The sequence below is a fragment of the Thalassophryne amazonica genome, chromosome 7, assembly GCF_902500255.1.
Source record: "Thalassophryne amazonica chromosome 7, fThaAma1.1, whole genome shotgun sequence".
In the NCBI taxonomy this organism is placed as follows: domain Eukaryota; kingdom Metazoa; phylum Chordata; class Actinopteri; order Batrachoidiformes; family Batrachoididae; genus Thalassophryne; species Thalassophryne amazonica.
The window spans coordinates 9,353,059-9,617,333 of NC_047109.1; the positions used below are offsets into that span (position 1 = coordinate 9,353,059).

General features: G+C 44.0%; 2 protein-coding genes and 1 long non-coding RNA gene across 4 annotated transcripts; 1 reads left to right on the forward strand and 2 right to left on the reverse strand.

Moving 5' to 3' along the window:
* Positions 1 to 4,065: 4,065 nt before the first annotated feature.
* LOC117513196 (protein spire homolog 1-like) lies at positions 4,066 to 187,912 on the reverse strand. The gene is given in 22 exon segments (XM_034173493.1): positions 4,066 to 4,203; positions 4,261 to 4,561; positions 7,812 to 8,031; positions 8,034 to 8,100; positions 19,099 to 19,126; positions 19,220 to 19,290; positions 19,467 to 19,604; positions 20,056 to 20,198; positions 26,903 to 26,996; positions 27,122 to 27,285; positions 30,909 to 30,959; positions 49,041 to 49,082; positions 61,028 to 61,157; positions 61,301 to 61,387; positions 78,237 to 78,401; positions 78,642 to 78,716; positions 145,003 to 145,128; positions 147,454 to 147,690; positions 164,036 to 164,064; positions 187,480 to 187,669; positions 187,671 to 187,753; positions 187,903 to 187,912. Coding segments are annotated over 21 exon segments (2,406 nt in total). The 3' UTR covers positions 4,066 to 4,203; positions 4,261 to 4,305.
* A 1,067-nt stretch (positions 187,913 to 188,979) lies between these two features.
* On the reverse strand, positions 188,980 to 214,159 carry LOC117513608 (V-type proton ATPase subunit C 1-A-like). The gene is given in 16 exon segments (XM_034173817.1): positions 188,980 to 189,741; positions 195,508 to 195,634; positions 197,895 to 197,944; positions 197,946 to 197,993; position 198,379; positions 198,762 to 198,825; positions 198,828 to 198,853; positions 199,107 to 199,199; positions 207,727 to 207,795; positions 207,923 to 208,021; positions 208,169 to 208,260; positions 208,366 to 208,460; positions 208,584 to 208,669; positions 209,838 to 209,905; positions 212,243 to 212,403; positions 214,001 to 214,159. Coding segments are annotated over 15 exon segments (1,149 nt in total). The 5' UTR covers positions 212,375 to 212,403; positions 214,001 to 214,159; the 3' UTR covers positions 188,980 to 189,642.
* Positions 214,160 to 239,224: 25,065 nt separating this feature from the next.
* LOC117513221 lies at positions 239,225 to 250,401 on the forward strand. 2 transcript variants are annotated; one of them, XR_004561489.1, is made up of 3 exons: positions 239,225 to 239,509; positions 244,654 to 244,787; positions 250,328 to 250,401. It is a non-coding gene; the product is annotated as an uncharacterized LOC117513221 (long non-coding RNA). The 2 variants fall into 2 exon arrangements; XR_004561490.1 differs by lacking the exon at positions 239,225 to 239,509 and adding an exon at positions 241,024 to 241,199.
* The last annotated feature ends 13,874 nt before the right edge of the window (positions 250,402 to 264,275 follow it).

Here is a 264,275-nt window from a genome sequence, read left to right on the forward strand (position 1 = left end):
TTGTTGTAGCTGCTCAGTGTTGGAGCACCACTCCGCGGGAAACGTCTCGTACCAGTAGCCACATCCTGTGATATGACGTCCAAAAACTTGTATGAATGGTTGACTCTCACCTGGTTGCAGCAGTTATACCTGTTGAATATGTTAGTGACTTAAAGCCATATTTTACTGATATGTTTGATCAGGGTTTTTTTTACACTTATTATTGTTGTCCTTTTGAAAACTCTGCTTATTTTACAAAGCAATATTTGCAGTATTTATTCCTGAAGTAATGGAAAATAATAAAATTTTGATTTTTTTCTTGGATGTTTTGCATCAGGGACAGAGTTTGTAATTTTGTTCGATGTTATTGTGTTATTTTCTATTTTTTTAAAATTGCCAAACGTTTTAATGGGAATGTAAATATCTTTGTACCAGTTTTGTTTAAATACAGGTGAGAGTGAATTCAGAAATTAGTTTTGTCTGTATTTATTATATATTATTTATGACTGAATAATAAAAAAAAAAAACACACACATTTGTCTGGTGTTGCATTAATCTTTATTTTTGTACCATCATGATCTCTGCACAGTCACATTTGCTAGGAAACAGACAGAAGGTACGAGTTATACTGTAATACATGCATCACGTACACAAAGTGCACGTTGACCTGAACGTGTGTTTCCCTCTCAGAGATCCGATGTCATCAAGGGAACATAAACCACTTTCAAAAAAATATATGTACAGTAACAGTGGATCGCTGGTTCACATAAGTGAGGTTATAAAAGGCATCTTTAAGGCAGAAATTAAATTTTGTTTCGACACGATGCAAAGACAAATCGAGAAATAAATGCACTTACATTTACAGTAAATGGAGCATATATATTTGCCACAAGAGTAAACACTTCATGTGAATACCTTAAATGAAAAAATATGTACATACATATGTATCGACCATAGCAAATGTATGTTAAAAAATGTAAAAATATGCAGATATTCCATGTAAAATATCACAAGGCAAAAAAACCAAGACGACCCTGCGTTTCTTTCTGAGCAGAAATAAAAGAATAATGTACAAATGTCAGATTGCAAAATACGTATGCTTTAAAAAAAACAGGGTGAGTCCAGGTCTGTATTGGATCCCCAAAGGTGCTCAAGAGTTTAATCCAGTTTGTCAACACACTATCTTAATAATATGTGAATGGATTTCAGTGAAATCTGACGCAAGCAATGATTTATACATGGTGGCATGTTTGGCCAGTCTTGTGTTGTGCCTTTTGTACTGTTAGAGTGTCCATAACAGATCGTCACTCCACTGATTTGTTTGTTTTTGTATTTGATCAGAAAAGGTCACCCATGACTAACTTTGAAATTTTTATACTCTGCTGCATTACACGCGCCATCGGGTGCTCGAGGGTTCATGGGAGTGTGGATCTGGAGAAGGCATTCGACCGTGTCCCTCGGGGCACCCTGTGGGGAGTGCTCCGGGAGTACGGGGTCCGGGGTCCTTTGCTAAGGGCTATCCGGTCCCTGTACAACCACAGCAGGTACAAGCGGCCGAGATGAGTTTCCTCCGCAGGGTGGCTGGGCGCTCCCTTAGAGATAGGGTGAGGAGCTTGGTCACTCGGGAGGAGCTCGGAGTCGAGCTGCTGCTCCTCCACGTCGAAAGGAGTCAGTTGAGGTGGCTCGGGCATCTTTTCCGAATGCCCCCTGGACGCCTCGCTGGAGAGGTGTTCCGGGCATGTCCCACTGGGAGGAGGCCCCGGGGAAGACCCAGGACACGCTGGAGGGACTACATCTCTCGGCTGGCTTGGGAACGCCTTGGGGTTCCCCCGGAGGAGCTGGAGGAGGTGTGTGTGGATCGGGAGGTCTGGGCGGCTTTGCTTGAGCTGCTGCCCCCGCGACCCGACTCCAGATAAAGCGGAAGAAAATGGATGGATGGATGGATGTATTTGGATGGATTTCCAAAAATTATAAATTTAAAAAAGGGAAAAAGATCTAACATGTTTTGTGTCTTTTCCTTTTTTGTTGTTGTTTATTATTCAACCAGGGTGCTAATTTTTGGAAATGTGATTTTTTTTTTTTGTCAAAAATTGCCTCATTGGTTGTAGACGTGTTCAAGTTAAACATAGCACGTGTGGTTTCCATGGTTCTGTCCCTGACTATTTGACATGAGTGCAGGTTTTAGGTGTGACATGCAAAATGTTTTTCTGATCATTTGCGAAGTCGACGTCAAGTTTGGCAGGTGAGATAAGAAGTTGCGTGGAGTGACCGCGCTGCAAGATCATGAATCAAATACTTCGGGAACTAAAATGGCACTCATCAGAGAAAGTACCACTGCCAACGGCCAAAATGTAGCTTCCTTTCTTGTAAAGTCGGTTGGTTATTTTCTAAATCATCCATACAGGCGCAGCTGAAAACGTCCATGGACAAGGTAAAAAAAATAGTGTTTCTTTAATCACACATGGATGAGAAAGAACTAAATATTTGGCACTAAAACCACAAACAAATGATGCTGTTTACTCAGTCTGCTCAATCAGTTCAAAGAACCAAAACAAACAGTGAACCAGGAAAAACTTTTGCATCAACGTATCAGAACTAAATTAGAAACAACCCTAATTCCAATGAAGTTGGGACGTTGTGTAAAATGTAAATAAAAACAGAATACAGTGACTTGCAAATCCTCTTCAACCTATATTCAATTAAATACACCACAAAGACAAGATATTTAATGTTCAAACTTGGATGGCAGCATGTGTTGCTCCAAAATCTGGATGTACCTTTCAGCATTGATGGTGCCATCACAGATGTGTAAGTTGCCCATGCCATGGGCACTAACACACCCCATACCATCACAGATGCTGGTTTTTGAACATTGCGCTTGTAACATCTGGATGGTCTTTCCTCTTTTGTCAGGAGGACACGACGTCCATGATTTCCAAAAACAATTTGAAATGTGGACTCATCAGACCACAGCACACTTTTCCACTTTGCATCTGTCCATTTCAAATGAGCTCGGGTCCAGAGAAGGCGGCGGCATTTTCGGATGTTGTTGATGTATGGCTTTTGCTTTGCATGGTAGAGTTTTAACTTGCACTTGTAGACGTAGCGACAAGCTGTGTTAACTGTCAATGGTTTTCTGAAGTGTTCCTGAGCCCACAGCGGTAAGATCCTTTACACAATTATGTCAGTTTTTAATGCAATGCCACTTGATGGATCGAAGGTCACGGGCATTCAAATGTTGGTTTTCGGCTTGCTGCTTACGTGCAGAAAAGTTCTCCAGATTCTCTGAATCTTCTGATTATATTATGGACTGTAGATGATGGAATCCCTAAATTCCTTGCAATTGAATGTTGAGAAACACTGATCTTAAAATGTTGGACTATTTTTTTCATGCAGTTGTTCACAAAGTGGTGATCCTCACCCCATCTTTGCTTGTGAACAGCTGAGCCTTTTGGGGATGCTGCTTTTATACGCAATCACAACTCTCATAATTAGTGTCCTCAGTTCCCAAACGCTTAGTGAGTGTTGTTAGAAGGAAAGGTGATATAACACAGTGGTAAACATACCACTGTCCCAGCTTTTTTGAAATGTGTTGCAGGCATCCATTTCAAAATGAGCAAATATTTGCACAAAAACAATAAAGTTTATCGGTTTGAACATTAAATATCTTGTCTTTGTGGTGTATTCAGTTGAATATAGGTTGAAGAGGATTTGCAAATCATTGTTTTCTGTTTATATTTACATTTCACACAATGTCCCAACTTCATTGGAATTGGGGTTGTACTTTACCAAGAACTACTCTGAAAAGGGACCACATGGTTCTTGCAGGCCAAACTGTCTGAGCTGGAGAACATAACATCAAGTTCCACAAAGTACTTCCAGATCCATTGCCAACTTCTTTCCCTGCAGGAGGGAAAAACAAGTTCCTGAAAAGGCTCCTAGTTCTTGAAGTAGCTGCTGTGGTGCAAAAATGCTCAATAGAGCATCATAAATGATAAATCCAGTCGAAAACAGAGGGCAACTTTTCCTCAATCATACACACAAAAATCAAATCCCCACAAGGTAGAAAAGATAGATGATATTCTTCACGATGCTTCACATCACATCAGTCAGGTTTGTGCTTATTGATGTCATTGAAATTTTGTATTGACAGAGGAAGATCTCTGATAGAGTTTATAAAAATGATTAGTAGGTCTACAGTGTGCTGTACATGAAGAACAGAACCCGGCAAAAAAACCCAAAAAAAAACAGCAGCTCTGTCAGACTGAAGTAGACTTGTAGAGAACCATCGTGTCCGAAGCCTTTGAGACGATTTAATGCAGAGTTTTAGATCTCATTGATTGTTCGCTCAGAGGGCCGGTACTCCTCCCGGCCTTTAGGGGATGACATGTAAAAGGACTGAGTCTTGCGTTTTAAGCGAGCCCGCTTGGTAGCCAATGAAAGGCTGTGCTTGCTGGAGGTGATGATGTCAGAGATGAACCTCTTGCAGTCCACACACACCTCCCTGGTCGCCCAGTCCTCTGTCAGCTCTGGGGGAAGCTCCAGCTCATCATGAGACTTTAATGAACCGTGCTTCGAAAGCCTAAATGGAATATGGGAACAGGAGAGCAATTTCAGTAATCTGCATATACAATTTGGCTCAATGTCTCAGACTTGGTGCTCAAAAGTAATTATGTTCAGATTAGGTACGTAGGTTGGTTGATTGATTGATTGATTGATTTTCCACCTGGCACAAAACAGCACATAACCAGTATGCCATTGCTAGTAGCTAAAGTGATGCAGGTGCCATTTTAATGCCTCACTAAGATGCTCCTGACATTGTCTCCAGTTCAGGATTGGTTTGACACCTGGACTATGACACTTCAAGTCCATTTCCTGGACACATCTGTGCATGGTGGCTCGTTATGCACCGACTCCAGTCTCAGTCCACTCATTGTGAAACACCCCTAAGTTCTTGAACTGGCTTTGCCTAACAGGCTGCGGTCATCCTTGTTGTTTGTGCGTCTTTTCTGACCACTCCTTTTCCTTCCTCTCAACTTGCCATGAATATGCATTGATCCAGCACTCTGTGAACAGTCAGCCCTTTCAGCAATGGCCTTCTGTGGCTTACCCTCCTCGTGGAGGGTGTCACTGAGTGTTTTCTGGATAAAAAATGAGGTGGGCTTCATAGATAATTGGCAAAGCTTCTGGGGAAAACCTGGTCTTGTTAGGAGAGACGGCATCCATCCCACTTTGGATGGAGCAGCTCTCATTTCTAGAAATCTGGCCAATTTTCTTAAATCCTCCAAACCGTGACTATCCAGGGTTGGGACCAGGAAGCAGAGTTGTAGTCTTACACACCTCTCTGCAGCTTCTCTCCCCCTGCCATCCCCTCATTACCCCATCCCCGTAGAGACGGTGTCTGCTCCCAGACCACCAATAACCAGCAAAAATCTATTTAAGCATAAAAATTCAAAAGAAAAAATAATATAGCACCTTCAACTGCACCACAGACTAAAACAGTTAAATGTGGTCTATTAAACATTAGGTCTCTCTCTTCTAAGTCCCTGTTGGTAAATGATATAATAATTGATCAACATATTGATTTATTCTGCCTTACAGAAACCTGGTTACAGCAGGATGAATATGTTAGTTTAAATGAGTCAACACCCCCGAGTCACACTAACTGTCAGAATGCTCGTACCACGGGCCGGGGCGGAGGATTAGCAGCAATCTTCCATTCCAGCTTATTAATTAATCAAAAACCTAGACAGAGCTTTAATTCATTTGAAAGCTTGACTCTTAGTCTTGTCTATCCAAACTGGAAGTCCCAAAAACCAGTTTTATTTGTTATTATCTATCGTCCACCTGGTCGTTACTGTGAGTTTCTCTGTGAATTTTCAGACCTTTTGTCTGACTTAGTGCTTAGCTCAGATAAGATAATTATAGTGGGCGATTTTAACATCCACACAGATGCTGAGAATGACAGCCTCAACACTGCATTTAATCTATTATTAGACTCTATTGGCTTTGCTCAAAAAGTAAATGAGTCCACCCACCACTTTAATCATATCTTAGATCTTGTTCTGACTTAGGGTATGGAAATAGAAGACTTAACAGTATTCCCTGAAAACTCCCTTCTGTCTGATCATTTCTTAATAACATTTACATTTACTCTGATGGACTACCCAGCAGTGGGGAATAAGTTTCATTACACTAGAAGTCTTTCAGAAAGCGCTGTAACTAGGTTTAAGGATATGATTCCTTCTTTATGTTCTCTAATGCCCCTCCCTGAGCCTGGTTCTGCTGGAGGTTTCTTCCTGTTAAAAGGGAGTTTTTCCTTCCCACTGTAGCCAAGTGCTTGCTCACAGGGGGTCGTTTTGACCGTTGGGGTTTTACATAATTATTGTATGGCCTTGCCTTACAATATAAAGCGCCTTGGGGCAACTGTTTGTTGTGATTTGGCGCTATATAAAAAAATTGATTGATTGATTGATTGGGCGCTATATAAAAAAATTGATTGATTGATTGATATACCAACACAGTGCAAAGTAGCTACCTAAACTCTGTAAGTGAGATAGAGTATCTCGTCAGTAGTTTTACATCCTCATTGAAGACAACTTTGGATGCTGTAGCTCCTCTGAAAAAGAGAGCTTTAAATCAGAAGTGCCTGACTCTGTGGTATAACTCACAAACTCGTAGCTTAAAGCAGATAACCCGTAAGTTGGAGAGGAAATGGCGTCTCACTAATTTAGAAGATCTTCACTTAGCCTGGAAAAAGAGTCTGTTGCCTTGCCTTACAATATAAAGCGCCTTGGGGCAACTGTTTGTTGTGATTTGGCGCTATATAAAAAATTGATTGATTGATTGATAACTGTCAAGTCAGCAGTTGTTCCCATGATTGTGGTTGTATGTACTGAATGAGACTAATAGATTTGTGGTATTTAGTTGCCCTATTTTGATATCCTATAATCCCTTGCGCACTAGAAAGTCGCTGCAGTCAAAACAACATAAAGAAACCACATGACAACAATTGCAAATGAACATTATACTACCAAAATGTAAATTTTTATGACTTTCATAACATTTATAAGAGACTGCTGTATGAGACTCCTGAACACTTGCTAAAACAAATATTCCAAATACTCTGTGTCTGCCACGTTTAACCTGCACGGAATTTCATAAATGCAAACTGAATTTCAGACATATACAGTGAGGAAAATAAGTATTTGAACACCCTGCAGTTTTGCAAGTTCTCCCACTTAGAAATCATGGAGGGGTCTGAAATTTTCATCTTGGGTGCATGTTCACTGTGAGAGACATAATCTAAAAAAAAAAAAAAAAATCCGGAAATCACAATGTATGATTTTTTAATAATTTATTTGTATGTTACTGCTGCAAATAAGTATTTGAACACCTACCAACCAGCAAGAATTCTGGCTCTCACAGACCTGTATTAATTGCACCTGTTACCTGTATAAAAGACACCTGTTCACACATGGAATTAATCACACTCCAACCTGTCCACCATAGCCAAGACCAAAGAGCTGTCTAAGGACACCAGGGACAAAACTGTAGACCTGCACAAGGCTGGGATGGACTACAGGACAACAGGCAAGCAGCTTGGTAGAAGAAAACAACTGTTATGATTATTTATTAGAAAGTGGAAGAAACACAAGATGACTGTCAGTCTCCCTCGGTCTGGGATTCCATGCAAGATTTCACTTTGTGGGGTAAGGATGATTCTGAGAAAGCTCAGAACTACACAGGATGATCTGGTCAATGACCTGAACAGCAGCAGCCGCACACTTTATCCATGGCAGCACGTGGATGATCCATTTCTGTAATCTTACTTGGACATGGTCTTCTGAATACTGTGGCGACGAGGGCTGCTGCAGGATTTCTCAGATTTAGCGGCTGCCACCCCTGAGCTTTTTCCAGCTCGTTTGGACCCTCCTGTTTTTGCTTCTCTTAAAGTGGGAGACCCCAAAGCTCCTCCCACTGCTGATGGCTCCGCCCCTCCAGCTGCTGAGAGACCTTGTCTTATAGCAACCAGTGCAGTAATCCTGTCTCTGGAAGAGTGTTGGTTGAGCCGATCGAGTAGATGGGTAAACTGGAGTAGGGTTTGGACGGCAGCCGCATCTGTAACAAAAGGAATGAATGACAACACTGTCTGCTTTAAAAATAATCAATCAATTCAATCAATTTTATTTATATAGCGCCAAATCACAACAAACAGTTTCCCCAAGGCGCTTTATATTGTAAGGCAAGGCCATACAATAATTACGTAAAAACCCCAACGGTCAAAACGACTCCCTGTGAGCAAGCACTTGGCGACAGTGGGAAGGAAAAACTCCCTTTTAACAGGAAGAAACCTCCAGCAGAACCAGGCTCAGGGAGGGGCAGTCTTCTGCTGGGACTGGTTGGGGCTGAGGGAGAGAACCAGGAAAAAGACATGCTGTGGAGGGGAGCAGAGATCAATCACTAATGATTAAATGCAGAGTGGTGCATACAGAGCAAAAAGAGAAAGAAACACTATAGCAGCATAACTAAGGGATGGTTCAGGGTCACCTGATCCAGCCCTAACTATAAGCTTTAGCAAAAAGGAAAGTTTTAAGCCTAATCTTAAAAGTAGAGAGGGTGTCTGTCTCCCTGATCTGAATTGGGAGCTGGTTCCACAGGAGAGGAGCCTAAAAGCTGAAGGCTCTGCCTCCCATTCTACTCTTACAAACCCTAGGAACTACAAGTAAGCCTGCAGTCTGAGAGCGAAGCGCTCTATTGGGGTGATATGGTACTATGAGGTCCCTAAGATAAGATGGGACCTGATTATTCAAAACCTTATAAGTAAGTAGAAGAATTTTAAATTCTATTCTAGAATTAACAGGAAGCCAATGAAGAGAGGCCAATATGGGTGAGATATGCTCTCTCCTTCTAGTCCCCGTCAGTACTCTAGCTGCAGCATTTTGAATTAACTGAAGGCTTTTCAGGGAACTTTTAGGACAACCTGATAATAATGAATTACAATAGTCCAGCCTAGAGGAAATAAATGCATGAATTAGTTTTTCAGCATCACTCTGAGACAAGACCTTTCTAATTTTAGAGATATTGCGTAAATCAAAAAAGCAGTCCTACATATTTGTTTAATATGCGCATTGAATGACATATCCTGATCAAAAACGACTCCAAGATTTCTCACAGTATTACTAGAGGTCAGGGTAATGCCATCCAGAGTAAGGATCTGGTTAGACACCATGTTTCTAAGATTTGTGGGGCCAAGTACAATAACTTCAGTTTTATCTGAGTTTAAAAGCAGGAAATTAGAGGTCATCCATGTCTTTATGTCTGTAAGACAATCCTGCAGTTTAGCTAATTGGTGTGTCCCCTCTGGCTTCATGGATAGATAAAGCTGGGTATCATCTGCGTAACAATGAAAATTTAAGCAATGCCGTCTAATAATACTGCCTAAGGGAAGCATGTATAAAGTGAATAAAATTGGTCCTAGCACAGAACCTTGTGGAACTCCATAATTAACCTTAGTCTGTGAAGAAGATTCCCCATTTACATGAACAAATTGTAATCTATTAGATAAATATGATTCAAACCACCGCAGCGCAGTGCCTTTAATACCTATGGCATGCTCTAATCTCTGTAATAAAATTTATGGTCAACAGTATCAAAAGCAGCACTGAGGTCTAACAGAACAAGCACAGAGATGAGTCCACTGTCTGAGGCCATAAGAAGATCATTTGTAACCTTCACTAATGCTGTTTCTGTACTATGATGAATTCTAAAACCTGACTGAAACTCTTCAAATAGACCATTCCTCTGCAGATGATCAGTTAGCTGTTTTACAACTACCCTTTCAAGAATTTTTGAGAGAAAAGGAAGGTTGGAGATTGGCCTATAATTAGCTAAGATAGCTGGGTCAAGTGATGGCTTTTTAAGTAATGGTTTAATTACTGCCACCTTAAAAGCCTGTGGTACATAGCCAACTAATAAAGATAGATTGATCATATTTAAGATCGAAGCATTACATAATGGTAGGGCTTCCTTGAGCAGCCTGGTAGGAATGGGGTCTAATAGACATGTTGATGGTTTGGATGAAGTAACTAATGAAAATAACTCAGACAGAACAATCGGAGAGAAAGAGTCTAACCAAATACCCGGCATCACTGAAAGCAGCCAAAGATAACGATACGTCTTTGGGATGGTTATGAGTAATTTTTTCTCTAATAGTTAAAATTTTATTAGCAAAGAAAGTCATGAAGTCATTACTAGTTAAAGTTAAAGGAATACTCGGCTCAATAGAGCTCTGACTCTTTGTCAGCCTGGCTACAGTGCTGAAAAGAAACCTGGGGTTGTTCTTATTTTCTTCAATTAGTGATGAGTAGTAAGATGTCCTAGCTTTACGGAGGGCTTTTTTATCGAGCAACAGACTCTTTTTCCAGGCTAAGTGAAGATCTTCTAAATTAGTGAGACGCCATTTCCTCTCCAACTTACGGGTTATCTGCTTTAAGCTGCAAATTTGTGAGTTATACCACAGAGTCAGGCACTTCTGATTTAAAGCTCTCTTTTTCAGAAGAGCTACAGCATCCAAAGTTGTCTTCAATGAGGATGTAAAACTATTGACGAGATACTCTATCTCACTTACAGAGTTTAGGTAGCTACTCTGCACTGTGTTGGTATAAGGCATTAGAGAACATAAAGAAGGAATCATATCCTTAAACCTAGTTACAGTGCTTTCTGAAAGACTTCTAGTGTAATGAAACTTATTCCCCACTGCTGGGTAGTCCATCAGAGTAAATGTAAATGTTATTAAGAAATGATCAGACAGAAGGGAGTTTTCAGGGAATACTGTTAAGTCTTCAATTTCCATACCATAAGTCAGAACAAGATCTAAGATATGATTAAAGTGGTGGGTGGACTCATTTACATTTTGAGCAAAGCCAATTGAGTCTAATAATAGATTAAATGCAGTGTTGAGGCTGTCATTCTCAGCATCTGTGTGGATGTTAAAATCGCCCACTATAATTATCTTATCTGAGCTAAGCACTAAGTCAGACAAAAGGTCTGAAAATTCACAGAGAAACTCACAGTAACGACCAGGTGGACGATAGATAATAACAAATAAAACTGGTTTTTGGGACTTCCAATTTGGATGGACAAGACTAAGAGTCAAGCTTTCAAATGAATTAAAGCTCTGTCTGGGTTTTTGATTAATTAACTCGGGGGTGTTGACTCATTTAAACTAACATATTCATCCTGCTGTAACCAGGTTTCTGTAAGGCAGAATAAATCAATATGTTGATCAATTATTATATCATTTACTAACAGGGACTTAGAAGAAAGAGACCTAATGTTTAATAGACCACATTTAACTGTTTTAGTCTGTGGTGCAGTTGAAGGTGCTATATTATTTTTTTCTTTTGAATTTTTATGCTTAAATAGATTTTGCTGGTTATTGGTGGTCTGGGAGCAGGCACCGTCTCTACGGGGATGGGGTAATGAGGGGATGGCAGGGGGAGAGAAGCTGCAGAGAGGTGTGTAAGACTACAACTCTGCTTCCTGGTCCCAACCCTGGATAGTCACGGTTTGGAGGATTTAAGAAAATTGGCCAGATTTCTAGAAATGAGAGCTGCTCCATCCAAAGTGGGATGGATGCCGTCTCTCCTAACAAGACCAGGTTTAAATAAACCCCTCACATAAAATAAATAAATAATAAAATAAATAAATAAACCCCTCACATCTTTTTCTGTGTGTCACTTAAAAATGTGCTAGTGCATGTGGACTCTCTGTTGCCTTCAAATTTGAAATTCAAAAACAGTGTGAACCTTGTTCTTTCACTGATTTTCTTAATTTTTCAACACCAAATCAACTGAAGCACTTCAAAGTGGTTGTTAACAATCAGTTGGTGATGCTGAGGTCCCATTTAGAGCATCGCATGCTTTTGATACGAACTTTTGAGCAGTGATCAAAACAGGATTTGAGATATTCTGTAGCAGTGTTTCCAGTTAGCGTCACCAGTTTGTAGAACTGACAAAAAATTTCATCACTATCCCCAGCCACACAGTCTATCTATTGTTTCATTCAGGTTTTAGTTTCCCATTCTGTTGGATATTTCAACTTGAAGGTTTTGTTTGGTTGACATAACCAGATTAAGTTAATACGAGGGCTGTCAATAAAGTATAGGTCCTTTTATTTTTTTCAAAAACTATATGGATTTCATTCATATGTTTTTACGTCAGACATGCTTGAACCCTCGTGCGCATGCGTGAGTTTTTCCACGCCTGTCGGTGACGTCATTCGCCTGTGAGCACTCCTTGTGGGAGGAGTCGTCCAGCCCCTCGTCGGAATTCCTTTGTCTGAGAAGTTGCTGAGAGACTGGCGCTTTGTTTGATCAAAATTTTTTCTAAACCTGTGAGGCACATCGAAGTGGACACGGTTCGAAAAATTAAGCTGGTTTTCGGTGAAAATTTTAACGGCTGATGAGAGATTTTGAGGTGATACTGTCGCTTTAAGGACTTCCCACGGAGCGAGACATCGTGCAGCGCTCCCAGGCGCCGTCGTCAGCCTGTTTGAAGCTGAAAACCTCCACATTTCAGGCTCTATTGATTCAGGACGTCGTGAGAGAACAGAGAAGTTTCAGAAGAAGTCGGTTTCAGCATTTTATCCGGATATTCCACTGTTAAAGGAGATTTTTTTAATGAAAGACGTGCGGACGGGTCCGCGCGTCGGGACGCAGCCGGCGCAGTGCGGCGGCACAGGAAAAACACCTCCGTGTTGATAACCATTTGTAAAGGCGGCTTTTGATGGCTTTCAGTGGAGTGAGTATATGAGAAATTGTTTAACAGCTGGACATGTTCCAACTTGTCCTTAAGGCTTCCAACAGAGGTGTTTTTCCTGTGGCGGAGCGTCGCAGCGGCTGCGAGCCGACGCTGCAATCCGTCCGCACGCCTTTCATTAAAAAAATCTCCTTTAACAGTGGAATATCCGGATAAAATGCTGAAACTGACTTCTTCTGAAACTTCTCTGTTCTCTCATGACGTCCTGGATCAATAGAGCCTGAAATGTGGAGGTTTTCAGCTTCTAACAGGCTGACGACGGCACCTGAGAGTGCTGCGCGACGTCTCGCACCGTGGGAAGTCCTTAAAGCGACAGTATCACCTCAAAATCTCTCATCAGCCGTTAAAATTTTCACCGAAAACCAGCTTAATTTTTCAAACCGTGTCCACTTCAATGTGTCTCACAGGTTTAGAAAAAATTTCGATCAAACAAAGCGCCAGTCTCTCAGCAATTTCTCAGACAAAGGAATTCCAACGAGGGGCTGGACGACTCCTCCCACAAGGAGTGCTCACAGGCGAATGATGTCACCGACAGGCGTGGAAAAACTCACGCATGCGCACGAGGGTTCAAGCATGTCTGACATAAAAACATATGAATGAAATCCATATAGTTTTTGAAAAAAATAAAAAGGACCTATACTTTATTGACAGACCTCGTACAAGGGGCAACTAATATGTTTTATGCCAGACCCAGAAAAACTAAGAAATCACATGTACATAAGTATTCACACTGTGACTAAAGAAGCTCTTCTGGTTGCTGATGATGGTGTGCACAGGGTGACTGGCATCATCCATAATGTCCAGTGGTTTGTCCAGTGTTCTCTTCTTTGCCACCATCACCAGAGAGTCCAGCTTCATGCCAACCACAAAACCAGCCCATCCGATCAGTTTGATTAGCCTGGATGTGTCCTTCTTGGATGTGCTGGCCCCAGCACACCACAGTATCAAAGAGGACGCTGGCTACAGACTGGCAGAACATCCACAGGAGTTTTCTGCAGATGTTAAATGACTGCAACCTCCTCAAGGAGTACAGCCTGCTCTGTCCCTTCCTGTACATGTGGTTGGTGTGGGTTGTCCAGTCCAGTTTGCTGTCCAGCCACAGCCTGAAGTACTTGTAGGAATCCACAGCCTCCACCTCAGCTTCCTCGATCAGAATTGGTCACAGACTTGGTCTGGACTTTCCAAAGTCAATGGCCAGCTCTTTTGTCTTTGAGGTGTTGAGCTATAGATGGTTTGTGTGCCACCGGGTAGCAAAGTCCTTCATTGGGCTTCTGTACTCCTCCTCTCTGTCATCCCTGATGCATCCAACAATGGCTGTGTCATCTGCGAACGTCTGGATGTGACACAGCTCAGAGTTGTAGCAGACGTCAGAGGTGTACAGGGTGAACAGAAGAGGGTCCAAGCTCCGTGCCCTGGGGTGCTCCAGTGCTGCTAATCACAGTGCCAGACGTGGTGTCCCTCAGCCTGACATACTGCAGTCTGTTGGTGAGGTAGCTGGAGATCCAAGTGACCAGGGAGGGGTCCACTCACGTCCTGTTCAGTTTGTCCTGGAGTACAAGGGGCTGGATGGTGTTGAAGGCACTCAAGAAGTCCACTGTGCCGCTTCACTTATCCAGGTGTAAGTGGACACTGTGTAGCCCTATATGCCCTATATGCAAACTACTGACAGTCCCGGGTGTGTTGCACCTGGGGTTTGAGGAAGTCGAGGAAGACCAGCTCCAACATCTTCATCAGGTGTGAAGTGAGTGCCACTAGTCAGAAGTCATTCAGCTCACTGGGCCGGTTCTTCTTAGGAACTGCAAAGATGCATAATGTCTTCCAGAGGGTGGGCACTCTCCCTAGCTGCAGGCTAAGGTTGAAGATATGTTGTAGCGGTTCTCCCAGTTCAGTTGCACAGGCTTTCAGTAGTCAGGGACACACCTTGTCTGGGCCTGCTGCTTTCCTAGGATGAAGCTTCCTCAACTGTCCTCTGACCTGGTCCACAGTGTTGTATGGAGGAGGTTGTGTTGAGGTGGGGGAGGAGGAGGATGGGGCTGCTGCTGTGATGTCTAGAGAGAGATGTGCTGAGGGAAGGAGAGATGTCTGCAGTGAGGGGGAGGGTGGGGGGTGATGGACGGGTTGAACCGGTTGAAGAAGTTGTTAATGGCCCAGTCACACGGCAATTAACGAAGGGCAACGAAGCCCAAACAAAACAAGAAATCTGGACTTTCGTTGGCATCATTTAACCTTTGTGCAGCTTTGTTCGTGCAGCGGTCGCTTCATCAGGATTTTTAAACTGCTGAAAAATTTGAACAAATACCACAGAAAACCTCAGTTCGTCCATATTTCGTTTTGCTGTCGTTCTTGACGTTTTTTATCATTTGTATTCCATCTTTCTCCTGTAGCTGTCCTTTGCTTCCCTCATGCAGAGTTTCACCTTCCGCTGTGCTGCCTCAGTTGCCTCCATGTTTCTGCTCTCGAAGGCGGCCTTCTTCCTGTTGAGGAACCTTTGACTTCTGACGTTACCCATGGTTTGTTGTTAGGGTAACAGCAAACAGTCTTGGTTGGGCAGACCATGTCTGCATAGAAGTTAAAATAATCCATCAGACAGTGTGTCAGCTCCTCTATGTCCTCACCGTGCAGGTTGATGGCTCATCCCAGACAGTGGTGTTGTAGCAGTCTCTCAGGGGACTTTCCACTTCAGGGGACCACCTCCTGACAGAACGAGTGGTTACCAGCTGCCTTTCAACCAGAGGGGTGTACTGTGGCTGTAGGTGGAGATTGTGGTCAGACCTCCCTAGAGGGGGGAGGGGCTTGACTCTGTATGCATCCATAAGCAAGCATAGCATAAGTATGCATGTGACAACACCCCCCCCCCCCCCCCCCCCCAAGGCCAGGTTTTTGGTTGACCATTTAATTTTAATATGAAAATAAATAAACTGCCATCACATAATTAATTAAATACTCCATATGTATGACTTTAAAGTCAACAATTCATGTTATGGTTCAACATTTACTTCTGGCATTTGACAGAGGAGGGTGGAGTTTAACTTTGAGTTTACACATGATAGCACACAACGTAGTGGATTGATTAAAGTTTTAGATGGAATAAGAGTCGACACAATTTTGAAGGTCACCTAGATCAGCAGTAAAAGCTTCCCTTCTTTTCTTTGTGACATGCAGGTGGTGTTTCTTTGATGTCGTGAAAACAAAAGTATAAATGACATACAGTAATGTTTTCCATAAACTCCTGTTCCATTTTTTCTGTGAATTTTTTCTGGTGGTTGGCTCTCACTGCGGTATTGTATCACTTCCTGTTCCGGAGCACAGCGGTGTTTTTCTGTATCTGTTAGCTGTTTAATCTGCGCAGTTAGATTGATCTAGTTATCTAGATTACGATTTGTTTCCCAGTGTAATCTTCACGTGCCTTAACTAAAGCACTCCTTCTGCTGAATCACCTCTAAATTATTTACACATTATTCACTTTGCGTGTTTTTAGGCATCTGCTAGCTTAGCGCAGCTACTAGCTCTTAGCCGGTTTAGCATGGCGGCTTCTCCTGTCTCTCCCGCACTTTTCTGTTCTGGGTGTGAAATGTTTAGTTATTCCTCGGCCTCCTTTAGCAGTAACGGTACTTGTAATAAGTGTAGCTTATTCATAGCTTTGGAGGCCAGGCTGGGCGAATTGGAGACTCGGCTCCGCACCGTGGAAAATTCTACAGCTAGCCAGGCCCCTGTAGTCGGTGCGGACCAAGGTAGCTTAGCCGCCGTTAGTTCCCCTCTGGCAGATCCCGAGCAGCCGGGAAAGCAGGCCGACTGGGTGACTGTGAGGAGGAAGCGTAGCCCTAAACAGAAGCCCCGTGCCTGACTCTGTGGTATAACTCACAAATTCACAGCTTAAAGCAGATAACCCGTAAGTTGGAGAGGAAATGGCGTCTCACTAATTTAGAAGATCTTCACTTAGCCTGGAAAAAGAGTCTGTTGCTCGATAAAAAAAGCCCTCCGTAAGCTAGGACATCTTACTACTCATCACTAATTGAAGAAAATAAGAACAACCCCAGGTTTCTTTTCAGCACTGTAGCCAGGCTGACAAAGAGTCAGAGCTCTACTGAGCCGAGTATTCCTTTAACTTTAACTAGTAATGACTTCATGACTTTCTTTGCTAATAAAATTTTAACTATTAGAGAAAAAATTACTCATAACCATCCCAAAGACGTATCGTTATCTTTGGCTGCTTTCAGTGATGCTGGTATTTGGGTTAGACTCTTTCTCTCCGATTGTTCTGTCTGAGTTATTTCATTAGTTACTTCATCCAAACCAACAACATGTCTATTAGACCCCATTCCTACCAGGCTGCTCAAGGAAGCCCTACCATTATTTAATGCTTTGATCTTAAATATGATCAATCTATCTTTATTAGTTGGCTATGTACCACAGGCTTTTAAGGTGGCAGTAATTAAACCATTACTTAAAAAGCCATCACTTGACCCAGCTATCTTAGCTAATTATAGGCCAATCTCCAACCTTCCTTTTCTCTCAAAAATTCTTGAAAGGGTAGTTGTAAAACAGCTAACTGATCATCTGCAGAGGAATGGTCTATTTGAAGAGTTTCAGTCAGGTTTTAGAATTCATCATAGTACAGAAACAGCATTAGTGAAGGGTACAAATGATCTTCTTATGGCCTCAGACAGTGGACTCATCTCTGTGCTTGTTCTGTTAGACCTCAGTGCTGCTTTGATACTGTTGACCATAAAATTTTATTACAGAGATTAGAGCATGCCATAGGTATTAAAGGCACTGCGCTGCGGTGGTTTGAATCATATTTATCTAATAGATTACAATTTGTTCATGTAAATGGGGAATCTTCTTCACAGACTAAAGTTAATTATGGAGTTCCAAAAGGTTCTGTGCTAGGACCAATTTTATTCACTTTATACATGCTTCCCTTAGGCAGTATTATTAGACGGTATTGCTTAAATTTTCATTGTTACGCAGATGATACCCAGCTTTATCTATCCATGAAGCCAGAGGACACACACCAATTAGCTAAACTGCAGGATTGTCTTACAGACATAAAGACATGGATGACCTCTAATTTCCTGCTTTTAAACTCAGATAAAACTGAAGTTATTGTACTTGGCCCCACAAATCTTAGAAACATGGTGTCTAACCAGATCCTTACTCTGGATGGCATTACCCTGACCTCTAGTAATACTGTGAGAAATCTTGGAGTCATTTTTGATCAGGATATGTCATTCAAAGCGCATATTAAACAAATATGTAGGACTGCTTTTTTGCATTTACGCAATATCTCTAAAATTAGAAAGGTCTTGTCTCAGAGTGATGCTGAAAAAACTAATTCATGCATTTATTTCCTCTAGGCTGGACTATTGTAATTCATTATTATCAGGTTGTCCTAAAAGTTCCCTAAAAAGCCTTCAGTTAATTCAAATGCTGCAGCTAGAGTACTAACGGGGACTAGAAGGAGAGAGCATATCTCACCCATATTGGCCTCTCTTCATTGGCTTCCTGTTAATTCTAGAATAGAATTTAAAATTCTTCTTCTTACTTATAATGTTTTGAATAATCAGGTCCCATCTTATCTTAGGGACCTCGTAGTACCATATCACCCCAATAGAGCACTTCGCTCTCAGACTGCAGGCTTACTTGTAGTTCCTAGGGTTTGTAAGAGTAGAATGGGAGGCAGAGCCTTCAGCTTTCAGGCTCCTCTCCTGTGGACCAGCTCCCAATTCAGATCAGGGAGACAGACACCCTCTCTACTTTTAAGATTAGGCTTAAAACTTTCCTTTTTGCTAAAGCTTATAGTTAGGGCTGGATCAGGTGACCCTGAAACCATCCCTTAGTTATGCTGCTATAGACCGTAGACTGCTGGGGGGTTCCATGATGCACTGTTTCTTTCTCTTTTTGCTCTGTATGCACCACTCTGCATTTAATCATTAGTGATCGATCTCTGCTCCCCTCCACAGCATGTCTTTTTCCTGGTTCTCTCCCTCAGCCCCCAACCAGTCCCAGCAGAAGACTGCCCCTCCCTGAGCCTGGTTCTGCTGGAGGTTTCTTCCTGTTAAAAGGGAGTTTTTTCCTTCCCACTGTAGCCAAGTGCTTGCTCACAGGGGGTCGTTTTTGACCGTTGGGGTTTTACATAATTATTGTATGGCCTTGCCTTACAATATAAAGCACCTTGGGGCAACTGTTTGTTGTGATTGGCACTATATATAAAAAAAAATTGATTGAAAAAATTGATTGATTGAATTTATTAGGAAAATGAGTTATTTTGAATATTTTATCCTTGTTTATATCTTACCTTTTTGCAGCACTGTGAACACACAGGCCTGCAAAGACAAGTGACACAGAATAACGAAATAAACGGAGGCGGTGACGTTTACATTCTTGAGTGATCTGAATAACTGACATATAACTGTTACTTTTTGCAAAACTGGCAGGTGTAGGACCAGGTGAAGAAGGAGAACCGTTTGGTTCTACAGCAAAAGCAAAGCTGCAAAGAAAAAGAGAGAAACATTAAGTAAGAGTTAAAGAAAAAAACATGCAAATATCATATAAATGACATCCAATCAACTGGATATGATTAATGTTCTCATTTGGCAAATATCTGAAGAAAAGTCTGGTTAATTCATGCATGTGTTGCTTTATTTTGTTGGGGATTATGGTCACCTTTCCTTTCTTCATGGCGTTGTAAATATCTTTATACTGCTGGAACTTCTCCAGCTCTGCTTTAACCAGCACCTGTCGGATGTGCATCACCTCCTCCACTGTCAGAGACAGACACTCCACAGGGAAACAGAACTCCTCCTGCAGCAGCGCAACACACACCACACACACACAAACACACACACACCACACACACACACACACACAAACACACACACACACACACACACACACGCACACACACACACGCACACACACACACACACACACACACACACACACACGCACACACACACACACACACACACACACACACACACACACACACACACACACACACACACACAAGTTCTTACTATTCACTGAATGGAGGCCTCCTGACGCCTGAACAGAGTGTCATTTAAAGCAATATGGCACATAAACTGGACATTTTTTTGTTTTTTGGTGTGTGTGTGTGGGGGGGGGGGGGGGGGGTGTTCCACTGCATTGTTTGTAGGAAATTCTGGGTTCAAGACACCTGGTGAACTGTACTAGCTTTCTAACCATGTAACGTCTTGTGGCTGTAAGTGTATATTTGAAGGAAAAGACTCACCAGAGACTTAGAATTCAGTTTTGAGGGCGGCAGGAACTCACGGACATCAGTTGGGGTTTCTTTCTCGATGGAGTGTCTCCTCTGGGGTGTCTGACGTCTCTCTGGTTGGGGTGTGGAAGAGATTGGAAGGAACATTGGGGGAGCTGATGATCACACAGAGAGGATGGGTTTAAAAACAGAAGAAGTCATTTAGTTCAGACTTGTCACAGAGGTAAAGTTTTGACCAGTTCCTGCTAGTTTGTGAGGAAAGTTATTCAGCAAATTCATATGTTGGTCATAAAGCTCCACTAAAACAGAAGAAATTAGAAGTTTCTTATAACAGATCTACTTCTTTCATTCTGTTAAAAAGAAAATCTGTGTTAATACCTGCAGCACTCAGACCTACACTATTCCTCGTGGTTTCAACAATAGGATCATGGTGTTTTGTGTTCATATTTGCTTTTGGAAAAAATACACCAATACAGTTCATCATCTTGTTGGAGATCACATTTACTGAAATTTGTTTTCAATCAATCAATTCAATCAATCAATTTTTTTATATAGCGCCAAATCACAACAAACAGTTGCCCCAAGGCGCTTTATATTGTAAGGCAAGGCCATACAATAATTATGTAAAACCCCAACGGTCAAAACGACCCCCTGTGAGCAAGCATTTGGTGACAGTGGGAAGGAAAAACTCCCTTTAACAGGAAGAAACCTCCAGCAGAACCAGGCTCAGGGAGGGGCAGTCTTCTGCTGGGACTGGTTGGGGCTGAGGGAGAGAACCAGGAAAAAGACATGCTGTGGAGGGGAGCAGAGATCGATCACTAATGATTAAATGCAGAGTGGTGCATACAGAGCAAAAAGAGAAAGAAACAGTGCATCATGGGAACCCCCCAGCAGTCTACGTCTATAGCAGCATAACTAAGGGATGGTTCAGGGTCACCTGATCCAGCCCTAACTATAAGCTTTAGCAAAAAGGAAAGTTTTAAGCCTAATCTTAAAAGTAGAGAGGGTGTCTGTCTCCCTGATCTGAATTGGGAGCTGGTTCCACAGGAGAGGAGCCTGAAAGCTGAAGGCTCTGCCTCCCATTCTACTCTTACAAACCCTAGGAACTACAAGTAAGCCTGCAGTCTGAGAGCGAAGCGCTCTATTGGGGTGATATGGTACTACGAGGTCCCTAAGATAAGATGGGACTTGATTATTCAAAACCTTATAAGTAAGAAGAAGAATTTTAAATTCTATTCTAGAATTAACAGGAAGCCAATGAAGAGAGGCCAATATGGGTGAGATATGCTCTCTCCTTCTAGTCCCCGTCAGTACTCTAGCTGCAGCATTTGAATTAACTGAAGGCTTTTTAGGGAACTTTTAGGACAACCTGATAATAATGAATTACAATAGTCCAGCCTAGAGGAAATAAATGCATGAATTAGTTTTTCAGCATCACTCTGAGACAAGACCTTTCTGATTTTAGAGATATTGCGTAAATGCAAAAAAGCAGTCCTACATATTTGTTTAATATGCGCTTTGAATGACATATCCTGATCACAAATGACTCCAAGATTTCTCACAGTATTACTAGAGGTCAGGCTAATGCCATCCAGAGTAAGGATCTGGTTAGACACCATGTTTCTAAGATTTGTGGGGCCAAGTACAATAACTTCAGTTTTATCTGAGTTTAAAAGCAGGAAATTAGAGGTCATCCATGTCTTTATGTCTGTAAGACAATCCTGCAGTTTAGCTAATTGGTGTGTGTCCTCTGGCTTCATGGATAGATAAAGCTGGGTATCATCTGCGTAACAATGAAAATTTAAGCAATACCGTCTAATAATACTGCCTAAGGGAAGCATGTATAAGTGAATAAAATTGGTCCTAGCACAGAACCTTGTGGAACTCCATAATTAACTTTAGTCTGTGAAGAAGATTCCCCATTTACATGAACAAATTGTAATCTATTAGACAAATATGATTCAAACCACCGCAGCGCAGTGCCTTTAATACCTATGGCATGCTCTAATCTCTGTAATAAAATTTTATGGTCAACAGTATCAAAAGCAGCACTGAGGTCTAACAGAACAAGCACAGAGATGAGTCCACTGTCCGAGGCCATAAGAAGATCATTTGTAACCTTCACTAATGCTGTTTCTGTACTATGATGAATTCTAAAACCTGACTGAAACTCTTCAATAGACCATTCCTCTGCAGATGATCAGTTAGCTGTTTTACAACTACCCTTTCAAGAATTTTTGAGAGAAAAGGAAGGTTGGAGATTGGCCTATAATTAGCTAAGATAGCTGGGTCAAGTGATGGCTTTTTAAGTAATGGTTTAATTACTGCCACCTTAAAAGCCTGTGGTACATAGCCAACTAACAAAGATAGATTGATCATATTTAAGATCGAAGCATTAAATAATGGTAGGGCTTCCTTGAGCAGCCTGGTAGGAATGGGGTCTAATAAACATGTTGATGGTTTGGATGAAGTAACTAATGAAAATAACTCAGACAGAACAATCGGAGAGAAAGAGTCTAACCAAATACCGGCATCACTGAAAGCAGCCAAAGATAACGATACGTCTTTGGGATGGTTATGAGTAATTTTTTCTCTAATAGTTAAAATTTTGTTAGCAAAGAAAGTCATGAAGTCATTACTAGTTAAAGTAATGGAATACTCAGCTCAATAGAGCTCTGACCTCTTTGTCAGCCTGGCTACAGTGCTGAAAAGAAACCTGGGGTTGTTCTTATTTCTTCAATTAGTGATGAGTAGAAAGATGTCCTAGCTTTACGGAGGGCTTTTTTTATAGAGCAACAGACTCTTTTTCCAGGCTAAGTGAAGATCTTCTAAATTAGTGAGACGCCATTTCCTCTCCAACTTACGGGTTATCTGCTTTAAGCTATGAGTTTGTGAGTTATACCACGGAGTCAGGCACTTCTGATTTAAAGCTCTCTTTTTTAGAGGAGCTACAGCATCCAAAGTTGTCTTCAATGAGGATGTAAAACTATTGACGAGATACTCTATCTCACTTACAGAGTTTAGGTAGCTACTCTGCACTGTGCTGGTATATGGCATTAGAGAACATAAAGAAGGAATCATATCCTTAAACCTAGTTACAGCGCTTTCTGAAAGACTTCTAGTGTAATGAAACTTATTCCCCACTGCTGGGTAGTCCATCAGAGTAAATGTAAATGTTATTAAGAAATGATCAGACAGAAGGGAGTTTTCAGGGAATACTGTTAAGTCTTCTATTTCCATACCATAAGTCAGAACAAGATCTAAGATATGATTAAAGTGGTGGGTGGACTCATTTACTTTTTGAGCAAAGCCAATAGAGTCTAATAATAGATTAAATGCAGTGTTGAGGCTGTCATTCTCAGCATCTGTGTGGATGTTAAAATCGCCCACTATAATTATCTTATCTGAGCTAAGCACTAAGTCAGACAAAAGGTCTGAAAATTCACAGAGAAACTCACAGTAACGACCAGGTGGACGATAGATAATAACAAATAAAACTGGTTTTGGGACTTCCAATTTGGATGGACAAGACTAAGAGTCAAGCTTTCAAATGAATTAAAGCTCTGTCTGGGTTTTTGATTAATTAATAAGCTGGAATGGAAGATTGCTGCTAATCCTCCGCCCCGGCCCGTGCTACGAGCGTTCTGACAGTTAGTGTGACTCGGGGGTGTTGACTCATTTAAACTAACATATTCATCCTGCTGTAACCAGGTTTCTGTAAGGCAGAATAAATCAATATGTTGATCAATTATTATATCATTTACCAACAGGGACTTAGAAGAGAGAGACCTAATGTTAAATAGACCACATTTAACTGTTTTAGTCTGTGGTGCAGTTGAAGGTGCTATATTATTTTTTCTTTTTGAATTTTTATGCTTAAATAGATTTTTGCTGGTTATTGGTAGTCTGGGAGCAGGCACCGTCTCTACGGGGATGGGGTAATGAGGGGATGGCAGGGGAAGAGAAGCTGCAGAGAGGTGTGTAAGACTACAACTCTGCTTCCTGGTCCCAACCCTCGATAGTCACGGTTTGGAGGATTTAAGAAAATTGGCCAGATTTCTAGAAATGAGCGCTGCTCCATCCAAAGTGGGATGGATGCCGTCTCTCCTAACAAGACCAGGTTTTCCCCAGAAGCTTTGCCAATTATCTATGAAGCCCACCTCATTTTCTGTACACCACTCAGACAGCCAGCAATTCAAGGAGAACATGCGGCTAAACATGTCACTCCCGGTCTGATTGGGGAGGGGCCCAGAGAAAACTACAGAGTCCGACATTGTTTTTGCAAAGTTACACACCGATTTAATGTTAATTTTAGTGACCTCCGATTGGCGTAACCGGGTGTCATTACTGCCGACGTGAATTACAATCTTACCAAATTTACGCTTAGCCTTAGCCAGCAGTTTCAAATTTCCTTCAATGTCGCCTGCTCTGGCCCCCGGAAGACAATTGACTATGGTTGCTGGTGTCGCTAACTTCACATTTCGCAAAACAGAGTCGCCAATAACCAGAGTTTGATCCTCGGCGGGTGTGTCGTCGAGTGGGGAAAAATGGTTAGAGATGTGAACGGGTTGGCGGTGTACACAGGGCTTCTGTTTAGGGCTACGCTTCCTCCTCACAGTCACCCAGTCAGCCTGCTTTCCCGGCTGCTCGGGATCTGCCAGGGGGTAACTAACGGCGGCTAAGCTACCTTGGTCCGCACCGACTACAGGGGCCTGGCTAGCTGTAGAATTTTCCACGGTGCGGAGCCGAGTCTCCAATTCGCCCAGCCTGGCCTCCAAAGCTACGAATAAGCTACACTTATTACAAATACCATTACTGCTAAAGGAGGCCGAGGAATAACTAAACATTTCACACCCAGAGCAGAAAAGTGCGGGAGAGACAGGAGAAGCCACCATGCTAAATCGGCTAAGAGCTAGTAGCTACGCTAAGCTAGCGGATTCCTAAAAACACGCAAAGTGAATAATGTGTAAATAATTTAGAGGTGATTCAGCAGAAGGAGTGCTTTAGTTAAGGCACGTAAAGATTACACTGGGAAACAAATCGTAATCTAGATAACTAGATCAATCTAACTGCGCAGATTAAACAGCTAACAGATACAGCAAAACACCGCTGTGCTCCGGAACAGGAAGTGATACAATACCGCAGTGAGAGCCAACCACCAGTAGAGGCAAGTCACTAGTTGTACAATATATCCATATTGTCCATTATTTTGTGGCTCTATGGGTCTAGTTTGCGTGGTTTTTAAAAATATATATAAAACCTGATTAAGACCTGATTTACAGTTCTTGCAAAAACTGATGAACTGATGGAAATTACAAATTCTGGCCTGATTAATTCATGGCTCTATGGGTCAAATTTGCATGCTGGAAAAATTTAGGGTGATCCAATATGAACCCTTGGAGAAATCATGATTTGAAGATTTGACCTGATTTCCACTATTTCCAGTTTTTGGAGAAACTGTGTTTAGAAATTCCAGATTCTGGCTCGTTTCCTTCGTGTCCCTGTGAGTCTAATTTGCATTGGAAAAACTTTAGACTTACCCAGTAGGAACCCGAGGAAAAGTAGCAATTTGAATTTCTGAACTGGTTTCCACTATTTCCAGTTTCTGCAGAAATTGCAGATGGGAATAGACTATACCAGAGCTCCTGGCAAAATGCTATTGTATGTGCATTAATGGTAAATGTGTACAAGGTAGAGATACTGCTCCATTTCAAGAACCTTGAGTATAGGCTGCTGTGGGACATGACTATGAACCTGTTGCTTATAGTAGTAGATAAATATGTATTTATATATTAGATACTGATAAATGTGTCTGCTGAAGAAACTTTTAAAAATTAATTAACTGAGAATTTGTGTGTGGTGTGTCTCCGTGCTTTGCATATAGCTTGCACTGGTACGTGTTTGTAGCGTCATATATTACAATGTTTTCTAATTGACTTTAGTTACTGTCAGATTAGCCTTTTAACATTTCTATGGATGAAACGGATGAAAATTAGCCTTTGGACTAACTCTGATTCATTTATTTATTTCTCTGTTGATTAATGAGTGCAGTTCTTATCAAATAAATAAATTAAATAAACAAATAAAATAAATATATTTGAAATTCCAGCTCCATTTGTTTGTGTCCCTGTGGGCCTAGTTTGTATGGTACAAAATCCAGCCTGATCCAGTAAGAATCCGCAGAGAAAGAGCACTTTGAAGTGATCGTTGATGGGCGACGGTGGAGTAATAATAAATAAATAAATACACTGATGATCTTTGATCAGTGGAGCTAAAAAGCAGTTAACCTAAGTGGCCCCTGTTTTAACCATCAGGGATTCTGCAGGTGTCCTAACTGAACAGAACCAATGACTGAGATCAGGGTTCCTACAGCTTTAGAAAAGATGGATTGAAGACTTTTTTTAATGCCAGTCATTAAAAAAATGAAGACTGACATTACAATAACACATGTAACACATTGAAAGTGTTTCTGCTTGGAGCATTCCAGCAACAAACAAAAGAGATCTCTTGGTTCTGCATCACTTTTTTGTAGCGTCACAAGAGACTTCCAATGAGTTATAAATAAATAGATACTGCTATTTATTTTTTATATTTTTAATTGCAACATAGGAAGAAAATATGAATAAAATCCTACTTCCCAGATTTTTGAAACAGTGATTTAAGACAGTTTAATACCAATTAAGGCCTTATCATGAGACTATCAAATTCAATTCCTTTTAAGACTTTTTAAGGATCCGCAGGAACCCAGTGAGATTCAAAGATTCAGACACTCATGATAAAAAAGAGCTTCAATAAAAGAAAACAGAATCAGCAAAACTGTAGGATTAAAATGTTAATTTTAAGTTTGGTGATGGCTCACTTTTCTTCCCGAGCACGGACTCTGGAGACGTGTCATCCATCAGAGACGTGGCCACACTGGAGCTACTCGCTGATGCTTGTTCAGGAATCTCATCCTGGACACAGGGATCGTAGACACAAACCTTTCAGTCACTATTCACGCTGCACACGGCATCTACACAATCCACAAGCTGCACAGTTCCACACAAATGTACACACAAATGCACAAACTGGCACTGACATCGGAGTCAGAGGTGTTGAGCTCGGAGAGGCTCGGAGCCTTCAGCAGCTTTTTCTTCTGAGGTACCGATTGAGATCCGCTGGATTCAACCCTCAAAGCTCCAGATCCACTAGTCAGAGACAAAGAACTGGACGTCCTCCTGCCCATGTAGGGACTGAACTCATCTGGACAGAACCACACCAGAGAAACACAATCAGCCAGAGAAAGAAAACAAAGATCTGCACTTGATGTGAATCTCAAACCATTTCCTCACATCCTCACTGTGTCCAGAACCAAAATCTGATGGCACAGAATAATTAATGTAGCAACATCGTGAAATAATTTGGCAAATAAATCAACTAACTTTGACTATCCACTGCTTAAATGTGTTGATTTGTTAATTTCCTGTTTATTTTAAAATAAACCAGTTTTTACTGGTTTTAATGTTTAAACATAAAAGACAACAGAGTAATTAAAACTGTTTTAAATAATGTCAACTATGCTTAAAGCTGTTTAAAACATATGTTATGTCATTAGCCCCAAGCGCCTTGGGGCAACTGTTTGTTGTGATTTGGCGCTATATAAAAAAATTGATTGATTGATTGATTGATTAGTCATTGGTGTTAAATCTTTAAAAAAATAACCTGATGTAATCAGGCAGCAAAGTGCTATTAAAACAAAAATTACTTAAACACATTTTCTAATCAATTCAGCATCTTTAAACGGTGCATCTAGAAAGTATTCACAGCGCTTCACGTTTTCCACATTTTGTTATGTTACAGCTTTATTCCAAAATGGATTTTCATTTGTTCCCCAAAAATCTACACACAACACATGACAATGTAAAAAAGTTTTTTTTTTAGTTTTTTTTTAGATCTTTGCAAATTCATAAAAAAAAACCCCTAAGAAATCATGTGTACATAAGTATTCACAGCCTTTTCCATGAAGCTCAAGCTTTTTGTGTCCTTCCCCTAAACCATGATGTTGAACAATCTTTGTTTTCAGGTCATTTGAGATTGTTTTAGAGGCTCACATGTTGCCACTCATTAGAAGACATGCAATGAGGAGAAACATTTGCAAATGGCCACCTTAAATACCCTTTCTCATGATTGGATTCACCTGTGTAAGGAGGTCAAGGGTCAGTGAGCTTACCAAACCAATTTTGTGTTCCAGTAATTAGTGCTAAATGTATTCAAATCAATAAAATGACAAGGGTGCCCGAATTTATGCATCTGCCTAATTTTGTTTAAATAATTATTGCATAATTTCTGAAAATACTAGAAACTTCATTTCACTTCTCAAATATCAATGTGTTCATATATGATGTATTTAACTGAAATTTGTGATCCAGACAAACAATGATTTATAAAGGAAAATCACGAAAATTATCGGGGGTGCCCAAACTTTTGCATACAACTGTAAGTATTCACAGCCTTTGCCATGAAGCAGATAATTGAGCTCAGGTGCATCCTGTTTCCACTGATCATCTTTGAGATGTTTCTACAGCTTAATTGGAGTCCACCTGGGGTAAATTCAGTTGATTGGACATGATTTGCCAAGACACACACCTGTCTACATACAAGATCCCACAGTTGACAGTGCATGTCAGAGCACAAACCAAGCATGAAGTCAAAGGAATTAACTGTAGACCTCAGACACAGGATTGTCTCAAGGCAAAAATCTAGGGAAGGGTACAGAAACATTTCTGCTGCTTTGAAGGTCCCAATGAGCACAGTGGCCAACATCATCTGTAAATGAACGAAGGTCAGATCCACCAGGACTCTTCCTAGAGCTGGCCGCATGTCTAAACTGAATGATACGCAGAGAAGGGCACCATCCCTACAGTGAAGCATGGTGGTGGCAGCATTGTGCTGTGGGGATGTTTTTCAGCGGCAGGAACTGGGAGACTAGTCAGGATTGAGGGAAAGATTGAATGTAGCAATGTACAGAGACATCCTGGATGAAAACCTGCTCCAGAGTGCTCTGGACCTCAGACTGGGGTGACGGTTCATCTTTCAGCAGGACAATGACCCTAAACACACAGCCAAGATATCTAAGGAGTGGCTTCAGGACAACTCTGTGAATGTCCTTGAGTGGCCCAGCCAGAGCCCAGACCTGAATCTGACTGAACATCTCTGGAGAGATCTGAAAATGTCTGTGCACCGACATTCCTCATCCAACCTGATGGAGCTTGAGAGGTGCTACAAAGAGGAATGGACAAAACTGCCCAAAGATAGATGCACCAATCTTGTAGCATAATATTCAAGAAGACCTGAGACTGTAGTTGCATAAACAAAATATTGAGCAAAGGCTGTGAATACTTATGTACGTATGTATGATTTCTTAGTTAGTTTTTTTTTTTAAACAAATTTGCAAACATTTCAAAAAAACCTTTTTTCATGTTGTCATTATGGGGTGTTGTGAGGAGAATTTTGAGGGGAAAAACAAATTTACTCCATTTTGGAACAAAATGTGGAAAAAGTGAAGCGCTGTGAATACTTTCCAGACGTGCAGTAAATATTTTGCATCACACAAATAACAAGAAGGTCAGCTTGTTGTGAAAACAGACCCACATTTGTTAAAAAAAAAAAACCCACTGGCTGCAGTGTTAGAAATTAATACTAAACACCAAAACCAAATGACCACATTTAGATTTTGTTTGTTATATAAACAGAACATGTAATTTGAAGATCTGCCCAAGTTGTGTGTAAACAGGAAGGTCTTCTTAAAAATGTATTCATTGGTATTTCATAAACAATTAACTGTTAAAAAAAAAACCCTGAGCCTGAAAAATTACTCTTTTCAAATTGCTGACCGTGTGTTTGAATTGAAAATAATGCAAAATGGGTCAATAAATACAGAGATGAAGGACTGAGGTTTGAGATCCATTTCAAGGAGGTTGAGGTGAGGAAGGGCGAGTTAAGTTGGTCTGGTGGTGGTCGGGAGCGTGACAGTGTTACACACAGGGCATGGAAGCTTCTTTAGGGAAATATTTAGACCCTGATCTCCTAAAACAGCTCTGGGGAGAGCCAAGTCCTTGAAACCAAATCCCCAAATTCACTAAGAAGTTCAGACTGCAGTGAGAAAGTCATCGGTGCAGACTGAAACGAGAAAATAGTCCATAATAATTCACCAAATTTATCAAAAATAAACCATTTTAAGTGTTTAAAAAACAAAAATTAAATACTAAAATCAACACAAAAAGAAGCTAAAAGAAATAAACAATCTGTAATAATTCAGATAATTTACCAAAAAGCATTTAAAGTGTTTAAAAATAAAATACTGATATCAACAGGGAAAAAAAACAAACTGAAAGAGTGTTGGAAAAGATATGGATAGAAGTGAGATAAAGCAAGCAGTGGTGTGTCAAGGTGCCTGGAGGGTCTTACATAGCCCCCCCCCCCCCCCCCAAGGCCACATCATCAGGACCCCCCCGCTCCCACAGGACACATTTAATGGGCTTCTGACAAAACTATTGTTGCTGTAAACTACATAACCTAATATAATCAGCTGCTTTCGGGGGGCCCCTGTTGCAAGGCCCCTGAACGTGACCTAAAGAGGTCTAGAAGCAGATAAGAACTATAAGAGTCTTCAAAGTGGTAATACAGACTCTGTTTCTGCTTCGAGATGTAATAATCTTAGTAGCCCAGATCCTGAACAGACTTTAGGTTCAGAAAAACCTTTGGGTCTTTCACACTCCACCGTCCTCAGCATTGAAATGTTTAAAGACAGGGGTAATTAGTCAACAGCCGGGGATGCAGACTGGGTTAAGGGTGAGTGAGGCCTTTCAAACCTCAGCATACGTTACCTAATCCAGTATGGAACAAATCCTGTGGCATACTGCGAGTATTGCCAAAACCTATGACAGTGACAAGAATGTCATTTAACATTCAAGTGCCCTTTGACCCCTGAAATGATCACTTCACTCAGGCGTTTGAGTGAAGAGAAATAATCAAATAAACCCTGTTGCTTTATTCCAAATAATCACCTGTAAATGTCTCATCTTGGGTTTTATCTGCCTTTTTACTGTCATAGTTGGAGTTCCTTGCTAAATATCCTCAGTCATATCATTCCAGCCCAATCTCACATTTTTTGTGCTCCCATCATGAAATGATTCAAATTTTCATGACGGGTTTTTTTTAGCTCACTATTACTAACCCTACCCCTACCTCCAACCCCAGCCTTAACCATAAACTAACCCTACTCTTTCCCCTAACCACAACCACCCCACCCGCACGTCACTTTTAATTTCATGCAGCCGTCACGGAATGTATTAAAATACATTTCTGCCCCCATAATGAACATTTTGCACTTTTCGTCACAATATCACGAACCAACAGATTAATGTATATTTCATGCTGCTGAATCACAACATGCTGTGAGACTGGGTTGTATAATTCTGTCTATGTGTTTAAAAACTACACTTCTATAACTTTGACACATCACATTTTTGCAACATATGTCATGGAATTTCATTTCAGGGATTTTCGTGGACAAATTTGAATATCTTTGGTGTTTTCTGGTGTATAACTTGCACCAGAGTGTAAATCACAACCTTTTTTCTATATTATCAGCTCTTTAATTTGGGATTTGTGTGAGCGGGTGTTGTATACTATTTATTTTTTTTTATTATTAGAGACCGTTTCGTGCTTTGATTTTGTGCCTTTTCTGTTTAATCAGCAGCTGCTTTGATCACAAACAAACGAGCTGCTGCACAATTAGACTGCGTCCCGATGGATGTAACATGTTTATTTCTCACCAACCCACACAAGCATACCACAGGTACTTACTGCAGTTCAGTGAAGTACTGTTACCATCTCACGGATTATTAATCCAGACTAGGCTAAAATAAGCCTCGATTGTTCTCTCAGTTTGGATTTCTGAATTCTGCCTTTGTGAAATGCCCCCAGGTGACACCGGATTGCTGAAAATAATATGACTTGTAACAGAACCTGAGCTTATACTTATGCAACCATAAAGCTACAGTGTGTAGAGTTAAGGGGAGTTTATTAGCACACACGGAGCATCCATAACCACGTGTTCATTAGCGTATAATTACCTGAAACAACAAATCGATATGTTTTCATGAGCTTGGGATGACCCCTTCACATCTACATGGGAGTGGACCCCCTCATTTTGACACTGCAGGTCTAAAGCCACATACTTACTCTGCTTTTTGCATTTTACTGAGGAATCACTGGTTGATCCTCAGAGAGAAAACTGACCCACCTTTCGTCAAAAAAGTGACAGCTGCCAATCAAAATCGGCCACGTCACTAAGCCCCGCCCCTCTATGACGTCATAGCCAATCAGAATCGATGACGTCACTATGTCCCGCCCCTAAGCCCCTCCCCTAGTCCCGCCTCCAAGCCCCGCCCCTTATGACGTCACAGCCAATCATAATCGATGACGTCATTATGCCCCGCCCCTAAGCCCCGCCCCTGATCCCGCCTCCGAGCCCCCGCCCCTTATGACGTCACATCCAATCAGAGTCGATGACGTCAGTATGTCCCGCCCCTAAGCCCCGCCCCCAGCTCCTCCCCTAGTTCCACCCCTGGCTCCTCCCCTAGCCCCACCCCCAAGCTCCTCCCCTAACCCCGGCCAAGCACCGCCTCCAAGCCATACCTCCCCTCCCACCCAGGGTCTAATATTTTAATGTCATTTTATTTCATGAATTAAAGAACGATTAAAAATACCTAGATCTTTTTAATGTATTAAAGAATTAACTAATTCTGAAATAATTAAACATAAATCACTGTCTATTATTTAATGACCCTTTAATATCTTTAATTCTTAAATTATTACGTTTCCTTTTCTGTTTTTTAATTCGTAAATTAAAGAAGGGGAACAAATACCCGTCTCTCTCGGCTGTAAGTCTTTGCAGCAAGACGGTCAAATACCCACGCATAGAGCCGCTCGCGGAAACATGACTCCACGGCTGTAAAACCTGTTGCAGACGCTGTGTCTGTGTGAGTGCGTGTGTGTGTGCGTGCGTGTGTGTGTGTGTGTGTGTGTGTGTGTGTGTGTGTGTGTGTGTGGCGGGACACCCGCTGAGCGGAGATGCTGCCCCGAGGTGATGAACCCGAAGAACAATAAACAATGCTCCTTATCACTCACGCCAGATGATGTTTTCTTTTAAGATATTAGCCGATCGATCATGGGGCGCGGGACACCCGCTGAGCGGAGATGCTGCCCCGAGCCCGAACAATAAACAATGCTCCTTATCACTTACGTCCCTGGGAACGAGTCAGCGAGCATTTCCACTACGACCGGTGAAGAGTGAAGATGCCTGGACCCCCAGCTATGGGTATAAAATAGAATAAATTTGCGGAAAAAATCCTGGAAAACCATGTTGTTTAATTAAGTTTTCTTGTCTTCGAGCAGAGTGCGAAAACCGCATCAGCTTTCAGGGTAAGTGATTTAAGTAATCTGTTTTGATAGAAATGAGTGTTTTTAAATGATGCATGCCGTCTGAAACTGTTTTTTTTTTTTTTTTAGACAAAACCACGCAGACGGTCCAGAGCGCGTTCGGACCCGTCCTCGGTAATATATTTGAAATAGTACAGAATATCCGCTTGCGAGGGTGATGCTTTGTATTCATTTATTTATGTTAATTCTAGAAATCAAGTCAGAGCCCCCTGAAGAAGTTCGAAGGCTGGAAGCCCCGACTTCACCACGCAGATGTAAGTACAGCGATCGAGATTAAATCACGATTAAAACTCTGGAATAACCCGATTTTTTCTGTCACAGCCCATGGAGAAGCGGGTCAGTGGGAGAGACCCGTAAAACGATCCGCGGATGTACACGGTAAGGAGTCGGAGTTTATGTATTTATTTATTTTAAATATTTAATAACTAACGATTTTCTCTTTTTTCAGCACGCGGTGGAGGGAGACCGTCTATTTTCCACAGAGACGCAAGGCTCGAAGATATTCTGAGCTGGGATTAACCTCATCACGCAACTTTCTTGAAAATGTGTAGTCTGTTTTTATTTTTTATTTTTTCTCTTATTCCGATGGAACGGGAGAATTCATTTTGAAGAGGTATATTAACTGAATTTCTTGAGGTAGATTCTTCCTGCTACAGATTTTAAAAGATGGAAGGAGAGAATTCACATCGGGAAAATAACTTCGGACGTGTATTGGATTTAAACGCTTCAATAATCGACTCAGCGGGGAGCGCTCCTGGAGCAGATGGTCCATTACCCGAGGCGTTAAATTCACCGCCTCAAAATAACATCGAGTCCGGAGAGAGACTTTTAAGCCGTGTTCGTTTAACACCGTTAAATGAGGCTCTTAACAATTTAGCGGCTGAACGAGAATCGGAAGAAATTAACCCCTACATCATTTCTGCGATTAACGCTATAAATTCGACGGTCCAGTCTGATACTGAAGAGCCCCCTGACCCCCCGCACACCTCACCTCCAGATGAGTCCGGTCCCGCGGCGTTGAACCAGGTACGTCTGACTCCGTTAAATAACGCCGTAAACCTCCTCGCGTGTGAAGTTAATCCTCACGTCCAATCCGCGGTGGATGAATTAAATCAAACGCCTAACGACGCTCGCGCTTTTTCACCTTTAAGAAGTCCCTCCCCGCGCAATGCGCGCGGAGAAGAGATTTTAAACAGAGCTCGTTTAACCCCGATAAACGCGGCGATCTCTGTTTTGATGGAAGACGGGGATGATGCACGACCGGGGTCCAGCCGACACTCTCCCATGACGGGTGGTGGGGCTGCTAACGTCATCAGGAGACCTGCTTTTAACAATATCGAAATCAGGCTGCCTCTCAATTTCCAGCGCGCCGACGAAATTCCCGACTACGCGGAATTTTACCGTAACGTCGTTGGGGCTCTTCATAACTCGGTCGAAAAGGCTTTAACACACGCCAGGGCCGGGGACTTTATCCAAATGGAGATTCGTGGGGACTCAGTCTACAACGAGGCCGCTTTGATCAGCTCATATAACGACGCTGGCGATGTGACGGGCTTCCAAAATCTGTTAGAACGATTGATACAATCAAATTCCAACGTTTTAGCCGACGAGTCTCTGGAATTAGTGGTTCAAGTCATCCGCAACCAGAAGTCATCCGCAACCAGAACGGCGCGGGGAAGCGCAGAATAGATGACCTCCTCCATCACGAGGTTCTGAGGAAAAAATCCAAATGCCTTAATATCGTGTATAATCCTGACAACAGTTTATGTTTCGCGATAAACCTCGTTCAGTTATTGAATCCTCATCTGAGTACGCACGAGGCGGAGCAGCGCGGACTGGCGTTACAAAATAGCGTTGGATTAACGGAAGCTACGCCGGTATCTTTAGAGCAGGTGGGAAAATTTGAAAACGCTCTGGGTTGTAAAATTGTGGTGTTTTTCAGAGCCGAAGGGGAGAGAAAGCTGACAAAATTCCAGACAGGAATACCGGCGCAGCAGAAAACTCTTTTCGTTTTTCTGTTTAATAATCATTTTTACGGAATCATCGATTTAAAGAGATTTTTGGGAGTGAAATATGTATGTAAGTTTTGCTTTGAGGGGTACAATAACCACGCCTCCCATAATTGTCCGTCATATTGTAAAATTTGTGAATCCACGCAGTGTTATGAGAAAAATAACCCTGTATTCTGCAGCGAATGTAACAAGGAGTGTCGCTCTCCCACCTGTTACAGCCTGCATAAACAGCCGAAGTATCGTCCTTCCGCCGGTAAGTTCGTTAATGTGTGTGATAACAGAAAAAAATGCTCTCGATGTAAACGTGAGTATTACATAGCGTTTTCTAAAAACAGCGCTCCGCACGTGTGTAAGCAGAAGAGGTGTCATATATGCGGCGAGGCTCTCCAGGAGCCGAGCGAGGGTCACCTCTGCTATATGACCCCGCTCAAAGCTGAAGAGACGCATTCAGAGAAATATGTTTTTTATGATTTTGAAACGTATGTCGATAATAACGGGGAACACGTACCGTTTTACGTCAGCGCTGTAACAAAGACGGGTGATTTTTGGAGCGCATGGGGGACAGACTGCGTAGCCCGCTTCTTTAAACATTTTAGAACGAGAAAATTCAAAGAATACGTGTTCATCGCTCACAACTCAAAAGGTTTTGACGGCTATTTGCTTCTAAAGTATTTAGTCCAGCAGGGCGTAACCCCCGCTGTGATTATGACCGGGAGTAAACTATTACTCATGACAGACGCCGCCTTTAAACAGAAATATATAGATTCGTTATCTTTCCTTACAATGCGCTTTTCTCAGATGCCTAAAGCCCTGGGGATCCGGCTGAAAGACGAAATCATCCGCAAAGGTTACTTTCCGCACCTGTTCAGTTCAGAAAAAATCTGAACTATGTCGGTCCGTACCCTGACTCAGCGGCTTACGGGGTCGCAAATATGTCAGAGGGAGAAAGAGAGGAATTTAACGCGTGGTACGTGCGGAAAAAAAACGCAATTTTCGATTTTAAAGCCGAGGCCGTTATGTATTGTGATAACGACACAAAAATCTTGGCTGCAGCCTGCTCCAAATTTATGTCTGAATTCATCGCTGAAACACTCGTGGATCCTTTTACCTGCGTTACAATCGCCTCGGCGTGTATGAAAGTCTTCCAAACTAACTTTCTTGCTCCAAAAACGCTGGCGATCCCCTCCGCCGACAATTATAGAACGAGGCATAAAAAATATTCGGACGTGGCCGTGCAATGGTTAGAATGGGTTGCTGAGACGCAAAACATTATCATCGATCATGCTCTAAACAGGGGCGAGAAAAAAATAGGAGGTTATTATGTTGATGGGTATGCTCAGATTGACGGCCGGATAAAAGTGTGGGAGTTTCTCGGATGTTTTACCACGGGTGTGCAAGGTGTTTTACACAGCATGAAATAAACCCTCTCACAAACACCTCATTTGGAGAGCTCCACGCAGCGTGTCAGAAAAAAATAGCCTTTCTGCGGGCTATGCCGGGCGTCACCCTCAACGTAATTTGGGAGCATCAATGGCTTGAAATGAGGCTGAGGGATGAGAGCGTTCGGTGTTTCCTCGCCCGCAGGGGGTTACCGCCGCCCCTCGAACCTCGCGACGCTTTATACGGCGGTCGGACTTGCGCGGCCCGTCTGAGGTACACGGCTGAGCAAGATGAGACGGTCTATTACGTCGACGTGACCTCGCTGTATCCTTACGTTAACGTAAATTTCACATATCCCACGGGGCATCCGGAAATTATAGAGAGAAATTTCAGAGACCCCAGGACTTATTTCGGGCTCATCAAAGCCATCGTGTACCCGCCCCAGGGGCTAAAATTCCCCGTCCTCCCACACAGAACTCCTCACGGTAAACTGGTGTTTACTCTGTGTCGCACCTGCGCTGATGAAAATAATCAAGCTGCAGCGTGCACACACAGTCAGCAGCAGAGAGCTCTGTCTGGGACTTGGACGACCCCGGAATTCCACAAAGCTCTGGATACAGGCTATGCTGTAGCTAAGATTTTTGAAGTCTGGCATTTTGAGGAAAAAAGTGATAAAATCTTTGAGGGGTACATAAACACCTTCTTAAAACACAAGCAGGAAGCCTCTGGTTTCCCTCCCGAATTTGATAAAGACTCCGAGAGCAGAGAAAAATACATCACGGACTACTGGCTGAATCAGAAGATTCGTTTAGACCCAGAAAAAATCAGTCACAATCCGGCAAAACGTCAGATGGCTAAGATCTGCCTCAACTCCTTCTGGGGGAAATTCGCCCAGAGGGCAAATCTGACGCAGGACCGCGCTCGTTAAAAATGCTGACGATCTGTTCAGGTATCTGTTTTCTGAAGAGTACGAGGTCACATATCTAACATTCCTCAGCAGTCAGGCGGCTATGGTTCAATGGAGGTACGGCCCGCGGCACGTCAGCCGACCGGGTAAAACCGTCAATATTTTCATCGCGGCGTTTACAACGGCGTACGCGCGTTTGACCTTGTACGGTTTTATGGAGGCTGTGGCAAATCCTGACAGGATTCTGTATTATGATACCGATAGCCTGATTTACGTTTGTAGGCGGGGTGAAACCCCGCTGCCTACCGGTAATTATCTGGGGCAGCTCACCGACGAGTTGAACGGCGACGTCATCACAGAGTTTGCAGCGGCGGGACCTAAAAGTTACGCATATAAAACCGCACGAGGTAAAACGGTCATGCGTGTGAAGGGGATCACTCAAACCCACGAAAGCTGTCAGAAAATAAACTTTGACAGCGTCAAAGATCTGGTCGAGGGTTATATAAAAGATCCCGCCCTCGCTGCATCTATCATAACGCCGCAGCAGGGAATTAAACGTCATAAAAGCAGTTTCAGTTTGACAAACGTGTCATTTCAAAAATCCTTCAGGGTGGTGTATGACAAGCGGCGTCTTTTAAAGGACGGGGAAACCGAACCGTTCGGATTTTGAAACATGTCTCACTCTGGAAATACGGTGGAGATTGACCCCAGACTTCAGCTCCCATTCTCCTGTCTCATCGTTGGACCGAGTGGTTCGGGAAAGACTGTGTTTGTGAAAACATTGCTGGAAAATTGTAGCCACGCTATGAGACATGTGCCTGACAACATTGTATGGCTGTATACGTCTGAACAACCTCTGTATTCTGAACTGAAGAATAAAAATATTAAATTTGTAAGAGGACTCCCTGACTCATTTCTGGACGACAGCCTTTTCCCTGAAGGTCAGAGCCATCTGGTTATTTTGGACAATCTCATCTTTCAAGCAACGGATCATCCTGAAGTTGTAAGAATTTTCACCCAGTACAGACATCACCGGAATATGAGCGTCATCATGATCACACAGAACGTGTTTCATAAAGGGAAATACAGTCGAACCATCAGTTTGAATTGTAATTATATGGTGCTGTTTAAAAATCCCAGAGACAAGTTACAGATGAACATTCTGGCTCAGCAAATGTTTCCCGGCAGAAAACAATTTTTTTTGGAGGCACTTGATGATGCTACGAGCGTACCTTACGGGTATTTATTACTGGATTGCACGCAGGAGTGTCCAGATCAGTTCAGACTGAGATCGGGATTACTCCCGCACGAGTGGCCCACAGTTTATTTACAGAAAGATAAACGGATATGAACTCTCTTTTAAAAAGGAACGCCCCCGCTCTTAAAGCGCTAATCAGAGCCGGGGCGAGGGAGCGTCACCACAGCCTGAAGACCTGCAGGGCGGAGCTTCTGAAAACTTTATCCGAGATCGCTTTGAATATATTAAAGGGGAATATCGCCTTGAGCGACTCTCAATTCCGGGCCTTGAAAAAACGAAAAAGAGTTTTACGTCTTCTGGCCGACAGAAAAACCAGTTATAAAAAGAAGCGGGGAGCGCTGATTCAGACGGGCGGCTTTCTCCTGCCTCTGCTCGCCGCGGCCCTGCCCGTTATAACGAGTCTAATAGTACCCAGAGGATAATGGCGTTCAAAGCGGCGCAAAAGATGTTTTTACTCACTCCACAGCAGATGCTTCAACTCAGTCATTCCGTTCCGCCGAGCGGAAATAACATCAGACAAACGGCGGAAAATGATTTAGACTCGCGAATGCGAGGTATACTGGAAGAACGTACTCACTCTCCTTATGAAAAAATTAAAAAGTATGAGGCTCTGCTGCAGCGCTATTTAACCCTGATCAAGCAGGGGGAACTCGAATCACGCGTTTCACCCCCGCAAGAGACTCGCGTCGCTAAGCAACCTGAGGAGGAGGGGGTGGAGGAGGAGGAGGAGGAGGATGAGACTGTCACAGAGGTCCTGAAGAATATCCCCTCCAGAGAGCGTAGAAACGCTGAATATATTATGAGGAAATTATCGAAGGGTGATACGAGTGATTCGAGTTCCCCCTGCTTGATCAGGGTTAAATAGCGCTGCAGCAGAGCCTCATACTTTTTAATTTTTTCATAAGGAGAGTGAGTACGTTCTTCCAGTATACCTCGCATTCGCGAGTCTAAATCATTTTCCGCCGTTTGTCTGATGTTATTTCCGCTCGGCGGAACGGAATGACTGAGTTGAAGCATCTGCTGTGGAGTGAGTAAAAACATCTTTTGCGCCGCTTTGAACGCCATTATCCTCTGGGTACTATTAGACTCGTTATAACGGGCAGGGCCGCGGCGAGCAGAGGCAGGAGAAAGCCGCCCGTCTGAATCAGCGCTCCCCGCTTCTTTTTATAACTGGTTTTTCTGTCGGCCAGAAGACGTAAAACTCTTTTCGTTTTTTCAAGGCCCGGAATTGAGAGTCGCTCAAGGCGATATTCCCCTTTAATATATTCAAAGCGATCTCGGATAAAGTTTTCAGAAGCTCCGCCCTGCAGGTCTTCAGGCTGTGGTGACGCTCCCTCGCCCCGGCTCTGATTAGCGCTTTAAGAGCGGGGGCGTTCCTTTTTAAAAGAGAGCTCATATCCGTTTATCTTTCTGTAAATAAACTGTGGGCCACTCGTGCGGGAGTAATCCCGATCTCAGTCTGAACTGATCTGGACACTCCTGCGTGCAATCCAGTAATAAATACCCGTAAGGTACGCTCGTAGCATCATCAAGTGCCTCCAAAAAAAATTGTTTTCTGCCGGGAAACATTTGCTGAGCCAGAATGTTCATCTGTAACTTGTCTCTGGGATTTTTAAACAGCACCATATAATTACAATTCAAACTGATGGTTCGACTGTATTTCCCTTTATGAAACACGTTCTGTGTGATCATGATGACGCTCATATTCCGGTGATGTCTGTACTGGGTGAAAATTCTTACAACTTCAGGATGATCCGTTGCTTGAAAGATGAGATCGTCCAAAATAACCAGATGGCTCTGACCTTCAGGGAAAAGGCTGTCGTCCAGAAATGAGTCAGGGAGTCCTCTTACAAATTTAATATTTTTATTCTTCAGTTCAGAATACAGAGGTTGTTCAGACGTATACAGCCATACAATGTTGTCAGGCACATGTCTCATAGCGTGGCTACAATTTTCCAGCAATGTTTTCACAAACACAGTCTTTCCCGAACCACTCGGTCCAACGATGAGACAGGAGAATGGGAGCTGAAGTCTGGGGTCAATCTCCACCGTATTTCCAGAGTGAGACATGTTTCAAAATCCGAACGGTTCGGTTTCCCCGTCCTTTAAAAGACGCCGCTTGTCATACACCACCCTGAAGGATTTTTGAAATGACACGTTTGTCAAACTGAAACTGCTTTTATGACGTTTAATTCCCTGCTGCGGCGTTATGATAGATGCAGCGAGGGCGGGATCTTTTATATAACCCTCGACCAGATCTTTGACTCTGTCAAAGTTTATTTTCTGACAGCTTTCGTGGGTTTGAGTGATCCCCTTCACACGCATGACCGTTTTACCTCGTGCGGTTTTATATGCGTAACTTTTAGGTCCCGCCGCTGCAAACTCTGTGATGACGTCGCCGTTCAACTCGTCGGTGAGCTGCCCCAGATAATTACCGGTAGGCAGCGGGGTTTCACCCCGCCTACAAACGTAAATCAGGCTATCGGTATCATAATACAGAATCCTGTCAGGATTTGCCACAGCCTCCATAAAACCGTACAAGGTCAAACGCGCGTACGCCGTTGTAAACGCCGCGATGAAAATATTGACGGTTTTACCCGGTCGGCTGACGTGCCGCGGGCCGTACCTCCATTGAACCATAGCCGCCTGACTGCTGAGGAATGTTAGATATGTGACCTCGTACTCTTCAGAAAACAGATACCTGAACAGATCGTCAGCATTTTTAACGAGCGCGGTCTGCGTCAGATTTGCCCTCTGGGCGAATTTCCCCCAGAAGGAGTTGAGGCAGATCTTAGCCATCTGACGTTTTGCCGGATTGTGACTGATTTTTTCTGGGTCTAAACGAATCTTCTGATTCAGCCAGTAGTCCGTGATGTATTTTTCTCTGCTCTCGGAGTCTTATCAAATTCGGGAGGGAAACCAGAGGCTTCCTGCTTGTGTTTTAAGAAGGTGTTTATGTACCCCTCAAAGATTTATCACTTTTTTCCTCAAAATGCCAGACTTCAAAAATCTTAGCTACAGCATAGCCTGTATCCAGAGCTTTGTGGAATTCCGGGGTCGTCCAAGTCCCAGACAGAGCTCTCTGCTGCTGACTGTGTGTGCACGCTGCAGCTTGATTATTTTCATCAGCGCAGGTGCGACACAGAGTAAACACCAGTTTACCGTGAGGAGTTCTGTGTGGGAGGACGGGGAATTTTAGCCCCTGGGGCGGGTACACGATGGCTTTGATGAGCCCGAAATAAGTCCTGGGGTCTCTGAAATTTCTCTCTATAATTTCCGGATGCCCCGTGGGATATGTGAAATTTACGTTAACGTAAGGATACAGCGAGGTCACGTCGACGTAATAGACCGTCTCATCTTGCTCAGCCGTGTACCTCAGACGGGCCGCGCAAGTCCGACCGCCGTATAAAGCGTCGCGAGGTTCGAGGGGCGGCGGTAACCCCCTGCGGGCGAGGAAACACCGAACGCTCTCATCCCTCAGCCTCATTTCAAGCCATTGATGCTCCCAAATTACGTTGAGGGTGACGCCCGGCATAGCCCGCAGAAAGGCTATTTTTTTCTGACACGCTGCGTGGAGCTCTCCAAATGAGGTGTTTGTGAGAGGGTTTATTTCATGCTGTGTAAAACACCTTGCACACCCGTGGTAAAAACATCCGAGAAACTCCCACACTTTTATCCGGCCGTCAATCTGAGCATACCCATCAACATAATAACCTCCTATTTTTTTCTCGCCCCTGTTTAGAGCATGATCGATGATAATGTTTTGCGTCTCAGCAACCCATTCTAACCATTGCACGGCCACGTCCGAATATTTTTATGCCTCGTTCTATAATTGTCGGCGGAGGGGATCGCCAGCGTTTTTGGAGCAAGAAAGTTAGTTTGGAAGACTTTCATACACGCCGAGGCGATTGTAACGCAGGTAAAAGGATCCACGAGTGTTTCAGCGATGAATTCAGACATAAATTTGGAGCAGGCTGCAGCCAAGATTTTTGTGTCGTTATCACAATACATAACGGCCTCGGCTTTAAAATCGAAAATTGCGTTTTTTTTCCGCACGTACCACGCGTTAAATTCCTCTCTTTCTCCCTCTGACATATTTGCGACCCCGTAAGCCGCTGAGTCAGGGTACGGACCGACATAGTTCAGATTTTTTTCTGAACTGAACAGGTGCGGAAAGTAACCTTTGCGGATGATTTCGTCTTTCAGCCGGATCCCCAGGGCTTTAGGCATCTGAGAAAAGCGCATTGTAAGGAAAGATAACGAATCTATATATTTCTGTTTAAAGGCGGCGTCTGTCATGAGTAATAGTTTACTCCCGGTCATAATCACAGCGGGGGTTACGCCCTGCTGGACTAAATACTTTAGAAGCAAATAGCCGTCAAAACCTTTTGAGTTGTGAGCGATGAACACGTATTCTTTGAATTTTCTCGTTCTAAAATGTTTAAAGAAGCGGGCTACGCAGTCTGTCCCCCATGCGCTCCAAAAATCACCCGTCTTTGTTACAGCGCTGACGTAAAACGGTACGTGTTCCCCGTTATTATCGACATACGTTTCAAAATCATAAAAAACATATTTCTCTGAATGCGTCTCTTCAGCTTTGAGCGGGGTCATATAGCAGAGGTGACCCTCGCTCGGCTCCTGGAGAGCCTCGCCGCATATATGACACCTCTTCTGCTTACACACGTGCGGAGCGCTGTTTTTAGAAAACGCTATGTAATACTCACGTTTACATCGAGAGCATTTTTTTCTGTTATCACACACATTAACGAACTTACCGGCGGAAGGACGATACTTCGGCTGTTTATGCAGGCTGTAACAGGTGGGAGAGCGACACTCCTTGTTACATTCGCTGCAGAATACAGGGTTATTTTTCTCATAACACTGCGTGGATTCACAAATTTTACAATATGACGGACAATTATGGGAGGCGTGGTTATTGTACCCCTCAAAGCAAAACTTACATACATATTTCACTCCCAAAAATCTCTTTAAATCGATGATTCCGTAAAAATGATTATTAAACAGAAAAACGAAAAGAGTTTTCTGCTGCGCCGGTATTCCTGTCTGGAATTTTGTCAGCTTTCTCTCCCCTTCGGCTCTGAAAAACACCACAATTTTACAACCCAGAGCGTTTTCAAATTTTCCCACCTGCTCTAAAGATACCGGCGTAGCTTCCGTTAATCCAACGCTATTTTGTAACGCCAGTCCGCGCTGCTCCGCCTCGTGCGTACTCAGATGAGGATTCAATAACTGAACGAGGTTTATCGCGAAACATAAACTGTTGTCAGGATTATACACGATATTAAGGCATTTGGATTTTTTCCTCAGAACCTCGTGATGGAGGAGGTCATCTATTCTGCGCTTCCCCGCGCCGTTCTGGTTGCGGATGACTTCTGGTTGCGGATGACTTGAACCACTAATTCCAGAGACTCGTCGGCTAAAACGTTGGAATTTGATTGTATCAATCGTTCTAACAGATTTTGGAAGCCCGTCACATCGCCAGCGTCGTTATATGAGCTGATCAAAGCGGCCTCGTTGTAGACTGAGTCCCCACGAATCTCCATTTGGATAAAGTCCCCGGCCCTGGCGTGTGTTAAAGCCTTTTCGACCGAGTTATGAAGAGCCCCAACGACGTTACGGTAAAATTCCGCGTAGTCGGGAATTTCGTCGGCGCGCTGGAAATTGAGAGGCAGCCTGATTTCGATATTGTTAAAAGCAGGTCTCCTGATGACGTTAGCAGCCCCACCACCCGTCATGGGAGAGTGTCGGCTGGACCCCGGTCGTGCATCATCCCCGTCTTCCATCAAAACAGAGATCGCCGCGTTTATCGGGGTTAAACGAGCTCTGTTTAAAATCTCTTCTCCGCGCGCATTGCGCGGGGAGGGACTTCTTAAAGGTGAAAAAGCGCGAGCGTCGTTAGGCGTTTGATTTAATTCATCCACCGCGGATTGGACGTGAGGATTAACTTCACACGCGAGGAGGTTTACGGCGTTATTTAACGGAGTCAGACGTACCTGGTTCAACGCCGCGGGACCGGACTCATCTGGAGGTGAGGTGTGCGGGGGGTCAGGGGGCTCTTCAGTATCAGACTGGACCGTCGAATTTATAGCGTTAATCGCAGAAATGATGTAGGGGTTAATTTCTTCCGATTCTCGTTCAGGCCGCTAAATTGTTAAGAGCCTCATTTAACGGTGTTAAACGAACACGGCTTAAAAGTCTCTCTCCGGACTCGATGTTATTTTGAGGCGGTGAATTTAACGCCTCGGGTAATGGACCATCTGCTCCAGGAGCGCTCCCCGCTGAGTCGATTATTGAAGCGTTTAAATCCAATACACGTCCGAAGTTATTTTCCCGATGTGAATTCTCTCCTTCCATCTTTTAAAATCTGTAGCAGGAAGAATCTACCTCAAGAAATTCAGTTAATATACCTCTTCAAAATGAATTCTCCCGTTCCATCGGAATAAGAGAAAAAAAAAAAAAATAAAAACAGACTACACATTTTCAAGAAAGTTGCGTGATGAGGTTAATCCCAGCTCAGAATATCTTCGAGCCTTGCGTCTCTGTGGAAAATAGACGGTCTCCCTCCACCGCGTGCTGAAAAAAGAGAAAATCGTTAGTTATTAAATATTTAAAATAAATAAATACATAAACTCCGACTCCTTACCGTGTACATCCGCGGATCGTTTTACGGGTCTCTCCCACTGACCCGCTTCTCCATGGGCTGTGACAGAAAAAATCGGGTTATTCCAGAGTTTTAATCGTGATTTAATCTCGATCGCTGTACTTACATCTGCGTGGTGAAGTCGGGGCTTCCAGCCTTCGAACTTCTTCAGGGGGCTCTGACTTGATTTCTAGAATTAACATAAATAAATGAATACAAAGCATCACCCTCGCAAGCGGATATTCTGTACTATTTCAAATATATTACCGAGGACGGGTCCGAACGCGCTCTGGACCGTCTGCGTGGTTTTGTCTAAAAAAAAAAAAAAAAACAGTTTCAGACGGCATGCATCATTTAAAAACACTCATTTCTATCAAAACAGATTACTTAAATCACTTACCCTGAAAGCTGATGCGGTTTTCGCACTCTGCTCGAAGACAAGAAAACTTAATTAAACAACATGGTTTTCCAGGATTTTTTCCGCAAATTTATTCTATTTTATACCCATAGCTGGGGGTCCAGGCATCTTCACTCTTCACCGGTCGTAGTGGAAATGCTCGCTGACATCGTTCCCAGGGACGTAAGTGATAAGGAGCATTGTTTATTGTTCGGGCTCGGGGCAGCATCTCCGCTCAGCGGGTGTCCCGCGCCCCATGATCGATCGGCTAATATCTTAAAAGAAAACATCATCTGGCGTGAGTGATAAGGAGCATTGTTTATTGTTCTTCGGGTTCATCACCTCGGGGCAGCATCTCCGCTCAGCGGGTGTCCCGCCACACACACACACACACACACACACACACACACACACACACGCACACACACACGCACTCACACAGACACAGCGTCTGCAACAGGTTTTACAGCCGTGGGGTCATGTTTCCGCGAGCGGCTCTATGCGTGGGTATTTGACCGTCTTGCTGCAAAGACTTACAGCCGAGAGAGACGGGTATTTGTTCCCCTTCTTTAATTTACGAATTAAAAACAGAAAAGGAAACGTAATAATTTAAGAATTAAAGATATTAAAGGGTCATTAAATAATAGACAGTGATTTATGTTTAATTATTTCAGAATTAGTTAATTCTTTAATACATTAAAAAGATCTAGGTATTTTTAATCGTTCTTTAATTCATGAAATAAAATGACATTAAAATATTAGACCCTGGGTGGGAGGGGAGGTATGGCTTGGAGGCGGTGCTTGGCCGGGGTTAGGGGAGGAGCTTGGGGGTGGGGCTAGGGGAGGAGCCAGGGGTGGAACTAGGGGAGGAGCTGGGGGCGGGGCTTAGGGGCGGGACATACTGACGTCATCGACTCTGATTGGATGTGACGTCATAAGGGGCGGGGGCTCGGAGGCGGGATCAGGGGCGGGGCTTAGGGGCGGGGCATAATGACGTCATCGATTATGATTGGCTGTGACGTCATAAGGGGCGGGGCTTGGAGGCGGGACTAGGGGAGGGGCTTAGGGGTGGGACATAGTGACGTCATCGATTCTGATTGGCTATGACGTCATAGAGGGGCGGGGCTTAGTGACGTGGCCGATTTTGATTGGCAGCTGTCACTTTTTTGACGAAAGGTGTGTCAGTTTTCTCTCTATCCTCGATACACTGTATACTGGTTGCTAGTTCAGGCAAACGTATCACAAGAGAAAGGTAAGGCAGCGTGAATCTCTGTCATCAAAGAAGCAAAAACATGAAAGGAAACAAAATCATGACTGGTGACAGCATAATGCAATCTGTAACCTCACCACTACATGACACTAAATCATATGTACTGTAGCTTTAAACATATAACCATATCTTATGTATAACAATAGAGCTATTACAGCATATATATATATATATATATATATATATATATATATATATATATATAAAACAGAAGATATATCTTACTGAATTTGTCATGTCTTGTTGCCACATTGTGTTGTGATCTGGAGGTTATCAGGGGTCTATTTTCTCCTAAATTCATCCTTTGTGACTGTTGAATCCCAACATGATGTTAATGTGGATCCTTTGCCTTAAATTACATTTTAAAATTAGGCTTGGCCGTAGATTCTGAAACATCTCCCTATAAAATCCTGAACTGAGGAGCAAACCGTTCCCTCCATGTGCACCGATACATTATCAGAGAGGATGACTGAGTGAGCGTGAGGTGGTGAAGCTTGTGATGTGATGATGAACGACACTGACTCAGTAGGAGGAAAAGTGGAAGGCAGCATTATTGTGATTAGCCCGCCTCAGCAGGATCTTCTGATTGCAATCAAACCTGCTTCTTGCACAGGTTCAAACGCTAGATTTCTGCTGATAGGCCATATTTCACAGTGTACCGTTCTGCAGCGTACGTGACTGGCAGCTCGTGCACACTGCTCTATTTGCACCTGATAAATGACAAGACCAAGACAAGACTGCAGCAGACTGACCGTTATGTTTGAGGGGTGGGGGATGGACCGGTTGTCTGAATGAGTGGTAGTTATCCAGACCTCCAGCTGGTTCCATAGTGTGGCAGATGCAGCGATGCACAGCACCAGTGCATCGTCCCAGACCAGACCAGACCAGACCTCGATACAGGAGCTATTTAGAACATCTACTCTGCAGAACAAGTTAAAAATACACGTATGGACACTATTAAACAATAATATGAAAGCGTTCTGTTTGTCACCTTTCTATTGATCACATGACCTTTGACCTTTCGTGATGGTGAAAGGTCAAACTCAAGATCACAAGTCCTTATTATATATACAGTAGTTGCATTTTAGGTGCAAATCTGAGCCTTAATTTCCACCTTAACAGATGCATATCTTTGAATAAATCATAAAATATAACATGAAAATATAGTGATATGCTTAGATTTACATTATGATGAATAAATCAGTGTAACAGCGCTGCGCTTGTATTAAAACATGAAACAGGTTTGATAAGTGCACACAGGTCTATATATTCTGCTGTCAGTCATAAAGAAATCCATATGATTTTGTATCTAAAGGTTTTAAATTTTAGCTGGAAAATGTCAGAGAACATGAATTAATTATTTTTTTAAATTCATCACCGTTTTCTTTTCTTTTTTAAAGCAGTAATGATTAAATATAACCTGAAAAATAATCACCAAATTAACTCAAAGTGAAACTTTGTAGCTCTGCATCAGTGACCTCCTACTGATGGATCACACCAACATCAGAAAACCACTCAAGCATGAAATGATGTGTGCATGTGCATGTGTGAGTGTGCACGCTGACAGAGCAGATGAGCAGCCACAACGAAGCGTTAAGAAGCCAGGTAAGCAGCGAGAGAACTTTACCTGACGCATCAAAACTGAAAGACATGCTAAGTGGTCGAATGACTGCAACGAGAAACAGTTACAGCTCAGGATCAGAAGGTCAGTTACATCATCTGCTCATAAACAAACAAACAAACAAACAGGAGTAATTCATGCTCCCTGCTGTCATATTTCATGCTGTGAGAGAAATAGATAAATAAACCACAGCCAACGGTGAGAGATTTGTGAGATTAAAAAAACAAACAAACAAACAGAAGTTTTCTCTCAGTTTACAGTTTGTGTTAATGGACAATTAGCATTCATATTATTAGTAGTATTACTATTCATGTTTTTTCCACAATACTGCAAACATCGTAAATAAATAAAGCACAAGCTGCGGTTTGTAGCAACATAAATGTGACACATTAGGCAGAGTGGAAGTCAATAAAGCACAAATCATCATGAAACCAAACGTATAAAACAAAAGTGTTGAGATAAAAACGGCCTCATAGAAAAATAATAACCACAAAGTGTTTGTTTATCCAGAAAAAAGTCAAACTGTGTCACAGCTCTTAAGGCCAGAAGGTTTTTCTAAGATTTTATTTATTTATTTAGAATAACATTGAAGAACAGACAGGCTGCTTCTAACCAGATTTTAATTTACTTTGAACAGCTGGAAACTGTTTTAAAGAACTGATTAAAAACAGCAGTACTATCCACGTCACTAATTAATTTATTTATACAGCACAAAATCATAGTATAAATTGCACAAAGGCACGACACATGAGCACATGAATGCAGCTCTCGCTTTGTGAGTACATTGATTGGTTGACCCTGAGAAGGGACCCCCTCACTTCATACTCCCACAGCATCTCCTGGTACCCGATCATACGCCTTCTCCAAGTCCACAAAACACATGTAGACTGGATGGGCTTACTCCCAGGCTCCCTCCAGGATCCTTGTGAGAGTGAAGAGCTGGTCAGTTGTTCCACAAAACAGGTCTTGGACCACCAGATTACCCCCTAAAATAATTTGATTTTAAACTCTTACAAGTCTGAACTACTTCTAAAAAGCTTCAACCAACTTTTAAATAGCTTTAAACAAAATATTACCTTGTTATCTCCACTGATTTTCAATGACTAATTATACAATAAAAGCTAAAACATTTGAATCCGGTTAAAATTAAAATAATATGGTTGTATCAATGTTTCAGTCTGCTCTGCATCAATGACAGAACGGGTTAAAGTATACTGAAACCTTATTAAATTGGTTTAAACCAGATATTACCCAAGTGATGGTCAACACATCTATACCAAATGAAACTGGTTTTCAATTTAAAATTGGTTTTCAAAGGTTTGTGGTAAATGTTGCAGAGTCAGGGCCCCTTCACTCATAGCACGACTGAAGCTGACTAGAGCACGACGGAGGAACTGCATGCCATTCACGAAAAATCTGAGTCGCCTCTAACGTCTCATACACCTGTCACCACAACCTTTCGCGCACACCAGCGGCCGAAAGACAGAGCGTGCCCTGTGAGTGCGGTATCCATTCGATACCTCTCTTGGCAGGTGTCGGCCAAATTCCAGGTACCACACACGAACATCCAATACCACTCGCGGAGCACTTAGGAAATGTGGTGCCATTCGTGCAGTCAGCATGAAAATAGTGAGCATGCGACCACTTTCGAGCTGGCTGTGAAATTTGTCTAAGTGCCCCCACAACTGCGGCGTTGCCAAGCAACACAAATGTGGTGTGCCAGAGTGTCGGCTCCCCCCTCAACACGTGGCGTGCGCGTGTGTATCATGCGTGTTGCGCCTTCCCACGCAACACATGTGGCATGTGTGTCTTTCGCACACTCCCGCTCCCCCCCACAACACATTTGGCACATATGTGTTTAGCATGTTCTCCCCACAACACATGATTTGTGTGGGGTTGGGGGGGGGCACACTTGCATGAAATGATGATATGTATGTACAGATGGACCAGCCAGCCACGTCTGAGCGCACACAGTGCGGCAAGGCGGCATTGCTTAAATTTCATTGTATTCTAGTCTGTTGTGTGGGCCGCTGAAGAGGAGGTACTGCTGGCCCACCACCACCAGAGGGCGCCCTGCCTGGAGTGCGGGCTCCAGGCACCAGAGGGCGCCGCCGCCTCACGTGAGCAGCTACGGTGACAGCTGTCACCCATCACCTGAGACAGCTGACGGCAATCATCTGTGGGGTATATCAGCAGGACGGCACCTCCACCTCATTGCCGAGATATCGTTTCTACCTACGAGGTAACGTATCAAAGCTGACGGAGTGTATCCTTTTGGATTAGTGTATAGCTTGTGGATTACTGTTCCAACGAGAGGTGGAGGTAACTTCCCTGCTGTTCAGAGTCTTGGGTGCAAACGCGCCCCCATCTAACTGTTCTTTGTTCCTCGCCAGCAGTACCAGGTCCGACACGCGGAGGCAGTGGCCACCTGGGAGTTCGGGACTTGGCGGCTCCAGTATTTCCGGGGTCCTGTGGCGGAGGAAGCCGTGTGGTTCGGGTCTTACCTTGGAGAGGCGTCTCCTATCTTCGAGCCTGCCCACACGACACTTTTGTGAATTGACTGTTGTCCATTTCGTGATTGGTTGTATTCGTTGTGCACGTTCACAACAGTAAAGCCTTGTTATTTGACTTTCTCCATTGTCCGTTCATTTGCGCCCCCTGTTGTGGGTCCGTGTACTGACACTTTCCCAACAGGATATCTCGGCCACGCCATGGATCCCGAGGGGCGTCAACCGGCTGTTGAACGGCCAATGGAAGAACAGGACGCGCAGGCGTCCGCGGGAGGGGTAATCGGTGAGTTGCAGCGGATCCTCACCGCTTTCACGACTCGGTTGGATTTCATGACCGAGCAGAACGTCCTCCTAAACCGCAGGGTGGAGGCTCTCACCGCGCAGGTGGAAGCGCGCCCTCCGGGCGCCGCTGCGGCTCTCCCTCCCGTAGATTCTGTGCGTAACGTTGACGTTCCACTGGTTGTTCAACGACCTCTCCCTCCTTCCCCGGAAGCATACATAAGCCCTCCTGAGCCGTACGGAGGCTGTGTGGAGACGTGCGCGGATTTTCTGATGCAGTGTTCGCTCGTCTTCGCACAGCGTCCCGTTATGTACGCGACCGATGCTAGTAAAGTAGCTTATGTCATAAACCTGCTTCGCAGTGAGGCACGCGCTTGGGCTACAGCGCTCTGGGAGCAGAATTCACGGCTCCTTCTGACATACGATGGGTTTGTGAGGGGGCTCAGAACCGTGTTCGATCACCCTAATAGGGGCGAGACCGCTTCAACCGTGCTACTGTCAATGAGACAGGGGCGCCGGAGCGCAGCTGTTTATGCAGTCGACTTCCGCATCGCGGCTGCGAGATCCGGCTGGAATAACGCTGCCCTCCGCGCCGCCTTTGTAAACGGACTGTCTTTGGTTCTCAAGGAGCACCTGGTGGCTAAGGACGAACCGCGGGATTTAGACGGGCTTATCGATCTTGTCATACGGTTGGACAACCGGTTAGAAGAACGTCGGCGGGAACGAGACGAAGGGCGTGGCCGGGCACGCGCCGTCCCTCTCCCTTCCGGTTCCGACCGCGCTCCGCCTTCCCCACGCTCCACGGCCCCTGCGCTCCGTGGGGTCACAGCTCCCCCTACTGACGAAGCTATGGACACGAGTAGGGCAACATTTAGGGCACCAGCTGCACAGAGGAGACGGGCCCATGGAGCTTGTTTGTGGTGCACTAGAGCACCATGTGAGAGACTGCCCCGAGCGGTTACAACACCAACGCCCGCCCCTAGAGACTGGGCTAGGGGTGGGCCGAGACATTCACGTGGGACACACCCACATTGCTACACGACTCCCAGTCACGATCCTGTATGAGGATTTAACCCTGAAGGCCCCAGCACTGGTGGACACAGGCTCTGAGGGGAATCTGTTGGACTGCAGATGGGCCAGGGAGATAGGGCTCCCTCTGGTGGCGCTTACCTCGCCTGTGCAGGTTCGAGCGCTAGATGGCTCCCTGCTCCCTCCGATCACACATAAGACACCACCTGTAACGCTGGTGGTGTCAGGAAACCACCGGGAGGTGATCGAGTTTTTTGTGACTCAGGCCACTTCCCGTGTGGTTTTAGGCTTTCCCTGGATGTTGAAGCACAATCCCCGGATTGATTGGCCGTCCGGGGTAGTGGTTCAGTGGAGCGAGACCTGCCATCGGGTGTGTCTAGGTTCCTCGGTTCCTCCCGGCTCCCAAGCTAAGGAGGAGGTCAGAGTCCCGCCCAATCTGGGGACGGTGCCGGTGGAGTACCACGACCTTGTCAACGTGTTCAGCAAGGATCTGGCGCTCACACTCCCCCCCCACCGTCCGTACGATTGTGCCATCGATTTGGTTCCAGGCAGTGGGTTCCCGTCCAGTAGACTGTACAACCTCTCACGGCCTGAGCGCGAATCAATGGAGACCTACATCCGGGACTCGTTAGCTGCCGGGTTGATCCGAAATTCCACCTCCCCGATGGGCGCAGGTGTCTTTTTCGTGGGTAAAAAAGATGGCGGACTTCGTCCATGCATCGATTATAGGGGGCTGAACGAAATCACAGTTCGCAACCGATACCCGTTACCCCTGTTGGATTCGGTGTTCACGCCCCTGCATGGAGCCAAGATTTTTACCAAGCTTGATCTTAGAAACGCGTATCATCTGGTTCGGATCCGGAAGGGAGACGAGTGGAAGACGGCATTCAACACCCCCTTAGGTCACTTTGAGTACCTGGTCATGCCGTTCGGCCTCACAAACGCCCCCGCGACGTTCCAAGCCTTGGTTAACGACGTATTGCGGGACTTCCTGCACCGGTTCGTCTTCGTATATCTAGACGATATACTCATCTTTTCTCCGGATCCTGAGACTCATGTCCGGCATGTACGTCAGGTCCTGCAGCGGTTATTGGAGAACCGGCTGTTTTGTTAAGGGCGAGAAGTGTGTTTCACCGCACCTCTTTGTCCTTCCTGGGGTTCATCATCTCCCCCAACTCCGTCGCACCTGATCCGGCCAAGGTTGCTGCGGTGAGAGACTGGCCCCAACCCACAAGCCGTAGGAAGCTGCAACAGTTCCTCGGCTTTGCGAATTTCTACAGGAGGTTCATTAAAGGCTACAGTCAGGTTGTTAGCCCCCTGACAGCCCTGACCTCACCAAAAGTCCCCTTCACCTGGTCGGATCGTTGCGAGGCCGCGTTCAAGGAGTTGAAACGGCGCTTCTCGTCTGCACCCGTTCTGGTGTAGCCCGATCCTAGTCGCCAGTTAGTGGTTGAAGTGGACGCCTCGGACTCAGGGATAGGAGCTGTGCTGTCCCAGAGTGGGAAGACCGATAAGGTCCTTCATCCGTGTGCCTATTTTTCCCGCAGGTTGACCCCGGCTGAACGGAACTATGACGTCGGCAACCGAGAACTCCTTGCGGTGAAAGAGGCTCTTGAAGAGTGGAGACACCTGTTGGAGGGGACGTTCGTGCCATTCACGGTTTTCACTGACCACCGGAACCTGGAGTATATCAGGACCGCCAAGCGGCTGAATCCCAGGCAAGCCCGCTGGTCACTGTTCTTCGGCCGTTTTGACTTCCGCATCACCTACCGGCCCGGGACCAAGAACCAGAAATCGGATGCCTTGTCCCGGGTACACGAAGACGAGGTCAAAGCGGAGTTGTCGGATCCACCGGAACCTATCATCCCGGAGTCCACTATCGTGGCCACCCTCACCTGGGACGTAGAGAGAATCGTCCGGGAGGCCCTGGCACGAAGCCCGGACCCCGGGACTGGACCAAAGAACAGACTTTACGTTCCACCAGAGGCAAGAGCTGCAGTCCTGGACTTCTGTCACGGCTCTAAGCTCTCCTGTCATCCAGGGGTGCGAAGAACCGTGGCAGTTGTCCGGCAGCGCTTCTGGTGGGCGTCCCTGGAGGCCGACGTCCGGGACTATGTCCAGGCCTGTACCACCTGCGCCAGGGGCAAGGCCGACCATCGCAAGGCTCCGGGACTGCTACAGCCGCTGCCCGTGCCTCATCGCCCCTGGTCCCACATCGGCCTGGATTTTGTCACGGGCCTCCCGCCGTCCCAGGGAAACACCGTGATCCTCACGATAGTGGACCGATTCTCCAAGGCGGCCCACTTCGTGGCCCTCCCGAAGCTCCCAACGGCCCAGGAGACAGCGGACCTCCTGGTCCACCATGTCGTCCGCCTGCATGGGATACCATCAGACATCGTCTCCGATCGCGGTCCCCAGTTCTCCTCGCATGTCTGGAGGAGCTTTTGCCGGGAACTGGGGGCCACGGTCAGTCTCTCGTCCGGGTATCACACCCAGACCAACGGGCAAGCAGAGCGGGCCAATCAAGCAATGGAGCAAACACTGCGTTGTGTGACAGCCGCGCACCCGGCGGCCTGGAGTACTCATCTGGCCTGGATCGAGTACGCCCACAACAGTCAAGTGTCATCAGCCACCGGCCTCTCCCCCTTTGAGGTGTGTTTGGGGTATCAGCCCCCATTGTTCCCGGTGGTGGAGGGAGAGGTCGGTGTGCCCTCGGTCCAGGCCCACCTGCGGAAGTGCCGTCGGGTGTGGCGTGCCGCCCGTTCTGCTTTGTTGAAGGCCCGGATGAGGGCGAAGACCCATGCAGACCGGCGGCGGACCCCGGCCCCTACGTATCGCCCCGGGCAGGAAGTGTGGTTGTCCACGAAGGACATCCCGCTAAAGGTGGCCTCCCCAACACTGCAGGACAGATACATAGGACCGTTTAAAATTCTCAAGGTCATCAATCCCGCCGCAGTGAGGCTTCGGCTTCCAGCCTCACTGCGGACCCACCCAGTATTTCATGTGCCAAAGCTCAAGCCCCATCACACCTCGCCCATCTGTACACCCGGTCCGGCACCACCTCCTGCCCGGATCATCGATGGCGAGCCGGCTTGGACAGTGCGCCGGTTGTTGGACGTCCGACGGATGGGCCGGGGCTTTCAATATCTGGTGGACTGGGAGGGGTACGGTCCCGAAGAACGCTCCTGGGTGAAGAAGAGCTTCATCCTGGACCCGGCCCTCCTGGCCGACTTCTACCGTCGCCACCCGGACAAGCCCGGTTGGGCGCCAGGAGGCGCCCGTTGAGGGGGGGGTCCTGTTGTGTGGGCCGCTGAAGAGGAGGTACTGCTGGCCCACCACCACCAGAGGGCGCCCTGCCTGGAGTGCGGGCTCCAGGCACCAGAGGGCGCCGCCGCCTCACGTGAGCAGCTACGGTGACAGCTGTCACCCATCACCTGAGACAGCTGACGGCAATCATCTGTGGGGTATATCAGCAGGACGGCACCTCCACCTCATTGCCGAGATATCGTTTCTACCTACGAGGTAACGTATCAAAGCTGACGGAGTGTATCCTTTTGGATTAGTGTATAGCTTGTGGATTACTGTTCCAACGAGAGGTGGAGGTAACTTCCCTGCTGTTCAGAGTCTTGGGTGCAAACGCGCCCCCATCTAACTGTTCTTTGTTCCTCGCCAGCAGTACCAGGTCCGACACGCGGAGGCAGTGGCCACCTGGGAGTTCGGGACTTGGCGGCTCCAGTATTTCCGGGGTCCTGTGGCGGAGGAAGCCGTGTGGTTCGGGTCTTACCTTGGAGAGGCGTCTCCTATCTTCGAGCCTGCCCACACGACACTTTTGTGAATTGACTGTTGTCCATTTCGTGATTGGTTGTATTCGTTGTGCACGTTCACAACAGTAAAGCCTTGTTATTTGACTTTCTCCATTGTCCGTTCATTTGCGCCCCCTGTTGTGGGTCCGTGTACTGACACTTTCCCAACACTAGTCCCCGTCAGTACTCTAGCTGCAGCATTTTGAATTAACTGAAGGCTTTTTAGGGAACTTTTAGGACAACCTGATAATAATGAATTACAATAGTCCAGCCTAGAGGAAATAAATGCATGAATTAGTTTTTCAGCATCACTCTGAGACAAGACCTTTCTGATTTTAGAGATATTGCGTAAATGCAAAAAAGCAGTCCTACATATTTGTTTAATATGCGCTTTGAATGACATATCCTGATCAAAAATGACTCCAAGATTTCTCACAGTATTACTAGAGGTCAGGGTAATGCCATCCAGAGTAAGGATCTGGTTAGACACCATGTTTCTAAGATTTGTGGGGCCAAGTACAATAACTTCAGTTTTATCTGAGTTTAAAAGCAGGAAATTAGAGGTCATCCATGTCTTTATGTCTGTAAGACAATCCTGCAGTTTAGCTAATTGGTGTGTGTCCTCTGGCTTCATGGATAGATAAAGCTGGGTATCATCTGCGTAACAATGAAAATTTAAGCAATACTGTCTAATAATACTGCCTAAGGGAAGCATGTATAAAGTGAATAAAATTGGTCCTAGCACAGAACCTTGTGGAACTCCATAATTAACTTTAGTCTGTGAAGAAGATTCCCCATTTACATGAACAAATTGTAATCTATTAGACAAATATGATTCAAACCACCGCAGCGCAGTGCCTTTAATACCTATGGCATGCTCTAATCTCTGTAATAAAATTTTATGGTCAACAGAATCAAAAGCAGCACTGAGGTCTAACAGAACAAGCACAGAGATGAGTCCACTGTCCGAGGCCATAAGAAGATCATTTGTAACCTTCACTAATGCTGTTTCTGTACTATGATGAATTCTAAAACCTGACTGAAACTCTTCAAATAGACCATTCCTCTGCAGATGATCAGTTAGCTGTTTTACAACTACCCTTTCAAGAATTTTTGAGAGAAAAGGAAGGTTGGAGATTGGCCTATAATTAGCTAAGATAGCTGGGTCAAGTGATGGCTTTTTAAGTAATGGTTTAATTACTGCCACCTTAAAAGCCTGTGGTACATAGCCAACTAACAAAGATAGATTGATCATATTTAAGATCGAAGCATTAAATAATGGTAGGGCTTCCTTGAGCAGCCTGGTAGGAATGGGGTCTAATAAACATGTTGATGGTTTGGATGAAGTAACTAATGAAAATAACTCAGACAGAACAATCGGAGAGAAAGAGTCTAACCAAATACCGGCATCACTGAAAGCAGCCAAAGATAACGATACGTCTTTGGGATGGTTATGAGTAATTTTTTCTCTAATAGTTAAAATTTTGTTAGCAAAGAAAGTCATGAAGTCATTACTAGTTAAAGTTAATGGAATACTCAGCTCAATAGAGCTCTGACTCTTTGGCAGCCTGGCTACAGTGCTGAAAAGAAACCTGGGGTTGTTCTTATTTTCTTCAATTAGTGATGAGTAGAAAAATGTCCTAGCTTTACGGAGGGCTTTTTTATAGAGCAACAGACTCTTTTTCCAGGCTAAGTGAAGATCTTCTAAATTAGTGAGACGCCATTTCCTCTCCAACTTACGGGTTATCTGCTTTAAGCTACGAGTTTGTGAGTTATACCACGGAGTCAGGCACTTCTGATTTAAAGCTCTCTTTTTTAGAGGAGCTACAGCATCCAAAGTTGTCTTCAATGAGGATGTAAAACTATTGACGAGATACTCTATCTCACTTACAGAGTTTAGGTATCTACTCTGTACTGTGTTGGTATCTCACCCATATTGGCCTCTCTTCATTGGCTTCCTGTTAATTCTAGAATAGAATTTAAAATTCTTCTTCTTACTTATAAGGTTTTGAATAATCAGGTCCCATCTTAGGGACCTCATAGTACCATATCACCCCAATAGAGCGCTTCGCTCTCAGACTGCAGGCTTACTTGTAGTTCCTAGGGTTTGTAAGAGTAGAATGGGAGGCAGAGCCTTCAGCTTTCAGGCTCCTCTCCTGTGGAACCAGCTCCCAATTCAGATCAAGGAGACAGACACCCTCTCTACTTTTAAGATTAGGCTTAAAACTTTCCTTTTTGCTAAAGCTTATAGTTAGGGCTGGATCAGGTGACCCTGAACCATCCCTTAGTTATGCTGCTATAGACTTAGACTGCTGGGGGGTTCCCATGATGCACTGAGTGTTTCTTTCTCTTTTTGCTCTGTATGCACCACTCTGCATTTAATCATTAGTGATTGATCTCTGCTCCCCTCCACAGCATGTCTTTTTCCTGGTTCTCTCCCTCAGCCCCAACCAGTCCCAGCAGAAGACTGCCCCTCCCTGAGCCTGGTTCTGCTGGAGGTTTCTTCCTGTTAAAAGGGAGTTTTTCCTTCCCACTGTCGCCAAGTGCTTGCTCACAGGGGGTCGTTTTGACCGTTGGGGTTTTTACGTAATTATTGTATGGCCTTGCCTTACAATATAAGGCGCCTTGGGGCAACTGTTTGTTGTGATTTGGCGCTATATAAATAAAACTGATTGATTGATTGATTAGTTATTTTGGCATGGAATTGTGTATGTAGTTATTGTAGTAATTCTTTCTATACCCGGATGGACATAATATAACATAATAAGAGCGCACTGCTTCATTCATGTCATTTCAAGACTGCACGTCTGTGACCACGGGTCATATACAGAGGCACAGAGGGATCATACTTATCTTGTCCGCTCAATAAGATGGATTAAACATTAGGAATTGCGGTGTTTTATATGGTGTGTGGTTTTCATTTTTTTTCTCCACAGCCGCGGCACAATGTGGTGCAACACGTTCCGGCTGCTTGCACTGTGTTCGAACATGCACACGAGCCTGCATGAAACAATCGCAGCAGGATCGTTCACACCTGCCCGACTGTGTGTCCCTTCCGATGTCGGCTTGATATTTTCGTGGTTCGCTCATTCGGGCTGTTTCGCTGTAATTCGCCCTGATTCGTACTTATTCGTGCTATGTGTTAAGGGGCCCTTAGCGCTGTAGCAAACATCGTAGTGTAAATTAACATTATGAGCATTAATCAACATTAATCATGTGCATGGGACTCGCACTCAGTGCAAAACTGACTGTTATAAAACTAAAATTAATTACTTATCTGGATTTACTCATTTCTATTCTTTTCTATTCCATTTACTTTCTATTTAAGATATTGTCTGATGCTTTAAGGATAATCTGACTGACTTTTCAATTTAAAAAACTACAGAATATTCAATAATCAAAATAATTGCTAGCTGTAGTCCAGGAAAAAATTTTAAACTGGTTTTAACCAGATTTCAATGTACTGTGAAGTGAAAACGCTCTAAAGATAAAAACAGTTAAACAGTCCATGAAGTTAATTAAATAATTCGATTTCAAACGGCTTCAACCAACTTTTACTTTGCTTCAACCAAATATAACCTTCATCTTCACTGGCTTTCAGCTACAATATCTACTAAAAAGCAACATTTGCTCCATGTCGTGCCCCACCGTTCTTGAAATGGAGCAATATCTCCGCCTGGTGGCTATTTACCATTAATGTAGAAAAATTAATGCAGGTACAACAAAATTTCGCCAAGAGCTCTAGTATTCATATGTTTCAATCTGTATAAAATAATCTAGTTTTATCTGTTTTTTAAAACCGTTTTTACCCACCAATGACAGAGCAGGTTAAAGTATATTTAAATAGTTTTAAACTGGTTTCAAACGAAATATTACCTGAATGTTTTTCAACACATCTATACCAGTTTTAAACAGGTTTAAACTGGCTAAACCTGGAAAAGTGATTTTCAAAGGGTCACAGTAAATTTTACAGTGTTAAACAAACACATATGGTGTTATTCAAAATAGTATCAATAATAATAATAACAACAACAACAATATAATAACAGTAATAATATTTGAATTTGCAAATTTCTTTTTACCGTGCTATTTACATAGCAAATTGATACTTATGGTCCAACTCCAAATAGTGTTAAATTAACATTACAGTAGCGTTAAATTTACTCTATCACCGTATAGATGAACTCTATTAGACTCAGTCAACTTAACACTATGATTCTACTTTACAGTGCAAAATCTGTGTTTTTTCTATAGCCTGTTGTCTGACATTTTATAGTCTCACTGATTCATAGGATGCCCCATACGTCACAGAAAAAAGAGAAAAACATGAAGTATGGTTTGAGGAGAACAGAGAGTTTCTGAGGGTTCTTACCCAAGCGTCCCCTGCGGGTCTGGTCTGGTGTCACCGGTCGAAGTTTCCGCTCGGCTCTGATTTCTTCGAGGATACGTTCATGCAGAGTGGGAGGAGGCTGAGACTGAGGTTTCAGCTTACGAGCCGACACCTGCCAAACAGCAAAGAGGGCTCAAAATTCCACACAATCATCAACACAAACTCAGTAACTCCTCACAGAGGATTGTGTGATGGAGACATGATGTCAGAATGCAAAGTTTTCATATTTAAGTTTTGAGTTTTAGTTAAACTCACAGGGTTGAGAGGAGGTCTGGACCGGATGAACTCCAAGATGACTTCATGAGCACTTTTCTTTAATCTGGGAGGAATGTCTCCATTAACCTGAAGAAGAAACAGATTAAACAAATCCGGGAAATAAAACATGTATGTATGTATGGTTAGAGTAGTATCTCACTAGGCTGTGACTGTTGGAGCAGATAGAGACACAAATTTACGACAAAACATGCAAATTAATGACAATTTTACAGTTGGAATGTCACTGAATTGGTATATATGACACGCTAGCGCAGGGGTATTCAACTCGTTCCCGAAAGGGCCGAGACGGTGCAGGTTTTCTTTGCAACCACCCACTGCACCAGGTGATTTCACTGATTAACTGATTCCATCTGTTCAAAGTGATGTTAATCAGTGAAATCACCTGCTGGAGTGGGTGGTTGCAGAGAAAACCTGCACTGTCTCAGCCCTTTTAGGAGCAAGTTGAATACTCTTGCGCTAGTGGATGTCGCCCATATGTGGGCCAAATGTTGCACGGACTGGCGGCGATCATACGGCGAAAAATCGCAAGCAGTCCGCATACATTGCATGCTAGTGACATTCTTAAACCATTACTTAAAAAGCCATCACTTGACCCAGCTATCTTAGCTAATTATAGGCCAATCTCCAACCTTCCTTTTCTCTCAAAGATTCTTGAGAGGGTAGTTGTAAAACAGCTAACTGATCACCTGCAGAGGAATGGTCTATTTGAAGAGTTTCAGTCAGGTTTTAGAATTCATCATAGTACAGAAACAGCATTAGTGAAGGTTACAAATGATCTTCTTATGGCTTCGGACAGTGGACTTATCTCTGTGCTTGTTCTGTTGGACCTCAGTGCTGCTTTTGATACTGTTGACCATAAAATTTTATTACAGAGATTAGAGCATGTCATAGGTATTAAAGGCATTGCGCTGCGGTGGTTTGAATCATATTTGTCTAATAGATTACAGTTTGTTCATGTAAATGGGGAATCTTCTTCACAGACTAAAGTTAATTATGGAGTTCCACAAGGTTCTGTGCTAGGACCAATTTTATTCACTTTATACATGCTTCCCTTGGGCAGTATTATTAGACGGTATTGCTTAAATTTTCATTGTTACGCAGATGATACCCAGCTTTATCTATCCATGAAGCCAGAGGATACGCACCAATTAGCTAAACTGCAGGATTGTCTTACAGACATAAAGACATGGATGACCTCTATTTCCTGCTTTTAAACTCAGATAAAACTGAAGTTATTGTACTTGGCCCCACAAATCTTAGAAGCATGGTGTCTAACCAGATCGTTACTCTGGATGGCATTTCCCTGATCTCTAGTAATACTGTGAGAAATCTTGGAGTTATTTTTGATCAGGATATGTCATTCAAAGCGCATATTAAACAAATATGTAGGACTGCCTTTTTGCATTTACGCAATATCTCTAAAATCAGAAAGGTCTTGTCTCAGAGTGATGCTGAAAAACTAATTCATGCATTTGTTTCCTCTAGGCTGGACTATTGTAATTCATTATTATCAGGTTGTCCTAAAAGTCCCTAAAAAGCCTTCAGTTGGTTCAGAATGCTGCAGCTAGAGTACTGACGGGGACTAGCAGGAGAGAGCATATCTCACCTGTGTTGGCCTCCCTTCATTGGCTTCCTGTTAATGCTAGAATAGAATTTAAAATTCTTCTTCTTACTTATAAGGTTTTGAATAATCAGGTCCCATCTTATCTTAGGGACCTCATAGTACCATATTACCCCATTAGAGCGCTTCGCTCTCAGACTGCGGGCTTACTTGTAGTTCCTAGGGTTTGTAAGAGTAGAATGGGAGGCAGAGCCTTCAGCTTTCAGGCTCCTCTCCTGTGGAACCAGCTCCCAATTCAGATCAGGGAGACAGATACCCTCTCTACTTTTAAGATTAGGCTTAAAACTTTCCTTTTCGCTAAGGCTTATAGTTAGGGCTGGATCGGGTGACCCTGGACCATCCCTTGGTTATGTTGCTTTAGACGTAGACTGTGTTTCATAATTATTGTATGGCCTTGCCTTGCAATGTGGAGCGCCTTGGGGCAACTGTTTGTTGTGATTTGGCGCTATACAAGAAAAAAGTTGATTGATTGATTGATTGATTCAAATGCCGTGCATCACTCTCACCGATGTCAAACGCCACTCACGCAGCTGAAATGATGAAACATTTGCAAACAAAGCACTCAGGATGGCTGTGTACTGCTATTATGCTGTTATTATGTGGAAAGAGGCTGTGGAAATACCCCAGACTGTAGCCATGAAAGAGCAAACCCTGCAATTAATAACTAAATAAATAATAAATAAGAATAAAAAATACCCAGCATGGCTCCACAGAGGAGAAAAAGGATGGAAAGTGTGAACAGCGCACTGATGTGTAGGAAAATGACAGCCCACTGTATCTCGACAATATCATTGTTCCAGGTGGATCCACTCTCCTCTCCTACCAGGAATGACCAGTATACAATCATCACCTTATACCGTGCACCTCTGGTTCCGAGATCCTCTGGAAGTGCTCCTCAACATGCTGGAATTTACTTCCATTGTGGTTCTCAAAAAAATTAAAATAAAATTGCACGCAGGTGTCATCCAGCCCACTGCACCTGTGTGCGTGGCGGGTTGTAGCCGGCCCAACGGCATTAAACTTACTTCCACAGTGGTCCTCAAATAAATGAATAAATTCTAATAAATTTGCAATGTGTCTGTCCAATGCTGCCGAACAGGACTCATGCAGCCTGCTGACCCTGACTGCTGCTTGGCTGCTGGACTCAGTCAGAAACTTCTAGAAGCGCTGAATCTCTGATTGTATAAAAGGAAAAGTATTCTGCCAACCCGTCACATGTGAGGGGTTGGCAGTGGTCTAAACTAAATCGAGAAGAGTTCAAGAGATGCCTGCAAGGACTCTGTGACTCTGTGAAAATTTACCACTTTACCATTTTTAAAAAGTTCAAAATTCAACTCGTGAGGAGAATGCAAAACCTGCGCACGTTTCACAAAATTCAGCAAATTCCCCCGTGAATGCCATTCGCAGTCTGTTGAAACCCAGTGAGATACTAATTGTTGTGTGGGCCGCTGAAGAGGAGGTACTGCTGGCCCACCACCACCAGAGGGCACCCTGCCTGGAGTGCAGGCTCCAGGCACCAGAGGGCGCTGCCGCCTCACAGGAGCAGCCGGGGTGACAGCTGACACTCATCACCTGTGACAGCTGTCACCACTCATCTGATTTGCATCGGTATATCAGCAAGACGTCATCTCCACCTCTTTGCCGAGATATCGTTCTACCTGAAAGGTAATATCCTCAGCCTGACTGCTTGATAGAAAGCCCTTTTTGTGATTTTTGTGAGTGATAACAGACTTTTTCTCCAACGAGAGGTGGAGGTAGCTTCCCTGCCGTGCAGATTGCTGGGTGCAGACACACCCACGTTTAATTGTGTTTTTGTTCCTCGCCAGCAGTACCAGGTCCGACTTTTGGAGGCAGTGGCCACCTGGGAGTTTGGGACTTGGCGGCTCCAGTATTCCCGGGTCTGGTGGCGGAGGAAATCGTGTGGTTCCGGTTCTGCTTTGGACAGGCGTCTCCTATCTTCGAGCCTGCCCACACGACACCTTGTAATTTGACCTCTGATCTGTTGTGTAATCTGTTGTGTTTGTTGTGCACGTTCGCAACAGTAAAGTGTTGTTATTTGACCTATTCCATTGTCCGTTCATTTGCGCCCCCTGTTGTGGGTCCGTGTACTTACACTTTCCCAACAGGATATCTCGGCCAACGTCATGGATCCCGAGGGGCGTCAACCGGCTGTTGAACGGCCCAATGGAAGAACAGGGTGCACAGGCGCCCGCAGGAGGAATGATCGGTGAGTTGCAGCGGATCCTCACCGTTTTCACGGCTCGGTTGGATTTAATGACCGAGCAGAACGTCCTCCTTAACCGCAGGGTGGAGGCTCTCGCCGCGCAGGTGGAGGCGCGCCCTCAGGGCGCTGCTGCGGCTCTCCCTCCTGTCGACCCTGTGCGTAACAGTGACGTTCCACTGGTCGTTCAACGACCCCTCCCACCTTCCCCGGAAGCATACATAAGCCCTCCAGAGCCGTACGGAGGTTGTGTGGAGACGTGCGCGGACTTCCTTATGCAGTGTTCGCTCGTCTTCGCACAACGTCCTGTCATGTACACGACTGATTCTAGCAAGATAGCTTATGTAATTAATCTGCTTCGCGGCAAGGCACGCGCTTGGGCTACAGCGCTTTGGGAGCAAAATTCACGGCTCCTTCTGACATATGATGGGTTTGTGAGGGAGTTCAGAACAGTGTTCGATCACCCAAATAGAGGAGAGACCGCTTCAGCCGTGCTGCTGTCAATGAGACAGGGGCGCCGGAGCGCAGCTGCTTATGCAGTCGACTTCCGCATCGCGGCTGCGAGGTCCGGCTGGAATAACACTGCCCTCCGTGCCGCCTTCGTAAAGGGACTGTCGTTGGTCCTGAAGGAGCTCCTGGTGGCCAAGGACGAACCGCGGGATTTAGACGGGCTTATTGATCTCGTTATACGATTAGACAATCGGTTAGAGGAACGCCGTCGGGAGCGAGGCGAAGGACGTGACCTGATACGCGCCGCCCCTCTCCCTTCCGGGTTCGAAAAGGGGCCGCCCTCCCCACGCTCCACAGCCGCAGCGCTTTGTGGGGCAACAGCTCCCCCTGTTGACGTTGTTAGGGAGACGCACAGGGCCAACATGGGAAGGCTGATCCGTGGAGAGTGTTTTCTCTGCAGCTCAACAGAGCACACACAGAGAGACTGCCCCAAACGGCCAAAACGTCAACACTCGCCCTTAGAGACTGGGCTAAGGGGGGGTCAAGACATTCAAGTGAGACACACACAAATTGCCACACAACTCCCAGTCACAATCCTGAGCGGGGATTTAACCCTTCAAGCCCAAGCACTGGTGGACACAGGGTCAGAAGGGAATCTGCTAGACAGCAGATGGGCAAAGGAGGTAGGGCTCCCTCTGGTGGTGCTTCCTACGCCATTGCAGGTGCGGGCACTAGATGGCACCCTCCTTCCTTTACTCACACACAAGACACCACCAGTAACTCTGGTGGTGTCTGGAAACCACCGGGAGGAGATTGAGTTTTTGTAACTCCTGCCACCTCACGCGTGATTTTGGGCATCCCATGGATGTTAAAGCACAATCCCCGGATCATTTGGCCGTCTGGGGTGGTGGTTCAGTGGAGCGAAACCTGCCATCGGGTGTGTTTAGGATCCTCGGTTCCTCCCGGTTCCCAGGCTAAGGAGGAGGTCAAAGTCCCGCCCAATCTGACGGCAGTGCCAGTTGAGAACCACGATCTTGCTGACGTCTTCAGCAAGGATCTGGCACTCACTCTTCCCCCGCACCGTCCGTACGATTGTGCCATTGATTTGGTTCCAGGCGCTGAGTTCCCGTCCAGCAGGCTGTACAACCTCTCACGACCTGAGCGCGAATCAATGGAGACCTACATCCGGGACTCATTAGCTGCCGGGCTGATCCGGAACTCCACCTCCCCGATGGGGGCAGGTTTCTTTTTTGTGGGCAAGAAAGATGGCGGACTTCGTCCATGTATTGATTACAGGGGGCTGAATGAGATTACGGTTCGCAACCGATACCCGTTGCCATTATTAGATTCCGTGTTCACCCCCCTGCATGGAGCCAAAATCTTTACTAAACTGGATCTTAGAAATGCGTATCACCTGGTTCGGATCCGGAAGGGAGACGAATGGAAGACGGCATTCAACACCCCATTAGGTCACTTTGAGTACCTGGTCATGCCGTTCGGCCTCACAAACGCCCCCGCGACATTCCAAGCATTAGTTAATGATGTCTTGCGGGATTTCCTGCACCGATTCGTCTTCGTATATCTAGACGATATACTCATCTTTTCTCCGGATCCTGAGACTCATGTCCGGCATGTACGTCAGGTCCTGCAGCGGTTGTTGGAGAACCGGCTGTTTGTGAAGGGCGAGAAGTGTGAGTTCCACCGCACCTCTTTGTCCTTCCTGGGGTTTATCATCTCCCCCAACTCCGTCGCTCCTGATCCGGCCAAGGTTGCGGCGGTGAGAGACTGGCCCCAACCCACTAGCCGTAGGAAGCTGCAACAGTTCCTCGGCTTTGCTAATTTCTACAGGAGCTTCATTAAGGGCTACAGTCAGGTAGTTAGCCCCCTGACAGCCCTGACCTCACCAAAAGTTCCCTTCACCTGGTCGGATCGTTGCGATGCCGCGTTCAAGGAGTTGAAACGGCGCTTCTCGTCTGCACCCGTTCTGGTGCAGCCCGATCCTAGTCGCCAGTTAGTGGTTGAAGTGGACGCCTCGGACTCAGGGATAGGAGCTGTGCTTTCCCAGAGCGGGAAGACCGATAAGGTCCTTCACCCGTGTGCCTATTTTTCCCGCAGGTTGACCCCGGCCGAACGGAACTATGACGTCGGCAATCGAGAACTCCTTGCGGTGAAAGAGGCTCTTGAAGAGTGGAGACATCTGTTGGAGGGAACGTCCGTGCCATTCACGGTTTTCACTGACCACCGGAACCTGGAGTATATCAGGACCGCCAAGCGGCTGAATCCCAGGCAAGCCCGCTGGTCACTGTTCTTCGGCCGTTTTGACTTCCGGATCACCTACCGTCCCGGGACCAAGAACCAGAGATCGGATGCCTTGTCCCGGGTACATGAAGACGAAGTCAAAACGGAGTTGTCGGATCCACCGGAACCCATCATCCCGGAGTCCACTATCGTGGCCACCCTCACCTGGGACATAGAGAGAACCGTCCGGGAGGCCCTGGCACGAAGCCCGGACCCTGGAACTGGGCCGAAGAACAGACTTTACGTCCCACCAGAAGCTAGGGCTGCAGTCCTGGACTTCTGTCACGGCTCTAAGCTCTCCTGTCATCCAGGGGTGCGAAGAACCGTGGCAGTTGTCCGGCAGCACTTCTGGTGGGCGTCCCTAGAGGCCGACGTCCGGGATTATATCCAGGCCTGCACCACCTGCGCCAGGGGCAAGGCTGACCATCGTAGGGCTTCGGGTCTGCTCCAGCCGCTGCCCGTGCCCCATCGCCCCTGGTCCCACATCGGCCTGGATTTTGTCACGGGTCTCCCGCCGTCCCAGGGCAACACCACCATCTTCACGATAGTGGACCGATTCTCCAAGGCGGCCCACTTCGTGGCCCTCCCGAAGCTCCCGACGGCCCAGGAGACAGCGGACCTCCTGGTTCACCACGTCGTCCGGCTGCATGGGATCCCAACAGACATTGTCTCAGATCGCGGTCCCCAGTTCTCCTCGCACGTCTGGAGGAGCTTCTGCCGGGAACTGGGGGCCACGGTGAGTCTGTCATCCGGGTACCATCCCCAGACCAACGGGCAAGGAGAACGGGCCAATCAGGAGATGGAGCAGGCCCTGCGTTGCGTGACAGCCGCGCACCTGGCGGCCTGGAGTACCCATCTGGCCTGGATCGAGTATGCCCATAACAGCCAGGTGTCGTCAGCCACCGGCCTCTCACCTTTCGAGGTATGTCTGGGGTACCAACCGCCTTTGTTTCCAGTGGTTGAGGGAGAGGTCGGTGTGCCCTCGGTCCAGGCCCACCTACGGAAGTGCCGTCGGGTGTGGCGTGCCGCCCGTTCTGCCTTGCTGAGGGCCCGGATGAGGTCAAAGGCCCATGCAGACCGTCGGCAAACCCCGGCCCCTGCGTATCGGCCAGGGCAGGAGGTGTGGTTGTCGACAAAGGACATCCCCTCAAAGTGGACTCCCCCAAGTTACAGGACCGTTACATCGGTCCCTTCAAAATCCAGAAGGTCATCAGTCCAGCCGCAGTGAGGCTTCAGCTGCCGGCCTCACTGCGGATCCATCCTGTATTTCACGTGTCCCGAATCAAACCACATCACACCTCACCCCTCTGTACTCCGGGTCCGGCACCGCCTCCTGCCTGGATCATCGATGGCGAGCCGGCTTGGACTGTGCGCCGGCTTTTGGATGTCCGTAGGATGGGCCGGGGCTTCCAGTATTTGGTGGACTGGGAGGGGTACGGACCTGAAGAACGCTCCTGGGTGAAGAGGAGCTTCATTCTGGACCCGGCCCTCCTGGCCGATTTCTACCGCCGCCACCCGGACAAGCCTGGTCGGGCTCCAGGAGGCGCCCGTTGAGGGGGGGGTCCTGTTGTGTGGGCCGCTGAAGAGGAGGTACTGCTGGCCCACCACCACCAGAGGGCACCCTGCCTGGAGTGCGGGCTCCAGGCACCAGAGGGCGCTGCCGCCTCACAGGAGCAGCCGGGGTGACAGCTGACACTCATCACCTGTGACAGCTGTCACCACTCATCTGATCTGCATCGGTATATCAGCAAGACGTCATCTCCACCTCTTTGCCGAGATATTGTTCTACCTGAAAGGTAATATCCTCAGCCTGACTGCTTGATAGAAAGCCCTTTTTGTGATTTTTGTGAGTGATAACAGACTTTTTCTCCAACGAGAGGTGGAGGTAGCTTCCCTGCCGTGCAGATTGCTGGGTGCAGACGCACCCACGTTTAATTGTGTTTTTGTTCCTCGCCAGCAGTACCAGGTCCGACACGCGGAGGCAGTGGCCACCTGGGAGTTCGGGACTTGGCGGCTCCAGTATTCCCGGGGTCTGGTGGCGGAGGAAATCGTGTGGTTCCGGTTCTGCTTTGGACAGGCGTCTCCTATCTTCGAGCCTGCCCACACGACACCTTGTAATTTGACCTCTGATCTTTTGTGTAATCTGTTGTGTTTGTTGTGCACGTTCGCAACAGTAAAGTGTTGTTATTTGACCTATTCCATTGTCCGTTCATTTGCGCCCCCTGTTGTGGGTCCGTGTACTTACACTTTCCCAACACTAATCTGAGGTCTAATTTGTTTCTGTGGATAAATATAAAATGATTTTAATTCAGTGTGTAAAAATATTGTTAAATATATATATAAGAACCCCTAAAATTTGGTATTCTCTCCATAAGTTCATGCTTTGTGTTACTACCCTGTAAAAATAAAATGCAATATCTATGGTATTTTCCAGACTGCAAGTTGATCAGAGTTCACAGTTCAGGATGTTTTCAGTACAGTGGAAACAAGAAACACATTAAAAATATTTTATGTTCCTTTGGCTAGAGCAGGGGTGGCCAAGTTCGGTCCTCGAGAGCCACGTTCCTGACACTCTTAGTTGTCTCCCTGCTCCAACACACCTGAATCCAATGAAAGACTCGTTAGCAGAGTTTTAATGAGTCTTTCATTGGATTCAGGTGTGTTGGAGCAGGGAGACAACTAAGAGTGTCAGGATTGTGGCTCTCGAGGACCGAACTTGGCCACCCCTGGGCTAGAGTGTGATTGAACAATCTTTCCAGGTTGTTACAAAATGATGTTTCTTGAATTCTTTTGAAATATATGTTTCAAAAATGAATAGTGATTTGTACGTGAGAAAACACACTATTGTACCTCCCACCAATCTTCCTGTAACTGTTGGGAAAGTGTAGTGACATGGACCCACAACAGGGGGCGCAAATGAACGGTCAATAGATGAGCCAAAAAGTAACAATTTAATGTTGTGAATGTGCACAACGAACATACAGACAATCGCAGAATATCATAACAGTCAATACACAGAGGTGACGTGTGGGCAGGCTCAAGGATAGAAGACGTCTGTCCTGAGAAGAGCCGGAACCACACGATTTCCGCCGCCCCAGAACCTGGTGAATACTGGAGCCACCAAGTCCCGAATTCCCAGGTGATCACCGTCCCCGACTGTCGGATCTGGTACTGCTGGCGAAGAACAAAGACAGTCAAGTGTGGGTGTGTGTACACCCAGTAACAACAACGGTGGGAATGCCACCTCCACCTCTCATTCAATATGTTGCAGCGGTCTCAGCTGAAAAGGAGCGCCGTCTTGCACAGCCTCCTCACAAACGACCGGTTCTCCTGCAAATTCTCACAATAACAGAGTTACAAATCTCACAAAAAGGCTGAGAGTATTACCTCCTATGAAGTATGATATCTCGGCAACGAGGTGGAGATGACGTCTGGTCTTTATGGAGTGAGATGATGTTGAGTAGATGGGTGACAGCTGTCAAGAGGTAATGAGCGACAGCTGTCACCCCCGGCTGTGTCCATGGCGGCAGCGCCCTCTCGTGCCTGAAGCCCGCACTTCAGGCAGGGCGCCCTCTGGTGGTGGGCCAGCAGTACCTCCTCTTCTGGCGGCCCACACAACAGGACCACCTCCTCAACGGGCGCCTCCTGGCGCCCGACCAGGTTGGTCGGGGTGTCGGCGGTAGAAGTCGGCCAGGAGGGCCGGATCCAGGATGAAGCTCCTCTTCACCCAGGAGCGTTCTTCGGGTCCATACCCCTCCCAGTCCACCAAGTACTGGAACCCCCGACCCATCCGACGGACGTCCAGGAGCCGGCGCACCGTCCAAGCCGGCTCCCCGTCGATGATCCGAGCAGGAGGCGGCGCCGGTCCGGGAGCACAGAGGGGTGAGGTGTGGTGAGGTTTGATGCGGGACACGTGGAAAACCGGATGGATCCGCAGTGAAGCCGGGAGTTGGAGCTTCACTGCGGCAGGACTGAGGACTTTGAGGATCCTGAAGGGGCCAATGTATCTGTCCTGAAGTTTTGGGGAGTCCACCTGGAGGGGGATGTCCGTCGGGCTGGTAAGCAGGGGCTGGGGATCGCCGGCGGTCTGCATGGGTCTTCGCCCTCGTCCGGGCCTTCAACAAGGCAGAACGGGCGGTGCGCCACACCCGACGGCACTTCCGCAGGTGGGCCTGGACCGAGGGCACACCGACCTCTCCCTCCACCACGGGAAACAACGGGGGCTGATACCCCAAACACACCTCAAATGGGGAGAGGCCGGTGGCAGAAGACACCTGGCTGTTATGCGCATACTCGATCCAGGCCAGATGGTTACTCCAGGCCGTCGGGTGCGCGGATGTGACGCAGCGGAGGGTCTGTTCCAAGTCCTGGTTGGCCCGCTCTGCCTGTCCGTTCGTCTGTGGATGGTACCCGGACGAGAGGCTCACGGTGGCCCCCAGTTCCCTGCAGAAGCTCCTCCAGACGTGTGAGGAGAACTGGGGACCACGATCAGAGACGATGTCGGAGGGTATCCCATGCAGACGGACGACGTGGTGGACCAGGAGGTCTGCTGTCTCCTGGGCTGTTGGGAGCTTCGGGAGGGCCACGAAGTGGGCCGCCTTGGAGAATCGGTCCACTATCGTGAAGATGGTGGTGTTGCCCTGGGACGGCGGGAGGCCCGTGACGAAATCCAGGCCGATGTGGGACCAGGGGCGATGAGGCACCGGCAGCGGCTGGAGGAGTCCTTGGGCCTTCTTATGTACTGCCTTGCCCCTGGCACAGGTGGTGCAGGCCTGGATACATTCCCGGACGTCGGCCTCCATAGACGCCCACCAGAAGCGCTGCCGGACAACTGCCACGGTCCTTAGCACCCCTGGATGACAGGAGAGCTTGGAACCGTGACAGAAGTCCAAGACTGCAGCTCTGGCCTCTGGTGGGACATACTGATGGTTCTTCGGACCGGTTCCAGGGTCCAGGCTCCATGCCAGGGCCTCCCAGACGGTCTTCTCCACGTCCCAGGTGAGGGTGGCCACGATAGTGGACTCCGGAATGATGGGCTCCGGTGGATCCGACAGCTCTGTTTTGACTTCGTCTTCGTGTACCCGGGACAAGGCATCCGATCTCTGGTTCTTGGTCCCGGGGCGATAGGTGATCCGGAAGTCGAAACGCCCGAAGAACAGTGACCAGCGGGCTTGCCTGGGGTTCAGCCGCTTGGCGGTCCTGATATACTCCAGGTTCCGATGGTCAGTGAAAACCGTGAACGGCACAGACGCTCCCTCCAACAGGTGTCTCCACTCCTCAAGAGCCTCTTTCACCGCAAGGAGTTCTCGATTGCCGACATCATAGTTCCGTTCAGCCGGGGTCAACCTGCGGGAAAAGTAGGCACACGGGTGAAGAACCTTATCGGTCTCTCCGCTCTGGGACAGCACGGCTCCTATCCCTGAGTCAGAGGCGTCCACTTCAACCATGAACTGGCGGCTAGGGTCGGGCTGCACCAAAACTGACGCAGTAGAGAACCGTCGTTTCAACTCCTTGAACGCGGCTTCGCACCGATCCGACCAGGTGAAGGGGACTTTTGGAGAGGTCAGGGCTGTCAGGGGGCTAACTACCTGACTGTAGCCCTTAATGAACCTCCTATAGAAATTAGCAAAGCCGAGGAACTGTTGCAGCTTCCTACGGCTTGTTGGTTGGGGCCAATCTCTCACCGCCGCAACCTTGGCCGGATCAGGGGCGACGGAGTTGGAGGAGATTATAAACCCCAGGAAGGACAAAGACGCGTGGTGAAACTCGCACTTCTCGCCCTTCACAAACAGTCGGTTCTCTAACAACCGCTGCAGGACCTGACGTACATGCTGGACATGGGTCTCAGGATCCGGAGAAAAGATGAGAATATCGTCCAGATATACGAAGACAAATCGGTGCAGGAAGTCCCGCAAGACGTCGTTAACCAAGGCTTGGAACGTCGCGGGGGCGTTGGTGAGGCCGAACGGCATGACCAGGTACTCAAAGTGACCTAATGGGGTGTTAAATGCCGTCTTCCGTTCGTCTCCCTTCCGGATCCGAACCAGGTGATACGCATTCCTAAGATCCAGCTTAGTAAAGATTTTGGCTCCATGCAGGGGGGTGAACACGGAATCTAACAATGGCAACGGGTATCGGTTGCGAACCGTAATCTCATTCAGCCCCCTGTAATCAATACATGGACGAAGTCCGCCATCTTTCTTGCCCACAAAAAAGAAACCTGCCCCCATCGGGGAGGTGGAGTTCCGGATCAGCCCGGCAGCTAATGAGTCCCGGATGTAGGTCTCCATTGATTCGCGCTCAGGTCGTGAGAGGTTGTACAGCCTGCTGGATGGGAACTCAGCGCCTGGAACCAAATCAATGGCACAATCGTACGGACGGTGCGGGGGGAGGGTGAGTGCCAGATCCTTGCTGAAGACGTCAGCAAGATCGTGGTACTCAACCGGCACTGCCGTCAGATTGGGAGGGACTTTGACCTCCTCCTTAGCCTGTGAACCGGGAGGAACCGAGGATCCTAAACACCCCCGATGGCAGGTTTCGCTCCACTGAACCACCACCCCAGATGGCCAATCAATCCGGGGATTGTGCTTCAACATCCATGGGATGCCCAAAATCACGCGGGAGGTAGAAGGAGTCACAAAAAACTCAATCTCCTCCCGATGGTTTCCAGACACTACCAGAGTTACTGGTTGTGTCTTGTGTGTGAGTAAAGGGAGGAGGGTGCCATCTAGTGCCCGCACCTGCAATGGCGAAGGAAGCGCCACCAGAGGGAGCCCTACCTCCCTTGCCCATCTGCTGTCTAGCAGATTCCCTTCTGACCCCGTGTCCACCAGTGCTCGGGCTTGAAGGGTTAAATCCCCGCTCAGGATTGTGACTGGGAGTCGTGTGGCAATTTGTGTGTGTCTCACTTGAATGGTTTGACCCCTCCTTAGCCCAGTCTCTAAGGGCGGTTGTTGTCGTTTTGGCCGTTTGGGGCAGTTTCTCTGTGTGTGCTCAGTTGAGCTGCAGAGAAAACACTCTCCACGGATCAGCCTCCCCATTTTGGCCCTGTGCATTTCCCTAACAACGTCAGCAGGGGGAGCTGTTGCCCCACAAAGCGCTGCCGCTGTGGAGCGTGGGGAGGGCGGCGCCTTATCGAACCCGGAAGGGAGAGGGGCGGCGCGTATCCGGTCACGTCCTTTGCCTTGCTCCCGACGGCGTTCCTCCAACCGATTGTCTAACCGTATAACGAGATCGATAAGCCCATCTAAATCCCGCGGTTCCTCCTTAGCTACCAGCTGCTCCTTCAGAACCAACGACAGTCCGTTTACGAAGGCGGCGTGGAGCGCAAAGTTATTCCAGCCGGACCTCGCAGCCGCGATGCGGAAGTTGACTGCATAAGCAGCTGCGCTCTCGCGTCCCTGTCTCATTGACAGCAGCACAGATGAAGCGGTCTCTCCTCTGTTAGGGTGATCAAACACTGTTCTGAACTCCCCCACAAACCCAGTGTATGCTGATAACAACCGTGAGTTCTGTTCCCAGAGCGCCGTAGCCCAGGCGCGTGCTTTACCCCGAAGCAGAGCAATCACATAAGCTATTTTACTAGCATCTGACGCGTACATGACGGGACGTTGTGCGAAGACGAGCGAACACTGCATAAGAAAGTCCGCGCACGTCTCCACACAACCTCCGTACGGCTCAGGAGGGCTTATGTATGCTTCAGGGGATGGTGGGAGGGGTTCTTGAACCACCACTGGAACGTTTATATCCTGCACAGGGTCGGCAGGAGGACGAGCTGCAGCAGCGCCCTGAGCGCTCGCCGCCATCTGTGCGGAGAGAGCCTCCACCCTGCGGTTCAGGAGGATGTTTTGCTCAGTCATTTGATCCAACCGAGCCGTAAAGGCGGTGAGAATGTGCTGCAGCTCACCAATCACGTCTCCTGCAGACGCCTGCGCTCCCTGCTCTCCCATTGGTCGTTCAACAGCCGGGTGACGCCCCTCGGAGTCCATGACGCTGGCCGAGATATCCTGTTGGGAAAGTGTAGTGACACGGACCCACAACAGGGGGCGCAAATGAACGGTCAATAGATGAGCCAAAAAGTAACAATTTAATGTTGTGAATGTGCACAACAAACATACAGACAATCGCAGAATATCATAACAGTCAATACACAGAGGTGACGTGTGGGCAGGCTCGAGGATAGAAGACGTCTGTCCTGAGAAGAGCCGGAACCACACGATTTCCGCCACCCCAGAACCTGGTGAATACTGGAGCCGCCAAGTCCCGAATTCCCAGGTGATCACCGTCCCCGACTGTCGGATCTGGTACTGCTGGCGAAGAACAAAGACAGTTAAGTGTGGGTGTGTGTACACCCAGTAACAACAACGGTGGGAATGCCACCTCCACCTCTCATTCAATATGTTGCAGCGGTCTCAGCTGAAAAGGAGCGCCGTCTTGCACAGCCTCCTCACAAACGACCGGTTCTCCTGCAAATTCTCACAATAACAGAGTTACAAATCTCACAAAAAGGCTGAGAGTATTACCTCCTATGAAGTATGATATCTCGGCAACGAGGTGGAGATGACGTCTGGTCTTTATGGAGTGAGATGATGTTGAGTAGATGGGTGACAGCTGTCAAGAGGTAATGAGCGACAGCTGTCACCCCCGGCTGTGTCCATGGCGGCAGCGCCCTCTCGTGCCTGAAGCCCGCACTTCAGGCAGGGCGCCCTCTGGTGGTGGGCCAGCAGTACCTCCTCTTCTGGCGGCCCACACAACAGTAACAATGAATTTCAACAATTTGCTACAATGTGCTTTTACCATTTTAAAAAAATGGGTTTGATGTTTATATATATATATATATATATATATATATATATATATATAATTAGACATTTAATGTAATTTCATTTAAATTCCTGTCCATGCTTGAATACGGGCAGTCAATCGATCTGATCAATCTGAGAGCTTCATCGACTGAGTCAGCACCCTCTTTTACCAATCAATCCTGCTGATCTCCAACTCAATGACTGGCTCATGTCAACAAGCAATATTTCATTATATGGGACAAAAATTCTCCATCTTGACTGTCTAGATTCCAGTATCATGAAATGTCTTCATTTGTCTGACCATCAGTTAAAACCCCAAAAGATTAATAAAGATACGAAAGTGAGAAAAGCCACAGATCCTCTGTGGCCCATTGGTGTCAATGCTTATTCCCAGATGAGGATTCTTTGACTACCCATGGACGGGACACCAGTAGGTCTCAGGTTACTTCCAGCCAAGGCCAGTACCAATTTGAAGTAGGATGGACTTGGACCATGCAGATGAAATCTCTTGTCCAAGGAAACAGATAGGCACTGTCACCAGGAATCTAACTTAGTGTTGTGTGGTCGCCAGAAGAGGAGGTACTGCTGGCCCACCACCAGAGGGCGTCCTGCCTGAATGGTGGGCTTCAGGCACGAGAGGGCGCCGCTGTCTCACGGTAGCAGCTGGAGATGACAGCTGTTCCTCGTCACCACCTGACAGCTGTCCCTCATCATTATCAACGTCACCATAAAAGCCGGGCAGCAACTCCACCTCGCTGCTGAGAAATCAGTCTACCTCACAGGTAAACCTCTCAGCAAGTTTTGGTGCCGATTGCACAATTGTTTGAGTATTTTGCAGGCGTTCCTGGACCGTGCCACAGCTGGAGGCTGGAATAGTGGAACCTTCAGGAGACGACGAATCTCTCTCCTTAAGGATAAGTAGAGTCAGGACCTGCACGTAGTTGTTTGGAGGTGTCTGCCCTCCATACGGAATTATTTTGCTGACTGTTTACTGGGTGTGTGCACACACATCTACCATTAACTGTCTCTGCTTCCTGCCAGCAGTACCAGATCTGACAGCTGCAGACGGTGGCCACCTGGGGACTCAGGACTTGGCGGCTCCGGTGTGTTCCAGATCCGTTGGCAGTGGAAATCGTGTGGGACCCGGTTCTTCTCTGGACAGATGTCTTCTATCCTCGAGCCTGCCCACACGTCACCGTTGTACATTGTGTAACTCCAAAAACTATAATTGTTTGTATCTCGTTGTGCACTTCACAACAGTAAATTGTTACTTTTGGCTATTCCATTGTCCATTCATTTACGCCCCCTGTTGTGGGTGCGTGTCATGACACTTTCCCAACACTTAGTCTACCTATGAGTAGCCCAGCTCCTTTTCCCACTAAGCTACCTGCTCTCTATCAGGAATATTTTCAGATTTCGCTCCAACAGTTCTGGATTTACCACTGAAACACACAGGACAATTGGAGATGTTTTGGGGCACATTTTGTGGAAAAATTGATCTGTGACACATCAGAGACTCACCATGACTTTACGCAGTTTGTAGCGTTTGGACCTGATGTCGTCCATGAGCATTTCATAAGGAGTGAGCTGGTACTCGATGGGCAGAGGGTTGTACTGGCGCTCCTGCACCTTCTTTAGTTTGACCCCTTCACGTAAGTCCCTCATGACCTGGACCCAGAATCGAGCCTGACAGAGGAAGCAAAGGGTAGCGTGAGGAAAAAGATCCCAACATGGAAGCAGAAAATACCACGACCCATTAAAGTTCAAATGAGGAGGGCTTGTCGAGGGTCGTGGTTCTATCCACGTCAACATGGTCCTTTATAGTTCTTAATCCCTTTTGAATCAGATCTTTCATAATTTGAAATTTCTGAATTATAGCAACCCTGTTAGTGAAGAAAATGTGTTTCAATAGTCATTTGTCCCTACCCAGTCAGCATTCTGGAGCTCATTGAGGTCACGACCAGCATCTTCTGAAGTCTCTTCCTCCATCTTGCGGAGATTCTGGAGAAAAGAAAAACAGACACATAGAGTTCATCCATTAACGTACAGAACAAAAGATACCAGAGCTGTTCCTCCAATTCAGACTGTCATGTTCTTATGTTAGCACATAATTCATCAGTCATTCATTCATTCATTTTCTGACGCTTATCCAGATCCAGCAGACCAAGCAGCTCAACCCACACTTCCCTATCCTCTGCCTGTAACTCTTCTCGATGCTTTCCCAAGCCAGCTGGGAAATATGGGAAATAAAATCCCTCCAGTGTGTCCTGGGTCTTCCTGGGGCCTTGTCCCAGTTGGACATACCTGGAAGACCTCCCAAAGGAGACGACCAGGGGGCATCCTCACCAGATACCTGATCCACCTCAGCTGGCTCCTTTCAATGCGAAGAAGCAGCAGTTCTACTCCGCATCCCTCCCCGATGACCGAGCTTCTCACCCTGTCCAGGAGTGTAAGACCGATACCCGACCTGAGTGTAAGACCAGATACCCCGCTTGGATCCACAATCTTATTCTTTCAGTCATTACCCAGAGTTCATGACCATAGATGAGGACAGGACCCAAACTGACGGGTAAATTCAGAGCCTCGCCTTCTGGCTCAGTTCCTTCTATCTCTCCCCTGACCCAGAAGGGACAATCCACCCTTTTCTGACAGAGGGCCATAAGAACGAACCCAGTTGATTAGTTGACATAGGATATTGTTTTCATGTTGTTCTTCTCAGCACTAAACCAACAGATTATTTATATGCAGTACAACAGTGCCCCCTGGTTTTTGACAACAAAATCCATGTGTAGCAAATATATAAACCATTATTGTAATACACAATACACAGCTGTGTGTTATAAAATTTGCAATAATACAACACAGTACAATAGTATTTTGTTTCATGCTCATGCATTTTTACTGAATAAGTGCATGTCAAGTCCAAAATACAATTATGCGATGAAACAGAATCTTATTAACCTGTTAATGTCATGCTCAGCCCCAGCTCAGGGGTTAGGTCTTCATTTGTTGCCTTATTCCCTTTTTGATTTTCTGGTTTTACCTTTAATTAGTTTATACTTTATCATGTTAGTCTCAGTTTGTTTCTGTTTATTGCTTTGCTTTGTTTACTATTGAGTCACTGATTTCATTCTTTACTAGTTTGCAGTTATTCATTCATTGCTTTTCTTTATGTTACACTTTTGTCACAGATTCTTCCTTCAGTTATCTATTGGTTGGTTATTGTTTTTTTTTCAATCCGGTTCCTTTAAGTTTAGTCTTGTTTATCACATTTCTTGTATTATGCTTTAGTCACAGGTTTTGGTTATTATTCACCTTCAGTGTTTCTTTTCATATCATGTTCCAGTTGTTATTTATTGCATTTTCTGTTTATCAGTTATCTTGTTTTATTTATTGCATTATTCTGTAGTCACTGGGTTTGTTTATTCTGTTTATCATCTATTTTGTGTTTTATTCTGTGATTACTGGTTTTGTTTCATGTCAGTTATTTTCTGCTCAGCTTGTAATCTGATTGGCCATCTCTGGATCAGTATTGCATTTTATTTTTATACTTTAATCTGTATCAGTCCCTGTTCTAGTTTAAATTATAATCATAGATCTTCTTGTTTCCCGCTATTTGGATTAGTCATGTTATTTCCTAGTTTTGTTTCCCCTTTTGTTTTGCTCACGCATTATTACTTGTCTGGAACACGTCACGTTATTCACTGTTAGTTTTTCTGTCACTTACTTAACTTGCTTTGCACTGTTGGTTTTTCAGCCACTTAGTTATCTTGCCCCAGTTCACTTTGCTTTTGCCTCACTGCACTCTCTTGCACTTACCTTTGTCTTCCCCGGCCACGCCCCCTTCCAGCACCTTCTGCACACAAACACACACACACACACACACACACACACACACACACACACACACACATATATATATATATATATATATATATATATATATATATATATATATATATATATATATATATATATATATATATATATATATATATATATATATAAAATTGATCTCAAGCAAGAGGCCAGACTAAGAATGGTTCACAAGACACCATGACAGAATGAGGCAGAGGAAATGTGATCCGGCCCGGAAGAAGCTCTGGGCCCCCGTCTGCTGCCAGTCCTGGATGTAGTGCCTGTCAGCGAGCACCTGGTGGCTGGGCTTGCCACAGAGCTCAGTCAGGCACAGCCCAATAAGGCAATGTGGACCTTTCATCTCCACCCTGTGGGCTCACCCACCCACAGGGTGAACTGCTGGTGTCAGGTGCGCTGTCCCATGGGTGACAGCGAAAGTCACGGGCTTCCGCAGACCAGACCCGGGCAGCAGGGGTTGCCTCCCTGCGCCTTTGGGTGGTGGGGGGAAAAACTCTGATTGTTGTTTGTGCACATGCACTGAACAGCAGTTTGGACTATTTGGCTTTCTTGGAGTCCCTGAATGGAGTCCTCCATGGGGCTCTGGTGAAGGACTCCATTGTTCTGCTGGGGGTCTTCAACACACAAGTGGACAATGACAGTGACACCTGGACAGGCGTGATTGGGAGGAACGGCCTCCCTGATCTAAACCAGAATAGTCGTTTGTAGTAGGTCACTACAAAGGGAGTGACAAGATGGCGTAGAACGGCACAGCGCAACAGGAGCGAGACTCAATGACGCAGCGTTTCAATTGATGGAAAAAAAGCCCGCTGGATTTAATTAAATATCCACAAACAGCAAACGAAAGAAAGCCTTAACAACAACAGCTCTTGGTGGACGTGGAATCTGGAACCAACAACAGTGGATTGCATCGTCGATTTAGAAAACTACATCGATCACTACTACCAGGCCTGCTGCTCGGACATGGCTTCTCCGGTACACAAAGACGACAACAACCCGTGTAAACGTAAGAAAAAGGACTCCTCTACAGACACAGAGGATCTCCAGACAACGGAGGTGGAGGTAAGTGTGCTCTGGTCCATCAATACGAAGCTGGATTCACTTATGGTGTTACACACGGAGATTAAAGACATTCAGGTAAGCCTCAATTTTGCATACGAAAAAATAGAACGACTGGAGTCTGAAAATAAATCACTCAAAGCGTCGGTGGAGTTATTAACCAAAACAACAGACATGCTAACCAAAGAAAACAAGAAGGCTAATGAAATAATACTGGATATTCAGTCAAGGAGCATGCGTGATAACTTAATTTTCTCAGGGATACCAGAAAACCTGCCTCAGATGATCCAGAAACCCTTTTAAAAGACTTCATGGTTTCCAAACTCCTTCCTTCACCTACTGTCGATAACATCACTTTTCATCGTGTGCACAGACTCGGTGGACCCAAGAGCAGAAGACCTCGACCCATCATCGCCAAACTAGAACACTACAAACATAAAGATCTCATTAAAAGCAAAGCCAGAGAGCTCAGAGGCAGCTTTGGAATAAATGACCAGTTTCCAAAAGAAATCAACGACTGCAGAAAGATTCTTTACCCGGTCATGAAACGGCATAGACAGAATAATGAACGTGCGTACTTGGTAGTAGATAAACTGTATATAGATGGTCAGCTGTATCGGGATCCATCCACAACCCCATGGCTCTTGTGAGGATGTCCGCAGTCTTAAGAAGATGGATAATTTAAACACGCTCCCACTGCACACAGTCTCTCCTTAAGCTACACGTGCACTTTAACCCACTCACACCTGTTACACTCACTCATCATGCATATGTGTAATCTATGTTCAATGTATGTCGTACTTGTGTCTGTTTCTCTTTTCTGTGAGCTGTTTCAATATGTAGTATCAGAATTCTTTTTTTCTTTAATATGCATCCTCTAAATTTGGTATCATGGAATGTGCATGGCATTCGCTCACAGGCAAAGAAGGTAAAAGTCATGGATCACATCGCAAAATGAAATGCAGATATTTGTCTTCTACAAGAAACACATATATCTAAAGTAGAAGAAAATTTACTGATTGGCCCAATATTTAGTCAGTGTTTTTCAGCTTGTTATAACAGCAGACAAAGAGGAGTAAGTATATTAGTTCATAGAAAAGTTCCATTCATTCTTAATAATTCTGTGACAGATCCTGAAGGTCGGTATAGTTTTGCAAACATCCCCTGATGCACTAACTTGGACACATCATCAGTGTTGTTTCCTGGAGTCACTGGGTGTTTCGGGTCTCACAACAGACACCCTCGTCCAGGCAACCCAACCGGGGCTGATCAAACCCCGGCCTGTGTCCAAGTGGCATTCTACTCCCCCCACCTCTCTCCCCTCTTCAGCCAGAGCCATCTGGACGCTTTCTATGCAGCCTCTGCATTGCTGTTAATGGCTCTCTTTCGATTGGCACCTGTTATACCTAGTGTGCCGTAGGCCTTGCTCAGGGAGTGGCTGGCAAATCCCCGGCTCCCCACCTCCACTGGCATGCATCTGCTCCTCCAGTCATTCCTTCGACAGTCCTCCACCAGCTCCTGGTACTTCTCCCTCTTTCTCTCCTGTGCTTCCTCCATCCTATCTTCCCACGGAACTGTTAACTCGAGCATGGCCAGTTGCCTTATAGCCAAAGAGACAAGAATGATGTTTAGTCTCAATTTGGACTGGGTGATGTGCGGTGGTATTTTCAGCTGCCTCTCCAGCTCAACTGTCATCACCCAGTCTCGGGCCGTGGAGAGCAACCCAGCCAAGCAGTTCTTTGGTGCTTTCTCTGGCTTCTGCCCTTCCTTTATGAACTGGATGGCTTTGGCTGTAGCTTGGGTGCACCGGCTGTCCTTAATCCCTTTGCTGATTGCCTCAGCTATGGATTTGAGGACCTGATCGTGCCTCCATCGATAGCGGCCCTCGCTCAGCGCCTTGGAGCAGCTGCTCAAGATGTGCTCCAGTGTTCCCGTCTTGGAACATAGGGTGCATGCAGGTGTCTCCATTTTGCCCCAGGTGTACAGGTTAGATGGGCTCGGAAGGACATCATAAACCCCTTGGATTAAGAACTTGATCCTCTGGGGGTTCCACTGCCAGATGTCCTTCCAGGTGATGTGTCGCTCCATCGCCTGCTCCCACTTCATCCAAGCTCCTTGCTGCTTCATGGCCACTGCTCTGCTGTTTCACTCTTCCTCCACTGAAGCTCGCACCTCCTCCTGCACCAGCCTCTGACTCTCCCTCCCATTGGCAGACTCGTACTGGGTTGATATTGACATCCCAAGTCCCGCTCTGCCTTGCCTTGTGCCACTGTACCGAGGATGGCCTTGTTCTTCAGCCGAGATTCTGCCTGCTGGACTGCATCGGCTGCCCTCCACTTCCTCCCTGTCCTCACCATAATTCCTGCCCCGGACACTTTGGCGTCCCTGGATCCTGCGTACTGCAGGTATTCCCGTGTCCGTGACACGATGAACTCCTCCCTGACCGAGCTAAAAGGAAGCCTGAGCTTGTTGGTGTTCCCATACAGCCCAATGTTGCTTAAGCTGCCCCAGCCATCTGCGAAGTTAGCTGCTCACCCTCTGCTCAAAACATTCCACCACGGTCATGGGAACCTCGTAGATGAGGAGAGGCCAGAGGATTCTTGGGAGGATTCCATGCTGGTACATCCAGGCCTTGAATCTACACAGGAGCCCAGACTCGTCCACTGCTCTCAGCCATCCATCCAGGTCATCACTGGTTGCCTTGATGGAGTCTCTGTCATTCAGGCTACAGTTGAAGACCTTCCCCAGGCTCTTCACTGGTTTCTCACTGACCGACAGGATCAGATGCTCTCCCAACCTGAAACGGAATTTGTCTGAGACCTTCCCTTTCCATAGAACCAGAGACCTGGACTTTGCTGGCTTGAAACACATGCGTGCCCAAGCCATGATCCTCTCCAACCCCTGAAGAATCCATCTGGTTCCTGGTACGGTTGATGTCGTCACTGTGAGGTCGTCCATGAAGGCTCTGATGGGTGGTTGCCTTACTCCAGACTTGCTGAGAGGACCTCTGCATTCTGTTTCAGCTCCCTTGGCCAGCATATTCACTGCCAGCACGAAGAGTGTCACTGATATGGTGCCAGCAGTGATTATGCCCACTTCCAGCTGGTGCCAGTCAGATGTCAGCTGGCCAGATGAAACTCTCAAGCTGAACTTGCTATAGTAGTCCAGGATGAGGCTTCTCACCTTCTGGGGTATATGATGTTTCTCCAGTGTGACCTCCACCAGCTTGTGGGGTATGGAACCATAAGCGTTCATGAGATCCAGCCACAGCACAGCCAGGTCACCTCTGCCCTCTTTCGCCTCCCTGATGAGCTGGGTTACCACACCTGTGTGTTCCAGGCAACCGGGGACTCCTGGTATTCCTCCCTTCTGTACAGATGCGTCGATGTACTTATTGCTCAGCAGGAAGTTGGAGAGTCCCTTGGCCATGATGCTGAAGATGATTTTGCCCTCCACACTTAGCAAGGAGATTACCCGAAACTGGTCGATGTTCTCAGACTTTTCCTCTATTGGTATGTACACTCCCTCAGCATACCTCCACGGCTGGGCAATCTTCCCTCTCCTCCAGTCCTCCAGATCACCTTCAGGGCCTTCCAAAGCCAGCGTAGCAATTTCGGGCAGTTCTTGTAGACCTTATATGGCACACCGCTTGGGCCTGGTGCTGAGCTTGATCTTGCTCCCCTCACCACTTCCTCCACTTCACTTAGGCTTGGCTCCTTCACGTTGAAGCCTGAAGTAGGCTCTGGTGGTTCTATCAGTGCATCACATGGGCCTAGCGGCTGTTCTCTGCTGGGATCACTGTATGTGGCCTTGAGGTGGTTGTTGATCTCCTCCTTCGAGCAAGTGAGGCGGCCCGTCCTCTTTTGGCCAAGGAGCTACTTGGTCAACTTGAAAGGATTAGCCAGGAAAGCTGCCCTCTTCCTGGCTCTCTCTTTCCGCCTCCTCCTGTGGAACACTGCCCTCCGCAGGGTCAACAGCTGCTTCCTTAGGACTGCTCTCAGGTCTGCTAGGCCAGCTCGCTCAACTTCCTCTGCTATTTTGTATAGCTTCTTTAGCAGCTTGAGCTCTTCCCTGAGGTGCTGGATCTTCCTTGCTCTGTGGCTCGGAGCATATGCTGATAGTGCTGGCTTAGGCGCTCTGCTGCAATGTTCACTATGAGGGTTGTCATCGTTTTCATCCTCTGGTCTACATCCCCCTTGGTGGCCACCTCCAGGATCTGGTCCACATCCTCATCAAACTGCTTCCACTCTGCTCTCTTTGAGGACTGGGGCCACTGGATCCTTGGTTGGGCTGAAGGAGCCCAGCTCGTTGTTGCTGGAGCTTGCTGGCTTTGGGGATCCTGCAGGTTGTTGAGAGATGATGTTTCTTGGAGGGGGCTTTGGGTGTCAGGTGAGCTGCTGGCAGCAGGTGTTGGTGACACTAGGAGGCTCTGGGCACTGTGGGTTGCCTCCGAGCCTGGCTCCTCCTGCGTCTGACCAGAAGTAACTTCTGTGCATCGTGTCATCGTTGCCACTGTTATTACTATATAATAACCCAGGCAACTATTTCTAGTGAAATATTTACAATTGTTAATTTATACGCTCCCAACAATGATGGCCCAAACTTTTTTCATACATTGTTTTCACAGATTTCTAATTTAATGGCCAATTAGGCAGTCATCACTGGAGGGGACTTTAATGTTGCTTTAAATCCGTCTTTAGATCGTTACAGTTCCCCAACATCTGTAAGGCTTTCTCAGTCTGCTAAAACTATAAAGGAGTATACGGATGACTTTAGTCTGGTGGATAGTTGGAGGATCAAAAATACATTGACAAAGGAATACACATTCTTCTCTCCTGTATATCAGTCTCATTCTAGAATTGACTTGTTCCTAACTAGTAATTCTATAACTACCAAAATTAATTCTAAAATTCATTACATCACTATCAGCGATCATGCACCTGTGTCACTTTCAATACAAATAGAATCGACTATTAAACCATCTCACTCATGGCGCTTTAACACCTCACTTTTAAAGGACTGACAAAATCATGGGCAGACTTTATAGAAAGAAATGACTCTCCGAGTGTTTATCCTTCTTTGCTTTGGGAAACAGGAAAAGCAGTAATCAGAGGGAAAATTATCCTATATTCTTCTTATAAAAGTAAAATGGAACATAAATTAGAAAATGACCTTGAGAAAAAAATTTAACATTTAACAAAAAAATATGCTGCAGAAGCAAGTGATCAAACTTGTCTGAATTAAATAATGCTAAATTCCAACTTGACCATATTATATAGAAAAAAACAGAGTTCCTCATTCAACGACTTAGATATAATAATTTTGAACATAACAATAAATCAGGTACATTTCTGGCAAATCAACTACAACGCAACAAGGAAAAATCAAGGATAACATCTATTAGGGATCAAGCAGGAAACCATACGTAGTCACCACAGGAAATGAAGTAGATATCCAGTAGATATCCAGTCATTCCTCGACAATCTAAACCTACCTCAGCTATCTAAAGAACACACAGATATATTAGACACACCTCTAACTATCACAGAACTACATGCAGCTTTGAACAAAATGCTGAATGGCAGGGCTCCGGGCCCAGATGGCTTTCCTCCCGAATTCCTGAAACATTTTTGGCAGATACTGGCTCCACTATTCTTTAGGACTGTTTCAGAAATCTGGAATAAAGGTCAGATTCCCACTCATATGAATACTGCAGCAATAAAACTTATTTTAAAACCAGAAAAAGACCCTACTCTGGCTTCAAATTACCGCCCGCTATCATTAATAAATACTGATGTAAAAATCATTGCTAAGGCATTGGCATCTCGCTTAGAAAAAATATTACCATCAATAATACATAACGACCAAACTGGGTTCATTTAGGGTTGACATTCTACCAGTAACGTCAGAAGACTTCTCAATCTTATTGACAAATCACAGCGTAGCAATACAAAGGCAATAGTGGTGTCATTGGACGCAGAAAAAGCCTTTGATAAAGTCAGCTGGAGTTTCCTGATTAGAGTCCTACATATATTTGGTTTTGGAGACTCATTTATTCACTGGAACAAAACCCTATATAATTCACCAAAGGCCACAGTCACAACTAATGAGATTAACCCTGCAAAGAGGGACTAGACAAGGCTGCTCACTCTCACCACTGCTTTTCGCAATATTGATCGAACCACTTGCGGCTGCAATACATCAGAATGCTAACATCAAGGGTATCAACTCTGCAATGTCTGACCACAAAATCAATCTATATGCTGATGATATCATACTATATCTCCAAGAACCCTCAAAATCGCTACAAGAAGTATTTAAATTGATCACTATGTCCGCACAACTATTAGATTACTCTATTAATTGGTCAAAATCAATGATACTTCCTTTAACTGAGGATTCGTGGAATCCTTCACCCCAAGATCCACACTATACCTTTCCTTGTGGCAATATTAAGTACCTAGGCATAAACATCTCTTCTAAATTAGGAGAGCTGGCCCATTTGAACTTCACCCCACTCACAGACAAAATCTGTAACGATTTGAAATGATGGAACAACCTCCCCATCTCCCTATTAGGACGAATAGCAACTATCAAAATGAAAATATTACCACAAATTAATTATCTGTTTTCAATGATTCCATTCAAACCCACAGTCAACTGGTTTCAGTCTTTAGATTTGGCCATTTCAAAGTTTTACTGGAAAAATAAAAAAGCTAAAATTAGTCTCGCTACTCTTCAGAAAAATAAATCTCAAGGGGGTCTGGAAGCACCACATTTTCTACATTACTATCTGGCTAATCAGATACAATACTTGATAAAATGGATTCATCCTGATCCAGTCCACAGCTCCTGGATTGAATTAGAACAGTTAGAATGTAACAACATCAAACTCTCAGATTTACCCTTTATTACCACTGTCTGAGCCCTTATGGCCTCAGACAGTGGACTCATCTCTGTGCTTGTTCTGTTAGACCTCAGTGCTGCTTTTGATACTGTTGACCATAAAATTTTATTACAGAGATTAGAGCATGCCATAGGTATTAAAGGCACTGCGCTGTGGTGGTTTGAATCATATTTATCTAATAGATTACAATTTGTTCATGTAAATGGGGAATCTTCTTCACAGACTAAGGTTAATTATGGAGTTCCACAAGGTTCTGTGCTAGGACCAATTTTATTCACTTTATACATGCTTCCCTTAGGCAGTATTATTAGACGGCATTGCTTAAATTTTCATTGTTACGCAGATGATACCCAGCTTTATCTATCCATGAAGCCAGAGGACACACACCAATTAGCTAAACTGCAGGATTGTCTTACAGACATAAAGACATGGATGACCTCTAATTTCCTGCTTTTAAACTCAGATAAAACTGAAGTTATTGTACTTGGCCCCACAAATCTTAGAAACATGGTGTCTAACCAGATCCTTACTCTGGATGGCATTACCCTGACCTCTAGTAATACTGTGAGAAATCTTGGAGTCATTTTTGATCAGGATATGTAATTCAAAGCGCATATTAAACAAATATGTAGGACTGCTTTTTTGCATTTACGCAATATCTCTAAAATTAGAAAGGTCTTGTCTCAGAGTCATGCTGAAAAACTAATTCATGCATTTATCTCCTCTAGGCTGGACTATTGTAATTCATTATTATCAGGTTGTCCTAAAAGTTCCCTGAAAAGCCTTCAGTTAATTCAAAATGCTGCAGCTAGAGTACTAACGGGGACTAGAAGGAGAGAGCATATCTCACCCATATTGGCCTCTCTTCATTGGCTTCCTGTTAATTCTAGAATAGAATTTAAAATTCTTCTTCTTACTTATAAAGTTTTGAATAATCAATCAATCAATCAATCAATTTTTTTATATAGCGCCAAATCACAACAAACAGTTGCCCCAAGGCGCTTTATATTGTAAGGCAAGGCCATACAATAATTATGTAAAACCCCAACGGTCAAAACGACCCCCTGTGAGCAAGCACTTGGCTACAGTGGGAAGGAAAAACTCCCTTTTAACAGGAAGAAACCTCCAGCAGAACCAGGCTCAGGGAGGGGCAGTCTTCTGCTGGGACTGGTTGGGGCTGAGGGAGAGAACCAGGAAAAAGACATGCTGTGGAGGGGAGCAGAGATCAATCACTGATGATTAAATGCAGAGTGGTGCATACAGAGCAAAAAGAGAAAGAAACAGTGCATCATGGGAACCCCCCAGCAGTCTACGTCTATAGCAGCATAACTAAGGGATGGTTCAGGGTCACCTGATCCAGCCCTAACTATAAGCTTTAGCAAAAAGGAAAGTTTTAAGCCTAATCTTAAAAGTAGAGAGGGCGTCTGTCTCCCTGATCTGAATTGGGAGCTGGTTCCACAGGAGAGGAGCCTGAAAGCTGAAGGCTCTGCCTCCCATTCTACTCTTACAAACCCTAGGAACTACAAGTAAGCCTGCAGTCTGAGAGCGAAGCGCTCTATTGGGGTGATATGGTACTACGAGGTCCCTAAGATAAGATGGGACCTGATTATTCAAAACCTTATAAGTAAGAAGAAGAATTTTAAATTCTATTCTAGAATTAACAGGAAGCCAATGAAGAGAGGCCAATATGGAAATTAGAGGTCATCCATGTCTTTATGTCTGTAAGACAATCCTGCAGTTTAGCTAATTAGTGTGTGTCCTCTGGCTTCATGGATAGATAAAGCTGGGTATCATCTGCGTAACAATGAAAATTTAAGCAATACCGTCTAATAATACTGCCTAAGGGAAGCATGTATAAAGTGAATAAAATTGGTCCTAGCACAGAACCTTGTGGAACTCCATAATTAACTTTAGTCTGTGAAGAAGATTCCCCATTTACATGAACAAATTGTAATCTATTAGACAAATATGATTCAAACCAGCGCAGCGCAGTGCCTTTAATACCTATGGCATGCTCTAATCTCTGTAATAAAATTTTATGGTCAACAGTATCAAAAGCAGCACTGAGGTCTAACAGAACAAGCACAGAGATGAGTCCACTGTCCGAGGCCATAAGAAGATCATTTGTAACCTTCACTAATGCTGTTTCTGTACTATGATGAATTCTACAACCTGACTGAAAATCTTCAAATAGACCATTCCTCTGCAGATGATCAGTTAGCTGTTTTACAACTACCCTTTCAAGAATTTTTGAGAGAAAAGGAAGGTTCCATCTTATCTTAGGGACCTCATAGTACCATATCACCCCAATAGAGCGCTTCGCTCTCAGACTGCAGGCTCACTTGTAGTTCCTAGGGTTTGTAAGAGTAGAATGGGAGGCAGAGCCGTCAGCTTTCAGGCTCCTCTCCTGTGGAACCAGCTCCCAATTCGGATCAGGGAGACAGACACCCTCTCTACTTTTAAGATTAGGCTTAAAACTTTCCTTTTTGCTAAAGCTTATAATTAGGGCTGGATCAGGTGACCCTGAACCATCCCTTAGTTATGCTGCTATAGACTTAGACTGCTGGGGGGTTCCCATGATGCACTGTTTCTTTCTCTTTTTGCTCTGTATGCACCACTCTGCATTTAATCATTAGTGATTGATCTCTGCTCCCCTCCACAGCATGTCTTTTTCTTGGTTCTCTCCCTCAGCCCCAACCAGTCCCAGCAGACGACTGCCCCTCCCTGAGCCTGGTTCTGCTGGAGGTTTCTTCCTGTTAAAAGGGAGTTTTTCCTTCCCACTGTCGCCAAGTGCTTGCTCACAGGGGGTCGTTTTGACCGTTGGGGTTTTTTATGTAATTATTGTATGGCCTTGCCTTACAATATAAAGCGCCTTGGGGCAACTGTTTGTTGTGATTTGGCGCTATATAAATAAAATTGATGATGAATTGATGATGATTACTACTTCCATTAAACGCCATAAATGTTTTAAAAATCTGTTGATTTCTTCCACTTTGACTGCCTGGTGAAAAACTTTAGAAATTACAAACTCACTAATGGAAATCTGTATAGATGCTCCTATTTGGCACAACCCAGACTTCATGTTTAATAAAGTAGCTCTTTATATCAGCACATGGGAACAGAAAGGAATCACACACCTTCATCACCTCTTTCATAATAGCAGGTTTGTGCCATTTAATAACTTGATGCAGAGGTTTGGAATTATAGGAGGAAATTTTATTCATTACCATCAAGTAAAGCATGCTGTGGTTTCAATACTCCAGACTCTTCAGTGCCCACCAGAACCACCCACATTAGAGACAGACATCAAGAACCTCCTCCCAATAAAGAAAACCTTGTCTAAGGTATATAAGTTAATATCATGCGTGGACACTGTCTTACATTTACCCAGTTTAAAATGGGGGGGGGGGGGGGGGACGACTTCCTCCTCACCTCTGACCCTGACCACTGGACACAGATTTGTAAAAACACATTTTCAATGACAAAAAATACCAACTTACAACTCATCCAATACAAAGTTCTTCATAGAATACACATTACACAATATAAGATGTATAAAATGGGCTTCTCAGACTCTGATGTTTGTTCACAGTGTGAGCTAAACACTACTGATACCTATTATCATGCCCTTTGGCTTTGCTCACCTGTCCAGTGAGATGAGTGATGATAAATGAAGTAAGTTAAAATTGAATTGAAAAAGTGTAAAAATAAATAAATAAATAAAAAGCAAAAAACAAACTGGACACTACACCATCATCTCCCACAGATGAACGGATGCCAAGAAGATATATACGAGTATATAAGACGATTCTGTTCTATTCTATGTAGTAATCATTGACTGTGATGGTTTGTACCTGCAATTACAGATGCAACATCATACTTTTGCTGTGGGTTTTTTTTCCCCTGTCTCTGTTGTGTGGGCCGCCAGAAGAGGAGGTACTGCTGGCCCACCACCAGAGGGCGCCCTGCCTGAAGTGCGGGCTTCAGGCACGAGAGGGCGCTGCCGCCATGGACACAGCCGGGGGTGACAGCTGTCGCTCATTACCTCTTGACAGCTGTCACCCATCTACTCAACATCATCTCACTCCATAAAGACCAGACGTCATCTCCACCTCGTTGCCGAGATATCATACTTCATAGGAGGTAATACTCTCAGCCTTTTTGTGAGATTTGTTAATCTGTTATTGTGAGAATTTGCAGGAGAACCGGTCGTTTGTGAGGAGGCTGTGCAAAACGGCGCTCCTTTTCAGCTGAGACCGCTGCAACATATTGAATGAGAGGTGGAGGTGGCATTCCCACCGTTGTTGTTACTGGGTGTACACACACCCACACTTGACTGTCTTTGTTCTTCGCCAGCAGTACCAGATCCGACAGTCGGGGACGGTGATCACCTGGGAATTCGGGACTTGGCGGCTCCAGTATTCACCAGGTTCTGGGGCGGCGGAAATCGTGTGGTTCCGGCTCTTCTCAGGACAGACGTCTTCTATCCTCGAGCCTGCCCACACGTCACCTCTGTGTATTGACTGTTATGATATTCTGTGATTGTCTGTATGTTCGTTGTGCACATTCACAACATTAAATTGTTACTTTTTGGCTCATCTATTGACCGTTCATTTGCACCCCCTGTTGTGGGTCCGTGTCACTACACTTTCCCAACAGGATATCTCGGCCAGCGTCATGGACTCCGAGGGGCGTCACCCGGCTGTTGAACGACCAATGGGAGAGCAGGGAGCGCAGGCATCTGCAGGAGACGTAATTGGTGAGCTGCAGCACATTCTCACCGCCTTTACGGCTCGGTTGCATCAAATGACTGAGCAAAACATCCTCCTGAACCGCAGGGTGGAGGCTCTCTCCGCACAGATGGCGGCGAGCGCTCAGGGCGCTGCTGCGGCTCGTCCTCCTGCCGACCCTGTGCAGGATATAAACGTTCCAGTGGTGGATCAACAACCCCTCCCACCATCCCCTGAAGCATACATAAGCCCTCCTGAGCCATACGGAGGTTGTGTGGAGACGTGCGCAGACTTTCTTATGCAGTGTTCGCTCGTCTTCGCACAACGTCCCGTCATGTACGCGTCAGATGCTAGTAAAATAGCTTATGTGATTGCTCTGCTTCGGGGTAAAGCACGCGCCTGGGCTACGGCGCTCTGGGAACAGAACTCACGGTTGTTATCAGCATACACTGGGTTTGTGGGGGAGTTCAGAACAGTGTTTGATCACCCTAACAGAGGAGAGACCGCTTCAACTGTGCTGCTGTCAATGAGACAGGGACGCAAGAGCACAGCCGCTTATGCAGTCAACTTCCGCATCGCGGCTGCGAGGTCCGGCTGGAATAACGTTGCGCTCCGCGCCGCCTTCGTAAACGGACTGTCGTTGGTTCTGAAGGAGCAGCTGGTAGCTAAGGAGGAACCGTGGGATTTAGATGGGCTTATCGATCTCGTTATACGGTTAGACAATCGGTTGGAGGAACGCCGTCGGGAGCGAGGCGAAGGACGTGACCGGATACGCGCCGCCCCTCTCCCTTCCGGGTTCGATAAGGCGCCGCCCTCCCCACGCTCCACAGCCGCAGCGCTTTGTGGGGCAACAGCTCCCCCTGCTGATGTTGTTAGGGAAACGCACAGGGCCAAAATGGGGAGGCTGATCCGTGGAGAGTGTTTTCTCTGCAGCTCAACTGAGCACACACAGAGAAACTGCCCCAAACGGCCAAAACGACAACAACCGCCCTTAGAGACTGGGCTAAGGAGGGGTCAAACCATTCAAGTGAGACACACACAAATTGCCACACGACTCCCAGTCACAATCCTGAGCGGGGATTTAACCCTTCAAGCCCGAGCACTGGTGGACACGGGGTCAGAAGGGAATCTGCTAGACAGCAGATGGGCAAGGGAGGTAGGGCTCCCTCTGGTGGCGCTTCCTTCGCCATTGCAGGTGCGGGCACTAGATGGCACCCTCCTCCCTTTACTCACACACAAGACACAACCAGTAACTCTGGTAGTGTCTGGAAACCATCGGGAGGAGATTGAGTTTTTTGTGACTCCTTCTACCTCCCGCGTGATTTTGGGCATCCCATGGATGTTGAAGCACAATCCCTGGATTGATTGGCCGTCTGGGGTGGTGGTTCAGTGGAGCGAAACCTGCCATCGGGGGTGTTTAGGATCCTCGGTTCCTCCCGGTTCACAGGCTAAGGAGGAGGTCAAAGTCCCTCCCAATCTGACGGCAGTGCCGGTTGAGTACCACGATCTTGCTGACGTCTTCAGCAAGGATCTGGCACTCACCCTTCCCCCGCACCGTCCGTACGATTGTGCCATTGATTTGGTTCCAGGCGCTGAGTTCCTGTCCAGCAGGCTGTACAACCTCTCACGACCTGAGCGCGAATCAATGGAGACCTACATCCGGGACTCATTAGCTGCCGGGCTGATCCGGAACTCCACCTCCCCGATGGGGGCAGGTTTCTTTTTTGTGGGCAAGAAAGATGGCGGACTTCGTCCATGTATTGATTACAGGGGGCTGAATGAGATTACGGTTCGCAACCGATACCCGTTGCCATTGTTAGATTCCGTGTTCACCCCCCTGCATGGAGCCAAAATCTTTACTAAGCTGGATCTTAGGAATGCGTACCACCTGGTTCGGATCCGGAAGGGAGACGAATGGAAGACGGCATTTAACACCCCGTTAGGTCACTTTGAGTACCTGGTCATCCCGTTCGGCCTCACCAACGCCCCCGCGACGTTCCAAGCCTTGGTTAACGACGTCTTGCGGGACTTCCTGCACCGATTCGTCTTCGTATATCTGGACGATATTCTCATCTTTTCTCCGGATCCTGAGACCCATGTCCAGCATGTACGTCAGGTCCTGCAGCGGTTGTTAGAGAACCGACTGTTTGTGAAGGGCGAGAAGTGCGAGTTTCACCGCGCGTCTTTGTCCTTCCTGGGGTTTATAATCTCCTCCAACTCCGTCGCCCCTGATCCGGCCAAGGTTGCGGCGGTGAGAGATTGGCCCCAACCAACAAGCCGTAGGAAGCTGCAACAGTTCCTCGGCTTTGCTAATTTCTATAGGAGGTTCATTAAGGGCTACAGTCAGGTAGTTAGCCCCCTGACAGCCCTGACCTCTCCAAAAGTCCCCTTCACCTGGTCGGATCGGTGCGAAGCCGAGTTCAAGGAGTTGAAACGACGGTTCTCTACTGCGCCAGTTTTGGTGCAGCCCGACCCTAGCCGCTAGTTCATGGTTGAATGCTTTTAAACTCAGATAAAACTGAAGTTATTGTACTTGGCCCCACAAATCTTAGAAACATGGTGTCTAACCAGATCCTTACTCTGGATGGCATTACCCTGACCTCTAGTAATACTGTGAGAAATCTTGGAGTCATTTTTGATCAGGATATGTCATTCAAAGCGTATATTAAACAAATATGTAGGGCTGCTTTTTTGCATTTACGCAATATCTCTAAAATTAGAAAGGTCTTGTCTCACAGTGATGCTGAAAAACTAATTCATGCATTTATTTCCTCTAGGCTGGACTACTGTAATTCATTATTATCAGGTTGTCCTAAAAGTTCCCTAAAAAGCCTTCAGTTAATTCAAAACGCTGCAGCTAGAGTACTGACGGGGACTAGAAGGAGCGAGCATATCTCACCCATATTGGCCTCTCTTCATTGGCTTCCTGTTAATTCTAGAATAGAATTTAAAATTCTTCTTCTTACTTATAAGGTTTTGAATAATCAGGTCCCATCTTATCTTAGGGACCTCATAGTACCATATCACCCCAATAGAGCGCTTTGCTCTCAGACTGCAGGCTTACTTGTAGTTCCTAGGGTTTGTAAGAGTAGAATGGGAGGCAGAGCCTTCAGCTTTCAGGCTCCTCTCCTGTGGAACCAGCTCCCAATTCAGATCAGGGAGACAGACACCCTCTCTACTTTTAAGATTAGGCTTAAAACTTTCCTTTTTGCTAAAGCTTATAGTTAGGGCTGGATCAGGTGACCCTGAACCATCCCTTAGTTATGCTGCTATAGACATAGACTGCTGGGGGGTTCCCATGATGCACTGTTTCTTTCTCTTTTTGCTCTGTATGCACCACTCTGCATTTAATCATTAGTGATCGATCTCTGCTCCCCTCCGCAGCATGTCTTTTTCCTGGTTCTCTCCCTCAGCCCCAACCAGTCCCAGCAGAAGACTGCCCCTCCCTGAGCCTGGTTCTGCTGGAGGTTTCTTCCTGTTAAAAGGGAGTTTTTCCTTCCCACTGTAGCCAAGTGCTTCCTCACAGGGGGTCGTTTTGACCGTTGGGGTTTTACATAATTATTGTATGGCCTTGCCTTACAATATAAAGCGCCTTGGGGCAACTGTTTGTTGTGATTTGGCGCTATATAAAAAAAACTGATTGATTGATTGATTGAAGTGGACGCCTCTGACTCAGGGATAGGAGTCGTGCTGTCCCAGAGCGGAGAGACCGATAAGGTTCTTCACCCGTGTGCCTACTTTTCCCGCAGGTTGACCCCGGCTGAACGGAACTATGACATCGGCAATCGAGAACTCCTTGCGGTGAAAGAGGCTCTTGAGGAGTGGAGACACCTGTTGGAGGGAGCGTCTGTGCCGTTCACGGTTTTCACTGACCATCAGAACCTGGAGTATATCAGGACCGCCAAGCGGCTGAACCCCAGGCAAGCCCGCTGGTCACTGTTCTTCGGGCGTTTTGACTTCCGGATCACCTATCGCCCCGGGACCAAGAACCAGAGATCGGATGCCTTGTGCCGGGTACACGAAGACGAAGTCAAAACAGAGCTGTCGGATCCACCGGAGCGCATCATTCCGGAGTCCACTATCATGGCCACCCTCACCTGGGACGTGGAGAAGACCGTCCGGGAGGCCCTGGCACGGAGCCCGGACCCTGGAACCGGTCCGAAGAACCGTCAGTACGTCCCACCAGAGGCCAGAGCTGCAGTCTTGGACTTCTGTCACGGTTCCAAGCTCTCCTGTCATCCAGGGGTGCGAAGGACCGTGGCAGTTGTCCGGCAGCGCTTCTGGTGGGCGTCTATGGAGGCCGACGTCCGGGAATATATCCAGGCCTGCACCACCTGTGCCAGGGGCAAGGCAGTACATAAGAAGGCCCAAGGACTCCTCCAGCCGCTGCCGGTGCCTCATCGCCCCTGGTCCCACATCGGCCTGGATTTCGTCACAGGCCTCCCGCCGTCCCGGGGCAACACCACCATCTTCACGATAGTGGACCGATTCTCCCGAAGCTCCCAACAGCCCAGGAGACAGCAGACCTCCTGGTCCACCACGTCATCCGTCTGCATGGGATACCCTCCGACATCGTCTCTGATCGTGGTCCCCAGTTCTCCTCACACGTCTGGAGGAGCTTCTGCAGGGAACTGGGGGCCACCGTGAGCCTCTCGTCCGGGTACCATCCTCAGACGAACGGACAGGCAGAGCGGGCCAACCAGGACTTGGAACAGACCCTCCGCTGCGTCACATCCGCGCACCCGACGGCCTGGAGTAACCATCTGGCCTGGATCGAGTATGCACATAACAGCCAGGTGTCTTCTGCCACCGGCCTCTCCCCATTTGAGGTGTGTTTGGGGTATCAGCCCCCGTTGTTTCCCGTGGTGGAGGGAGAGGTCGGTGTGCCCTCGGTCCAGGCCCACCTGCAGAAGTGCCGTCGGGTGTGGCGCTCTGCCCGTTCTGCCTTGTTGAAGGCCCGGACGAGGGCGAAGACCCATGCAGACCGCCGGCGATCCCCAGCCCCTGCTTACCAGCCCGGGCAGGAGGTGTGGCTTTCCACGAAGGACATCCCCCTCCAGGTGGACTCCCCAAAACTTCAGGACAGGTACATTGGCCCCTTCAGGATCCTCAAAGTCCTCAGTCCTGCCGCAGTGAAGCTCCAACTCCCGGCTTCACTGCGGATCCATCCGGTTTTCCACGTGTCCCGCATCAAACCTCACCACACCTCACCCCTCTGTGCTCCCGGACCGGCGCCGCCTCCTGCTCGGATCATCGACGGGAAGCCGGCTTGGACGGTGCGCCGGCTCCTGGACATCCGTCGGATGGGTCGGGGGTTCCAGTACTTGGTGGACTGGGAGGGGTATGGACCCGAAGAACGCTCCTGGGTGAAGAGGAGCTTCATCCTGGATCTGGCCCTCCTGGCCGACTTCTACCGCCGACACCCCGACAAACCTGGTCGGGCGCCAGGAGGCGCCCGTTGAGGGGGGGGTCCTGTTGTGTGGGCCGCCAGAAGAGGAGGTACTGCTGGCCCACCACCAGAGGGCGCCCTGCCTGAAGTGCGGGCTTCAGGCACGAGAGGGCGCTGCCGCCATGGACACAGCCGGGGGTGACAGCTGTCGCTCATTACCTCTTGACAGCTGTCACCCATCTACTCAACATCATCTCACTCCATAAAGACCAGACGTCATCTCCACCTCGTTGCCGAGATATCATACTTCATAGGAGGTAATACTCTCAGCCTTTTTGTGAGATTTGTAACTCTGTTATTGTGAGAATTTGCAGGAGAACCGGTCGTTTGTGAGGAGGCTGTGCAAGACGGCGCTCCTTTTCAGCTGAGACCGCTGCAACATATTGAATGAGAGGTGGAGGTGGCATTCCCACCGTTGTTGTTACTGGATGTACACACACCCACACTTGACTGTCTTTGTTCTTCGCCAGCAGTACCAGATCCGACAGTCGGGGACGGTGATCACCTGGGAATTCGGGACTTGGCGGCTCCAGTATTCACCAGGTTCTGGGGCGGCGGAAATCGTGTGGTTCCGGCTCTTCTCAGGACAGACGTCTTCTATCCTCGAGCCTGCCCACACGTCACCTCTGCGTATTGACTGTTATGATATTCTGTGATTGTCTGTATATTCGTTGTGCACATTCACAACATTAAATTGTTACTTTTTGGCTCATCTATTGACCGTTCATTTGCACCCCCTGTTGTGGGTCCGTGTCACTACACTTTCCCAACAGTCTCTTTTAATTAAATAAATTATACATTTATATTTTCTTGTTTGTCTACTTTGAATACTGACACGTACTCACGGTGTACAGCAGCTGGCGACATCCTTACATTTAACGTGCAAATAGTTTGTGGTTTAATCAACATTTTTAAAACATTTCCAAAACATGCACAGTTATCACCATACATGGCGCACAACAATAAAATAAAATAAAATAAAGAATCCAAATTTTAAACAAAATTTGTCCCTCACTCTGTGAGATACGCTGCTTTCACACTGACCGTCTTGTGTCAGCAAAGACAAAATATCCGAGGGGAGGGCATGCACGAGGATGTGATTGACTTACAGATCAAGCAGGATTTCATACTGTTTAAGGATTAAATTAGTTTGTGGATTTATGCTATTATAGATTGTGTGGATTTTAAAAATGAAACCTTGCCCATATTAAAATGTAAAAATAGATTTTGCACAAAATGGTCCCTTTAAAGTCGGGCTGATTTCCGTTAAGTGCTTCCTTTCTTGAACCAGCAGCTAAATGGAGACACTGCATCATTTCATTTAAACATCATGATGTCACCGATATGAGCAGCACGACCTGAAGTCAAAGACACACATTTCTACCTCTGCAGTTTGACAGCAGCCACGTAATTTTATGTGAAGGGTCAGAATTTGGATAAAACCAATTAGGACCAATTTCATCTCATCTGCACTCGGCTCTCTAATCAAATGCAAAAGGGATTTTATTTTTCTGTGAAAACAACCCCCCAACACATTCATCTGCTTTTCTGTGAATCGGCAGCAGCAGGAGAGGAGGAGTTTGCGGTGAGACAAAGCAGCTCTTTGGCAGCGATGCTGGTCGGACGGAAGAGAACAGACTCCTGAGGGGAGGTGGAGGGAGGAGGAGACGGAGCTCAACTTACTCCTGCTGGCACGCACAATCTCAGATACACAAACAGCCACAGATCCACATACTGCATGACACCCACACGTCACAGAACACACAATCACAAACACACACATACATGCAGTTTGGCTCACAATGATTAGAATGATGAGGTTAGATGGACTAGAACTTTACACTTTAACCACTAAGCTACCGTGCTGCCATCAATCAATCAATCAACTTATATTTATATAGCCCTTGCAGTCCAAAAGGCAACCAATGCATGTTCCAGTACAACTGAACACAGACCACACAAAGACAATATATGGTGCATGTATTCAGAAAGTATTCACAGTACTTCACTTTTTCCACATTTTGTTATGTTACAGTCTTATTCCAAAATGGAGTAAATTCATTTTCCCCCCTCAGAATTCTACTCACAACACCCCATAATGACAACATGAAAAAGTTGTCTTTTTGTTTTAATTTGCAAATTTATTAAAAATAAAAAAAACTAAGAAATCACGTGTATATAAGTATTCACACCCTTTGTTCAATACTTTGTTGATGCACCTTTGGCAGCAATTACAGCCTCAAGTCTTCTTGAATATGATGCCACAAGCTTGGTGCACCTATCTTTGAGCAGTTTTGTCCATTCCTCTTTGCAGCACCTCTTGAGCTCCATCAGGTTGGATGGGGAGCGTTGGTGCACAACCATTTTCAGATCTCTCCAGAGATGTTCAATCAGATGCTCAGGTCTGGGCTCTGGCTGGGCCACTCAAGGACATTCACAGAGTTGTCCTGAAGCCACTCCTTTGATATCTTGGCTGTGTGCTTAGGGTCATTGTCCCGCTGAAAGATGAACTGTTGCCCCAGTCTGACATCACGAGTGCTTTGGAGCAGGTTTTCATCCAGGATGTCTCTGTACATTGCCGCATTCATCTTTCCCTCAATCCTGACTAGTCTCCCAGTTCCTGCTGCTGAAAAACATCCCCACAGCATGAAGCTGCCACCACCATGCTTCACTGCAGGGATGGTGCTTGGTTTCCTCTAAACGTGATGCCTGGCATTCACACCAAAGAGTTCAATCTTTGTCTCATCAGACCAGAGAATTTTGTTTCTCCTGGTCTGAGAGTCCTTCAGGTGCCCTTTGTTAAACTCTAATTGGGCTGCCATGTGTTTTTTACTAAGGGGTGGCTTCCGTCTGGCCCCTCTACTATACAGGCCTAATTGGTGGATTGCTGCAGAGATGGTTGTCCTTCTGGAAGGTTCTCCTCTCTCCACAGAGGAATGCTGGAGCTCTGACAGAGTGACCATCAGGTTCTTGGTGACCTCCTTGACTAAGGCCCAGCTCCAGAAGTGAATACTGTGAATACTTTCTGGATGCACTGTACAATGACAATGGGGTTTGAGTCAAGTTTAAACATGGCTTTTCAGGTTTCCCAGAATTTTAATGCTGTTCTTGTATAATTTTGCATGTTACATCGTATATCTTGTAACAACTCCATCCCACCGTATTCAGATTTGATTTCCATTTATATTATTAAGTGTTATTTATGTTATAATAGCCACGTGGCCTCTGTGTGTATGGCTTCGATCATGGAAAAACTGGGGAGAGCTGAAATTTGCCATTTGGTGTGCATATGTATTTTATCAAAGATGAACGCTGTGAAAATGGAAAGTTGATAGGACTAATATTTTTGGAGAAATTAGCAATATTACTTAACTACAGTGAATAATGAACATTGTGCTACAATGCACCATGGGAGTTCAGGGTTTTGGGGTTTTAAATGTTATTGTGGTTCATCTTAGTTTAACAGTGTTAAACTAAGTTCTTGATTTATTGTGTTTTTGTAGTTCAATTGGTTTAGTCAGTTTATTTGTGTCATGCTGCCATTACTATGATTGAGAAGGACAGTCTGCTTGATGTTTTCCACCACCATCTCTGTTTGTGGTTGTGTAACAATAAAAGCACCTGTTTGTGGCAGAATGCAGAAAAGACAAAAAGCTCTCTGTGCATGCATGTGTACAACTTCAATCACAGACAAACTGGTGAGAGCTGATATTTGCCATTTGGTATGCTTTTGTATTATGGATCAAGGATGAACGCCACAATAGAAGGTTAATATGACAAATATTTTTTGAGAAACTACAGATATTAGCTAACAACACTGAACAATGGACCTTGATAATTACATTCTGGACTCACACGCCATTCCAGTAGGGGGCGGTAAATCATCTATTTATTAAAAGCATGCATGCATACGTGATTTTATTTTGCAAGTTCAATGTCAGTACATAATATAATTGTAAATAGGTTAAAAATACATAGATGACACAAGAAAGTGAAAACACTTATTTCCATTGTGGTCCACTAAAAATCAAATGACAAAATAGAAGTAATAACAAATAATAATAATAATAATAATAATAATAATAATAATAATAATAATAATAATAATAATCAATCAATCAATCAACTTTTTTCTTATATAGCACCAAATCACAACAAACAGTTGCCCCAAGGCGCTCCACATTGCAAGGCAAGGCCATACAATAATTATAAAAACCCCAACGGTCAAAACGACCCCCTATGAGCAAGCACTTGGCCACAGTGGGAAGGAAAAACTCCCTTTTAACAGGAAGAAACCTCCAGCAGAACCAGGCTCAGGGAGGGGCAGTCTTCTGCTGAGACTGGTTGGGGCTGAGGGAAAGAACCAGGAAAAAGAGATCGATCACTAATGATTAAATGCAGAGTGATGCATACGGAGCAAAAAGAGAAAGAAACAGTGCATCGTGGGAACCCCCCCACAGTCTACGTCTAAAGCAACATAACCAAGGGATGGTCCAGGGTCACCCGATCCAGCCCTAACTATAAGCCTTAGCGAAAAGGAAAGTTTAAGCCTAATCTTAAAAGTAGAGAGGGTATCTGTCTCCCTGATCTGAATTGGGAGCTGGTTCCACAGGAGAGGAGCCTGAAAGCTGAAGGCTCTGCCTCCCATTCTACTCTTACAAACCCTAGGAACTACAAGTAAGCCCGCAGTCTGAGAGCGAAGCGCTCTAATGGGGTAATATGGTACTACGAGGTCCCTAAGATAAGATGGGACCTGATTATTCAAAACCTTATAAGTAAGAAGAAGAATTTTAAATTCTATTCTAGCATTAACAGGAAGCCAATGAAGGGAGGCCAACACGGGTGAGATATGCTCCCCCGTTATATGATAACAAGACCCTAAACAATTTCTAAGGTAGTTTTTTAAGGCAGTAAATGAACATAAAAAATTATGCAGTTAACAGGAAATAAAAGGGTTTAGTTCTTCTTCTAAAACCTGTTGAGGTTTAAGGTCTAAGGTTCTAAAAACATTCTGGACTCACACACCATTCCAACTCATTACACAAACTTTGCATAATTTATTACCACCCTTAAAAAATGTCAGCTGCCTATTTTATACACAGTGACCATGCAGAGAAAGATGTCCTCAAATATCTTGTTTTGTCTGCAACCTAAAGATATTCCATTTATTGTCACAAAGGTGTAAAGACAATAGCTAAAAGACAGAAAATATTTACATTTTAGAAGCTGAAATCAAAGAATTTGGACATAAAAAAAACCCAACACAATGCACCAATTATCAAAATAGCAATTAATTCAAAAATTCATTAACAATCACACTATTTTTAAAAACGTGTTTGGCTGGTCCAACATCTTCCATCAAAAAATACTGCATTATCATCTATGGCCACAAGATGGCAATGTCTACATGCTTGGCTCTTGTATACAGATCTGAATGAGGTATTGTCTGATCCACACTCACTAAGCTGGATGCTAACTGCAGAAGTAGCTAGGCTTAAAGTAATTTAAAAATGTAAAAGCAATTACAGTTTTTGCCAACTAGTTACACTCGTTACACTCTTAAAAAGATGCCGTCTCAATGAGAAAAATGTATGTAACAATTTGCATATATATATATATATATATTTTTTTTATTATTATTATTATTATTATTTTCCAGGTCTGACAAAGGGCTGGTTGCCCGAAACGTTACATTTATCTTTTGTTAAATAACTTTTTTTTTTTTTTTGTATTGGAGTGCTGTGGCTGTGTGGATCATTTGGTTTCTATCTTTGGTCAACTCAAACCTCAGCCACCACACAGGGGACAGTACTGTCAAGTGCAATATCATTCTGATGTTATTGTATCATGTATGTAAACTACAGTACTGTAAACACTTGTTTTCATTATTTTGTTTTGTGTTTCAAGTTTGAACTGTACAGTACTCTATTTCTTTGGGCATTTGTAAGAAATTTTTATTTCTTTGTAAAAAAAAAACAGGGGAATACAGTTTTTCTCAATTGCTAAGACACATTTCTCAAACGCTGCTCTCCTTTTCTGTAAACTATGAACACAAAACCCAATTTTCAAGCTACATTCACAAAACCCAAACTTCTTGCAAAAGCAAAACTTTCCCCTCAAATCAGCTCAATCTGTGCTCAAAACTGAACCATGCTGTCAAATCGTGTCCCGAGTCAATCAAAATTAAAAACCCTACTGAGCAGTCAATAAACACGACATAGAAAAATAGAAACTACAATGTTCAGGACATGAAGCTGTAGAAATACATGCTTCTTGTTCACTGTAGGCTAAATGCATGTTGTAAAACAAAAAAACTGTGCATTTAGCTCTTGTACATAAAAAGTGCTAAATGCATAAAAAGTACATAAAAGTACAAATAACAGAAATCCTGTGCATTTAAACATAGCACTTGTACAGAACAAAACAAACAGCATTTAGCATTTAGCATTTGTATACAGTAAGACTACGTAAAACTAAAGTACAAAGTATACATGGAATACTAGGCCTACAAATAGACTAACCCTCCATTAAAATACTGCAGTACATTGGCACAGTGATGTACTGAAACATGTATTTACTTACAGTATACTGTGGTACAGTATATAGTATAGTCATGCAGTAATTCCTGTCAACATTTACATCCTATAATGTCAGAAAAGGTAATTATCTGCTCTCTTCTCTAAATCTTTGGATTCTGGTTGGACACAGTGAATCTACTGATGTTTGGTTGGTTGGACCCTTTGTCCGGCCTCCTTCATGCTCACATCGTGGACAAGAACATGGACAATTACAGTAGCTCTGATGCCATCAGATATTACTGTTCTTTGTCTTCTCTGACCACCTCGACCTCCTCTCACACCAACTCCTCCTCTCAGATTTCTAACCATTGTGGTGCCTCATAAACCAGTGCTCTCTGAACTGGCTTATCTATGTTCCCTCACGTCATTGGCCACAAGTGTGATGAGTTTTGAGTTGTGTTCAACCGGTGACACGTGTGCTTCAACTGTGTTTGACTTTTGCCACCTGTCATTATGCAATTATGAAAATGTGTTGGTAAGTTGTGTCTAAACAGGTGAACAGTGCTTATGGTTTTGCCAAAAGAGTGAGTGATTCACTCAGTGGGTTCAGGAAACTGAGCATTTGGTTCAGACAACAGGGTTTAGTGTTTTAGTAATAAAGAAAAACTGTAACACTTTTGTTGCTAAATACTGTAGCTTTCAGCTCGTGTTTGAGAAAAAGTAAATAAAAATATACTCAGTGTTTTATGTAAAACACGCCAGTGTGTTGCTGTTGATATGAAAATGTTTCAAAATGATGCATGTGTGTTTCATTTTGTTGCTAGAATTACATTGTTGTGAAAGTGTCGTGACACGGACCCACAACAGGGGGCGTTAATGAACGGACAATGGATAAGCCAAAAAGTAACAATTTAATGTTGTGAATCGCACAACAACGTACAGACAATAACAATATGGTGGACTGTCAATCATACACCAGGTGACGTGTGGGCAGGCTCAACGATAGAAGACGCCTGGAGAGAGAAGAGCTGGATCCCCACACAGCTTCCAACACCAACGGAGCTGAAGAACACCGGAGCCGCCAAGCCCCGCGCCCCAGGTAGCCGCCGTCTTCAGCAGTCAGACCCGGTACTGCTGGCAGAGAACAGAGACAGTCCAGATGAGTGTGAGTTCGCACACTCAGTAATCCCACAGTCTGTATTCAGTAAAGGAGGGAAAACCTCCACCTCCAATCACACACACTCGTGCAGCTCCTGGTCAACCACTTATCTGAGTTGGGGTGTGAGGCGAAGCCGTCGCTGTCACACCAAACGCCAATCCTCCAGACAAGGAAAAAACTCCAGGAAAACGGCTGCAAATAGAAGTTCAGGTCAAACACACACAGTGTCAGGCAGCAGAGAAATTACCTGAATGGTAGTGGATTTCTCGGCGAGGAGGTGGAGTTGCAGTCCGGTCTTTGTAGTGGTGGTGATGGGTGACAGCTTGTGTTGATTAATGACAGCTGTCACCTCCAGCAAAGCCGACGCCCTCTCGTGCTTGAAGCCCGCACTTCAAGCAGGGCGCCATCTTGTGGTGGTGGGCCAGCAGTACCTCCTCTTCAGCGGCCCACACAACATACATTTTTAGAAGAGATTGTTAGGTTTTGATTGTAGGGTTTCATTTTGGAAGAGCTTGGGGACATGATGGTCTAGTGGTTAAAGCGTTGGGCTTGAGACCAGAGGATCCTCGGTTCAAATCCCAGCCTGACCAGAAAATCACTAAGGGCAAGGTCCTTTATCTCCAAGTTGCTCCTGGTGTGTAGTGGGCACCTTGAATGGCAGCAGCCTGACATCAGTGTGAATGTGAAACATTGATGTGTAAAGCGCTTTGAGCGTATGATGCAGACGGAAAAACGCTATATAATGCAGCCCATTTACATATGCACATGTTTTTGTTTGTTTAGTAGTGACAAGAAGCAACTTGCTGTTGCATTCTTTATGCCTTGCACAATAAAATTAATTAGCCCATTAGCTTCTGCTTGCTAATGCAGTGTTTACATTAATTATAAATAATGTGTTGATTAAATTCATTTTGCTTCTTGCTCCATGAAAAGTAGCATCACCTTTCAAAAATGAATGCAAGTTAAAGACCGATGTGTGTGTGTGTGTGTGTGTGTGTGTGTGTGTGTGTGTGTGTGTGTGTGTGTGTGTGTGTGTGTGTGTGTGTGTGTGTGTGTGTGTGTGTGTGTGTGTGTGTGTGTGTGTGTGTGTGTGTGCGTGTGTGTGTTGAATGGGAAAGTATCTTTGGACAGATTCAGCTAACACTCCAGTGTGATTTATAGTCTGGAATAAATGATAATTAGTGCAGCTGTAATTCCTTTATTTCATTTTTAATTAATTTCTATCATTTGTTTTAGATAACTAACCCATGTGTCATTAAGAATGGGTTCTCAGTGACATACATAAAATGATGAAGATTAATGACAATAACTTTTTAAAAAACATTCAGATTATAAAAACGCTCTTGTCTTCACATTTTCTTTCTCGGCCTCCTCAGCCCTCTGTACTCTTCCTCCTCTCTCTTTTCAAACAGTTATGCAACGGTCTAAAATCTTCTATTCATTCAGATGCATTTAGACAGGAGGAAAAAAGCCTAAAAGGGCAGCAGCAGGATAACATAACAGGAAGAAACCCAGAGGTGGCAGACACACAACATTCCTCATGGGAAGCTTTTCCATCCACAGCTGGGCTCCTGAACACTCCCGAGGAGAAGCAAAGCCACAAACGGCTCGTCAACTTGAGCCGACTGAACAAAATTAAAGCAACAAACCCTGACAGAGATTAAACGGAGAAACGTAAATGAGCTGATAATCCATCTGCGATGACTGTCATATTGTTAAATCAGATTTAAGTCATGGAATACATGTCAAAGTCACAAAAAAGTAAAAAAAAATATATCATTCTGATTTCTCCTTTAATCAGAATTTTGATGCCTGCTGTGACATGGGGGGGCTTTGTACAATTTATTACCTTGCATAATAAGGACTAATTTGTAAAGTTTATTGATGATTATGATTACATTTGCAAATATCTGTTCAGGATGGTGATACGTGGTAGTCTGTCGTAGCATTTATTCATTTTTTTCATTTCAATACATTGGGGAGGAGGTTTTGAGCACATTTGAATCTATATATTATGATCACAGCCTGGTTCGAGTGTCAACTCTCAGTGTTGATCCTGAAACTTGCTGTTTTGTTCATCCATATATTTATAAACACCATAAAGGTCACATAAAGGTCAGCAATCACTTCAAGGGAAGGTTATCAGGCTTATTTATTTGTTTATTATTTCATCCATCCATCCATCCATTTTCTTCCGCTTTATCCGGAGTCGGGTCGCAGGGGGCAGCAGCTCAAGCAAAGCCGCCCAGACCTCCAGATCCACACACACCTCCCCCAGCTCCTCCTGGGGAACCCCAAGGCATTCCCAAGCCAGCCGAGAGATGTAATCCTTTCAGCGTGTCCTGGGTCTTCCCCGGGGCCTCCTCCCAATGGGACGTGCCCGGAACACCTCTCCAGCAAGGCGTCCAGGGGGCATCCGGAAAAGATGCACGAGCCACCTCAACTGACTCCTTTCGACGTGGAGGAGCAGCGGCTCGACGCCGAGCTCCTCCCGAGTGACCGAGCTCCTCACCCTATCTCTAAGGGAGCGCCCAGCCACCCTGTGGAGGAAACTCATCTCGGCCGCTTGTACCCGCGATCTCGTTCTTTCGGTCATGAGCCAAATCTCATGACCGTAGGTGAGGATCGGAATGTAGATCGATCGGTAAATCGAGAGCTTTGCCCCCTACTCAGCTCTCTCTTCACCACGACGGTCCGATACAGCGACCACATCACTGCAGATGCTGCACCGATCCGTCTATCGATCTCACGCTCCATCCGTCCCTCACTCGTGAACAAGACCCCGAGATACTTAAACTCCTCCACTTGAGGCAAGGACACTCCACCAACCTGAAGAGGGCAAAGCACCTTTTTTCCGGTCGAGAACCATGGCCTCGGATTTGGAGGTGCTGATTTTCATCCCGGATGCCTCACACTCGGCTGCAAACCGCCCCAGTGCACGCTGAAGGTCCTGATTTGACGAAGCCAACAGAACCACATCGTCCGCAAACAGCAGAGACGACATTCTGTGGTTCCCAAACCAGACCCCCTCTACACCCTGGCTGCGCCTAGAAATTCTGTCCATAAAAATAATGAACAGAACCGGTGACAAAGGGCAGCCCTGGCAGAGGCCAACGTGCACTGGAAACAGGTTTGACTTACTACTGGCAATGCAAACCAAGCTCCTGCTGCGGGTGTACAGGGAAAGGATAGCCCTTAGCAAAGGACCCCGGACCCCGTACTCCTGGAGCACTCCCCACAGGGTGCCCCGAGGGACGCAGTCGAACGCCTTCTCCAGATCCACAAAACACATGTGGACTGGTTGGGCGAACTCCCATGAACCCTTGAGCACCCGATGGAGCATGTAGAGCTGGTCCAGTGTGCTGCGACCAGGACGAAAACCACACTGCTCCTCCTGAATCGGAGGTTCGACCATCGGTCAAATTCTCCTCTCCAGTACTCTGGAATAGACCTTACTGGGGAGGCTGAGGAGTGTGATCCCCCTATAGTTGGAACACACCCTCCGGTCCCTCTTCTTAAACAGAGGGATCACCACCCGGTCTGCCAATCCAGAGGCACTGTCCCCGATCGCCACGCGATGTTGCAGAGGCGTGTCAGTCAAGACAGTCCCACAACATCCAGAGACTTAAGGTACTCAGGACGGATTTCATCCACCCCAGGAGCCTTGCCACCGAGGAGCTTTCTAACCACCTCGGTGACTTCTGCCTGGGTAATGGATGAGTCCGCCTCTGGGTCCCCCGTCTCTGCTTCCTTTTCGGAAGACGTGACGATGGGATTGAGAAGATCCTCGGAGTACTCCTTCCACCGCCCAACAACATCCCCAGTCAGGGTCAACAGCTCCCCACCCGCACCATAAACAGTGCCGGTGGAGAGCTGCTTCCGCCTCCTGAGGCGTCGGAACGGTTTGCCAGAATCTCTTCGAGGCCGACCGATAGTCCTCCTCCATAGCCTCCCCGAACTCCTCCCAGACCCAAGTTTTTGCCCTCTGCGACCGCACGGGCTGCGGCACGTTTGGCCTGCCGGTACCTGTCAGCTGCCTCTGGGGTCCCACCTACCAACAAAGATAAGTAGGACTCCTTCTTCAGCTTGACGGCATCCCTTACTTCCGGTGTCCACCACCAGGTTCGGAGATTGCTGCCGCGACAGGCACCAGAGACCTTGCGACCACAGCTACGAGCGGCCGAGGTGGAGAACATGGTCCATGTCTCCAACCTCCCCAGGATCTGGGAGAAGCTCTCCCGGAGGTGGGAGTTGAAGACCTCCCTGACAGAGGGTTCCGCCAGTCGTTCCCAGCAGACCCTCACGATATATATATATATATATTTTTTTTTTTTCAATTCAATCAATTCAATCAATTTTTTATATAGCGCCGAATCACAACAAACAGTTGCCCCAAGGCGCTTTATATTGTAAGGCAAGGCCATACAATAATTATGTAAAACCCCAACGGTCAAAACGACCCCCTGTGAGCAAGCACTTGGCTACAGTGGGAAGGAAAAACTCCCTTTTAACAGGAAGAAACCTCCAGCAGGAATGCAGAGATTCATCACTAATGATTAAATGCAGAGTGGTGCATACAGAGCAAAAAGAGAAAGAAACAGTGCATCATGGGAACCCCCCAGCAGTCTACGTCTATAGCAGCATAACTAAGGGATGGTTCAGGGTCACCCTGATCCAGCCCTAACTATAAGCTTTAGCAAAAAGGAAAGTTTTAAGCCTAATCTTAAAAGTAGAGAGGGTGTCTGTCTCCCTGATCTGAATTGGGAGCTGGTTCCACAGGAGAGGAGCCTGAAAGCTGAAGGCTCTGCCTCCCATTCTACTCTTACAAACCCTAGGAACTACAAGTAAGCCTGCAGTCTGAGAGCGAAGCGCTCTATTGGGGTGATATGGTACTACGAGGTCCCTAAGATAAGATGGGACCTGATTATTCAAAACCTATAAGTAAGAAGAATAATTTTAAATTCTATTCTAGAATTAACAGGAAGCCAATGAAGAGAGGCCAATATGGATGAGATATGCTCTCTCCTTCTAGTCCCCGTCAGTACTCTAGCTGCAGCATTTTGAATTAACTGAAGGCTTTTTAGGGAACTTTTAGGACAACCTGATAATAATGAATTACAATATATACATATATATATATATATATATATATATATATATATATATATATATATATATATATACATATATATATATATATATATACATATATATTTGTTTGGGCCTGCCAGGTCTGACCGGCTTCCTCCCCTCCCAGCGGATCCAACTCACCACCAGGTGGTGATCGGTCGACAGCTCTGCCCTCTCTTTACTCGAGTGTCCGAGACACATGGCCGAAGGTCAGATGATACGACTACAAATTCGATCATCGACCTCCGGCTCAGGGTGTCCTGGTGCCACGTGCACTTATGGACACCCTTGTGCTCGAACATGGTGTTCGTGATGGACAAAACTGTGACTAGCACAGAAGTCCAACAACTGAACACCACTCGGGTTCAGATCGGGGAGGCCGTGCTTCCCGATCACCCCCCTCCAGGTCTCACTGTCGCCGCCCACGTGGGCGTTGAAATCCCCAGGAGAACAATGGAGTCCCAGTCGGAGCGCTATCTAGTACCCCTCCCAGGGACTCCAGGAAGGTCGGGTACTCTGCACTGCCACTCGGCCCGTAGGCCGAGACAACGGTGAGAGACCTGTCCCCGACCCAAAGGCGTAGGGACGCAACCCTCTCATTCACCGGAGTGAACTCCAACACATGGCGACTGAGCTGGGGAGCAATAAGCAATGCAACCCCAGCTCTCCGCCTCTCCCCGTGGGCAACACCAGAAAAATGAAGCATCCAGCCCCTCTCCAGGAGTTGTGTACCAGAGCCCATGCTGTGCGTGGAGGTCAGCCCAACTATCTCTAGTCGGTATCTCTCAACCTCCCGCACAAGCTCAGGCTCCTTGCCCCCCAGCGAGGTGACATTCCACGTCCCAACAGCCAGGGGCTGTGAGCATGGACCGGGCCGCCAGGCCACCCACCCTCGACCGCCACCCAATCCTCTCTGCACCCGACCCCATGACCCCCTCTGCAGGTGGTCAACCCACAGGATTCAGTATTTGCTATTATTTAAGATTTTAGTAATTACTATGTAATATTTATTTATTATTTAATACTTATTTGTTATTTTATTTTAGATTATTAAAATTTTACACATATCTCTGATGGATAAAACTCTAATTGTTGAATCATTTATTTATTATTTTATTTATCATTATTACAATTTACTGCTGGTATAGACTCCACCTAGGGGGCCCTTGATTGGAGTCAGTGGTTAGGAAATGGAATGAATGGATTACAGTATTTTCCTGAGTATAAATTGCAGTTTTCTTAATAGTTTGAGAGCTCCTGTGACTTATATTCCGATGTGACTTATATACAGAAAAAAAATCACACTTCATGACCATGAGTTTTCTTTACATTTGAAATGAGAAACATGCCGTTAAAATGCTTTTTTTTTTTTTTTAAATGAGAGAGGTGGAAACTTCCTAACAGGGCTTTCAGTGGGTGTCTGCTACCCTCGCCAAATGAAATTTAAATTATGTGGTATGTTCACATACAACCCCAATTCCAATGAATTTGGGATGTTGTGTGAAATGTAATAAAACCGAATACAATGATGAGCAAGGTGAGCACAGACAGAGGGCTGGACACAAATGCAGGCTCACAAACAGGACGTATCAGTAAAAATAAGGGCAAGGGTTTGGAAACAGGAAGGCAGTCTGCGGAGCAAAAGTACCACGCAGAGGCGAGACAGAAGCGCGGCCATAAAAAAGCAGGGTCAGTACACGAGCAAACTGGGTTTTCAGAGCAGAGTCAAAAAAAGCCAGGCAAAACAGGACTGTGACGGAGTGCTGGTAAATGATGTAAATCAACAAACGAGCAATGAGGGAGTGAACAGACGCAGTTAAATAAGGATGGCGGTGACAGGAAACAAGATGCACGTGAGGACGAAGGATCCTGGAAGGGGGCGTGGCTGACAGATGAGGAACAGGTGCAAGAGTGTGACGGAAGAAAAAAAACAATGTAGACTGAACCAAGAGAACTAAGTGACTGGAAAATTAACGGTGGAAAATGTGACATACTTAATGCAGACAATAATTAATGTGGGCAAACAAAGGGGTAATAACTCGAAAATAATGTGACTTATCTAACAAGTGGAAACTAGGAGATCGATAATAATAAACAAAACTGGAGCAGAACTGTCACTGAATAAAGTATAAAAATATACAAACACTAAAGATAAATAATAAGCAAAACCTGTGCCTAAAACTAATGCAAAGAATGTGAAAACTAAACAAACTAAAACTGAACACAAAATGAATAGTAACAAGGTAAACTCATGACTACCAGAACCTAACTAGAATAATAAGACAGAGAAGATAAATCAGAAGCAAGACCAGAGAAAGCATAACAGCTGCAGTTAACCATTACATACATGACAAACAAAAGATAACCAAGAATGAAACTAGTGACTCAAGAATACAGAAAGAAAAGCAATAAATGACTGAACCAGAATACAATACGAGTGAACCAAGAATACAATAAAGAATCAAACCAGGGATTACAGAATAATACAAGAACATGAATAATCAGAACCAAACAAGAATGAAAATAATCAAGTGGCAAAAAATAAAAACAACAGTAAAGTCAAGACTGGCCAAAATGGAAGGAAAAGAAAAGGGGATGAATAAGACAGGAACCCAAACCGGACTAAAGCATGACAATATTCAATTGTATACACCAAAGACAAGATATTTAATGTTCAAACTGATAGACTTTTTTTGTTTTAGTGCAAATATTTGCTCATTTTGAAATGGATGCCTGCAACACATTTCAAAAAAGCTGGGACAGTGGCAACAAAAGACGGGGAATTGTTTGGAACATTCCTGTTGTGTGGGCCGCCAGAAGAGGAGGTACTGCTGGCCCACCACCAGAGGGCGCCCTGCCTGAAGTGCGGCACGAGAGGGCGCTGCTGCCACGGACACAGCCGGGGGTGACAGCTGTCACTCATTATCTCATGACAGCTGTCACCCATCTACACTTCATCATACTACTCCATAAAACCCGGACGTCATCTCCACCTCATTGCCGAGATATCATCTACCTGTGAAGGTAATTCTCTGCTAAACTGAAAACACTGACTAACAGTCTGAACTTCTTTGCAGCCGTTTTCCTGTAAGTGTTTCCTTATCTGTGGGATTGGCATTGGTGTGATCAGCGACGGCTTCGCTTCACACCCCAACCAGATAAGTGGTTGACAGGAGCTGCACGTGTGTGTGATAAGAGGTGGAGGTGACTTTCCACCTTCTGACTGTTTTTGTTACTGGGTGTGCACACACCCACATCTCACTGTTTGTGCTCCTCACCAGCAGTACCAGATCCGACAGTCGGGGACGGTGATCACCTGGGAATTCGGGACTTGGCGGCTCCAGTATTCACCAGGTTCGGTGGCGGCAGAAATCGTGTGGTTCCGGCTCTTCTCAGGACAGACATCTTCTATCCTCGAGCCTGCCCACACATCACCTTTGTGTATTGACTGCTATCATATTCTGAGATTGTCTGTATAGTCGTTGTGCACATTCACAACATTAAATTGTTACCTTTTGGCTCATCTATTGACCGTTCATTTGCGCCCCCTGTTGTGGGTCCGTGTCACTACACTTTCCCCAACAGATGTCTCGGCCAATGTCATGGATCCCGAGGGGCGTCAACCATCTGTTGGACAGCCAATGGAAGAGCAGGGTGCACAGGCGTCGGCTGGAGGCGTGATTGGTGAGTTGCAGCATATCCTCAACCGCCTTTATCGCTCGGATGGACCTGATGACCGAGCAAAACGTCCATCCTTAATCGCAGGATGGAGGCTCTCACCGCGCAGGTGGAAGCGCGGGCTCAGGGCGCTGCTGCAGCTCCTCCTCCTGCCAACCCGGTGCCGAATACAGACGTTCCACTGGTCATTCAACGACCCCCCCCACCATCCCCTGAAGCATACATAAGCCCCCCAGAGCCGTACGGAGGTTGTGTGGAGACGTGCGCGGACTTTCTTATGCAGTGTTCGCTCGTCTTTGCACAACGTCCCGTGATGTACGCGTCTGACTCCAGCAAGGTGGCTTACGTGATTAATTTGCTTCGGGGTGAGGCACGCGCTTGGGCTACAGCGCTTTGGGAGCAAGGTTCACGGCTCCTTACCACTTATACTGGGTTTGTGAGGGAGCTCAGGACCATTTTTGATCACCCTAACAGAGGCGAAACCGCGTCTACCGTGCTGCTGTCAATGAGACAAGGGCGTCGCAGCGCAGCCGAATATGCAGTCGACTTCCGCATCACGGCTGAGAGGTCCGGCTGGAATATGACTGCGCTCCGCGCCGCCTTCATAAACGGACTGTCGTCGGTCCTGAAGGAGCACCTGGTGGCTAAGGAGGAACCACGGGATTTGGCTGAGCTTATCGATTTGGTTACGGTTGGACAATCGGTTAGAAGAACGCCGACGGGAGCGAGGCAAAGGGCGTGGTCAGGCACAAGCCGTCCCTCTTCCTCCCGGGTCTGAAAGGGAGCCGTCTTCCCCATGCTCCACAGCCACCACTCCATGTGGCTACAGCTCCCCCTGCTGACGGTGCTAGGGACACGAGCAGGGCCACATTCAGACAGAGGAGGCTGGTCCGTGGGGAGTGCTTTGTCTGCGGCTCGAGTGAGCAGAGAACTGCCTCAAACGGTCAAAACACAAACGCCCGCCCTTAGAGACTGGGCTGAGGGGGGGTCAAAACATTCACGTAGGTCATACGCATCTGTCTACACGACCCCAGTTAAGCGGGGATTTAACCCTTCAAGCCCCAGCACTGGTGGACACGGGGTCAGAAGGGAATCTGCTGGTATAGATGGGCAAGGGAGGTAGGGCTCCCTCTGGTGGCGCTTTCTTCGCCAGTGAAGGTGCGAGCACTAGATGGCACTCTTCTCCCTTTTATCACACACAAGACACTACCTGTAACCTGGTAGTGTCTGGGAATCACCGGGAGGATTGAGTTTTTGTAACTCCTTCTACCTCCCGCGTGATTTTGGGCTTCCCATGGATGATTAAACAAATCCCCGGATTGATTGGCCGTCTGGGGTTGTGACTCAGTGGAGCGAAACCTGCGACCGGAATTGTTAGGATCCTCGGTTCCTCCCGGTGTAAATGCTAATGAGGAGGTTAATGTCCCTCCCAATCTGACGGCGGTACCGGTTGAGTACCACGACCTTGCTGACATCTTCAGCAAGGATCTGGCGCTCACCCCCTTCCCCCGCCGCCGTCCGTACGATTGTGCCATTGATTTGGTTTCCAGGCGCTGAGTTCCTGTCCAGCAGGCTGTACAACCTCTCACGACCTGAGCGCGAATCATGGAGACCTACATCCGGGACTCATTAGCTGCCGGGCTGATCGGAACTCCACCTCCCCGATGGGGGCAGGTTTCTTTTTTGTGGGCAAGAAAGATGGCGGACTTCGTCCATGTATTGATTACAGGGGGCTGAAGGAGATTACGGTTCGCAACCGACCCTTGCCATTGTTAGATTCCGTGTTCACCCCCCTGCATGGAGCCAAAATCTTTACTAAGCTGGATCTTAGGAATGCGTACCACCTGGTTCGGATCCGGAAGGGAGACGAATGGAAGACGGCATTTAACACCCCGTTAGGTCACTTTGAGTACCTGGTCATCCCGTTCGGCCTCACCAACGCCCCCGCGACGTTCCAAGCCTTGGTTAACGACGTCTTGCGGGACTTCCTGCACCGATTCGTCTTCGTATATCTGGACGATATTCTCATCTTTTCTCCGGATCCTGAGACCCATGTCCAGCATGTACGTCAGGTCCTGCAGCGGTTGTTAGAGAACCGACTGTTTGTGAAGGGCGAGAAGTGCGAGTTTCACCGCGCGTCTTTGTCCTTCCTGGGGTTTATAATCTCCTCCAACTCCGTCGCCCCTGATCCGGCCAAGGTTGCGGCGGTGAGAGATTGGCCCCAACCAACAAGCCGTAGGAAGCTGCAACAGTTCCTCGGCTTTGCTAATTTCTATAGGAGGTTCATTAAGGGCTACAGTCAGGTAGTTAGCCCCCTGACAGCCCTGACCTCTCCAAAAGTCCCCTTCACCTGGTCGGATCGGTGCGAAGCCGAGTTCAAGGAGTTGAAACGACGGTTCTCTACTGCGCCAGTTTTGGTGCAGCCCGACCCTAGCCGCTAGTTCATGGTTGAATGCTTTTAAACTCAGATAAAACTGAAGTTATTGTACTTGGCCCCACAAATCTTAGAAACATGGTGTCTAACCAGATCCTTACTCTGGATGGCATTACCCTGACCTCTAGTAATACTGTGAGAAATCTTGGAGTCATTTTTGATCAGGATATGTCATTCAAAGCGTATATTAAAAATATGTAGGGCTGCTTTTTTGCATTTACGCAATATCTCTAAAATTAGAAAGGTCTTGTCTCACAGTGATGCTGAAAAACTAATTCATGCATTTATTTCCTCTAGGCTGGACTACTGTAATTCATTATTATCAGGTTGTCCTAAAAGTTCCCTAAAAAGCCTTCAGTTAATTCAAAACGCTGCAGCTAGAGTACTGACGGGGACTAGAAGGAGCGAGCATATCTCACCCATATTGGCCCTCTTCATTGGCTTCCTGTTAATTCTAGAATAGAATTTAAAATTCTTCTTCTTACTATAAGGTTTTGAATAATCAGGTCCCATCTTATCTTAGGGACCTCATAGTACCATATCACCCCAATAGAGCGCTTTGCTCTCAGACTGCAGGCTTACTTGTAGTTCCTAGGGTTTGTAAGAGTAGAATGGGAGGCAGAGCCTTCAGCTTTCAGGCTCCTCTCCTGTGGAACCAGCTCCCAATTCAGATCAGGGAGACAGACACCCTCCTACTTTTAAGATTAGGCTTAAAACTTTCCTTTTTGCTAAAGCTTATAGTTAGGGCTGGATCAGGTGACCCTGAACCATCCCTTAGTTATGCTGCTATAGACATAGACTGCTGGGGGGTTCCCATGATGCACTGTTTCTTTCTCTTTTTGCTCTGTATGCACCACTCTGCATTTAATCATTAGTGATCGATCTCTGCTCCCCTCCACAGCATGTCTTTTTCCTGGTTCTCTCCCTCAGCCCCAACCAGTCCCAGCAGAAGACTGCCCCTCCCTGAGCCTGGTTCTGCTGGAGGTTTCTTCCTGTTAAAAGGGAGTTTTTCCTTCCCACTGTAGCCAAGTGCTTGCTCACAGGGGGTCGTTTTGACCGTTGGGGTTTTACATAATTATTGTATGGCCTTGCCTTACAATATAAAGCGCCTTGGGGCAACTGTTTGTTGTGATTTGGCGCTATATAAAAAAACTGATTGATTGATTGATTGAAGTGGACGCCTCTGACTCAGGGATAGGAGTCGTGCTGTCCCAGAGCGGAGAGACCGATAAGGTTCTTCACCCGTGTGCCTACTTTTCCCGCAGGTTGACCCGGCTGAACGGAACTATGACATCGGCAATCGAGAACTCCTTGCGGTGAAAGAGGCTCTTGAGGAGTGGAGACACCTGTTGGAGGGAGCGTCTGTGCCGTTCACGGTTTTCACTGACCATCAGAACCTGGAGTATATCAGGACCGCCAAGCGGCTGAACCCCAGGCAAGCCCGCTGGTCACTGTTCTTCGGGCGTTTTGACTTCCGGATCACCTATCGCCCCGGGACCAAGAACCAGAGATCGGATGCCTTGTGGGTACACGAAGACGAAGTCAAACAGAGCTGTCGGATCCACCGGAGCGCATCATTCCGGAGTCCAACTATCAATGGCCACCCTCACCTGGGACGTGGAGAAGACCGCCGGGAGGCCCCTGGCACGGAGCCCCGGACCCTGGAACAGGTCCGAAGAACCGTCAGTACGTCCCACCAGAGGCCAGAGCTGCAGTCTTGGACTTCTGTCACGGTTCCAAGCTCTCCTGTATCCAGGGTGCGAAGGACCGTGGCAGTGTCCGGCAGCGCTTTGGTGGGCGTCTTATGGAGGCCGACGTCCGGGAATATATCCAGGCCTGCACCACCTGTGCCAGGGGCAAGGCAGTACATAAGAAGGCCCAAGGACTCCTCCAGCCGCTGACGGGCCTCATCGCCCCTGGTCCCACATCGGCATGGATTTCGTCACAAGGCCTCCAGCCGTCCCGGGGCAACACCCACCATCTTCACGATAGTGGAACCGATTCTCCCGAAGCTCCCAACAAGCCCAGGATGACAGCAAGACCTCTGGTCCACCACGTCATCCGTCTGCATGGGATACCCTCGACATCGTCTCTGATCGTGGTCCCCAGTTCTCCTCACACGTCTGGAGGAGCTTCTGCAGGGAACTGGGGGGCCACCGTGAGCCTCTAGTCCGGGTACCATCCTCAGACGACGGACCAGGCAGAGCGGGCCAACCAGGACTTGGAACAGGACCCTCCGCTGCGTCACATCCGCGCACCCGACGGCCTGGAGTAACCATCTGGCTGGATCGAGTATGCACATAACAGCCAGGTGTCTTCTGCCACCGGCCCTCTCCCATTTGAGGGTGGTGGTTTGGGGTATCAGCCCCCGTGTTTCCGTGGGTGGAGGGAGATGGTCGGTGTGCCCTCGGTCCAGGCCCACCTGCAGAAGTGCCGTCGGGTTGGCGCTCTGCCCGTTCTGCCTTGTTGAAGGCCGGACGAGGGCGGAAAGACCATGCAGACCGCCGGCGATCCCCAGCCCCTGCTACCAGCCAGGGCAGGAGGTGTGGCTTTCACGAAGGACATCCCCCTCCAGGTGGACTCCCCAAACTTCAGGCAGGTACATGGCCCCTTCAGGATCCTCAAAGTCCCTCAGTCCTGCCGCAGTGAAGCTCCAACTCCCGCTTCACTGCGGATCCATCCGGTTTTCCACGTGTCCCGCATCAAACCTCACCACACCTCACCCCTCTGTGCTCCCGGACCGGCGCCGCCTCCCTGCTCGGATCATCGACGGGAGCGGCTTCTGGACGGTGCGCCGGCTCATGGAATCCGTCGGATGGGTCGGGGGTTCCAGTACTGGTGGACTGGAGGGGTATGGACCCGAAGAACGCTCCTGGGTGAAGAGGAGCTTCATCCTGAATATGGCCCTCCTGGCCGACTTCTACCGCCGACACCCCGACAAACCTGGTCGGGCGCCAGGAGGCGCCCGTTGAGGGGGGGGGTCCTGTTGTGTGGGCCGCCAGAAGAGGAGGTACTGCTGGCCCACCACCAGAGGGCGCCCTGCCTGAAGTGCGGGCTTCAGGCACGAGAGGGCGCTGCCGCCATGGACACAGCCGGGGGTGACAGCTGTCGCTCATTACCTCTTGACAGCTGTCACCCATCTACTCAAATCATCTCACTCCATAAAGACCAGACGTCATCTCCACCTCGTTGCCGAGATATCATACTTCATAGGAGGTAATACTCTCAGCCTTTTTGTGAGATTTGTAACTCTGTTATTGTGAGAATTTGCAGGAGAAACGGTCGTTTGTGAGGAGGCTGTGCAGACGGCGCTCCTTTTCAGCTGAGACCGCTGCAACATATTGAATGAGAGGTGGATGGTGGCATTCCCACCGTTGTTGTTACTGGATGTACACACACCCACACTTGACTGTCTTTGTTCTTCGCCAGCAGTACCAGATCCGACAGTCGGGGACGTGATCACCTGGGAATTCGGGACTTGGCGGCTCCAGTATTCACCAGGTTCTGGGGCGGCGGAAATCGTGTGGTTCCGGCTCTTCTCAGGACAGACGTCTTCTATCCTCGAGCCTGCCCACACGTCACCTCTGCGTATTGACTGTTATGATATTCTGTGATTGTCTGTATATTCGTTGTGCACATTCACAACATTAAATTGTACTTTTTGGCTCATCTATTGACCCGTTCATTTGCACCCCCTGTTGTGGGTCCGTGTCACTACACTTTCCCAACAGTCTCTTTTAATTTAAATAAATTATACATTTATATTTTCTTGTTTGTCTACTTTGAATACTGACACGTACTCACGGTGTACAGAGCTGGCGACATCCTACATTTAACGTGCAAATAGTTTGTGGTTTAATCAACATTTTTAAAACATTTCCAAACATGCACAGTTATCACCATACATGGCGCACAACAATAAAATAAAATAAAATAAGAATCCAAATTTTAAACAAATTTGTCCCTCACTCTGTGAGATACGCTGCTTTCACACTGATCGTCTTGTGTCAGCAAAGACAAAATATCCGAGGGGAGGGCATGCACGAGGATGTGATTGACTTACAGATCAAGCAGGATTTCATACTGTTTAAGGATTAAATTAGTTTGTGGATTTATGCTATTAAGATTGTGTGGATTTTAAAAATGAAACCTTGCCCATATTAAATGTAAAAATAGATTTTGCACAAAATGGTCCCTTTAAAGTCGGGCTGATTTCCGTTAAGTGCTTCCTTTCTTGAACCAGCAGCTAAATGGAGGACACTGCATCATTTCATTTAAACATCATGATGTCACCGATATGAGCAGCACGACTGAAGTCAAAGACACACATTTCTACCTCTGCAGTTTGACAGCAGCCACGTAATTTTATGTGAAGGGTCAGAATTTGGATAAAAACCAATTAGGACCAATTTCATCTCATCTGCACTCGGCTCTCTATCAAATGCAAAAGGGATTTTATTTTTCTGTGAAAACAACCCCCCAACACATTCATCTGCTTTTCTGTGAATCGGCAGCAGCAGGAGAGGAGGAGTTTGCGGTGAGGACAAAGCAGCTCTTTGGCAGCGATGCTGGTCGGACGGAAGAGAACAGACTCCTGAGGGGAGGTGGAGGGAGGAGGAGACGGAGCTCAACTTACTCCTGCTGGCACGCACAATCTCAGATACACAAACAGCCACAGATCCACATACTGCATGACACACCACACGTCACAGAACACACAATCACAAACACACACATACATGCAGTTTGGCTCACAATGATTAGAATGATGAGGTTAGATGGACTAGAACTTTACACTTTAACCACTAAGCTACCGTGCTGCCATCAATCAATCAATCAACTTATATTTATATAGCCCTTGCAGTCCAAAAGGCAACCCAATGCATGTTCCAGTACAACTGAACACAGACCACACAAAGACAATATATGGTGCATGTATTCAGAAAGTATTCACAGTACTTCACTTTTTCCACATTTTGTTATGTTACAGTCTTATTCCAAATGGAGTAAATTCATTTTCCCCCCTCAGAATTCTACTCACAAACACCCCATAATGACAACATGAAAAAGTTGTCTTTTTGTTTTAATTTGCAAATTTATTAAAATAAAAAAAACTAAGAAATCACGTGTATATAAGTATTCACACCCTTTGTTCAATACTTTGTTGATGCACCTTTGGCAGCAATTACAGCCTCAAGTCTTCTTGAATATGATGCCACAAGCTTGATGCACCTATCTTTGAGCAGTTTTGTCCATTCCTCTTTGCAGCACCTCTTGAGCTCCATCAGGTTGGATGGGGAGCGTTGGTGCACAACCATTTTCAGATCTCTCCAGAGATGTTCAATCAGATGCTCAGGTCTGGGCTCTGGCTGGGCCACTCAAGGACATTCACAGAGTTGTCCTGAAGCCACTCCTTTGATATCTTGGCTGTGTGCTTAGGGTCATTGTCCCGCTGAAAGATGAACTGTTGCCCAGTCTGACATCACGAGTGCTTTGGAGCAGGTTTTCATCCAGGATGTCTCTGTACATTGCCGCATTCATCTTTCCCTCAATCCTGACTAGTCTCCCAGTTCCTGCTGCTGAAAAACATCCCCACAGCATGAAGCTGCCACCACCATGCTTCACTGCAGGGATGGTGCTTGGTTTCCTCTAAACGTGATGCCTGGCATTCACACCAAAGAGTTCAATCTTTGTCTCATCAGACCAGAGAATTTTGTTTCTCCTGGTCTGAGAGTCCTTCAGGTGCCCGTTGTTTAAACTCTAATTGGGCTGCCATGTGTTTTTTACTAAGGGGTGGCTTCCGTCTGGCCCCTCTACTATACAGGCCTAATTGGTGGATTGCTGCAGAGATGGTTGTCCTTCTGGAGGTTCTCCTCTCTCCACAGAGGAATGCTGGAGCTCTGACAGAGTGACCCATCAGGTTCTTGGTGACCTCCTTGACTAAGGCCCAGCTCCAGAAGTGAATACTGTGAATACTTTCTGGATGCACTGTACAATGACAATGGGGTTTGAGTCAAGTTTAAACATGGCTTTTCAGGTTTCCCAGAATTTTAATGCTGTTCTTGTATAATTTTGCATGTTACATCGGTATCTTGTAACAACTCCATCCCACCGTATTCAGATTTGATTTCCATTTTATATTATTAAGTGTTATTTATGTTATAATAGCCACGTGGCCTCTGTGTGTATGGCTTCGATCATGGAAAAAACTGGGAGAGCTGAAATTTGCCATTTGGTGTGCATATGTATTTTATCAAAGCTGAACGCTGTGAAAATGGAAGTTGATAGGACTAATATTTTGGAGAAATTAGCAATATTACTTAACTACAGTGAATAATGAACATTGTGCTACAATGCACCATGGGAGTTCAGGGTTTTGGGGTTTTAAATGTTATTGTGGTTCATCTTAGTTTAACAGTGTTAAACTAAGTTCTTGATTTATTGTGTTTTTGTAGTTCAATTGGTTTAGTCAGTTTATTTGTGTCATGCTGCCATTACTATGATTGAGAAGGACAGTCTGCTTGATGTTTTCCACCACCATCTCTGTTTGTGGTTGTGTAACAATAAAAGCACCTGTTTGTGGCAGAATGCAGAAAAGACAAAAAGCTCTCTGTGCATGCATGTGTACAACTTCAATCACAGACAAACTGGTGAGAGCTGATATTTGCCATTTGGTATGCTTTTGTATTATGGATCAAGGATGAACGCCACAATAGAAGGTTAATATGACAAATATTTTTTGAGAAACTACAGATATTAGCTAACAACACTGAACAATGGACCTTGATAATTACATTCTGGACTCACACGCCATTCCAGTAGGGGGCGGGTAAATCACTATTTATTAAAAGCATGCATGCATACGTGATTTTATTTGCAAGTTCAATGTCAGTACATAATATAATTGTAAATAGGTTAAAAATACATAGATGACACAAGAAAGTGAAAACACTTATTTCCATTGTGGTCCACTAAAAATCAAATGACAAAATAGAAGTAATAACAAAATAATAATAATATAATAATAATAATAATAATATAATCAATCAATCAATCAACTTGTTTCTTATATAGCACCAAATCACAACAAACAGTTGCCCCAAGGCGCTCCACATTGCAAGGCAAGGCCATACAATAATTATAAAAACCCAACGGTCAAAACGACCCCCTATGAGCAAGCACTTGGCCACAGTGGGAAGGAAAAACTCCCTTTTAACAGGAAGAAACCTCCAGCAGAACCAGGCTCAGGGAGGGGCAGTCTTCTGCTGAGACTGGTTGGGGCTGAGGGAAAGAACCAGGAAAAAGAGATCGATCACTAATGATTAAATGCAGAGTGATGCATACGGAGCAAAAAGAGAAAGAAACAGTGCATCGTGGGAACCCCCCCACAGTCTACGTCTAAAGCAACATAACCAAGGGATGGTCCCAGGGTCACCCGATCCAGCCCTAACTATAAGCCTTAGCGAAAAGGAAAGTTTTAAGCCTAATCTTAAAAGTAGAGAGGGTATCTGTCTCCCTGATCTGAATGGGAGCTGGTTCCACAGGAGAGGAGCCTGAAAGCTGAAGGCTCTGCCTCCCATTCTACTCTTACAAACCCTAGGAACTACAAGTAAGACCGCAGTCTGAGAGCGAAGCGCTCTAATGGGGTAATATGGTACTACGAGGTCCCTAAGATAAGATGGGACCTGATTATTCAAAACCTTATAAGTAAGAAGAAGAATTTAAATTCTATTCTAGCATTAACAGGAAGCCAATGAAGGGAGGCCAACACGGGTGAGATATGCTCCCCCGTTATATGATAACAAGACCCTAAACAATTTCTAAGGTAGTTTTTTAAGGCAGTAAATGAACATAAAAAATTATGCAGTTAACAGGAAATAAAAGGGTTTAGTTCTTCTTCTAAAACCTGTTGAGGTTTAAGGTCTAAGGTTCTAAAAACATTCTGGACTCACACACCATTCCAACTCATTACACAAACTTTGCATAATTTATTACCACCCTTAAAAAATGTCAGCTGCCTATTTTATACACAGTGACCATGCAGAGAAAGATGTCCTCAAATATCTGTTTTGTCTGCAACCTAAAGATATTCCATTTATTGTCACAAAGGTGTAAAGACAATAGCTAAAAGACAGAAAATATTTACATTTTAGAAGCTGAAATCAAAGAATTTGGACATAAAAAAAACCCAACACAATGCACCAATTATCAAAATAGCAATTAATTCAAAAATTCATTAACAATCACACTATTTTTAAAAACGTGTTTGGCTGGTCCAACATCTTCCATCAAAAAATACTGCATTATCATCTATGGCCACAAGATGGCAATGTCTACATGCTTGGCTCTTGTATACAGATCTGAATGAGGTATTGTCTGATCCACACTCACTAAGCTGGATGCTAACTGCAGAAGTAGCTAGGCTTAAAGTAATTTAAAAATGTAAAAGCAATTACAGTTTTTGCCAACTAGTTACACTCGTTACACTCTTAAAAAGATGCCGTCTCAATGAGAAAAATGTATGTAACAATTTGCATATATATATATATATATATTTTTTTTTATTATTATTATTATTTTCCAGGTCTGACAAAGGGCTGGTTGCCCGAAACGTTACATTTATCTTTTGTTAAATAACTTTTTTTTTTTTTTTTTTTTTTGTATTGGAGTGCTGTGGCTGTGTGGATCATTTGGTTTCTATCTTTGGTCAACTCAAACCTCAGCCACCACACAGGGGACAGTACTGTCAAGTGCAATATCATTCTGATGTTATTGTATCATGTATGTAAACTACAGTACTGTAAACACTTGTTTTCATTATTTTGTTTTGTGTTTCAAGTTTGAACTGTACAGTACTCTATTTCTTTGGGCATTTGTAAGAAATTTTTATTTCTTTGTAAAAAAAAACAGGGGAATACAGTTTTTCTCAATTGCTAAGACACATTTCTCAAACGCTGCTCTCCTTTTCTGTAAACTATGAACACAAAACCCAATTTTCAAGCTACATTCACAAAACCCAAACTTCTTGCAAAAGCAAAACTTTCCCCTCAAATCAGCTCAATCTGTGCTCAAAACTGAACCATGCTGTCAAATCGTGTCCCGAGTCAATCAAAATTAAAAACCCTACTGAGCAGTCAATAAACACGACATAGAAAAATAGAAACTACAATGTTCAGGACATGAAGCTGTAGAAATACATGCTTCTTGTTCACTGTAGGCTAAATGCATGTTGTAAAACAAAAAAACTGTGCATTTAGCTCTTGTACATAAAAAGTGCTAAATGCATAAAAAGTACATAAAGTACAAATAACAGAAATCCTGTGCATTTAAACATAGCACTTGTACAGAACAAAACAAACAGCATTTAGCATTTAGCATTTGTATACAGTAAGACTACGTAAAACTAAAGTACAAAGTATACATGGAATACTAGGCCTACAAATAGACTAACCCTCCATTAAAATACTGCAGTACATTGGCACAGTGATGTACTGAAACATGTATTTACTTACAGTATACTGTGGTACAGTATATAGTATAGTCATGCAGTAATTCCTGTCAACATTTACATCCTATAATGTCAGAAAAGGTAATTATCTGCTCTCTTCTCTAAATCTTTGGATTCTGGTTGGACACAGTGAATCTACTGATGTTTGGTTGGTTGGACCCTTTGTCCGGCCTCCTTCATGCTCACATCGTGGACAAGAACATGGACAATTACAGTAGCTCTGATGCCATCAGATATTACTGTTCTTTGTCTTCTCTGACCACCTCGACCTCCTCTCACACCAACTCCTCCTCTCAGATTTCTAACCATTGTGGTGCCTCATAAACCAGTGCTCTCTGAACTGGCTTATCTATGTTCCCTCACGTCATTGGCCACAAGTGTGATGAGTTTTGAGTTGTGTTCAACCGGTGACACGTGTGCTTCAACTGTGTTTGACTTTTGCCACCTGTCATTATGCAATTATGAAAATGTGTTGGTAAGTTGTGTCTAAACAGGTGAACAGTGCTTATGGTTTTGCCAAAAGAGTGAGTGATTCACTCAGTGGGTTCAGGAAACTGAGCATTTGGTTCAGACAACAGGGTTTAGTGTTTTAGTAATAAAGAAAAACTGTAACACTTTTGTTGCTAAATACTGTAGCTTTCAGCTCGTGTTGAGAAAAAGTAAATAAAAATATACTCAGTGTTTTATGTAAAACACGCCAGTGTGTTGCTGTTGATATGAAAATGTTTCAAAATGATGCATGTGTGTTTCATTTTGTTGCTAGAATTACATTGTTGTGAAAGTGTCGTGACACGGACCCACAACAGGGGGCGTTAATGAACGGACAATGGATAAGCCAAAAAGTAACAATTTAATGTTGTGAATCGCACAACAACGTACAGACAATAACAATATGGTGGACTGTCAATCATACACCAGGTGACGTGTGGGCAGGCTCGACGATAGAAGACGCCTGGAGAGAGAAGAGCTGGATCCCCACACAGCTTCCAACACCAACGGAGCTGAAGAACACCGGAGCCGCCAAGCCCCGCGCCCCAGGTGGCCGCCGTCTTCAGCAGTCAGACCCGGTACTGCTGGCAGAGAACAGAGACAGTCCAGATGAGTGTGAGTTCGCACACTCAGTAATCCCACAGTCTGTATTCAGTAAAGGAGGGAAAACCTCCACCTCCAATCACACACACTCGTGCAGCTCCTGGTCAACCACTTATCTGAGTTGGGGTGTGAGGCGAAGCCGTCGCTGTCACACCAAACGCCAATCCTCCAGACAAGGAAAAAACTCCAGGAAAACGGCTGCAAATAGAAGTTCAGGTCAAACACACACAGTGTCAGGCAGCAGAGAAATTACCTGAATGGTAGTGGATTTCTCGGCGAGGAGGTGGAGTTGCAGTCCGGTCTTTGTAGTGGTGGTGATGGGTGACAGCTTGTGTTGATTAATGACAGCTGTCACCTCCAGCAAAGCCGACGCCCTCTCGTGCTTGAAGCCCGCACTTCAAGCAGGGCGCCATCTTGTGGTGGTGGGCCAGCAGTACCTCCTCTTCAGCGGCCCACACAACATACATTTTAGAAGAGATTGTTAGGTTTTGATTGTAGGGTTTCATTTTGGAAGAGCTTGGGGACATGATGGTCTAGTGGTTAAAGCGTTGGGCTTGAGACCAGAGGATCCTCGGTTCAAATCCCAGCCTGACCAGAAAATCACTAAGGGCAAGGTCCTTTATCTCCAAGTTGCTCCTGGTGTGTAGTGGACACCTTGAATGGCAGCAGCCTGACATCAGTGTGAATGTGAAACATTGATGTGTAAAGCGCTTTGAGCGTATGATGCAGACGGAAAAACGCTATATAAATGCAGCCCATTTACATATGCACATGTTTTTGTTTGTTTAGTAGTGACAAGAAGCAACTTGCTGTTGCATTCTTTATGCCTTGCACAATAAAATTAATTAGCCCATTAGCTTCTGCTTGCTAATGCAGTGTTTACATTAATTATAAATAATGTGTTGATTAAATTCATTTTGCTTCTTGCTCCATGAAAAGTAGCATCACCTTTCAAAAATGAATGCAAGTTAAAGACCGATGTGTGTGTGTGTGTGTGTGTGTGTGTGTGTGTGTGTGTGTGTGTGTGTGTGTGTGTGTGTGTGTGTGTGTGTGTGTGTGTGTGTGTGTGTGTGTGTGTGTGTGTGTGTGGTGTGTGTGTGTGTGTGTGTGTTGAATGGGAAAGTATCTTTGGACAGATTCAGCTAACACTCCAGTGTGATTTATAGTCTGGAATAAATGATAATTAGTGCAGCTGTAATTCCTTTATTTCATTTTTAATTAATTTCTATCATTTGTTTTAGATAACTAACCCATGTGTCATTAAGAATGGGTTCTCAGTGACATACATAAAATGATGAAGATTAATGACAATAACTTTTTAAAAAACATTCAGATTATAAAAACGCTCTTGTCTTCACATTTTCTTTCTCGGCCTCCTCAGCCCTCTGTACTCTTCCTCCTCTCTCTTTTCAAACAGTTATGCAACGGTCTAAAATCTTCTATTCATTCAGATGCATTTAGACAGGAGGAAAAAAGCCTAAAAGGGCAGCAGCAGGATAACATAACAGGAAGAAACCCAGAGGTGGCAGACACACAACATTCCTCATGGGAAGCTTTTCCATCCACAGCTGGGCTCCTGAACACTCCCGAGGAGAAGCAAAGCCACAAACGGCTCGTCAACTTGAGCCGACTGAACAAAATTAAAGCAACAAACCCTGACAGAGATTAAACGGAGAAACGTAAATGAGCTGATAATCCATCTGCGATGACTGTCATATTGTTAAATCAGATTTAAGTCATGGAATACATGTCAAAGTCACAAAAAAGTAAAAAAAAATATATCATTCTGATTTCTCCTTTAATCAGAATTTTGATGCCTGCTGTGACATGGGGGGGCTTTGTACAATTTATTACCTTGCATAATAAGGACTAATTTGTAAAGTTTATTGATGATTATGATTACATTTGCAAATATCTGTTCAGGATGGTGATACGTGGTAGTCTGTCGTAGCATTTATTCATTTTTTTCATTTCAATACATTGGGGAGGAGGTTTTGAGCACATTTGAATCTATATATTATGATCACAGCCTGGTTCGAGTGTCAACTCTCAGTGTTGATCCTGAAACTTGCTGTTTTGTTCATCCATATATTTATAAACACCATAAAGGTCACATAAAGGTCAGCAATCACTTCAAGGGAAGGTTATCAGGCTTATTTATTTGTTTATTATTTCATCCATCCATCCATCCATTTTCTTCCGCTTTATCCGGAGTCGGGTCGCAGGGGCAGCAGCTCAAGCAAAGCCGCCCAGACCTCCAGATCCACACACACCTCCCCCAGCTCCTCCTGGGGAACCCCAAGGCATTCCCAAGCCAGCCGAGAGATGTAATCCTTTCAGCGTGTCCTGGGTCTTCCCCGGGGCCTCCTCCCAATGGGACGTGCCCGGAACACCTCTCCAGCAAGGCGTCCAGGGGGCATCCGGAAAAGATGCACGAGCCACCTCAACTGACTCCTTTCGACGTGGAGGAGCAGCGGCTCGACGCCGAGCTCCTCCCGAGTGACCGAGCTCCTCACCCTATCTCTAAGGGAGCGCCCAGCCACCCTGTGGAGGAAACTCATCTCGGCCGCTTGTACCCGCGATCTCGTTCTTTCGGTCATGAGCCAAATCTCATGACCGTAGGTGAGGATCGGAATGTAGATCGATCGGTAAATCGAGAGCTTTGCCCCCTACTCAGCTCTCTCTTCACCACGACGGTCCGATACAGCGACCACATCACTGCAGATGCTGCACCGATCCGTCTATCGATCTCACGCTCCATCCGTCCCTCACTCGTGAACAAGACCCCGAGATACTTAAACTCCTCCACTTGAGGCAAGGACACTCCACCAACCTGAAGAGGGCAAAGCACCTTTTTCCGGTCGAGAACCATGGCCTCGGATTTGGAGGTGCTGATTTTCATCCCGGATGCCTCACACTCGGCTGCAAACCGCCCCAGTGCACGCTGAAGGTCCTGATTTGACGAAGCCAACAGAACCACATCGTCCGCAAACAGCAGAGACGACATTCTGTGGTTCCCAAACCAGACCCCCTCTACACCCTGGCTGCGCCTAGAAATTCTGTCCATAAAAATAATGAACAGAACCGGTGACAAAGGGCAGCCCTGGCAGAGGCCAACGTGCACTGGAAACAGGTTTGACTTACTACTGGCAATGCAAACCAAGCTCCTGCTGCGGGTGTACAGGGAAAGGATAGCCCTTAGCAAAGGACCCCGGACCCCGTACTCCTGGAGCACTCCCCACAGGGTGCCCCGAGGGACGCAGTCGAACGCCTTCTCCAGATCCACAAAACACATGTGGACTGGTTGGGCGAACTCCCATGAACCCTTGAGCACCCGATGGAGCATGTAGAGCTGGTCCAGTGTGCTGCGACCAGGACGAAAACCACACTGCTCCTCCTGAATCGGAGGTTCGACCATCGGTCAAATTCTCCTCTCCAGTACTCTGGAATAGACCTTACTGGGGAGGCTGAGGAGTGTGATCCCCCTATAGTTGGAACACACCCTCCGGTCCCTCTTCTTAAACAGAGGGATCACCACCCCGGTCTGCCAATCCAGAGGCACTGTCCCCGATCGCCACGCGATGTTGCAGAGGCGTGTCAGTCAAGACAGTCCCACAACATCCAGAGACTTAAGGTACTCAGGACGGATTTCATCCACCCCAGGAGCCTTGCCACCGAGGAGCTTTCTAACCACCTCGGTGACTTCTGCCTGGGTAATGGATGAGTCCGCCTCTGGGTCCCCCGTCTCTGCTTCCTTTTCGGAAGACGTGACGATGGGATTGAGAAGATCCTCGGAGTACTCCTTCCACCGCCCAACAACATCCCCAGTCAGGGTCAACAGCTCCCCACCCGCACCATAAACAGTGCCGGTGGAGAGCTGCTTCCGCCTCCTGAGGCGTCGGACGGTTTGCCAGAATCTCTTCGAGGCCGACCGATAGTCCTCCTCCATAGCCTCCCCGAACTCCTCCCAGACCCAAGTTTTTGCCTCTGCGACCGCACGGGCTGCGGCACGTTTGGCCTGCCGGTACCTGTCAGCTGCCTCTGGGGTCCCACCTACCAACAAAGATAAGTAGGACTCCTTCTTCAGCTTGACGGCATCCCTTACTTCCGGTGTCCACCACCAGGTTCGGAGATTGCTGCCGCGACAGGCACCAGAGACCTTGCGACCACAGCTACGAGCGGCCGAGGTGGAGAACATGGTCCATGTCTCCAACCTCCCCCAGGATCTGGGAGAAGCTCTCCCGGAGGTGGGAGTTGAAGACCTCCCTGACAGAGGGTTCCGCCAGTCGTTCCCAGCAGACCCTCACGATATATATATATATATATTTTTTTTTTTTTTCAATTCAATCAATTCAATCAATTTTTTTATATAGCGCCGAATCACAACAAACAGTTGCCCCAAGGCGCTTTATATTGTAAGGCAAGGCCATACAATAATTATGTAAAACCCCAACGGTCAAAACGACCCCCTGTGAGCAAGCACTTGGCTACAGTGGGAAGGAAAAACTCCCTTTTAACAGGAAGAAACCTCCAGCAGGAATGCAGAGATTCATCACTAATGATTAAATGCAGAGTGGTGCATACAGAGCAAAAAGAGAAAGAAACAGTGCATCATGGGAACCCCCCAGCAGTCTACGTCTATAGCAGCATAACTAAGGGATGGTTCAGGGTCACCTGATCCAGCCCTAACTATAAGCTTTAGCAAAAAGGAAAGTTTTAAGCCTAATCTTAAAAGTAGAGAGGGTGTCTGTCTCCCTGATCTGAATTGGGAGCTGGTTCCACAGGAGAGGAGCCTGAAAGCTGAAGGCTCTGCCTCCCATTCTACTCTTACAAACCCTAGGAACTACAAGTAAGCCTGCAGTCTGAGAGCGAAGCGCTCTATTGGGGTGATATGGTACTACGAGGTCCCTAAGATAAGATGGGACCTGATTATTCAAAACCTTATAAGTAAGAAGAATAATTTTAAATTCTATTCTAGAATTAACAGGAAGCCAATGAAGAGAGGCCAATATGGATGAGATATGCTCTCTCCTTCTAGTCCCCGTCAGTACTCTAGCTGCAGCATTTTGAATTAACTGAAGGCTTTTTAGGGAACTTTTAGGACAACCTGATAATAATGAATTACAATATATACATATATATATATATATATATATATATATATATATATATATATATATATATATATACATATATATATATATATATACATATATATTTGTTTGGGCCTGCCAGGTCTGACCGGCTTCCTCCCCTCCCAGCGGATCCAACTCACCACCAGGTGGTGATCGGTCGACAGCTCTGCCCCTCTCTTTACTCGAGTGTCCGAGACACATGGCCGAAGGTCAGATGATACGACTACAAATTCGATCATCGACCTCCGGCTCAGGGTGTCCTGGTGCCACGTGCACTTATGGACACCCTTGTGCTCGAACATGGTGTTCGTGATGGACAAACTGTGACTAGCACAGAAGTCCAACAACTGAACACCACTCGGGTTCAGATCGGGGAGGCCGTGCTTCCCGATCACCCCCCTCCAGGTCTCACTGTCGCCGCCCACGTGGGCGTTGAAATCCCCCAGGAGAACAATGGAGTCCCCAGTCGGAGCGCTATCTAGTACCCCTCCCAGGGACTCCAGGAAGGTCGGGTACTCTGCACTGCCACTCGGCCCGTAGGCCGAGACAACGGTGAGAGACCTGTCCCCGACCCAAAGGCGTAGGGACGCAACCCTCTCATTCACCGGAGTGAACTCCAACACCTGGCGACTGAGCTGGGGAGCAATAAGCAATGCAACCCCAGCTCTCCGCCTCTCCCCGTGGGCAACACCAGAAAAATGAAGCATCCAGCCCCTCTCCAGGAGTTGTGTACCAGAGCCCATGCTGTGCGTGGAGGTCAGCCCAACTATCTCTAGTCGGTATCTCTCAACCTCCCGCACAAGCTCAGGCTCCTTGCCCCCCAGCGAGGTGACATTCCACGTCCCAACAGCCAGGGGCTGTGAGCATGGACCGGGCCGCCAGGCCACCCACCCTCGACCGCCACCCAATCCTCTCTGCACCCGACCCCCATGACCCCCTCTGCAGGTGGTCAACCCACAGGATTCAGTATTTGCTATTATTTAAGATTTTAGTAATTACTATGTAATATTTATTTATTATTTAATACTTATTTGTTATTTTATTTTAGATTATTAAAATTTTTACACATATCTCTGATGGATAAAACTCTAATTGTTGAATCATTTATTTATTATTTTATTTATCATTATTACAATTTACTGCTGGTATAGACTCCACCTAGGGGGCCCTTGATTGGAGTCAGTGGTTAGGAAATGGATGAATGGATTACAGTATTTTCCTGAGTATAAATTGCAGTTTTCTTAATAGTTTGAGAGCTCCTGTGACTTATATTCCGATGTGACTTATATACAGAAAAAAAATCACACTTCATGACCATGAGTTTTCTTTACATTTGAAATGAGAAACATGCCGTTAAAATGCTTTTTTTTTTTTTTTTAAATGAGAGAGGTGGAAACTTCCTAACAGGGCTTTCAGTGGGTGTCTGCTACCCTCGCCAAATGAAATTTAAATTATGTGGTATGTTCACATACAACCCCAATTCCAATGAATTTGGGATGTTGTGTGAAATGTAAATAAAAACCGAATACAATGATGAGCAAAGGTGAGCCACAGACAGAGGGCTGGACACAAATGCAGGCTCACAAACAGGACGTATCAGTAAAAATAAGGGCAAGGGTTTGGAAACAGGAAGGCAGTCTGCGGAGCAAAAGTACCACGCAGAGGCGAGACAGAAGACGCGGCCATAAAAAAGCAGGGTCAGTACACGAGCAAACTGGGTTTTCAGAGCAGAGTCAAAAAAGCCAGGCAAAACAGGACTGTGACGGAGTGCTGGTAAATGATGTAAATCAACAAACGAGCAATGAGGGAGTGAACAGACGCAGTTTAAATAAGGATGGCGGTGACAGGAAAACAAGATGCACGTGAGGACGAAGGATCTGGAAGGGGGCGTGGCTGACAGATGAGGAACAGGTGCAAGAGTGTGACGGAAGAAAAAAAACAATGTAGACTGAACCAAGAGAACTAAGTGACTGGAAAATTAACGGTGGAAAATGTGACATACTTAATGCAGACAATAATTAATGTGGGCAAAACAAAAGGGGTAATAACTCGAAAATAATGTGACTTATCTAACAAGTGGGAAACTAGGAGATCGATAATAATAAACAAAACTGGAGCAGAACTGTCACTGAATAAAGTATAAAAATATACAAAACACTAAAGATAAATAATAAGCAAAACCTGTGCCTAAAACATAATGCAAAGAATGTGAAAACTAAACAAAACTAAAACTGAACACAAAATGAATAGTAACAAGGTAAAACTCATGACTACCAGAACCTAACTAGAATAATAAGACAGAGAAGATAAATCAGAAGCAAGACCAGAGAAAGCATAACAGCTGCAGTTAACCATTACATACATGACAAACAAAAGATAACCAAGAATGAAACTAGTGACTCAAGAATACAGAAAGAAAAGCAATAAATGACTGAACCAGAATACAATACGAGTGAACCAAGAATACAATAAAGAATCAAACCAGGGATTACAGAATAATACAAGAACATGAATAATCAGAACCAAACAAGAATGAAAATAATCAAGTGGCAAAAAATAAAAACAACAGTAAAGTCAAGACTGGCCAAAAATGGAAGGAAAAGAAAAGGGGATGAATAAGACAGGAACCCAAACCGGACTAAAGCATGACAATATTCAATTGTATACACCAAAGACAAGATATTTAATGTTCAAACTGATAGACTTTTTTTGTTTTAGTGCAAATATTTGCTCATTTTGAAATGGATGCCTGCAACACATTTCAAAAAAGCTGGGACAGTGGCAACAAAAGACGGGGAATTGTTTGGAACATTCCTGTTGTGTGGGCCGCCAGAAGAGGAGGTACTGCTGGCCCACCACCAGAGGGCGCCCTGCCTGAAGTGCGGCACGAGAGGGCGCTGCTGCCACGGACACAGCCGGGGGTGACAGCTGTCACTCATTATCTCATGACAGCTGTCACCCATCTACACTTCATCATACTACTCCATAAAACCCGGACGTCATCTCCACCTCATTGCCGAGATATCATCTACCTGTGAAGGTAATTCTCTGCTAAACTGAAAACACTGACTAACAGTCTGAACTTCTTTGCAGCCGTTTTCCTGTAAGTGTTTCCTTATCTGTGGGATTGGCATTTGGTGTGATCAGCGACGGCTTCGCTTCACACCCCAACCAGATAAGTGGTTGACAGGAGCTGCACGTGTGTGTGATAAGAGGTGGAGGTGACTTTCCACCTTCTGACTGTTTTTGTTACTGGGTGTGCACACACCCACATCTCACTGTTTGTGCTCCTCACCAGCAGTACCAGATCCGACAGTCGGGGACGGTGATCACCTGGGAATTCGGGACTTGGCGGCTCCAGTATTCACCAGGTTCGGTGGCGGCAGAAATCGTGTGGTTCCGGCTCTTCTCAGGACAGACATCTTCTATCCTCGAGCCTGCCCACACATCACCTTTGTGTATTGACTGCTATCATATTCTGAGATTGTCTGTATAGTCGTTGTGCACATTCACAACATTAAATTGTTACCTTTTGGCTCATCTATTGACCGTTCATTTGCGCCCCCTGTTGTGGGTCCGTGTCACTACACTTTCCCCAACAGGATGTCTCGGCCAATGTCATGGATCCCGAGGGGCGTCAACCATCTGTTGGACAGCCAATGGAAGAGCAGGGTGCACAGGCGTCGGCTGGAGGCGTGATTGGTGAGTTGCAGCATATCCTCACCGCCTTTATCGCTCGGATGGACCTGATGACCGAGCAAAACGTCATCCTTAATCGCAGGATGGAGGCTCTCACCGCGCAGGTGGAAGCGCGGGCTCAGGGCGCTGCTGCAGCTCCTCCTCCTGCCAACCCGGTGCCGAATACAGACGTTCCACTGGTCATTCAACGACCCCCCCCACCATCCCCTGAAGCATACATAAGCCCCCCAGAGCCGTACGGAGGTTGTGTGGAGACGTGCGCGGACTTTCTTATGCAGTGTTCGCTCGTCTTTGCACAACGTCCCGTGATGTACGCGTCTGACTCCAGCAAGGTGGCTTACGTGATTAATTTGCTTCGGGGTGAGGCACGCGCTTGGGCTACAGCGCTTTGGGAGCAAGGTTCACGGCTCCTTACCACTTATACTGGGTTTGTGAGGGAGCTCAGGACCATTTTTGATCACCCTAACAGAGGCGAAACCGCGTCTACCGTGCTGCTGTCAATGAGACAAGGGCGTCGCAGCGCAGCCGAATATGCAGTCGACTTCCGCATCACGGCTGAGAGGTCCGGCTGGAATATGACTGCGCTCCGCGCCGCCTTCATAAACGGACTGTCGTCGGTCCTGAAGGAGCACCTGGTGGCTAAGGAGGAACCACGGGATTTGGCTGAGCTTATCGATTTGGTTATACGGTTGGACAATCGGTTAGAAGAACGCCGACGGGAGCGAGGCAAAGGGCGTGGTCAGGCACAAGCCGTCCCTCTTCCTCCCGGGTCTGAAAGGGAGCCGTCTTCCCCATGCTCCACAGCCACAGCACTCCATGTGGCTACAGCTCCCCCTGCTGACGGTGCTAGGGACACGAGCAGGGCCACATTCAGACAGAGGAGGCTGGTCCGTGGGGAGTGCTTTGTCTGCGGCTCGAGTGAGCAGAGAGACTGCCTCAAACGGTCAAAACACAAACGCCCGCCCTTAGAGACTGGGCTGAGGGGGGGTCAAAACATTCACGTAGGTCATACGCATCTGTCTACACGACTCCCAGTTAAGCGGGGATTTAACCCTTCAAGCCCCAGCACTGGTGGACACGGGGTCAGAAGGGAATCTGCTGGATAGCAGATGGGCAAGGGAGGTAGGGCTCCCTCTGGTGGCGCTTTCTTCGCCAGTGAAGGTGCGAGCACTAGATGGCACTCTTCTCCCTTTTATCACACACAAGACACTACCTGTAACCCTGGTAGTGTCTGGGAATCACCGGGAGGAGATTGAGTTTTTTGTAACTCCTTCTACCTCCCGCGTGATTTTGGGCTTCCCATGGATGATTAAACAAATCCCCGGATTGATTGGCCGTCTGGGGTTGTGACTCAGTGGAGCGAAACCTGCGACCGGAATTGTTTAGGATCCTCGGTTCCTCCCGGTGTAAATGCTAATGAGGAGGTTAATGTCCCTCCCAATCTGACGGCGGTACCGGTTGAGTACCACGACCTTGCTGACATCTTCAGCAAGGATCTGGCGCTCACCCTTCCCCCGCACCGTCCGTACGATTGTGCCACTGATTTGGTCCCAGGCGCTGAGTACCCGTCCAGCAGGCTGTACAACCTCTCACGTCCTGAGCGCGAATCAATGGAGACCTACATCCGGGACTCATTAGCTGCCGGGCTGATCCGGAATTCCACCTCCCCAATGGGTGCAGGTTTCTTTTTTGTGGGCAAGAAAGACGGTGGACTCCGTCCATGCATTGATTACAGGGGGCTGAACGACATAACGGTTCGCAATCGATACCCTTTACCCCTGTTGGATTCAGTGTTCACGCCCCTGCATGGAGCCCAAATTTTCACCAAACTGGACCTTAGGAATGCGTATCACCTGGTTTGGATCCGGAAGGGAGACGAATGGAAGACGGCATTTAACACCCCATTAGGTCATTTTGAGTACCTGGTCATGCCGTTCGGCCTCACCAACGCCCCCGCGACGTTCCAAGCTTTGGTAAATGATGTCTTGCGGGACTTCCTGCACCGATTCGTCTTCGTGTATCTGGATGACATACTCATCTTTTCCCTGGATCCTGAGACTCATGTCCAGCATGTACGTCAGGTCCTGCAGCGGTTGTTGGAGAACCGGCTGTTTGTGAAGGGCGAGAAGTGTGAGTTTCACCACACCTCTTTGTCCTTCCTGGGGTTCATCATCTCCTCCAACTCCGTCGCCCCTGATCCGGCCAAGGTTGCGGCGGTGAGAGATTGGCCCCAACCAACAAGCCGTAGGAAGCTGCAACAGTTCCTCGGCTTTGCAAATTTCTACAGGAGGTTCATTAAGGGCTACAGTCAGGTAGTTAGCCCCCTGACAGCCCTGACCTCTCCAAAAGTCCCCTTCACCTGGTCGGCTCGGTGCGAAGCCGTGTTCAAGGAGTTGAAACGCCGGTTCTCATCTGCACCAGTTCTGGTGCAGCCCGACCCTAGCCGCCAGTTTGTGGTTGAAGTGGACGCCTCTGACTCAGGGATAGGAGCCGTGCTATCCCAGAGCGGGGAGACCGATAAGGTTCTTCACCCGTGTGCCTACTTTTCTCGCAGGTTGACCCCCGCTGAACGGAACTATGACGTCGGCAATCGAGAACTCCTTGCGGTGAAAGAGGCTCTTGAGGAGTGGAGACACCTGTTGGAGGGAGCGTCTGTGCCATTCACGGTTTTCACTGACCATCGGAACCTGGAGTATATCAGGACCGCCAAGCGGCTGAACCCCAGGCAAGCCCGCTGGTCACTGTTCTTCGGACGTTTTGACTTCCGGATCACCTATCGCCCTGGGACCAAGAACCAGAGATCGGATGCCTTGTCCCGGGTACACGAAGACGAAGTCAAAACTGTGCTGTCGGATCCACCGGAGCCCATCATTCCGGAGTCCACTATCATGGCCACCCTCACCTGGGACATGGAGAAGACCGTCCGGGAGGCCCTGGCAAGGAGCCCGGACCCCGGAACTGGTCCGAAGAATCGTATGTACGTCCCACCAGAAGCCAGAGCTGCAGTCTTGGATTTCTGTCACGGTTCCAAGCTCTCCTGTCATCCAGGGGTGCGAAGGACCATGGCAGTTGTCCGGCAGCGCTTCTGGTGGGCGTCTATGGAGGCCGACATCCGGGAGTATATCCAGGCCTGCACCACCTGTGCCAGGGGCAAGGCAGACCACAAAAGGTCCCAAGGACTTCTCCAGCCGCTTCCTGTGCCTCATCGCCCCTGGTCCCATATCGGCCTGGATTTCGTCACAGGCCTCTCGCTGTCCCAGGGCAACACCACCATCCTCACGATAGTGGACCGATTCTCCAAGACGGCCCACTTCGTGGCCCTCCCGAAGCTCCCAACGGCCCAGGAGACAGCAGACCTCCTGGTCCACCACGTCGTCCGTCTGCATGGGATACCAACTGACGTAGTCTCGGATCGTGGTCCCCAGTTTTCCTCTCAAGTCTGGAGGAGTTTCTGCAGAGAACTGGGGGCCACCGTGAGCCTCTCGTCTGGGTACCACCCACAGACGAACGGACAGGCAGAACGGGCCAACCAAGAGTTGGAACAGACCCTCCGCTGTGTGACATCCGCGCACCCGACGGCCTGGAGTAACCATCTGGCCTGGATCGAGTATGCACATAACAGCCAGGTGTCTTCTGCCACCGGCCTCTCCCCATTTGAGGTGTGTCTGGGGTACCAGCTCCCATTGTTTCCCGTGGTGGAGGGAGAGGTCGGTGTGCCCTCGGTCCAGGCCCACCTGTGGAGGTGCCGTCGGGTGTGGCGCACCGCCCGTTCTGCCTTGTTAAAGGCCCGGACGAGGGCTAAGGCCCATGCAGACCGCCGGCGGTCCCCGGCCCCTGCATACCAGCCCGGGCAGGAGGTGTGGTTATCAACCAAGGACATTCCCCTGCAGGTGGACTCCCCCAAACTGATGGACAGGTTCATTGGACCATTCAAGATCGTCAAAATCCTCAGTCCTGCTGCAGTGAAGCTCCAGCTCCCGGTTTCACTGCGGATCCACCCTGTTTTTCATGTCTCCCGGATTAAACCACACCTCACCTCACCCCTCTGTGCTCCCGGTCCGGCGCCGCCTCCTGCCCGGATCATTGACGGGGAGCCGGCTTGGACAGTGCGCCGGCTCCTGGACGTCCGTCGAATGGGCCGGGGGTTCCAGTATTTGGTGGACTGGGAGGGGTGTGGACCCGAAGAACGCTCCTGGGTGAAGAGGAGCTTCATCCTGGACCCGGCCCTCCTGGCCGATTTCTACCGCCGACACCCGGATAAACCTGGTCGCGCCCATTGAGGGGGGGGTCCTGTTGTGTGGGCCGCCAGAAGAGGAGGTACTGCTGGCCCACCACCAGAGGGCGCCCTGCCTGAAGTGCGGGCTTCAGGCACGAGAGGGCGCTGCCGCCACGGACACAGCTGGGGGTGACAGCTGTCACTCATTATCTCATGACAGCTGTCACCCATCTACACTTCATCATACTACTCCATAAAACCCGGACGTCATCTCCACCTCATTGCCGAGATATCATCTACCTGTGAAGGTAATTCTCTGCTAAACTGAAAACACTGACTAACAGTCTGAACTTCTTTGCAGCCGTTTTTCTGTAAGTGTTTCCTTATCTGTGGGATTGGCGTTTGGTGTGATCAGCGACGGCTTCACTTCACACCCCAACCAGATAAGTGGTTGACAGGAGCTGCACGTGTGTGATTAGAGGTGGAGGTGACTTTCCACCTTCTGACTGTTTTTGTTACTGAGTGTGCACACACCCACATCTCACTGTTTGTGCTCCTCACCAGCAGTACCAGATCCGACAGTCGGGGACGGTGATCACCTGGGAATTCGGGACTTGGCGGCTCCAGTATTCACCAGGTTCGGTGGCGGCGGAAATCGTGTGGTTCCGGCTCTTCTCAGGACAGACGTCTTCTATCCTCGAGCCTGCCCACACGTCACCTTTGTGTATTGACTGCTATCATATTCTGAGATTGTCTGTATAGTCGTTGTGCACATTCACAACATTAAATTGTTACCTTTTGGCTCATCTATTGACCGTTCATTTGCGCCCCCTGTTGTGGGTCCGTGTCACTACACTTTCCCCAACAATTCCACAGGTGAACGGGTTAATTGGAAACAGTGAGTGTCATGATTGGGTATAAAAGGAGTATCCCCAAAAGGCTCAGCCGTTCACAAGCAAAGATGGGTCGAGGATCACAACTTTGTCAACAACTGCGTGAAAATATAGTCCAACAATTTAAGAACAATGTTTCTCAATGTTCAACTGCAAGAAATTTAGGGATTCTATCATCTACAGTCCATAATATAATCAGAAGATTCAGAGAAGCTGGAGAACTTTCTACACGTAAGCGGCAAGGCCAAAAACCAACAATGAATGCCCGTGATCTTCGATCCCTCAGGCAGCACTGCATTAAAAACTGGCATCATTATCTAAAGGATCTTACTGCGTGGGAGCAGGAACACTTCAGAAAACCATTGTCAGTTAACACAGTTCGTCACTACATCTACAAGTGAAAGCCATACATCAATCAATCAATCAATCAATTTTTTTATATAGCGCCAAATCACAACAAACAGTTGCCCCAAGGCGCTTTATATTGTAAGGCAAGGCCATACAATAATTATGTAAAACCCCAACGGTCAAAACGACCCCCTGTGAGCAATACACATACATCACCAACATCCAGAAACGCCGCCGCCTTCTCTGGGCCCGAGCTCATTTGAAATGGACAGACGCAAAGTGGAAAAGTGTGCTGTGGTATGATGAGTCCATATTTCAAATTTTTTTGTGAAATCATGGACGTCGTGTCCTCTGGACAAACGAGGAAAAAGAACATCCCCAGCTTGTTACCAGCGCAAAGTTCAAAAGCCAGCATCTGTGATGGTATGGGGGTGTGTTAGTGCCCATGGCATGGACAGCTTACACATCTGCGATGACACCATCAATGCTGAAAGGTACATCCAGGTTTTGGAGCAACACATGCTGCCATCCAAGCAACGTCTTCTTCAGGGCTGCTTATTTCAGCAAGACAATGCCAAGCCACATTCTGTACGTGTTACAACAGCGTGGCTTCGTAGTAAAAGAGTGCGGGTACTAGACTGGCCTGCCTGCAGTCCAGACCTGTCGCTCATTGAAAATGTGTGGTGCATTATGAAGCATAAAATACGAAAACGGGACCCCGGACTGTTGGACAACTGAAGTCGTGCAATTAGTGTCCTCAGTTCCCAAACACTTATTGAGTGTTGTTAGAAGGAAAGGTGATGTAACACAGTGGTAAACATACCACTGTCCCAGCTTTTTTGAAATGTGTTGCAGGCATCCATTTCAAAATGTGCAAATATTTGCACAAAAACAACAAAGTTTATCAGTTTGAACATTAAATATCTTGTCTTGTCTTGTCTTTTCTCTTGTCTTATCTTGTGTACTCAACTGAATTTAGGTTGAAGATGATTTGCAAATCATTGTATTCTGTTTTTATTTACATTTTTCACAACGTCCCAACTTCACTGGAATTGGGGTTGTATTCAGTGGCTGAAAGAAGTAGTTTTCTCACATTTTGTGTTGTGAAAGTGTAGGAACACGGACCCACAACAGGGGGCGCAATGAACGGACAATGGAGGAAGGTGAATAACAAGGTTTACTATTGTGAAACGAGCACAATGAATACAACAATCACAATTTGGGGTCGAATCCACTGGTGTCGTGTGGGCAGGCTCGAAGGTAGGAGACGTCCGTCTCAGTCGAACCGAAACCACCCAGATCTCCTCTGCCACCGAACCCTGGAAATACTGGAACCCCCAAGTCCCGAATTCCCAGGTGGCCACTGCCTCCGCTCGTCGGATCCGGTACTGCTGGCGGGAGAGAGCAACAACACAGGCGTGGATGCGACAGCACCCAGTAACGGAGAGGGGAGAAGCCGCCTCCACCTCTAGTCACAATATGGCAGGCAGGTGAGTACTTATCCAAGCAATTTAGCTTTCAGTAATCAGCTGTCCTGAAAAGGTTTAACAAGTCTTTTAGCTAGTTAGTCAGAATAGAAATGCAGAGAACGTTACCTCAGTCTAAAGGCGATATCTCGGCACTGAGGTGGAGACGCCGTCCTCCTGATATACCTCTGTGCTGAGTGGAACAGCTGTGTCCAGTGATGGGTGACAGCTGTCACCCAGGCTGCTCCCATAAGGCAGCAGCGCCCTCTGGTGCCTGGAGCCCGCACTCCAGGCAGGGCGCCCTCTGGTGGTGGTGGGCCAGCAGTACCTCCTCTTCAGCGGCCCACACAACATTTTGTGTCCTTATAGTGGCATTAATTAGCTTGTTAGCTCTGCTCCTTTACACCGCGCTCCTTATAAATGAATTATACAGTGATTTAATCCATTTTGGTTCTTCTTGCATGAAGTGATAAATGTTACTTTTTGCCGGTGTGACTTACTTACATTGTTTTTTATCTTTAAGAGGCATTTTTGGACCAGTACGATTTATACGATATTTTACCGTTTCCCATAATCCCCCGGCGCTTCCCAGAATGCACCGTGGCGCCAGCAGAGTTCTGGTATTTCAAAGCCATGTATGCAATGGCTAGTGACAATGTGGATGGCGCCGATTCAGCGCGTTCACGGGCGATTATGATGATGACACGTTCTCTCAAGTTGAGAGGGTTATCTAGAGGAGGTGTAGCACCTGTGATGGACTTCTGCTGTGCCCCGATGTTGTCTTCACAAGCTGTGTTTACCCTGAATCAGACTTCTGCTGAAACCAACCTCTCGCGTGAGACACGGACCGCGAGATGGTGTGAGATTCACAACTGCGAAACAGCGAATACTCCAGTACCACTTATACTCTGGAAAATATGATATTACAGTTTTTACACAGACCTCTGATGGCCTAAACTGTAGTGGCTGTATCTGACAGGAAGGACCCACCTCTTTGGCGCTCTTGATCTTCTCCAGAAAAGTGTGCAGCTCCTTGGTTTCTGTGTAGAGAGCGCGGCACACTGCCTGGTAGTGACTGGGGGCGTCGGACCGACTGGGCAGATGAGCCGTGCAGAGCTATGAGACACACAAAGAAACAGACTTCAGGTTCAGCTTCACTCTACATCACTGCATTAAGTATTTACACAGAAACACAGTTACATGCTCAAACCTCAAGAAGTGCTTCAGGTGATAACACAGAAGTGAATGAGACTGAGCCACATGATCACATCATGTTTATGCCCATTTCTAATTTTAATTTGGGTCAACTTAATTCATTTAGGTCTGACTAACTGAATTTAATTGAAACTTTGATCCCAGCTATTATATAAAAGACTTTTTAAATACAATTAAATCATTACAATGTGCTTCTAATTATATGCTCTTTTATAATTACTAGTTTTTGTTTTTAATTATTTTCAGTATGTAGTCAGCTCAGGTCCAAAAAATACTTGGAAAGTGACTTTAATTATTTGTCTTTGTAGACCGTCCACAATGGAGTTAAACAAAGTGAAGACTTTTAGCTTTAAGTCAAAGGGTTAAAAAAATATGGTATTAACCATTTAGGAACTACAGACATTTAGTTTTAGTTTAGTTCAGCTTTCAAGGGCCATAACTAATGGTACAAACTAAATGTAACAATTCATTTTTAATACAAATCCTCACTTTTACTGGCAGTTTTCTTTAGACAACTCAGGGGATGAACACATGAACATTTCCAAGTTAATGAACAGGTCTTTGACCTCATTAAGAAATACAAACAGTGTGGTACTTTGCAGTAAATCTGTGTGGAGCAGGTCGCTCTCAAAAACACAGTGATGATGCAAGATGGAGACAAGTGAGGGAAGCCACCCAGACAGCTCTGAAGGAGGAGTCGGCTTCTGTGGCTGTGATTGGTGATTGGGGGAAACTATACAGAGAAGGATTTTCTCCAAAAGAAGATGCAACATTCCAGAAAATGTTTGCTGGAAGTGACGTTTGAAAAATGTGGATATCAAGACTTTTGCTTTTGCTGTTTCAGTGGGTAGATGCACACTCTCTAAGGGCCCTGTCCCACTGGCGTTTAGGAGGATTTGCGTATGGATTGCGCACAAAATTGGCTCATATTCGCTTAACATCCGCAATATGCGTGAAACATGCTTGTATGAGTTGCCCGACACCTGCACAAGTCTGCAATTATCCGCAGAGGCATGTTTTTCCGTTGCCAGGATTTTTGAGCTGCACAAAATTTTGGCTGCAGATGACATCTGCCTTACATACTCCATACATACTCAATACATACACAAACATACTCAAGCTATGAGCTGTATATTCGCCGCCATCTGCTGATATCCGCAACTGACAGGAATTTGCGGCTTGGCAGCGGACTGGGACAGTGTGTAAAACGGATATTTTGCGTGCCCATCATGTCCACATCACAAACTAAAATAAGTTGTAGCGACTGCATACAGATTGGCCACGAATAAAGCGTTTTTATTACGTCTGCTTTGCATCTGATTTGCGGCGCATGCAAATCAGATGCGCTGTGTTCACAGCTGGATGCCGTTCTTTGTTCTACCGACTGCCATGCGCTCTGCGCTGGACGCCGCGTATATAAAATAATTATTTAGTGGCAGATTAATCATTTTATTCTGCAAATTGGCTGTTGAAAACGGCTCTAATCACCTCCTGAATCACAGAGGAAGCTGCAGCTGGGCCGTTAACGGTTAACAAGCTGCGCATTTTGAGCCATCTAAAAAGGTAATTATTTGACTTGTTTACATTGTCAAGGCTTGATAAAACAGTTGCATGTTTTTTCTTTCTTGTCTGCAGCTGTTGCAGTATTTATTCTTATGTTTATAACAGATTTATCTTCTTGTTATAATCGTTCAGACGAGCTGCGCCTCTAATGCGATCCGCTGATGTAACTGTTCACTGCTTCTTTACTCCAATCAACTTGTCCAAGTCCAGCAATGGCTCCAGATGCTGTATTGTTGGTGTGAATAGTGATGCCGAAAGGAGTGAGTGCGCTTCTTTTATGACCACAATGCAGATGCCGTGCACGCGCAACACGTGCACGATGCATTCATAATACACCCATAATACTGCCGTGATAATCTCAATGCATCGGATCCGTTTCCTCACTACATGCGTTATATAACCGTGATTGTTCACCATATATTCGCTATATATTACTATATATTATTAATATATACATAATTCATACTGGGACATTTGTCATTTTTGGCCATTTTTGTTGCGGACGACAACGAATCCCTGTAATTTGTGTACTCAATTCATGCGCAATTAATCCTCTCCCCAGTGGGACAGGGCCCTAAGTTAGTAAGGATGACACAAAAGCATTTCACTTTGGATGAAGAAGTATGGTTTAAGTTCAAGTCAATCTTTGCCTCATCTGTCTACCTTGAGGATATCTCTGTAGCTGTGCACCCTGCAGACATCTGCAGGCTCGTCTTCTGCCTCGTCCTCCTCCTCTGTGGCCTCGTAGCCTTCATCGGGGCAGGCATCCCGCGCGGCCACGCCCATGTTGGTCATGAGGTCAATGAGTTGCTCCAGAGGAGGGCTGAGCTCCCGCTCCTCATTGTCCTTCAGCCCGTAGTCCAGAGCTTTGTAGATCGTGACGCCCAGAGACTCGATTTCCTGCAGAGGCGTCAAGAAAAAGTGTCTTAAAGAATGAAAAGTCTTTAGTGTTCAGAATCAGGAGTCGTCGTTTGGAACAGATTTTGTAAAGTTAATTTTAATGAAAATGTTCCTGTAGGTGTGAAAGGTAGGTCGTCAACATTTCACATATTAAATCCAGATCAGGTACAGGTGATTATAATGTGACATTAAATAAAAATATTAGAGAGAAAAAATAAATCAGAGACTCAAAGTCGGGCCACTGCTTTTTCACATCAAAAGGAGTCGGCTGAGGGGATTCAGGCATCTTGTGAGGATGTCCCCTGGTCGTCTCCGGAGGTCTTCTGGGAGGACGACCCAGGGAAGACCCAGGACATGCTGGAGGGATTATAGTTCCGAACTGGCTTGGGAATGCCTTGGGATCCCCTGGGAAGAGTTAGAGGACTTGGCCAAGGACAGGGAAGTGTGGGATGAACCACTTGGTCTGTGATCTGAATCCAGCTAAACACCAGAAATTGAATGCATGGATGAATCAATACTACAATGTGCCTGATGATGCACACACAGTTACACACACATTTGCAGCAAAAAAGTTAGACACCCCTGGATAATTTACAAATTTTATTATTTATGGCATAAAAATGTAAACAAAAATTAAGCATCTTCTTGCAAGATTTGAAACATTCTACTATTTAATCGCAACATTAAAACAAATCCCAACAACAGAGATGTTCAAAGTGTGGGTCGCAGCCCCTAGTGCAGCAGATAAGTGAAAGAATCATTCAGTATCAAATTTGGTATAAATACATCTGAGAAGTCCTTTTCTACAAAGAAGCTGTTTGCCACATGAAATTAACATTTTTGGGGGGATTAACATTGATGTCATTGTTTCATCTGTTCAACAGTCCATTATGGAAGATTCCTGTCTTCATTCACTGACATGGGAGCAAAGCAAACTCCATGACAGAGAATCTCTCTGTGTGCTACCCTTAACTAGTTTAACCCACCAGCCATTGCGGTTTACTGAGGTGTGACCATTGCTCTGCACAAGCAACTACTTGGACCCATAGGTAAGAGTTAGGTAAGCAGTGAGGACTAGAATTCATCCAAAGGACATGGCTGACTTTAAAAACAAGGGAAAACATTCAGTCCAGCTAAAAAAAAAAAAAAGAGAGAAATACTCCGGGAAGTTAATTTCAAGTCCACAGTACAATATTTAACAGGTACAACATTGAAATAAACCAAGATTGTGGAAATATATGACAAAAATACACATTTCTGGGCGCCATCTTGAAAACAATGCCCGTCATCTTGAAAAATGAAGTGGCTAATGGTGTTTTTGTAAAAACTAGACCAAGAAGTGCCATTGTGCCAAATTTGTTGCTTCTACCACAAAATGAAAGATTCTTATTATTTATGCCATGTAATGTGGAGTTGCGTCAGGAAGGGCACGTAAAAACCTGTGCCAATTCAACATGCAGATCCACCTTGGATTTGCTGTGGCGACCCCGAGTGCAAACAAGGGAGCAGCCGAAGGGACTTACTATCTTCTGCAGTACTCTGATGGGCCATAAAAGCATGAGTTGCCATTGAAAACAAATAAATTTGTGTTGTGTGTTGGGGGGGGGGGTTGCCTGGACAAGGTTGGGTTGTTTTGTGTTTATTTTCCTTCCCAGGTGATTTGGGGCTGTTCTCTGAGGAAAATGTGCTGCAGAAGAGTCTCTCTCCTCTGTTACGATGATTGGCTGCACCTGTTGCATTGTCATGCGGCTCTCTATCAGGACAATCCATGACACCTGTGATGTTCACGTGCAGATCTGAGGACTTCCAGCTGGTACCAATGTAGTGATGAAGAACTACATTTAAAGCAGCAGTGAGTTGGATAAGATTGCCGGAGAATACGACCTTGTGACGACCGTGTGGGGACGCTGAGGGCCGTTTCAGAGTCTGACATTGCGCCTGTGAAGGAGGACGAGGGTGAGAGGCAAACGTTGTCAGCACACGACAGAGGTGAATATTCTGAAAAGTTTATCCGTGAATGTAAATTGGCGTTTATACGCAGCTATAAGTAATTATTGGTGGAAATTGTTTGGCGTGCTCCTCACGGCAGTGGCGTGCGGATTAATGATCCTCCACTAGCTGTGAGCAGCAGCCTCTTTGAACTAAGTTTGAAACCAGACCTAAACGTGTAGCTGATAAGTTTGCCTCTAAACAATATTTCGTAGTAATAAGTGTTGAATAATCTCATCTCTGTTCCTTCTTCACAGAGTACAGTCTGGGAAAGTCACCTGGGGGGGGGGTGTTGGCGGAACTCCTGTCCTGAACGTTCGGACTCCGACTGCTGAGACGCTGAGAGAGCGCGCCGCCTTTTCACCTCACCAGAACTTTAATTAATTAGTATTTTATGTATAGCACAAAGGGAGAAAAATAAAGGTGTTTTCTTTTTGGAACTGCTTCTGATTATTCCATGCTGGGTTCAGTCAGATACTGGACCGCTCCTCAATCCGGATCTTATCCATAACAATTTGTCTCTTTTTTCCATTTTGTAAGTTTAAGATGATTCAAAATGATTTAAGATGATTTGATTCAGTACAGTCGCTTTTGTCCAAATATTCCACAAACCATTTTACAATCAAATGAAACAGGAAATTGTCACATCACAAGTATGAGATTTAAAGAAAACATGCCAAATCAATCTCTAAAATACACTTTGTATTTCTATTTCAGAGGAGATTTTGTGGATTTGAGGGCCTGTCGCAGTTGGTTACAGAATTCAGTCGACCATGAAAAAAGGTAGTCAAGCGGGATAAAACCAGCATTGCTAAAGGAAAGACAAAAAACTAGACTGGGAGATCACACAGGGGATTATTCTGCAGGCCTGAGCAGCGTGAAAAGATGGGGAGAGCAACAGACTGCACATAAACAAGAGAGAGAAGAAGACACTGACAAAGACAGAAGAAAGGGGACAGACATGGCTCAGAAACCCAAATGGAACACGAGCAGAGAAAAACCATGTCATTACTGACATGATGGATGGAGGTGAAGAAGGGCAAGGAAAGGTGAGAAACCAGGAGAACGAGTGCAGGAGATTGTTTGAGCCACATCCACTGACATATGATGCCACGCTGTGACGGCACCGGCTCCTCCTCATTTATTGAACCTGCTCATCCGTTCTCTGCACTGCAGGACCTTGAACTTGTGGAACCGAGCTCATTTTTTTCAGGACGACCCTTTTCAGCATTGATGCTGCACTTGAACCACTTCAACACTCCAAAATTCTGTCTTGATAGCAGGAAAAATGCAGTGCTGTAATGTAACAAAGTAGAAATACTGTACATTGTGACTGTAGGGGAAACCGGGACACGGTGAATATGCAACAGTAACATACAAATAAATTATTTAAAAAATCATACATTGTGTGTGATTTCCGGATTTATTTATTTTTTTAGATTATGTCTCTCACAGTGGACATGCACCTAAGATGAAAATTTCAGACCCCTCCATGATTTCTAAGTGGGAGAACTTGCAAAACCACAGGGTGTTCAAATACTTATTTTCCCTCACTGTATATCTGCAAAACTACATATATTTTCAGCAGTTATGCCATATTTTTATGCATAAAGACATCCCCCTTATAAATTTTTTGTTTTGTTTTTGGATAGCAGAGTTGTAGTCTTACACACCTCTCGGCAGCTGCTCTCCCCCTGCCATCCCCTCATTACCCCATCCCTGTAGAGACGGTGTCTGCTCCCAGACCACCATTAACCAGCAAAAATCTATTTAAGCATAAAAATTCAAAAAGAAAAAATAATATAGCACCTTCAACTGCACCACAGACTAAAACAGTTAAATGTGGTCTATTAAACATTAGGTCTCTCTCTTCTAAGTCCCTGTTAGTAAATGATATAATAAATTGATCAACATATTGATTTATTCTGCCTTACAGAAACCTGGTTACAGCAGGATGAATATGTTAGTTTAAATGAGTCAACACCCCCGAGTCACACTAACTGTCAGAATGCTCGTAGCACGGGCCGAGGCGGAGGATTAGCAGCAATCTTCCATTCCAGTTTATTAATTAATCAAAAACCCAGACAGAGCTTTAATTCATTTGAAAGCTTGACTCTTAGTCTTGTCCATCCAAATTGGAAGTCCCAAAAACCAGTTTTATTTGTTATTATCTATCGTCCACCTGGTCGTTACTGTGAGTTTCTCTGTGAATTTTCAGACCTTTTGTCTGACTTAGTGCTTAGCTCAGATAACATAATTATAGTGGGCGATTTTAACATCCACACAGATGCTGAGAATGACAGCCTCAACACTGCATTTAATCTATTATTAGACTCTATTGGCTTTGCTCAAAATGTAAATGAGTCCACCCACCACTTTAATCATATCTTAGATCTTGTTCTGACTTATGATATGGAAATAGAAGACTTAACAGTATTCCCTGAAAACTCCCTTCTGTCTGATCATTTCTTAATAACATTTACATTTACTCTGATGGACTACCCAGCAGTGGGGAATAAGTTTCATTACACTTGAAGTCTTTCAGAAAGCGCTGTAACTAGGTTTAAGGATATGATTCCTTCTTTATGTTCTCTAATGCCATATACCAACACAGTGCAGAGTAGCTACCTAAACTCTGTAAGTCAATCAATCAATCAATTTTTTTTATATAGCGCCAAATCACAACAAACAGTTGCCCCAAGGCGCTTTATATTGTAAGGCAAGGCCATACAATAATTACGGAAAAACCCCAACGGTAAAAAAGACCCCCTGTGAGCAAGCACTTGGCAACAGTGGGAAGGAAAAACTCCCTTTTAACAGGAAGAAACCTCCAGCAGAACCAGGCTCAGGGAGGGGCAGTCTTCTGCTGGGACTGGTTGGGGCTGAGGGAGAGAACCAGGAAAAAGACATGCTGTGGAGGGGAGCAGAGATCAATCACTAATGATTAAATGCAGAGTGGTGCATACAGAGCAAAAAGAGAAAGAAACACTCAGTGCATCATGGGAACCCCCCAGCAGTCTAAGTCTATAGCAGCATAACTAAGGGATGGTTCAGGGTCACCTGATCCAGCCCTAACTATAAGCTTTAGCAAAAAGGAAAGTTTTAAGCCTAATCTTAAAAGTAGAGAGGGTGTCTGTCTCCCTGATCTGAATTGGGAGCTGGTTCCACAGGAGAGGAGCCTGAAAGCTGAAGGCTCTGCCTCCCATTCTACTCTTACAAACCCTAGGAACTACAAGTAAGCCTGCAGTCTGAGAGCGAAGCGCTCTATTGGGGTGATATGGTACTATGAGGTCCCTAAGATAAGATGGGACCTGATTATTCAAAACCTTATAAGTAAGAAGAAGAATTTTAAATTCTATTCTAGAATTAACAGGAAGCCAATGAAGAGAGGCCAATATGGGTGAGATATGCTCTCTCCTTCTAGTCCCTGTCAGTACTCTAGCTGCAGCATTTTGAATAGTCAGTCACCAGAGTTGCTAAGCATGTGTGATCAAGTCAACAAACTGAAAGCCCATTTTGGATTTCAAAGTAAGTGCCTAAACAATTTAAATTTAAGCAAAAACGAAAAAAAAAAAATTAAGATGGCTTTTAATACCTAGTGGTGCTGTTACATGTTTTGTTTTTATGTGCTCTTTTAACTTTATTGTATGTGTGTTTTGCATACTTAAAGTAGTGGGGGGTCAAGAGGGCCCTGGTTGGGATTGAAGGTTTTTAGCCATGCTAATGCTCCCCAGAACCATTTCACTAAAAAAGGACCTAAGTGACATAGTGAGGTGCAGGAATGTGAGAAGCAAATAAAGAAAAATGTTTAAAACGGCGTGGAGGGTCAAGGTGGCTCAGGATTTTTTTTGGGGGGGGGGGGGTCAAGAGGGCCCAGGTTGGGGGTGGGGGAACCTAAATGACATGGTGAGACAGTGAGTAGCTTCACTCATTAATGTCTGGGACATAAACATTATTTACTGTTGCTGAAAATGACACTGATCATTCAAAAAATCTATCGACCTCGAGAATACAGAAGTTTCTGTTCTTGATATTCTACTTAGCAATGATATTTTCATGAAAAACCCACATGTATCTACCAAGTAAAGCCTACAATAGTTTGTCATTAATGAATATAGTACCTTCATGTCAAGACCTTCATACACCCAAGCTATTTTGAACAATGGTGTACCACATACCATTGACATGATATATTTACATCAGCCTATGGTGATGTTCAGTCCAGTGTTTGTAGGGCTGGGTATCGTCTAGGACAAGCCAATTCGATACGATTCTCGACACATAGCTCACAATTTGATACGATTCTTGATACATAGCTCACAATTCGATACGATTCTCGATATAGTGCAGCTCGATTCGATTCGATTCCGATATCGATATTTAAACTTTAAAATTTATGCTCAAAGCCATTCAATCAACAAAACCAACCAAATATATTTATGTTCAATTTATTGAACAATGATACATTAAGTAACAGTAATAATAACTGTAACTTTAACAGAAAAATAAAGTGCATTTGGTTTAATGCTTTTAACATATGAAACCAAAAAGGGCCCATTTTTAACATAGATAAAAAAAAATAAAGTGCATCTATAATGCTTTTAACCAAACATTGAAAACCATGAGTGGTGTCCACTCAGCTTATTAAAACTCCTGGCTGAAACATCAGTATTGAACATAAATAGAACACAATGTTAAAGAACTCCTCTCAGTAATGTGGACTTCACAGATGTCACTCTACTCCATTATATTTTTGTGTAGAAACAGTAGTTGGTCAACATGCTCTGGGTTAAGTGCACTTCTCTGTGCAGTGACTATATCTCCTGCAGTGGAAAATACTCGCTCTGAAGAGACACTAGTCCCTGGAATACACAGGTAGGTTTTTGCAAGACGTGACAAAAGTGGATACTCGGTCTGGTGCTCTTTCCACCAGCTGAGTGGATTGCCACCTACAAGGGACATGGGAGCAGTTTCTTTGTATCGAGTCATTTCCTCCTCAGCGCGATCCTGTGTGGTTCTATGTCTCGCTGCAGTACCTGTACTGTATGTTTGACCAAGAAGATCAGCCAGACTGCATGATGACCTTGCTCTCTTGGTGGGTGGACCAGTAGAGATGTCCTGCTTGTTGTCATCCTGCACTAGCACGTCAGCGGGGTCTGCTGTCTCCGTTTCAGCCTGTCCCTATAGAAGTAAATCAGAAAGAGAAAAAGCAGGTTTAATATAACTTGTGTTTTGCCATTATTAAATTCACCATTCTAATTTAACATAATCTGCCAAATGTGTATTTTCCCCAACTTTAGCATTATAAAAGTATCCATTATAAGCATTTTCTTTTTAACCTTATCATATGACGTATGTGACATACACAAAAAATATTTTTTATAAGTCAGTAACTTAGTGATAATTTAAACGAAGATATTACCTGAAATGGTTGCTGGATCCCTCCTGCCTCTGCAATGACCCTCATGTAGATGTCCTGGCGTTCATCATCGGAGAGGAAGGGAAGTGCCTTGAATCTTGGATCCATAGCTGCACACACGTATAAAGTGTCTTTCTGCTCATCCTTGTATCTCTTGCTCAGGTCCTCACAAATGGCTGATTTTATTTCTTTCACTAATGCAGAATCAGATGGGTTTTCTTGAAGATCATGGAGGAGCTGAGCATGAAGTGGTGCCACAACTGATAAGGTTGGGATGTTTTCCTGGGACATCACAAGTGTAGCTACCTTCATGTGTTGTGTGGGCCGCTGAAGAGGAGGTACTGCTGGCCCACCACCACCAGTCGGCGCCCTGCTTGGAGTGCGGGCTTCAAGCATGAGAGGGCGCCGGAGCCATTGGAAGTGACAGCTGTCACTTGTCAACCACACCAGCTGCCTCTCATCAACCACCACATAAGAAGCGGATTACAACTACACCTCCTCGCCGAGAAATCATCTACCACTAGAGGTAATCTTCTCTGCTGTATTCTCTGAGTGTTTTTCAAATTGTGATCTGTGTGCAGCCGTATACCTGTAAAGTCTGTTGGAGATTGGATTGGCGGATAGTGAGAAGACGACGGTCTTCGTCTCTCACTCCATCCAGAAGAGGGACAAACAGGAGCTGCACGAGTGATACGTATCTGGAGGTGGAGGTTTTCCCTCCCGGAGGAATTGTGGGTAAAGGTTGCTGGGTGTGAGGACTCACACTCACTGTCATCTGTTTCTTATCTGCCAGCAGTACCAGGGCCGACAACGGAGGACAGAGACCACCTGGGGACTCAGGACTTGGCGGCTCCGGTGTTCTTCAGGCCGTTGGTGGTGGAAGCGGTGTGGGCCCCGGCTCTTCGATCATCAGAGGTCTCCTATCTTCGAGCCTGCCCACAGTCCTCTTGTGTACAATTGGCATCCAGTATTTTTCTGTCTGTATTCCGTTGTGTGCCTTCACAACATTAAATTGTTACTCCTTTTCTTATCCATTGTCCGTTCATTTGCGCCCCCTGTTGTGGGTCCGCGTTACGACACCTTCACAACATTCATGGGCTTCATGGCATCCACAATCTCCTCAGCAGATGTTATGTCTGACTCACTGAGGGTGCAGACTTCTTTTTCTGTCTTCCTTATTTCACCAGACAGTAAAGTGGCAGATATAGTGGGTTGCTGCTCAAGAAAACGTTGGAGCATATCATGAGCGCTATTCCACCTAGTTACGACATCAGTTAACAGTTTATGTTCAGGCAACTGCAGTAGCTTTTGTTTTTGTCGCAGTACATGGCTCGCTGTAGCACTGCGCCTGAAGAAGCTGGTTATGCGCCTCACTCGACCCAACAAATGGGCAACATTAGGGAGCTTCAGTGCGCGTTGTGATGCCAAGTTGAGAGTATGGGCAAAACACTTGAAATGCAACATACCGGTTAGCTCAGCTGTGACGCTCATGTTAGCGGCGTTGTCTGTGACAATAGCCGGGTTTTTGGATGCTATGCTCCACTCATCCAGCGCCGTTTTCAGTAACTCCGCTATGTTGGTCCCCGTATGGCTCTCATGCATGGCTCGTAGTAGAGAAGCTTGAATCTTCGACTGGACTGGGTTGCTTGACGTGAGGACGTTTCGCTTCAAATCACAGAAACTTCCTCAGCTAAAATTCTTGCTCTTCTTGCTCCTCACGTCAAGCAACCCAGTCCAGTCGAAGATTCAAGCTTCTCTACTATGGAAACCACCTGGACAACTGAGAGCCTAGACAGAAACATGCATGGCTCGTGTTTGTAAAACGAACGCCATTAGCTCCCAGTCGTCGGTAATGAAATGACAGGTGATCGTTACATATGACTGTGTGGCTCGAGATGTCCACCCGTCGCACGTAAGGGCAACTCTTGCAGCTGAAGTTAGCGAAGTTTTGACACGTTCTTTGACCTCTTTGTACTTCCTGGGCACAGCTATTTCAGTTATATAGCGTCGGGTTGGGATAACGTAACGTGGCTCCAGCGTATTTACCATATAGCAAAAGCCTCTGTTTTCAACCACGCAGTAGGGACGCAAATCCAGGCAGATGAAATGCACCACCGCGTCAGTAATCTTGATTGCACGTGGTGAGGTAGATGGAAACTTATACGTGGTGTTGTCCAGGTCTACAGGTTTCTGTTGTGATTTTGGTGCTGCTGCTAGCTTGTCAGCATGGTGCCTATGTAGGTGAGCCCGCAGGTTGGTAGTGTTTCCAGAATAGTGTACCGTACCATTACAGTGCCTGCATATTGCAATTGTTTTGTCCAGTCCCTGGCCTTTTTCACTGGCTTTAAAACCAAATTGTGCCCAAACATCTGCTTTTAGGGACAGCGGCGCTTCTAGAATCTTCTCGGCCATTTTGCTTATTCATGTCACTTGCACTTCCTCGCTGTGAACAGGAATGGCGCGCTGTAATACCGCCCCCTAGGGGCTGGGGGTGTATTGATATTGAATGCCAGAATATCGATATCAAATCATTTTTTTAAAAATCGATATATATCGTTGTATCGATTTTTATGCACAGCCCTAATGCTTTGCCTTAGTTATATTATGGTTGTGTGTAGTGCACACGATGTGCACCAACCCTCTGATGCTTTTTATTAATTAATAAACCGGTCAACCTCTGTACATCCTCACTCACCCACTCATCTTCAACCACTTACTCCAGTTAAGGGTCACAGGGGGCTGGAGCCCATCTCAGCAGTCATAGAGCTCAGTGCGGGGTTCACCCTGAACAGGACGCCAGTCTGTCGCAGGGCCACATATAGACAAACACATTCACAACTACAGCAATCTAAAGTTTCCAATCCACCTAACCTGCATGTCTTTGGATGTGGGAGGAAGCCGGAGCACCCGGAAAGAACCCACACAAACAAGGGGAGAACACGCAAACTCCACACAGAAAGGCCACAGGTGGGAATCGATCCCATGTGCTAACCACTATGCCACCATGCTGCCCACCTCTGTACGTGTAATTGACAAATATGCTGCATTAAAAAACAACAAGTCTAGTTATTTTCCCTTCAGAACGTGAGACCGGGATTAGTTTTCTTTATGCACATAATCACATTGTGCGTTTGCACTGTTTAAAGATTCTTTCAAATCTCGGTATTTTCTCTTTGTTTACTACATTTTGATGTTGTATTTCTGCTCTTCCCATTTTCCTCATTCTGTGGAGAGTTTGGTTTCTGCTGAACTACATGTAAATGACTGTAGATGATGGAATCCCTAAATTCCTTGCAATTGAACGTTGAGAAACATTGTTCTTAAACTGTTGGACTATTTTTTCATGCAGTTGTTCACAAAGTGGTGATCCTCACCCCATCTTTACATTTTACACAACGTCCCAACTTCATTGGAATTGGGGATGTACACTCCTTCACATCTTCCTGCTTTGGTCCACGAGGTTGTGAGGTTTTATCTCTCTGATCGTTTTGGGGGATTACCAGAAGGTTGTGAGGTTTTGTCTCTCTGACTGTTTTGGGGGATTACCATGAAGGTTGTGATGTTGTGTCTCTCTGATCATTTTGGGGGATTACCCAGAAAGTTGTGTCTCTCTGATCATTTTGGAGGATTACCCAGAAGGTTGCGAGGTTTTATCTCTCTGATCGTTTTGGAGGATTACCCAGAAGTCACCCAGGAAGTTATTTTCACTAAACTTGTTGAGCAGGCCGGTCCTGGCCTGGAATACCTCAGCTGATGTTGTATAGTTCAAGTACATACAATCACACAAGCTCTTAATAATGTGACTATACTCAACAATATCCCTTTATATTCTGGAGCCTTGAATAAAATAAATCATTACTTAGTCTTAAGAAGGACGCTGGAGAAAGGATTTAAGATTCAAGAGTTTTGTTTTATATGAATGAGCATTTATCCACACCATGCTGGCAGACATACTTGCTATCATCGCCACCGTCACCTCCTGCTCCTGTACCACCTACACGGCAGCGGGAGCCTCACTGTCACTTTCACTGTCCGACTCCGACACCACCACCTAAAGCTGTGACAAGGACCCGCAGGCGCCCCTGCCAGTCCAGCCCCCACAGCAAACATCTCTTAAATGGTTCTGCTCTTAACAGCATCATTCGCAATAACTTTTTTTTTCTTTTCCCTCAGTTTTTCTGCACCACATTTCTGTTTTTGTCTCCATTTTGTGACTCTCGTCGTTTGTCATGTTCTGCTGTGTGTTTCTCTCTCTCTCTCATGATTGCTCATCATTAAAGGTGACTGGATGGGGGGGTCTAGAACATGTGTGGGTGCGACTCCTGTAGCCTATGACAGGGCCACAATTGGATCAGGTATTATTTTTACAAATAAACCACTGGGCTTATGCTGTGTCTGCAGGCTGCAGCTGAGCTCTGTGGGCCAGCACATGTCTCTCTCCCTGGGCCAGGAGAGTTGCCATGACAAGGCACAGCAAAAAAAAGAAAACAAAAAACAGGCAGCCATGGGCCCATTATTGATCGGCCCACCGGAAAAAATCCCGGCACTCCCAATGGCCAATGCACCCCTGCCTCTTCCAGACTTCACAGTGAGGTGACCAGAGAGTGATGAAGAATAATCCAGCTTCCTGAGGGTGCCTCACTCCATGGGACGGAGAAGGTCAAGCACGGCTGCAGGGTTCACTGACAAATTTATTCTCAGTGCTTGTTTACAAAAGGTGAATAATGTTTCATGAGTTTGCAGACCGTCGCCTGTGCCGATCGGTTCCCTGCGACTGTGATAATTTCAAGTACATTGGCAGCTAGAATGCAAAGATATCGCAAGTCACAAATGGCAGTACAGTGTATCTGTTAGGATCCACTGGATCCACTGGATCTCAGTAGCCCCTCATGCCATCATATCCCAACCAAAGCTTCTCATTCATCTGATATGTAAATGGGTAAGAGGAACTGCTCACAATGTGCAACACTCAGTCTAAACTTCATCATTATCTTCACCAAGGAGCTAATGTTTCCACCAGAGTTTGTCTGTTTCTTTATTTCTTCACAGGATAACTTAAAAGGTACTGGACAGATTTCACTGAAATTTGGTGAGCCAATGGATAATGTTCCAGGAAATAAGTGAATCAGTTTTGGAGTTGACTCCATAACATTCAGTCACAGATAGTCCAAACTATACCTTTTTGGAGTCTTTATGTTCAGACAAAATAATGTGGTATAGTTCTCAATATGATTGGAGCATCTTTTAATTTTGACCCCTGTGTAATTCTTCAGTTGCCGATTGAAAATTCAAGTGGCCAGTCAGTTTTTGTCAAAACAGTCATGTCTAAGGAGTATTTGTGCTGAATTTGGTGATCTTTTACCATTTGAAAGATTTCTCTCTAATTATTCTGTTATGTGCTGCACTATTTAAAAAACAAGACCCTTGGTGCTCAGTAAATTTACAAATTGTTTACAATTGTTTACAAATTCCAGCACTAGTGTCACCTTATCACATCTTAACTCTATTTCTACCTCATTTTCTTATTTTATTGAGAGCTGAAGTAACGTGAATTTCTCCACTGTGAGATCAATAAAGTCTTATCTTATCTTATCTTAAAGAAGTTATTTTTTTTATTTATTGAGTTTACTTATTTCTTTTTAATTTAATTTTTGAGGGGTTTTTTTCACTGTCTGTTTTAATCTGTTGTTTGCTGTTTTTCCTCAGTCATTCCGTCTTCGGCAATGAAGAAAACATCAGCTGACTTTCACAGCTGCTTCATTTGTTGGCATTCATGCCGTTTAAAGCCGTGTGCAGATAACCTCAGTGAGTGCTCACGTGCTTGTGGTCTTCCAGCCCTGAGTTAATTCCACGGCCTTGCTGTCTGGTAGTGGATGTGGCTTCTGCTGCAGGACTTCATGCGCTCAAACAACAACCAGTGATTTGTCAGTTGCTGCGTAACTACTTGCTCCCGGTGCAAAGCTGCTCAGCATGGATTTGTCTGCAGAGTCTCACTTCTTCTACTTCGACAATGGATTATGTGCTTGTGAGATTCACAGCCTTAATGCTGTGCACCATCTCCAGTTCCTCCATTTTCTATAACTGGTTACTCCAGTTAAGGGTCACAGGGGGCCACAGCCTATCCCAGCAGTCATGGGGCGTGAGGCGGGGTTCACCCTGGACAGGACGCCAGTCTGCCGCAGGGCCACACAGAGACAAACACATTCACACCCGCTCGCACACCTACGGACAATGTAAAGTTTCCAGTCAACCTCACCTGCATGTCTTTGGATGTGGGAAGAAGTTGGAGAGAACCCACACAATCACGGGGGGAACATGCAAACTCCACACAGAAACACCACAGGTGGGAATCAAACCCACGACCTTCTTGCTGTGAGGCAACAGTCCTAATCACTAATCCGCCATGTTGCCAACCTCTCCAGTCATGATACAATATTAAAATGAATTTTCTCAGAAATAAGAACAGCAAATAAAAAACTTTTCTTCAATTTAAACTCCTTAACATGAGAAATGTTCATGGATTTGTTTGTTTCCAGACTCCTCACAAGTTTTGGGGCCAATTTCCACTAATGTGGGTAACAGTCAACCCTGGAATTGATGTTAAACAGTTTGTTTTTACCAAAGGTCATGGCAATATTTTTTTTTTGTTTTTTAAACTAGATGTCCACCAAACCTGGCACACAGATGCAGGTGGGTTCTGGAACTGCTCAGTCAAAATCCATGGGCGTCGGTCAAAATATGTTTTTCACTCTGATTTGCACCCAAAGGTCAATCATTGGGGTCAAGGTCATTAGGGTCATAGGGCAAGAAATCTCCCTCTGGTTTGCACCACATTTGGCACATACAGTGCCCTCTAAAAGTAATGGAACATTTGGTATTTCACACATTTTAATTTATTTATGCCATTTCAAATACAAATATACAAAAAATAAACATTTCTAAAACGATCTTCCTTAAGGGCCACTTCACTTCAAGTTGCGCATGAAGCAGAAATTGTATGCAATATATGTAAAATTGTAGCTGCCTCCAACGCCTCGTACACCTGTTGTTACAAATATTTGCACACAGCAGCGGCTGAAAGACAGCGTGTGCGCTGTGCGAGCCCATCGAATCCTCTTGCGGCAGGTGTCGGCCGAATTCCAGCTGAAACACACGAACATCTAACACATGGCATGGAACTTACAAAATGTGTGACCATTCGCACTATCATCACGAAAACAGTCAGCAGACGATCACTGTCAAGCTGGATGTGAAATCTAAGTGCCTCCACTAGTGTGGCTTTGCAAACAGACACAATGACGCATTGGTGTGTGCACTGAACTGACAGGGGATGTGTCCACCCACAGGTAGCACCTGTGGAGAGCTCTGGTTTTGGACGTCCCAGCTCGAGAACACGTACCGTGTGTGGACGGACATGAAGTAACAACTGTCCACTGTGACATGCATGTTTCTGCTTGCTGTCCTCATGTGGACATAAATAAAAACATATATTGCTGTGGCAATTGGCTGCAGCGGGTGAGCACATGCCGCGCACACTGACAGGCTGCCCCAGGTGAAACGGACCATCAGATCATAACACACAGCGGGTGATCTGAATGTCACATCACCCACATGAGCTCTGTTCCACATGAGGCGGTGTCTGTCCTGTGGCGTACCGTCCACAAGACATGCGTGTCTGGCAGGACATGTGCTCGGGGCCGGCTGGACACACTGCCAGCAGATGTGGACATGACAAGAGCGTCCTTCTTCTCATTATTGTCATTTCATGACTGTACGTCTGTGACCATGGGTCATCTACAGAGGAACAGATGGATCATACTTGTATTGTCCGCTTGATAAGAGGGATTCAATAAAATGCCGTGTTTTTATATGCTGTGTGGTTTTATTTATTTTTTTATATGTTCATGTCCCTTGATATCAGGTATTTTCTGGCACCTTTTACAGGACACTGATGGTAGCTCAGTGGTAAAGTTTCTGGCTGGCAATCAAAGCTTTTGAAAAGTGCAGGTTTGAATCCCATGGATGGCATGAATTTTTTTATTTTTTTCTATGGTAAATCTGTGTGGAGTAGAAAGCTCTCAAAAACTGAGTGACTATGCAACAAGGAAAAGAGTGAGGAAAGCCACCAAGACACCCAGACAACCCAGAGTGCCATACTGTTTGTATTTCTTCAAAACAGATGTAAATGAAGTCCAATACATATTCAGTGACTTGTCTGAAGAAAACTGGCAATAAAACTGTTTATTTACATGTATTATACCAAAGCCTTACATTACTTATGCAGCCCATTATCTTGGATTTATATTTTTAGTTCATTTATATCAAGTAGTAGAGATTTCCTTTCAGTTTGAATTTAAGGAAGGTCATTTTAGAGATTTTTATTTATTGTATTTTTTGTATTTGAAATGGCATAAACAAATTAAAACATGTAAAATACCAAGTGTTTGAATACTTTTGGAGGGTATACTGTATATGGAGGTGGAATCTGGAACTGCCCAGGTGAGGTCACATTTCTAAAAGGTCACTCAATGGGGTTACAGGTCAAAATTCAATTTATTCATTCAGATTTTCAGCAAACTTGCTACACATAAGGACATGGGTTCTTGAATTGCCACTCTGAGGTCATATTTTCCAAAGGTTAATCATTGGGGTCAAAGAAACTCTCTCCTAGTCAAAGTGACCACAGCCTACAATGACATACACCATGTAATCACCCTCAGGTCAGGTATGATCGCCTACTTATGGAAAAGTTGACCCTGTACTGAGTTGAGACTCTGTATGTTGAGCTGCCAATAGAGACAGTTTATAACTAAGTGTAACAGTTTGTCACAAATGCAAGTTTACAAAAAAAAAGAGACAGTTAAACTGAAGGGATATGATAATATCGTGTCCAGCAGTGATGACGCGACAAACAGTGAGGCATTAAGAGTTACTCACCTCCGTTAATGTGCAGGAGCTGAATTTAGCTGCAGAGAAACAAGAAAACACAGTCGTCAGTGTTCGTGTGTAAATACATACAACCAAAAATAAATAAATACATCTATATATTACAATCTGCCTTTTATCATCATAACATTTGTTCGATATTTTACGGTGATGCTTTGATGTTCTGTGATGCAGATTCTCTGAAAGTGGAATTCAGACCAGATCAGGATCCCAGTTCATAGAATAGATTCCTAAATTAAGATGATTTTAGTCCAGAGACGAGACTAAGATCGTCTTAGTCTCTGGATTGAATGATTCAGGAGCTCAAATAACTCTGTGTGACCTAAATCTAATTTCTGAGCATCCAGGGGCGGCTGCATATTACAGATCAGATGTAAGACACATGACATGGCAGAACCCAGTCCAGTCACTTCTGCAGTCCTAAACCCTTTGGACTTTTGATAGATTTATCTCATTATTTACTCAGTGGAGGTTCTGCGTCAGATGAAAAGCAGCCTGTAAGTAGCCATGAAACCAACCAAAGCCCAAATCAACTTCATCTGAAGACGTGTACCGAGTATCAGAGAGAGACGTCTAAAATAAAGCCTGACTGTGTCTTATAGCAGGAGGGGTTTCTACACGCACGGACACAGAACTGAGGGATGTGAACCCCCTCGAGCACAGTGTTTCTCAAACTTCTCCAGACCAAGAACCACTTAACCAAAAAATTAAAAAAATCTCATTGACCACCAAATGGCCCAAATATCCAAAAACAATACGTTTGTGTACTACTCCAACATTACTACAGTATTTTACCATCAATTACACTTTGCAGTCATTTTTAAACAGTTTGAAAAACACTTTTAAGGTATAATATGATATTAATTTAAAATGTGACCAGCGTGTTACCTGTGGGGATCCACGGGCCCTAGATGGGGTCATGTTTATAAAATAGGCAGCTGACAATTTTCAAGGGTGGTAATAAATTATGCAAAGTTTCTATAATGATTTTAACTAAAAGTGCAGGAAATTAAAATGAGAAAGTTTTGTGAATAACTGTATTTATTATTTGGCACATTTACATGATGTCATGTTTTGCAACTGGAAAGGCTGAGATATTTCCTTTGTTCAGAGCTTGTCTGGTCACCAGGGACTGATTAATGATCATATCAATGTCCAGTGTTCACTGTTGTAAGATAATATCACTTCTCCTAAAATATTAGTCGTGTCAAGTTTCTGTTTACACAGCATTCATCCTTGACCCAAAATATAGAAACATAAGAAACAGCAAGTGTCAGCTCTCCCCGGTTTCTCCATGATCAAAGCCATACACACGCACGCACACAGAGACCACTTAGCTTTTAATATATAGATATTTTGTCAATATACTCACAGACCACTAGGGGCCGTTCACAGACCACTGGTTGAGGACAGCTGCTTTCATATAACAAGTAAATCATCATCGTTCCATCGTAAATCTGTCCGGAGCAGGCAGTTCTCAAAAAGTGAGTTACTATGCAAGAAGGAGACAAGTGAGGGAAGCCACCAAGACTTGAATTGTGAATTGTGGTGAATGGTAAATTGTGAAGGATTTACAGTTGTGCTCAAAGTTTACATACCATTTTGGTTTATTAGCCATTTTTTTCAGAGAATATGAATGATAACACAAAAAGGTTTTTTTCACTCATGGTTAGTGGTCGTGTGAAGCCATTTATTATCAAACGAGTGTGTTTACTTTTGTAAAATCATAATAACAACAGAAACTACCCAAATGACCCTGAACAAAAGTTTACATCCCCCTGGTCTTAATACCTTGTGTTGCCCCCTTTAACATCAGTGACAGCTTGGAGTTTTTTGTGGTCTTTGTGGACGAGGCTCTCTGATGGTGAAGCTGCCACTGAATATGTCTTGGACTTTATTTACATCAGTTACGAAGAAATACAAACAGTATGGCACTCTGTGGTAAATCTGTGTGGAGTAGACGGTTCACAAAAACTGAGTGACTGTGCAAGAAGGAGAAGAGTGAGGAAAGCCACCAACACCCAGACAACCCAGAAGAAGTTATAGGCTTCTATGGCTGTGATTGTAGAAATTGTGCACAGTGCAAATTTTGCATGTTGCATCACCAGTTGTTCATGATGAAGTGGTACAGAGGAGGATTTTCTTTCACCAAAACAGATCAAATTCAGGCTTGCATCTCAGATGTACCTTCAGCAGCATTTTGGAGTGAAAAATGCATGATTTGAGGGCTTTCGACTTCAGGGGGCATATGTATGGGGGGGGGGGGGGGATTTAGTTAGACTGATCCTTTGGTCAATGAGTTGCATTTTATTGTTCATAATAACCGTCTCCATATTTTTAAGGGGGTATTTCAAAATATTTGTGCAAACACCAACCCCTAGTTAAAGTGACACCAGAAGATGCAGGGGACATGGGGGGCTTTGCACGGGCGTGTTAACAGGGTTTGGGCCCCTCAGTTGCTCCTTGCTGCTTTATTTTTGGCTTTGATCTTTTTATTTGATTTATATCATGTTTTAGAGATTTGTGAGCATTAAAGTGCATAATTTTATACAGTTTAACATAAAGAAGAAAAAATACAGTATGTGTGCAAAAGCCCAAATTTTTACACGCCGCCGTGCTCTCCAAGGTCAGAATGTCAAATCTCAGCTTAAAGACGAGTTCAAAAAATATCAACTCCAGTCTTCTGTGAGTTATAAATTAATGTTTTCTTGATGTGAGGGTTACCACAGCAACGGGAGAATAAAAGCTAGTTCTCCCCTCCTGCATGGTTGGTGGAGTGCTCCTAAAAATAGTCCATTCATTCTACAGTATGCAGACAAACCTCCAGACGTCATCATCACTGCTGTGCTTTTCAGATGTGCTCAGATGAAGCAGCTCTACAGGGCAGAGCTGACTTTTATCAGCTCTACCCTGACCAGCGGACTGTCTCCTCATAAAATACGAAGTCTGTTAGAAAAGTATCCGACCTTTTTATTTTTTCAAAAATCTGATGGATTTGAATCACGTGTGCTTGCATGAGCCAACCTTGAACCTTTGTGCGCATGCGTGATTTTTTTCACGCCTGTCGGTTGCGTCATTTGCTTGTAAGCAGCCTTTGTGTGAGAATGGGTGGAGACGCTCCTCGTTTTTTCTTTGCAAGGAAATGAAGGAGCAACTGGAGCAGCGCGACTTCATCAAATTTTGCCAGAAACTGGGCGACAGCCAGGTGGAAACCATTCGGATTATTTAGATGGCTTTCGGTGGCGATCCTCTGGGCATCACAGAGATTAAGGAGCGGTACAACTGGTTTACAGGCGTCCACACAACGGTGGAGAGCGCGCTGGAGAAATTGAAACTATCCGAGAAATTGTGGACGAGGTGGACATGCCACAACATGTCGTCCACAATTTCTCGGATAGTCACATGACTGAAAAGCCACCGAAAGCTGTCTGAATCTTCCGAATGGTGCAAGAGCTGGGCATGTCACAACATGTCCTGTGAGGCTTCATCACGGAGGCGCTGTTGCTGCGCCATCAGCTTCATGCCAATGAATTTCGCCGCCACTCTTTTCATGGCAAAATCTTTCACAGTGGAATGTGAAAAGGTCCGATACTTTTCTAACAGACCTCCTACAGTCAAAATCCACCTTTATTTTTTGAGATATACGAGGTCTATTAGAAAAGTATCTGACCTTATTATTTTTTTCAAAAACCATATGGATTTGATTCATATGTTTTTACGTCAGCCAAGCTTGAACCTTTGTGCGCATGCGTGAGTTTTTCCACGCCTGTCGGTTGCGTCATTCGCCTGTGAGCAGCCCCCTCGTTGTCAGGAAATGGCGGAATGATTTGGGCTTTTTTTCCATCAGAATTTTTTCAGAAACTGTTAGAGACAAGCAGCTGGAAACCATTCGAAAAATTTATCTGGCTTTCGGTGAAAATTTTACGGGCTTCACAGCGAATAAGGAGTGTTACTACAGCTTTAAGGACGCCCCACAATGGCGCACGGCGCGCTGCGCTCCGAGCCGCCATCGAGAGGCAGAAAACACCACATCATTTCTAAACGGATCACTGTGTGGAGCTGAGACCGTCCTGGGCAATTTCTCTGGTTATCACAAGAGCTGGACATCAGCCATTTTTCGGCAGATTTCACTTTTAACAAGAGATTTTGTCATGGAAAGCCGCGCGGAGGCTTCGCGCGTCAGGACTGATTCGCTGATCGAGCGAGACAAAGGAACACCTCCCTTTCGGAGTGCCAGGGGACAAGTTGGGACATGCCTATCTCGGCTTTCAGTGCTTACCAGCCCAGTGAGTATAAGAGAAATTGTGGAGAGCTTAAAGCTGTAGTAACACTCCTTATTCTCAGTGAAGCCCGTAAAATTTTCACCGAAAGCCAGATAAATTTTTCAAATGGTTTCCAGCTGCTTGTCTCTAACAGTTTCTGAAAAAATTCTGATGGAAAAAAAGCCCAAATCATTCCGCCATTTCCTGACAATGAAAATCCGACGAGGGGGCTGGACCACTCCTCCCACAAGGCATGCTCACAGGTGAATGACGCAACCGACAGGCGTGGAAAAACTCATGCATGCGCACGAAGGTTCAAGCTTGGCTGACGTAAAAACATATGAATCAAATCCATATGGTTTTTGAAAAAAATAAGGTAGGATACTTTTCTAATAGACCTCGTATGTTATGCAAGGGGCAATCATGTAACCTTAGACCTCCTCTGTCAGTTTTTAAAAAATTCCCATAACTCAGCATGACTTTATTTTTCAAGACCTCCGCCTGACCGGAACATTATAATTGATAGAGAGCTGGCCTTATGGCTGCTCTCGGGGTACCTCTGTGCTGGGAATGCTGTCGTAAACAAGAGCTTCCAGCAGGGGCAGAATGTTGAAAGAAAAAGGTGTGGTCTAATTGTTTGGGTCTGTTGTTACTTTTAATATTATTAGAAGCTTTTAAATTTGTTTTACTAGTAGTTGTAAATGTGCCAGAGATAATATTGGAATTTATCGGTTATCTGTAACTTCCGATACATTTTTGGGTGGTTTATTGTTTTATCTTTATCGAAGATAACTTTTCAGTTATCTGATTATCTGTTAGCGAAGTTAATTTTTTGGTTATCTGTGCCCACCATTATGATATATATATATATATATATATATATATACATATACGAAGTCTGTTAGAAAAGTATCCAACCTTTTTATTTTTTTCAATAACCTGATGGATTTGAATCACGTGTGTTTGCATGAGCCAACCTTGAACCTTCGTGCGCATGAGTGATTTTTTTCACGCCTGTCGGTTGCGTCATTTGCTTGTAAGCAGCCTTTGTGTGAGGATGGGTGTAGTCTCTCGTCGTTTTTCTTTGCAAGGAAATGGCGAAATGACTGGAATTTTGCCAGAAACTGGGCAACAGCCAGGTGGAAACCATTCGGATTATTCAGACGGCTTTCAGTGACGATCCTCTGGGCATCACACAGATTAAGGAGCGGTAAAACTGGTTTAAAGACGGCCGCACAATGGTGGAGAGCGCGCCGCGCTCCGGTCAGCCATCAACATGCTGAAATGACCAGATCATTCCAAAGTGAACGCTGTGGTGATGCGGGACCGTCATGTGACTATCTGAGAAATTGTGGAAGAGGTGGATATCAGCACTTTTTCGGCACATTCCACTGTGACAGAAGATTTTGCCATGAAAAGAGTTTCAGTAAAATTCATGCCAAAGGTTTCAGCACGAAGCTGATGGCACAGCAAAAGCGCCTCCGTGTTGAAGTCTCACAGGACATGTTGTGACATGCCCACCTCTTCCACCATTTGGAAGATTCAGACGGCTTTCGGTGGCTTTTCAGTCGTGTGACTATCCGAGAAATTGTGGACGAGGTGGGCATGTCACAACATGTCCTGTGAGGCTTCAACACGAAGGCGCTTTTGCTGCGCCATCAGCTTAGAGACTCCATCCATCCTCACACAAAGGCTGCTTACAAGCAAATGACGCAACCGACAGGCGTGAAAAAAATCATGCATGCGCACGAAGGTTCAAGGTTGGCTCATAAAATAAGTATTTGAACACCCTGCAATTTTGCACGTTCTCCCACTTAGAAATCATGGAGGGGTCTGAAATTTTCATCTTAGGTGCATGTCCACTGTGAGAGATGTTACTGCTGCAAATAAGTATTTGAACACCTGTGAAAATCAATGTTAATATTTGGTCCCAGTAGCCTTTGTTTGCAATTACAGAGGTCAAACGTTTCCTGTAGTTTTTCACCAGGTTTTCACACACTGCAGCAGGGATTTTGGTTCACTCCTCCATATAGATCTTCTCCAAATCTTTCAGGTTTGGAGTTTCAGCTCCCTCCAAAGATTTTCTATTGAGTTCAGGTCTGGAGACTGGCCAGGCCACTCCAGGACCGTGAAATGCTTCTCACAGAGCCCCTCCTTAGTTGCCCTGGCTGTGTGTTTGTCATGCTGGAAGACCCAGCCATGACCCATCTTCAGTGCTCTTACTGAGGGAAGGAGGTTGTTTGCCAAAATCACACAATACATGACCCCATCCATCCTCCCTTCAATATGGTGCAGTCGTCCTCTCCCCTTTGCAGAAGAACACCCCCAGAGTATGATGTTTCCACCCCTATGCTTCACGGTTGGGATGGTTTTCTTAGGGTTGTTCTCATCCTCTAAACATGGTAAATGGAGTTGATTCCAAAAAGCTCTATTCTGGTCTCATCTGAACACATGACCTTCTCCCATGCCTCCTCTGGATCATCCAGATGGTCACTGGTGAACTTCAAACGCGCCTGGACATGTGCTGGCTTGAGCAGGGGGACCTTGCTGCCCTGCAGGATTTTCAACCATGACAGCATCATGTGTTACTAATGTAATCTTTGTGACTGTGGTCTCAGCTCTCTTCAGGTCATTGACCAGGTCCTCCTGTGTAGTTCTGAGCTTTCTCAGAATCATCCTTACCCCACAAAGTGAGATCTTCCATAGAATTCCAGACGGAGGGAGATTGACAGTCATCTTGTGTTTCTTCCACTTTCTAATAAATAATCATAACAGTTGTTGTCTTCTACCAAGCTGCTTGCCTGTTGTCCTGTAGTCCATCCCAGCCTTGTGCAGGTCTACAGTTTTGGCCCTGGTGTCCTTAGACATCCTCACCTATGTAGTGTTCTTTACAGTTTTCCTGACATCTGATATCATACACTACATTGCTCTGTTTGTAACTAGGGATCCTGTCCTTAGGGTGAACTAATTTCTGTCTCATTGAGACAGATGTCAGGAAAACTGTAATGAACACTACATAGGTGAGACGAAGCAACTTTTACACAAGAGGCTATACCAGCACCGCAGAGAGGTCGCCAGTGGACCTCAGTCTGCAGTTCATCTCCACCTGAAAGACACTAACCACACGTTTGAGGACAAGGAAGTTAAAATCTTAGCCAGAGAGAAGAAATGGTTTGAGAGAGGTGTCAAGGAAGCATTCTTTGTAAAACAGTTGAAACCCAGCCTTAACCGCGGAGCGGGTCTCAGACACGCTTTGTCCCCTGTTTACAATGTGGTACTCAGGTCAAAGCAGTTTCAGTCTTTTGTTCATGATAATGAGTGATTCACGTCATCAGGAGAGAGCCATCAGGGGAGGCTTCCGTCCTGTCATTAGGAGAGTGCTAACTAGAGCACAATAGGTGCTAATTAGAGCTATTGTTGAGTCACTAGCCTATAGCAGTCAGCCTCTCGGTAGGTGGGGTCTGGTTAGGTTAAAAAACTCCAGCTTTTGTTGGCTTCTGGTTTATTCTTCTCTACAAGAGTCAAGACAGAAGTCAGACTACCAGAGCAAGAATTTTAGCTGAGGAAGCTTCTGTGATTTGAAGCGAAACGTCCTCACGTCAAGCAACCCAGTCCAGTCGAAGATTCAAGCTTCTCTATAATGGTTACCGTGGATGAGCAATTATTTCCATCAAAGGTTCATTGTCCCTTTCTGCAGTACATTGCATCCAAGCCTGACAAGTTTGAAATCAAGTTTTGGGTTGCAGCAGATCTGGACACGAAATACATATGTAATGCCATCCCTTACTTGGGAAAAGATCCCACTCGTCCGGTGGGAGAGAGGCTGTCAGAGAATGTTGTTTTGAAGTTGATAGAACCATTTATGGACCAGGGAAGGACTGTAACTATGGACAATTTCTTCACCTCTCTGTCTTTGGCTAATAGGCTTCTTCAACGAAAGAAGCTACTAGCAACTGCCAAGGAAACCTCAGGCCACCAAGTTATACTCAACACAGGTGTTCACATCTGGAAGTGCCTTGCTAACGGTGTACATGAAAAAAAAAAAAGAAGAAATCTGTCTGTCTTCTGAGCACCATGCATCAGAAAGTGGAAATTGTGGACACCTACAAACAAAAACCGAACACTGTTGTTGATTACAACCATTTCAAATGCGGTGTTGATATCGCAGACCAGAAAATACACAACTACTCCGTGTGTGCAGGAACATGGCGATGGCCGATGGCTGTGTTTTACAACCTGTTGGACATGGCTGCCACAAATGCACGTTTTATACACAGCATGTAAAGGATAAAAAAAAAGTCAGCAATTGTTCATGCTGGAGCTCGCTGAGGAACTTCAAAACAGACATTTGCAGGAAAAGGCACAAGGAGAACAGAAATGTTGTGAGATGAGAGTTTCTCATGCCAGGTGTGCATACTCTGCAATAATAACAGAAGCACTGAACGTTGTGTAGACTGCTGAAAATATACCTGTGGCAAATGTAGGAAAGACGCACCTTGGGAATGTGGAAACTGCTAGTTATGACAACTGTATGCTACATTTGTGTGCTTTATATAGTCGTTGTATAGTAACAAGCCTTTTCTTTGGGAGAAATAAAATTTTGTTTTCTTCCTGACTTTATACCTTGTGTTTCTTGTTTAGTACAGTAAATTGTCATTGTAATAGATGTTTAGCCTACAACCAAATTACCGTCCATAAAGGATTTTCATCAGAAATACTTCTGCCCTTCTTAAAATGACAGGCAATTATTACAATAAGTGTTTTTTATGACAAATAAAAAAGGTATCTTGGATCAAATGATAAACGATTTGGAGAATCGCGGCAAGCCAGCATCCACCAGGCCCGACGCAGGCTACAGCGGCGAGCCAGCATCCACCAGGCCCGACGCAGGCTACAGCAGCGAGCCAGCATCCATCAGGCCCGACGCAGGCTACAGCGGCGAGCAGCTACCGCCAGGCCCGAAGCAAGCTACAGAGGCGAGCCAACGTCTACCAGGCTACAGCAGCGAGCCATCATCCACCAGGCCCAACGTAGGCTACAGAGGCGAGCCATCATCCACCAGGCCCAACGCAGGCTACAGCGGCGAGCAGCTACTGCCAGGCCCGAAGCAAGCTACAGAGGCAAGCCAGCGTCCACCAGGCCCGACGCAGGCTACAGCAACGAGCCAGCATCCACCAGGCCTGACGTAGGCTACAGCAACGAGCCAGCATCCACCAGGCCTGACGTAGGCTACAGCAGCGAGCCAACATCCACCAGGCCCGACGTAGGCTACAGCAACGAGCCAGCATCCACCAGGCCTGACGTAGGCTACAGCAGCGAGCCAGCATCCACCAGGCCCGACGTAGGCTACAGCGGCAAGCCAGCGTCCACCAGGCCCGACGCAGGCTACAGCAACGAGCCAGCATCCACCAGGCCTGACGTAGGCTACAGCAGCGAGCCAGCGTCCACCAGGCCCAACGCAGGCTACAGCAACGAGCCAGCATCCACCAGGCCTGACGTAGGCTACAGCAGCGAACCAGCATCCACCAGGCCCGACGTAGGCTACAGCAGCAAGCCAGCGTCCACCAGGCCCGACGCAGGCTACAGCAACGAGCCAGCATCCACCAGGCCTGACGTAGGCTACAGCGGCGAGCCAGCATCCACCAGGCCTGACGTAGGCTACAGCAATGAGCCAGCATCCACCAGGCCCGACGTAGGCTACAGCAGCAAGCCAGCGTCCACCAGGCCCGACGCAGGCTACAGCAACGAGCCAGCATCCACCAGGCCTGACGTAGGCTACAGCGGCGAGCCAGCATCCACCAGGCCCGACGCAGGCTACAGCGGCGAGGCACAATTCATCAGGCCCGACGCAGGTGATAGCGGTGAGCCAGCTACTGAGTTAGCCGAGAAGTAGGTTAGCAAACAAACTATTTGTGTCCAAAGATGCCATTGAAGAGAAACCTTTCTTTGGAGGAGTGTGATGAAATCAGAAAGTCACTTGATACTTTTAGATGTTGTCACTTTTAGATGTTGCTTTAATCCGTCAGGACCAAAAGAGAATCATTGCGCTTCTGGATGAAGTGAAGCAATTACGAGAAGAAAATAAGGAAAAGAACAGGAGGATCACAGAGCTTGAAAGGAAAGTTGATGAGTTGGAACAATATACAAGAATGATTGTAATTATGGGGTTTAAGATTACACCCAGGTCGTATGCGCATGCGGTGATTGCAAATAACAAACAGAATGAGCCCAGTGAGGAAGAGTCGAGCTCTATTGAGCAACAGGTAGCAGCCTTTCTCAATGTGCATGATATTTCACTGGATGTAAGTGATTTGGAAGCCATTACCGAGAAGAAGACGAGAGGATGTGCCAGCCCTGATATTACATTTTGCAAATCTCAAGAAAAAGATTACCTTAATTAAACAAGAAGAAAACTGAAAGGTACTAATGTCTATATGAATGATCACCTGACAGAAAAATGCCGAAATTGCCAGAAAAGCTAGACACCTGAGGAAACTAAAAAATATCCAAAGCACTTGGGTAAATAACTGTAAAGTCTTTATTAAGCTCAATGGGTCACTGGAGGAGGCTAAGGTGTTGGTGGTTAAGAACCTCAGTGACTTAGATATTTATGAGGGGACGCCTACTACTACTACTAGAGACTTAGTTACTGGTGAATTTTGAGCCTTTGATGAACACAAAGACAAAGATGGATCAAGAGATGGTAATTCTTGATCGATTATTACTAATAGTATAGAATTCATTTTTATTAAAAAAAAAGATGAGCACAGATTCAGAATTATATCAAAGGACAATGCATTTGGAGCAACTGAATCTATTTTCATATACTGATTATAATTTTCAAGACTTAGAACATGAACTAGACCCGGATAATACTTTTTACTCTACATTTAATGTTGATTCTAAATATTATACTGTTGATGATTTTCTACATGCTATGACAATGAAGGAAAAAATGTCAATTATCCACTTTAACTGTAGAAGTATGTATGCTAATTTTAATGTTATCAAAGAATATATACAGTAGTTTACACATCCATTTAGTATAACTGCTTTGTCAGAAACTTGGTTTAATGAGGACAAAGGTATTGACTTTGAAATAGAAGAATATGAACTTAAGTATGTTAATAGGAAAAATAAAATAGGTGGAGAATTGGCACTATATATTCATAATAGCATTAGGTTTAAATTAGTAGAGGATATGACTCTGGCTATAGATAATGTTTTAGAAGTTGTTACAATTGAAGTCCATAATAATACGGAGTTTGTATCGGTTTCCAGGAACTGACGTAGAATTATTCATTGACTGTGTATGAAAAATATTTTCAAGGAAGGAAAATAAAACTATGTTTATATGTGGAGATTTTAATACAGATATACTAAATCACACAAAGCACAAATGGACTAATGATTTTCTTAATATGATGTTTGGCCTGAGCCTTTATCCGACTATAACTAGACCTAGCAGGGTAACAGATCACAGTTCCACTTTAATTGATAACATCTTCACAAATAGCACTATGAATGACATTACAGGCGGCCTAATGGTCTGTGATATATCGGACCATCTACCAGTGTTTATTATATATAACAACAAAATTACAGATTGTAGAGGGAAAAAATACATCTATAAACGGGTTTGTTCGGAGGAAGCAATTAAATCCCTGAACAATGATTTAAATTCCCAGGATTGGAACTTAATTTATTGTGAGAAAGAGGTGGACAGGGCTTACAGTAAGTTTATGGAGATATTTATGGAATTATATGACACACACTGTCCAATTAAGAAATATAGTTGTAAAAAAAGACTTGTGGAACGTCCTTGGATGACCAAAAGTCTACAGAATGCTTGTAGAATGAAAAATAGTCTTTACAAAATATTTATTAAATTGAAAACTAAGGAAGCTGAAAGAAAATATAAGCTATATAAGAATAAACTAACAGAGCTATTAAGAACTAGTAAAAAATTATATTATAGAAAACAACTGGAAAGGAATAAACGTGATACAAAAAAGGTTTGGGGAATATTAAAAGATCTTATGCAGCATGAAAGGAGAAAAACGATATATCCAGATTATTTTATTGAGAAGGGTAAAGATGAGTGAAACTGTAAATCATTTTAATGATTTTTTTGTTAATATTGGCCCGGATTTGGCCAATAAAATTTCTGGTAAAGGTCCTGATGCTCCAATACTTATTAAGAGAAATAGAAATTCATTTTTTCTCTCTTCTGTAGATGAACTTGAAATTATTACTATTGTTAGAAAATTTAAAAGTAAATCTTCAACTGATTTTCAAGATATTAACATGATACTGGTTAAAAAAGTAATAGAAAGTATTGTCAAACCACGTGTTTATATTTGTAATTTATCTTTTATAACGGGAAAATCTCCAAGCAAAATGAAAATGGCTAAAGTTGTCCCTCTATTTAAAAGTGGAGATAAACACATTTTTACAAACTATAGACCAGTCTCTTTACTCCCACAATTCTCTAAAATTTTGGAAAAGCTATATGACAATAGATTAGAGTCATTTATTGGAAAGTATGAAATTCTTAATGAATGCCAATATGGTTTTAGGAGTAAGCGGTCCACTTCAATGACAGTAATTGAAATCATAGAGGAGATAACCAATGCTATAGAGAGAAAGAAATATGCAGTTGGCATTTTTATAGACTTAAAGAAAGCTTTTGATACTATTAATCATTCAATTTTGATTAAAAAATTAGAAATGTATGGTGTTAGGGGAGTTGCACTGCAATGGATACAGAGTTACTTAACGGAGAGAAAGCAGTTTGTGAAAATTGGTGAGTTTACATCAAATAACTTGGAGATTTTATGCGGAGTACCCCAAGGTTCAATTTTGGGAGCAAAATTATTTAATTTAAATATAAATGACATATTTAACATATCCAAAATGATGAGAATGATTTTATTTGCGGATGACACAAACATATTTTATGCAAATGAAAATTATAGTGAACTTACCCGTATTATTAATGAGGAATTGATAAACTAAAAAGTGGGATGGACACAAATAAATTATCTTTAAATCTAGATAAAACTAAAATAATGTTTTTCAGAAATTACAAAGTGAAACTCTGAGATAAAGATATGTATAAATGGTGTTCAAATTGAAAGAGTATCAGAATGTAAATTTCTTGGTGTAATAATAGATGAAAAAATAAGCTGAAAAAAGCACATTAGATATATAGATATACAGAAACTGTTCTGTAAGAAAGAAGGACAGTATGGATTGAGGGGATGTGGTAACTTTATAGTAAATTATGTAAGAACTACTCTGAAAAGTTGGTGTGTGTCAGTATGTGGAGTTAAATTATGGAATCATTTGGACAACACATTAAATTGTGTGGAAACATTTATAAGTTCAAAAAGAAATATAAAGGAATTATGTTAGCACAGTACATAAACGAGTAAATATGTTTATAGAGTTAGTAAGAAGTGTAGACTATTGTATAGACATTGAACAGTATTTGGTGTATGACATTATGCCAGTAATGATCAGGGTGCAAGACTATTTGTAATTGCTTAGAAGGTAAAAATGTGTTAAACTTTAAATGAATTAAAAATAATGGAATGCCATTGATGCAATTGTTAGTACCTAACTATATTCTAATGTAGATATAAAATGTAAATGTAAAATGTAAATATGAAATTGTTCTATTCTGTTTAGTTATGTTATTTTCTGATTTCTATCTTATTTGAGTGTATTTAACTGTGGATAGTAACGGGTGTACGGGATGGGCGTTTATAAGCTTTTGCTTAAGCCCATGCCCTTTCGGCTGCACCTAATTTGAGAAACTGAGTTATTGTTGTATTTTTCTTTTGTTTGTTTTTTTAATTTATGTTAGTAAGAGTTTATGTTGGTATTTTGTTTTGTTTTGTTTATGTGCGTGCTGAATAAACTCATTCATTCATTCATTCATTCATTCATTCATTCATTCATAAAAATAGGGTAAAACTGTTTGTTGGCTAAATCAATCAATCAATCAACTTTTTTCTTATATAGCGCCAAATCACAACAAACAGTTGCCCCAAGGCGCTCCATATTGTAAGGCAAGGCCATACAATAATTATGAAAAACCCCAACGGTCAAAACGACCCCCTATGAGCAAGCACTTGGCCACAGTGGGAAGGAAAAACTCCCTTTTAACAGGAAGAAACCTCCAGCAGAACCAGGCTCAGGGAGGGGCAGTCTTCTGCTGAGACTGGTTGGGGCTGAGGGAAAGAACCAGGAAAAAGACATGCCGAGAAGGGGGGCAGAGATCGATCACTAATGATTAAATGCAGAGTGATGCATACGGAGCAAAAAGAGAAAGAAACAGTGCATCATGGGAACCCCCCCACAGTCTACGTCTAAAGCAACATAACCAAGGGATGGTCCAGGGTCACCCGATCCAGCCCTAACTATAAGCCTTAGCGAAAAGGAAAGTTTTAAGCCTAATCTTAAAAGTAGAGAGGGTATCTGTCTCCCTGATCTGAATTGGGAGCTGGTTCCACAGGAGAGGAGCCTGAAAGCTGAAGGCTCTGCCTCCCATTCTACTCTTACAAACCCTAGGAACTACAAGTAAGACTGCAGTCTGAGAGCGAAGCGCTCTAATGGGGTAATATGGTACTACGAGGTCCCTAAGATAAGATGGGACCTAATTATTCAAAACCTTATAAGTAAGAAGAAGAATTTTAAATTCTATTCTAGAATTAACAGGAAGCCAATGAAGAGAGGCCAACACGGGTGAGATATGCTCTCTCCTGCTAGTCCCCGTCAGTACTCTAGCTGCAGCATTCTGAACCAACTGAAGGCTTTTTAGGGAACTTTTAGGACAACCTGATAATAATGAATTACAATAGTCCAGCCTAGAGGAAATAAATGCATGAATTAGTTTTTCAGCATCACTCTGAGACAAGACCTTTCTGATTTTAGAGATATTGCGTAAATGCAAAAAGGCAGTCCTACATATTTGTTTAATATGCGCTTTGAATGACATATCCTGATCAAAAATGACTCCAAGATTTCTCACAGTATTACTAGAGATAAGGGAAATGCCATCCAGAGTAACGATCTGGTTAGACACCATGCTTCTAAGATTTGTGGGGCCAAGTACAATAACTTCAGTTTTATCTGAGTTTAAAAGCAGGAAATTAGAGGTCATCCATGTCTTTATGTCTGTAAGACAATCCTGCAGTTTAGCTAATTGGTGTGTATCCTCTGGCTTCATGGATAGATAAAGATGGGTATCATCTGCGTAACAATGAAAATTTAAGCAATACCGTCTAATAATACTGCCTAAGGGAAGCATGTATAAAGTGAATAAAATTGGTCCTAGCACAGAACCTTGTGGAACTCCATAATTAACTTTAGTCTGTGAAGAAGATTCCCCATTTACATGAACAAACTGTAATCTATTAGACAAATATGATTCAAACCACCAAAAGCAGCACTGAGGTCCAACAGAACAAGCACAGAGATAAGTCCACTGTCCGAAGCCATAAGAAGATCATTTGTAACCTTCACTAATGCTGTTTCTGTGATGAATTATAAAACCTGACTGAAACTCTTCAAATAGACCATTCCTCTGCAGGTGATCAGTTAGCTGTTTTACAACTACCCTCTCAAGAATCTTTGAGAGAAAAGGAAGGTTGGAGATTGGCCTATAATTAGCTAAGATAGCTGGGTCAAGTGATGGCTTTTTAAGTAATGGTTTAATTACTGCCACCTTAAAGGCCTGTGGACACAACACACCAACTAACAAAGATAGATTGATCATATTTAAGATTGAAGCATTAAATAATGGTAGGACTTCCTTGAGCAGCCTGGCAGGAATGGAGTCTAATAAACATGTTGATGGTTTGGATGAAGTAACTAATGAAAATAACTCAGACAGAACAATCGGAGAGAAAGAGTCTAACCAAATACCGGCATCACTGAAAGCAGCCAAAGATAACGATACGTCTTTGGGATGGTTATGAGTAATTTTTTCTCTAATAGTCAAAATTTTGTTAGCAAAGAAAGTCATGAAGTCATTACTAGTTAAAGTTAATGGAATACTCAGCTCAATAGAGCTCTGACTCTTTGGCAGCCTGGCTACAGTGCTGAAAAGAAACCTGGGGTTGTTCTTATTTTCTTCAATTAGTGATGAGTAGAAAGATGTCCTAGCTTTACGGAGGGCTTTTTTTATAGAGCAACAAACTCTTTTTCCAGGCTAAGTGAAGATCTTCTAAATTAGTGAGACGCCATTTCCTCTCCAACTTACGGGTTATCTGCTTTAAGCTACGAGTTTGTGAGTTATACCACGGAGTCAGACACTTCTGATTTAAAGCTCTCTTTTTCAGAGGAGCTACAGCATCCAAAGTTGTCTTCAATGAGGATGTAAAACTATTGACGAGATACTCTAACTCCCTTACAGAGTTTAGGTAGCTACTCTGCTCTGTGTTGGTATATGACAATAGAGAACATAAAGAAGGAATCATATCCTTAAACCTAGTTACAGCGCTTTCTGAAAGACTTCTAGTGTAATGAAACTTATTCCCCACTGCTGGGTAGTCCATCAGAGTAAATGTAAATGTTATTAAGAAATGATCAGACAGAAGGGAGTTTTCAGGGAATACTGTTAAGTCTTCTATTTCCATACCATAAGTCAGAACAAGATCTAAAATATGATTAAAGTGGTGGGTGGACTCATTTACTTTTTGAGCAAAGCCGATAGAGTCTAATAATAGATTAAATGCAGTGTTGAGGCTGTCATTCTCAGCATCTGTGTGGATGTTAAAATCGCCCACTATAATTATCTTATCTGAGCTAAGCACTAAGTCAGACAAAAGGTCTGAAAATTCACAGAGAAACTCACAGTAACGACCAGGTGGACGATAGATAATAACAAATAAAACTGGTTTTTGGGACTTCCAATTTGGATGGACAAGACTAAGAGACAAGCTTTCAAATGAATTAAAGCTCTGTCTAGGTTTTTGATTAATTAATAAGCTGGAATGGAAGATTGCTGCTAATCCTCCGCCCCGGCCCGTGCTACGAGCATTCTGACAGTTAGTGTGACTCGGGGGTGTTGACTCATTTAAACTAACATATTCATCCTGCTGTAACCAGGTTTCTGTTAGGCAGAATAAATCAATACGTTGATCAATTATTATATCATTTACCAACAGGGACTTAGAAGAGAGAGACCTAATGTTTAATAGACCACATTTAACTGTTTAGTCTGTGGTGCAATTGAAGGTGCTATATTATTTTTTCTTTTTGAATTTTTATGCTTAAATAGATTTTTGCTGGTTATTGGTGGTCTGGGAGCAGGCACCGTCTCTACGGGGATGGGGTAATGAGGGGATGGCAGGGGGAGAGAAGCTGCAGAGAGGTGTATAAGACCACAGCTCTGCCTCCTGGTCCCAACGCTAGACAGTCACAGTTTGGAGGATCCAAAAAAATTGGCCAGATTTCTAGAAATGAGAGCTGCTCCCTCTAAAGTGGGATGGATGCCGTCTCTCCTAACAAGACCAGGTTTTCCCCAGAAGCTTTGCCAATTATCAAAATAAAATATAAAATGAAAAATGGTTACTCTTAGTACATGAAATAAAATATGACCTCAATGAAATTGACTGCAAAATGAATAATGTTGCAGGGGCAGTGGTGGCAGACAAATTGAGAAGTCATCTCCAGCTGAAATAATACTTTTGCACTCAGGTTCAATCAGACACGACAGAGGAATGTAGCCTATTGTTTCTTTGGAATGTGCCCAGACAGGTTCATTTGAGCTGCATGTTAATTCCTCTCCAAATGTTAGCATATGGACAGGAATTAACATGTTTTGCAAAGAGGAGGGGGCAGGCAGCAGAAACAAAAATCTCTGGGCCTACAATCAAAAATATTATTTATAAGGCAGTGCAGTCTCGTTTGAAACATACGCACCCGCGGACCTGCCAGTTTAAGATGTGATGGTTTAAAATGGTTTCCACTGAAACCCCATCCTCCGAATGGTTTGTGCTGACACTCCCACACTCCCCCTGGGGATTAGTTTCTTCCCACAAACAGTGTCAATGGTAAAGGTCAAACAGTGTACTGTTTTGTTTTCTGCCACAATCACCAAAGCGATCCGTAAAAGTGCAGGTTTTTTCTCGCTTCCCAGTGGAGAAAGGAAGACGAGGCAAATGCAATGTGTTAGCCTACACAGCTAACCAGAGTAGCTGTGTCCTCTTGCCTGCAAAACTGCCTCAACACGTTTAAGCTCCGGGTCATAAACAAACAGCAACACATGTCCACTTTCCCACCACATCGTCACGTTTTCTTTGCATTTTCACTTTGTGTGTAATTTGCCCAAAAACTCAGAGAAAGTGCTGTTTTTCTGTCTCCAAAAGTAGAGAAATGATGTCATATGCGGCATATTTTAACTCTTTAGTGCCCTCCCTCAAATGAGACTGTGCTGCATAATTCCAGGACTAATTTGAGCTTGGCAGAAGCATGCACTGTCATTATTTGTTCTCTTCATCATAAGCCTTTTCACACTCTGGGTCGCTTCCTGATCTGACACGCGAGGTCAAAGGGCAAGAGGTGTAAACGGCAGTCTCGAGGCATCATGACTGACTGTGTGGGCAGCGAGAATGACAGAAACTTTGATTATTTTTCCCGTTGGAGTGTTGATTCCTTGAAAGAAAACATGGTATTGGTGTCCAAGAAAGAAAAACTGAAGCTTATGTTGCTCATGAACTGAAAATTCAGGTTTTGCCAACTCAACCCACTTCCGACACAGGCAGTGTCTATTCGTAAACATAGAATCAGCGGACCTCTATAAATCTTGTGCACTACGTTCGTATTTCTGAGTTTGTGAAATAAATTATTTGTGAAGAATAAAATAAAATTAATCATGGATCTGGTTGGTGAATGGCAGTTGAATGGTGTCTATAGTAAATAATCATGAAGTAACAGAGGGGAGGTGATAGTCTAGTGGTTAAGCGCTGCACTTGAGACCAGGGGAACCTTGGTTCAAATCCCAGCCTGACCGGAAAATCATTCAGGGCCCTTGGGCAAGGTCCTTAATCCCCTAGTTGCTCCCGATGAGTAGTGGGCACCTTGCATGGCAGCACCCTGACATTGGGGTGAATGTGAGGCATTTGAAATGTAAAGCTCTTTGAGCATCTGATGCAGATGGAAAAGTGCTATATGAATGCAGTCCATTTAATGGCCTGGTCCATTTCCCTGCATGTTCCATGTAATTTATTCTTCTTATAGGCACATGTGTCTGTGATTTGGATCAATGAATAATGAACACAGGTGGGATAAAACACACTGATTTGTATCACAACAGAGCAAGGTGACAGATTACGCTGCCCTTTTAAAAGATGACAATGGCGAATCATTCCCCGACCCGATATCCAAACTCGAGTCCGGCTGGCTGGATGATAAGAGCGGCGTGACTCCATGGCACTGCCACACAATTCACCGGGCCAACGCGACCCGCTGGATGCCATGCTGGGTGCTGCTGGACGCTGCATTATATAAAATAATTATTTCATAGCGGATTAATCATTTGCTCTTACAGATTGGCTGATAAAACCATCTCTGATCACTCTGGAAGCACAGAGGAACTTTCTCCAGCAGCTTTTCTGGTGCACTTCATGGGGTGGAGAAAGCGTTTGGGATAATCTCAAAGGACATTATTTATATATATTTATATTGCAATGGCTTGCTAAAGCAGCTGCATTTTCACTCCTTCTTATAAGCATCTGTAAAATTGTGTTTATTATGGATTTAGACAGTTGTTTGACTGACGCTGCACTGACTGACTGAGCGTCTGCATTTACACCTCTTTGACCTCTGAACAAACCTGGTCGCGCGTGCGCATTCCCAGAGTGTTAAAATCAATCAATCAATCAATCAATTTTTTTTTATATAGCGCCAAATCACAACAAACAGTTGCCCCAAGGCGCTTTATATTGTAAGGCAAGGCCATACAATAATTATGTAAACCCCCACGGCCAAACGACCCCCTGTGAGCAAGCACTTGGCTACAGTGGGAAGGAAAAACTCCCTTTTAACAGGAAGAAACCTCCAGCAGAACCAGGCTCAGGGAGGGGCAGTCTTCTGCTGGGACTGGTTGGGGCTGAGGGAGAGAACCAGGAAAAAGAGATCGATCACTAATGATTAAATGCAGAGTGGTGCATACAGAGCAAAAAGAGAAAGAAACAGTGCATCATGGGAACCCCCCAGCAGTCTACGTCTATAGCAGCATAACTAAGGGATGGTTCAGGGTCACCTGATCCAGCCCTAACTATAAGCTTTAGCAAAAAGGAACGTTTTAAGCCTAATCTTAAAAGTAGAGAGGGGTGTCTGTCTCCCTGATCTGAATTGGGAGCTGGTTCCACAGGAGAGGAGCCTGAAAGCTGAAGGCTCTGCCTCCCATTCTACTCTTACAAACCCTAGGAACTACAAGTAAGCCTGCAGTCTGAGAGCGAAGCACTCTACTGGGGTGATATGGTACTATGAGGTCCCTAAGATAAGATGGGACCTGATTATTCAAAACCTTATAAGTAAGAAGAAGAATTTTAAATTCCATTCTAGAATTAACAGGAAGCCAATGAAGAGAGGCCAATATGGGTGAGATATGCTCTCTCCTTCTAGTCCCCGTCAGTACTCTAGCTGCAGCATTTTGAATTAACTGAAGGCTTTTAGGGAACTTTTAGGACAACCTGATAATAATGAATTACAATAGTCCAGCCTAGAGGAAATAAATGCATGAATTAGTTTTTCAGCATCACTCTGAGACAAGACCTTTCTGATTTTAGAGATATTGCGTAAATGCAAAAAGGCAGTCCTACATATTTGTTTAATATGCGCTTTGAATGACATATCCTGATCAAAAATGACTCCAAGATTTCTCACAGTATTACTAGAGATAAGGGAAATGCCATCCAGAGTAACGATCTGGTTAGACACCATGCTTCTAAGATTTGTGGGGCCAAGTACAATAACTTCAGTTTTATCTGAGTTTAAAAGCAGGAAATTAGAGGTCATCCATGTCTTTATGTCTGTAAGACAATCCTGCAGTTTAGCTAATTGGTGTGTGTCCTCTGGCTTCATGGATAGATAAGCTGGGTATCATCTGCATAACAATGAAAATTTAAGCAATACCGTCTAATAATACTGCCTAAGGGAAGCATGTTATAAAGTGAATAAAATTGGTCCTAGCACAGAACCTTGTGGAACTCCATAATTACTTTAGTCTGTGAAGACGATCCCCATTTACATGAACAAATTGTAATCTATTAGACAAATATGATTCAAACCACCGCAGCGCAGTGCCTTTAATACCTATGGCATGCTCTAATCTCTGTAATAAAATTTTATGGTCAACAGTATCAAAAGCAGCACTGAGGTCTAACAGAACAAGCATAGAGATGAGTCCACTGTCCGAGGCCATAAGAAGATCATTTGTAACCTTCACTAATGCTGTTTCTGTACTATGATGAATTCTAAAACCTGACTGAAACTCTTCAAATAGACCATTCCTCTGCAGATGATCAGTTAGCTGTTTTACAACTACCCTTTCAAGAATTTTTGAGAGAAAAGGAAGGTTGAAGATTGGCCTATAATTAGCTAAGATAGCTGGGTCAAGTGATGGCTTTTTAAGTAATGGTTTAATTACTGCCACCTTAAAAGCCTGTGGTACATAGCCAACTAACAAAGATAGATTGATCATATTTAAGATCGAAGCATTAAATAATGCTAGGGCTTCCTTGAGCAGCCTGGTAGGAATGGGGTCTAATAAACAGGTTGATGGTTTGGATGAAGTAACTAATGAAAATAACTCAGACAGAACAATCGGAGAGAAAGAGTCTAACCAAATACACCGGCATCACTGAAAGCAGCCAAAGATAACGATACGTCTTTGGGATGGTTATGAGTAATTTTTTCTCTAATAGTTAAAATTTGTTAGCAAAGAAAGTCATGAAGTCATTACTAGTTAAAGTTAATGGAATACTCAGCTCAATAGAGCTCTGACTCTTGTCAGCCTGGCTACAGTGCTGAAAAGAAACCTGGGGTTGTTCTTATTTTCTTCAATTAGTGATGAGTAGAAAGATGTCCTAGCTTACGGAGGGCTTTTTTATAGAGCAACAGACTCTTTTTCCAGGCTAAGTGAAGATCTTCTAAATTAGTGAGACCCATTTCCTCTCCAACTTACGGGTTATCTGCTTTAAGCTATGAGTTTTGTGAGTTATACCACGGAGTCAGGCACTTCTGATTTAAAGCTCTCTTTTTTAGAGGAGCTACAGCATCCAAAGTTGTCTTCATGAGGAGGTAAAACTATTGACGAGATACTCTATCTCACTTACAGAGTTTAGGTAAGCTACTCTGCACTGTGTTGGGTATATGGCATTAGAGAACATAAAGAAGGAATCATATCCTTAAACCTAGTTACAGTGCTTTCTGAAAGAACTTCTAGTGTAATGAAACTTATTCCCCACTGCTGGGTAGTCCATCAGGGTAAATGTAAATGTTATTAAGAAATGATCAGACAGAAGGGAGTTTTCAGGGAATACTGTTAAGTCTTCTATTTCCATACCATAAGTCAGAACAGATCTAAGATATGATTAAAGTGGTGGGTGGACTCATTTACTTTTTGAGCAAAGCCAATAGAGTCTAATAATAGATTAAATGCAGTGTTGAGGCTGTCATTCTCAGCATCTGTGTGGATGTTAAAATCGCCCACTATAATTATGTTATCTGAGCTAAGCACTAAGTCAGACAAAAGGTCTGAAAATTCACAGAGAAACTCACAGTAACGACCAGGTGGACGATAGATAATAACAAATAAAACTGGTTTTTGGGACTTCCAATTTGGATGGACAAGACTAAGAGTCAAGCTTTCAAATGAATTAAAGCTCTGTCTGGGTTTTGATTAATTAATAAGCTGGAATGGAAGATTGCTGCTAAAGGCTTATTGGAATGCAGGTTGTAGGATTTTTGCAACTCTACACTTTGGGAAGCAGGTGAGGCACCGGTTAGCCCCCACCCCGCTCCCCTCTGGCTCCGCCCCTGTTAAACCTCGTTTGTAATCTGGATCGCAGTGAATCCTGGTCGTGTCCAGGCTGGTTACAAAAGGACAATAACTGCATTGTCCTCTGTGCGGGTCTGGCTGTGAGATGATAATACCTTCACGGTCCTGCGGTTCCACTCGCACGGATCCGTCTCTCTGGATCCGAACATCTCCGACTCCGGTTATCTTCCTCGGAGCCGCCGCAGCTGCTGGTCCGGCGGCGGAGCTCCTGCCGCCCCGGTGCTCCTTCCCGAGCGTCCTGCAGCACTGGTAACACACTGCCCACGCCTGCTCCTCATTGATGGGCCTGGTTGTAAAGCCTCAGTATCTCCTCCAAACGCAGTTCCTCCGCTTCTGCCTCCTCCGGCGGAGTCATGGCGGAGTGATGCGCTCAGCATCCTCAGCCGCTCCGCCGTTTCGCATCATTTTCTCAGCGCAGGAGGCCCGATGTGGATAAAAGCTCCAGGAACCAGGAGGCATCGTCCTCCTGCTGCCCCGCTCGGCTCACCACGGAGGTCCCGACGCTCAGGTTCCGGTACCGGCGACCATCAGATTGACTGTAGGACTGTGGCGTGAAACGGCGCGTTCACATTCCAACCCCAGAACACTCCTTTGTCACATGATCTGTGTGTTTTTTTTAACCTAGTATCAGACAGGGGGCGTAGTCATAGTGACGGAGGGCCCTGAATGAAGGAAACCCCCATATATATATATATTATATATATATTATATGTATGTTGTATGTATGTATGTGTGTGTGTGTGTGTGCAGGGGTGGTGGCCAAGTGGTTAATGGGCTTGGTTTCAGTTTGCGTCAGGAAGGGCATCCTGCGTAAAACCTGTGCCAATTCAACATCAGATCTACCTTGGATTTGCTGTGGCGACCCCGAGTGCAAAAACAAGGGAGCAGCCGAAGGGACTTACTTACTATATATACGATATATGTGTGTGTGTGTGTAGAAAGAGACTAAAAAAATGTCAACAGAAAATCACATTTAAAATGTTCAGAGCCTGCTTAATATATATATATATAAAAATTAAAACCCAGTTAAATACAGTATATTCATGGAAACTGACACAACATAATAATCTCTTATAAAGATGTGGCAAAAACAAAACATTTATGTATTGCTCCCTCATGGTTGGACAAATATAGGACGTCATTACACACAAATACATTTAAAGATGTTCTTTTTGGGGAAACTATGATAGATGTTGTAATGACAAAATCATATATATATCTTGTCAACAGCAGCTTATTTCATCCCTTTTATGGATCTTGTCTGTAAGAAGTTTTAAAACTTTTGACCTGAACATCAATTGTTTGGCGCCCTCTGGTGTTTGCATATTTTGTGTAGTTATTTATCAATGTGGATTCCAAATCATTTATCTGTAAATAAGTTTTGTCACAGCTGCCTGCAGCTCTGTAGATGATTGTGACATCACTTTGTTTGTATGAAAGGTCCTACACATTGCTGCGGCTCTTTTATGATGCGCGTACACACACACACAACACCACACACACACACACACACACACACACACACAACACACACACACACACACACACACACACACACACACAGTGAAATTCAATCACTGGACCAACAACTCAAATTCATTACATTCATATTTATTAATCATTCACTTACAATTTGATTTATTAATCAGATATACTTAATCAGCGTCTCACACTATACTCATAGATCTCTTAACAGCAAATAACACAACCTGAAACAACAACACACACATATTGTATCTTTGTTGCACAATACTTCCAATGTGACCCACAATGTCAGAAACACATTATCAGATCTGACTGGCATGGGCGCTGTGACAACAGTGCTGTTTGTAAACACCAACACAGAAGAAATCACCATTAACACACACCAGCACGGAAAAGCAAAAATGATTTAATTTTTCACATCAAAAATCAAATTGTCTGTGTGTGTGTGGTGCAAAGAAAGAAATGTAAAACACTAAGTTGACTTTTGCACATAAAAGCAAAATTATAATTTCATTATTCACATCAAAAATCTAATTATTTGCAAGGAAATAAATGTAAAACACCTAAGGTGACTTTTTGTCTCTTTTCTGATATTGGCAGCGAGTTGTTGATCTCTGTACCACCAGGAATGAACATGCAGTGTTTTCACTGGAGCAGCTGATGGGGATAGGCGACGCTGAGGAGATGAACAGTCGGAATAAAGGGGTGCAGAGGATGCTTGCTGGGAAAAACATAACTTAATTCACACACACAACATAAGACGAACACAAGTCTTAAACTTTTAAGTCCAAGAGGTTGCAGTCGATCTTGTAGTAGACGTAAGGATAATACTCCTGCTGGCTCAGGTTTAAGCCGGGGATGTCCATGGCCGACTGCAATACACAAACGCACAAACAAAAGCTTATTTCCTTTGAATTTTGTCAACAAATTTGTTAAAATCCATGACAAACAGTACTTCACTGTTGAAATAATAATTCATCAACCTGGCTGGTGTGGCAGGTCATGATGCCAATTAAACAGTGATGACTACTGCAGAAACGTACCTTAGTCTGGTCACGATAAAAGCACACTAGAAAATGTGCAGTTCAGCTTGAAAAAACAGCATTATTAAGTAAACATCATTATGGTCAGCAGTCATGAGACTGGTTGGAAACGATGCTAGAGGCGACTAAAGGTTTGTGAAATGAACATTCAATTCACAGACAACAGCTCTGGCAGACTTTGTGTAGTCAATGTGCCAATTACGTACACACTCCCTCAAACTTGTGGTATCTGTTGCATTGTGTTGTGGCAGCTTGAAGCAGTCAGCTATTGAAAATACAGTAGGGTTCAGAATGATAGTAGTGCTATGTGACTAAAAAGATTAATCCAGGTTTTGAGTACATTTCTTATTGTTACATGGGGAAACAAGGTACTAGTAGATTCAGTAGATTCTCACAAATCCAACAAGACCAAGCATTCATGATATGTACACTCTTAAGGCTATGAAATTGGGCTATTAGTAAAAAAAAAAAGGGGGTGTTTTTTTTTTTTTTTTTTGCCTGGCACAATATCATTAACTAGCCTGTTAGCTTCTGCTGGTTAATGCTAGAGTCCCTTAATTGAGAGAGTAACAACATGACAAATCGGGGGGGGGGGGGGGGGGGGGGGGGGGGGGGGGGGGGGGGGGGGGGGGGGGGGTGGGGGGGGGGGGGGGGGGGGGGGGGGGGGGGGGGGGGGGGGGGGGGGGGGGGGGGGGGGGGGGGGGGGGGGGTGGGGGGGGGTCACGTGACTCGGGTGCCATCTTGGGGCCAAATAACGTTGGCTGTTAATCTGTCTGCATGTAAATACAGCTATTTTTTTATGTATTTATTTGCTGAAAATGCTGGGTTGTTGTGGATTTGGATGCACAACAGACAACAAGGGCTTCAAGATGTACAGATTACCTTCAGATCTGAACAGAAGAAAATTTTTTGGAAAATAAAATCAGCCATGTGGGATAGAAGCCGACATCATCATCAAAGCTTTGAGAGGTAAATTTATTGTTCAGTCCCATGTACAGTAACTCACCTAAATCGCTATCGTATAAACAGGATATTCATAGTCACCGGACAAAAAAGTCCCAAAGTTTTTGTATTGTTTTCCATGTAATAAACACCGTATATAACGGATTTTCACTCGGATAAAATGTCCCTTCCGATCGCAGTGTAATTCCATTAAAAACCCCCGAGCATGTGGGACCAGAGTCATTTCCGTGATTAAAAGCCCAACCGCTTTTTTTTTCCACACCGTGCTCGGACTTGGAGCCGCAGCCTGATGTGCACCTGTTAAATCAGACACAGCCAAAGACTGTGATTTCACACTGTTCTAATTTCACTCCATCTCCCATCATATCTTAATGGCTTTTGCAGTGCGCACGCTGATTACATTTTGATAACGGATCAAATACATCTGGCAGAAAAAAATTTTCAGAGGAAATTTTGACCTGGTCATTAAATGAGTAACAGGACCCGATTCAGGATTCCCCATAGATCTTCAGCAGCCTCCTGACTGTAACTAATCCATTACATACGTACATATAATTAATGTTGTGTTTTTATACATATAACAGATTTGGTCAGTTTTAAAAATATATTGGTTTGTATAAAGGATTTTGCTCACATCAGATAAAACGTCCCGTCCAATCGCAATGTATTTCATTAAAACCCAGAGAAGCCTAGACGTGCAAAGTAACAGAGATACAAATTAAAGTTCAACTCTTGACACTTGCAGATTTGAGGAAAGTGGGACAAGAGTCATTTCTGTGATTAAAAGCCTGACCAGTTTATTTTTTCAACCGTGCATCAGACTCTGAACCGCAGCCTCATGTGCACCTGTTAAATCGACACAAAAAAGGCTGTGATTTGACACTTTTCTGCTTTCACGCCATCTGCCATCATATTGTAATAGTTTTTGCAGTGCACAGACCTGATTACATTTCGGGATCCCATACGTTTGCAGAAAAGTGCGCAAATTTACAACACAAAGTTGGGAAAGAGGAAATTGTACACCTTACCTTGGATTTGGAGGTGACTGTAGAAAAGAAAAGCTTGTTCAAGGTCAAATTAGTCCAGAATAAATTATAATCCAACAATGGAGAAACTTTAAAAACTGTCACGCCACGTCATTGCAATGACACTGAGTTACAGTTGTGCAGAAGCGTAAATCAGGCTTTAAAATAATCAAATAAATCATCATAAATTGTACATTTATGTAAATTTGATAGCTTAACTATTTTAATTATTATATTGATAGCACCTGTACCTGGGTGTGCAAGAATATTTAAACAAAATTAGGCAGGTGCATAAATTTGGGCACCCCAACAGAAAAAAAAAAAAAAAAAAAAAAAAAATCAGCATTTAATAATCCTCCTTTTGCAGAACAACAACCTCTAAACGCTTCCTATATCTTGTAATTAGTCTGGATTCTGGTTGAAGGTATTGTGGACCATTCGTCTTTATAAAACATCTCAGGTTTGTTGGTTTCCAAGCATGGACCCACTTAAAATCACACCACAGATTTTCATTAATATTCAGGTCTGGGGACTGAGATGGCCATTAGAGAACGTTGTACTTGTTCCTCTGCATGAATGCCTTTAGTAGACTTTGAGCACTGTTTAGGGTCGTCTTGTTGAAAGATCCAGCCCCGGCGAAAACCTCAACTTACAACAAACCTCACTGATTCATGAACATTGTTCTCAAGAATCTGTTGATATTGGCTGGAATCCATGTGACCCTCAACTTTAACAAGATTCCCAGTACCTGCACTGGCTACACAGCCACACAGCATGATGGAACCACCTCAAAATTTTACTGTAGGTAGCAAGTGTTTTTCTTGGAATGCTGTGTTCTTTGTCAGCCATGCATACCACCCCTTATTAAGTCTCAATTTTAGTGTCACTGGAGAACCTTTCCAGAATGAAGCTGGCTTGTCCAAATGTGCTTTAGCATACCTTAAATGACTCTGTTTAGAAAAGGCTTCCTCTGCTTTACTCTCCATACAGTATCTCTTGTGCAAAATGCACTGTACAGTTGAACGATGCACAGAGACACTATCTGTAGCAAGATCATGTTGTACGTCTTTGGAGCAGGTCTGTGGGTTGACTATGACTGTTCTCACCATCCTTCACTTCAGCTTACCTGAGATTTTTTTTTTTTTTGGCCTGCCACTTCGGGCCTTAACTAGTACTGTGCCTGTGGTCTTCCATTTCCTCACTATGTCCCTCACAGTGTAAACTGACAGCTGAAATCTCTGAGATATCTTTTGTATCCTTCCCTAAACCATGATATTGACCAATCTTTGTTTCATGTCATTTGAGAGTTGTTTAGAGGCTCCCATGTTGCCACTCATTAGAAGAGATGCAAAGAGGGGCCTTAAATACACTTTCTCATGACTGGATTTATTTGTGTAAGGAGGTCAAGGGTCAATGAGCTTACCAAACCAATTTTGTGTTCCAATAATTAGTGCTAAATGTATTCAAATCAATAAAATGACAAGGGTGCCCAAAATTTATGCACCTGGCCTAATTTGTTTAAATATTATTGCACCACTTTCTGTAAATACTAGAAACTTCATTTCACTTCTCAAATATCAGTGTGTTCGTTCTGCTATATGATAATTTACCTGAAATTTCTGATCCAAACAACCATGATTTATAAAGGAAAATCATGAAATTATCAGGGGTGCCCAAACTTTTGCATACAACTGTAAGTGCATGTAGCACCCTCTGACATGGAGTACCTTTTTGTGCCAGAGGCTACTAGGATATACAAACCCCTGGCAAAAATTATGGAATCACCGGGCCTCGGAGGATGTTCATTCAATTGTTTAATTTGTAGAAAAAAAGCAGATCACAGACATGACACAAAACTAAAGTCATTTCAAATGGCAACTTTCTGGCTTAAGAAACACTATAAGAAATCAGAAAAAAAAAACTGTGGCAGTCAGTAACAGTTACTTTTTAGACCAAGCAGAGGGAAAAATATGAATCACCTAAATTCTGAGGAAAACAATTATGGAATCATGAAAAACAAAAGAACGCTTCAACACATCACTAGTATTTTGTTTCACCACCCTGGCTTTTATAAACAGCTTGCAGTCTCTGAGGCATGGACTTAATGAGTGACAAACAGTACTTTTCATCAATCTGGCTCCAACTTTCTCTGATTGCTGTTGCAGATCAGCTTGCAGGTTGGAGCCTTGTCAGGGACCATTTTCTTCAACTTCCACCAAAGATTTTCAATTGGATTAAGATCCGGACTATTTGCAGGCCATGACACTGACCCTATGTGTCTTTTTGCAAGGAATGTTTTCACAGTTTTTTTGCTCTATGGCAAGATGCATTATCATCTTGAAAAAGATTTCATCATCCCCAAACCATACTTTCAATTGATGGGATAAGAAAAGTGTCCAAAATATCAACGTAAACTTGTGCATTTATTGAGGATGTAATGACAGCATCTCCCAGTGCCTTTACCTGACATGCAGCCCCATATCATCAATGACTGTGGAAATTTACATGTTCTCTTCAGGCAGTCATCTTTATAAATCTCACTGGAACGGCACCAAACAAAGTTCCAAGCATCATCACCTTGCCCATGCAGATTCGAGATTCATCGCTGAATAGTGACTTTCATCCAGTCATGCCACAGTCCACGATTGCTTTTCCTTAAGCCCATTGTAAACCTGTTGTTTTTTTTTCTGTTTAGGTGTTAATGATGGCTTTCGTTTAGCTTTTCTGTATGTAAATCCCATTTCCTTTAGGCGGTTTCTTACAGTTCGGTCACAGGCGTTGACTCCCGTTTCCTCCCATTCGTTCCTCATTTGTTTGATGTGCATTTTCGATTTTGAGACATATTGCTTTAAGTTTTCTGTCTTGACGCTTGATGTCTTCCTTGGTCTACCAGTATGTTTGCCTTTACAACCTTCCCATGTTGTTTGTATTTGGTCCAGAGTTTAGACACAGCTGACTGAAACAACGAACATCTTTGCAATATTGCGTGATGATTTACCCTCTTTTAAGAGTTTGATAATCCTCTCCTTTGTTTCACTGACATCTCTCGTGTTGAGCCATGGATTCATGTCAGTCCACTTGGTGCAACAGCTCTCCAAGGTGCGATCACTCCTTTTTAGATGCAGACTAATGAGCAGATCTGATTTGATGCAGGTGTTAGTTTTGGGGATGAAAATTTACAGGGTATTCCATAATTTATTCACTCAGAATTGAGTGAGTCCATATTTTTTTTCCCTCTGCTTGGTCTAAAAAAGGAACCGTTACTGACTGCCACAATTTTTTTTCTTGATTTCTTATAGTGTTTCTTAAAGCCAGAAAGCTGCCATTTGAAATTACTTAGTTTTGTGTTATGTCTGTGATCTGCTTTTTTTTCTACAAAATTAAACAACTGAATGAACATCCCTCTGAGGCCAGTGATTCCATAATTATTGCCAGGGTTGTAATTACATCCAGTCCGTCACAGGTGGCAGATGCTCACTTTGCATTTCCACGTGGAACTAGGAACAGGCGGAAGCAGGACCCTACTAACTACATGATGGAGAGGAAGACGCTGACTTACCTGTGTTTAGATTTTTAAATACTCTTAAAACCTAATCAAAGCACTCACATCAATAATTGCGGCTGCGCTGCTGTCCAGATGTTTGTACAGCTCATTGAGCACCTCTCTCAACTTCTTCATGGTCTTCTTGTTTGGCTGCAGAAGCATGGCCTGAAAGTTCACTGGCAGCCCGTATCTGTAGGAAGAGAAACACACATTCACTAAGACTGAATCTGCAGTACAGACACTAGGGGTGTCATAATGCATCTATCTGATTGAACCGTACGGTAACACATGCAATGGTTCTGTGCCCAGAATTGCACACACAGAATACACAGTATGACTACTAAGTATGACACGTGACAGCAGATCTCTACTGCTCCCAGATTACAGCTACTGTATGAAAGTTTTCAACACAGGAACAAACACTGTATCCATCCAATATTAATGCGATTATAAACTTTTGAACATTATTCATCAGCATTTACGAGGTCTGTTACAAAAGTATCTGACCTTTTATTTTTTTCAAAAACTATATGGATTTGAATCATGTGCACTTGCATCAGACAAGCTTGAACCTTCGTGCGCATGCGTGAGTTTTTCACGCCTGTCGGTTGCGTCATTCGCCTGTGAGCAGCTTTGTGTGAGCACTGGTCCACCCCTCTCGTCGTTTTTTTATTGCGAATAATGTCTGAACGATTTGGAGCTTTGCTGCATCAATTGTTTTCCAGAAACTGTGAGAGAAAGAGGAAAGAGGTGCATGGCGCCAAAGCAACGCCGTGATGAAGCCTTCCAGGACATGTTGGGGCATGTCCAGCTCATGCACAATCACAATCGGATAATCACACGACTGAAAAGCAACCGGAAGTCCATCTGAAATCCACCTGAAAGCCGTCCTGGAGATCAACACGGAGGTGGTTTTGTGCCGCGTAATGAACGGTGTCCGTGGCGCATCCCTCCGTTTTTCTTTCCATTACAAAAACTCCTGTAACAGTGGAATGTGCCGTTCATTTCTAAACTGGATGCTGTCTTGATCCGGTATGTCGTCTGACTAGCACAGGAATTGTGAAAAGACGTGGGACATCAGCACATTAAGACAGACGTGCGGAGGAGTTCTGCGCGTTGCGGTGGAGCCGCATGGCACAAAGCAACTCCGTGATGAAGCCTTCCAGGACATGTTCGGGCATGTCCAGCTCATGCACAATCACAATCGGATAATCACACGACTGAAAAGCAACCGGAAATCCATCTGAAATCCACCTGAAAGCTGTTCCTGTGAGACCAACACCGAGGTGGTTTTGTCTCGCGTAATGAATGGCTCCGTGGCGCGTCCCTCCGCTTTTCTTTCCATGAAAAAAACTCCTGTAACAGTGGAATGTGCCGAAAAAGTGCTGATGTCCACGACTTCTGCCTTTTTGTGAAAGTCAGACAAGGTCCCGGATCAACAAAGCCTTCACGTTGGAAATGATCTGGTTGTTTCAGCGGGGTCTGAGCATGTCGATCGGCACTGGGTGCGCGCCGCGCTCTCAGCAGTTGTGGGCCGTCCTTAAAGCGGCAGTAACACTCCTTAATCTGTATAATCCCCATAAAATCGTCCCTGAAAGCCATATTAATTTTCCGTACGGTGTCCACCTGGAGGGTCTCTCAGTTTTCTGGAAAAAATTGATGCAGCAAAGCTCCAAATCGTTCAGACATTTTATTCGCAATAAAAAACGACAATAGGGTGGACCAGTGCTCACACAAAGCCTGCTCACAGGCGAATGACGCAACCGACAGGTGTGAAAAAACTCACGCATGGCGCACGAAGGTTCAAGCTTGTCTGATGCAATCACACGTGAGTTCAAATCCATATGGTTTTTGAAAAAAATAAAAAGGTCAGATACTTTTCTAACAGACCTCGTATTTATTTATTTGTCTGTCTGTTAGCAGGATTCCGTCAAAACTACTGCATGGATTTTGCCGAAATTTTCACCACAGATATTAAGCCATGGAAGACTACACAAAATTTTGGAGGTGATCTGGATCTGGATTGGCAGATGTCAGAAATCTCTGATTGCTCTTTGTTTTTGGGCATGAAAGGTCTCATCCAGTGACTGATATTTTTTGACATGAAGACTGAAATCATCGAACTGGAAATGGTGAGTGATTTGATTTTACATTTGCTTACATTGGTAAACACATTTCTACCACCAAAACAGTTCGACCACATGAATAAAAATGTATTTTCAATAAAAAAAATGAAGAATTTTCAAAAACCAAGCTCATATCAAACTGTGATGTCTAAACCGAGGTGTGAAGCAAAGTGTGACTTTGGTGTACCATGACACCGCAGACACAGGTAATACTCTTTGGAGACAATGTAATGTCTTCACTGTAAGTGGGGGGAGCAAACGGAGTCAGGTGACAATCTTTCAGTTTTTACACAAGTATATCTCTGCGAGTTGTTAGGACAATACCTTAAAACGGATTCCACAAAGACCCGTAGCGCTTTAATATGGATCCACGCATATGAAGGCTTCACTGAAGTTTACTTTCAGCCATCGAACAAGAGGGCCCTGAAGACAGGAGATACAGCTTAAGGTGAAGGAGCCGTTTCATAGTAACTCAGTTATTACCTCCAGTCAACCAACAGAGAACAACAAGATTTATGTGATAACCCACATTTGCCTTTGTCTATATATATTGTCTATATGGTTGTATAGACAATCTAGCATATACTGTATCTATATATATATATATACATATATATAGTCATCTGAAAATTTTTTGCTGACATACTTCATCTAATTTTTGAGTTGTCATGTACAGTTAGAAAAACAGAAGTCATTAGAAAACCTTGCATGATGTCTGTTGGTGAAGTAAAATAAATAATTAAATATAATGCATGCAAGAAGTAGGAATTCCAACTAAAACAATAAATGTCTATTACCACAGTAGTACACTATGTAAACAATCACTTCCAGGTGGGAAGTTGATTTCCAACAATAAAAAAAGTCTAAAAAAAGTCATGTGCTACAAGTTGTGATTCAGGGGAGGTGATGGTCTAGTGGTTAAGGCGTTGGGCTTCAGACCAGAAGATCTCGGTTCAAATCCCAAATCCCAATTTGAACCAGCCTGACTAGAAAATCACTAAAGGCCCTTGGGCAAGTGCCTTGTATGGCAGCACCCTCACATTGGGGGTGAATGTGACGCATTATTTGTAAAGCGCTTTGATTGTCTGATGCAGATGGAAAAGAGCTATATAAATGCAGTCCATTTACCATTTATTTACTATGATTTTAATACTTTTTTGATACTAATTTGAATACTATTCCATTACTTACAAACTGCTTCTTTTGTCTGTGGAGAGCCGTGTCATTTCCTCTTTGTCAGCCTTCATCTCCTCTCATTGTACTGGAAATCTCTCACCATGAACCTACAAACAAAATCACAAATCATGTTTGTTTTTCAATTGTTTTGAATTCTAGATTTATCACACATTAGTTAAAAAAGTAGTCCTTCGGAACTGATCAACTCTGAGGGAGCAAAGTATTTTAGCTAGCAGTGTAGCATCTTAATAAACCAGCTCTCCTTACGATTCTTTCTGATCATTTTCCAGCCTCTTTGTGTCAGTTAGAGTCCTGTGATAGAGAGTTTCAGCTCCTCACACAGTACACAGAACATCTTACTTGTTCTCTCTGGCACTGTGCTTGAAGTCATCGACGGCTTTCCTAAACAGTGTGACGCTGAACAGTCCACTGTCATAGTCTTCAAACAGCAGACTGAAAGAAAACAAACAGTCAACAAACTGTAAATTTACCCAAGAATAGAAACCTACGAGGACACACCGAATAATAAAGACAGCAAGTGAATAAAATCACATCATATACACGTAAGGCTTGCAGATGGTTGGTTTATGAGTGTTGGACAACTGGGATCAGCCATACACACACACACACACACACACACACACACACACACACACACACACACACACACACATAAATGGCTACTTTTGTCTTTCTGTCTGTCCGGAATAGGCTCTAAAACTACAAAAGGTGAACTCCCCAAAGTTACATATTCTGAACCACCATGACATGGGCTACAACCTGGTACTATTTTCAAACAAAAAAATTAATATTAAGACAACAATACGAGGTCTATTAGAAAAGAAACCGACCTTTTTATTTTTTTCAAAAACCATATGGATTTGAATCACGTGTGATTGCGTCAGACAAGCTTGAACCCTCGTGCGCATGCGGGAGTTTTTCCACGCCTGTCGGTTGCGTCATTCGCCTGTGAGCAGGCTTTGAGTGAGGAGTGGTCCAGCCCCCTCAGCGGATTTTCATTGTCAGGAAATGGCGGAATGATTTGGGCTTTTTTTCCATCAGAATTTTTTCAGAAACTGTTAGAGACTGGCAGCTGGAAACCATTTTAAAAATTTATCTGGCTTTCGGTGAAAATTTTACAGGCTTCACAGAGAATAAGGACTGTTACTACAGCTTTAAAGACAGCTTTAAAGACGGCTTTAAGGATGCTCGGCGCACCGCGCTCCGTGCCGCCATCGAGAGCCACAAACCACCAGATCATTTCTAAACGGATGGCTCTGTGGATCTGAGACTGTCGTGTGCAATTTCTCTGGTTATCACAAGAGCTGGACATCAGCCATTTTCCGGCAGATTTCACTTTTAACAAGAGATTTGTCATGGAAAGCCGAGCGGAGGCTTCGCGCATCACGACCGATTTGCTGATGGAGCGAGACAAGGAACACCTCCGTTTTGGTCTCACAGGACGGCTTTGAGATGGCGTTCAGACAGCTGTCGGTGGTTTTTCCATTGAGTGATTATCCGAGAAATTGTGGATGTGCCAGGACATGCCAGAACTCCGAGCCGCCATCGAGAGGCAAAAAACACCACATCATTTCTAAACGGATGGCTGTGTGGAGCTGGGACCGTCATGAGCAATTTCTCTGGTTATCACAAGAGCTGGACATCAGCCATTTTCCTGGCAGATTTCACTTTTAACAAGAGATTTTGTCATGGAAAGCCGCGCGGAGGCTTCGCGCGTCAGGACCGATTCGCTGATCGAGCGAGACAAAGGAACACCTCCGTTTCGGAGTGCCAGGGGACAAGTTGGGACATGCCTATCTTGGCTTTCAGTGCTTACCAGCCCAGTGAGTATAAGAGACATTGTGAAGAGCTTAAAGCTGTAGTAACACTCCTTATTCTCAGTGAAGCCTGTAAAATTTTCACCGAAAGCCAGATACATTTTTCGAATGGTTTCCAGCTGCTTGTCTCTAACAGTTTCTGAAAAAATTCTGATGGAAAAAAAGCCCAAATCATTCCGCCATTTCCTGACAATGAAAATCCGACGAGGGGGCTGGACCACTCCTCCCACAAGGCGTGCTCATCAGCCATTTTCCGGCAGATTTCACTTTGAGGCTTCATCACGGCGTTGCTTTGCGCCATGCGGCACCGCCGCGACGCGCGGAATTCATCCGCACGTCTGTCTCAATGTGCCGAGAAAGTGCTGATGTCCACGTCTTTTCACAATTCCTGTGCTAGTCAGACGACGTCCCGGATAAAACACAGCGTCCAGTTTGGAAATGAACGGCACATTCCACTGTTACAGGAGTTTTGTCATGGAAAGAGGAGCGGAGGCTTCGCGCCAGTTGAACCCCAAAGTTACATATTCTGAACCACCATGACATGGGCTACAACCTGGTACTATTTTCAAACAAAAAAATTAATATTAAGACAACAATATTAACAATAATCTGATACATACAGTTGAACCATATGTACCTCAGTGGCAGTTGTACTCCAGCACAAATCTCTCAGCTTTAATAGCTGGCCCTATGCATATATGCAGGAGCTCAGTAGCCTGCCTACTGCTATAAACAGAGCCCAGACTCCTGGGCTATCTGCTGCTGGCTAGCACACATAGCGTGGGTGTGCATGCAAGCTTGGTTGTATAACCAAGCAGATTCAAATATCCCCCTTGATATGATTGCATCCTTTCTCCGCACATGCTGCACGTGGGTGCTACAAACCTGTTTGACTCTCCTTGAAAAGATTTGAACAACTCTACAAACTTTAGTGTTTTCAGACCTGTTTATAGCAAAAACAAATGTGAGTATTCTGTCATTTACTGACTAATCATATACTGAACATTTTGATTGTAAGAACATAAATACACAATTCAATACAAAGTAACTTTCTTCCATGTGCTTTGTTATCCCCATACTCTCCTCTACCAATATTACACCCATGATATTTGACACCATGTGTGAATGAGTTGATATCATCCTACTTAAAAATAGTCCTTAAATCTGGTTTAATCATTATGGCAATATGCACCCTCAAACTGAGATTTTTCTGTACCTAATGGCCAATACTGCGTTATGTTTATCAACTTCAAAATAAATACAAGGTAAACTCTTCATAATGCTGTCCCCAGCAACAGCCCACCAACCCACTTTTGAAGATATTTTGCACATACTATTACCAATAATAATAATAATAATAATAATGATGATGTACAGTGGGGAAAATAAGTATTTGACCCCCTGTCAGTTTTGCAGGTTTTCCCACTTACAAAGAATGGAGAGGTCTGCAATTTTTATCGTAGGTACACTTCAACTGTGAGAGACAGAATCTAAAACAAAATCCAGGAAATCACATTGTATGATTTTTAAATAATTAATTTGCATTTTATTGCATAAAATAAGTAGTTGACCCCCTAGAAAATCAGAGCTTAACAACTGGTACAGAAAAATTTGTCTGCCATTATAGAGGTCAGACGTGTCCTGTAGTTCTTGACCAAGTTTTCACACACTGCAACAGGGATTTTGATCTACTCCTCCATATAGAGCTTCTCCAAATCTTTCAGGTTTGGAGTTTCAGCTCTCTTCAAAGATGTTCTATTGAGTTCAGGTCTGGAGACTGGCCAGGCCACTCCAGAACCTTGATATGCTTCTTATGGAGCCCCTCCTTAGTTGCCCTGCCTGTGTGTTTGGGGTCATTGTCATGCTGGAAGACCCAGCCATGACCCATCTTCAATGCTCTTACTGAGGGAAGGAGGTTGTTTGCCAAAATCTCGCAATACATGACCCCATCCATTAGTGCAGTCGTCCTGTCCCCTTTGCACAAGAGCACCCCCAGAGTATGATGTTTCCACCCCTATGCTTCACGGTTGGGATGGTTTTCTTGGAGTTGTTCTCATCCTCTAAACATAATAGATTACAATTTGTTCATGTAAATGGGGAATCTACTTCACAGACTAAAGTTAATTATGGAGTTCCACAAGGTTCTGTGCTAGGAACAATTTTATTCACTTTATACATGCTTCCCTTAGGCAGTATTATTAGACGGTATTGCTTAAATTTTCATTGTTACGCAGATGATACCCAGCTTTATCTATCCATGAAGCCAGAGGACACACACCAATTAGCTAAACTGCAGGATTGTCTTACAGACATAAAGACATGGATGACCTCTAATTTCCTGCTTTTAAACTCAGATAAAACTGAAGTTATTGTACTTGGCTCCACAAATCTTAGAAACATGGTGTCTAACCAGATCCTTACTCTGGATGGCATTACCCTGACCTCTAGTAATACTGTGAGAAATCTTGGAGTCATTTTTGATCAGGATATGTCATTCAAAGCGCATATTAAACAAATATGTAGGACTGCTTTTTTGCATTTACGCAATATCTCTAAAATCAGAAAGGTCTTGTCTCAGAGTGATGCTGAAAAACTAATTCATGCATTTATTTCCTCTAGGCTGGACTATTGTAATTCATTATTATCAGGTTGTCCTAAAAGTTCCCTAAAAAGCCTTCAGTTAATTCAAAATGCTGCAGCTAGAGTACTGACAGGGACTAGAAGGAGACAGCATATCTCACCCATATTGGCCTCTCTTCATTGGCTTCCTGTTAATTCTAGAATAGAATTTAAAATTCTTCTTCTTACTTATAAGGTTTTGAATAATCAGGTCCCATCTTATCTTAGGGACCTCGTAGTACCATATCACCCCAATAGAGCGCTTCGCTCTCAGACTGCAGGCTTACTTGTAGTTCCTAGGGTTTGTAAGAGTAGAATGGGAGGCAGAGCCTTCAGCTTTCAGGCTCCTCTCCTGTGGAACCCAGCTCCCAATTCAGATCAGGGAGACAGACACCCTCTCTACTTTTAAGATTAGGCTTAAAACTTTCCTTTTTGCTAAAGCTTATAGTTAGGGCTGGATCAGGTGACCCTGAACCATCCCTTAGTTATGCTGCTATAGACGTAGACTGCTGGGGGGTTCCCATGATGCACTGTTTCTTTCTCTTTTTGCTCTGTATGCACCACTCTGCATTTAATCATTAGTGATCGATCTCTGCTCCCCTCCACAGCATGTCTTTTTCCTGGTTCTCTCCCTCAGCCCCAACCAGTCCCAGCAGAAGACTGCCCCTCCCTGAGCCTGGTTCTGCTGGAGGTTTCTTCCTGTTAAAAGGGAGTTTTTCCTTCCCACTGTAGCCAAGTGCTTGCTCACAGGGGGTCGTTTTGACCGTTGGGGTTTTACATAATTACTGTATGGCCTTGCCTTACAATATAAAGCGCCTTGGGGCAACTGTTTGTTGTGATTTGGCGCTATATAAAAAAAAAATTGATTGATTGATTGATTAAACATGGTAAGTGGAGTTGATTCCAAAAAGCTCTATTTTGGTCTCATCTGACCACATAATCTTCTCCCATGCCTCCTCTGGATCATCCAGATGGTCACTGGTGAACTTCAAACGGGCCTGGACATGTGCTGACTTGAGCAGGGGGACCTTGCTGCCCTGCAGGATTTTAAACCATGACAGCATCATGTGTTACTAATCTTTGTGACTGTGGTCCCAGCTCTCTTCAGGTCATTGACCAGGTCCTCCTGTGTAGTTCTGAGCTTTCTCAGAATCATCCTTACCCCACAAAGTGAGATCTTGCATGGAATCCCAGGCTGAGGGAGACTGACAGTTATCTTGTGTTTCTTCCACTTTCTAATAAATAATCATAACAGTTGTTGTCTTCTACCAAGCTGCTTGCCTGCTGTCCTGTAGTCCATCCCAGCCTTGTGCAGGTCTACAGTTTTGTCCCTGGTGTCCTTAGACAGCTCTTTGGTCTTGGCTATGGTGGAAAGGCTGGAGTGTGATTGATTGAGTGTGTGAACAGGTGTCTTTTATACAGGTAACAAGTTCAAACAGGTGCAATTAATACAGGTAAAGAGTGCAGAATAAGAGGGCTTCTTAAAGAAAAATTAACAGGTCTGTGTGAGCCAGAATTCTTGCTGGTTGGTAGGGGGTCAAACACATATTTTATGCAATAAAATGCAAATTAATTATTTAAAAATCATACAATGTGATTTTCTGGATTTCTTTTTTTTTAGATTCTGTCTTGCACAGTTGAAGTGTACCTACGATAAAAATTACAGACCTTTCCATTCTTTGTGGGTGGGAAAACCTGCAAAACTGACAGGGGGTCAAATACTTATTTTCCCCACTGTATATATTTTTTAACAACTAAAACATTTCATCAGTATTACACTGAGTATCCTAGTTTTATTCCTACAATTCTGTGCTAAGTGGAATTGATGAACAATATAAAAAAGGTTTATTTAACTTTGAAAATAAATAAAATGTAAAGGAGCAGCTTTTATTTAAGGTTATTGTTGTTCCTCCTTAATGCATGGTAAAGTTGTTAACCTGTCAAGCATGTACAGTGGATTGATTTTTAATGTGCTTGCAATACATTTCCATGCAAGCGCAATGTCAAAGACAATATAAGCATCGGTCTGGGATGCTGTATCAGCAGATACTCCATATGATTTATATATTTGGATTATTTGGTTAAATTAGTTTACTTGCCATGTGCCAATTACAACCCCGATTCCAATGAAGTTGGGACGTTGTGTAAAATGTAAATAAAAACAGAATACAATGATTTGCAAATCCTCTTCAACCTATATTCAATTGAATACACCACAAAGACAAGATATTTAATGTTTAAACTGATAAATTTTATTGTTTTTGTGCAAATATTTGCTCATTTTGAAATGGATGCCTGCAACATGTTTCAAAAAAGCTGTGACAGTGGTATGTTTATCACTGTGTTACATCACCTTTCCTTCTAACAACACTCAATAAGCATTTGGGAACTGAGGACACTAATTGTTGAAGCTTTGTAGGTGGAATTCTTTCCCATTCTTGCTTGATGTACGACTTTAGTTGTCAATAGTCGGGGTCTCTGCTGTCGTATTTTGCACATCATAATGCGCCACACATTTTCAATGGGCGACAGTGAAGGCAGGCCAGTCTAGTACGCACACTCTTTTACTATGAAGCCACGGTGTTGTAACACATGCAGAATGTGTCTTGGCATTGTCTTGCTGAAATAAGCAGGGACGTCCCTGGAAAAGACGTTGCTTGGATGGCAGCATGTGTTGCTCCAAAACCTGGATGTACCTTTCACCATTGATGGTGCCATCACAAATGTGTAAGTTGACCATGCCATGGGCACTAACACACCCCCGTACCATCACAGATGCTGGCTTTTGAACTTTGCACTGGTAACAATCTGGATGGTCTTTTTCCTCTTTTGCCCAGAGGATCCATGATTTCTAAAAACAATTTGAAATGTGGACTCATCAGACCACAGCACACTTTTCCACTTTGTGTCTGTCCATTTCAAATGAGCTCGGGCCCAGAGAAGGCGGCAGTGTTTCTGGATGTTGTTGATGTAGATGTATGGCTTTCGCTTTGCATGGTAGAGTTTTAACTTCCATTTGTAGATGTAGCAACGAACTGTGTTAACTGACAATGATTTTCTGAAGTGTTCCTGAGCCCATGCAGTAAGATCCTTTACGCAATGATGCCAGTTTTTAATGCAGTGCCCCCCACCTGAGGGATCGAAGGTCACGGGCATTCAATGTTGGTTTTTGGTCTTGCTGCTTAAGTGTAGAAAGTTCTCCAAATTCTCTGAATCTTCTGATTATATTATGGACTGTAGATGATGGAATCCCTAAATTCCTTGCAATTGAAAGTTGAGAAACATTGTTCTTAAACTGATGGACTATTTTTTCACGCAGTTGTTCACAAAATGGTGATTCTCACCCCATCTTTGCTTGTGAACGGCTGAGACTTTTGGAGACGCTCTTTTTATACCCAATCGTGACACTCACCTGTTTCCAATTAACTTGTTCACCTGTGGAATGTTCCAAACAGGTGTTCTTTGAGCATTCATCAACTTTCCCAGTCTTTTGTTGCCCCTGTCCCAGCTTTTTTGAAATGTGTTGCAGGCATCCATTTCAAAATGAGCAAATACTTGCACAAAAACAAAAAAGTCTATCAGTTTGAACATTAAATATCTTGTCTTTGGGGTGTATTCAATTGAACACAGGTTGAAGAGGATTTGCAAATCACTGTTTTTATTTACATTGTTTTTGTTTACATTTCACACAACGTCCCAACTTCATTGGAACTTGCCCGACATGACAAGTGGCCTTTGTAGCTAAGCATAGAGCCCTTATTTATGTATCAACCTGTCATGACTCGGTGAACAATGACTGCATTTTGGGAGCAGACACTGGTGCAGTGTGTCGCCACAGCCACCATATCATGGAACTGTATTGGACTCTGGATGGCAACTACCCAAGCAGACAACCATCTATCCCCACCTTTCAAAAGTACCTTAGCCATCCACCTGCTACAACGAGGTGAAATGTGGGCATGTCCTTGGCCTCTTCCAGCAAACGGGATCCTCAACACTGAGGCACCTGCGAGTTGGACCATGCTCAGAGAAACATGCCACATGCCCAAAATATCATAACTGATTCAACTTGTGATTCAACTGATTTCAACTGATTCAACTGATTTTCTGTTTGGGCCTGAGGCAAACATGCAAAGGCATTACATAGTTTTAGTACGAGTCTGATCCTTTAAGCAATTCTCTTCTTCATCAAAAACTCATTAAATAAATAAATGCACTACATTGCTGTCGTGCTTTTCAAAGCACTTTACAATGATGCTTCACATTCACACACACACACCAATGTCAGTGTGCTGCCATGCAAGGTGCTCAACTGCACACCGGGAGCAACTTGTGGATTGAGGACCTTGCACAAGGGCCCTTAGTGATTTTCTGGTTTGATAGGGATTTGAACAGAGGATCATCTGGTCTCAAGCCCACCGCTTACCCACTTGACCATCACCAAATAGGAGAAACTGCAACAAGTCAAAATCAGTTTTTCTTTTAAACTGTTGGTATTTCAACCAATATTTCATTTCACTTACTGTGAGGATCGCGGCACCACCATCTCAGCAAGTGTTTCATACGTTTTCTGCCACTCATTGTATGCATTCCTTAAAATGACAGATATAAAACTTGACTGTTTTTCCTCAGAAACAATGCACATCATTTCTCACTGAAATGTTTTCTACCAACCAATAACTGCCATACCTGTAATTTTCTGCACAAAGTAATACTCACTTTGGTACAACTACCAGCAGAGTAATGAGGTACTCTGACTCTAGTACAAAGTCATCTTTCTTCACAATGTCGGCCAGGCTCCTGGTCAGCAGGCTCCCCCTACAGGCACAGAGAGGTGTTGCAGTAACATGACTGTAAACCAACTACAGCTGGTATTTTTGCAAAATGCCAACATAAATTATCTGATTTGGGCACTTTGACACTGTATAGCTCACATAAGTACTTAAGTACTCACTACGTACTTACACATTCTTCCTTTCTAGATTCTGCAGGTTTCCTTTCAGGTTATTATAAGCAGATGCTCTGGTCTTCAAGTCATTGTCAATTTGGCTTAATTGCTGTAATAATGAAAGTTGGCATTTGACAGAACAAAGTCACAGACTTGTATTTATAATAGCACATTGAACCTAACTTCTAACTGCTGGTCACCCTGAGAAACATACCTTTGAAATAATTTCAGAGATGTTTTTAAGGGACTGTTTGATTGGATATTTTGCCATGTCCCATTGAAATCTTGTGATATAGGTGACAAGGTCAACTGAAAAAGAAAAAAAAATACTTATCTGCTCATTATATTATGGTAAACTACTGTATTGGATTATATGGTAGTTAAATACTGACATAAAATAAACAAAGGTAATTTTCTTCAGTGTCACTGTACCTCCATTGGCCAATAGGTTCTCCTGTACTTTATCTCGGGTGTCTTCCAGCACGTCAGCCATGTACTGAGCCACCTTCTTCACCACACTGTGAACAACCAGGAGACAACAGGTGACCTTCTGCCAACACAAAGCCAGTACAAGCCACGCACACATTCCCTATGCACATCAAAAGGTTTCAGAGATTCATGTTTAATCAGCAGAGTTTGGGATTCTTTGCCGCACATGTCAATACCTCAAAGTAAACTGTGAGCACAGAAGAGACGCCAATTCACACTTCACTTCCAAAATGTTCACGAAAAGATTCAACTCCAGTAAGTGCACAACTTGGTCATTAATAATCATGCCATCAAGCAGTGAGTGATTCTTCTTCTATTTGCTAGATAGAAGCTTCCAAAAAAAGGAACTAAAAGCAACCTGTGCTCAGATGAGTGAAACCATTTTATAAGTTCAACCTTTCTCACAGTCTAGGTAATACATACTGAGGAAGCAAAGTGAGGCTCACTCAGCGAAGACTGTGTGTGATATTTGGATGTCAATATTTCCAAAAGACTAGAAATCACACTCAAACACACTGGAGGCACGCAAGTCCTCAAGCACAAATATGACTAAAGCAAGAACTGCTGATGTGTCACCCAACTGTAAATGTCCAAGTTTAGATTCGGAGGCGAGCAAGACTCAAAGCCCAGTGAAATTCCTCATTGTTCCAAAGTACGGGAAGAGAACCCAGAATGGTGAAACACACAACACCAAAAGCCTGCCATCGGTTCGAGGAGACACAAAAAATACTTTAAAGGTTTTTATGCCTTTATGATAAATGCCATTGATTTGAACAGGGCAAATAATGTGTTTGACACTTCTGTAATTCGTAGTTCGTAAATGATGGTGGATATAATACCGAGATAAATGGTGACTTCTAATACTGTTTAACTGCTTATGAAAGATGACAGTGTTTGGGGTTTTTTTTTTTTTTATTCATTCATTTTTCGTGAGTTCTTATGTGTTTGTGATCCTTGAATTTACCCAGCAGCGAAAAGTGAAAGTGAAACTGGTTTATTAGAAGCCTACAGTGTAATCTGAAGTGGCTGCGTCCGAATCAGTACTGAGTAATCGGTTATCTGTAATAAAGATGAATTTTTTAGCAGTTTATCAGTTTAGCGTCAGGAAAGATAACTTTTCAGTTATTGGATTAATGGTTATCGAAGCTAACTTTTTGGTTAGCTGTGCCCACCACTGCCTACAGGTAACCTACGTACCCTTCAACAAAGGAGTCCAGCTTGGCCAGTTCATCGGACAAACCAACCAAGACATCTAGTGTCCCCACCTGTTTTTGGACACACACACAAAACATACATAAGGACATTATGACTTCATCCATCCCATTATTTAGATTATTGGTTCCCAAACAGTACTTCACGACCCATAAGCAGGTCATGGGAGATTTTGTTTAGATCACCAATGCTGGGATTTATGTCTGGAACTAGTTAGTCTTCGACCACTGTCATGGTTTCTGTGCAGCACAGCATGTGAGCAGAGCGGGAGTGTTAGCGACCACAGAGCAGAAGGATTTTGGCCACAGCGTAGAGCCACATATTTGGAAAAAACTGGAGGGTCACCTTATCACTCACTAGTCTTACTCCACTTTCTCATACTGGACCTGCTCACACCATGTGTGCATGTCCAATGCACACACATCACAAGCAGCAGTCACCAGCAACAACATGAGGAATTTGCCATGATACCTATTAAACAACACTGACGTGAATTTATGCAGAAATCATAGTCACATGTTGTTGTCCAACAAAGGCCAAATAATAATAATAATCACCAATAATCAATTCAAATGTGTGTGTGTGTGTGTATATATATATATATATATATATATATGAATGCATTTAATAAAAATTTGAGAGATACACAACTTTTAAAAAACTAAAGAAATCAGGTGACACACATTTAAAATAAACAGGTCAAAGTGCGGCTTTAAGACAACATAAATTAAAAAATGATCAATTGGGGGGAAAAAAGCTGAAAATGTCAGTAGCATTCATTTATGCACATATAAACTTTGTGATGCTTTGCCCTACATATAAGTGGAAACCGAGAAAAAGGAAGGGGTGCAAAATATTTCCGGTTTCATAGTTAAATGTTCAGAAAAGGACATTTCTTGAAACAGATTTGATCCTGGAGTATCACACATGGAAGTCAATCAAATGCCAATGTGTGTGTCAATGTGGGTACATTCACGTGCGTTATTACTATCTTTAGTGCTCACTTTCACTGCACGTGCTTGTTCAGGAAAGCACAGATTTCAACTGGTCCCTGCCTCCTTAAGACTGTGCGCTCTGCTGGGTGATTAGCTTTCTGACAGTTTGTAATGATACTCTGAGAATATCATGAACACTTGACTTGCAAACATGCACTTTATCTGCTCCCATGGTCACTGTTCAGGAAAGGACAATTCTGCAACTTCTCGCGTGAAAACACCCTGGAACATCTGATTTATTGTCTGCCACATACGGTTGGCATGTGAATGCAGAACTACATCCACTACGGAGGTCGTGTTTAAGCCTCTGTTTGTCTGTTGGATTACTCAATAAGGCAAGAAACCTTTTTTATTTAACTTAATGGAAACATTGGTTACTCTAAAAAAAAAAACATATCACTAAATTTTGAAAATAATCCATGAGTCTGTCTATTATATAGGGAAATAGGGAGATTTTAATCATTTTTCATAATAACCCAAAAACTATCAATATCATAAAAAATCTAAGGGCAAGTGTGCTGCATAACTAAGTGTGTACAAACACAAACTGGGTTCAGATCCATATCAAGATTCAAGGCTGGTGTACTGGATTTATCTTTGGGTCACTGTGTAATATCTAATATAGACAAAAGTTGCCACAATGTATCTGAGGTTAATTCAGGAAATAGGTTTAATCTGTCTTCAATGCAGTTTGTTATTTGCCAGGTATACATTCTAATATCACCCCAATAGAGCGCTTCGCTCTCAGACTGCAGGCTTACTTGTAGTTCCTAGGGTTTGTAAGAGTAGAATGGGAGGCAGAGCCTTCAGCTTTCAGGCTCCTCTCCTGTGGAACCAGCTCCCAATTCAGATCAGGGAGACAGACACCCTCTCTACTTTTAAGATTAGGCTTAAAACTTTCCTTTTTGCTAAAGCTTATAGTTAGGGTTGGATCAGGTGACCCTGAACCATCCCTTAGTTATGCTGCTACAGACTTAGACTGCTGGGGGGTTCCCATGATGCACTGTTTCTTTTGATTCACCTCTTTTTGCTCTGTATGCACCACTCTGCATTTAATCATTAGTTATTGATCTCTGCTCCCCTCCACAGCATGTCTTTTTCCTGGTTCTCTCCCTCATCCCCTCAGTTTTTCCTTCCCACTGTCGCCAAGTGCTTGCTCATAGGGGGTTGTTTTGACCGTTGGGGTTTTTCTGTGATTATTGTATGGCTTTTGCCTTGCAATATGAAGCGCCTTGGGGCAACTGTTTGTTGTGACTTGGCGCTATATAAATTAAATTGATTTGATTTGATAATAAGTTTTAAATCTGGTGTGTAGTTTTTGCTTTGTTTTATTTTTTGTAGAAAAATAAATGTAATGTATAAAACAAAGAAAATAAGCAGCAGGGAAGGCCATACCTTCAGCTCTGGAATGTTGAACTTGTGGTTGGTGGAGATGTTGTTGGTTCGAGTGGTGGCTGCCATCATTTTCTCCCATGTTTGCTGGCAAGTCTTCTCTCCCGGGGCAGAGATCAACCAAAACTCTGTCATGGTTACAGCACGTGTGCAGCTGGAGAAAACTGACCAGAAAATTTCATTTACACAAATACTCGTAAGCCAGTCTTATTTTAGTAAATTGTAAAGTGGAGACACTGGCTTTAAATTGTACTACACCACAAAACTGACTTCTCTGCTGGCTTTTTTTACACGTGTTACCGAGCTCTGTGAATCTGAGATGTAGGGTTATAACGAAAAATACCATATTTATTATTGATTAATCTGTTTGTGCAGTTTATCGCTTCTTACAACAAATGTCAGAAAAAGATATCATCACCTTAGATGACACATGACCAACAGTCCAAACCCAATGACATATGACACGCTTCTTTCATATTGTACAACTCCAAAAAAAAAAAAAAAAGAGTTGGAACAGTACGTAAATTGCAATAATAATAATTTTAAAAAAAACAAATACAAAAACAAAAACACACGCAGTGATGAACGTGTTTGTTATTATTTTAATACAAACAAAGGAATGAAGCAGGCATGCAGATGGTGAATCTGTAACAACCTCCAGCTGGTTTGTCAAGTTTCACCTCTGCTCGATTTGAGTTGTTTCAGTGCTAAAATGTTTTGCACTGATTGTGTCCTGCACCTTGGAAATGGGCTTATGCTGTTATTGATGTATGTGAGTGTGTTCGTAGCACGTAACCGTTGCGTCAAGAAGGTATCACTTTGAGGCACAACTGTTGGGGCAGTGAAGGCTTAATAAAATCTTATATCTTTGGGATTTGGACTTGTAAGTAGCATTTTTATTTCATTTTACAAGTCAAATTATTACTCCGGGCAGCACGGTGGTTTAGTGGTTAACACTGCTGCCTCACAACAAGGAGGTCATGGGATCGCTTCCACATGGTCCTTTCTGTGTGAAGTATCCATGTTCTCCCCGTGTTTGTGTGAGTTCTCTGCAAGGTGCTCTGGCTTTCTCTCACTTCAAAAGACATGCAGGCTAGGTGAACTGAAAACATTAAATTGACCGTAGGTGTATGTAAGTGTGCAGATGTGTTTGTCTATATGTAGCCCTGCGACAGACTAGCAGCCTGTCCAGGATGTACCCCTCTGCTCGCTCAATGACTGCAGAGACAGGCTGCAGCTCCCCATGAGCCTTAACTGGAATACACAGATATAGAAAATGAATGAATGAAAAATTTTTAATCGACTGATCAGCAACGTAACCAATCAGTGACACTACTGGTTGAACAACATAAAAAGACAGTGCTTTGAAGTATGAAGAAAGCTTTTTTTTTTTATTTGCACTTTTTCATATTGTAGACGTGAGCCTTTTATTGATTTGTTGATTGACTGATTGAATGGTCATTGTTTCTTCTGGCTGCTGTTGACAGGCTAATGAAATGATGCTACAATAGCAACAGAAGCTCTTTGAGCATTTATACTCATTTACATTATAACACATTTCCTTATACGAACTCACACAACGGCTATATAAAATTAAACAACGTATGTAAATGGTAGCTAGCAATAAATAAATAAATAAATAAATAAATAAATATCAAAGAACATCCAGGACAGATTAGCTGTTAGCTACCGCTAGCCACTTAACTTCCTCTTCAATGGCAATGACAGTAATGTTTAACATAATTGCTGAACGTTACTCACCTGTTTAGTAAGGATGTGCCCGTTAGCAGTGCAAATAAAGCTGTTTATGGCGACTCTAAGGGTTAATAATTGCCATAGTTGCAGTTCGTGAGGTCTCCTGACCGCAGCAGCGGAGTCAGCTGACCGTCCGGAACAGGAAGGCCTCTGCTGCTCACCAAACGCTGCAGCGACCCCAGCTGGTGGGCAACAGCTACCGCAGGTGCAAACTGCAGAACGAACAACAGTCTGCAGGTTTTGGACCAAAAAGTCACCTCACTGAGGAATTCTTAGCCTCCAGATAAAGGAGTATTAATCAGCTCAGTCTCACACTTAGAATGGAAACCTGCAAACCTCTGGACTTTATTTTGTAGCGGATTGACCCCGTATAGACTTTTGTTTGTTTTCCATAAAATGGGAAATCTGCCTATCCAAAGGGCAAATAAGCATAAGAACAGCATAAAACACAGAAAACATGCAGTATAAGATTGATGTCATCTATAAATTTCCTCCACAGTTTGTGCAGGGGTGTTTCAAGAAACTCTGACAGCCCCAGGTTAAAGGGACCGGGGGGGGGGCTACATTCACCTCACACCTCCACCCAAGACCACATCATCGCCCTTCCCCAAGGCAGCTTATGCACACTATTGTAGTGTCCAAGTAGATCCTTTATTTTCAGAAGGATAAACCAAGTGCAAACTCTGGAAACACAAAAATACCACAAAAATGCAGCAGCAGAACAAGAGCAAGAGCCCAAACCCATTAATCTGACAGAGGGGTATGGTGGGTACCATTTTGAAGGGTGTAACATGTAACACCAGAAAAGTGGATCTTTAAGTGCACCCAATGGTGGTCAAGGCCAAAGGTCAAATGAGGCCAAAAAAGTTAATTTTACATTTTTTTGTAAAATCATCTTTAACCATAGAATCTAAAAACAACCAAATAAAATCAAAAGTTCAAGAATTTAATGAAGGATTTACTCCTGAAAGGCCTAAAGGCAGAATGAGCTGGCGTGTGTGCAGAAAATCACAAATATCTCAGAAATGTCTTTAATGACAGGAATTTTACTTGGCTAATGGATGAAAATACGCCGATAACAACACAGAACACCTTTGCATTCACTCTTAAAAATGCAAGCTATACTAAGTCACAACTTTCTACTTAGTGTAAGTATTTCAGGGTTTATAGGGTGTAATAAGGGGATAAGTTTACTTTAAGATATGTGATCTCCAACTTCATCAAGTTCCTCATCGGAGGAAATGCTGTATTGCAAATTGTCCTCGTCTTCATTATTGCTGTCACTTCCATCTTCAGTTACATCTTCTGAGAGTATTTGTACCTTGGGGCCAGTGAACTACGCAAAGTTTACTTTGTTTGTGCCTGTTATCTCCCATCCATGCCCCTCTGGTGATCCCATGATTGGAATTGAACTCCTAGCGTTCTTAAATAGATAAGTGAGATGATTCCACCTTTAACCTTGACCTGTGACATTGCCCTCCATTGGGTACACTTAAGGATTTACTTTTCTAGTACTACATGCTATATATACCCTTCAAAATCTCCACAGCATGTCTTTTTCCTGGTTCTCTCCCTCAGCCCCAACCAGTCCCAGCAGAAGACTGCCCCTCCCTGAACCTGGTTCTGCTGGAGGTTTCTTCCTGTTAAAAGGGAGTTTTTCCTTCACACTGTAGCCAAGTGCTTGCTCACAGGGGGTCGTTTTGACCGTTGGGGTTTTACATAATTATTGTATGGCCTTGCCTTACAATATAAAGCGCCTTGGGGCAACTGTTTGCTGTGATTTGGCGCTATATAAAAAAATTGATTGAATTGAAAATGGTACCCACCATAGTGCTGGTCACTCCGTCAGATAAATGGGTCTGGGCTCTTGGACTAAACACTCCAGTCCTCCTGCTTGTTCTTCCTTCTTTGACTGCCTGGATCAGGGGTGAGTAACTTGTTCCAGAAAGGGCCAAGAGGGTGCAGGTTTTTTTTTTTTTTTTTTGCAGCCACTGACTCCACCAGGTGATTTCACTGATTAATATCACTTTGAGCAAATGGAATCAGTTAATCAGTGAAATCATCTGGTGGGGTCAGTGGCTACAAAGAAAACCTGCACCCTCTTGGCCCTTTGTGAAACAAGTTGCCGACCCCTGGCTGGATGATAGGTGCTCTTGATGGTGCATTGCACGTTGCCACTCTGAAATTTGTTTGGGAGCAAACGGCATGGGGCCTTATTAGGGGGTTTCTGGATATGTGGTTGGAGTCTCCTAGGCTGTGCATGCCCAGTATAAAGGTGTTCTCATGAAATTGTCATTGCTGTGGTCTATGTAAACCACTGTTTTGGGGGTCTCCTTTCCAGCTCGGGGCTCTATGCACTTGCCTAGTTTGCCATACCTGTTGCAATGTCCCCGGTCAAGTGGATAAGAAACAAACATTGTACAAATCTATAGTACAACCCCAATTCCAATGAAGTTGGGACGTTGTGTAAAATGTAAATAAAACAGAATACAATGATTTGCAAATCCTCTTCAACCTATATTCAATTAAATACACCACAAAGACAAGATATTTAATGTTCAAACTGATAAACTTTACTATTATTTACTATATTTGCTCATTTTGAAATGGATGCCTGCAACACGTTTCAAAAAAGCTGGGACAGTGGTATGTTTACCACTGTGTTACATCACCTTTCCTTTTAACAACACTCAGTAAGCATTTGGGAACTGAGGACACTAATTGTTGAAGCTTTGTAGGTGGAATTCTTTTGCATTCTTGCTTGATGTACGACTTCAGTTGTTCAACAGTCCAGGGTCTCCGTTGTCGTATTTTGCACTTCATAATGTGCCACACATTTTCAATGGGCGACAAATCTGGACTGCAGGCAGGCCAGTCTAGTACCCGCACTCTTTTACTACGAAGGCACGCTGTTGTAAAACGTGCAGAATGTGGCTTGGCGTTCTCTTGCTGAAATAAGCAGGGACGTCCCTGAAAAAGACGTTGCTTGGATGGCAGCATGTGTTGCTCCAAAACCTGGATGTACCTTTCAGCATTGATGGTGCCATCATAGATGTGCAAGTTCTCCATGCCATGGGCACTAACACACCCCCATACCATCACAGATGCTGGCTTTTGAACTTTGCGCTGGTAACAATCTGGATGATCTTTTTCCTCTTTTGTCCAGAGGACACGATGTCCATGATTTCCAAAACAATTTGAAATGTGGACTCATCATACCACAGCACACTTTTCCACTTTGCGTCTGTCCATTTCAAATGAGCTCAGGCCCAGAGAAGGCGGCGGTGTTTCTGGATGTTGTTGATGTATGGCTTTCGCTTTGCATGTTAGAGTTTTAACTTGCACTTGTAGATGTAATGACGAACTGTGTTAACTGACAATGGTTTTCTGAAGTGTTCCTGATCCCACATGGTAAGATCCTTTACACAATGTCTTTTTAATGCAGTGCCGCCTGAGGGATCAAAGGTCACGGGCATTCAGTGTTGGTTTTCGGCCTTGCCACTTATATGTAGAAAGTTCTCCAGATTCTCTGAATCTTCTGATTATATTATGGACTGTAGATGTTGGAATCCCTAAATTCCTTGCAACTGAACGTTGAGAAACATTGTTTTTAAACTGTTGGACTATTTTTTTCACGCAGTTGTTCACAACGTGGTGATCCTCTCCCCATCTTTGCTTGTGAACGGTTGAGCCTTTTGGGAATGCTCCTTTTATACCCAGTCATGACACTCACCTGTTTACAGTTAGGTGTTCTTTGAGCATTCATCAACTTTCCCAGTCTTTTGTTGCTATGCCCCAACTTTTTTGAAATGTGTTGCAGGCATCCATTTCAAAATTAGCAAATATTTGCAGAAAAACAACAAAGTCTATCAGTTTGAACATTAAATATCTTGTCTTTGTGGTGTATTCAATTGAATATAGGTTGAAGAGGATTTGCAAATCATTGTTTTCTGTTTTTATTTACATTTTACACAACGTCCCAATTTCATTGGAATTGGGGTTGTAAAATGACAGTATAGTACAGCATGTAAAGTGTACTAAAATATTGTTTCCTTTTATAATTAACATTGTGAGATAAAGCACAATGGAGTTCCACAAATCTGGAATAAAGGTTAGACTTTTCATTCCTCACAGGGAGTTTCTTTTATTTCTTGATTTATAACATACATATAACATAACATATAACATATGTTATGTATTACAACATAACAGACCTCCACTTGATTTTGGAACGTGGGTCTGTTGTTTCATTCCAACATTCCAAATGCATTATCACCTGACTGGAAAAGGAGACGGCCAATCCTGGATGCCAAGTCAGCAGCCTTTAAGGCTCTAGAGATGCTAAATCTGGAAACGCTGGTTCAGGTTTCCTGACTTTGGGTGTCTCCTGCACAGAATTCGAGGAAAACGCCCCCATAGGGACATGTTTATAGTTCAGTGGGTCTGGGGTTCATTGTTTGGGACACAATGCTCGGTCTGCCTGGAGCCAACCCTCGACATCAAACAGCAGGGTGAGTTTGCCCGTGGCTGGCCATGGGCCAGTCTGCTCGCAGTTATCATCAGGGCGCCGGCTCTAATCAGGCTGCAGAACGCAGGCTGCTGCCTCCTTCTTTAAGCTCCATGAGTGACAAATAAACAAGACGGAATGCATATTTGGAGGAATTCGGTGTGTGTTTGAACTCCTATATTTTGCAATCAGGCATTAGGGCCCAAAATGAGACTTCATACTGAAAACAGTTTCACACATCCTGGACTCAGTAATGATAAATGTGTGTTCTGGAGGGGGGAAAATACTGCAATATATTTCTCTAATTTGAGACGAATGCATCCCCAAAATTCATAAAATGGAAAATAAAATAGAAATTGGTGTCATTATTAAAATGATTTATGAAAGCTTGTAGCTTCAAAAGTGTAATATGTTTTGTTAATGTTCATAGTATTACAGAAAAAAAAATTATGAATATTTATTTATTTATTTAATATTAAACACAACGCAGGGGTGGTGGCCAAGTGGTTAATGCCCTTGGTTTCAGCGCATAAGATTCCGGGTTCAAATCCCACCCCTGCCACATTTCTCCATGTAATGTGGAGTTGCATCAGGAAGGGCATCCGGGGTAAAACCTGTGCCAATTCAACATGCAGATCCACCTTGGATTTGCTGTGGCGACCGCGAGTGCAAACAAGGGAGCAGTCGAAGGGACGTACTATTTAATATTAAACACTTTCCAGAAAGATTATGTTGTTTTATTTATGCATGGTAAGATGTTTTAATGGTGCTTTAACAGGCAAATAGTCAAGAAAAATAACTAGAAAGAGCACCCAGAGAGAACATACATCTCCCAGCATTATATCAGTCAACCGTTGCCACCTACATGAAAAGGTAAATGGCAAATAAACTGCATTTATATAGTGCTTTTCCATCTGCGTCAGACGCTCAAAGCACATTACACATCAATGTCTCACATTCACCCCGATGTCAGGGTGCTGCCATGCAAGACTCCCACTACACACCAGAAGCAACTAGGGGATTAAAGACCTTGCCCAAGGGAACTTAGTGATTTTCCGGTCAGGCTGGGATTTGATCCTCTGGTCTGAAGCCCAATGCCTTAACCACTAGACTCCCCTAGAAGAGAACAGAGAGGTTTTTAATTTTGTCCTATATTGGTCTATAGGACTTTGTACAGTATGTGTAGAAATCTTTGTGATGTCATACATTTGTGCCTTTATACATAAAAACAGGTGAAAGAGAGGAACCTGGTGCTTTGTGACTTTGTGCGCAATTAAAATTAAATTGTGTGCAATTAAATAAATCCATCCAGTTATTTTTAATTATCATGTAAACACACACTCACTCAGTTGTCTTTATATAGATAGAGACCAATTTATATATATTTTACTTAATGAAAGTATTACTGAAAGTAAGATCCTTCAGCTGCTCCCTTGTTTGCACTCGGGGTTGCAACAACAAATCTGAGGTGGATCTGTATGTTGAATTGGCATAAATTTTTACGCCGAATGCCCTTCCTGATGCAACTCCACATTACATGGAGAAATGTGACAGGGGTGGGGTTTTGAAACCTTCTGCCCTGAAACCAAGTGCATTACTGCTGTCTAAATATTCTAGCTGATGGCCTAGACCAGGGGTCACGACCCCTGCTCCTGGACCACTGGCCTGGAGATTAGAGCTGCAGGGTTGTAATCAGAAGATCCAGCCAACCACCCATTTTCTGTACCTGCTTACTACAATTAAGGGTCAAGGGGTGGGGGGCTGGAGCCTATCCTAGCAGTCATAGGGTATGAGGCGGGGTACACACTGGACAGGGCGCCAGTTTGTCGCAGGGTCGTGATCAGAAGATCTTCAGTTCAATTCCCTATCAGACAGGAAAACTGCTAAAGTGTCCTTGAGCAAAGGCCGTAATCCCCAGGTTGCTACTGGTGTGCAGCTCAGCATCACTCTGCAGCACCCTGACACCAGGGTGTAAATGCATAAATGTGAGACATCACTGGAAGACACTTTGAGCATCCGCATCAGATAGACAAGCATCAAACACTATACAGTTTTAGCTCATTTCTTCCATTTATTTTTAACTTATTGGATTTTATAATGAATTATGTTGTGTAGGAACTTTATAAAACCACAGACAACACTCAAGACTTATTACTGTGTCTGTGAGTAAATACTATACATAGAAATAGGAATTATTTGAATAATAAAATATTAATAGTAATTTCATATGTAAATCAGTGTCCAACATTCCTGCTGGTTTGATGTCATCGGGTGCAATTTACTTTTACAGTAAACTGCTGACAAGAATAATCTCTGTTGCTGGCATTGACTTATGTGACTTATTATTCATTTTGCTGTCACTTATCTTGGCAGAGAGGAAATAAGGGTTAAATGTGTAACATATTTTCGATTGTCTTATTGTTCAACTATCATATTGTTTCATGCAGTATCTCAACAGTTTGATACTCTTGTTTTAAAGGACATGTGGTGGGACAGCCAGAGATAAAGAGTATTCCTCCTGGGTGGTTCAGCACAACCAAAAAGAGATGCTTTACTTCATTTTTAAATTTGTTGAAGTCTAATTGCTGTCACAAATATCAAAGCAAATAAAGAGTTCATAAGAAATTGTTGAATAATGATTTTCTGTAATGATTGTGTTTGTTGTGCATGTGTTACATTCCTGCAGCAAGTTGCTTTATTTAGCTGTAATTAATATTCAGATCAGGCAGAGGACCAGTTTGTTTGGAGTTCACATTCTTTGGTAAAAAAGAGGTGAAAGCTTGGGGCCATGTCGAGGCTGACAACATGTCTGGTGTGTTCAAACTGTCAAATAAGTAAATGACTTTCTTTAAAGTGTGTATTCTTTCACCAAGGTATATCTGTTTGTGTTCATTTTATGTCTTATCACCAAGTATAATCAAAGTATTATACACCAAAGGATACTATTTTGTGTCCACTTTGCTTGTCTTATTATCAAGCGTAAACTGAAGTAGAATTGAAACCTAATGACAGGGCTAAAGCTCGCTGTCTTTGGAATATTCTAACAGAGTGTATTCCGATGAATTCTCATGGGGCCACATTTTTAAATTGTATTTTTAAATTGTATTTTATAGTCATTTAGTTAAATGGATGTTTTAATGGATGTTTTAGTGTCCAGCACTTTGTGTCAGCAGTGGTTGTGTTAAAGTTCTTCATAAATAAAATTGGTATGCTATGATATGATATGATATGATATGATATGATATGATATGATATCAATCAATCAATCAATTTTTTTATATAGCGCCAAATCACAACAAACAGTTGCCCCAAGGCGCTTTATATTGTAAGGCAAGGCCATACAATAATTATGTAAAACCCCAACGGTCAAAATGACCCCCTGTGAGCAAGCACTTGGCTACAGTGGGAAGGAAAAACTCCCTTTTAACAGGAAGAAACCTCCAGCAGAACCAGGCTCAGGGAGAGGCAGTCTTCTGCTGGGACTGGTTGGGGCTGAGGGAGAGAACCAGGAAAAAGACATGCTGTGGAGGGAGCAGAGATCAATCACTAATGATTAAATGCAGAGTGGTGCATACAGAGCAAAAGAGAAAGAAACAGTGCATCATGGGAACCCCCCAGCAGTCTACGTCTATAGCAGCATAACTAAGGGATGGTTCAGGGTCACCTGATCCAGCCCTAACTATAAGCTTTAGCAAAAAGGAAAGTTTTAAGCCTAATCTTAAAAAATATGATATGATATGATATGATATGATATGGTATGGCATGGCATGGCATGGCATGGCATGGCATGGCATGATATGATATGATATGATATGATATGATACACTCAACAAAAATATAAACGCAACACTTTTGGTTTTACTCCCATTTTGTATGAGATGAACTCAAAGATCTAAAACATACACAATATCACCATTTCCCTCAAATATTGTTCACAAACCAGTCTAAATCTGTGATAGTGAGCACTTCTCCTTTGCTGAGATAATCCATCCCACCTCACAGGTGTGCCATATCAAGATGCTGATTAGACACCATGATTAGTGCACAGGTGTGCCTTAGACTGTCCACAATAAAAGGCCACTCTGAAAGGTGCAGTTTTGTTTATTGGGGGGGGATACCAGTCAGTATCTGGTGTGACCACCATTTGCCTCATGCAGTGCAACACATCTCCTTCGCATAGAGTTGATCAGGTTGTCAATTGTGGCCTGTGGAATGTTGGTCCACTCCTCTTCAATGGCTGTGCGAAGTTGCTGGATATTGGCAGGAACTGGTACACGCTGTCGTATACGCCGGTCCAGAGCATCCCAAACATGCTCAAAGGGTGACATGTCCGGTGAGTATGCCGGCCATGCAAGAACTGGGACATTTTCAGCTTCCAAGAATTGTGTACAGATCCTTGCAACATGGGCCGTGCATTATCCTGCTGCAACATGAGGTGATGTTCTTGGATGGTATGGCACAACAATGGGCCTCAGGATCTCGTCACGGTATCTCTGTGCATTCAAAATGCCATCAATAAAATGCACCTGTGTTCTTCGTCCATAACAGACGCCTGCCCATACCATAACCCTACCGCCACCATGGGCCACTCGATCCACAACATTGACATCAGAAAACCGCTCACCCACACGACGCCACACACGCTGTCTGCCATCTGCCCTGAACAGTGTGAACCGGGATTCATCCGTGAAGAGAACACCTCTCCAACGTGCCAAACGCCAGCGAATGTGAGCATTTGCCCACTCAAGTTGGTTACGACGATGAACTGGAGTCAGGTCGAGACCCCGATGAGGACGATGAGCATGCAGATGAGTTTCCCTGAGTCGGTTTCTGACAGTTTGTGCAGAAATTTTTTGGTTATGCAAACCGATTGTTTCAGCAGCTGTCTGAGTGGCTGGTCTCAGACGATCTTGGAGGTGAACATGCTGGATGTGGAGGTCCTGGGCTGGTGTGGTTACACGTGGTCTGCGGTTGTGAGGCTGGTTGGATGTACTGCCAAATTCTCTGAAACGCCTTTGGAGACGGCTTAGGGTAGAGAAATGAACATTCAATACACGAGCAACAGCTCTGGTTGACATTCCTGCTGTCAGCATGCCAATTGCACGCTCCCTCAAATCTTGCGACATCTGTGGCATTGTGCTGTGTGATAAAACTGCACCTTTCAGAGTGGCCTTTTATTGTGGGCAGTCTAAGGCACACCTGTGCACTAATCATGGTGTCTAATCAGCATCTTGATATGGCACACCTGTGAGGTGGGATGGATTATCTCAGCAAAGGAGAAGTGCTCACTATCACAGATTTAGACTGGTTTGTGAACAATATTTGAGGGAAATGGTGATATTGTGTATGTGGAAAAAGTTTTAGATCTTTGAGTTCATCTCATACAAAATGGGAGCAAAACCAAAAGTGTTGCATTTATATTTTTGTTGAGTATATGTATGGTATGGTATGGTATGGTATGGTATGGTATGGTATGGTATGGTATGATATGGTATGGTATGGTATAGTATGATATGGTATGGTATGGTATGGTATGGTATGGTATGGTATGGTATGGTATGGTATGTATGATATGGTATGGTATGATATGGTATGGTATGGTATGGTATGGTATGGTATGGTATGGTATGGTATGGTATGATATGGTATGGTATGTATGGTATGGTATGGTATGGTATGGTATGGTATGGTATAGTATGATATGGTATGGCATGGCATGGTATGGTATGGTATGGTATGGTATGGTATGGTATAGTATGATATGATATGGTATGGCATGGCATGGTATGGTATGGTATGGTATGGTATGGTATGGTATGGCATGGCATGGTATGGTATGGTATAAAATGGTATGGTATGATATGGTATGGCATGGTATGGTATGGTATGGTATGGTATGGTATGGTATGGTATGCTATGGTATGGTATGGCATGGTATGGTATGGTATGGTATGGTATGGTATGATATGGCATGGCATGGCATGGTATGGTATGGTATGGTATGGTATGATATGGTATGGTATGGTATGGTATGGCATGGTATGGTATGGTATGATATGGTATGATATGGTATGGCATGGCATGGTATGTATGGTATGGTATGGTATGTATGATATGGTATGGTATGGTATGTATGATATGGTATGGCATGGTATGGTATGGTATGGTATGTATGGTATGGTATGGTATGGTATGGTATGGTATGGTATGTATGATATGGTATGGTATGGTATGTATGATATGGTATGGCATGGTATGGTATGGTATGGTATGTATGGTATGGTATGGTATGGTATGGTATGGTATGTATGATATGGTATGGTATGGCATGGTATGGCATGGTATGGTATGGTATGTATGATATGGTATGGTATGGTATGGTATGTATGATATGGTATGGCATGGTATGGTATGGTATGGTATGTATGGTATGGTATGGTATGGTATGGTATGGTATGTATGATATGGTATGGCATGGTATGGCATGGTATGGTATGGTATGTATGATATGGTATGGTATGGTATGGTATGGTATGTATGATATGGTATGGCATGGTATGGCATGGTATGGTATGGTATGTATGATATGGTATGGTATGGTATGTATGATATGGTATGGTATGGTATGGTATGGTATGATATGGTATGGCATGGTATGGTATGTATGATATGGTATGGTATGGTATGGTATGATATGGTATGGTATGGTATGGTATGTATGATATGGTATGGTATGGTATGTATGATATGGTATGGTATGGTATGGTATGGTATGATATGGTATGGTATGGTATGGTATGGTATGTATGGCATGGTATGGTATGGTATGTATGATATGGTATGGTATGGTATGGTATGGTATGGTATGGTATGATATGGTATGGTATGGCATGGTATGGTATGGTATGGTATGGCATGGTATGGTATGGTATGTATGGTATGGCATGGTATGGTATGGTATGGTATGGCATGGTATGGTATGTTATGTATGGTATGGCATGGTATGGTATGGTATGGTATGGTATGGTATGGTATGATATGGTATGGTATGGTATGGTATGGTATGTATGGCATGGTATGGTATGGTATGTATGATATGGTATGGTATGGTATGGTATGGTATGATATGGTATGGTATGGTATGGTATGGTATGTATGGTATGGCATGGTATGGTATGGTATGGTATGGTATGGTATGGTATGATATGGTATGGTATGGTATGGTATGTATGGCATGGTATGGTATGGTATGTATGATATGGTATGGTATGGTATGGTATGGTATGATATGGTATGGTATGGTATGGTATGGTATGTATGGTATGGCATGGTATGGTATGGTATGGTATGGTATGGTATGGTATGATATGGTATGGTATGGTATGGTATGTATGGCATGGTATGGTATGGTATGTATGGTATGGTATGGTATGGTATGATATGGTATGGTATGGTATGGTATGGTATGTATGGCATGGTATGGTATGGTATGTATGATATGGTATGGTATGGTATGGTATGATATGGTATGGTATGGCATGGTATGGTATGGCATGGTATGGTATGGTATGATATGGTATGGTATGGTATGGTATGGCATGGTATGGTATGGTAAGCTCATTGTTGCATATGGATCACTGTTAGTGTGATATGGATCAATTACTCCTCACACCTTTACCCTTAGGATCATATGGTGCTGTGCTGATATGGTTATGGGCTTCTCATTATTGAAGGGGTACCCCAAAACCGATAGATAACAAGTGTGACCTTTCATCACAAAGGGGGGAATGTGGTGTAATTTTTACCAAAGACAAAAGATGTGCTAACAACAAACATATTATGATGATATGCAAATGCATGAAGATGATTACATTGTGTGTTCTGTATCGCTCATTTTAGGTTTGTAAGCTTTGAAGACACAACGATGCTGCACTGGATCTATTGCGCATTTATTTACAGCAAGTTGCTGAACAACCATCTTGTCTCTGGGCTTCTTCCTACTTCTGCGCTGTCTGCGATGCAGTCACGGCCTTTTATATGGCACCTAGTGCCCCTGCAGGAAACCCTTGTTACTGCAGTAATAGAATGTTCAGATACCACAGGCCTCTCCTGTAGATATTAACTGCAGTTGTTTTCTTTTCTTTAACATCCATTACATATGATGTTCTTTACACACTTAATTATTCCTTTTTTCCACAAATCCAAGCATTGTGGAGGGCACACATTTCTTCTTGGACCTTCCACATGCTGTGTGTCCCCAGGGTTGTCCACAGCATGGTCAATTTTCACCAAACCCTGAGGAATATCATTCTGATCATGTTGACGACCAATGGGTATCAGTTCACCTGCAATGTGTTTTGACTCATTTCCTGCATCATTCTGTTCAATGTCAAAATCAAATACAAAATGATGATCTTCATCATTTACAACACAAGGATTCATATTCACATTATTTCTCTTTTCTTCCAAGAATTGATTCACATGTCATTTTATGCAATTTCCATTTACCAACACCAGGTACGTAACCAGACCTGAAACTTGGGTAATTTCACCATTCACCCATTTCTTCCCTTGGCATTGGTCTGTTTCTGTACATGTCAATCCTGGATAGTCCGAGAGGAATTTGGTTTTAGCAAAGACAACCTGGTGCGGACCTGTCTTTTCAAAAAGAGTTCTCCTGGTGTCTTCCCAGCTGTCATGTATGACATATTTCGATAACCAAACAACAAATTTGCAATGCAATGTTGCAACGACATACCACTAAGTCAGGGGTGGGCAATTAATTTTTACAAGGGGCCACATAGGGAGCCTGAATTAGGTCCGAGGGCCACACCATCGATAACTTGTTTGTCTCCCATTACAAATTTTACAAAAAAATTACCTATTTTATAGCTTTTATAGGTAATATTTATTATTGTAATAATATGTAAATATTTAAATATACCTAAATAAACCTCTCTAATGATTTGCAACACACAAGCTTGACATTTTTAATATATGTAATAATAATCACAGACCTCATAAGGGCCGGGCAGGTGACATGCAAAGGGCCGCATGTGGCCCCCGGACCGCAGTTTGCCCAGGTCTGCGCTAAGTGCTCTGCTTTTGGCTAAGGACCTTTTAAAATTTTGCAGCAGCCTCTCTGCCAAACAACTTGAGGCTGGATGGTAGGATGGAGTTCTGATATGCTTCACATCATTCAACTTCAGAAAAGTCTTAAATTCACTTGCAGTGAATTGCAGTCTGTTATCAGTTATCACCTCTTTAGGCAACCCATAAGCAGAAAACAAGTTCCTCAAAACTTTGATTGTTTTGCATGTGGTAGTATTCTGCATGTGTATAATTTCAGCCTATTGGACGTATGCATCCATCACTACAAGAAATATTTGCTTTTTGGATTCCGCAAAATCACGATGTATTCTTTCCCATGGACCTGATGCCCATTTCCATCTATGTATTGGTGCTGTAGCAGGAACACTGTGCTGATGTTTGCAGATGTCACACTAGCTTACTTCTGTATCAATATCCTGATCTAATGAAGGCCACCACATTAAGCTTCTATAGCCAAAGACTTGATTTTTACCATGCCCCAGTAGCTGTCCTGTAGCTCTGAAACTAACCTGTGTTGCACACTTTCTGGAATGATTACTCTGAATCCCCAAAGTAGGCAATCGTCTTCCAGTCAAATCAAATTTTTGTCTCACATAGGGCTGAAAAGCCTCATCTGACAGATGTTTTGGCCAGTGTCGGTTTCACGTGCAATCTGCTGAGCGGTTGTAGGCAGACTGTCAAGGTAAGAAACTCGAAACACTGGGTTTAATCTGGGAAAATCTTCATCTGCTGTTGGCAGTCTGGCTAATGCATCTGCATTTCCATGTTGTTCTGACAATTTGTACTTGATTTTGTAGGAGTATGCAGCTAAAATCAAGGACCATCTCTGCATCCGAGCTGCTGCTAGCAGGCAGCACTCCTGTGTTTTTGGCTTCTGATCAGTCATCAAAGTAAACCTACGTCCAAACTAATACTCATTAAATTTCATCACTCCAAAAACTAAGCCTAAAGATTCTTTTTCAATTTGTGAGTAGTTCCTCTCTGCTTTTGTGAGCATTCTCAAAGCAAAAGCAATTGGTTTTTCACTTCCATTTGGCATTTGGTGAGAAATCACTTCACTGACACCTACTGGTGAAGCATCACATGCAATAGTGGCCGATCTGAGTTAAAATGTACTAGCACTTTGACATCAGCTGCTTTTCGCTTCCTCAAAAGCCTTTTTACATGATGTGTTCACTCCCACTTGACATCTTTACGTAGCAGCCCTCTCTCTCAACAGAGAGAGAAATGATCTCAACTCAGTCACATTACTTGGGCTCACGTTTTTTGTAATCGCCTCACATTTCTCTTGCATGGGATGAATTCCCTCTGCGTCAACCATGTGTCCTAAATACAACACACTGTGTCATAAAAGAAAAGTGCATTTATCTTTGTTTACTCGCAGATTATGTTTGCAGCCTTTTTGGAACTTCTTCCAAGTTTTTATGTGTTGTTCTCTGTTCGTCCAGTGATCAATATGTCATCTAAATAACATATTACTTCATCTAAGTCCTGTAGAACTTGATTCATCAGTTTCTGGAAGATGGCATGTGCACTGGCAACTCCATAAGGCAGTCTGTTAACTTTATACAGGCCTTCATGCGTGTTTATTTGTATTGTTTTGAACTCTCATCCAGTTCCAGCTGTTGATAAGCTTGTGACAAATGTAATTTTGTAAATCTGTCACCTCCTGCCAACTTTGTGAACAGGTCTTGTGGTTTTGAAATGGGGGTATTGATCTACCTTCAACCAGGGATTTATGGAAACTTTGTAATCTCCACATATCCTGACAGAATTATCCATTTTTGGGATGTTCATCATGGGTGTGGCCCATTTACTATAGCTAACAGATGTAATAACCCCTTTGGGTTCCATCTCACTTAACTGTGCTTCTACTGCATCTTTTAGTGCATAAGGCACAGGGTGAGGTTTACAAAACTTGGGAATGGCCCCTGGTGCAACATGTAGTATAGCTGTGATTCCCTTTACTTTTCATAGGTAGGTTGTTTAACTTCCTTGTTTTTCACATCACTGTCTTTTTTGGATGTGACCTTGGGTGTTTCAGATGAATGAAGCTGCTGATCGATTGCCCGCCTTCTGTGTTGAAGCTGTCGGGATGTTGACCGTGGCGTGCGGTGTATCATGTGACTCCTCCCGATCCCGATCGTCATGCTGCTTTGCTGTCATCAGATGATGGGTCCACTTTAGCTGTCTGGCGCCTTTCTGTTCTTGTTGTGCGGGTTCCATTTCTCCCGCTTGTGCAAAATCCACTTCTCTTAGGCGTGCACGACACATTTTGGTAATGTACTCTTTTTTTTTTTTACAGCTGCAGCACTCCACCTCCTTAAACCGGCAGTTGACTGCTTCATGTCCTGGTCCTTGGCACCTGAAGCACGATTTCCTGCTTTCCTCCTTCTTGGGAACAGCTTTTTTGAAAACTGTTTTCAGGGACTTTTCCAGCCACTGCTTTGCATTTTGCTTTGTGACTTTGTGTGCCAAGCCCATTTCATAAGCTCCTGCCAGCATTAAGGCCTTTATGTGTGCAACACTCAGCATGCGGTCATGAAGCTCATGGCTGGGAACACCACAAACAAATCTATCTCTTAATGCATCGTCCAAAAATGCTTCAAATTTGCATGTTGAAAGCAGTTTTCTGAGGCTCACCATGAACTCACTAATAGACTTACCTTCTCTTTGTCATTGGGTGTTAAAGCTTTTAGCAATAAAGTTAGTTTTAGGCACAAAGTGAGTGTACAAGAATTATTAATTCAGATGGTTTTATCTGTGCACATAAGTCCATCAATAGGGTGTGGTTTGGTTTTTAATGCCATGAGACAAGAAATTTAAATTAATGGTGAAATTTAAGTAAAGAACTTAATTTTTAAAAAAGGAAAATTTAACTAAATCAGGCATACCAGTGGAAAATTATGATGATTTGGGTGTTTTTTTGAAGATTGGATCAAATAAAGCTTTGACAGAGGGCCGAAGTAGGAAGAAAAAAATGATAAGACCTGCACCTGCAAAGCCCTGAATTGTGAATTTCCATGACCCAGACTTGAACTCACAAGACGTGAGTAGTTGACCTCACCAAAATTTGGATGCTTCCAAAAAAATATCATCCACAGGTGTTTTTACTGGTGTAAAACTTGCTAGATTTGAAAAAAAAGACAACCCTTTGAGGTGGAGAAATTTCCTTCTTCACAGTATTTAAGATGAACGTAAACCAGTGTAAATCAAAGCTGTCCGGGGTTCTTGATGACTGTGACTTTTTTTTTTTTACTTTACTGAAACCTTTAAGGAGCTCTTTTTGAGCAACTGAGCACAACTAAAACAGTCTCTCATTTGGTGATCAAGGACTCTGTCCCAAGTGTCCACAACAATTTCTCTTTTTATTGCCACTATTAAAGCGGGTTTTCTGGTTTGCTAAGATTTCTCATGAAACAACTATTACAAAATGGTGTTGGGCCTGTCAATCAATCAATCAATCAATTTTTTTATATAGCGCCAAATCACAACAAACAGTTGCCCCAAGGCGCTTTATATTGTAAGGCAAGGCCATACAATAATTATGTAAAACCCCAACGGTCAAAACGACCCCCTGTGAGCAAGCACTTGGCTACAGTGGGAAGGAAAACTCCCTTTTAACAGGAAGAAACCTCCAGCAGAACCAGGCTCAGGGAGGGGCAGTCTTCTGCTGGGACTGGTTGGGGCTGAGGGAGAGAACCAGGAAAAAGACATGCTGTGGAGGGGAGCAGAGATCGATCACTAATGATTAAATGCAGAGTGGTGCATACAGAGCAAAAAGAGAAAGAAACAGTGCATCATGGGAACCCCCCAGCAGTTTACGTCTATAGCAGCATAACTAAGGGATGGTTCAGGGTCACCTGATCCAGCCCTAACTATAAGCTTTAGCAAAAAGGAAAGTTTTAAGCCTAATCTTAAAAGTAGAGAGGGTGTCTGTCTCCCTGATCTGAATTGGGAGCTGGTTCCACAGGAGAGGAGCCTGAAAGCTGAAGGCTCTGCCTCCCATTCTACTCTTACAAACCCTAGGAACTACAAGTAAGCCTGCAGTCTGAGAGCGAAGCGCTCTATTGGGGTGATATGGTACTATGAGGTCCCTAAGATAAGATGGGACCTGATTATTCAAAACCTTATAAGTAAGAAGAAGAATTTTAAATTCTATTCTAGAATTAACAGGAAGCCAATGAAGAGAGGCCAATATGGGTGAGATATGCTCTCTCCTTCTAGTCCCCGTCAGTACTCTAGCTGCAGCATTTTGAATTAACTGAAGGCTTTTTAGGGAACTTTTAGGACAACCTGATAATAATGAATTACAATAGTCCAGCCTAGAGGAAATAAATGCATGAATTAGTTTTATGATATATAAAGCTCCTGACTTGGTAGTACTTGTTTTAGAGAAGTCACAAAAGCTACATAAGTACTGATATTATTACAGTGATCATGAAATTACACATGTAATTTCAAGTCACAGCATGGCAAGTTGTAGTAAATCAAGTGTCATGGCCAAGCCAAAAACAAGATCTCAGGCTAAAGAATTTGATAAAACCTTTGACAATGGTTTATGTTTTTAAAGTTTTTGAAGAGCATGGCCTCCTCCTAAGTTCTGTAATTCACACAGTGTTACTGAAATAAAACCTTTCTGAAAGAACTGTGTTATAAAGTTTTTGAAGAGCATGGACAAACTTTACACATAGCGGAATAGCCAGATAATTGAAAATAGACCGTACTTTGTTACATTCAAGGGGTGGGGGGTTATTTTCAAGATATAGGATTAATTTTGATGCCAAAATGCTGGTATTAATATTGTGAATCATTTCCCAAGTGGATGTATTGAAATTCTGACTTGTGATTTTACCACCTCCTGCGATTGTATGGCAGCACCCTCACATCGTGGTGAATGTGAGGCATTATTTGTAATTGTAGTGTCTGATGCAGATGGAAAAGTGCTATATAAATGCAGTCCATTTACCATTCTGTTGAGAAACATGGGCACAATCTTTGGCGTATCTTGGAGCATGCATGTAGTCTCCCCGCTGCAGAGTCTACACAAGCACTTGGCTGACCTCCCCATCTAGGTCAACTGAAATTGGGTCAAGCTCGGCCACACTACATGGTGCTGCATACATTCAGAAACAACAAGTTTAAAAGGTGGCTTCCATGTCTGTTAATTAGTCCTCAGTGAATTGATATTTTTAGGTCTTGACTTACTGTAGTACAACCCCAATTCCAATGAAGTTGGGACGTTGTGTAAAATGTAAATAAAAACAGAATACAATGACTTGCAAATCCTCTTCAACCTATATTCAATTGAATACACCACAAAGACAAGATATTTAATGTTCAAACTGATAAACGTTACTGTTTTTGTGCAAATATTTGCTCATTTTGAAATGGATGCCTGCAACACGTTTCAAAAAAGCTGGGACAGTGGTATGTTTACCACTGTGTTACATCACCTTTCCTTCTAACAACACTCAATAAGTGTTTAGGAACAGTCATATTCAACCCACAGACCTGCTCCAAAGACCTACAACATGATCTTGCTGCAGATAGTGTCTCTGTGCATCGTTCAACTACACATCGCACTTTACACAAAGAGATGCTGTATGATGCTGTAATGCAGAGGAAGCCTTTTCTGCGTACACGCCACAGTCGCTTGAGGTATGCTAAAGCACATTTAGACAAGCCAGCTTCATTTTGGAATAAGGTGCTGTGGACTGATGGAACTAAAATTGAGTTATTTGGATATAACAAGGGGCGGTATGCATGGCTGAAAAAGAACACAGCATTCCAAGAAAAACGCTTGCTACCTACAGTAAAATTTGGAGGTGGTTCCATCATGCTGTGGGGCTGTGTGGCCAGTGCAGGTTCTGGGAATCTTGTTAAAGTTGAGGGTCACATGGATTCCAGTCAGTATCAGCAGATTTTTGAGAGCAGTTGTTCATGAATCAGTGACAAAACTGAAGTTGCGCCAGGGCTGGATCTTTCAACAAGACAACGACCCTAAACACTGCTCCAAATCTACAAAGGCATTCATGCAGAGGAACAAGTACAACATTCTGGAATGGCCATCTGAGTCCACAGACCTGAATGCTATTGAAAATCTGTGGTGTGATTTTAAGCGGGCTGTCCATGCTCCAAAACCAACAAACCTGAGATGTTTTGTAAAGAAGAATCCAGGCTGTCATTGGAAGTTATAGGAAGCATTTAGAGGCTGTTATTAATGATGTAATAATATTGATATTATTGATGTATTTTTCTGTTAGGGTGGCCAAATTTATGCACCTGCCTAATTTTGTTTGTGCAAATTTGGTTAGAATCCATGAAGTAATTTTGCCGTAAACCTTCAAAGCCTATATAAAGTGAAAAAGTTGTCCATGTGTGCACCAGCCAGCAGCAGTAAACTTAATTTCCACTTCTGCCCTCAGAAAAATAAACAAATAAATAAAAAGTGGTCAACACAATAACCTGGTTTGAGCAGCTCATCCATGGCCGGACAGCACGCATCCAGTCAGATCAAGTGGCAATGGGTGCCACAATGGGTGGGTGACGGCCAGCTTCAAAGTCAGGTAGCTGGAGGCTGCTGTACTCATTCCGCCACTTCCAGAAATGATGTTCCTCTCCGATCATATACTGTAAAAGGAAAAGTGTGCGTCAAACCCTCATAAGTTGTCTCACATGTTGCGCACGTTCGGAGTCGCAGAGTCTACGTGATGAGGGGTACGAGGCATCCACCAGACGATTTGGCAAAGAAGACTGCCACACTAATTTTTTTGGTGTGTCCAAAGCTCAAGTGACATGCGAGCTCTGCCCTGTGACTGAGGCAAGGTGCTGCGAATCTCGCGCCAAACTGCACAAATTTCCTTGCGGATGCCGTTCGCAGGCTGTCACAGCCCATTGAGATACTACCCTGAGGTCCCTGAACAAAGATGTTTGGAGATGCCCATATACAAGTCCATTCGTCTTCACCCTTGTTTTCATAGCAGATCCAAGGTGATCTGCATGTTGATTTGGCACAAGTTTTATACCATATCCCATTTCTGACGCAACTCCACATAACATGGAGAATGGGCAGGGGTGGGTTTGAACCAGGAACCTTCCACACTGGAAACAAGCACACTTAACCGCTTGGCCACCACACCTCACCATCTTGCTAGCTTTGCCGCCAAATGGAGGTCTGAGATTTTAAGGCCTTGGTGCTTCTGGTCTTGTTTGGCCTAAGACTGGATGTCTTTGCCTCCCTTCAGAGGATCCTTGGTTACCCTTGGAATGACGTGTTAAACGTGCGGTTTCTTGGGATACACAGATGAGATTTACTTGCATATTGTGAGGGACATCAGCAATGGCATTTTGGCCATGTGGTGCATTTCTCTGTGCGTGATCGAGCATGCAGGTGCCTTGGTGTTGAGGACCCCTAGTAGGCCTCCATCAGTCTGGGCTGATCATGGAAATACACCCTAGTTGTCGTTGTGTCTGCGGTGACGTTTGTGGCTGTGTAGTCCGATGCGGGAGTGACAGTCTCTGCCGCAGCGGTCGCATCTGTAGATGATCTCTGGCCTCACGGCGCTATTTCTTTCCTTTGTGTATGCCCTCTTGCTTGCAGCTGACGCCATGAGCTTCTCTTCCCCTGCTCTTTGAGTTGTTGCTTCAGGGTGCTCCTCCACCTTGTGCGATCACCTGCCAGATCTTCCCAGGCTTCCGTGTTAATGTCCAGAGCCCGCATGTCTCTCTTACAGACATCTTTGAAGCGAAGCTGTGGGCGTCCGCGGCTTCTCTTCCCAGTCTTCAGCTCACCATATAGGATTTCTTTGGGGATACGTCCATCCTCCATGCGGTGGACATGACCCAACCATTGTGGTCTGCGCTGTCTGAGCGAGGTGAACATACTTTGGAGGCCTGCACGGGTGAGAACTTCAGCATTGGTCACTCGTTCCTTTCAGGATATCCCGAGGATACGGCGGATGCTGCACAGATGAAAGGTGTTCAGCCATTTCTCCTGGCAAGCATATGTTGTCCATGTTTCACTACCGTACAGCAATGTGCTGACTACGCATGCGTTGTAGACTGCCATTTTGTGGCCACAGACAGTTTCAAGTTTGACCACACTCGAGTTGTGAGACGTGCCATTGTTGTTGCTGCCTTACCGATCCTCTTGTTGATCTCTGAATCAAGAGAGAGGTTGTCGGTGAAGGTGGAGCCAAGGTAAGTGAATTCCTTGATTGTGTCAAGTTCATAGTTGTCCATGGTGATGGCTGGTGGTGTTGCTGTATCTTGACCCAGGACATTTTTGTTTTTTTTTTCAGGTTGCTAGTCAGCCTAAAGTCCTTGCATGCCTGGGAAAACTGGTCCATCAGTAACTGTAGATCTTGCTGTGTGTGGCTAGCAACAGCTGCATCGTCTGCAGTGCTAATGAGAGCTTCACAGACCTTCACTTTGCTTCTGCAAAGTGATTAACATCACTTTGAGCGGGTGGGATGAGTTCATCAGTGAAATCACCTGCTGGAGTCAATGGGTTGCAAGGAAAACCTGCACCCTCTCAGCCCTTTCTGGAATAGTCTGGACACCACTGAAACAATTGTTACTTTCAAGAGGTGGAGATGAACCACTTGTCTGCCTGGGCAATGTGCATTCAGGACACAAGGTACTTCTGTAGCATGGTGGATGTGGTGATGTGCAGCACCCGTGCTTGCTCCTGGACCTGACTGGACATTCAACTAGAGATTCCTCAAGAACACTGAAGCTGATGGTCACCTTGCTTAATAAATTAGACATTTTACATCTGCATAGTTCCTTGATGGGTTTTCTACTTGCTAAAATGTGTATTAATTTCTCTTTGAGTGGTCAGCCAGGGTTAATGGCAGGCCTTTCTAAGATGAGGCAATGATGTCAGGTCTTTGGAATGCTTACAAATAAGAATTCCTGCTGCACAATGCGGTTGCTGGACAACTTGCCCTCACAGTGGGTGGTACACATGTTGCACTGTCGCAGTGCCTGTGATGTCTATTATGAGCCAAACAATGGAAATCAAACTGTGCTTTACTGGAAGCCACTTTAGATGCTATGTGTGATTAGATTTATATACATACTGTGATTTGGGATTTGATAACACAGGAACAAAGCACGGAACAGGTTTTGTGCCATTTTCTGAGGGACATTACAATGGCCTTTAAGCAGTGCTGAAACAAATATTGTGTATTTGTTCCCCAAGGTGTGCAGAGGAATGGTCTATTTGAGGAGTTTCAGTCAGGTTTTAGAATTCATAGTACAGAAACAGCATTAGTGAAGGTTACAAATGATCTTCTTATGGCCTCAGACAGTGGACTCATCTCTGTGCTTGTTCTGTTAGACCTCAGTGCTGCTTTTGATACTGTTGACCAAAAAATTTTATTACAGAGATTAGAGCATGCCATAGGTATTAAAGGCACTGCGCTGTGGTGGTTTGAATCATATTTATCTAATAGATTACAATTTGTTCATGTAAATGGGGAATCTTCTTCACAGACTAAGGTTAATTATGGAGTTCCACAAGGTTCTGTGCTAGGACCAATTTTATTCACTTTATACATGCTTCCCTTAGGCAGTATTATTAGACGGCATTGCTTAAATTTTCATTGTTACGCAGATGATACCCAGCTTTATCCATCCATGAAGCCAGAGGACACACACCAATTAGCTAAACTGCAGGATTGTCTTACAGACATAAAGACATGGATGACCTCTAATTTCCTGCTTTTAAACTCAGATAAAACTGACGTTATTGTACTTGGCCCCACAAATCTTAGAAACATGGTGTCTAACCAGATCCTTACTCTGGATGGCATTACCCTGACCTCTAGTAATACTGTGAGAAATCTTGGAGTCATTTTTGATCAGGATATGTCATTCAATGCGCATATTAAACAAATATGTAGGACTGCTTTTTTGCATTTACGCAGTATCTCTAAAATTAGAAAGGTCTTGTCTCAGAGTGATGCTGAAAAACTAATTCATGCATTTATCTCCTCTAGGCTGGACTACTGTAATTCATTATTATCAGGTTGTCCTAAAAGTTCCCTGAAAAGCCTTCAGTTAATTCAAAATGCTGCAGCTAGAGTACTAACGGGGACTAGAAGGAGAGAGCATATCTCACCCATATTGGCCTCTCTTCATTGGCTTCCTGTTAATTCTAGAATAGAATTTAAAATTCTTCTTCTTACTTATAAGGTTTTGAATAATCAGGTCCCATCGTATCTTAGGGACCTCATAGTACCATATCACCCCAATAGAGCGCTTCGCTCTCAGACTGCAGGCTTACTTGTAGTTCCTAGGGTTTGTAAGAGTAGAATGGGAGGCAGAGCCTTCAGCTTTCAGGCTCCTCTCCTGTGGAACCAGCTCCCAATTCGGATCAGGGAGACAGACACCCTCTCTACTTTTAAGATTAGGCTTAAAACTTTCCTTTTTGCTAAAGCTTATAGTTAGGGCTGGATCAGGTGACCCTGAACCATCCCTTAGTTATGCTGCTATAGACTTAGACTGCTGGGGGGTTCCCATGATGCACTGAGTGTTTCTTTCTTTTTTTGCTCTGTATGCACCACTCTGCATTTAATCATTAGTGATTGATCTCTGCTCCCCTCCACAGCATGTCTTTTTCCTGGTTCTCTCCCTCAGCCCCAGCCAGTCCCAGCAGAAGACTGCCCCTCCTGAGCCTGGTTCTGCTGGAGGTTTCTTCCTGTTAAAAGGGAGTTTTTCCTTCCCACTGTCACCAAGTGCTTGCTCACAGGGGGTCGTTTTGACCGTTGGGGTTTTTACATAATTATTGTATGGCCTTGCCTTACAATATAAAGCGCCTTGGGGCAACTGTTTGTTGTGATTTGGCGCTATATAAATAAAATTGATTGAATTGATTGAATGCACATCTACCGTTGTGCTCAACGTCTTGCTTAGTTGGTTGAACATAACATCTGATGTGTGTGCTGCAACTCATGTTCCAAAATGTGGGGTCAGTCGAGGGATGAAGATAATTGACATATTTGATAAATAATTGCGATTTTGAGTGTAAAATATATTTTACTTAAAATCCAATAAGTCATCAGATGTTTTAGTTTAGTTCAATAAATTACTGACTCCCTGTCAGTCTGACACAACCTATTTAAATTATTAAACTAAAGCAGCATACGATAGAGGTGGCGGCCAAGTGGTTAGTGCACTTTGCTTCAGTGGGGAAGGTTCCTGGTTCAAACCCCACCCCTGCCACATTTCTTCATGTGGAGTTGTGTCAGGTAGGACATCTTGTGCCAATTCAACTTGCACATCCGTCTCATATTTGCTGTGGTGACCCTGAGTGCAAAGTAGGGAGCAGCAGAAGGGACCTACCTTTAAACAAAAGCAGCATGCATATTTCCAATATGCAAATAACTGCTATCAGCTAATAGGTTTTAAAAATTATGACATATTGCACAACAGAATAGCTGGAATACATTTTTGACTCTGATATGTGTATTTTAGACCGATGATGTTAATATTGATATGATGACAAAAGAGACACTAAGAAAACATTTCCTGACTAGTTAAGAGCAGTTGACCTTTGTCTAGTGCCCTCCTCCTCCTCCTCCTTGTCCTCCTCCTCCTGTAGGGAGACATGCAGATTGATCTTCTTGGACGGGGGGGACGGGGGACTGTGCATTTTCAGAGGGAGACACAACTTCTCAAAGTCAGCCTGGAGGCAAAGGACAGAAAAATCTTGTTTGAGCCTGAGTGAGGAGGATCAGACATGCACAGCGCTCACTCATTACTCAAAAGACCAACGCTTCGTTCCACTCATTGATCCGGGGTCAAGGTGGAACATTCTGCAACACTCCCTGGACAACATTTTGTCTTTATTGCTGAGCCATGGGGAGCACAATGAAGACGTCACACAGGTAAACTGTGTGACAAACTGAAATTATATAAATATCTACAGTGATACACTAATTTTTGATTTTGACATTTATTTGCATTTTATTTCCTAGAATGCGGTGTGTAGGGAAAATAACTTGAGATGATCCAGCACAAATATGTTAGTAACCACATATATGTTATTTTATATGATAATGATTACAGCAGTACTAGGAATAATTGTGCTAAAACCAGCAGCAGTAGCAAAAGTATTGTTGCACCACAGTTTTAGAAAAAAAAAAATCATTAAACAACAAATCAATGCCCAAATATAATACTCAGGGATTATTTTAATAAGTTCAAACTTGTTGGTTATTTTGTCATCATGACTGTATCCAATATGTTGTTTGTTATTTAAAATAATAACTGAGGTATTCAAAAGTGCAACATCAATAAACTTTGCTTGCTTAGTTTTTGCAAGTGATGCAAACTGTAATATTATCTGTTTTCTCTTTTTTATGTTATTATTCTGTCCTTTTCCATTTCAGTATATAGTAGATTATTGTACCATCACTGCCTTTTAGCATTGCAGTGGAATGAATGTCGGGTTTGGGGACAGAATATTCAGTTTGATTAGACCCAGTATACATGTTGCCACCGTTCAAACTGTTTCCTACTGCACTTTATCATTGTGTCAATCTTATTTTATCTGATGTTTCCTTATTTTATTGATGTTTCTTGTCTTTATATATATATATATACAAGGTTGGGTAGGATTACTTTGAAAGAATACATGTGGATTACATGTATGCATGTATGTACATGGATTACATTTCAAAGTAATCCTACCCAACTTTATATATATATATAGTGTATGTAAAGGTTTGGGCACGCCTGATGATTTCCAAAATTTTCCTTTAAAAATCATTAGTTGTTTGGATCAGCAATTCCAGTTAAATATATCATATAGCAGACGAACACACTGATATTTGAGAAGTGAAAGGAAGTTTCTAGTATTTACAGAAAGTGTGCATACTGTCAGGGACAATAAATACAAATTTGCCTTCAACAATAAAATTGGCTCAGTTTTTTTCTGAACGTACATAATTAATTCAATAAAATGTAACGTTTTTGATTTGTCAAAGATAAATTGTGTAAACTATGTAAAATGATGGAATTATTTAAACAACAATTTGCATAGATTGTATATATTCTAAACAGACGTCTGAATTTGACAGCTGTAAGCCCCGCCTTCTTATTTCGGCTGCGTCAAGATACACATAACCAAAGTGAAACCTTATATATCGTCAGTCTATGAGTGAGACTGCAAAAATTATTGCAAAAGCAAAAAATAAATATATAAATAAAAGTGGCAAAAAACATCTTCAGTTATTTTGATACATTAAATACAGCATATATAATTATTTTTTATTTATAAAGCTGCAAAGTTGGCTCCATTCAACTTAGTTTTTCTTTTTTCTCTTTTGGCGTTTGAGTTTTAATTTGAAATTCTATTTTGGAAGCGTCCCTGTTAAATTTGCTGTGCTTGAGATTGTTACCGCCCAAGTGTTCTCGGTTCTGTTCAATGTGATTAGTAGTGTTCGATAATAATTTGTCCAGTACTACTGCTTCTATGTCATTTATTTTTTTCTCTTTTAGTAATCCCACCACTCTTTAAAAATTCCGTCAAAAAAGAAACAGCGTTGTACCCCCAGTTTTGGGTTTTTGGCAGACGTAAGTATCGTCAATCGTTGTTAGCTATAGCTTGTTCATTAGCACATTGCTAAATTAACGTTCATGGTATTGCAACACTAATAAACCTAACGTGATAGCTTGTGGTATGTTATTGCAAATAACTAGTATATTTTTTTTGTCGTAATATTGGTTGGTTTTGGACGTTGCTATTGATACAGGAGCGTATGCAAATTAGAGGTGGGAGATACCGGGAATTTTTATATTGATCCAATACCAAGTAAATACAGGCCCAGTATCGCCGATATCGATACTTTTTCATATTTAAGTTTCATAGATCCAAAGGATCCAAAAGACCTAGGATAGAATTTCACCAAACATTGTATGTGACAACAAAATACTTTATTATCACAATCAACATTTTTGTTTAAAAAAAAAAAATCACTCAACACAACTTAAAACAAAATCTCCTGAAGTAGAGGGCTGACAAACCACAATACAAGGGTGCGCTGTGCCGTGTTGTCTGACACAGCGCAGCGCTGCTCTTACAGACAGAGAGAAGACTTTAATTAATCTGCGTGCACAGGGAGAGGAAAAAAAGCTTGAGTATCGAATTTTTTACATGAGGATCGTTCAGTATCAATACCAGCGTTGGTATTGATATTATCGATATTAGGATCGATCCGCTCACCTCCATTGCAAATCGCTCATTGTTGTTAGTGCGCTGTCGCGTACGATTTTAACAATATTAAGATGTTTTTATTAACCAGTCAAATTTACCCATTTTAAGCCAAAGTTAAACCAGATCACCTCAAATCATAAACTTTTTATTATTGTTTTAGAGCTATTTAGACCCAGTGAAAATGGCTAATACTAGTTTTTAAGCATGTTGAATTGAATCATTTCACCACAGAACACAAAAAGGATGGCGTCATCATGTCTGGAGAAACTACCCCCCCCCCCCCCAAAAAAAAAAAAACAATCGGTTATTGTCTAAAGCAAAACATAACTGGTTGAAAGTGCTTTTACGTAGTTGTAACGAAGTGGATATTTTGCAGGATATGGCAAACACGCACCTAGCGCTATTTGACCGGATCTCCTCACTGATTGGCTAGTTCAAATGACGTCATCGAACAGTTCATTTCAACATGGCAGCACCTTCAGCATTGAGTGTTGGTGCTAATTTTGCATCTTTTAATGCCGTTTTGGGGGCCATAAAGTCGGAGGGACGGCAAACGTGCATCTAGCGCTATTTGACCAGATCTCCTCGCTGATTAGCTAGTTCAAATGACATCGTAGAAGAGTTTATTTCAACATGGCGGCACCTGTGGCACTGAGTGTTGGTGGTAATTTTGCATCTTTTAATGCCGTTTTGGGTGCCATAAAGTCGGAGGGATTCTATGCTGTTTTGGGTGCCATAAAGGCGTTTGAGACGGAACTGAAAATCACCTACTGGCGGAGGGATTGTTGGACGCTAAAAGCAGTTCAAAAACGTAGCATAGCCATGCCCGAAATTATTTCCACTGGCCGTTTTGGGTGCCATAATTTTCTTTTCCGATTCAAATGACTTTATAATAAAGTCATTTGAATCGGAACAGAAAATCACCAACTGCGGAGGGACTCTATGCTGTTTTATTTCCACCGCCGTGCCTGAAATTATTTCCACTGGCGCTTTTCGCCATGCGGTGGAAATAATTTTGCAGGCTTGGTAATTTTCTGTGTCGGGCGGGGATGATAAACAACTTTTTTTTATTTTTTTTATTTGGCCTTAAGTGGCCTCATTTTGTGTAGCTAACATGATAAAACATTCAAAATGCCATTGTAAACAGAAATAATCTCTTAAGGTGCGTTTACAGATAAGCAAGACGCGTTAGGAATGTGTCACGAACGACGCAAATATGACATTCGTGACATTCTTAATGTGACTTAATGCATCTGAATAGGTTTCTTAATAGTGCGTGTTGGTGCGTGATATTCGTGGAGCATGTTTTTGGCTGTCAAAAAATCTTCCACGAATGTCACGCACCGCCCTCATTTCGCCTCATGTCGTGGAGGTTGTAACTGAGCGTGTTGATCCGTCTTGATTAGTGATGATCCTTAATAGAGCGTGACAGCGTTCTTCTCTGATGTGCGCACAATTAAGCCCTGCTGCACTGCATTCAGTTTCATTGCTGCAGTATGCTGAAGAAGGACAGTGATGCCAAGTCGTCTAAAAGCCTCTTTCCGGTGCTCCTCAGTGCGCTCCTGCAGGTGTTCGACCTGCTGCATGTGCCAGATGTTTGGGAAAACGCGCAAGACGAGAGCCGTGTGAAGCCACACATCTGGCTCTCTCCGTCTCCTCCTCCTCTCTGCACCACTCCATGGCACAGAGTCCAACAATCATGTAGTCACAAAGTTCTTCTGCTGTGGATTTAAAAGGAGCAAACTGGAGGCGATCTGAACTGTTCAGCAACTGACGGTTGGATGAATATGGGGTGTGTGTGTGTGTGTGGAGACAGTTCGCCTCATTCACAACATGATAGAACTTAACAATGCGCTGTTATGCGTGATAACGTGCAGCAACAGGGAACATTATTCTTGACCGTGCGTAATGGTTCCTGATAATTCTCTAGCAATATGTGCCATTAATCGTAACGTGTGGTAACAGGTTGCAGCAGTTCCTAAGGACAACCTGATGCCTCTGTCCCGAATCATCACATTCATGATCAGCGGCCAAGAATGTGTACTTCGTGGCATCGTGACGTCCTGTCGTTATGTGTAAACGCACCATTAGGTTTGTGATTTCCAAAACCTGCAAATTCAAGACAGAATAAAACAAAAATACAGAAGTACACGTCGGCACGCGTGTTTATCCTGTTTTTTTCTCTGTGTCATGTCTGCAAAATCTTCGATCACTCCACCCCGAAAATAGTGAATGGTAAATATGCCAATTTTCAATAATGAAAATCACCAATATCGAGCTACTATCATGAATGTGAAATAAGGAGATCTTAAACTCCAATCGCCTTTAAGTTCCCGCCCGACCGCGACCGTTCGTTCCGTCCGTCATGAATAAATTTAGATGGCCGGCAAACCAGTGCAACCCGCCATTTTGATGGTGCTGCGTAGGGCGAAATGTCGCCCAGTTCAACTTTGCCGAAGGCACCGCCATGTTGAAATAAACTCTGCGATGACGTCATTTAAACTAGCCAATCAGCGAGGTGATCCAGTCAAATAGCGCTAGGTGCGTGTTTGCCATATCCAGCAAATAGCCACTGCCTAGTTGTGAATAGATTAGATCCTGATATTAGCTGATTTAAACTAGCTGGCTTCACTGACATTTTGTCTGAAGTAGGTGAGGATATTCTGAGTTCTGATGAATTTTGATGGAGGATTTTGAATATGCAGAAGCCAAAAGGAATTACTTTAGACCTTTGAAGCGCATGTAAATGGCCGAGGACACAGTGAGCCTCTGTGATTTTTGTGTTGATCTTGTCTGTGCTTCTTGCATTTGCAGGTGTACAACAACTATCCAGAGGATCTAGGGGCAGCTTTATACCGAGAACCATTTGACTTCAACGCAGAGCCGCCTTGGGATCCTAGCTGATAGTGGAGGAGTTCCTCCCTGAACTCTTCCACGTAAGTACACAAGTTGTGAAATAAATATTGAATGTGTCGGTTTTCACTGCAGAATTTAAATGTTTGTTGTTCCTTGTGTTTGTGCACGTGTAAATTCACCTACTTAAGCATCAGTGTTACAGTGCCCTCCAAAAGTACTGGAACACTTGGTATTTCACACATTCTAATTTGTTTTATGCCATTTCAAATACAAAAAAATACAACAAACAAAAAATTCTAAATTATCTTCCTTAACTAAATCTGAAGCAAATCTCTAGAACTTGATGTAATTAATTAAAAATATAAAAGCCAAGATGATGGGTTGTGTATGTAATTGAAGGCTTTGGTGTAAACACCTGTAAATAATCAGTTTTATTGCAAGTTTATTCAGACTAGTCAGGGGGATGGATACATGAACATTTCCAAGTCACTGAATATGTCTTGGACTTTATTTACATCAGTTATGAAGAAATACAAACAGTATGGTACTCTATGGTAAATCTGTGTGGAGGAGAAAGTTCTCAAAAACTGAGTGACCGTGCAAGAAGGAGAAGAGTGAGGAAAGCCACCAAGACACCCAGACAACACAGAAGAAGAAGTTATAGACTTCTCTGGCTGTGATGGAGAAATTGTGCTTAGTGCATGTTTTTGCATTCTGTATCCCCAGTTATACAGCTTCATGATGAAGTGGTATAGATGAGGTTTTTTTGTTGTTGTTGTTGTTTTTTTTTCCCCGGCAAAACATCAAATCTAGGCTTGCATCTCAGATGTGCCATCTGGCAAATTGTAGCTGAACTTCCAGGTCTTCTTTTTAAGAAAATCTTCCTCTATATAACTTCTTCTGGGTTGTCTGGGTGTCTTAGTGGCTTTCCTCACTCTTCTCCTTCTTGCACAGTCACTCAGTTTTTGAGAACTGTCTACTCCACACAGATTTACCATAGATTACCATACTGTTTGTATTTCTTTCTAATTGACGTAAATAAAGTCCAAGATGTATTCAGTGACTCGAAAATGACTTGTCTGAAGAAAACTGGCAAAAAAACAGATTATTTACATGTATTATACCAAAGGCTTCCATTACTTATGCAGCCCATCATCTTGGCTTTTCTATTTTTAATTAATCTATATCAGAATGTTGAGATTTGCTTTCAGTTTGAATTTAAGGAAGATGATTTGTATTTGAAATTCATACACAAAATGTGTGAAACGTTTGGAGGGCGCTGTATGTGCTGTAAATGAACTGTGAAGTCTTGCTAGATTTCTGGAAGATGTGTGTTCCAGATAAATCACAAACTGTAGTTATTTGACAGCTTAGCTACTTCTTTCAGGGCTATTTTCAGCTCTTCTGTTAAAAGTCAAACTCTGTGAAGTAGTTTTTTTGTTACTGACTTTATTGGTGCCTTTATTCTGACAGATAATTCTAATAATATGAGGAACTTGACATTTTCCATATTGTTTATTGGAGCAGGTTAATGTGGATGGATATTCATCTGCTGTTGTTGCTGAAGTGTTGATGTAGTTGAGCATTTTCCATGTTGCATAAAATCTAGAGTTGATTTTTTAAGGCTATGAACCTGTCTTGGTGATGCAATATAGTAAAAACATATTGTACTTTTATGCATTTCAGAATCTAGAACAAGACTTTGGACTTTTGTGGTTGTTAATCCATGAAGCCACATGATTAATGGATAATTTAGATTGAAGATGGCTGTTTTGAGCGACAAGTTGGTTAGTGTGTTCAAACATAAGCCTGTCCACAAGTGAATTTTAAGTGTCGCTTTGCCCTGTTTCATTATAAAACTTGACAGCATCTGTTACTGTAGTCCTGTTGTACCTCCAAAAAATGTTACCACTCCTTTGGGTCCCAGACCAGACCACTGTGCCTATAATTTATTATGCAACGTTATTGGGTAGGATTATGAAAGCCATTGCAGCCAATATTGTACCTTTTGTTACAACTGTCAAAAAGAACCTTTATGGTTCACCATCTCTTGGATTAATGGTGATTGTTGGGTCTATTTGGTGGTGAGGTATATTAACCCTGGGCCCCAGACAGTGTGTTTACTCGTTGGTTTTAAAAATGAATAGGTCTGGTCCACAAAGCTACGCAGTAACACTGAACTTGTTCTGTGCACTGATTGAATCTGATTAAGTCCCTGTTGGTAAATGATATAATAATTGATCAACATATTGATTTATTCTGCCTTACAGAAACCTGGTTACAGCAGGATGAATATGTTAGTTTAAATGAGTCAACACCCCCGAGTCACACTAACTGTCAGAATGCTCGTAGCACGGGCCGGGGCGGAGGATTAGCAGCAATCTTCCATTCCAGCTTATTAATTAATCAAAAACCCAGACAGAGCTTTAATTCATTTGAAAGCTTGACTCTTAGTCTTGTCCATCCAAATTGGAAGTCCCAAAAACCAGTTTATTTGTTATTATCTATCGTCCACCTGGTCGTTACTGTGAGTTTCTCTGTGAATTTTCAGACCTTTTGTCTGACTTAGTGCTTAGCTCAGATAAGATAATTATAGTGGGCGATTTTAACATCCACACAGATGCTGAGAATGACAGCCTCAACACTGCATTTAATCTATTATTAGACTCTATTGGCTTTGCTCAAAAAGTAAATGAGTCCACCCACCACTTTAATCATATCTTAGATCTTGTTCTGACTTATGGTATGGAAATAGAAGACTTAACAGTATTCCCTGAAAACTCCCTTCTGTCTGATCATTTCTTAATAACATTTACATTTACTCTGATGGACTACCCAGCAGTGGGGAATAAGTTTCATTACACTAGAAGTCTTTCAGAAAGCGCTGTAACTAGGTTTAAGGATATGATTCCTTCTTTATGTTCTCTAATGCCATATACCAACACAGTGCAGAGTAGCTACCTAAACTCTGTAAGTGAGATAGAGTATCTCGTCAATAGTTTACATCCTCATTGAAGACAACTTTGGATGCTGTAGCTCCTCTAAAAAAAGAGAGCTTTAAATCAGAAGTGCCTGACTCCGTGGTATAACTCACAAACTCGTAGCTTAAAGCAGATAACCCGTAAGTTGGAGAGGAAATGGCGTCTCACTAATTTAGAAGATCTTCACTTAGCCTGGAAAAAAGAGTCTGTTGCTCTATAAAAAAGCCCTCCGTAAAGCTAGGACTCTTTCTACTCATCACTAATTGAAGAAAATAAGAACAACCCCAGGTTTCTTTTCAGGCACTGTAGCCAGGCTGACAAAGAGTTCAGAGCTCTATTGAGCTGAGTATTCCATTAACTTTAACTAGTAATGACTTCATGACTTTCTTTGCTAACAAAATTTTAACTATTAGAGAAAAAATTACTCATAACCATCCCAAAGACGTATCGTTATCTTTGGCTGCTTTCAGTGATGCCGGTATTTGGTTAGACTCTTTCTCTCCGATTGTTCTGTCTGAGTTATTTTCATTAGTTACTTCATCCAAACCATCAACATGTTTATTAGACCCCATTCCTAACCAGGCTGCTCAAGGAAGCCCTACCATATTTAATGCTTCGATCTTAAATATGATCAATCTATCTTTGTTAGTTGGCTTATGTACCACAGGCTTTTAAGGTAGCAGTAATTAAACCATACTTAAAAAGCCATCACTTGACCCAGCTATCTTAGCTAATTATAGGCCAATCTCCAACCTTCCTTTTCTCTCACAAATTCTTGAAAGGGTAGTTGTAAAACAGCTAACTGATCATCTGCAGAGGAATGGTCTATTTGAAGAGTTTCAGTCAGGTTTTAGAATTCATCATAGTACAGAAACAGCATTAGTGAAGGTTACAAATGATCTTCTTATGGCCTCGGACAGTGGACTCATCTCTGTGCTTGTTTCTGTTAGACCTCAGTGCTGCTTTTGATACTGTTGACCATAAAATTTTATTAGAGGATTAGAGCATGCCATAGGTATTAAAGGCACTGCGCTGCGGTGGTTTGAATCAATTTGTCTAATAGATTACAATTTGTTCATGTAAATGGGGAATCTTCTTCACAGACTAAAGTTAATTGTGGAGTTCCACAAGGTTTTGTGCTAGGACCATTTTATCACTTTATACATGCTTCCCTTAGGCAGTATTATTAGACGGTATTGCTTAAATTTTCATTGTTACGCAGATGATACCCAGCTTTATCCATCCATGAAGCCAGAGGACACACACCAATTAGCTAAACTGCAGGATTGTCTTACAGACATAAAGACATGGATGACCTCTAATTTCCTGCTTTTAAACTCAGATAAAACTGAAGTTATTGTACTTGGCCCCACAAATCTTAGAAACATGGTGTCTAACCAGATCCTTACTCTGGATGGCATTACCCTGACCTCTAGTAATACTGTGAGAAATCTTGGAGTCATTTTTGATCAGGATATGTCATTCAAAGCGCATATTAAACAAATATGTAGGACTGCTTTTTTTGCATTTACGCAATATCTCTAAAATCAGAAAGGTCTTGTCTCAGAGTGATGCTGAAAAACTAATTCATGCATTTATTCCTCTAGGCTGGACTATTGTAATTCAGTATTATCAGGTTGTCCTAAAAGTTCCCTAAAAAAGCCTTCAGTTAATTCAAAATGCTGCAGCTAGAGTACTGACGGGGACTAGAAGGAGAGAGCATATCTCACCCATATTGGCCTCTCTTCATTGGCTTCCTGTTAATTCTAGAATAGAATTAAAATTCTTCTTCTTACTTATAAGGTTTTGAATAATCAGTCCCATCTTATCTTAGGGACCTCGTAGTACCATATCACCCCAATAGAAGCGCTTCGCTCTCAGACTGCAGGCTTACTTGTAGTTCCTAGGGTTTATAGAGTAGAATGGGAGGCAGAGCCTTCAGCTTTCAGGCTCCTCTCCTGTGGAACCAGCTCCCAATTCAGATCAGGGGGACAGACACCCTCTCTACTTTTAAGATTAGGCTTAAAACTTTCCTTTTTGCTAAAGCTTATAGTTAGGGCTGGATCAGGTGACCCTGAACCATCCCTTAGTTATGCTGCTATAGACGTAGACTGCTGGGGGGTTCCCATGATGCACTGTTTCTTTCTCTTTTTGCTCTGTATGCACCACTCTGCATTTAATCATTAGTGATCGATCTCTGCTCCCCTCCACAGCATGTCTTTTTCCTGGTTCTCTCCCCTCAGCCCCAACCAGTCCCAGCAGAAGACTGCCCCTCCCTGAGCCTGGTTCTGCTGGAGGTTTTCTTCCTGTTAAAAGGGAGTTTTTCCTTCCCACTGTAGCCAAGTGCTTGCTCACAGGGGGTCGTTTTGACCGTTGGGGTTTTACATAATTATTGTATGGCCTTGCCTTACAATATAAAGCGCCTTGGGCAACTGTTTGTTGTGATTTGGCGCTATATAAAAAAATTGATTGATTGATTGATTGAATCCTCAATCAAAAAGATTTCATGACTGGAGCTGTGACAGAACATTTTAGGTTACATTTAGAGAGTTATCTTGATGAAATTTCAGCAACATCAAGAAATTTACATTAATAAACTGTTGCTCTAGGGTTTTGATTCTCGAATTTCATTCTTGTGTGTTTATACCCAGGGAACCCAGGGGCTCGAGAGTTGGATAACAAGACCACTACGGACTATCTGTCTCCTTTATGCCTGTCAGTTTAGCAGAAATGGTTTGAGAAGATGAAAGGAATTCCTGATGATCCACAGTATTCTGTTGTCCTGCTGGAAGGAAGCACAGCCCTTTGTGATGTGATTAACAATCACATTATGAACAAACCTTGGTAAGGGGGTAACACCTAAATACTCAGTAGCATCATGAGTCAAACCAATCATACCTAACACAGTTCTGCCTTAAACACACATTTGCAAAGTCTCTAATGGAGTCTCACTGATATTGGCTGGCAAGTAATATCGACATTATTATCACTTAGTGAGGCTTTGCTGGGCGGTAGCATAGATTTACAGTTACGCTACTTGTCCATACACAGTAGTGGGCGGGTATTGGGTAGCGGGTGGGTATCCCAATTATCATGGATAGTACAACAATGAACAGCAGCCAAAGCAGCCAGCTTGATGAGGACGCCCTGCCGAATTTAGAGAGCAGCACGGTACCAGCCAACACGACAAAAGTTAAAGTGAGCCAACTTTTTATGTATGCATTTGCTGGGTGTCGTGCGTTTTGAAATGACATTAAATATTGTTAATGTGATTCCACGTGTTGTGTATCTCAGTAAGTGGTAATAATGCAAATAACATGCAGTTGTTGTGCGGTATGCATTTTCTGAGTCCCTCCGTCCATGCCCAGTCGCCCGTAATAACAGATATTCGCCCTCATCTAACTTGGGCAAATATGTCATTTTGGGCGACTGGGCATGGACGTTGGGCCTCTGAAAATGCATACCGCCCTCCAAAAGCATGTTATTATATTAATATGAACCTTTATAAATGATAAATGGACTGTATTTATATAGCACTTTTCCATCTGCATCATACACTCAAGCGCTTTACAAATTATGCCTCACATTCACCCTGATGTGAAGGTGCTGCCATACAAGGTATCACTACACACCGGGAGCAACTAGGGGATTAAGGACCTTTCCCAAGGGCCCTTGCTGATTTTCGTCAGGCTGGGATTTGAACCAAGGATCCTCTGGTCTCAAGCCCAACACTTTAACCACTAGACCATCACCTCCCCTGGGAGCCTTTCACAAAAATAATAATCTGCAATATTGTTGCTGATATGAAAAACTTTTATTGTACTGAATAAATGCAGAAACCACTTTGGCTGTTGGAAAACGGTGTCATTACATAGTTTGTCAAGCAGAGAATGGTCCAACAGCATGAGTGGGACCCCCATCACCCCTTGGTTACATTAGCTGAGCCAGGCAGAGGCAAAGCAACTAGTTGCCATTCATTTTCAATCAGAGTGGGTGTTTTACAGCAATAAGACGCGTGCCACCAGCTAGGCAGGGCCCCAATACATGACAAGTATATTTTATGAAAATGCTGAGTGATGTGACACAGCAACTACTGATCCCATGCATACGCTGGTTGTTCAATTCATTTATTCAATTTATAAAAGCGCCAAATCACTACAACATCAGCCCAAGGCACTTAACCACAAAACAGTTCAAAAACAATTTTAAATAAGTAAAAACAACAAATCAAAAACACATTGGAAAAAAAAAATTCTAAGAATAAAATTTAAAAAGAATAAAATACAACAACTGTATTAACCATGGCACTGATGGAAAAAATGTGTTTTTAGTCTTGACTTGAAGTATCGGACTGTCTTTATCGACACTGGGAGATCATTCCACAATAATGGGCATGATAAGAAAAGGCCCTTTGACCCACAGACTTTTTTCTTTACCCCGGATCACAAAGCAGTCCTGCATCATGTGAGCGCAAAAGCCCGGACCGATACATAGGGTTTAATCCAGATCAGATAAGTAGGTCGGTGCCAGTACATGAACAACTTTATAGGCTAATAACAGAACCTTAAAGTCTGATCTCACAGAGACAGGTAGCCAATGGAGGGATGCCAGAACAGATGTAATGTGGTCAAACTTTCTGCGCCGTGTCAAACGTGTGACAGCAGCATTTTGAACTAATTGGAGACCCCTAATACTGGACTGCGGCGACCTGAAAATAAGACATTACAATAATCCATTCTGGAAGAAACAAAAGCATCAATCAAGGTCTCAGCATCAGCCATGGACAAAATAGGATGAATCCTCGCTATATTTCGCAAATGGAAGAAGGCACCTCTCGTAACATCCCTAATATGAAGACCAAAGGACAATGCAGGGTCAAAATCACTCCAAGGTTCATCACATGAACCTAAGCCAAATGCTAGCTGATCAAATTGATGCTGATATTTGCTGGATTGATGCATCTCTAGCTGATTTTTCTAAGTTTTGACAACAGATTAAAAGGAACCAAGAACCATAATTTCAGTCTTATCAGAATTTAGAAGTAGGAAGTTACTAGGCATCTAGTCTCTCACTTAGCAAGGCAATCCTCTAGTGTTTTTATAGAAATGGATTACAGCAGTTATCGCCATATACAGTTGAGTATCATCGGGTAGCAATGAAAGCAATCCCAAAACGCCGCCAGTATATGCCCAAGGGGTGCTATATAAAGGCAGAAACAGCAGGGGGCCCAAGACGATCCCTGTGGAACCGCAAATTTCATATCACTAGGTTAGAAGTAGTTTATCATATAAAACAGAATGAGAGCGACCGGATAGATATGAATCAACCATGCAAGGGCACTTCCTAGTAATCCCAAAGTAATGCTCCAGCCTATCAAGTAAAATATGATGATCCATGGTATCGAATGCATCACAAAGATGTAACAGCACCAAAAGCAAAAGTGGTGTCTGAATCCATTGCAAGCAGAAGATCATTAACCACTTTAGTAAGAGCTGTCTCCGTGGAGTGTTGTTTCTGAAAGCAGACTGCACTGGCTCAAAGAGATATTCTCGGTAAGGTGTCTACAAACTGCCATGAGACCACTTTTCCAGAATTTTAGAGCAAAAAGATTTGATATCGGCCTATAATTTTTCAATACACTAGGGTCAAGATTAGGTTTCTTAAAGAACGGTTTAATCACTGCAGATCTAAACATTTAGGAACAGATTCAGAAGTTAATGAAAGATTTACAATTTCCAGCACGGTCAGCCCCGAGAGTGGGACACATGTCCTTAAATAGTTTTGTTGGTATAGGATCAAGTAAACAGGTTGTGCGCTTGGTAGACCATTACAAGTTTCGTCAGCATATCTAACGAGATACCATCAAACTCTGTAAATCTAGGTGGCACCCTGGTTGTTACTTATTTATAATAAAGTTCCTGTTTAAGCTGTAAAACCGCAAGCCTCAATTACATTTCTTTGTGATAACGGTTTGATAGCAGAATGTTAGGTATCGCTGATATATGCGTGTCCTTGTAAATATGTGTGTGTATATATATATATGTATGTATGTGTATGTATGTATGTATATATATATACATATATATATATGTATATATGTATGTATATATATATATATATATATTATATATATATATATATATATATATCTTTTTTCCTTTAATATCTGTAAAAGCTCCCCCCCGAAAAAAAATTCCATATCAGTTGGGCTGTAGTTTCTAATGCAGCTTTACTGGTTACTGTTGTATTTTCTATTTACAAATGTCTCTTTTTTTTTTCCTCAGGCTGAGAAGAATGCATTCTTCGTTGCAGACCTGGGAGTGATAATAAGGCAGCATGTTCGCTGGCGAACCCACATGACCCAAATTCGACCCTACTACGCTGTCAGGTGCAACAGCAGCCCAGGGGTTATTGAAGTTTTTGCTGCCCTTGGTACTGGATTCATATGTACCAATAAGGTACTGGGCTTCATATCATTTTCTCAGCATCTCTAGCTGACTTTTTCTAAGTTTTGACAACAGATTAAAAACGAACCAGAGCATGTGGTTATATTGTATTCATTTCCCTCAGGCTTAATGCAGATTAGTGTCATTGGTATCATCAACTATTTAGTATAACTTGATGCCTTTTTAATTTAAAAATTGTTGAACACTTATGTTTTTGCAGTAAATGTGCATTTGAAGTACAGTAAAACTCGCATATAATGGATTCAGGTGGACCCGTGAATTGTGTCTGTTATAATCTAAATCCACTCACTGTATGTATAAAATGGACAAAATCCATTATATGAATCAAATAGACAAAATCCTTTGTATATATGTATGTAACAGATTAGTTACAGTCAGGAGGCGCCGAACGTTTAGCAGGGGTGTGATTCTTCCGGATAAATCCAGCTTTTCCAACCTGAAAATGAGGCGTATATGAATACGGGTTTTTTGACTGGGGGGGGATCATGTGCACACGCCGGGTCGGTGTTGGTAAACATAATGACCTCTTACCACTGTGTCAACCTTTTTGTGTTTGTGCCTCTGATTCATGTCTTCATGTCACTCCACAAGTAGTCCGTTCATTTGTCATGATGAAAGCAGAGCTCCACCAAAGAGCCTGCAGTCATTGCGGAAGGTTATCTGATGTTTCTAAGAATTTGGACGTATGCGGTGAACTATTTCTTTCTTAGCTGAAACCAGCAGCGGGACAAAATAAATGTAAAGAGAGACATAGTGGAGTTCCTATTTTTGTTTTGACAAGTGTAATAAATTCTGTAGTGACCTGGTAAATTACACATAAGAATAACTCCACGACATGGTTAACCAGAAAGCAAGACAGGAAAAAAGTATTCCGTGCCCAACCACATGAACAGCTTCAGTTGTGAAGATGGACACGAAGAATTCAGGTAGGCAAAGCCAATATTGTCTTTCCTTTTATGTGCAAGTCTAGTTAAACTTAAGTGATAATTTTGGCGTGGTGGTGTTATACTCCCGTCACACAAAGCTGAAATCACACAGAGTGCCGTCGGAGTTATGAATTGGTGCACATCCGAAAGGTGTCGGATTTCAGTTCCAAAACCTTCTGACAGCCATCTACGGAAATCCACACACTTGGTCAAAATTGGCCGGTGGCCCGAGTGTGACGCACATGCTCATAATTCTCCAGATGCCATCGAGATGGGACACCTATCCGACAGCGATCCATATGCAATCTGACGACCATCTGACCGCAATTTACATATTCCGATGGTGGCATAAACAGATCTGAAACGATCTGATTGCGGTTGATTGAGCTCTGAGATCGATCAATCACAGCAAAGCCTGCCGACATGTTGTGCCACGTTTGTCCACCGCCACTGGACCCCGGCCAGGGAGGACAAAGGAAATATTATGTAAAAACATGTATGTGGCACTGTACGTGCATCAGAGAGCAACGCAGCTGAACAGGATGTCATCGCTGTAACGCACGTGTTATTACGTGTACACCTCCTAAGTCTGTAGCAGGTATGATGCGGAAATGTTTGCCCAGCACATGACAACATAACCTCCGGTACCCCGCGTTCCACAGCGCGGCGCAGACAGCTGGTCAAGTCCCTTCCACCCGTTGCGCTGTGTGCTGGCAACAATCAGATAACAAAAAAAGCATAATTGACCTCTCGTATAATTAAATCCCATGTGAAGCGCCGTCCCACAATGATATTCCAGCTACAGTTGTGTTATAATACGTATCAACTAAAATGATGACAACAACAACAAAAGTTTAAAAAAAGAGAAAGTCCACTGGCTGCATCTGAATGTTGCGCACATTTGAGAAGTTGGCACACTGCCAGCACAGTTTAGTGGCAGTTATGGAGTCCAGCCAGACAAATAAATCTAGCAATGCAAGTATATACTGATCAACACCTAAAGGGATTTTTCACCAGACTGTTCAACAGCAGGTGATCACTGACAGCTGTCAATGCGCTTGGATGGACATCAGCTCTAAAGCTCACGTGCGCCCCACGTGCGCACGCGGAGTTGCTGGTACAGCATTTATGGACACATATACAACCCCTGGCAAAAAATTATGGAATCACCGGCCTTGGAGGATGTTCATTCTGTGTTTAATTTTGTAGAAAAAAAGCAGATCACAGACATGACACAAAACTAAAGTAATTTCAAATGGCAACTTTCTGGCTTTAAGAAACACTATAAGAAATCAAGAAAAAAATTGTGGCAGTCAGTAACGGTTACTTTTTTAGACCAAGCAGAGGAAAAAAATATGGACTCACTCAATTCTGAGGAATAAATTATGGAATCACCCTGTAAATTTCCATCCCCAAAACTAACACCTGCATCAAATCACATCTGCTCGTTGACATTAACCCTATGTCATGAAATTGACCCTATGTGTCTTTTTGCAAGGAATGTTTTCACAGGTTTTGCTCTATGGCAAGATGCATTATCTTCTTGAAAAATGATTTCATCATCCTTAAACATCAGAAAAGTGTCCAAATATCAAAGTAAACTTGTGCATTTATTGATGATGTAATGACAGCCGTCTCCCAGTGCCTTTACCTGACATGCAGCCCCATATCATCAATGACTGTGGAAATTTACATGTTGTCTTCAGCCAGTCATCTTTAAAATCTCATTGGAACGGCACCAAACAAAAGTTCCAGCATCACCTTGCCCAATGCAGATTCGAGATTCATCACTTCCCACTGTTGCCAAGTGCTTGCTCACAGGGGGTCGTTTTGACCGTTGGGGTTTTTCCGTAATTATTGTATGGCTTTGCCTTACAATATAAAGCGCCTTGGGGCAACTGTTTGTTGTGATTTGGCGCTATATAAATAAAATTGATTTGATTTGATCACTGAATATGACTTTCATCCAGTCATCCACAGTCCATGATTGCTTTTCTTTAACCCATTGTAACCTGTTTTTTTTTCTGTTTAGATGTTAATGATGGCTTTTTTTAGCTTTTCTGTATGTAAATCCCATTTCCTTTAGGCGGTTTCTTACAGTTCGGTCACAGACGTTGACTCGTTTCCTCCCATTCGTTCCTCATTTGTTTTGTTGCATTTTCTGTTTTTGAGACATATTGCTTTAAGTTTTTCTGTCTTGACGCTTTGATGTCTTCCTTGGTCTACCAGTATGTTTGCCTTTAACAACCTTCCCATGTTGTTTGTATTTGGTCCAGAGTTTAGACACAGCTGACTGTGAACAACCAACATCTTTTGCACCATTGCGTGATGATTTACCCTCTTTTAAGAGTTTGATAATCCTCTCCTTTGTTTCAACTGACATCTCTCGTGTTGGAGCCATGATTCATGTCAGTCCACTTGGTGCAACAGCTCTCCAAGGTGTGATCACTCCTTTTTAGATGCAGACTAACAAGCAGATGTGATTTGATGCAGGTGTTAATTTTGGGGATGAAAATTTAGAGTGATTCCATAATTTATTCCTCAGAATTGAGTGAGTCCATATTTTTTCCTCTGCTTGGTCTAAAAAAGTAACCGTTACTGACTGCCAATCATGAAATTACACATGTAATTTCAAGTCACAGCATGGCAAGTTGTAGTAAATCAAGTGTCATGGCCAAGCCAAAAAACAAGATCTCAGGCTAAAGAATTTGATAAACCTTTGACAATGGTTTATGTTTTTAAAGTTTTTGAAGAGCATGGCCTCCTCCTAAGTTCTGTAATTCACACAGTGTTACTGAAATAAACCTTCTGAAAGAACTGTGTTATAAAGTTTTTGAGAGCATGGACAAACTTTACACATAGCGGAATAGCCAGATAATTGAAAATAGACCGTACTTTGTTACATTCAAGGGGTGGGGGGTTATTTTCAAGATATAGGATTAATTTTGATGCCAAATGCTGGTATTAATATTGTGAATCATTTCCCAAGTGGATGTATTGAAATTCTGACTTGTGATTTTACCACCTCCTGCGATTGTATGGCAGCACCCTCACATCGTGGTGAATGTGAGGCATTATTTGTAATTGTAGTGTCTGATGCAGATGGAAAAGTGCTATATAAATGCAGTCCATTTACCATTCTGTTGAGAAACATGGGCACAATCTTTGGCGTATCTTGGAGCATGCATGTAGTCTCCCCGCTGCAGAGTCTACACAAGCACTTGGCTGACCTCCCCATCTAGGTCAACTGAAATTGGGTCAAGCTCGGCCACACTACATGGTGCTGCATACATTCAGAAACAACAAGTTTAAAAGGTGGCTTCCATGTCTGTTAATAGTCCTCAGTGAATTGATATTTTTAGGTCTTGACTTACTGTAGTACAACCCCAATTCCAATGAAGTTGGGACGTTGTGTAAAATGTAAATAAAAACAGAATACAATGACTTGCAAATCCTCTTCAACCATATTCAATTGAATACACCACAAAGACAAGATATTTAATGTTCAAACTGATAAACGTTACTGTTTTTGTGCAAATATTTGCTCATTTTGAAATGGATGCCTGCAACACGTTTCAAAAAAGCTGGGACAGTGGTATGTTTACCACTGTGTTACATCACCTTTCCTTCTAACAACACTCAATAAGTGTTTAGGAACAGTCATATTCAACCCACAGACCTGCTCCAAAGACCTACAACATGATCTTGCTGCAGATAGTGTCTCTGTGCATCGTTCAACTACATCGCACTTTACACAAAGAGATGCTGTATGATGCTGTAATGCAGAGGAAGCCTTTTCTGCGTACACGCCACAGTCGCTTGAGGTATGCTAAAGCACATTTAGACAAGCCAGCTTCATTTTGGAATAAGGTGCTGTGGACTGATGGAACTAAAATTGAGTTATTTGGATATAACAAGGGGCGGTATGCATGGCTGAAAAAGAACACAGCATTCCAAGAAAAACGCTTGCTACCTACAGTAAAATTTGGAGGTGGTTCCATCATGCTGTGGGGCTGTGTGGCCAGTGCAGGTTCTGGGAATCTTGTTAAAGTTGAGGGTCACATGGATTCCAGTCAGTATCAGCAGATTTTTGAGAGCAGTTGTTCATGAATCAGTGACAAAACTGAAGTTGCGCCAGGGCTGGATCTTTCAACAAGACAACGACCCTAAACACTGCTCCAATCTACAAAGGCATTCATGCAGAGGAACAAGTACAACATTCTGGAATGGCCATCTGAGTCCACAGACCGGAATGCTATTGAAAATCTGGGTGTGTGATTTTAAGCCGGGCTGTCCATGCTCCAAAACCAAACAAACCTGAGATGTTTGTAAAGACGAATCCAGGCTGTCATTGGAAGTTATAGGAAGCATTTAGAGGCTGTTATTATGATGTAATAATATTGATATTATTGATGTATTTTTTCTGTTAGGGTGGCCAAATTTATGCACCTGCCTAATTTTGTTTGTGCAAATTTGGTTTAGAATCCATGAAGTAATTTTGCCGTAAACCTCAAAGCCTATATAAGTGAAAAAGTTGTCCATGTGTGCACCAGCAGCAGTCAGTAAACTTAATTTTCCACTTCTGCCCTCAGAAAAATAAACAAATAAATAAAAAGTGGTCAACACAATAACCTGGTTTGAGCAGCTCATCCATGGCCGGACAGCACGCATCCAGTCAGATCAAGTGGCAATGGGTTGCCACAATGGGTGGGTGACGGCCAGCTTCAAAGTCAGGTAGCTGGAGGCTGCTGTACTCATTCCGCCACTTCCAGAAATGATGTTCCTCTCCGATCATATACTGTAAAAGGAAAAGTGTGCGTCAAAACCCTCATAAGTTGTCTCACATGTTGCGCACGTCGGAGTCGCAGAGTCTACGTGATGAGGGGTACGAGGCATCCACCAGACGATTTGGCAAAGAAGACTGCCACACTAATTTTTTTTGGTGTGTCCAAAGCTCAAGTGACATGCGAGCTCTGCCCTGTGACTGAGGCAAGGTGCTGCGAATCTCGCGCCAAACTGCACAAATTTCCTTGCGGATGCCGTTCGCAGGCTGTCACAGCCCATTGAGATACTACCCTGAGGTCCCTGAAACAAAGATGTTTGGAGATGCCCATATACAAGTCCATTCGTCTTCACCCTTGTTTTCATAGCAGATCCAAGGTGATCTGCATGTTGATTTGGCACAAGTTTTTATACCATATCCCATTTCTGACGCAACTCCACATAACATGGAGAATGGGCAGGGGTGGGTTTGAACCAGGAACCTTCCACACTGGAAACAAGCACACTTAACCGCTTGGCCACCACACCTCACCATCTTGCTAGCTTTGCCGCCAAATGGAGGTCTGAGATTTTAAGGCCTTGGTGCTTCTGGTCTTGTTTGGCCTAAGACTGGATGTCTTTGCCTCCCTTCAGAGGATCCTTGGTTACCCTTGGAATGACGTGTTAAACGTGCGGTTTCTTGGGATACACAGATGAGATTTACTTGCATATTGTGAGGGGACATCAGCAATGGCATTTTGGCCATGTGGTGCATTTCTCTGTGCGTGATCGAGCATGCAGGTGCCTTGGTGTTGAGGACCCCTAGTAGGCCTCCATCAGTCTGGGCTGATCATGGAAATACACCCTAGTTGTCGTTGTGTCTGCGGTGACGTTTGTGGCTGTGTAGTCCGATGCGGGAGTGACAGTCTCTGCCGCAGCGGTCGCATCTGTAGATGATCTCTGGCCTCACGGCGCTATTTCTTTCCTTTGTGTATGCCCTCTTGCTTGCAGCTGACGCCATGAGCTTCTCTTCCCCTGCTCTTTGAGTTGTTGCTTCAGGGTGCTCCTCCACCTTGTGCGATCACCTGCCAGATCTTCCCAGGCTTCCGTGTTAATGTCCAGAGCCCGCATGTCTCTCTTACAGACATCTTTGAAGCGAAGCTGTGGGCGTCCGCGGCTTCTCTTCCCAGTCTTCAGCTCACCATATAGGATTTCTTTGGGGATACGTCCATCCTCCATGCGGTGGACATGACCCAACCATTGTGGTCTGCGCTGTCTGAGCGAGGTGAACATACTTGGAGGCCTGCACGGGTGAGAACTTCAGCATTGGTCACTCGTTCCTTTCAGGATATCCCGAGGATACGGCGGATGCTGCACAGATGAAAGGTGTTCAGCCATTTCTCCTGGCAAGCATATGTTGTCCATGTTTCACTACCGTACAGCAATGTGCTGACTACGCATGCGTTGTAGACTGCCATTTTGTGGCCACAGACAGTTTCAAGTTTGACCACACTCGAGTTGTGAGACGTGCCATTGTTTGTTGCTGCCTTACCGATCTCTTGTTGATCTCTGAATCAAGAGAGAGGTTGTCGGTGAGGTGGAGCCAAGGTAAGTGAATTCCTTGATTGTGTCAAGTTCATAGTTGTCCATGGTGATGGCTGGTGGTGTTGCTGTATCTTGACCCAGGACATTTTGTTTTTTTTTTCAGGTTGCTAGTCAGCCTAAAGTCCTTGCATGCCTGGGAAAACTGGTCCATCAGTAACTGTAGATCTTGCTGTGTGTGGCTAGCAACAGCTGCATCGTCTGCAGTGCTAATGAGAGCTTCACAGACCTTCACTTTGCTTCTGCAAAGTGATTAACATCACTTTGAGCGGGTGGGATGAGTTCATCAGTGAAATCACCTGCTGGAGTCAATGGGTTGCAAGGAAAACCTGCACCCTCTCAGCCCTTTCTGGAATAGTCTGGACACCACTGAAACAATTGTTACTTTCAAGAGGTGGAGATGAACCACTTGTCTGCCTGGGCAATGTGCATTCAGGACACAAGGTACTTCTGTAGCATGGTGGATGTGGTGATGTGCAGCACCCGTGCTTGCTCCTGGACCTGACTGGACATTCAACTAGAGATTCCTCAAGAACACTGAAGCTGATGGTCACCTTGCTTAATAAATTAGACATTTTACATCTGCATAGTTCCTTGATGGGTTTTCTACTTGCTAAAATGTGTATTAATTTCTCTTTGAGTGGTCAGCCAGGGTTAATGGCAGGCCTTTCTAAGATGAGGCAATGATGTCAGGTCTTTGGAATGCTTACAAATAAGAATTCCTGCTGCACAATGCGGTTGCTGGACAACTTGCCCTCACAGTGGGTGGTACACATGTTGCACTGTCGCAGTGCCTGTGATGTCTATTATGAGCCAAACAATGGAAATCAAACTGTGCTTTACTGGAAGCCACTTTAGATGCTATGTGTGATTAGATTTATATACATACTGTGATTTGGGATTTGATAACACAGGAACAAAGCACGGAACAGGTTTTGTGCCATTTTCTGAGGGACATTACAATGGCCTTTAAGCAGTGCTGAAACAAATATTGTGTATTTGTTCCCCAAGGTGTGCAGAGGAATGGTCTATTTGAGGAGTTTCAGTCAGGTTTTAGAATTCATAGTACAGAAACAGCATTAGTGAAGGTTACAAATGATCTTCTTATGGCCTCAGACAGTGGACTCATCTCTGTGCTTGTTCTGTTAGACCTCAGTGCTGCTTTTGATACTGTTGACCAAAAAATTTTATTACAGAGATTAGAGCATGCCATAGGTATTAAAGGCACTGCGCTGTGGTGGTTTGAATCATATTTATCTAATAGATTACAATTTGTTCATGTAAATGGGGAATCTTCTTCACAGACTAAGGTTAATTATGGAGTTCCACAAGGTTCTGTGCTAGGACCAATTTTATTCACTTTATACATGCTTCCCTTAGGCAGTATTATTAGACGGCATTGCTTAAATTTTCATTGTTACGCAGATGATACCCAGCTTTATCCATCCATGAAGCCAGAGGACACACACCAATTAGCTAAACTGCAGGATTGTCTTACAGACATAAAGACATGGATGACCTCTAATTTCCTGCTTTTAAACTCAGATAAAACTGACGTTATTGTACTTGGCCCCACAAATCTTAGAAACATGGTGTCTAACCAGATCCTTACTCTGGATGGCATTACCCTGACCTCTAGTAATACTGTGAGAAATCTTGGAGTCATTTTTGATCAGGATATGTCATTCAATGCGCATATTAAACAAATATGTAGGACTGCTTTTTTGCATTTACGCAGTATCTCTAAAATTAGAAAGGTCTTGTCTCAGAGTGATGCTGAAAAACTAATTCATGCATTTATCTCCTCTAGGCTGGACTATTGTAATTCATTATTATCAGGTTGTCCTAAAAGTTCCCTGAAAAGCCTTCAGTTAATTCAAAATGCTGCAGCTAGAGTACTAACGGGGACTAGAAGGAGAGAGCATATCTCACCCATATTGGCCTCTCTTCATTGGCTTCCTGTTAATTCTAGAATAGAATTTAAAATTCTTCTTCTTACTTATAAGGTTTTGAATAATCAGGTCCCATCGTATCTTAGGGACCTCATAGTACCATATCACCCCAATAGAGCGCTTCGCTCTCAGACTGCAGGCTTACTTGTAGTTCCTAGGGTTTGTAAGAGTAGAATGGGAGGCAGAGCCTTCAGCTTTCAGGCTCCTCTCCTGTGGAACCAGCTCCCAATTCGGATCAGGGAGACAGACACCCTCTCTACTTTTAAGATTAGGCTTAAAACTTTCCTTTTTGCTAAAGCTTATAGTTAGGGCTGGATCAGGTGACCCTGAACCATCCCTTAGTTATGCTGCTATAGACTTAGACTGCTGGGGGGTTCCCATGATGCACTGAGTGTTTCTTTCTTTTTTTGCTCTGTATGCACCACTCTGCATTTAATCATTAGTGATTGATCTCTGCTCCCCTCCACAGCATGTCTTTTTCCTGGTTCTCTCCCTCAGCCCCAGCCAGTCCCAGCAGAAGACTGCCCCTCCCTGAGCCTGGTTCTGCTGGAGGTTTCTTCCTGTTAAAAGGGAGTTTTTCCTTCCCACTGTCACCAAGTGCTTGCTCACAGGGGGTCGTTTTGACCGTTGGGGTTTTTACATAATTATTGTATGGCCTTGCCTTACAATATAAAGCGCCTTGGGGCAACTGTTTGTTGTGATTTGGCGCTATATAAATAAAATTGATTGAATTGATTGAATGCACATCTACCGTTGTGCTCAACGTCTTGCTTAGTTGGTTGAACATAACATCTGATGTGTGTGCTGCAACTCATGTTCCAAAATGTGGGGTCAGTCGAGGGATGAAGATAATTGACATATTTGATAAATAATTGCGATTTTGAGTGTAAA